This window comes from Pseudopipra pipra, chromosome 4, assembly GCF_036250125.1.
Source record: "Pseudopipra pipra isolate bDixPip1 chromosome 4, bDixPip1.hap1, whole genome shotgun sequence".
NCBI classification, from domain to species: Eukaryota; Metazoa; Chordata; class Aves; order Passeriformes; family Pipridae; genus Pseudopipra; species Pseudopipra pipra.
The window spans coordinates 69,659,837-69,948,194 of NC_087552.1; the positions used below are offsets into that span (position 1 = coordinate 69,659,837).

At 43.6% G+C, this 288,358-nt stretch overlaps 1 protein-coding gene and 1 long non-coding RNA gene across 4 annotated transcripts; both read right to left on the reverse strand.

Moving 5' to 3' along the window:
• Positions 1-2,739: 2,739 nt before the first annotated feature.
• LOC135413576 (uncharacterized) lies at positions 2,740-18,600 on the reverse strand. The gene is made up of 2 exons (XR_010430301.1): positions 18,341-18,600; positions 2,740-2,979 (listed from the first exon to the last, which is right to left on the reverse strand). It is a non-coding gene; the product is annotated as an uncharacterized LOC135413576 (long non-coding RNA).
• A 37,384-nt stretch (positions 18,601-55,984) lies between these two features.
• On the reverse strand, positions 55,985-233,478 carry FGFRL1 (fibroblast growth factor receptor like 1). Of its 3 annotated transcripts, none has more exons than XM_064653476.1 (7): positions 232,948-233,478; positions 231,737-231,846; positions 150,194-150,466; positions 76,957-77,037; positions 71,448-71,732; positions 68,277-68,630; positions 55,985-65,005 (listed from the first exon to the last, which is right to left on the reverse strand). In XM_064653476.1, the coding sequence occupies exons 2-7, from the start codon at positions 231,795-231,797 to the stop codon at positions 64,596-64,598; spliced, it is 1,464 nt and encodes a 487-aa protein (XP_064509546.1). In that variant the 5' UTR covers positions 231,798-231,846; positions 232,948-233,478; the 3' UTR covers positions 55,985-64,595. The 3 variants fall into 3 exon arrangements, with proteins under 3 accessions (XP_064509546.1, XP_064509547.1, XP_064509545.1); XM_064653477.1 differs by lacking the exon at positions 232,948-233,478 and adding an exon at positions 232,222-232,326; XM_064653475.1 differs by lacking the exon at positions 232,948-233,478 and adding an exon at positions 231,977-232,110.
• Between the last annotated feature and the right edge of the window lie 54,880 nt (positions 233,479-288,358).

The window sequence follows — 288,358 nt, forward strand, 5'->3', positions numbered from 1 at the left end:
AACTGCCACTGACCAGGACCCCCAAGTCCCTTTCTGCAGCATTGCTTTCTGGTATCTCATTCCCCAGTCTCTATGTACATCCGGGTTTGCCCCATCCCAGATCCAGAATCCGGCACTTTCCCTCACAGAAATTCATGTGGTTGGTGATTGCCCAGTCCTGTAATTTGTCGAGGTCTCTCAGCAGGGCCTGCCTGCCTCTGAGGGAGACAAGAGCTCCTCCCAATTTTGTGTCACCTGCAAACTTGCTCAGTGTCTCTTCCAGTCCTGCGTCCAAGTCATTTATCAAGATGTCGAAGAGCACAGGGCCTAAGAAGGAGCCTTGTGCAACCCCACTAGTAACAGGTCAACAGTCTGATGTCACCTCATTCACTATCACCCTCTGTGCTCAACCCATGAGCCAATTGCTCACCCACTACATGATGTGTCTATGCAGCTGTGTGATGGACATTTTGACCAGGAGGATCCTGTGAGAGATGCTATGGAAAGCTTTAGTGAAATCCAAGAAGATTACTTCAACTGGCTGCCTTTGATCAACTTTTTTTTTTCATGAAAGGAAATCAGGTTTGATAAGCAGGACTTTCTTCTCCTGAGACCGTGTCGGGTGTGATCAATGACTTTGTTGTCCATCAGGTGTTTTTCATACCTCCCAGAATAATCTTCTCCATAACTTTACCAGGCACTGAAGTGAGACTGGCAGGCCTGGAGTTTCTGGGCTCCTCCTTCTTGCCCTTCTTGAAAATGGGGACAACATTCACGAGCTTCCAGTCAGCTTCCAGTCAGATAACTCATTCCTCATACACAGTATGCATCTTTGTCTCTAGGCAATCCACCTTTTCCTCCATTTCTATCCTTCTTATGGTGCTGTGGAGAATGCCAAATACACTGCCTGGTGTAGGCCGTACCCATTAACTTCTGGCTGTGTAACATGTTCTTACCAGACACCTCTCACCTTTCTGGATGACAGTTACAACAATGTTAGTGTTGTTTGGTTTGGGCTTTCTGTCTTTATTGGAATAATTTTTCTATTCAGGAAGGACTAGGTCAGTCTCAGTAGTCTTGTAGGGGCCTTAGAAGAAACAAAGCATTCAGCCTCAGCCACTTATAATCACTTCAGTGGATCCATTATTCTACCAGCACATGCAAATTTGGTCAAAATGAAACACTTCAGAAAATGTATTGATTTTGTCAGCACTTTAGTTAAAGAAAATAAGAAGGGGGAAGGATTTCAGTCCTGTTGAAATGTGTTGTTTTTAAAATACTTCTATTTTAGATTTGGTTTTGCTTCAGAGAAACTTTTCTTTGGCATTTTAATATTGTGTTGGTTTTTAATAAAATTAAAGTAAAAATCAGAAAAGAAACTGTCTTTTGTTGAATTGTGAACCCAGCAGGTTTAATTTTAAAAGAGAATAAAATGCATATCTAGGTCAGCAGTAATCAGAACTTGTTTCAGCAGAGATATGCACTAAGCCAAAAAAGCTTAGGCAATGTCCTTACCATCTCCTATCATCCGGCTCTATCTGGGGAAAGTGGAACTGCAGGGGACTCAAATAACAAATTAACATGGAATCATTACAAGTAATTTAACTTCTGAAATGGGATATTTCTGCATGAACAATAGATACAGATTGAACCCCCTTCTTTCCCACAACTGTCAAACATGCTTGTTTTTATGAGGCCTGGGATAGAACTCAGTTTGACTTCTTGATAACATCTTCTTTGTATCCAAGCAAGTGAATGTGGCATAGATTTTGAAAAATTCCTATATACATGAAAAATCCAAAATGATTTTTATGTCAGCTTTTTGCTTTCTGTCTGAATTTTTCTTCACCTCCTCTTTATACAAAGATTTAAAGACTTTCAGTTTGAAAATTTTTATATAAAAAACACCTACTGAAGAAAATACGTTTTTATTTATGAAAATCTGCTAATGTTGACAATATTTGATGATTGAGTGATAATTTCTAAGTGATCACTTGTAAATAAAGCATTTGATCATTTTTTCAGACAGTCTTATCAGTAACAATGGAGAGTATATGTCTAATTCTTCTTATGCCATCATGGTAAAATCCGTCCCTAATTATAAATTTACAGTAAGATCGTTTTATTATTCTTAGCAACATGGCAGAGTATGGGACAACAGAAAAAGCTGATTGAGTATGAGAAATGTCCGGTGACCTTACAGTTCAAAAATGTCATCATTAGGGAAGTCTGGCAAGAACAAGGTGGTTGTGTGTCATCCCATTAAGTCTGCCTGTATTAATGAGCAATTACAATGTAGTCACATGGATGTAAGTGAAAATGATTAGGAGTGAAAACTCACCCTGCCCCCATAAAAGGAGCCAGTTGTTTAATTATGAACACACAGAGGATCAGACTTACAATCAGATCCACTATGTATTTTAATTCATGAATCAAGCTTTTGTGTAACTTAGAAAAAGAAAAGCTGTGATTTAATTAGTGGCATGAGAGTTGGACAACCCAATCTCATTAGGACTAATCACTTTCCAGGAAGTGCCGAGTGCCCTGTCTCACACAGCATCTCCCAGAAATGATCACTATTTTGCAGGACTGAGCTCAGTGTTTAATACAACTGTTGCAAGAAGATGTCATTAGCTGTGTTAAGGAGGGCAAAACAGGGACAGAAGGCTGCTATTTTTGAAATGAGTATGGGAATCCAGTCTTTTCCAGCTTCCTCTTAAAGCTCATTAAACCCCACAGTTTGCCACCTACCACCAGTACAGACTCGAAGAACAAAGTGGATTTTATTATGAAGGGAAATAACAGAGGATAATTCCAAACAAACAAGGAAGTTAGGCAGGAAGAGGTCGGATTTGGGGAAGACGATGCACAGATGTTTTCAGAAGTTAATACATCCACGTGGGAGCAGCCACCAAAGGAATCATGAAGGGCAACAGAGGGTGCCATTGTGCCACTGTGCTAACGGTGTCGGCCTTGGCAGAGATGGTTTCCCTCTGAGATCTAGTAGATAAAACACAATCAGATATGTATTTATTTATAAATCTTTGAGATATTGTTTGCATGCCAGTACTGACAATGCAGGCAGGAGGGCATTGCACATGTTTTCATGTATAGATATATTTACACTAATAAATAAATACATTGTTGGGAGGGGGGAATAATACAAAAAAAGCACATCTCCTAGGTAGGCTGTGATAAGCGTGTTCAGCACACATTCTTTCCTAGCTTCATCTGAAATCTATCCACTAATTTCTGGATCTGGCAACATAAAGGCTCCAAGTTAAGCTCTGTCTCTTCCTCCCTCCCCAGTGCTTTGTCATTGGAATATTTCCTTACAGATCTGCTCTGGCTCATGGTCTAGCAGATCAAAGTACTCAGTCATTGACAGCATGTGTTTATAGTAAAAAATGCCATAGCTTCATATCCAGATTTAGCCCTCGCCTCTCAGTGCTGTAGAAAAGGGACATTTTTAGATATCGATGCTCATTCCTGGCTCTCAAGTTATCAGAATTTACAGTTGTAATGTTCTTATGAACAGAGTAACCTATTTTTGGTCAGAATGAAGGCACGTGATAGACCAAAACTATTAAGGCCCCATTGTTTATTAACAGGGTGGTAAAAAAGTAGTCCTAATTAAATATTTTTCAGCTCTCCTAAACACTCCCAAAATAGCCCTGTCTGTAAGGGAAGGGGCATAAGCAGAGGGTGTGACGGGGCAGCACGGCTCTCGTGGCACTCCTTTGGCTGCCTGCATAATTCATACCACTTGTTATGTGCCCAGCCCAGCACTCATCTGACAAAAACCTCTCCCCCCTCTGTGGTGTGTTCCTTACCCACGTCGCAGACAGGCGCTTGCACACTTCATGTAGCATTTGCTTCACAAGGCAGAAGACACTTAGTGAGTAAAATCACTGATGCCCTTTAAATCACTGCAAAGCGGGTCGAGGTCTTAAAAGCTTAAGGGGAGAAGCTGAGCCGTGCAAACGTAGGGTGCAAAAGCTCCGTTGTACAAACAAGAGCCGCGTTCCAAGGATGCTGCCACCTTGGATTTCACTAAAAACAACACCCCCCTCTACTAGTGCTGAACTATTTAGGCTGTGAATCCTCAGGACAGTCAACCTTTATTTTGAACCCGGTATTTTACAGTCCTGCAGGCTCACAATCCTTTCTCCCACGGGACCACAGACTTAGGTACCTGTTGTGGTTTTGCAATACGGACTTGAACACAAGATTTGGTTTCTCTCTGTGTTTGAAAGACAATAAAGACCGGCTAATTATGGGTCCCACTTGCTGTCTGTAGAATATATATGTTCCATAGAGTTTGTTTGGCATTCAGACGGAACAGCAAGGAGACCAGCTAAGCTCTTGACTAGGAGCATTGAAGCTTTGACCCTGGAAGACTTTTTTTTGAGCAGAAGTGTGTGTTCAAGGAACAAAACCATGTGCCATGCAAGTCATTCCTGCTATAAACAGGGTATCTCATCACAGTGCCATCAATTACAATGAACTGAAAATTATGCACAGTGTTTCAGTGAAAATCAACATGAAAAAAGACTTATGTCAGAAAATAATATGGCTCTTTTTGTATAGACTCATCTGAAACTACCGTTTTCCCTCAAGTTTTGCTTTGAAGGTGAAGAGGATCAGGTCTGTAATAGAAATGTCTCATGGAAAGAGAAGTAGAATTATTCAGTGTGAAAAGGTCCAAAATATACACAAGAAGGACTCCTGACTGTCAGCAGCTTGGAGGTAGAGGGGTATACTTCCACTCCTATGGTGAGTGTCCCAAAGAAGACTGAAAAGCTTTCAAACTTAAAAAATAGAGGTTTTGTTTGAACACAGATTAGAGTGATTAATTTCTAAGCAGCAAAAACTCAATGTGGTTAGGGTAACCAGAAGGGAAAGAGCAAGGTTTCTGTGCCTACCATATGCCAAACAGCAGTACATGAACATGGAAGATGAACTGCAAGCTCAAGCCATAAGCTTCTCTGGGACAGTCTCTAATGACCAGGACAAATGAGAAAGAAGTATTTAGTTCCAATGATCTCCCTGGAAGTGTTCAAGGTTGGGTTGGATGGGGCTTTGAGCAAAGCGATCCGGTGGAAGATGTCCCTGTCTGCGACAAGGGGGTTAAAGTAGGTGGTCTTTAAGGTCCCTTCCAACCCAAATCATTCTGTAATTCTGTGAACTTGGTTGTAGAGCATGTCCATGCACATGGTTTTCTTTGCCAGCAAGCACTAGTGTGTTGGGCAAACAAAGAAATCATCCAACTGACCACTGCCACACCACCATTGGCTGCCAACAGAGCCCACAGTGCAAAGGAATAACCGTGTTTTCTCTGTTGATAAACTTGATTAAAACTCTTGTTGGTGTGAGGGAGCCGTGAACCTTCACCTACTGTAAATTCGTAAGAGCTGCCATGATCAGCCAGATTTTTCTTTGGAACAAAGGAAACTCCCCCTTTCAGACCTTCAAAAGTTAGCCTGGTGTCTAATGTTGCCAACCTCACCCTTCCTGTCCCCTCCTCACCCACCTTTGATGGTAAGCCAGGTATTGTTTGGATGATTTATACACACAAGTTTGTTTCTTCACCACTGAAATGCCATCAGCTGCAGTGGATCAGCTCTTTCTTTACCTGAGCACATTGTATGCATGAGAACTGATAATTTTGGTTGTTTTCTGTAAATCCCATGGAATTTATGTTCACAGGTGCTCTCTGAAAATGTAGTAGCAAAGCGTCACCATGGTCCCTCTGAGTCAACTGCAGGGCCAATTAGTACTAGAGGAAAAAGTGGCATCCTCTTGGACATGCACCCTTGAAAGAGACCTGAGCACTTCTATGGTTTCCCCTTGTACCTACAAATTGCTTCAGGCCTGAAGTGCCTAGATTTATCCTTTACAAGTGTTTATATTCTGTTTTACTGTAACTTTTCATCTTAATTTCTATCCCAGTACGGAGCCAAAACTGGAGCTTCTATCCCATGGAAAATTCTGATATACCATATTCTGTTTCTATTCTCAGTCAGAATTAAAAGAATATGTTTAGAAATTCCAACTTGGAAAAAAACACTACCTCTACTGCCCATCACCTGAGTTGTCCCTTATTAAATATAGCTGAAATGTTTTTGGCAATCTGGTATTTTTTTCCTCTTTCTATCACAATAGATAAGAGATTTGAAAGTTTCCTATAATCTCTGTAAACAAGTTAGAATTGTGAAAAAGATTTTCACTGTTTTGACAAAACAGTATAATTTTAACAAAAGAAGTTATTAGTTACATAAGTTATGTTAGATAAATATGTTATAATTCGTCTAGTCTTTTTCTTCCTTAATTTCTGTCAAGTTCATGAACACAGAGACACAGAGGAGACCCACACTCTTCTTCTAAAAATCTTTTTGCCTCCACAAAACCTTTTTCCACAAAAATCTTTAGCTGAGAACGATGCCATTCGCTGATTTGAGACATTGGCACTTATGCCTCGGTCCATACAGTCCTTCCCAAACAGAGGGAAACAGCTGGCTGTGGACAGGATGCTCAGACTTTCTCACTTACACAATTGCACCTTAACTTGAAACTCTAGCACTTAACACTACACTTAGTCTGCCTCGCTACATTCATCCTGTGATCTGGAATACCACAAAACCCCAAACAAAATGGTGCATTGCCTCTTCTGTAACAAATGCTGTGTAATCATTTCCCAGAAAGGGCTGCTCTCATTCTGTGTAAAAGCACAGTCAGGACTGTTTTCTTAATCCCGGAGGTACTCGTGCCCTTGCCCTCCCAGGAACGTTTGGAGAAGAAGAGTGGTAAGGAAAAACAGAGGCTATGGCATGAGACAATTGCACAGCACTACATTTATCGTAATTTTCAAATAGGATAACAGTAAATTACATGAACAACAAGCTAAAATTACAAAACTGCAAACAGTCACCACTTGTTTTTTTATTGGCATACTCCACCCCTGAACATACACCTTTAATATACCCAGATCATGATGCTACTTCCACTAGCACAATGATTTGGCCTTTTGCTTCCTAGAATTTGGAGAAAAGGCTTTAGCCTGACTAAAAGGGAGAAGATTCAGATAATTTTTCTTAAGGAAAAAATATTTAGGATATCATCTACAAGCCATAATCATGAACTTCCTCCAGGACATTCAGGTTAAATATGAGACAACTGCCATCATTATTAAATAGTATAGAAAAAAGCATATTTAACCTTGATGCCTCTGTGTATGTGCTCTTCCCATTGAAAAGCCGGGAGGTGGAGGTGTGATGAAGTGATACCTCTCTGCCATGCTACATGTTCCCCTGGCAAGGGGCTCTGCTGTTGAACCTTACAGCCCAACCCCGCCACACCAACTTAGCCAAAGTGCCAAGGACAAACACTGATGTGACCAGAACATGAGGTCACTGAAAGAGAAACGCATTACCCTCAGTCGGACAGTCCTTTAGATAATTATCTGTTAGACCTTGAAACTCTCAAATCCTCTGGGGCTGGCACACAACAGGAAGGTGGTACCCTTCCCATCCCATCTTTCAGCACGGGATCCATGTACTTTCTTTGGAAGATTATGCACATGCCGTTGTCCATCCTTGCATTAATCACGTGCCATTATTTAGTTGCCATTGGTTGGAGTCCTGTCTCCAGGGTCTTTGGTGGAAAAGGCCTCAAATGACCTGGGTCAGGATCCATGTAAGAAGATCTTATCTTGCCATGTAAGAAAAGAGCTTCTCTCAATTCTTCTTGTTTCGGGTGTAGTCCCTCACTAGACATACATGGAAGATATATTTTAATAGTAATTATCTCCTGGTGCCAAAGATTGCTTTTTAAATTTCTCTAAATCAGCTTTAGTACACTGTCTCTGTAGCACTCTCTGTATATTTGTGTGCACACACAGTTACACGTAGCATGGGATTGCACACTATCTAAACAAGAGCGTGTTTCGTTTTTGTCAGAGCCCAACCATAACACAGTAAGAGTTAATCTCATCGTTCAAAACTCAGCACTTTATCCAGCTTTCTGTCCTGCACGGTCGCTGCATCACCTCCTGAGCTATGCAGGGCAGATGATCAGCAACATCATTGCACCACAAGCTGTCAGGTACCAACCGGCCACAGGAACGCGGTCGCCTGGGGTGGAGGGAGTTACTACTTGCTCCGTGGCATCTGTCAGCATATTGCCATGAGCTTTCATTCTATATTTATGAAAAGGTACTGAGGCACAGCAGGCATTATGCATGATCTTCAGCATAAAAAAGGATCATGCCCTTATCAGTTTTCTGCAGTAATTCACTAAATGTCATTGTTGTTAACCAGGTCTCCCTGGCACGCTGTGGTCCTGCTGAAATGCAGTGCTGTCCTCACACCCCTGTGAGTGTTTGCTCTGTCATGAGATCTTCTGAATGCTGGATGTTTGATAGGCCAGTTAGCTGCCTGAAAAAACATTTTCATTTTCTCTTACTCAATGTTAGAGCCACTATTTCAACTGAAAATAGCTTGGAGTAAGTATTAGGTTTTTTTAAAATAACTTTTATAATAGATTCTGTTTGTGGAATCACTGATTAGTGTTCCTGTGCTGGCTTTTAAAGTGCAGCATGGAATATTGCAGAGAAATGACATTTTTACCACTGGAAGTATTATATTTTAATTGTGTCTATTTTTGGAAGGCTATCCTAAACTGTTCATGGAAAAGCAAAGTAAAACATTTTAGCTCAAAACCCAAGATATATGTCTACCTCTAACAGAGATCTGATTGTTTTACCTTAATGGCTCATTATAGTTACTAGCTACTTTTTCTGAAGCTTAAAGACATTGCAAATAAAAAAAAAAAAATAAACTTCACCAGCTGCAGATTTAAGGAGAGTATTTAAAACCTCAGTAAGAATTCTAAAAATAAATAACAAAAAGGTAAGATCCTAGTTTGGACGGTGAGTTATTTTTGACATTATTTGATACAAGAACTCAACATGGATATTTTTGAAGTATGGTTCTCATTAACATTTGGATAGAGTACATTTCCTTTTCTTGATTCAATCACAAAAAAATTCCACTTACAGATAGCCCATATAATAGTGCAACCTCTTTCACACATTACTACATCGTAACCCACTTTGGCTGCACTTGCTTCAAACAGGTCCACTCTACACATATGGCCTGGCTTTAGTATCTCTTGCTCCCATCTGGTTTAAGTTATCTTCTTTGGGCTATGTTTTACTCAGAGATGCTCTTCAGCTACAGAAAAGAAGTTTTTGAGAGAAAATGTGAACAACAGAGGACCTTTATGCTCCTGCAACTGTGAGAGTTCATCGGAGTTGACTGATCCTACTGCTGTAGATTTTGGCTTTGCAGAGTTTGTTAAACCCCATTTTGTCTGCACGGTCTAAGTTTACATTACAAAACCCTAGGGGCCTGGTTTGGAAATCCGTGATTCATGTGAATATTCCTACTGGAGAGCAGTACCTTGAAAAAACATGTCTTTTATTTTCATTTTCCCAATCACCTCTTTCCCTCCTTGCCTCTCCCTCCAGGATGTGAGTACTGACCACATCCTCCATCCTGGAGAAGTAAAACAACAGTCCTTGCCCCAAGGCTTTTCCATCCTTAGTAGACAGGTTAAGTCAAAATCTAGAAGAGATTTCTACTGTCTTCCCCAACCTTTTGATGTGCCTCAGGATGGGCTGGGAAGCCAAGAGAAGCAAATCCAGCTCACAAGACCTTTTCCTACCATTCAGCCTCACTCCACGCTCATGAGATGGTTGGACCACTGAAGTCAGTGCCTTGTTAGGAAGTCCACAATCTTCTCCTTTCTTGTTCTCTCCTGAAACTCGATGTTCCCGACACAGTGATGCCACTTGACATTACTGATCCCTCCTAAACACCTGCTATCAAATGCATCAAATCTTTTCTTGTCAGCTTGCGTAATGCCCCAGGTCTTTGCAGCATCGAGCAAAACTGATACCACACAGCTGTTGTAGAGTCTTATTTTTTGTTTTGCGGACATGTCACTGCCCCATGCTTTTGCCCTTGAATTTATTTACATCGATATTCACCTTATACTGGTCAAGCTTAAAATGACATCAGATAAAATCCGGGTAGAGTGGTCCAGAGTACTGGGAATGGGAATAAAATACGAAAACGGCCATGATTGTAACTGACCTCAAAGAGGAAGGACAAATCCACTGTTTCTTTTCCTCGATAGATGCAAAGCCATTATTTAACCAAAAGCTTTGTTGTTTGTTTCTACTGAAAGTTTCAATTTTTAGGATTTTTCTTTTAAGGTAATCACTGGCCTTTGGACTCATCAAAGATGAGCCAGATGATTTTCAATTCTTGTTATTAGCTGGAAATGCTGAATTTATGAATCTCCTTAGAATGGAGGGATAGAAGGCAAGAGATCTTAAATAATCTACTAAGAATGAAGGATGAATTTTCTTTTTCAGAACGGAAAACTTGTGATGCTTTTGAATTTATTGATGAAGTTCTGCACAAGAATGCAAAAAGGAAACAACACAGAGAAAAAAAAATTGGAAGTAAGAGCTCTGTGTATAATTGTTCTCATTTTCCAGGGGTAGAAACACCATTTATAACAATTTTTAAGATAGTTTCTGACTTTTTTTAAACTTACATAAAGAATGTAAAAGACAAACATTGATCCTCTTCATTTTTAAATTAACCTTTCCTGATTTGTTTTGTCTTCTGTTAAAACTTTCTTTATCTGTGTCAGTATGGAAGACTAGAAAAATGTGTGTGTATTTTTCCATAATGTGGAAATAATTTGTAATAAATGTAAAAAAAAATCTGAAAAAGGCTATAGTTGTGGGGAATGTATTTTCTTATTCCACAAATTCCAGGAAATATCCACATGACATACAATCAGACTATGCCAGCCCATATAGAACAACACATATATTCAGTAAATGTAACGTTATGTCACAAAATAAAGATTCCTTCCTAGAATTACAGAATTTTATGGAAAAAAAAATAATGCTGTATGACTAGACATAGAAGCATATAGTAAGCATAAGCCATTAAAAAAAAATTAACCTATTCCCCAATACTGAAGTGAGCATTAACAATACAAAAAAGTATATGTTAAAATATTTATAAAATATAATTATTGAATATTGAAAAATATTGAAAAATATGTTAAAATATGTAATTTAAATGCAATTGTGCAGTTACTTTATAAAGTATGTATATTATATATAATACATATAATTATAATAATATATTTTATAATAATAATATTATTCAAATATAATAATATTATAATAATAGAATTATAAATAATAGGTCAATAATATGCTTTTGAAAAAAACTATTGAGACAAATATATATAAATATTTTTCAGGTAGATGCTTTTATATTACTAATTTTTAGTTATATTTTTACATAGTATAGTACTGCATATGTTATAGATAATATTGTTAGCTATCACAGGTAGGAATAAACTCTACAGCTGACAATGTCACATTTCTGTAATTAACATAAGACTGTATAAAACTTGGGTGCATTTTAATTTTTTTCCTGCTTATTAAAAATCATGTGAACATAGAATTATCCTTTCTCAGGTTGTAGTTTTGTAACTTTCATGTAACTTTTACTAACCTAGGCTAGGCTTGCCTTTTATAAGAATAATGAAATATTTTTATCTTCCACAGGAATAACATTAGTACGGAAGTAAGACACGAAACAACTACTCCATTCAACAGTTCAACATGTGAACCTTTACTGTGACCATTTCTACACCAATTCTACAAAGATTACTTTTATACTTTACATATCTAAATACCTAAAAATATAAATAAATATAAATGTAAATATAAAATACATAACATCTGTGTGCCATTAAAAAGCATATTTGAGAAGCTATTCCTTAACTATGAGGTAGTTAAATGAGTTTAAGTTGAAAAGAATTCCAGTCTGATCTACAAAACCTCTGCAGAGAAAAGATTTCCATTCACAGGAACAGATGTTATAAGTTCTGGGGTTTTAGGGTTGCTTTTAGATTTTGGTCCCAGTGAAGACAGGAGTAATAGACTCATCATTACTATAGGAATAAAATCTGATCATAAACAGATATCGCAATAGATCTTTTTTTTTTTTTTTTCCTGGAAAACTGTCTTTGCTATCCAAGATTCAAAACTGCTATTCTTTTGAAGTTAATAACATGAATAATTTTGGTCAGAATTTTTAAAAAAGTCTTCAGACATTTGAGTTGCAGTTTTAAATAGGAATTTTTTAGGGGACAAACATTAATTTCAGTGCAAGTAATAATACAAATTACCACTACTGCAACTCTGATTTGCAAGTAAATGCACATTATTTCTCTATGAAAAGCATACTACTTTATAAAAGTGACAATTATTTTTCAACTCTATCACGCTTTCTTTACAAAATGGGACTCTTGTCTATTACATTTTTAAGTCTTAATTTGGCTGAATTTGCTTTGAACCAAACAGTAGCACTGTAATGACAAAGAACATTTTAAAATCTTTAAAATGTGAGCTGGACACTGTACAGAACATCTCCTTTAATAGCAACAGTGACAGGAGGTAGAGGTGCCTTTCAACTCTCTTTTTATTTTGCCAAGACCATGTCAAATGAGCTAAAAAGAGACCAAGTGACATTGAGCCTGTGTGTGTGTCTGAGGCCACCAGTTCCGGGCAATGCACAAAAGAATTCTGAGCAGGAGTTACCTGCAGAAACAGCAATAAGCCAGGTTATTTTAACTGGAGTGTCAACAACATGCAATGTGATATTTCTTCAGTGTAAACCATGAGGGTTTGGATTTTTTTCCCCCCTCTGTTTTATTTTTTTTATATTTGAGGTCTATTTGGGTGTGGCCAAAAAGAGTAGCACATCCCTGGGCCATAACAGGCTGCAAACCACACTTAGCCTGGAAAGAGGTCCCGGCATCCAGTGGAGCTGAGGACTAACAGCCTAGAAAAGCCTAGAGAATAAGAAGATAAATCCCACACCAAAAGGAGGGAGCAGCATAGTGAAGATGATACAGAGGGTCAATGGAAAGACATTTCAGTCTGCAGCTCTGAAGGATGACTGAGCTGAAGTAACTGCTCCACCAGTGAGATGAAGATGTCAGACTTGGGAACATGATGCTCCATGAGACCAAGCATGGGCAGACCTGACTACCATCAGCAAAACTTTGATTTCTTGAAGAAATGAGTTTGGAAACACATATACATAAGGACACTGTGCCCAGAGTGAAAGATTTGATCTAGAATAACACCAAAAGAATATCTCTGGGTGGGGAATGCAATGTTGTCCAGCTGAATTGTTTCCCAGAGCACAGGCAGTATGGGCAGGTGTCCTCTGTAGAGGCTGATGACCATAAGGGTGGTTGGCTGAATCACTGCCCTTCTCCTCATGGGATGTCCTGCCAGCTTTGATCTCTGGAGCCAATGCCCCCCTGGCTGAGCAGCTGCTCACAGGGGATTTTCCAAGAGGGCTCCTGTCTCTGTGCTTGTTAGCCCTTCTGAGCTCATTAGCCCCTCTTGGCCTTAAGCAGACAAGCCCCAGTGACATTTACTGCTGGATGAAAAGCCCCTCCTGTTATTTGGCTCTTCTAGTGAAGGATGAGATTAAGAAACTCATGGCATAATACGGCCATGTGGTGACTTTGGATAGCCAGCTGGAGTCATTTGGGGAATAATGCCATGTGCATTAATTTTGATTTTGTACTTTGCTCAAGAAGCCCGGTGAGTGAGAGGCAGACAAAGGGGTAATCAGCTATGACACCAAAACTTCAGTCTCAAAGTTGTTTTTTTCCATGTGAATCTGCCAGAACCCAAAAAGCAAAATAGAAAACTTCCCTAATTTTCAAACTGCTCAGTCTTTGTCTTCTCTGTATCTCAAACAGGAATATCATTCTTTTTATGTGAGCCCCACGGGGAGCTACTATGAAACTTCCCCCACAGGTAAGCATGGTTGATGGATTGCAAAAGAAATGCCTTAACAATTGGTCCTAAGGTACTGTAGTAGAAGAAAGGTCAATGAAAATTTAACTGCAGCAAGTGGAACAGAAGTTGCCAATGCACGAAATAAAATGCCATCCAGATAAAGCAGCTTGGTATACCCTTACTCACAGCTACACCACAGGTTAAACTATACAGGTATAGAGAGCTCCAGCTCATCATGGAAACTCTCCTTTTCCTATTCAGTATGTCATAGCCCTGTACCCATCAGTGTCCTCTCCCTGTGCCAAAGGTGTTGGCAAGACTGAACCTTGTCATTACTCCACTCCAGAAATCCCATGGGACTGGGACTGAGAAAGGAACAGAAACTGGCTACTGTCTTGGATTGAAAAAAAAGCTCTGAGGTCTGAAGCAGAAGATTTGGTACCATTGCTTTTAAATGCAAGAGACACCAGGGTCAGCAGGGCGGACTCTGGAGACATTGTGGAGGAATTATGTTCTGTGAGTTCTGCCCTGCAGAGCTTACTCAGGTGGACAGACTCGTTAACAACAATTAACATCCCATTTCCAGGCAAAGCTTGTAAAAGTACAAGTGTAAGCAGTGACTCAAAGCTGAAGTAACATTTAAAAGTCAATTTTCCTGCACATCCAAGTCAAACAATCCAGATCTGAGTTTCTGCAGGCACTCAGTAGTCTCATGTGCTGTTTCTGGGCAACAGGGAGGCTTTTACACAAACAGCCTTGCTACAGCTTCCAGCAGGCTGAAAACAGGCTTTATTCACACCATTACTGAATGCTGCCTAATTGCATTCTGCCTCCCTGCTTATTTATTGGTTTGCATCAGGCGACCCTTTGGTGGTGCAGCTTTGCGTGGAGAACATCAAAAGGAGGGTCAGAAGTTATCGTAGCTTTCTCATCTTGTAGCCAACATGTTTTTCCCAATCAGCACACATCTGCCTTGCATTTTGTAAATTTTAGCACGTTGAAATCATTGTGGCTCACAAAAGCTTTTCTGGAGCCCACTTGGTTGGTGCACACTGAAATCACTGCAGCTTCAGGTCCTGCTCTCCAAATGCTCAAGTACTTGAGTTACTTTGCACATCTGAGGAGTCCCATTGACCCAGTGGGAATGTCTGAGTGGGTAAATGTCTGCGAGACCCAGACCCTAAAGCTGAAGTGAGGCTGAAAAGCATGAGCAAAAAGGGGTCAGAGAGAAGGAAGGACATGATAAAACACAGTAAGCAGTGAACAAGCTTGGGCTGTGAAATCAGGTATTACTATTTAACTTCTCATAACAAAACAGTAAGGAACTCCTTGCAGCATGGGTAAGATAACAAACTGAGAAATAACAGAGGCAAATACTTTGAATGAAGTCACATAATTCTCTCTTGATCACAAAAAGTAATTAATGCTGGAAATTAATAAAAAATGCAATAAGGGAATGATTGTACTTCCTCCTAACTATGGAATATGGATACATACATTGGATTTTAAGGAACAAAAAGATATAATGACAATAATGGGACATTTCCGCAGCACAGACTGGAAGATGTTGCTAAACTGATTGACACTGATTTTAGACACTAGCTAACACTTATCACAGGTTAAAAATAAAACATCACAAAGTTTGGTGGTTGGATAAGAGAGAATAGTGGCAGCTGACACAGAAGTTTGTGCACATTAGGCTGAAAAGCAGTTTGGGGCAGGAATTTGTGTTGTGATATATTTCTACACCTGCAACCTATTGCCAAAAAGTATTATTAAGCCATAAAAAGTTGATTAAAAAAAAAATTAAATCAATTTTTTGTAAATAATACTGTTGAAGACCTGCATGTTTGGGAGCACCGTTGCTCATTCAGAGTTTAAACTGAGTTTCCAGGATTAGAGACACAGTAAAATAAGCCCTTCCATTACCCTGGACAGCCCGCTGCGGGATGCAAGGGTGACTTGCTCTTGACCTAGTCTCGATTTTGGAGTCATGCCCTGATTTGAGTAAATGTGACTCACTAGTGTACTACAAAAATACAATTTCCTGGTTGTTGGGTGATTAACTGTTTGTCCTGCTGCAATCCTTTCCACTCACCCCCCCTTTACAGTGTGGCAGGAGGGATGAACTGTAAATTTGCTGGAACAACACCACCAGCAAACTCAGCACAAGCACCCTGCGAGTTGCATATCCTAAAACCCCAGTGTACTTCAATTTAAATCGAAAAAACTCCACTTTCTCCCTCAATCTGAATAATTGCCATAATAAAGACACTGAGGAGTTAATGCTGAATGTGGCTTTGGATGGTGTCAGAGCCTTTGATGTCCCGTAGTTTGTCAGTTTGCAGTTGTTGCTGTGGAGTTCCCGCATTCGAGACCCCGTGGGGCTGGAGCTGGTGAGCACGGGCAGACCCCGCTCCTGGCATTAGCAAATACAATAAGAAACACAGATAGACGGGAATAGGGAGAGCAGCAGCCTCTCAGTGGGAAAAAAAATGCCTGTTTGTCCCAGCTGAAATGCTTTGCAGCAGCTTTCAGACCTTGACAACCACCTGGGGAAGCGTGGGGAGAGTTTGGGGGGGATCCAACCACTTCACCTCTCTTCTGACCCCAAAATGTTACTGATGTGTTTCTGTGTAACGGTCAGAACGAACCCGCTGCAATTTTGTAAGTTTTTTTTCCAAGAGGAGCAGTAATCTGGGTGGCTCCATGATCTGGGGATCACATTTGGATGCCTGGAGGGGCTGAACATTGAATCTTTGAGTAATCGGGGCTCAGCAGAGTCAAGCAAATGCAAATACTTTCGCTTATTTGTTTTTGAAATCCTTGGAGAACTCCCCTTTAACATGACACCAAGTTTAGGTGAGAAACTGCCAGTTTCTGTGCGTTGGCATGGATTTTCAAAAACCTTATCAACACATCCAAAGTTTACTATTTTCTCATTATCTCTTCTTTCCATCATGTGGTTGAGTATTTTTTTTTAATGTCAGGATTTTTCTTCTGAAGGTCATACTGTCATTTAACTATTTTAAACTGCTACATACCAATGTATGCAAATTTCTCTTATCTATTTCCGTGTTGTCTGAGGTATTTCATAATTTTATAAACTTAAATTATCAATTACTTTGTCCACACACTATCTCAGACATGACTGATTACGCGAAATGGAGCATTTTAAAATTAGGAAACCTCAGGGTTTTTTTGCCCCTCTCTTGAGCACTCTGACTTCTTTAGGTAAGGTGCTGGGCAACTCACTATAACTTTTTGCACCTCTTTTTTTAGATTTCATCCATTTTGCAGAGCTCCAATAATTTATTTCTCAAAATGTTATTGTGCAACTAAACTAATTAACTTCCTTTTGGATGACAGAACACAAACTGTGCTCACTTATTGAGCCTAGTAATCGAAGATAATTTGAATATAATGTGGCCTTAAAATTAGTAGCCCTGAAACAAATAAGAATAACAGACTCTAAGGAAAATTATCAGAATAGGAGCACAGCAGGCTCTCTTTAAATGTGTCTTTAAAAATAAATTGCATACTAATAATCCTATTATTCAATGGAAAAAAAGAGTATCTTTCTATGTTTATTAGATGTTCTGGAAAAGCCACAGACTTTTATAATACTGCTTCTCACAAATCACTTCAGTTTAATGACAACTTACTGTACGTTTCATCTCACATTTAAGTAAATATGTTTATTTCATCCCAGAGAGAGATTTTATTTTAACTTCAAGATTATAATTTCTTAGAAGCCTGTCAGAACCACATGAGCACTGCCAAATGGAAAGACATACCACCACCCCCCGGTATGTTTAAAAATTAAGGGTTTTTTCCTCCAGCAAAGAAAAATACTTATTTATTCTGACAAAGAAACAAAGAACAGTGATCAGGGACACCAAAGTTAACTGCTGCCTGAAGTCATAAACATCTGGTGGCTATTTTAATTGCATTGTGAACTAACCACAAAATCCTCCGCTAAAGAATAAAAATATTTCCCCTGTGCAATATTGTATTTTAGAATTCCTCTCTTCTGAATCAATGTCAGACGTGATTACAGCACAATGAAGTCTGTGTTTCATGCCTGCATCTTCTTGAAAACGCCACATACCCTCACTACAATTGCAGGGTTACTCAAAGAGTCGCATACGGACAAATTTTTCGGGTTATTGCTGTAAACACTCAAAGATAGAACATAATGCTCACATCATTGTCATTTGTTTGAAAGTAAGTTAGATGGATTAGTATGTCTGCATACAAATACTGGACATTAGAAAGCACACAGATAATCACACAAGCACACAAATTCGTGTATATGAGAATGTGTGTGTGTGTGTGTATATATACACACGCACATACACAAAAATGCAGATATTCGTACATATATATGCATATACACGTATATATAAGATGCATTCAATAAGTAGTAATACAACCTACCTAAATGTGAATAGAAATTGCTGTTAATAAAATACTTGCATGAGTTGTACAGGGACCTTCTAAATGTCTGTGCTTCCTGGGGAGACCAAATGACCTCTTTTTTACAGATACCAAGATCAAAGCTCTTGGTTTAGATACTCCAGCTGTCCCTCTCGTTGGCATTTGACATGCAACCCGGTCCATTTAAAATCAGGGGGCATGTAAACATTTTAACCCTTGGCAGCAGTATCTGAGAAAGATGTTAGCAATAAATGGTCATAACTGCCTGGGCCAAATCACATTTGGTGTCCTTCCTTTGAAGTCCATGCAGGCACTGTACCCTATGGTTTTGACAAAGAGCCAAGTCCAAAAAAAGGATGTAGGCTCTCGAAGCTGTCCGGATGCGGACTCTGGGATCCAGAGTGGCTCCGTGCAGCTGAACAGTTGCCTCCAAGCTCGCTGCAGGCCTCCCTGCCTGACCTTGGAGGGTTTTTGCCAATGGCTCTGCCTTGGTGCACTCCCTGCATCGCCCCAGCACTCAAGTGCCAATGTTTTTGCATAAGCAAAGGGGCACCTTCATCCCTTGTGAAACCTCCTTTAGTGGGTGCACACTAGGGTAACACATGCTGATAGGATTAGGCCCTGCTCTTAATTTAGTCACAGCTATTTTCTTTTTTTAAACCATTGCCACAGGAGGGTGCCATTTTTCTGCTGAAGCCCCAATTGGTCGGGTCCCTTGAACAGAACTGAGTCACGGGTTTCAAATACTTGAGCTCCATCATGCCCCAGGAGAGCAGGAGATGATGGATGTGAGCCCGGGAGAGGTGTCCTTGTGTGCTCACATTCTTCCCACCTAAGTCAAGCCAGGTCCCTAGACATGAGTAAACAAATATCAACAAGATCCCATCGGTATAAGTGCTACTTTTGGTCCTCACTGCCAGGTTGTTTTCTGTCATATTTTTGGAAGAGAGGTAGCAGTGGAGAACTGGCACCTTTCTCTTCTGCAGCCATGCTTTAAAAAAAGTGAGTCTTTTTGTCTCTCTTTTTCCAGTCTTTGAAGAAACAGTGGTGAACCCCACCTCATTTGATTCATGAAGGGACTTGGCTTTGGCACTAGGTACTCATGGTCTGGAGAAAGGATGAGCTACATACCTAAATAAAGTATGACCCATGGGCTTGTGCGTGGCCTGAGTGTCGTTCTCCCAGGCAGAGAGCCCAGCTGCTTGACTCACTTTCATTTTGGGTTTAGATTTAGCTTAAATGTGTTGAAATATGTTTTCCCTTAAAATGCCGAAGTGCCCAAAGTGCCCCAGGACACCTATGCTGGTGAAGCCAGGTGTGGTGCGAAGGCAGGCTGATGTGACGCTGGTTATCAGAGGGGCAGAGCAGACCTGTGGCACAGCAGCCTCATAAGGTGATGCAGAACTTGTTCAACAGCACATGATGCCATGGGGAAGAGGAGGAGGGTACTGCAGACCAGAGTACCTCCCTTCCCAGGGACACCTTCCTGGTAAGGTGGGTGCTGCAAAGCCAGCTCTGATGGTTGTTGTCTGGCAGTGGAATGGGGAGCTGGATGAGGTGACAGGAACTGGTTCTCAGGGGGAGACCCAAGAACCCATTTCCTTCTAGGAGAACAGTTGATGTAGTCAGCTGAAATGGTGGAAATAATCCCAGTGGCAGAACCCCAGGGATTTCCCTTCTCCAACTACCAAACAGTCTCTGCCTCATTCACCCATTTGGCTTCTCCAAACACGTGAGTTTCAGACTTGCCCCCCTTCTTGCTCCTCCTGGTGCCATTTTCTTTTTGGACAGCCACTTTCACAAAGGATTTGTGTCCCCCATGCCAGGACAAGGAACTGCCCAATTAGACATCTATCCCAGTGCCGTGACCGTCCCCCTCAGATCTCTGTGGGTAGCAGTCAGGCATCCTCATGAGCATCCCTGAGCTTGAGTGTCACTGTCTATGGGCAAATGTAGCTAAACACAGACATTTTATGCAGCAATCCCTGATTTTCAGGCCAAATAGAGCCAACTGCTTTGTGCCTTCCTGTTCTTACTCTAAGGGTAGAAGTTGCAAGGTAGAAGTTGCAAGGTAGAAGTTGCTTCAGCCTTGTGCATGGCTCCCCTTGGCACGCTCACAACTGCTCAGATTGTGATGGCTCCTCCATTATTAAGTTCATGAGTACATAAAACTACACTCAGAGATGAATTAGTAATATTTAAATCAAATTAACTGCAATTGACTTTCAGCATATTTGAGTATTTAAAGGCAATGGCAGTCACCATCCACTGCAAATAAAGTTATTAATGGCATTGTAAGTACTGGAGAATGTATTTGCATTCAACATCTATTGTCACTGATCATGTGAGTCTTTTATACCAATAAATATCTCAGCAAACATGATCTAAAGGGGTCATTGAAAGGGAAAATGATAAAATAATGCTAACCTCTTAAGTTTTTTCCCCTATTATTCTTTCTTATAGAACAGCAGCTATTAAAGTGTCTTGTTAAATATGTGGTTTTTAAATAAGTGCCCACTTACACTAAAATCTACTGTGGATTAATATTCTTTTAAAAGTTAGGCTTCTACAAAGAGATAAAACAATCTAACTACAACATTTTAGAGTTTAAACAAATACACTGTAGTGGAAAGATTTGGTTGTTATTAACTGACAGTAGTTATACCAGCACATTTATTTACACCAGTGCATTTATGTTACAGAATGCTATTGGGGAAGGATTTCCTAATAGTGCAAGCATAGGTGGAAATATTAAAAGAAACAATGCGCAGAATTTCTATAATTAATACAGAGTTGACTATAGGTGTTGGTAGTCAAGAAACTGAAGAAATTGACCAAACATCTTCCATATTGGTGTTGTTTGAGAATTGCTCCCTAACCAGAAAGACTCAAACCTGGATTCCAGGCGTACCAATCCTGCACTTCCTATCAGTTGCTGATATGGATCACTGGGCACAGCTCTAATTGACTGATTACACAAAAGCTCTTTGCAAAATCAAGGCTAAGTCTCTACAAAGTACAAGCTGCAGTTCCTACTGACTGGCTCCAACACAGCTTCAAAGTTTGCATAGAGCCACCCAAATTGAATTTGCTGTCTAAAAAGCAGAACTTGGGAGATTTGTCCTGTGCATTTACAGAGTCTGAGGGAATAATGAATAGAACTGGAACAGCCAGATGAAACTTTAATAGCCAGGGTATAAATTGAGCAGCAGTGTTTAAAAACATATTTTGTATCTGGCTTCAAGAAAAAAAAGGATTTAGATCAGAATTGGTGTTAAGGTTGGAATGCCAGCTTTTGATTTGCTGATAGCAAAATTCAGATGAATTTTGGGGGAAAATGATAGCACAAACTAGCATGCCTCTATAATATGATTTCAGTGATGGGGCTGTGAGCTTGTTTTCCTTTTACCTATTTCAAAACTAATTAAATTACCTGGTACCGTGTCTACTTACTTACACTGTAATCTCAAATCTAATTCTGCAGATGGCCTTGAGACATCTTTTCATCTGTTGCCTTGAAAACAGGAAGAAAAATAAAGGAAGAGAAAGGGAAGTGTAATCAAAATTCCTGGTAGCAACTGAAGATCTGCTTATCAAACTGCTTCATTGTCACAATTATTGAGAAACAAGCCATCTCACTTTCAGTGTGGGCTATGATCTCACGTGGCAAATGGTGGAATATCAGATCAGGACTGCAGAATTTATGTAAAAAATACATCAAGCATAATAAGACTTTGTGTTCTATTTCTGCAGCATCACACTTCCCATTTCATGGGGGCTAGGGTATGTTTAAAAAGACTCTCAGAGTTTTTATGGACATTTCAACAGCTCAAGAATAGAAGCCATTGTACCATTGCAACATAATAAATTCTACCTAACCTATAGTTTTCTCCTTCTTCTTCTTCTTCTTCTTCTTCTTGCTCTTCTTCTCCTTCTCATTTCTTCCTTCTCTTGAAATTCAGAGAGAAGATAAATGAGTTAAAATAACAAGAAAGAAAATTACCTTCCTGTAAATCTTTGATGACTCCTAGTTTATGGAAAAAGACAAATGCAATCTGGGACTGCAGATTTGTGTTAAAACATGACCCTTTAGAACTGCAACGTCCATAATGGGTGGCAGTTGACAGATCTGTTTTATAACCCTGTCACTTCTTTAACAGCCTCACATGCAATAATTTCTGCATTCAATTTCCTGTACATGTGTACAACAGCTTGCTCAAGGGAATTAGGTTCCCCTACAATCCTCTTTTTCCAGACCATTTGCAATTTCTAGTCACTGGAGGAAAAAAGGAGGAAAAAAAATCCTATTAAAAAAGCCTCCCAATAACACTTACTGTAATTATGAAGCAGTGAACAAATTTGCATTCCTTACTTCCAGGGAAATGGGAAAGGTCACGGCCTGATCCTACCAGGCTGTGCCACGGCTCTGATGGCTGGAGGACAAGCCCTCCTCACTGTGAGAGCAAAGCTGTCCCTTGTGGTAGCCGTCAGATCTGGATACAAAATGTTGTATTCCCCTTTCCCCTTTCATCTCTTCCAGTTGAGAATGGAAGAGGAAGGGGAAGGGAAAGAGTTAAACTCAGTCTTGCACCTACTGGGGATCGTCCCGAGACAATTATGAGAAGACATGGTGAAGTTTTAATATTAATCTTCTTCACAGGAGCCCTTAACTGTCATGGCACACACTGTGTAACTTAAAATTTATTGTTTGGTATGGGAAATCATAAGGAAATCCTTTACTTAACAATGGAAAGTGTTTTCAGCCCTTTTAATAACTGACACTTCCTTGTCTATTGTTGTTGGTTTTGATGCGGGAACTGTTGGAAGGAATCAGTAGCCCAGGCTATGCCCAGAGGACTGACTAGACAACTGATAAATCTCCTCTGGCTGTGTAGTTCATTCAGAGCAATAAAAATAAATCAGCTACTGAACTACATAAGGAAATTTTATACACTTGGTTATCTCTGCTAACTGAAGCTCCAGGCTTTTGGAGCTGGCTTTTGGCAGATAAGGAGCCTTAGTGCTTTCAGGAAAACCATTTATGCCCTGCACTAGGCATGAGAGTCAGCGCTTGTGGGCTTGAGATCATCTATCTTGGATGATAGTACTTCCACCCAAACCACTGCCAACAGATGAAATGGTAGTCATTCCATGAACATAGGTCATCTATATTTAAAATCAGCATGTGCATATAGCTCCCGGTCTAATGCATGATGTCCATAATATTTAACAGGTCCTCATCATAAAGTGTAATACTGGTGTTAAGGCTTTGAACTAAGACTAGATCCCTTTTTGGTTTTTTTAACAGACATCAGCCCTGATTTTGGCACAGTCACATTCTCCTGGAGAAATTTAAGGATCCTTTGCCCTTTGGGGAAAGAGGGTGGTCCTCCTGGATGGCTAAGGATTACACTGCAAGGGACTTGCAGATGTAACTGGAGCACAGATGGTGGTAATAGCTCCAGAAAATTAAACACACTTTTTTTTTTGCCTTTCCTCCTGTTCTTTCAACGGACAACAACCGCCTTAGAAATCATTTGGCCAAGCAATGCTGCTCACTGCACCCAAATACAATAAGAAATCCAACAAAGCAGTCAAGATATCAATCAATGCTTCCAATTCTTTTAAAAAAAATCATTGAGTGTTGTGGCAAAATAAACTCCCATCTGGATAATTTTTGTTGACACAAGCTGCCTTCTTTGATTTGCTTCATCCAGCAATGAGGTAAATGGGTCTTAGCTCTCCAGCTGCATTATCAGGGAGAGCATTAGCATGACTGGTGTGCCATTTATCTCCCGTGCTTCCTGACACGTCCTTCGTCCTGCTGTCACAACAGATATTTCTGCAGCTGCAGACACACTGCAGTGAGCGTGGCAGCCCAAAACAGGCACCTCTACAGCAAGAGGGAAGCGGGAGGCCTAGAACATCCATTAAAAAAAAACAAAGGTTGTTATTTCGCCTTTACCTCCTGGGAAGGCAAGAGCATTCTGACAGCACCCTTTATATCACAGAAACTACGTGTGCACCCAGGAAGGGCATTGCTCAAACACCTCACCTAGGTCTGAGCCAGAAGATGAGGAGCAGAATTATAAATTATTTTTTTTTTTAGCACTTTTGGCAGCTGTAAAATCGTGTAAGTCTTTTAGCTAGCCAGTCATAGAATCACAAAGTGATTGAGGGTGGAAGGGACCTCAGTAATTCATCTTGTATGAGTCCCTTGCTAAAGCAGGAGTACCTAGAGCTGGTTGCTCAGGATTGCGTCCAGGCAGCTTTTGAATATCTCCAAGGATAGAGACTCCACAACCTCCCTGAGCAACATGTGCCAGTATTTGGTTACCCTCAGAGTAAAAAAGTGTTTCCTGATGTTCAGATGAAGCCTCCTGTGTTTCAGTTCATGCCTGTTGCCTCTGATGCTGATACCACTTAAAAGGCTCCAGCTCTGTCTTCTTTGCACCCTCTCTTCAAGTATTTATATATACTGATAAGATCCCCTTGAGTCTTCTCTTCCTCAATCTGAACAGTCCCAGCTCTCCTAGCCCTTCCTCAGGAGGGATACTTCAGTCCCTTAGGTATTTTCATGGCCCTTTGCTTATCTCCAGTATGTCCCTGTCTCTCTTGTACTGAGGAACCCAGAACTGGACCCAGTATGCCAGGTGGGACCTCACCAGTGCTGACTAGAGGAAAGTCCCTATAAGAATCAGATGGTCCTTTCTTTCCTTTCTTTATACAGGCTTTCATTTGGTGGACTGAAATAATGAAGAGGCCCCAGAATGCCAAAAACTTGTCCTTTCACCTCTGTCCATAACCCTTGCAAGCTGTCAGTCCTCTTGCTATGAGCTTGTTTTTCTTGTCAAGGACAGTGCTGACCACTTGTGCTGGCTTAAGAACTGCAGCACTTGGTGCCAGAGGCAAACCTGCAACTGGACTAATTACAGCTGTTGAGCCTTAAAACCAAAAATCTCCCTTTGCAGAGGCACTGGCATGCAGCACATGTCCCTTTACCCTGCCCTACCCATACCATCACATAGGTCTGCATTTCCATGGTGGTTTCAATGCAATGTTAGCCCCTGTGTTACAGGGCTCAGCATCACCCAAATCCCTCCAAAGCCCTGGCAGCAGGGAGGGAATCCAAACCTGGGCAAAATGGACAATTTTTGCCATTTTTTTCCCTGCCTGAAATGTGCCAATTAAAAGCTGCATTCAGATGCAGCATCCCCAGGATGGACATGTGTAGGTGGTACAGTAGCACACTCGGCTGCTGTCTCTCCACCAGACCTGGAGCTATCAAAGCACAGCATGGCCGGCCTGAGGCTGCCATTCCATGAGGATTCAGCTGCTGTCTCTACTGTTTTCACAGTCACAGGTTGACATGCACAGATTTTTTATGCAACCGTATAAATAGAAAATGTCAAGGTCAAAACTGCCAACTTTATGTCACCAGTCAGGTAGTGCAGCATGGATAGGAACTGGACATACATTTACAGACAGGTACCAGGTAGGAAAAAAAAAAAAAAAAAAGGCAGCTTGATAAAAGTCTTTATTTCTGACTTTAAAAACCTCGATCCTGGTTATATATTGAACAGTCTACATCCTGCTTAGGAAAGCAGCAGGGATTAAAATGCCTGAATAAGTGACAGACACTAAGCACCTTTTTGCTCCTGGGCCTAAAATGTTATTATTACAAGGGATTGCCAGCAGACTTATTCTGAGAAACAATCTATTCAGTCTTTCCAAAGTCTTACATTTTGTTCTGATTGTGGATGCACTAATGAAATCAGAAGGAACAACCTGCCCTTTCCACCATGACTTAAATACTAATGTCCTTTGGAAAGCAATAGGGAGGGATGGTGTGAGATTTAGCACAGTTGGGCTTATTTCACATTCATTCTCAAATTCTTTATATATTTATGGACAAATCATCTTATTAATATCAGTCTTTATTGCCTAAAGTATAAAAATATTTCCTTTCCCTGCAATACTTTGTGTCTCATGTCTGTTCAGCTTTTAAGCTTTCTCTGTGTAAATGCAGTGTGCAGTACCCTTAACAGGACCCCGATATTGGATGCCAATTCTAACACTATTGCAACAATAACTGCAGCCATCTCACACTAAATCACCATTTATTTGATGCAGCAGTGACAGTTTCAGCGGAATTAGGCAAGAAAGAAATTTATACAGGAGTGTTTAGCTATGGTTTGGACATGAATGCCCTTTTTATGTAAAGTGATAGGTGGAAGGATTAAGATTGGGAGGTTAATCTTTCCTAACGGCTAACTCATTGTTTTCTCATGATTCCAAAATTCTTTGGTAAGAGACATGGTCTGGACAGCTCACCATGAGCGATTTTGGAATGGAAAGTTAACCGCAAAACAGTCAGAGCTGGATATCTTGCAAAACTCACTCAAATACTGATTTCCTTCTGAGTCTTTCTTCTAGAGATGCCAGACACATTCCTATCCATGTCCAACAACTCTGTTTTTTGAGGCAGGAGAGCTTACACATACACACACATCCACACAGAGACAGACACGCACTAAGAAGAGGCAAATTAAAGCCTCTGCCAAAGAACACGTATGCTGGAAAATATATTGATTAAATAACTTGTTTTCTTATCACAGGCTAAGAATGCTTGCCCTTTGTAAGAAAGGGTGCTGCTCATAGGGGATATTCATTAACAAAAGTTAACATCAAAGTTAATATTGACTCATTAGAAATTTTAATGATTTTTTTTCCTTTGGTTTCAGAAATAGGAAGCCATTCCAACAAATATTTGGGACGGGAAGGAATTGTGCTGCTAGTCCTTCCCAAGGGGAGAAATGCTTTCTGTCAAAGAACTGGTGGAAAGCAGAGAGGGAAGGTGCTGTGAATACTTTTTGACTTAAATCCCAATGACTGGAATTTAGAACGAGACCTCTTGGTGTTCCGCTAATACATATCCAGTTCAAATTCGCTTCCAAACTCTGTTTTTAAATTTTGTCCTTAAATCCAGCTATGGAACAAGTTAACAAACCTTTTTATTTCAAACAGATTTCTCCTTGGTCCTGCTGAGACAAGTCTGTGGTGCAGTTCTGTGTCCATCAGACATCCTGTCCGTCTACATTCCCTCCAGGGCACTTTTATTATGGTCTTGCCATTTGGTGGTTGCATGGCTGTGAACTCAAGGAACCCTGGTCTTGCCTGGGTAAACCTTCTCCATGAAGGTTCAAGCATTTATAGGCAAGTTTAGAGACATCTGTGGTTTTTTGGGGGTATATCTTTCATATTTTGAGGGTCTGATGAATTCAGGGCATCTTGTGTTCAGCAGTGACCCAGTATAGAGGATGTTGCTCATCCTTTCACATAATCAGCTCAAACCATATGCAGAATACTGTTAGGGGCAGTATTTATCAAACAGCCTTGTAGTAGGCAAAATCTGCTCCCATGGTGACAGCCAAGTGGTACCACGCACATAAATGGAACAATGCCAGGCCAGTGAAGGGCACTTTTGGAAAACTGCCAGGCTACAGAGTTGTGGGATGACACTTCTCAGCCATGCTCTGAATTCTCATGTTCTTCCATCCTGTTAGAAGTGAAAGTCCTATTACTTGGAAATTGTTAGTTGGGCTTCCAGATCCTAAAAAACTATTTAAAAGGAGCTATCTTGGGTTTTTTATGGCACTGTTGTAGTTAGAAAAAAAAAATAGCTGTAAAAGTATAATGTTGGGTATCTGGTTTGAGCTTCACAAACTAACCAGGGAGCAGAGGTTTAAACTGGGCAATTTCTGGCTCAATAATCATTAGCAGTACTGAACTTTCCACCAGATAGAGTCCTCCATTTAGGCACAGATTTATATCAGTAGGATCAGAGCCTCCAGCACATAAATTCTTTCGAGGCTAGTACTGCATATATTTATGTTTTTAAAGTATCTCACTGAAAGGGGCCTCAGAGCCATATTATATTGGAATTAAATGTTATTTTTAAATCAATGTGTTCCTGAGTCTTTTATGCCATTTTGGCCAACCCCAGGCATCACCGTTGATAGAAAAACAATAATTTATTTTACTGGCTAAATCATTCCAGACACCTTTAGATGAGGCAGTGACCTGATGTCCTCTGGAGAGACAGAGAAAACACAGCAGCAAAAAATCTTTGAAGCTTCAACTAGGAAGGCCAAATTTGGAGGAACAGATTTTGTGCCATACAAATTTGGTTATTGCAAGTTTGGGACTGAACTGTATCATTATTTTTTATAGTGCTATAAAATGAAAAACTGTTTTTAATGAATCCAGTTCTAGCTGTCCCTTCTGGCTTGTCAAGTCCAAGCGTGCTGTGCACAGGATATAATTAGCCTGATGCACAAGCTAGTGAAATAAATGGGCTTTTAATGAAGCTCAGGGTGCTCAAAGAAAAGAGTAGCCAAAGCAAAAAAAAAAAAAAGGCGATAGAACTGGAAGTCAAATAAAATTACTTTTTTACCTTTTTTCTTTTCTTATTTTGTCAATGAATGTTTCTTTCTTTCTTTCTTTTTAATCACTTTTTCCTTGATTGCATTATCCTTCATAGCTTCCAGGAAGGCAAACCTGCTGCAGGCACAAACTTCCCTGAATATGTGATCTTCTCATCATGTCCCAAAAAGCTGCCATTTCCTATGTTCCCTCAAAAGAAACAGCATTACTTCTCTCCTCTGGCCACTGAGTTGCACCCCAGACTGACTGGTGAGGGTGCCCCTGGGCCAAGTGGGCTCCAGACTGAGCAGGTTGAGCCTCAGCAGAGATGGGAGTCAGGACCTCTGAGCTGCCCCTCCTTCACTGTGCAGTACTGTCATTCAATTTTCTGCCTGCCCTTTTCCTTAGAAATGAAAAAAACCTTTCTGGATCCTGCTGACTTCTCTTTCTGGCCCTTTGTCTTCAAGAAAGTGCAAGTTCAGTCCTGAACTTCATGAGCCATTTTAAGAGGAACTTGTTTGACTTTAAGTGATTCAGTTCTTAAGTGCATATAATTTGTGAAGAGCATAAGTCCCATGCTAACTATACACATCCAGTGGATGTTCCTATTGAAAGACCTTTCTTCTTCCACAATGTACTGAAAAAGGAAATGAGTCACAGAATGCATGTATGCATGAGTTGGACAGAGAGCAAGTTCCTCCCCACCTTGGTTCAAAGAAACTTTTGGCTCTGAGATCTAGATCCATTTGAGCTGGTGGGAACCTTTCCACTGCTTCCAGTGGCACTGAATTTGGCCTTTGGATAATTATATTGTTACATGGAGTTAAGATCCTGGGTGAGCCAGGAGAAGGTTCTCCAACCCACAGGGTCAAGGGGTCTGATTCTCACTTAGTTAGACATAGAAAACAACAGCATCAGAAGCTCACAACAGAGGCAAAGGTTAGAGGTTAAAAGAACTGTCTGTCTGCTTCACAGAAATCCCAAAGCAGTTGTGCAACTGCAAACACATTAAAGTGCGAGTCAGTCCAGCATTTGGAGGGAAAACATATCCCATGGTGGACAGACACAGCAAGTAGATGGACCACATGGCCCACTGCCATCCTAAACCATTGCTATTTTAGGTCTCTTATAATGTATTATGTGCAAAACAACACTTTTAAACCAAGTTTTGTGCCATGAAGGGGAGTGCATGTGCCCTGTAGGTTGTGGTTTCACCCCAGATCTCATTATTTCTCCTGTTACACTTAAAGTTTTTCACTTCACTATAAGTCTGTTCCCATTTGTCTCAATGCTGCCCTCTTTTCCTCTTTTAAACTGCCTCTTCCTCCCTGCTCACACCTCTTTAATTCCAATGCTTGCAGTTACTCTCTAGTTAATTTTCCACCAGTGGATATCCTTCTGACCAGTCCAACAAGTTAGTTAGGAGCTCTGTTTAAGTGTTGCTTTCTTCTCACCTGATCCCACACTCCCTGATTTCTTCGACTCTGTGCCAGTATTGATGCTCATTTATTTGTATTTGTATTATCAGCTACTGTCATAGTTTTTTTCCAGTTCAATCACTACCCTCATCTAGCCAGTCTGATGAACTCTTCCTTTGTTTTTCAAAGGAGCATCTTTCTTAAATGCTCTTTTCTTTAATGCATTTGTGGAAAACACATCCTGGTGGAAGCTCTGTTGTTAAAGATCTGCTTTCTTCACTGGAAAAGTGAAGGTGAGTCAAGCCATGGATGCATGATTGCTTTGCAGGAAGTATTAGGCTGGTCACCTTCTACTGACAGGTGAAGTCAGCATCCCCTTGCTCACCTTGTCACACAGCTGCAAACCTCATGCAGCTTGTGACAATGCCTACAGCAATCAGTATCTGGGAGAAATATAATTTCAGCTCTAAAATTTTACACACTGCTGTTATGAACTGTGAAACTATGGCAGGTTTCCATCCGGAAACAGCTGGACTCGTCTGTGGATGAAGTAAGCTCTGTATTTTATATCTGTGCTTGTCTTATCTACCATAAGGTAAGGATTTCTGGAAAATGAATCAGTCACTGCATTAATACAAAAAAGCATATTGCTATCCTCACAATAAGTTTCATAGAAAGTCATGAAATTATCACACATATCCCATGATCTGTTTGCATGTAGATTTTCAAACTTATCTTGGCACGTTTTCTTGGAAAATGTGAGGTTTCAGGTGAATGAGCCATTTAGTTGTTAAAATATTGCCTTTTTGCAGAGCATGATTAGACATATCTTGGATGCCAATCAGCTCCTTCAGTGAAGAGAAAGAACAGACAAAGTTCTTGGTGTGTTAAAAAGCTCCTTAGCTGCTATCCACCTTCCTGCTTTCCTTGAGCAGCCAGCCTGGTAGGGAGCTGGCTTTTCTCTCCTTGCAAAAACACTTAGGCATTTGCAGTGCAAGGCTTGAGCAAAGCAGACTTTAGCAGAAGCAAGCTGTTTCTTACCTGTAAGTGTGACTAAATTCTGTGGAGACAGAAATGAAAAATGAAAGGTTAATATTTTGGCTCCAAGGCCCTTCTGGCAGACTTGAGATTATCTTTGGATGTGTCAGTAAAAGCTTTCAGGACAGAGTCCAGAGCCAAACATTTCTCAAGTGGCGAGCGGTTTTGGGAAACACAGCTGTGCTTGAGTTTCCCTTGAGAAAGAGGGATCTGATAACTCACCTTGTGAGTAATCGGGTCCCTTTGCAGGGATGGAAGGAGTTAATTCAGTCTCCCACTCTCAGTAGCTCCCTACACATAAAAGCAACGAGCGAATCCTTCTCAAAGGTGCCTCCACTTCTACCCAGTAAGATGTCTCTGCAAGATGATTCTTGTTGCAATATGAACATTTGGGCCTCATTAGCATTTGAGGTGGTTTTGTATTTCTGTTACTGAGGTCTAATTACTTTCAGTGAAATCACTCCTGGTGGAAAATCAATGGAACTTTTGTCACTTATTTCAATTGCTCTGAGATTTCTCGCAAGTGAGAGCTCAGATGTCAGCTTGCCTCTTCAGAAAGGCCCAGTAAACCACTGACCTGAGGACACACCATGCTTGAACATGTGTTCATTGGTCAGACCTCACAGTTGGCTTCATGTAGGGAAAAAGTATTCTCCCTTCCCCATAGAGCAAATGAGGAGTTCTTTGCTGAGATCAGTGTGGTAAAAACAGTATAACTGAAGAGAAAGTCTGCTGAAAAAAATCAGCCTTTAAAGCGTATTCTGATTTTATATACATTAGCTCGGATCTGGAGTGTCTGAGACAAGGACTGCACAGTTTAAAACTTGTACTTTAAAGTAAAGGGAGACCTTGGTAGTATGGGAGGTAAAACCAAAAAAGCAAATTAAACATTGCTGTGCAGTTAAGTAGTAACCCAGTTGTGAATCCTCTGCTATTATAAGGTCTTCAAGTCTGGTCTTCCTTTCCTTCAACTCCCTTATATATCCATAGGGTGAAAAAAACACCCCTGAAATGTAGGAGACTGAATCCAAGATCTGAAAACAATATTCCTCCTCCAGCTCATCTCTCCCTTTCTTCCCTGACCTGACGGATATTTGACTGCGTAGAGAAAGTGATAGAACTCCAATAGGGTGCATTTCTTCAATTACCTAAAGGCTATCTGACCTTGCAAACAAAGCATGAACTGATAGCCCAGCCTCAGATGAGCTGGAAGGGAGGTTCTCTGCATGGCCACATGAGTCACACAGCTGATCTCAAAATGTCCCTGCATTATCTGAAAATCCCTTGCACTTTGGTTCATTGGCAGGAGAAGGAGAGGAGTGGCTGGTATGGAAATCCTTTGAGGTTCATGCATGTCTCCAGGTATCTTAGCTCTGCCAAGTCTTGGCAGGTTTGTTTAAATTTTCTAACAGAAAATTAGGCACCTGCTGTGTCAAGTGGCAGCTGAGATGAAGTTTGGAGCATCTCAGCGTAGCCCGTGTGCTGAATTCAGGCACCTCGTCATCCAAACCATTCCCCAAGGTCTATCTGAAATATAATTCCTCCATTTCCCTGAAATGCTTCTCTGAGTTCAGACTTGCAAAGAGGCAGAACTCAGATTCAGATGGTAAAACCCCAGGGAACTCTGCTGCAACACCACTTCTCCAAGTGCCATGGTCCAGAGGTGCACACCTCTTCAAACTCTTTGCGTTCTGCCCAGCACTGTACGAGCTAATTATAGTTATTTCACCGGAAAACATTCCCTCCTCCAGCTAATCGGGGCAGGGATAGCTGCATCTGTCAACTAACATTTGATTATTGATCCTTTGTGGATGGATTGGAACAATAGCAACTCAGTTATTGCAGCTACACACAAGCTTCAGACTCCAAGCCGTCACCTCACACTTCTACTATACCCTCGACTCTCAGTCTGTGTGAGCCTTTTTTCTCCCCCAGACATTGGCAGCAGAGCAATGGAAAACAGAACATGTTCAACATGTAGGAGTGTTTACTCTTGTCATGACACAATTTGGGATTTTCCAACTAAGCTTGAAAAACAAACCCTAAACAGAATTCATTAGGAAAATAGTAGCTATGTGGTAAACTTGCATCAATGAATGCCAAGATGTCAAACAGACAATGCATGACATTTTGGTTGAATATTCTGTGTGTTCCTAGAAGCAGTGTGAAAACTGGCTCACAAAGTACTTGCTGGAGAGTTATAGTGACTGGGGAATAGGGTAAGTCCAGAAAGTTCCTGAAAGCAAAGCCTTATTCTGCTTAGTTAGGACAGAGGATTTTTCTTTATACACCAAAACTGAGCGCTCCACATGCCAAGTCTGGGGAATGGCAGGGGATGCAGACAGTGGCATGGCCATGTCGACAGCAGGAACCAGAGGATGCAGGGCAGGCTGGTGCTGCAGACATCCCTACTTCAGCCTGGGTGGAGAATAACTCTGGTTTTTCCCATGCTGGTCCCAAACTAAGCAGTCATAATTCCTCCAAAAAGTAGTCTTAACCACCCCACTAAAGTGAGGGATCCAGAGTTGCTTCTGGTGAAGGTGCTCTGCCCTCATTAACAAAGGCAGAAATCCACTCAGCCAGCAAGAGGGGAAGCAAGACAAATGGCAAAAGCTGAGTATGAGGAAGAGGAGAGTAACCATCCATCCCTGCTTCAAGTAAGGTTCATATCACAGAATCATAGAATCATTAAGGTTGGAAAAGACCTAGAAGATCATTGAGTCCAACCATAAAGTCATTTAGTGATTGTTGACCTCAGTAATTATGAACCTGTGTCACGTATGTCCCTCATTTTTACATCAGTCATTTTTACTACTGCCTTGGTTTTTTAACTCCATGAGTTCTGTTTCTAAGAAGAATTTCACACGTCTTTAGATTCATAATGATTATCCCAAATCAGGCAGCATCTGGAGACTGGATAAATCCTACATCGTTAGAGCTCTGCATTCCTGGGTTATTAGCTGTCTACCAAAAGCTTACCCTTGTCCATCTGCAGAATGCCTTGGAATAATCTGAATAGAAGTATTGAATACACAAAATATCACACATAGCAATGTATTTTAATAGTTATTCTGATTTAACATATTCCCATAACTCTGCAAAATTAATGTTTATTCATTATGTCCCCTTTCTTGCTGTTAATAATGTCATTTCCAGTTCTGCATTTCAAGAAATTATTCTCCCTGGTTTACATTGCAGCACAAGGTGTTTGCAGATGATGCATGAAATATACTGGAATTATGAGAGGGGAATTAGAAGAAAGTCACCAACCGAGAAAGGGCAAATTATATTCTCTATTATCACTAGAGCACCCCAAAGAAGTTAAGGCTTAAGTGTTGCGTAGAAGTATTTTGCAGAGAGGCAAAACACTTCAAAATGCCCTCTCCTCTCAGTAAACAGGGAAAATATTTATACAGACACATGCTATTCACAATTAAAACCCAGTGATTTAGGAGAGCTCACATACCACAATTAGGTGTGCTAGTTTTCATGGCTGTGATAACCACACTGGGAAGGGCGTATCCCAACAGATCTCTTGTAGGCTGCAAATACTCCATAACACTGCAGAGTGCACAGGGGCCCCTGGGAAATGCCACTATGCAATTTAACATTTTTTTTGCATATCTCTCATGTGCGTTTTAAATTCGTATGCTTTACAAGAGTTAATTTACACTGCTGAGAAAGTGGAAAATTAAGAGGAGGAGAAAAGCGGCAAAAATAAGGTGTTTCAGCTGATTGAAAAAATTTCCAGCTGTATCTGTGTGACCTTGGAGGGTAAAGGCCACAACTACACCAGCATGTTTCCATGGACAAGGCTATAAACAGAAGACTGGATGTACAGGCTATGGGCCACATCATGATGGCTGACTGTGGGAATGCTCCGGTGTGACAGCTAATCCCAACTGCCTTGATTACCTCACACACTGTCACAGGTAAGAACAAACATTTACCCAGAGTCAGAGGTGAAATAAAGCCATTCCCTGGTTCACTCTGCGATAACCTATTTGTGAAGCCCTAAACCTCAAGTCACAAAACTTAAGTTAACTTAGAAAAATAGGACTTTGGGTAAGTTAGAGTCTTTTTTTTTTTTTTCCCAACATCTGTGGTACTTTAAGATGCCCAGTAAGACTTCAAAGTTGGAATCCTGTTAGGATCACAGCATATTTGAGCTTCCAGCCTCCAAAAGAATGGAGATGTCTGAGGCGTGCCTATGTGAAAAATGTACAGGCTTTCACCTGTAACTCTAAAGCTTTCCTCTAAACATTTTGACTAATACTATCAACTACATTTCCAACAACAGCCTTTCTGCCAGGCAACTAATTCAAACTAAGTCAACCACTGCTCTGAGCAGAGGTCCAGTAACACGCTCCCACTCAAACCTGTTGGGATGTAAAGATACAGCCAGCTTCCCCTGATATCCCAGTTGGCTGGAAAATAAACTTTTACAAGAAAAAGAAGTTTATATCCTGGGCTCTGGTAATTTTTTACACATATGTATGTCATACAGATTGACAGGTAAGGACCCCCATACTCAGCATGGAGCTGAGATACTTTAGTTACTAGGTCATCACTTTCCAAAATTTCAGGAGGTGCAAGATTGCAAACACAGACCTATACTTAGCCTTTTCTTAGCGTTAATAAGGATGGCCCCCATATGTTGACCTGTCCACATCCTTTCTTAAGTTATCTGTGCAGCATATAATCCATAGCCCCCAGCTCACAGGTCAGGATCTGTCTCTAGAGGTTAAGCACTGAAGACAGGTCCTTAACTGTCTGACCTTCTTCTATCTAAATCCTTTATTAGTTCTATCTCTGAGTCTTCAACCTGAAAATTTGATAATTAGAGTCAGGGAAACTCTTATTCTATTCCTGTGAAGAGCTGCATCCACATCTCTGCAAAACCAGCACATCTTTCTTGCAGCGATTAAATGTCTATTTGAGGCATCTGTCAGTGGCAGAATCTGATTAAATTTTAACTATGGAGCATTTAGAGCTTTAAAATGTCAATTTTGAACAACTAGGTCTAGCAACTGCTGACATGGGGTAGCACGGAGCTCTAGGACTGAGATGAATAGGATAGCAGAATCCAGTTCTTTTTGATGCTTGGGAGCACTGAGCTTCTAGCAGAGGCCAAATCCTGCCTTGGGCACCCTGACCAGATCTGACTGGTGTGTGGAGGCATTCCTAACAATCCCACAGCAGATCCCAACAAAAAGACAAATGGAGGTCAACACAGTTCCCCACCCTCCCATTCTTTGATGCTAAACTACCACCCCCCTCCCTTTCACCTACACCAACCCTTGATGCAAATGGGTCAAGACTCACTCTCCATATGGGGCAGTGAATGCTATTTTTAATTTTTGAAAGTTAAACCATCTCTGAAGCTGGATTAGTGATGGCAGATCCCCCTAAACTATAGGCACGTAAACTGAGGGTGGACAGCTGCTCCGACGTTCCTGGCTGGGAACCCAACCCCTAAACACACTGGATGCACATACATGGCTTCTTGGCTGCCCCTTTTATGCCCATCTGTTACGATGGCACCCTGCCTGCTCAGAAGTTGGTCAGATCTTTGCCCTTGGGTAATATACCAGGCAATGATAGATGAATAAGGACAGCCTGCATATGGTGGCAAGAGATCTCTTCCCCAGGAAGTGCCTTCTCCTGCTCTACCTGAACCTTGCACAGATTGGTGTGGTGGTACATCCCTGTACTCCAGGCACACCTGTTCCATTACTACCCTCCTAATAAGTAAGGAAGCTGAGAAGAAGAAAAGGAGCCTGTGGACTTCATGGAAAGTTCTGGCTGTCAACAATGAGCCAGGTTGTATTACAGAGCATTCCCGAAATACATGTGGTCACCAACGGGGACATCAACATGACAGTCCCTCCCACTGCCACTCTGCATAACAGGCAACAGGACCAGGGGACAAATCAAATTTCAAAGGATTGCTCACATTTGAGCCCAAGATACCACTTGTACATTTGCCTCAAGAAGAGAGCCAAGGGACACCATCCTTCCTGATCTTTAGTAGGGTACATGGTGCCCTTTCACAGGGGAGCATGATGACATGAATAACTGTGTCAGGTCAAAATCAAGGACTTTCTTATTTTCCTTTCATTGATGTCTATTTCCCTTTGCATAAAGTGGGACAACTCCCTTAATTCGAAGACTAAGAATTTTAGGGATTTCTCCTTGCTCCAAAATTTTTTTTTCCAGAAGCAAAGATCTTGAGTCTGTAAGAGAAGTAATATTTGGCTTGATGCTGAAGAGGGCATGCAGTGATCTGCCTTTGTATTTGCAGTAACACTTACAGACCTCAACTGAGATAGAAGCCCTAGTCACTCTTCAGGATAGCTTCTGTCCTGGGAAATATAAGAACATTATATGGAAGAAGACAAAAGAATAATGTTATCTTGCAGCTGACTATCAGGAATTGGATAAAATTACTTATTTGTACTCACAAAGAAGAGTTTTATTTTAGTAAAGCCCCTATAAATTCTTCACTCACTTTATCAGTGAGATAAATCCTCCTCAAATACATTTGCATCACTTCAGGTTGGTAACAGTGTCACTTTGCTGCCTTTCTGTCTAAACCTTTCCCACCACCTCATGATTATGTTTCAAGTTGATTTACTTCATTCAGCAAAAGCTTGAGGAAGAGAAAACTGTTTTGATGTCACCTTGGAAGCTGCTGTCAGGGAAACGATCCCCCGAAGACCCGAGATCCTGACTCCCGAGACAAGGAGCATGTTGGATTCAATGCATGGTGCCACTGAGGATGCTACAACTCTCTCATCTATTCTACTCTCCCAGTAAATCTACTGTACACTATTCTGTACCTATTTCTACAGTGCCTGCGAAGCAGTTCCAAGCCCTGTGTGAGCCCTGGTGCCCAAGTGACCGCAGCAGGTCAGTGCACTCCGGCTCCACCACCTCGTGGACAGGCGGCTGGCAGCCCTTCACAGGCCATTCTTGCACGATGATGCACATGTCCCCAAGGGTAGGGCTTGGAAGGGTAACTGAATGTCTAGATCCCACTGAAATCCTATAGTCTCCTTGTCCCCCAGGCCTCCACATAAATTGGGAATAACAGGAAATCTCCAGCTTAGAGGAGTGCTGTGAGGCACTTAGATGCTGATGTAATCATGTCTATTTATGCACTTCAGGTGGAGGGATCTGATGTATTACCCGCGATGGCCCCCTTACTGTCCAAACCAGCCTCCAGCCTGTGTGCACTTCTCTGCAACACACTGGCCCCTGTCCCACCACTCACAGCTCTTTAGAGTGCACTTTGAGACTTTCTGGTGAAACCTCTGTTGTTCCGTCACCAGCATGGGAAAACATTCTGATGGAAGTCCGCAGTGTTCTCACCACCAGCAGTGAGAAGCCCTGGGTGTGAACTCCTGGCTCTGGGACTGTGGTGCAGGGCGCTGTCCCACCGACCTCCGAGTCTGGCTCAGCCCCAGAAGCCAGGAGTGGACAATGTGTGCAGTTTCTGACCGTGGGCCATTTCTCTCACTCTAATTAAGTCTGACAAGCCTAGTTTCTCCTTGTGCGTTGAGCTCACATGTTCCCATATGAGAAAATTTTATTCCAGCTGCCATTGTATAATTAGAAGTATTATAGGTTTTGGTTCTTTCTTGCCAGGCAGTGTTTTTTGTCTAATTAGATCCATAAGAATGCCCTTACCTCTGAGATGAGTCAGGCTTTTGCCAAGTTTAATGTCTGCAGAGGGGACCTAACCTCATTTATACCTTACAAAGCCATGCCTTTAATCCAAGAAAATGATTTTAACATTGTGTTACTTGGATGAGTGACATGGGGTAGAAGCCACCTAAGTGACCTCACAACTCTTAAGTAGTTAATGACATAAATCCTTCTCCCTAGAAAAATCTTCCTTCGGTTTTGTGTCTGCTGGCTGGGTTTTGAGAAAGGCCAGTCCTAACAGATGTCTAAACAGCAGTAGGTGCACACCTTGCTGGTGAAACAGCTAAAGAAATGCCTCTTCTGTGCAGTCTGGCAGGATTTAGCTGAGATGTGTTGATGTCCATCAAGTTCAAAGTTTAGCTGGATGTGCTCAGGTTCACAACAGCTACTGTCCCAGCTCTTCAGTCTCTCTGTGTCCTTAGGCACAAGAAATATTCATGTAAAGAACCCTTCCTTCCCCATGGTGGTACCTCTCTGTATGTCTGGACCACTGTGAAACTCGTACCATGGGGTGAAATATGAGGTCTTTCACACATCTGAGCTCCTGAAGGTCCAAGTTCCCATGCAAATCATGTTCTGAGGCTTCAGCAGCACGCACAGACAGCAGCTGAGCCAGGGCTGGAGGATCTCAGTTTTGCACTTAGGACCACAGGGAGTTTCCTGTTCATTTTGTGAAGCTAAGTTGAGAATACAGATGCTTCTTTTTCAAAATGCTACTCCTACTTGTTAAATTATATTTCTGTTGGCAAATGAGGGCCTTTGACCTCTCCAGCAGCATGTTCTTTCCAGAAGAAAGTTTCTATGTAGACTGGCTAGTACATTACCACATGAAGATCATTTCATTGTTAAGAATAGATGGTACTTGAGCACAGTTAGAAACAAAAACATAAAGAAAACTGGTCCTTTTCGGGCAGAAAATCATGGAAATTCAGCTCTGAGTGAAGTCACTGAACTCCTGCTCTTTACAGTGACGTGAGACAGGAAAGGCATGATACAAAGCTGCAATGTGATGTTGCCAGGTAATTGCTGGGATTGAAATCACTCTTGAACCAAAGACCCAGAGAATCAAAGGCTAAGGACTGCCAGTGTTTTCTGAACCATTTCTTAAAGATTTAAATGCCAAACAGATCTAGCAAAGCTTTTTAATTTAATGTAGGTTTGAGAAGCTCTACCCTACAGAATACTTGAACGCAGCTACACCACAACTTCAGGCTGACAATCGGGATGATGCAGAAGGGAAGGGGGAAAACACAGGGATATGTCCAGGATGTCTGCCTTACACAATACCTTCCAGAAGAAAGGCCAAGATTTCTAACTTCTTGGACGTACTCACCCAAAGATTTGCCAAAGCTTTTCATTCTCTGTGCTGTGAACAGGAATAAGGTAATGGTAACGGGAGGTGAAATTCAATTAGGTGGAACAAAAGGGACCTTTTATGAATTTTCCATCATAAATCCTTTACTCAGATTTTTTTTTTTTGGGGGGGGGGGGTGGAATCATACTGTTTAAAGAAATGAGGCATAACATATAAACCAGTAATGGTGATTAAATAAACATAAATCAGCACTTAGTGAAAAGTTGGTGCAAATGCAATAGCGGCACAATATGCTGTTGTCTTTTTGCCAGGAAGATTGTTCAAAAGTAAAGGGTAAGAAACTGCTCTTATTTAGGCATCATCTAGACACCAGATGGATGCCAAATGGTATTTGGGATTTTAAATCACACCCTATGCACTAAGTTCAGTGAATCTTAAGCGAGGGACCACCTCCATTCCTTAGAAGCTCTACACTTAATTCAGGCTGACTTCCATCTTTTCCTGTCCCAATAGGATGAGGAATTACAAGGCATAAATCTGGGCTTTGTCCACTAATATTGAGGGTATGGACTGAAATCCTACTGATGTCAGAACAGCTGCTTTAAATTTAGACCCTAAATACCCTCTTCATTATATTAGTTTGAAATTTTCCCTGGCACATCTCAAAACCCTCTAATGACATAAATTTTGTCACGCTGATGTTTTTATGCCACTGTGTAAATCAGTGGTGCTTCTACATCACAAAAACTGTTTTCCCCCACCCTTAGAAAAACCCAAATAATAAAATGAGGAAAGTGAGCATGCAGGATCTCTGTTTTCCCTCCTTTCCTCATCCTTGGGCAGTAGGTCCAGGAAGAAAAGGGTCATAATCCCACAAAGACTTCTGACAGATACCCCTACCTGGGATTGTGTCCAAGGCAATGTGAGATGTCTATGGGCTTTGGAGCTGCCAATACTAGAGTTTTTTGCCCCTCTCTACTGGACCAGGGAGGAGGACGACACTATCATCTCTTACATCCCACCATCCAGTTTCACATTACTCCAAGAGCAATAATGCTTCTCCACTAAAATTTTGTCAGAGCTGTGCTGTCCATGCCACCCTTGGGAACCTTCATGGCCTTTGGGTCACAGATTTTCCACTTCAGCCTCTGTCAAAGAAGTGGATCACTACTCAAGATCTTTTGCACAACCAAGGCCTGCCAGATCCCCTGGCACTGTAGTCAGACATGGAGGTGATATGAACGCTGGATCTGTTTCTTCAGGTGGTGGATGAGCCAGAGCCATGGCCCCCAAGAGCCATGCAGGAGTGAGAGTGGTGGTCCAGGAGGTGGAGGCATCCAGACATGATGAGGGTGACAGTGTCAGCTCCATCATCATCACCAGGTCCTCTGCAAGGTTTGCAGAGGCAGATAGAACCAGGGTTACAGGTGTATCCCAGTGTCATTGGCACCTAAAGAAACATTGAACAGTGCTGTCAGGAAGAGCTGTTTGCATGGTTAGAGTGCTCTACGTTATGGGGTGGACCTACCTTCAGTGATCTTCCAGTTTTCCTCTGGGAGAGTGGTTGTCAGCAGGAAAGAAGATGTTTTGAGCTTAATGAGGAAGAGCCCAGGTCAGTGTTATGTGGATACAGACACTAGATCATGGGAGTGAAGTGCCTTTGACTCCATCAATAGCAGAAACTGGCCCAAGGAGCGCTTCTACTCTTTAGAGTTCAGTTGTCTTACTGTGCATTGCTAGAACAGCCACTGATGTGGTTTTGTCTGGGACTAGCATTGCTACAGACAACTTCTGGGCATAGATCAGGAATCAGCAATTCCCAGTGATCCAGAGACTGTAGAGGAAGAAGGGCTCTCTACACTGTCTCTGCTTTTAGCCGTATGATTTAATTATAGGTAGTCCTGAGAGGAGCAGGGAGTTGGAACAGATGATTCTTACGGATCCCTTTGCTTTCGCCCTTATTGCCTTGCAGGGTCATGATAATTCCTCTCTCTCTCAGGAGAAAAGAAAATAGGTCCTGCTGTGATCATTTAGCTTAAATTTCTCTTCCCTAAAGAAGCAAATACTGCAACAAGAATGTCTGTCTTCTTGTCGGGTCCAAATCCCTTAGGTAGAGCAGTTTTTGTACACAAAAATAACATGTACACTTTATTACAGAAAATCATACCCCGCAGACACTAGAAGAGGGAACCACATATTTTGCCTCTCCTCCAGAAGCCCACAGCAACCTCGCATGGAGGGGATGTGGCCATGGCAATCACCCATCATCAGGCAGCATTTACTGGTCCTGCCCACAGACATGTTGGTCACAGGTATGCAAGAGCTCAGAGAATGGCCCATGCCGAAGTGTACAATTTAAAACCCATGCAGTTACATTCTTGGAAACATTCTCCCCCAAGTCAAACCAAGAAAAACATTTATTCCAAACACAAACAAGAGACACGAGGAATTGCATCACTCTCCTCTGGCTCCAGAGTTGCAGTGTGGGCAAAAAAAAGGAGATGCGGGAAGAGCAGGATGAAAAACTGTAGCCCTTACTGTTACCTTGTAGGTGGCTTGAGGGTCCTTGGGTTCAAGGAGGAGAGGTTACAGCAGCAGAGCTCTCCTGAGCATATCACCCATAAAGGTGGCAGGATGATTTCATACAGGACTCTGTCTTGCTCTTAGTGAAATCAATGTCAAGACTTCTCCCAGCTTACTTAATTAAAGTCTCATGCAGTGATGCCTGAGTACAACTGGACTTCAGGGTGCCCACAGTGTTGATCTCTCCTCAGAGCACCACACCCATGCACTGGTGACACAGTGAGTCCACCACAGACACACAGTTACACATCCATGTATTCACACTTTCAGAGGAGTCACATCTGTAAATGATCTGCTTTTAAACATGATAATGGAAATGAGCTGTGTATCTTTAAAAAGGTGGGGGCTTCTTTTAGACAAACAATGATTTTTTTTTGCATCTTTTCAACGTGTAAACAAAAGAGTGGTAGGTTGAATTAATGTTCTTTTTTTTTTTTGCAGGGGTCATTATTTGCAATTTCAAGAATAGAGATCTTAAAACAAAATCAAATTCAATCTGTTATTTAATCATCCTTTCTTTGAATCTCTCCTTTCTTTGTAGACATGTCCACTAGTCCTTAACCTAATTTATGTGATTGGTCAATTGTGAGTTAATGAAAGGGATAAAATGTTTTCTGGAATGCTGGGATAATCGACAAATAGCAATGACCAGTAACTGGACCACATCCAAGACAGGAACTTAATCCCCTGAAGTCCAAGGGTATTGTGAAGTTGCATTGAAGTGGGAACTGAAAGAAACCAGTTACATCATTCCATTTGTTTCTTTATATTGGGACAAATGTGCTCCCTCCAGAAAGCATATTTGAAGACTAATTATGTAGGGACAAAACAAGTTAGGAAGGAATTTCTCTACTTCTAGGCATATGTGGTTTCAAGTGCAGTTTAAGGGTTTTAATCCTCCTCGTTCCTGGCAACATTTTGCTGCTTGATGCATTCAGTACAGGTTGTTTCTCTCAGAGGTCACACACTCTTGTCCCATACCTCTGCCTTCCTTAATGATGCAGAGCAGCTCCTTCTCCCTCTTTCAAACATTTCACCTGAATTCTCAGTGGCAACACAGCAGCTGAATGGTTCAGCTGCAAGGATTGAAAAGGTAGGTTTAAAATGTATGTATATCTGTCAAGTGTAAAATTTAGATTAGAACACAGAGGCACCCTTGCTTGCTCTGCCGTGGATTTCATGTAAGGGTCAGAATTCATCACTGCTGGAGCCTCACTGAATTAAGCAGGGATGAACTTGTGGCTGCTCATGCAAGCCAAAGCTTGGATCTTTTTGATTTTGACCACGGACCTCAGGACACATTGTGGGGGAGAAGGGGGAGAGAGGATTTTTAGGTGGTTGATACATGGCCACTGAATTTAAAAGTTAAAACTATTCACAGGAAGCCCTGATCAAAGCTCGCAAGTCCAGCACCTACAGAGGGACTGAAGCACAGCACTTGTAAGACCACCAAGAAGTGAGCTATCACACCTTTGGTGGAGGACAAAGGGTGGGATATGGGCAACCCACTAGTGGCAGTGAGAGGACAAGTGGGACACTAAAATATCCCCTCTGCCTGTGATGGTTATCACCAGCACTGAGCAGCTTGTCAGGAGTAGAGGGAAGACCATCTAATTTGCCCCAGGACTCCAGTTTTGGGAAGTTATACAAGGTTCCCAGTGAGTTACAATATATATGTCTGTACAAAGAGGTTCATTGACTCAGTCCTTGTACTTAGACAATGCAACACATCTCCCAGAGGGTATTCTGGGGATACTACAGGATGACCCCTGCAGTATCTAGTCAACAACCAGATGCTCAGTAATATTTTCTCAATTACACATCATCTTCACAGATTTTAGAACTTGCTGGAATGAAAAAAAAAACCCTACAAACAAACTGAAGTGACAGAAACTCTTCATGCACTTCCAAGCTAATACTCTCCCATGTGTTTCTGTGCTGCTTAAGCTCACTTTTCTTTTAATGAGTGGTTAATTTTTATAGCATTTTAGGGATATTTTTCTGACAAGAGGCCCTGGAGGGCCCATGTTGCACATGCAGGTGGACTGTGAATTCGCTGGGGAGAGGACTGAGGTTTATTTGCCTCATTTGCACCTCAGACAGTGGGTCCTGATTTCACTGCTATGCCTAATTCATGTAATTGATGGACAAATAATTGAACAGCTTAAAATACCTGGGAAGGCCCAGGAGAAGGTTCATATGGAGGTATTGCTTTCCTTACAAGAATAGTTGGGGTCTGTAATGATGTGAGCTTTGAAGGGAGCAGGAGATGATGTTTGTGGTAATGAGATTTTCAGAGTCAGAGGCCCATGGGGAATCATAAAGGAGAGAGTGAAGTGAGACATGAGGAGTGAGGAGAGATTAATTAGTGGTAAAAAACATCCTCTTGGTACACTTTAATAAGCCAAAACACTCATATATGTAAGAACTGTGTTAATAGCCCGTGACAAAGCACTGGATGGGCCAGCATCAAGGTTCTACATCCAAATGTAGAAGCTCTTGGTCAGTCCTGCTGCTCCTCTCCCTGTCTGGCTCTGATCTGAATTTGTGGACTCCTCACCACCCTGAGCTGACTGGCCATGATGGAGGCAGGTTCCCCTTCCACATCCCCCTGGCTCCTCAGCACCAGTTTCTTTGTGCCTCGCTCTGTGTATTGCTTCAGCAATTTTGCCTCTTCATTAGCATTTCAGCAAGCTAATTGCTGTTCTCCCACAAGCTGGCTGGAGAACTGTATCCGCCAGGCAGCTGCATCTCTCCTGTGTTTAGGGATTTGTTGATTAAAACAGTTACCTCATCTAGTGTGACCCTGTGAGCTCCAGCTTCCCTTGCTGCTGATGAGAAGCACATGTTTGTGGGTCTGGAGCATTTCACAGCAGAGCTCATCCACAAGACAAAGGGACGGACAACAAGCAGGTGGGCCCTGGCAGTGTAAATTCCTCCTTGCCATGGGTTCAGGACAGATCCGTGGGGACTGATGGTGATCACCAGCATAGAAAACACTGCCAGTAGCCCAGGATTCTGTTTGAGTCAAAATTCAGAGGCAGTTGTCTTCAGAAGACAAGGTCCTTCAGGAGAAAGATTGAAAAAGATGGTGTTGTGTTGGTTGGGTGAGGTCTGGGAAGTTAAGGGAGAAAAGATGGCATTTAGCTCTATTTTGCTAAAAAACACTTAAAAGAATTATTGTAGAAACGCTTTGGGAAGAAACAGAAATTATTCTTATCAGGTTTGTGTGTGGTGTACTAAGACATCTACTAATGTATTGCACAAATTTGGGAGAGCTCTGTGTGTTTGGTGTGTCAGAGGTTTCAGATGAAGCTTTTGTTACTTGTCAGCTTTCCAATGCTCTGAACAAAGCTAGAACTGATTTGGTTACAGCCCAAAGTGCTAAACCTCATCCCTACACACTTTTAATCACAGAAAAGGCTTGGAGCAGAAATGCAGAAAGGTTTTAATTATTTGTTTGCCTTCAATCCTTAAATGCCATATTAAGGTACAGACTATTAAGGTCTAATCTGAATAAAGTGTCAATCAGCAAGAAAATTGGCCTCAATTATGCCAGGGGAGGTTTAGATTAGATATTAGTAAAAATTTACTCATGGAAAGGATAGTCAAGGCTGCCCAGGGTAGTGGTGGAGTCACCATCCCTGGAAGTGTTCAAAACCCATGTGGATGTGTCACTTGGGGACATGGTTTAGTGCTGGACTTGGCAGTATTAGGCTATTGGTTGGACTCAATGACCTTAGAGGTCTTTTCCAACCTTAAAAACTCTATGATTCTATTAATTTCTCTTAAAGACAACAAAAAAAGCTGTCTAGCGATGATTGTCTACAGTAGCTCAGTTCAAAGCCTGAGTCACCTATTTCAGGTCTCTTAAAAACCTCCCGTCTATGATTTTTTGATCTATTTTCTCTCCTGTGGTTTGGATCTCTGTGGTTTGGATCTCCTGTGTCTTGAGTATATATTACTTAGGTTGTAGGGCCTGAAACTGAACAAAATGCTCCACATGTCTCAGATATGCCTCTCTCAATTAACCATAAACTAGAACTACCAAGTAGTGACTTAATAACGTATCTATTAATAGTGACTGCTACTGGTGAAACTGGAAGAACAGCAGACTGATAAAAGGAGAAAAACAGTATCAAATGAGACATTTCTCTGAAAATACACTCCAACTTAAACACAAATATAGTCAGATAACCTACAGAGTTACGGCTACAGTTACATGGGTGATAAACCTCCCTTCAATTTTTGCACAGGAAACTGTGTTTCAGATTAACTTTTCAGAAGGGATAACAAAAGTGATTTATTCCTACATGCACAAAACCCCACACTAGCATGCTTATGCACTGCCATGGGCAAAGTGCCTTCCAAACACTCAAAATCATTCTCTTTTCTAAGCATTGGGCAAATCAAAATCTGGTTTTTTTGCTTACTGGGCTATAGCAGAGCCGATTATTAAGTTTGAAACAAAATCTCAGGTAACATGAATATTTAGAAAGAGCAATCCAGAGGGATTAAACCAATAGAGAGCCGAATTCTGACAGGATTTACCTGGTGTTGTTATTTAGCTTGCAGAGATAGGAAAACCAAACTCTGTGGGGCTCTGTTAATTACTGTCAAAGACTAAATGCCCATATGTATGGTACTAGATTCACTGGAAGGGTTTAAGGATCAGTACTGGACCCTGTTCCTAAATCCTGATGAAGCAATTCCTGAAGAAGGTAATTCACAAACCCTAGTGCCCTGAGCATGACTCTGCCTCTATAAAAAAAATGTAAAACCCTGGGGAAGATAAATTTCATGTGGGATTAACATCTGGAGGTTTTTCGTTAAATCTAATAAGTGAATCATGTCAGTAATTCCTCTCCCTTCTTTTAAAGAATACTAGAATTGAAGTATCTTGTGCAGAGCTCTCGTGCCCCAAACAGTGGTAGCCTACTCATTTTGGACATGAGGGAGCCCCTTCAATATCCACATCCTCTCCAGAAGATCATCTTAGAGTTGGATCATAACATTTTGTGGTATAATTATTAAGGGTTTTTCATGCAGAGGGGATGGGCTTTTGGTGTGGTGACGATTGCAGAGAGAGGGGAACAGGGTCTCTGCAATAGCCCGTGGAATACACCCTTCATTCCTCACATGCTTCTCCCATCCACAGCCTGAAGAAAACCTCAAACCCAGCTCAGAGTGGGGGGAGGCAGCTTTACGTGGTGAGCCACTGGGTTTATACACAATGAACGCTATTTTGGATGGAAAAGCTTCAGCTCCAGCTCCAGAAACATGCTGTCATCAGGGGACTGACCAAGTTGTAATTGAATATCTTTGTGCTATTGGTCCCTTGGCCTCCCTAGGCTGAAGCAAGTTACATTTGATTTCTTTGGCATTGTCCAGCATGTGTTCTGCCAGCACTTTGCCCTTGGTGCCTTGTGTAAGCCAAACTGGCCACTTCTGTGACCTCTTGTTCCTTCTATACATGGAACATATTTCAATGAATTTATAACTCCTCAAATAAAGCCTCTTTTATTCTAATCTGAATACCCTGTTAACTTGGGCTTGGATCCTCTCCCAGTCTCCAGAATACCTGATGCTTTATATTTTGGATATGCCAGACTGCCTGTTGCTCCAGGTTGTGACAGGGAGTTTGTGGTTCCTATACTTCTACCTTTAGATGTTAGACTGTTTATTCCAGTTCCCCAACAAAGCTTTAAAAGAAAAAAAGTGGGGGTGGAGGGGGTGGGGGGAAGAGTATGAAGTTCCTGCAAAAGCTGCCCAGCAGGTCACATGTTACCTCATCACCTAGCAAAACAAAAAGTCCCTCTTGCTGGTCAGGTCACCTTGTCCAGCCCATGTAAGTGGACAGATTTTGAATCAAGAAAACTCAGTGTGACTTGCTTCCACACAGGTCTGAGGGCAATGTCTCAGGCACAGGGCTACAGAGATGAGGATCTCCCAAGCAGTGCAGGAAACTGGTACAAGAAAAGCCACATTTCCTGGAAACTGGTTTGTCAGAAGCCAACCTGCTTGCAGGAACATTTTCAACTTGCCATAACACTCTCTCTCTTTTTTTTTTTTTTTTTTTTTTTTTTGCTTAAATGAAGAATTTCTTTTGATTCTAAACTACCTTTGAAATTACAGTGTACTTAAACTTTTCAAAAGTTTTTCATTATCTTTAGCTATTGAATTGAAATAAACTGGGATCATATGCTTCAGATTAAAAGTTGCAGTGGAACAAATCTGAAATTGGAGGGGGAAAGTTTGGCATGCAGAGTTTTACTCGTTCTTCTTTTTTATTACAGGAGGGGAAAAACGAAAGCTCTGAAACCTCTCAGAGGACAGGGAACAAGTTTTCTATTAACTTGTGGGGGCTAAGTTCCCCAGGCAGAGTGTCTCTCACAGCAAACCAGCCCTGGTGAAGGTTTCTTTCCACCAACAAATGGAGAGAAAATATTTCTCTCTCAATTGAAAAATGGTTATAGAGTGTGTAATGAAAATCATAGGGTAGATTAACCTAAATGATTGACCCTTTCTCTCATTCTCAATTCAGCTTCATTCTCTTCTTCTAAATTAATTTGTTTTTTTGTAACTCTCCTGCTTAGTATTAAGCATGAAAACTGTAGCTCCTATGGTGGTCGAAGAGAAGGGTACAGTTATATTAAATTGTAGCAATTGACCCCCAACTTCCCCTGTTTTTTATGCTCTTATGGTTCCTTTTGACTTCTCCCACTGTCCCTGGCCTTGGCCATGTATTTCTTGAACTGCACCCTAAAAAGGCCTCTCAATTCCTGAAACAGCTTCTTGTGTCTCCCTCGTCTGCAGATTTTCCAGCTGAAGTATCCCAGACCACGTCAAAGTGGATGTTTTAGAAAAGCCTTCCAGAGGGGAGATTCAAGTGCTTCCCTATGCTCTTCCCCCATTCCCATTCACACCTTTTTTTTTATGGTTTGAACTCTGGGCTGCATCATCTCTGCAGCCAGTAAATTATCCAGGAATTCAGAATAAATACATTCAGCATGTGGGTTCCCATCAGTTTCTGTGTCATGCTCTACTGCATCAGTAGAAAAGAGGAGAAAACAGTGATTTCAGCAGAAAAGAAAAGTAGGATGAGCAGCCCTGAGTGCCTTGCTGGTCCTCTCCTCCTGTGATGCTGGGAAGTGCTTAGCAAAGGCTACTGGACACCCAAGCCTTCAGCTTCATTATGGACATGACTCATGAGTTTCCAAGGGGTCATGAGGTCTTGGAAGTGTGGACAAGACTGCCATCCTCAAAAGCTTTTACAAAACCAATGTCAGCCTCTCTTCAGAATTTACCATGAAAATATATGGTTACTTTAGTAATTTCTTGTCCCTCATGAACTGCCTTTTGCACTCAGATTACTGCATTTTTGCCTCTTATTGTCTGCTCCAAGCTTTCAGTCATAAAGAAAGTGATATTTGGGAGCAAAGGACACATTGCCAAGAGATCACACCGCTCACCATCCCAGAAACAGCAGCTGAGGCAAAACAGAGCCCAGGCTGATTGTCCCCTCATCTGTCAGGACAGTAAACAGGGAAAATTTCTCCAGATGGCAGATGTGACTGGGCAACTTGAGGCTGTGCTCCAAAAGTCATGACATATTGGTAGAGGAGGACTCAATGCCATGTAAAGTGCCATCCAGTGCACTGAAAGCAGGTGCTGCTCACAGAAATGCCATGACTGACATCCATAATCAGCCAAAATTACAGCAATGAAGAATGTTGAATGACGAGGACAGGTCAAGTAAGACTTCAGCGAGTAGTACTATGAGCAGTAAGGCAGTATTTGTAAAAGCACCTCTAAAATCCAACTTGCCTTTTCAGCTCTACACTCTTTTCAGAGAGGGAACTTCTCTGGGCCCTGTTGCAAGAACGATCCCAAGGGGCCAGGTAAGTGTGAAAGGCTAGAAGACCATGGACAGAAAGAGATGGCAACTGAGGACTAGTCTGGACCAGAAATACAAGTCAACTTGGAATGGCAACCTTACCCTAATCTCTCTGGAAAGGATAATATCCAGGTTTTCCAAGTAATCTCCATTCAGAAGTAAGAAAATCAGAGATTTGCAATCAATCTATCTCTACATGGCACTGATGTTCTGGCTTAAAATAATAGCCTGTAATCCCAATTGAGGAAGCAATTAGTAATTATAAATGTAATATAGAAAACATGTTTAAAAAGAAATCCCAGTTCCTCTCTTCTTTTCTCACAAATCATTCCTTGAATTTTGTACATGTGGTTTCTATTTGTAAACCCTCAATAAAGATTTTGAGAAATAACTATTAGGCAGGGGGATGCCTCTGAATTGCCCTGTTAGATTAGTATATGTCATTTCCCAGCAAGAGATGACCTGATACTGCTGCCCTTTGCAGTGTCAGAGTGGCTGCTAAACCTCCCAGCAGTATCTGTACAGGAGTACGGGGTGCTGCTGTAGAATGAACTACAGCATGAGGTGTGCTGAAGGCTGAAGGAAATTATTCTCAGAAATGAATGGTCAAGAAGATTAGAGTATTTTAAGAAATCCCTGGTGGCTGCCCCATGTGTTTGCAAATATGATATTTAATTATTTGATGGGCTCTGGGTTGCTATGGGAACTCGAAGAATTTGGAGAGAAACAGCAAAACAATGCCCCTCCACTTGGGAACACGATGTCTTGGGTCCCAAACACTTCATGGTGCATTGTAATTACTTGAATACCAGCAGAGCAGTGATATCATGCAAAGACATGACAGATCACACTTTTCTCATATTAGAAGAGGGAGCTGGAACATGTGAGTATGTGTACAGGAGTCTGTTTGTAATGAAACTGCCGTTATGAGGCCCTTGGGTGCTCATAGTCTCATTTCATCGAGTTAGGAGTGCTCACTTTTCTTAATGCTTGCTTAATGTGTTTACTTAAATATATTTAATAGCCCATTGAGTCCATTTCCATTTACTGTTGGAGTTTTTTTAGAGCATCATAGTGGCAAGGTTGAATAAGATACCTGTAAAACACATAAGAAATTAAAACATATTGAAAGTGCTGAGAAGTGCAGGTTCAGGATGTAAGAGGGCAGTATTCAGTTTTGTAATGAAAATAAGTAAATGAGGAAAACTGTGGGGACATATTAAAATGGAGCAACCAGATAGGAAGGCAACAACTTACACTATGTACCCAATGGGAAACAGTGAAGAAAGCCAATGTCTTTTCTTCTGATGTTGCTCATTGTGGAAGTAATAGATGCCCAGTTTGGAAAAAAAACATAATAGTAGTATAAGATATTGCTCTCTGTGCTCCTAGTCTGCCATCTGACCTCATCACAGTTGCATTCCTGGCTGCAAAACAGCTCAGTTTCAAGGCAAAGACTGGGCAGCTCTCAAGAAACCCTATGACCTGGGGGTTAGGACACTCGCTTAATCTGAAGGAAAGGAAGATTTAGTGGCCTCAAAAATCACCTGAAATCACCTCTTTCTCCCTAGACGAAGTCAATAGCATGCAAACAGCAGCCACCACAAGAGCAAAGGTAGTGGCTGTCCTGGCCAGGCTCTGGGACCTTCTCTGAGAGGCCTTGGTTTGGTGTGTTTGACTGGTTGAGGCTGCACTGGAGCTCTGGCTGGGAGATCATCTCCTGGTTTTACTATGACAGGTTCTTCTGACCCTGTCTGAGGACTAAAGCTGAGCATCTAGGGAAATTTCAGGTGAAGTTCCTGCAGCCATTCTCATTATCAGGTCGCTATACAGGAAGCTCCTTGCTCAGTGACCTGCAGGAAGAGAGGCAGTGGAAGAAGCTAATAGCCATGAGGCAGAGATACCAAGAAATTGAGAATCCACCCTTAAATTGTAGGGATGGCAAGGGGATTTTGCACTCACCCCTCCTGTGTTGCTCTACTGGGAGTCCTAATATTTCTGTTAGAGATATCTCTGCTGGAAAAGCAGGCTGTGGTGGCAAGGGACACAATGATCTCTTCAGAAGGGTCCCAGCTGCCTTTCCCTGTTCAGTGTCACTCATACCACTGGGCCTGGGGAGCCAGTGCTCATGCATGTAAAATCCCCCTTTTTAATTTTCTGTTTCTGTAACATGACCTATTACTGTACTACATCTTCATGAGGCAGAGCTGTCTGGAGAACATCTGTTGCAGTCCCAGCTGTTCGGGTACTTCCTCTGTCTGATGTTTCAGCCCTGATATGTGCAAATCACTGACAGTAATACATCCCCCAGTTCCTCCTACAAATCCCATTTTCTCTGTTCTCACAGGGAGAGGGGGGAAAAAAAAAGAAAAAGACACTTTGCATGGTTAAATATGGGATAGACTCTTTATTCTCATCAAATCGCACCAGTAGGGTCATTGTGGACTGACTCATACCAGACAGACAGTAAAAACCATCCCAGTGTTTATTCCCTTTGGAGCCTATATAATTAAAGCTGCCCACCTGCTGCTGAATTTTGCTGTCATTTTTTGATGCTATGGGCAATGTGATACTCGGTTATTATCATAAACTATGTTAAGCTCTACCCACTATGGGGTTTATGACAACAATCCTTGAGAAAACTGTAATCCTCTGTGCTCAAGTATATCTCCTTGTTATAATGCTTATGATTCTTGGCTTTAGATGATGGCAGATGATGGCCATGAAAGACTTCCAAATATGGGTCCTGGCAACTTGCTCTGTACCCAGCATGCCTGTGTTAGATGTGTTAGATGAAGCCATTTCCAGCCCATCTCCTCCAGCCCTACAGCACAGCCGTCATTCCTGTTCAGAGATGCATGGCTGAGAGGTGACAGCCAGGCTAATAGTGCCCCTCTCATCCCCAAAGCCACCCCACACATATCTGCTGAGGGTTCAGGGGGAACCAAGGTGGCTGTAGTGTCATCTGAACAGCTTCACCCTGGACTTTGAAAGTCACTCGTCTCCTTTCCCTGCCTGGTCCACAACTCTTGTTTTTATCCCCACACAAGAGCAAGCTTCGGGATGCCTAAGTCAAGATTTGGGCCAGTTTACAGGACTTTGACTGGAAAATTTGGAAAGACTGCAATATGCAGTCCTTCTCCCACACCTTGAGTGAGCATTACAGCCACCTGATTGTCACATTAAAGGGTGGCAAATCTTCTGGATGTGTCTTAAAAGAAAACACTGATTGAATTTTGAGAGAAGGGTTGTACAGAAGAGCACTCCAGGCTGTGGTCCCACACAGACTGACGGATTTTGGGTGCTTCCAGTTTTGATATTTTGCCTTGGAAAAACGGGAATTATTGACTAGTCCTCCTTATATACTGCACAGTCATTGCCAGAGGCAAAGACCAAAATACATCTCTAATGCTAAACATTTAATCTGCTACATTAAAAAAAAAAAATAGTCTAGCTTCTGAGTTCCAAATTCTGTGAAATAACCGAGGGACAATAACTCACAGTATCAAAAATACTACCATGGGACCACTCAAATATCCAAGAGGGTTAGAAACAATAAAATTGCTTTCCCTATTGACCAGTACTGGTGACACACATATTAACCATCATAAAATTATAACTTTATCATTGAATACAGCAGTAATATGTTTTGTCTCTGTAAACTCCCTTTATTGGTTTCCGTAAAATTAAAAAAAGCATCAAGGTTATTTTTAAGTACTACTTTGACCTTGATTTGCCCATGTGATTTTCTTCCTCTTGATTTCTAGATCCTAGTTCCAACAAAGATGGCAAATTGGACCAGCACTTTAAACGGTGACTGCAAGTCATGTTTGCACAGAGGCCCCAGCAGCACTGTCAAGGAACCAAAAAGCAAGTGCAAACAGAGCTGTACTGACTTTATGGCCCCTTACAAATCTTTTCTGGCATATGGGAGTATTAGGCTTTAAGAACCAAAATGAGGAAAGTGTTTTATCACCTCTCTGTGATAGAGGGTTGAACCTGCCCTTACACGCAGCCTCTATCACACGCACACTTGGAAGGGAGTTTCAGATAAACATCAAAACGCCTCTTCTGATGTCAAGTGGGAGAGCTCTTTGCTCTTACTGAACCATGGCAGAGGGCAGCTCAGGTTCCCCTGGCAGCCCAGGGCTGGGGCCAGCACGCAGCAGCTGGAGCCGAGCGATGAAAGCTGGGTCTTGTACCAGCAAGCAATCCCACCCTGCAAGCCTCTCCCCTCTCATCATCTCCTTTTGTTTCCTATTCCTGTGGGCAGGGAGAGTTCAGGAGACCATCAGGCTCCCAGGCCCAGAGGGATGCTGCAGAACACAGCAGCATAAGGAAAGTAACCACTGTTTACTGAGGTCTCTCAGATTTGGGCAAATGTAACGTAAATAGACACTTCACCTATTTTCTCTTATTTCTTTATTTTTCTGGTGGTGTATTTCACCAGGTTCATACTTTTGTTTGATGGTAGCTGGATAAAAAATTCAGCTTATCTTGTCTTTAGAGGAACAGGAAACAACATTGGGGGTCTTTCTCTCCACCCAGGAACCAAACCACCTTCAAGAAGTGCCAGTTCCTCTTCCCTATTTAAGGAAGGTCACGATTACTCTGTCCCTAATTTGGCTAACTTGCTTAAGAAATATGAATCTAGGTCTTAAAACATTCATATTTGTCTTTGAAAGGCAGGCAAGACAAGAACACACTTTGAATGAAAGATGATCTGCAGAGATGTGCTCAAGGAAACTTGCATGTTACATAGTGGGCATTGACTGCTCTGGTTTGTCCTGCGTCTGAGGAAGTCTCCCAAAGCTGCTCCAGCTGCCTCTTGGGCTCCAACACACGTGGAGTGACCAAAGTAATGACTTGACTTTATCCTGGAAACCTCTGGTGACATGATACTACTCCCTCTCTTTTTTAATTGCCCCTCCCCACCATTCACAATTCCTTTTTTTCACATTTGCCTCCTGTCTTAGACAGCATTAGTGAATATATTAGTATTTTCAATTTTCAATATTAATAACATTAATGTTAATACTGGGTTGAACTTGTCCTTACATGCAGCATAACATTAATATTGAAATAACTCATCAAAATTCGCCTTAAACCCTTACCCAGGTCCTCAACAATATTTCAGACCCCAGCTCCCAGATGGTTTCATCATCTGGACCTCCATCCTTATCTTTTTGATTAAATCATTAGCTTTAAAATCCTTCACCGTTCTCAACCCTATAATAAAACACAGGAAAAGGTGGCTGTAAGCTTCATGAATATTTATTTTTTCAGCAATGAAGGAGCAAGTTTACCTAACAGCTTTTCTAACTGATTGTCTGCAGAACAAGGAAGTTATGGCCACGTTAACGCAAGCAGTAGTAGTTTATTGTTTTAGTAGACACTTCTTTTTCCTTCCTTTCGAATAAATACACCGCAGGGTCTGGGAGGACGTGTGCCAAGAGCATTACTGAGCGCAGCAACAGCCGAACAAAGCGCAATCCTAATCATAACAGAGCGAGCAAGTATTGTTACAAATGTTCTCTTTAGTATGGAAATGAGCCAGGGGTAATAAAAACACCATAAAAACGTCAAAATGACCGATCACCATGAAACGCTGGCCTTTTTATAACCAAAACTTGCAATGAACTTAAAAAATTCCTGTGTTAAGAGAAATGCCATTTTTACTTAACATTATTGTTTGACTTATCCTCAGTTGGCTGCACAGCTAAACGACTGCAGAAGAGAACAACTTCAGAAGGGCATCAGTAAAGACAAGACCTGATTGATATTAAATGGCATTCGAGAACGATGGTGAACTCTGGATGGAAACAAACTGTTAACCAGGGCATTAGCATTAATACTGCTGCTGCCTCTTTATGAGAATATGGGGCATATTTAGGTACTAATTGTTTGAACAGCATCAATAAAACATAATGCTTAATAAGATACAAATGAAGGGCTGCGTAACTTGTGTAATTCCATCAGAAAACGCTCAGGAACAGCAGTTTGACTTTAATTACTCAGATCAAAAAAAAAAAGGCATTTTGAAGTCTGGTCTAAAGTGTTATTTATTACTCCTTTCACTTGAGCAGAGACAAGCTCGGATAGAAATAGCACTTTGGACTGGATGTGGTTAGCGAAAATGGGAAACAAAGAATATTCATTGCTTTGTTGATGTCCATGTATATTGGAGGATATGTTAAATCCTAATTACAGCAGACTGGCAGAAAGGAAAAGAGAAAAGAAAGAAAAAGTGTATAAGCTAAAATAAGGACAAATAAAGGTCACAGCTCTGTGTATTGCTCTCAGGGACCTGAAGCTGGTAAGCAAAGCGCCTTGGCTAAACAAAAATTTAAAATGGGCATCCTCTTTCCTCTGGGCTCTACTCTGGACACTTAACAGTGTGCCACTTAACAGTCCATGTAGCACCAGCATTTTAAATGTGGTTTTATCAGTCATTACTTCCTATTTTTTATTACAATAATTCACACTTCTGGTGCTGGAATTTGTTGTTTTCCTTTTAAAAGTTTGTAGTAAACTTTTAAAAGATGAGAATCTTGGGCCAAGAAATGCTTTCTGGTAAGATAAGGTGAAGGGAAAGTCTGCAACACCTACAGTCTCCTAATTATTAGCACCTTCTGCCAGGTCCAGAATACAGAACTGATCTGGCAGGTGGCCTGGATGCATCCCAGCACATTTGGATGACAGACCTTAACCCATCCCAGCACATTTGGATCAGAGAATCACAGAATGGTTTGGGTTGGAAGGGACCTCTAAAGGTCATCTAGTCTCATTCCCTGCAATGAGGAAGGACATCTTCAACTAGATCAGGTCGCTTAGAGACCCATCCAACCTGGCCTTGAATGTTTCCAGGGATGGGGCATCTACCACCTCTCTGGGCAACCTGTGCCAGGTTTCACCACCCTCATTGTAAAAGAATTTCTTCCTTATATCTATCCTGAGATTTAAAGGGTAATAAGTAACTGGAGGATGTTTAGAAGATATGCTTGATCAGTGGTCTTATATAATTTATCTCACTGGTTTGGTTCTGTGTCTTGGTGCTCTCTGCAGTTACAGGATCGTCAAGGTTGGAAGAGACCTTCAAGATCATCTGGTCCGACTGTCAACCCAACACCACCACTTCTAAACCATATCCCCAAGCGCCACATCCAGACATTCTTGAACATTTCCAGAGACAGTGACTACACCACCTCCCTCAGCTTATTCCAATGCCTAACTGCTCTTTCAGTGAATTATTTTTTTTCACAGATCTAGTCTGAACTTGCACTGGTGGAGTTTAATGCCATTTCCTCTCATCCTTTGACTTGAGACCGATCCCCCCTCACTACAACCTCCTTTCAGGTAGTTGTATAGAGCAATGAGGTCGCCCTGAGCCTCCTCTTCTCCAGACTAAGCAACCCCGTTCCCTCAGCTGTTCCTCATAAGACGTGTAGAATGACAGACCCTGATCCATCCCAGCACACTTGAATTACAGACTATAACCCTGGCCAGTCTCTTCATGCCTCATCTCTTCCTCTGTGAAATCATTGCTGAGATCGACAGGTGAAACCCACCCCTTAAAGTTTGGTGTTTTTGTGACTATGCCCCTCACACCCTCACCACACCCATCAACCCACAAGCAGAGAAAGGCACAGGACTGCTCCCTCTGTGGGCTATCACTCACTGGGATCCCATGGACATAGGAAACCTGCAGGGTCACTTTGGCCAACCTGTACAACCCAACATACAACCCCTCATGTCTGAATGTGTGGAGGGACCTGTGTCCACCCCCGGGGGAGGGCAGTGGCAGGATCCTGGCTGGCTCCCACACATGGCAAAAAGGGAATAGAAGATACTTACACCAACAATGAGTTTGTGCAACTGAGCAGGTCATTACATTCAAATTCCCATATAAATCCTCCATGGCACTAACTGTAGGCACTGCAGTGAGGTTTTCTGCAGTGCTGATCACATAGAGGAGGGGTGTGAGTACACACGGGGCTGCGCCGCTGTTTACACAAAGCGGCAGTAAATGTTGATGCAGAGCCCCGGTTTGTGTAAATAATGTCATCACTGCAGCAATAAGCTGGGAAGTGCTGAGATCATGCAGTCTGGTGGTAAGTCAAGAGCTGGGTGTGCAGCCTGAACGAGGCAGCCGTGCGCCCAATGGTGCCGTAAGGTCTGTGGTGCAGCTACGGCGCTCACCAGGAGCAGGGACACACTCTTGTGTCTCCTTTTCTCTGCACCTCAACCGCATTTCTTTAGGGCCAGAAGGGCCTACCAGATGACCTCATCTGGGCTAGAGGTATCCCTTTATCCTAATTGCATTCCGAAAATCTTCAATTCAACCAAACACACTGTCCACAAAGCACCCAGCCTTGTTTTGAAGATTTTGAGAAATGCATTGTCTACGTCTTCCTTTGGTAACTCCTTCCAAAGTGTGTACATTTCCCATTTATATGTGTCTGGCTTCACACTCAGGCCATTGACTCTTGTCACATCTTTCTCTGCCAACAAGCCAGCTAGCACAAAGATGTAAAAACCTTGCAATGACTTCATATGTCCCATTGATTTCCCAGTGGACATTGCAGGGATTTTTTCCCACTGGCATCTGCACGAGCTGGAATAAGCTCTGCATGGGGAATAATTCAATGACCTTAGGAGTCTTTTCCAAGCTAAATAGGTCCATGTTAATCATTGAATTTGGATGATCTGGAGTCCTGGGCATGCTCAACATACCTCATGTAGGCAGAGGTGTTGCCCAGATAGGAAAGCCATGATAAATTCCCCATTGATCTTTGACCACCTCCTAGGTTTAACTGACTGATACATCTTCCCCAGATCTTTATTTCAGTATTTCAAAAATCTGAAGAGTTTTGGACAGCCACAGAAATGGAGTCAACACAGAAATATTTCCTCTTTCCCATCCCAACTGTGCAATTTCTGCACAAGGCTCTTTGGGTCAGAGGTCCAGGCCAAGTCAAGATGAAGTTTGTGTGAGGGCCAGCTTTTCTGAACTTCAGATGTCACAGTTTTGACATTTGCTGTCTCTAGAGTGAGTGGTGAGACACTCACAGGTTTGACTCAAAAGGGGGGAACTGCTGGGCTTAACCTTGAAATTGCTGCCCCACTCCAGGTACCCCAAAATTTCATCTTGCTAATTGCATCTTGGCTCCTGGTGCAGCTACAGCATTTGGCTCTAGAAGTGATCAAAAATTGCCCCTTTTCACTAAAACCAGAAACCTTTTCCAACCATTTAAGAAATAATACCTCTGCTAGTTTCACAGAACCTACACAAAATATCAGACCAAGTTGTGCTACCAAGGTAATTTTGTAATATTGTCTGCTTTGCCCTGCCAGCACATATTCATGATGTGTGCTATTTCATACACACACACACTCTCACAAGCACAGGGAGACATCCTTTCCTTCCAAACACAGCAGGTTTGCAGAACTCAAACATCTATTAACACAATTTCAGGCTTTTATTCCATTTCTTCTGTAACTTTTATTACAAAGCCACAGACACAGACATGCTGTGCCGTTCTGTCTCCTTTTGATGTGTTCAGTTACTATATTTGTCACCAACTGAAAATCATAGAACACTTTAACACTTTTTATTTTCAATGTCTGATAAGTTTTCAGTTTGAAAGGGGCCGACCATAGAAAGATTGTCCATATAAAGTTTAAAAAAGCCACACACAAACTGGCAGGTAAGGCCATGTTTGATCTCTAATGCAAATAAAATTAACAAAGATAGTGAGTTTTAAGCCTAAAATTCCTTTGATCTTTGAAGCTCCATGGGTTTAAAAGTACAACTCCCTTCTGTAACACAGCCTGGCATGTACATCTATATGCCTATATGTATATGTATACAAATACATGAAATAAAAACTTCTGTGTTCAAAATAGGGTCAGTTACTAATGGCAAGACTATGGTTTTCCTTAAACACCCTCTATTCAGGAATGAAGATGCATCCAAATCTTTTTCTACTGAAAAAAAATTCATACACAAGCACAACCTGGTTGAATTTATTTGAACTAAGGAAGACTTTGCAATATATGCAAGGCACAACCAAGCCCTAAAAATCAATGGCATGCAGTAGGGTATGGGACAGAGGGACTCGAAAGAGCCCTTACAGGTACCCCGTGGAGGCAAAATAATTCCTCAAAAACATGAACACCCCCCCCCCAGCACAGCAAAAGGCCCAGACAATACCTACAGCCCTCTACAGGGCATATGACAATATTTTCCTGGGAGGAAATTTCACAGCAGTTTTGGTGTGCAACCAGAGATGCTCATGAGGGAGCAGATACCCAAGGCAGGATGAAATCCCCACGCTTTCTGCAAATCAAGACCTTCACAGCATCTCTCATGGCACATCCAAAACCAGAGCTGCCTTCTCGGTGCTGTGGTTGGGAGCTGCAGCTGTGCTGGGCTGATGCTTCATCCACGCTGGGTAGTTCACTGCGGCTTTGCCTTTGGAGAGCTCTGCCAGCATCACTAGAGATTTATCTCTAATTCAGGAGCTTTAAGGGGCAGGAAGAAACCACTCCTTCCACTTGAGCCATGTGGCAAAATGTGGAGGTTTTGACTGGATGATAAAAGACTATGGAGCTGGATCACAAGGGGCAGAAGGCACTGGTGGAGAGTGCTACACACAGCCTGGAAGACTGTGCTGTGTGGGAAATGCAGGATTGCCTCTTTTAACCCACTAACCCTCTCTCTGAGGGTCAGAGATATAGCTGCCATTTGAAAAAGTGCTGTAAGATAATCTCTCAGGGTTTGCTCAGCTGAACCATACAACCCAGTGTTCACCTCCACCTTTGAAGCTGGTATCAGTACCACTAACACAGCATGTGTTAGAAGTGTCCTCTTGCTGCAGCACTGGACTAGAGAGCAGAGAAGGGCCACAGCCTTACGGGGGAATCCTGCCCTTTGCCATGACTCTAATGTTGCTGGAATGTGCAGTGGCTTGGGATGTACCATGGTGCAGTAAGGAGCTTCCCACAGGTATTACATATGAGATGTAGCCCTCAGTATCTCTCATACAATTACTGTCTTCTTGAAATAAAGGTGATGCACTTAGTGTATAAAGCCTTTTTTTTTTTTTTTATTAAATTACTCAGTATACTACAGCCATTAAAAACTCCTGACTAAATCATGCCTTACATCCAAAGAGAGTCCTCAGTCCTCAAATTTAAGTTTCCCTGAAACCGAGAGGATGCATATGAAGGTACCCTTAATCAGAATTTAGCTTTTAGGGACCTCGCCAATTTGTGTTAACAAAGTTTAACTGAACCCTCCTGCTGAAAAAGAAACAATGGTTAGCGATGGGTTGCTTTATGATAACCTCTGTAGGAACACCATGGTGAGGAATGGTCTTCCTGTAGAGGTTATTACATGGATATCCCACTACTAAAGCAAAAAAAGGGACCTTTTGGAGCAGCATGTATCGATGAAGAAAAGCAGGAGCTGATGTATTTCACTGAATCGGGGCCCCATCTCACAGCATTGCGGCTGAGCAAACAGGGAACTGTTTGGTTTGCTGGTGATTCAAACAAACCACCAGAAAAATCACTGCAGGTCAACAGAGAGCAAATACCTTCAGAAATGTTCAGAGAAAAGCAAAGCCTAAAGCACTGCTTTGTTTCAGATTAAATAAAGTGTTTCACTATTAAACAGAGCATCTGGTTTGGTGGGGATCTCTTTCACAGAACAGGCTTGAGAAGGAAGTAATTTCAAACTTAAAAACTCTCATTTCCAGATTTTCAGGTTGTTTTTTTTTTTTTACCAGCAAACTTTAAATGAATTTCAAGAGAAGAGCAAGCAGTTGCAGCATTGCTGAAGCTGCCTTCTCTAAAGAAAATTTTGGCCACTGAGGAGTTGGGTGCCTCTTGTTGGTGTGCAGAAGAATGAAGGTTCAAGCCCCACTGGAGAGGGGAACAGCTCCAACTCTTCTCGTTGCTCCCAGCTCAGCCTCCACTGCCTCCTGCAGCAGCTGCAGCTACAAATTGCTTCACCTGCATTCCATAATTTCCCCTTCCAGGCACCCACCCTGAGGCCAAGGTTCCTTTTACAGCCTCACAAATTATTATGTTTTGATTTACAAGATTTTCTTTTAAGAAGAAGACCTGCTGCAGATTTGTGCTTAAAAATCTAATGAAACCTCCTCCCAAACTCCCCCCAAAAATGCATAGTGATGAGCACAGAGCTCTGCTACTGAAGATGAACGGGGTCCATGAGTAGTGAACTGGCCATTGCAGACCCTCACAGTCAGAATATAAGCAGGGAAAAAGGTCAGTTTCTGATGGAAAGGATGGCACCAGCAGTACCTGAGGTGATAGGAGATTACACATGGTTAGTGTACAAAGGCATAGAGATGGGTGACCACCAGGTTAGGAGAAGCACAGTTGGTCACAAGCTACATCGAGCATACTCTGAGCATGGCATCTACAGAACCTGGAAAAAAAAAATCTTTATTTTCTTTGATCAAAAATACGTATAGAAATGCCTGTTTCGAGGAAAATATCATACATTTTTTTTCTTGTTTAACAAAATAAATTAAATATACATGACTTCTGTTTAAACTCTATATAGAATTACAAAGGTTTTATATTTTGCAATTGGATTCATTCCCAGTCCATATAGGTATTTAATATGGTCCTTATTTATTTTCTCTTCTTTCTGTTTTTACTGTTGAACTGCAATGAAGTTTTATCATTTCCAAAATGATATCTGAGGGGAGGGGGCAACCACACACAACCTAGGTGAGTATTTATCAAATGCATTTTTTCCTACAAGATTATTATTTCATTCTCTTTGTTTCTTACACTTTTTTCTAATGCTTTCATGTATTTTGCATTGATGTAGAAAATCCAGCAGCTTGTCGCTGTAAGCCATCAGAGAAGGACAGTGTGTTTTGCTTTCTTCACCATCAGCAGTTCAATTATTATTATTATTATTTATTATTATTTCTTAAATATAAATATAAAGGTGTTCTGTACAATGTTCCTCATTCCTTCTCTCCTTTTTCCTGGCAGTGGCACTGAGTCCTAGGACCAGGGGAGCAGCGCTCTTGTGGCTTGATCTGCAGAACATCCCATGGGAAACAAGATGTCTTGACCTTGCAGAAATAGAACCAACCAGTTCGGTTAGCTGGTTGTGCTGACTGTGACTGAGAAGCATTCAGCATTTCCCCTTGTGAATGGAAATTGGTTTTTCCAGACCCTCTAGTGTTATTTTTTCCTCCTGGAAGAGATGAATTGGCTATGTCTCCTGGTGTTTTGGCTCTAAATGTCAAGTACTTGAGAGCTCGGGTCACCCAGAGCAGGACAGGTCTGGGGGCTTCCCACCAAAACAAGTGATGTGTAACTGGCACAGGAACAGCAGTGCACATCCAGAAAAGTACCACACACACCTCTTGCTCTACTTGCTCCTCTTAGTAACACAAGGAAGGAGGTGGTGGTTCACATCCCTATGTCCTGCCTCACTTGTTGCCACCTTGATTAAAATATCCAGGAAGGCTTTGCTGTTGGAGATGGCTGCCTCTCTGCTGTGATATGGAGATCCTTCATTATTCCTCAGCTACATCCTGATTGCAATAATTAAAAAAAAAAAAATCTCTTTTCTCTGTCTTTCTCTATTATATATATATTTATATAGATAGATATAGATATATACACATATATATATACACACATACACACACGCATATACAATTATATATATATGTATATATATATTTAAAATTATATATAAAATCTTTTCTGTCTGCTTTGCCTGTTGCTGGCAGTGAGAGCTGACTTGGAGCAGTCTCTTCTGAGGTACCACAAGGGAAAGCCCAAAAACGAGCTACTGTACAGGGCCAGCTCTTAGCACTGGTACTGGATGTGTTGGTGCTGGTGGACTTTGCCTTCCACGTGCGAGTGGGTGTGGGTGTGGATGTCCGTGTAAATCTTTGGGTACATTTTGGATGCCATGGCTGGGGCGAGCGCAGGCCCTTGGGACAGCAAATGCTGCTGCTGGGCCACATATTCCTCATAGTTTATGGAGGAGATGCAGTCTTTGTCCGGGACCTGGGAGACACAGATCCTGTCCCGAGGCTGCGGCCGGTGCACGGGGGCAGCAGCTGGAGGGGAGCAGGGTTTCTTCTTGGACTGGCAAAGCCACAGGAGGATCGTCCCAAAGATGAAGACAGCTCCGGCGGGGATGCCGATGATCACAGGCCAGGGCAGGCTGCTGGCCGAGGAAGGGGGCACAGGTGCACTCGGCGGCTTGGGATCTGGACATTATGGCAGGAGAAAGACAGAAAGAGTTAATTAAATGCAGGCAAACTGGATTCAAAACAGATGTCACACTTGGGCTGGCTGTTGTACAGGCTGTCTGGCAACCCTGCCAGACCAAGTAACGAGGGAGAAATCAAGCCAGCACATGATGTTTGGTAACTGCTTTGCTTTTCAGTGCTCCTGGAAGGACAAGCAACTCATTTTCTCTGGTTTAGGGGTCAGGAGGGGAGTCTTTGGAGGATTTTTTAACTTTCTTATCCAAGCTTTAATGGATGCACTACAGCCAGCCCGAGACAGTTTCCTAACACTCTCACTCTGTCATGGAGTGAGCTTTGCTGCCCAGATTGGAGGACACAACAGGGGACATGTCAGTAATACCTCCATGTCAGCAGCCCACGAGGCATGATAGGGTTGTGCAGAGACACAGCATATTGCCCACCTGCCTCTGCCAGGTGTAGCTCTGTCTGCTGGGCTTTAGACACTCTTTAGTAACACCGTCTAGCAATACTGGAGCTACTCAGCAATGCTCTGCCATGGCAGGGAGCATGGCAGGGAGCATTGGGTTTTAGAGGTGTTTTCTTTAGTTTCTTGTGTGGCTGGGAGGAAGGCTGAAGGATAGGGAAAACGTAGGTGAGTTGGTGTCCCCTCACTGGTCCCCAAGCCATGGAGAGCTGAAAGTTCACACAGCATTAAAGTGTGTCCACAGCTCCCTACATCAAATGGGCACTACCTCCACCAGTCTGTTTGGAGCTGCTGTTGGCTTTTCAAAGGCAGTAAATTCAGCTACTGTGGAGGAGACAAGATGCTTCAGACATCATTTTTCACACCTACCTTCCCTTTCTCCCTCTCTGCTGTTAGCAGCCTGTACGTCCTTGAGTAGCCACTCTGGTTTCTCAGCCTGATCTCTTGATTTATATACCCAAAAGGAGCCCTGGGATAGGATTCTAGCTCTGAAAATCTTTGTCTAGATAGCTACCAGCTGGGAATTCTAAAGCCTGGAAACATACCCAGGCACAGAATTCAGCTTGCAGGGAGACACTCAAGAAATTTCAAAAACCACAGGCTATCTAAATTGCTCAATATGTTATATTCAAACATATATCACTTAACTTTCAAGCCAAACATCTTTTATGACACTAATGTCTTTTTCTCTCCTTGACAAATAATCCTACGGCTGGACTGAAATGTTAAATATATACCATGTGGTCTCTTTGAAGTTAGAAGGACTTATACTGTTGACCTCCATAGACAAAACTTTGATTCACTAACATTGGAAATTACAGAATAATTTAGGCTGGGAGGGGAGTCTGGAGGTCATCTGGTCCACCCTCCTGCTAAAAGCATGACAGGATCACAGAACTGACCCGTCAGCTGACCATGAAAACAACAGTCTTCATGTTGGTTGGCAGAAATCCTTTGCTAGGCTGAAATGAAAGTGTTTTGATATTCATCCATGCTGTTCCTCAGAGCTGTCTATGTCAAAACTGGTAGTTTTACAAGAAAAATGGTGGGTTTAACTCATGGCCTTACAACCACATCTTTGCCTCTTAGGGCAAGCTGGGCTCTCCTTCTCCATCCTTGCCAATAACAACAGGCCTGCAGGCGCTGGCTCTGGCATTAGGGCTCATCATAGTCCCATTTAAATCAATGCAAAGTCTTCCAATAATTTCAGTGGGAGCTGGATCAGACTCCTATAGATCAGAAACTCCCAGAGGCTTTGAGTTATATTCCACCCGTGCAGCCTTTTCCTTGGGATTGACTGGCTTTTCAGTTAGAGTTTAGTCCTAAATCCAAGTGATGCAGAGGACAACGCCAAGAGCATTCTCCTACTTGGCAACCTGCTGTCAGTATCTAAGTTCAAGCCAGTGACCCTCGATGGCTGCTGAGAGGCAGAGCTTTGGCAATCAGGGAGTAGAAGAGGCCATGCTGCCTTAGTTACAGGATTCATGAGCATTTCCCCCACTACCTACAGAGAAAACAAACCAGTTCATGATCTCTGTCTCTCACTGGTGTCTTGACTGGAGACACTCCATTACACCTGGGAGCTAAAATGTTCTGATTTTAGCTCCAGCTCCTGCACTCTCTTAGCTGTGTTGGCTTTGCGGTGACAAAGGGAAGAAGAAGCAGTACGATTTATTTTTGTCATAAAACTGGTGGATCTGAAGCAAGATTCACAAGGCAAGATGAGGCAGAAAAAAATGCCCTTTTCAATAAAAAAAAAATTGTCAGGGTAGAATTGCACAGTCAAGAGGCAAAGGAGAAAACAGCCAAGCAAAGATGGTGTGTCTCAAACACAGTCTCAGCCGGATGTGGCCACCAGCTCTGAGGTCTGGAGAGAGAAGGCAACAGCTGTGAGTTTGTCACAGGGACCCCAGGGGACCATTGGGTAAGAATTCAACTAATCAATCATTCTGTTTTTCACACTCATTCTTTTCATTTCCTTGTGACCAGAACAGTTTTTATTCTTCTCTCATATTATGGGCCTGTATAATTGTTTCCTTTTACCAGTAAAACCAATATAAATAAGGGCAAAAGAAAGGAGAAATGTAAGGGAATGGGGTTGCAAACTGTGCTGTTATTCAGTTCCCCTCTCCTGTCCTGCACTCAAACCTGAAGTAATGTAGTGTCTGAAACTGCAGCATCCGTTCCCAGCTCCTCTTCCATATAGGAGCAGATAATTCATTTTATTCGACCCAGACAACTGAGAGGGGACCTCATCAATGTCCACCAGTATCTGAAGGGAGGATGTCAAGAGGATGAAGCCAGGTTCTGTTTGGTGCCCAGCAGTAGGACAAGAGACAATGGGCAGAAACTGATGCATACGAAGGTCAACCTTAATATGAGGAAGAACTTTACTTTGTGAGTACTGGAACAGGTTACCCAGAGAAGTTGTGGAATGTCCCTCACTGGAGATATTCAAGAACCTTCTGGACATAATCCTGTGCCACATGCTTTGGGATGACTCTGCTTGAGCAGGGAGGTTGGACCAGATGACCCATTGTGGTCCCTTCCAATCTCACCTATTCTGTGCTTCTGTGATCATTTCCCATGAAGGGAGAAAAGGAAACATCTTCAACAGGATTTCAGCAGGGAATGTTTTAAATCAGGGCTGATTTAGTCCCCCAGTCATTCTTACCAGAACTGAACAAGCCTAAATCAGCACGGCATCACAGAGGGTCAGGGAGCCCAATGGGCATCAGTAGTTGCATAATTAATACCATGAGGCAGACTGTTGGTACAAATGTGGGCAAAAAAGTGAAAACTCACCGGGCAGGACTGTGAGAAAAGCGCTGCGAAAGCTGTAGCCCATGGTGTTTGCCCCCAGGCAAATGTACATCCCTGCATCCTCCTCCTTGGCTCGAGTAATCATCAGTTTGTTCAGGTAGGAACCATCTGGGCGGGACCAGACCTCCCCTGTGGGCAGCACAACAAACTTCTGCCCCCCGACATCGATGGTGGAGTTGTACTTGCTCTCTGTGCCATATTCCACCCTTTTCAGCCACTGGATGACGGGTTTGACGTCACTGCGGACTTTGCACTGGAAGGATGTGGTCCCACCGTAGTCCACCGTCGTGTTGACAGGGTGTGTCCCTGTCAGGATGGGCTTGGACCTCGTCCTCTCTGCACGGAAACACAGGGGAAAAGGTGTTTGTCAATCTCAGTAACTTGCAATTGCAGAAACATATGAAAAAGGTGTAGGAGGGATGCAAAATGATAGTGTAGTCCAACTCCCTGCCCCAAGGCAGGCTGAGACTGCTGCAAACCTCCACTGATACAAATTTGCCCAGCCTCTGCCAAAGCCTCCAATAGTAGGTGCTCTCTAGTCTCTCCAGACAACTCTTCCATTGCCTGAGGCTTAGCAAGTCTGTTTTCATGCTCAACCTGAATCTTACTGTTTCTAACAAGGAAGTTACTTTTCTACCCACAATCAGACCTGGAGAAAAGTATGATCTCCCTTTGAGCCATTTTTTTTGGAAGATTTTCTTCATCCCTCTCTTCTGTACGCTGAACAATTCTCCTATCTGTGATTCTGTGATGCTGTGTCTTACCACCATGTCCAGCAGGGTGCAACTTACAGATGAATAAGACAGAACTTTATGTCTTCTCAGACACAACCTCACGTTTTTACCAGATTATTTACAAGTACTTATTTATTAAGACACCACACTGTAACCACTGTGGCTACCCCCCAGTTCAGAGACAGTGTGTGTGGGGGGGGTATTTCTTTCTTTAGTCTAATCATCACCACACTCACTATGGAGAAAATTTTTATGGAGGAATAGCTCAGAAGACATTTGATTTTCTAGCCAATAACAAAATCTTTCCTTTCTCACAATGTTTTTTTGCCTCAAGTCTCAGGTGAGGAAGGAAACAAGATGGTAGGATAGGAAATCAAACAGAAGAGGTTCACAAGAACACCCTTTCCAGCATGACCGTAAGCCTTAGGTTGTGTCAACACCACATAAAGCAAAAAGAAAAATATATGCCTCATTCTGAGGAATGTTTGGATTTTTTTTAGTGTTAGAATCAGATAAATCAGTCACAGTTTCCAGACAAGGAGGTACTTCAAACCTCTATCCTAGGCACAGAGAGAAATTATGGTATCACAGTGGGTGGTAACTGCTGGCAATCATCATCTCCTTTTGATGGCAAACACTGTTGGTTTGAGCATGTAACAAAACAGCTCCCACCAGCACTGGCTTTGGGGTGAGAGGAAGGAACAATGGACCCTTTCTCAAAAACTCAGGATATGTTCAATAATGAGGGCTATAAAGATGTGCTTGGGAAACAAAAATACCATAGTGGTCTCTGTAGGCCTTGCCTTGGGACTATGGGCAGCAATCACAGCTGGGGAGACTGAGATTCAGATAAGCAGGACTTAGGAGTGGAGGCTCAAGGGGAAAAAAAAAAGAAGGAAATTGAATAAAACCTGTAATGTTTCACAGAATGATGTTAAAAATAGAAGGATGTCTGAAAACTGCTTAATGCCCTTATCTCCTTGACTCTGGTTCCAGCTTTGGTTACTGTTTTCACTCCTGGCCAGCAAAAGCTAATGAAAACAAAGGTTACATACATCTTTAAATTGATAAAAACCAAGATAAACAGGGACACAGAAAGGGGTTTGTTCCTGGTGCTGTCTGGTTTTGATGAAGTGAAAATGCCACAGCTGCCATTAGGATGGGGCTTGATTCATTTCCCTGCCTCTGCTCCTGGTTTTAGTGTAAACACATGTTTTTACTGTCTCCACACAGCTGCATCTTTATCAATCCCAGATGTCCAGCAGGTTTGTGCCTTCAGAGCCCAACAGAGCTTCCACATATGCTTTTAATTCCTGTGATTCTAGAGAAAGGACTTATCAGAGAACAGATCTTTACCTTTAAGAACAATCACACTGGGATAAACTTTCTCATGCTAAAATGTATGCACAGACAAACAACATGCTTTCAAAGTGGCTGGAAATAGCCCTCCATGCCCCTGCTCCTCATTAATGAAGGCTATTCAATCTTCCCTCCACTCAGCTCATCTTCTCCTCTTTCTTGAGTTGGCTGCTCTGTAATCATTTCCATGACAACTTATGATGATGTCATAGACAAAGCACAATGATTTAAGAATAAGAGCTCTTCTCTGTTAAACTTAGGTAGGATTTGAGTATAATTATCTTTGGTAATAATAGGGGAAACAGGAGATTAGAGAGCAAGCATCAGAATAGCTAAATAGTAAGAAGAGCAATTTACCTCACCACAATGCAGGGTAATCCCCCACAGCTCATCTTCTAAGGATTGAATCTTTAAAGCTATGTGGGCATCTAAAGATACAGATAGGACCCTAATGGGAATTTTTCAGGTTTGTTTGTGGGGTTTTTTTAAGTATCTCATTTGTACCCACCTGGACCTTCAGATGGCCAAATGTTTTTTAGAATCTGGCCCTAAAGCCTTGTCTGGCTAATCACTCCAGACATAAGATTTCTGCTAATTCCCTTTGGAGACTTCTAGATTAAATTTTCAATTGATTGGTTTCACCCGTTCTGACAGAGTAATCTGGGCTATCCTAAATATTTTCACTCCTCCTCTATGGTACTTGAAAGGCTTTCTCAGCTAGTTCTCAGTCTGTCCTTGAATTGACCCTCTTGGTAGAATAAGACTGAACTGGGTTATGGTAAAGTTTTACCATGCAGGTGCCCTTAGAGATTACTATTTCCCAAGTACCTATCCTCATTTCAGCTACTAAATTGTGTGGTTGCTCCTATGGCTTGCCCAGGTGCCAGGTTAATTCTAGAGTTTCAGTAATGCTTTCTTTGTCTTTGCTGATGTTTTTAACACTTCCCCATTTCTGTTTCCAGCCACCAGCACTGCACATTTGCTATCATGCGCTTTTCACCCAGCCAGTCCCCTTCTGAAAGGTCCCTCCCTGCCTTTCCACCCCAGAGGCTGCACTTACGGATCACTTCAACTTTGTACGTTGCATTGATTTCTCCAACTTTGTTAAACACCCGGCAGGTGTATTTCCCACTGTCCTCTGGCTTCAGGTTCTTCAGGTTCAACGTCCACTTCTTCTTCTTGTTCTCCCCAATCTCTTGGGGAGTGAGGGGCTTATTGTCCTTCAGCCACGTGATGTCAGGCCTTGGGTTCCCGCTGGCCACGCACTTGAGGCGGATGGAGCTGCCGACAGGACGGGCGATCACCCTCCGTCTCATCTTGGCAGGCTGTGTGAACCTGGGCCGGGCTGCAAGAGACATGAAAAATTGATTGTGGTGAGCAAAGAACACGTAGAAAAGGATAATGTTGTCAAGTGTTGTGGCCAAATTTGCTTGATAGGCACCTGGCAGCCCCATACACACCAGTGCATCACTCTCCCTCACATCAGCTCAAACCAATTTCCTTGGAAGGGAGACACTACCCGGCCTGATGCATTTGAAAGTCTACTGGACTGCTATGGCCACTGTATCAGCCTTCTGCATAGCACAACCCCGGAATTTCTGTGTCTGTAAGGCAACTGCACCAGACCACCTCACAGAATAATACCAAAATCACACTGTTGCAGCTGTAGGCAAAATGTGGCTCCATAATCACACTGTAATTGTTACCATACTTCATGCCACAGAGGCAAGTCCTTAGCCAAGACCAAAGGAAAAAGCTCAGATTCCTGTCAGGCTGACCATTTTCTCAATTTTTTGCTTGTCACATGAAGCTTCATTCTCCAAAGATGTTTTGCCCCTTAGTTCTCACTGGCTTTAAAGGGACTTAAGAAGAGTCAACATCCTTTCAATACATAGGAAAGTCTCAGAAGTGTGTCAGACTTCTGCACATTGATCTAAACTTAAATGTGTGCAGTTCATTCAACTTCAATTTACAAAGCATTCGTGTTGAAAGGCCCAAAGAAGCAAACAAAGAAATGGACAGACATAGTAAAAACCCCTTGAGTTTGTTATTAGAAGGTATTCAATGCCAGTCCATCCCAAAAAGGGAGAATCTGAAGCAATAGCTGCTGGTGGACAGAACCATGGGATAAGCTACTCATCTTAGCAAAGAAATCACCTGTATTTTCAACAGCAGTGACAAGAACATTAGGGATATGCAAGGTCTCTACCTGTAAAATCTGAACCTTAATGAAAAATTCAAAAGAAATTACAAATTCCTCGCAGTTGCTTTAACTACACAATGCCAGTTCAGGGGCACTTCTAGTTGCAGGCTCCTGCTGAGATTAATACCACTTCTGACACCCACTTGACACTCTCCCCTGCATCCGAAATGTTCCTGCCAATTTCACCTGTCTTCTTTTTTTTTATTTTGGGAAAACCAGTTTCTCCTCCAAGTCTGTTCAGAATTTCCATAACGGGTTTTTACCCCTGCTTTTGAACTCTACTTCTTGATTACTGTGGTGTTACTCGTCAGCCCCAAAGGACAGTTACCCTGCATTTTTGCACGCTCCTGGTAAATATTCCCTGATTCTTTTCTTGGGAAATATGAGAAATAGGCAATGAGTGGCCAGCTTTCTGGCACACGGGGTTGAATTATGCCCATCATAAAATCATTAAAGTTGGAAAAGAATTCTAAGATCATTGAGTACAACCATTTATCTAACACTGCCAGCTCCACCACTAAACCATGTCCCCAAGAAGCATATCTACATGCTTTTTTGAACACTTCCAGGGACGGAAGTGGTGGAATCACCACTTCCTTGGGCAGCCACTGGCCTTCACCAATAGCAACTGGAAAGCCACAACCTCAGTAGCATGTAACACACCAAAACAAGCTGAGAAAGTCGTGCTTCAGGTATCAGGGAATTCAGCTACAGGATGGTGGGGCTCTCTACCAGCCAGCCAGCCCTGCTGCCCAGGGCTGAGGGCCAGAAGCTCCAGGATGTGCACGACAGTGTGGCTTTCCTGAATGGAGGAGGCAGGTCTTCAGCTTCCTGTCTCCAAGCACTGGGGAATGGCAGCCATTGCCCTCTGAGGTTTGTGAACATATCCCTTAGTCCTCATCCCCCTGCAGCCTTGGCCAACATCCCTCCCTCTTGGAAGAGGACACCCTTTGGCATACCCCTCTCTGCAGAGTCCTTTTCCGCAGGGGAAACCATCTGTCTCCACAGCCTTCCCTCGCCCCCCTTGGCTGTCATTTTGGGTCCCAGCCACTTCATGTTATTCCAAACTCTTGCTCAGAAATGCTTTACTCTCCATACAGAGTCTTTCATGTGTAATCCAATGAACCAGAGTAACTCCGGCACTGGAAGCCTTTGCTGTGACAGCTGAGCAACAAGTGTGACATACTAACCCACTCCACAGGTCGTGGTGCCTAAATTGCTGGGTGTTCCCTTTGGGGTCTGCTTCAGGAGGCCCCCTCCCAGCAAAAACAATCACCCTCCCTGACAATGAACCCTGTGAGAGCTGCAGGCTGTGGGACACGACATTCCGAAGTCTGAGTCTGAGCCGAGGGAGACGTGCTGATAAGGGCTGTCATTGTGGAAATTGAGTAAATGTCTGCAAGGTGCATGGAGAGGTCAGGAATCAGCTGTGAAATGGGTTCATTTGCAGTTATCCTCTAATATGGCAGTAATTTACTCCAAGACCAGCAACTCCTGGTCCAGGTAGGGGAAGATGGGATTCCTGGGCTGGGACTAGCATATCAAAGAGCAGGCTGGAGCCAGGATAGCCACACTTTCCCAGCAGACTGAAGAGTCAAGGCAGTGATTCTGAGCTCTCAGAAGGACTTGGTGGCATCCCTGCTCAGTAAGGGTACTGTAAGACAGAAACTCTCTTTCCACCCAAAAAAGCCAGGCTTCAGCAATTCTGATTTTCCTCCCACTGTGACTCCCATGAATCTGTCTGGAGATTTGCATTCACTCCTTGTACATGGTTGCACAAATACACACCAAACTACAGGTAAAGCTACACTTCTTAGGCTCTTTCTGCCTTTTTTTTCTTCCTCTGTTTAGGAAAGGTTAAGTGACTATGTGGTCTCAAGAGCTACTCCAGGCTATGTGCAATATGCTGAAACCAGATCCCATTTACACAGTTCTGAATATTTCCTTGACAAAAGCCTGAATTGGACAAGTTTAGAAAAGCCAGTTAACAAAAAAGGAGAAAGAGAGAGAGACACACACATAAGAGAGTAAAAGAGACCCAGCAAGCACAAAAGAGAAAGAGTTGAAGCAGCAGTGTGAGAGACAGGCAGAAAAAAAAAATCTCTTTTGAGTTGATTCTAGTAAATGTCTGTCCCCAAATCTGTACCGTTTACAGACATTTTGCTTGTTGGAGTGCCAGCAAAGGCCATTACAAAGTGCCTCTGTGTTATTTATACTTCACACGCTTGTTCTCCTCCTCATCATTTGGCATTTGCTTCATAAACATGAACCACACATTTGTACAGTGTAAATTATGTCATACTCAAGACCAAAGGAAAACACAAGTGGATGGGGACAAAGAGACAGTGTTGTATATGGGTTCCTGGCTGAAATGCTGTTTGCCATGAAGATTTATTCAAGCTAACAAAAATTAAATTAAATTGAAGCCTGTCAGCACAAAGACCTGTGATGGAATTCTGTGATCTCCTCTCCCTGTGGGGCCTGGATCAGTCCCAGAGGCTCCTGTCAGGTGTTGCTCATATGAAGTGTGGTGATTATCTGAAACATGTTGTCTGCTGTGATCCACCACAATTACTTCCATGTAGTCACAGTCACTACCACTTCCAGCTTTAATGATACTTACAAAAAAAGCATCATGATGTGACCAAGTATTGAAATACTTTCAAGTCTTTTGGGTAAGAGCTCAGTCAGCTGTGGGAAGACGTGGATGGGGGTATCTATCTTTCCTCACATCAGTTCCCTGCTCTTGATGGGGACAGGACCTCTCCCCAGTGATACCACGGTGGTACATGGAAAGCAAAGTGGAGCTTTTTCTATCATGCTTCTTCTCTCACACTTCTCCAGGGCCCAGGACTGTGACAACACAAACTGCTTCTTCACCCATCACCCTCCAGAGACATGCATACACAAACTGACCCTCCCTTCACACCAGCTCCCACCAGCAATTTGCTGGTGAACACAGCTGGATGGAAAGGGCTTTGGTAGGTGTGTGCCTGCCCCAGGCATTACTCTACTTGGGGAGAGGAGATAGCAGGGAGGGAAAAGGGAAAAAGGAGAGATTCAGGAACACTCTGCAGCACAAAGAAAGACTGGGCCAGGGCAGCACAGAGCGACACTATGATATGACACTGTCAGTGCATAATCCTTTTAGTAGGGCTTACATCTTCTTTCATAATATTATTGTTGTATTGATCCATCACCCAGCAGCTCTACCAGGAGCACATCTGCCCTGTCCGCTCCTGTCTCCACCATGGTAATGAAGAGTGGAGAGATGGTAGCTTTTCTTAGTAGCTGCTGAATCCCTCCTTGAAGTACTCCTGACCTGTAGTTTACCGACGACATCCCTCCTCTAACTCTAGAATGTCATTATCCTTTTTCAGAGTGAGTGAAGGTTACCTTCCTCTCCCTGAGCAAGCTCAGTCTCAGACAAATCTGTAATTCAGGTGTAGCCTGGACTACATCACAGCACTTGTTTGCCAGTTCCTGAAGAAAACTGGCCTCATCTTAAGTGGTGGGGACTCATATGGCAAAAGCCTGTCAGGTTCCACCCCCACCACTGCTATGAGGTTTCTCCTTGGCCACAAATGTGGTACAAAGCCATCTCTATATTAAGGAGAAGGATGTACTGTATGAGCAAAATAGAAATGCTGTTCTTCATCCATCGAGCTCATAAACTCACATCACACTCCTGTCAGTAATGGTCAAAAGCTGTTTGGCATCAGCCTGACAACTTATTGTCCTTCAAGGAGTGCCTGGACCAAACTTTGGACCTGCAAGTCTTGCAGTGATTCTTTCCAAGTCAGATTTTAGCAGTTCCCCAAAGCTCTGCAACAGCAACAAAATCTTATGCCTGAACAGTCCAGGGCTTAGAAAAGTTCAGGCAGGTGTGTAAAAGAAAGGGGGATTTTAAAAAATACTCAGCTTGGCCTAGTGCTAATTCTCCTGAAGTGAAGTCAGACCTCCCATTTGCCCTCAGTGGGAGCAGTGTTATGTTGGCACTGAAGATTTTTGGAAATACTGCTGTAAAAGTCAATATGCTTTTTATAGGGAGTCTATGAAAGCTATAATAGCTGCACATGCAAAAGAAAGTCCCTGCCCAGAAAAACAAATACAAGGGAGAACCATGCTGGGCTATATGGCAGGGGGCCCTAGGGCCGACCACAGGCTGCATTTCGCAGGACCCTTGGATGCAATCCATCCACACCAATATGTTCAGCTGACACTCTGTTTATTATTTGACCATATGTAGGGAGAACTCCCTCCAGTTGCTCTGCCTTTCCTCTCCTTCAGCAACTGAGAAACGTGCCACGTGAACAGCAACGAACCAAGAACTGAGGAAAACCAAAAAACACACACTGCTCCTTACCCCATTGCTTCCCAGAATGATCTTCATATTCTGCGTTGGAACCTTCAGGTACCTGGCTATCCTTTCCTGAGCTGGCATCATCTGCAAAGGAAAGGAAAGGGAAGAATTTAAGAAGGTCTCCTGCAGTGCAACAGTACAAGAGTTTGCATTTCCTCCTGGAGGCACCATGCAGCTGAAACACACTCAACACACATCAGGCATGCACAGCCTGGCCAGTTTAATGAACAGTTTAGTTTAGTGCTTTATGAGCTTTTCAGCAGGCTACCAAAGCAATGGGAGATTAATCAATGTTTGCATTAATATCTCAGAAAAGCCTCTTTGTTTATTTTTACAGGTTGCTGTTCCCTAGGAGGAGCTGATCTGTTGTACCTTCTATGCAAATAATGGTATAAATCAAAATTAAAGATAAGTAAACCTAGGAAGTGGGGGAAGACCTATATGATCAGTCATACAGAACACAAGCAGTGGAATTACAGCCACTAATTCGCCTTTCAGCTTCCATGCAAAATCAGAAAAGCAAGCAGTTCTGGTGTTAAATGAGTTCTCAGGGGGTGCTGAATGCAAAGTTATGGCTGGTGAAAACAATATTGAATTGAAAAGCTGTTTATGGTTATTTTTTTCTAATTGAGACCATCTCATCCACCTGCATCAACACACCACTTTGTCCCTTATCACTCTAGTTGTCTATATCACTACCACAGAGCAGCACTAAAATTTTGACTTTGTGCCCTTTCCTGCTAGAAGAAATAGAAATCACCACAAGGTAAAACCCCCATGCTTCCAGCAGTCTCCACCTCAAATTGCCACTGTGATATGGTCACCTGGAAGGTCTCCCTGAGGGCCAAGGGAGAATGAGAGTACCCTGAACTTCCTTCTGCAACCTGGGTGATCTTGGTGGCCTCACACCTCTGCAGTGCCCAGATGTGAAGTCTTTTTCCTCCTCCAGTAACAGCTCAACCTCTACTGCACAAGTTCTCAGCTCCAAGCAATCTCTTATAGCAATGCATCACACCAGGAGGGAGGTCCACCTGAGGGACTTCGGGCACCTATAAATGATGGTGCAGCAAAATATGGCTCTTCTAAGGTTACTTCTGTGCTCTACAGATGGCACAGCCCCATACAGTAGCTGGAGGTGATGATCTTGATCAAGAGCTCCTCAGCTCCTACCTGAATTGCACTGAAGTGGGTGAAACTTGATTTTCAGTGATAGGTCAGGTGAAGGCTGGGAAAAAGTTCACCTCAATGAGGAACACAGTGGTGTAAAAAAAAAAAAAAAAAGAGAAGTGGAAACGTGATCTAAAGAATGAATCCCTCTGAATGTCCAACTCCTAAAACCCATTAGAAAATGGTGTCATGAGTGAAAAAAGAAGAAAATTCTTTCTGTGATGTCTGTGACAGAGAGGACAAACTTATCTGAGCTTATAGATGAGCGTGCCCCCCCCCCCCGAAGGTATAAATAATAAAACTGCTCTTGACAGTTGCTTTAGAACTTGAGTTGCTCTTAAACAGTGTTTAGTGTGTAAACTTGTGTCTTTGTGAGACAGGAATGTGTGTTTAACCCCATCCTCACCTCAGGTTCTGCTATTTTGGAAACTCATCCCATCTCTTCAGCAAGGGGCATTATATGCCAACAGATGCTCTGCTCTCTTTTGCCTCTGTCCCTTGAGCAGAGAGGCTGCAATGCCGTATGGGTTTGTCCCCTCTCGACCCTGACAGATTTTTGTCTTCTCCTTTTGGTTACTTCAGGGCAGTTTCCCCTGGAGGTATGTACAGCTGTCACTCCGAGGGGAAAAAAACTTTTTGGGCTGCAGCTCCCTGAAGCAGCTCCATTATATATGATGGCTTGCATATGACAGATTGTCTCCCTTCAGTCAAAATACAACATCAATTTTCTCCTACCATTTGTATAATTTTCCCCATAAATATCATTAGTGCTACAAATGAAATCTTGGATGCTCTCTGAGAGAGAACTTATCAAATCCCTCTGCACAATTAGGCAAATGTATTGGGCAATGGAGAATAAAGAAAAACTGCAGAGAGATGTAGGATTCCTGTCCATTGTTAACTGCTGAATATCTTAAAAGTGGTTATGGCATTTAAATGGCGATGTTCTGTCAATTGTATCTTAATCCTGCTCAGCTTGATGTACAAAGGGCAGTATATCTCCCTTGCCTGCTGCCTCATGTTACAGTATGTCAGCCCATGTGCACTCCTCCTGCTGACACACACGGACTGACTGGCGGTCTCCACACCTCTTGACATGCTGCCAAGCTTTTGATGTAAGGAAAATTGCTCAGAATCTGTTTGATCCTTTGAAGATGCTTCTTCAGTTTTTATCCTACAAAGTCACAAACCTGTGGAGTAACCTACCAAACCCAAAAAAAACCATTTTGGGTGAAAGAGATCAGGATAACTAATGCCATCGTGCTGAGCTGATGGAATAGTTAATTTGACGGAGGAGCAACACTGAAATAAATAACTGCATGCATTTAGGTACATTGGTTTAGATACATTGGAACTTGTTTCATGTGTGCTAGGAATGTGGAAACTTTAACAATAGCAGAAGTCTTGAGGCGGGGAAACGTCATAAACATGGAAACTCTTGCAGAGCAAGAGTTCCTACTCCTTCCCATCCCCAGAGCTGCACATGGGGTGAGAGATGTTACAGCAGTCTCTACCTTCAGCATGACTGTATCTGAAAAAACTCACACTTGAGAACTGTACCAAAAAGAGTTGATTCATGAGATCCAGAAATTGGGTGAAACTAATTTTGGGAATATTCCCTGAAGTGTGTGAATCTCCAGTTGAATTTAAAAGCGTGAGTGAGGCAGCAGAGTAGCCAGTGATATAATGATGAAGTGTTAACCTGTGATGTGAGTGACCCAGGGTCAGGTCCCTCTTCTGCTGAATTCAGAGAGCGATTTAAATCTCCATTCTTGCACCTTGGGTGAGTGTCTTAAGCTCTGACCTGTGGTCTCAGAGAGCCAAAAAAGAGCTTAATATTACATAAAGTAGAGCAGCACTTCGGGAGACAGATATTTCAGGAACACCCTGAAGATGGGAGACCCCTGCTTAAGTCAGACATCACCAATATTTGACTTCCACCTGTCTTATCCAAAGTCAGTACCGTGGCTGCATGGAAAGAATATATCTCTCCCTGTTTTGAAGAACTTTCCTATTTTTCCAATTTTAATACTCAGTGGTTTCCTAGGATAGGGATAACACTTTTGCAGTTGTTCTAATCCCTGTGCTGGGAAGGAAGTGTATCTTTCTGTACCACAAATACACTTTGCTCTCTTCTACGGAGGGATCTGTGACACTGACAGCAAAGCCAAATATCCTGCAAGTTCAGAAGCATCTGATGCAGCCCAAACCTTTAGTCTGAAGCCTGGTTAATAGTGTCAGATCTGAAGACCTGCTGTTTGCATTTCACCCCGAGTTTCACAAATGCAATTGGCCTGGCAATATTCTTATTAGACAGAGACAGGAATTTAAAAAACAAGTCACATATGACCAGTATACAAAAGGATAAGATAGTAGCAGAAATCAGGAGTCTTAGCTATATTAGAAAATTACCTAATAAGCCACTTACTTGCTCATGCTCTTGTCAACTCCCCCTCAGAGTTGGGCAGGTTGGGGTGATAAGTACATACAAAAAAATCAGCCTACAGTCTAAGGGCAGTAGGGACCAGCCATGTAGCACTGCCCACTTTGCTGCCAGCACATTACTGTGAAAGGCAGTGCTAAGAAGGATGAACTGCTGAAGTTTCCTACAAGCTCCCATTTCTGTGACCTATATTGGAAGGTCATCCTGTGCTGAACTTCTTGGACAGTATCACAGGCTTAGGATAGCAGCCAAGTGGAAGATGAAGTGGAAAACCTGCCTTGAAAAGCAATCACTGACTAATTTTATGTCACAAGTATCTGATGCTAAGAAAACATACACATGATTTAGGTGTCCTCACTGTACAGTTTGGCTCCATGGTGTTACAAAGCACACTGGCTGGTCAAGAAACCTGAAGGGCAAGGCTCCAATATCATGTCAGGTGACAGACTTGGAGATAAGGGAGAAACTTGTGTAACCCCTTCCCCCCCAAATACGGCACATGGGAATACAAGACAGAGCCAGGATGGACACAGAGGCATCAGCCCATTGTTCAGGAGTGTCACCCCACTGGCATCATCCCCAGACATCGCCTCCCTCTTGCTTCAGGATCTCATTCCAAGCTGGCTTTTAGGTCTGAGATGCCACAGGACTGAGATGCTGCTGATGTTAGGGATGTGTGTGGTGGAGCTGAAAGGGACAGTCATGGATTTATATGAGACTGGACACATCTGAGTGTAGGCCATGATTATCAGTGCTGCTGTCATGGGACAAATTACCCTTTCTCACCCCAGAAACCACAATGCTCTATGCATGTTGCCTGCCATGTGTTTTTTTGGTCTATCCTCTGTCCCAAAGCAGGCTGGATTTCTGCAGAGAAGGGATTTCTGTATATAACTCCATCAACTGACAAAGCCTATTGAGGATCCTATGGGACAAGACTGCCACATCAGTGGGGTATAGTTACTGTTTATTACCATAGCAGAATTGTTCCATTCCCTCTTGAAAGTTAAAACAAATGGAAAATTCTGCTTAACAGTCCAGCTCTGAGAGAAACTGATGGGAAATATTCAGACTGTTACTGAGTCAGGATCAAATTTTATTTACCCACAGACTCTTTATGAAGGCTTCGTGTTTTAACCATGACTGGTTTTCAGGCCAATACCATGTGCTGAGTCCAACCACAAGTCAAGAAAACAGTCCAGTTTTTGAAGCAAAAATCTAGCCATCATATTTCTCTATGATTCACAAAGTTGCTTTAATTTGTTATAATGCAAGGCCCGTCCCTGCTCTGACTTGATGGGACCAGCTTTGGAGTCTTTGATGTCAGAGGCCTTGAAAGCCCCATTTCACAGATGAGCCAGCTTTGCATAAATAAACAAAGTGACCTCTGAACTGGAGCCTGAGACCTGAGCACACTTCAAAGCACTGGGGGAGGTGATGGGGGGGCAGTGGGGAATGAAGCGATCAGCATCCATCATTAAGGCAGCCCCGGCTCAACACTGCACTGAACAAGGGGTGTAAATAAAAGGAGGGAGGCAAGTGGGGAGGGAGTGAAATGAGGGGGAAAGTGATGTAATCCAGTCAGGCTTGAACAATTATAATGAGGCCTTCTCCCATGGATGAATGAAAGAGATTTGTCTGAACTCCAGCTTTAAGAGCTGACTTTCGCATCATATCTGCACATCATATTTGCTCCCCAATGTCCCTCACTGCTGCAAGATGTCTAGGGAGTGGCAAAACACAAGTTGCTTGTGGGAGGCAGGTCTTGGGCGTACCTAGGAGTTAAACTAGAATTTTTTCTGTTGATCTAACCAATAAAACTTGGACCACGAACTTTGAAGAGGAGGTGATTGTACCTATTTTTCAGTAGCCTTGATGGTGCAGTAGGTAGCAGATAAACACATGCAAAAGCATGTACTATCTGAAAAAGAGGTGTCTGCAGTTTATCTCAGATACATTCAGGTTTTCCTGTAATAGCAGCTGGAATTTAAAGGAAAACACAAGGCAAAGATCATTCAGTATTTTGTTTTAGGGACTCTTCTGCTATGCTGGTTGGTTTATCTGCTGCCCAGATGAATGGTCCATGAGGGGTATGTGGAGGACGGCAGCAACAACAACTTCACCTCTGGGTTTATGGGGATTAAGACACTTGCTTTCCCCAGATCTCCTTAACGTGGATTAACACTCCAGGTTTCACTAGAATTTCAGCTGATATTAACCCCCAATGGCCAGGAAAACAGCCCCATTGGCTAGCATGATTCCCATCTGACAGCTACCACTGCCAGCTGATGGGATTTTATTGTTCATGTTGTGATATTTGGGATGTTTCTGGAAGTCCTTGATCATGATCTTGACCTTGAAGTGACTACTTTAGAATCTAGGCTTTTTTGTTATTGAATAACAATTCTTAACATGTCTGATTCTGAAGAAGAACTCTGTAAAAAAACACTCTAAAAACTTGGAGGAAAAGGAAAGAAAAAAACACTAATTTTTGAGATTTTTGTGATTTTTCAGCTTGTTTTGTGGTTTTTGCAAGGTCTGAATTATGGCTTCAGGACCCTTGGGACTGGTGATTCACAGATGAATCCCAAAGGCAATTTGAAATAATGAAGATTAACATGCAAAGTCTTCATTTTGACTAATTCTGAATTTTCTCCCATCATTGAGATCTAATTTAGCAAACCTCCTTTCTGAGCTCTTCTTTCTGCTAGAGGCAGACAGGACAAAACTCCAAGGAACTCATCCCACTAATGCAAACCTGGTGTAAATCTTAGAAAGTACTGTTTTGAATGTTTTTCATAGATCCTCCAATAACCCTTCATCTCATGCTCACCACTCCTTGACCTGCCTACCATAGTAACAGTGTCACCTACTGTATTAACAGTGCAGATCTTATAAAAAGACAGGAAATGTGCTCAGCATTTATTTGGAAGGGCTCAGTAAAAGCAAAGGTATCAGGAATATTTGGAGATAAGAAAAAAGACCTCATGGAGGAAACCCCTCCCCTTGGGTCCAGTCAGACAAAACCCCTCAGGATGAAAAAGCAGGAACCCAGAGGAGGGCATAGCCAATGAAGACTCTACTTTTCTCTCTCTCTGAAAAAAACCCCAAACACTTAAAACCAAAAAATCCCCACAATAAAAACCAACACGAAGTAACAGGTTACTGACAGAGATTTTCCCTCTGTGACAGGCACTGAAGACTTTACTGCTTATTGACTTTGACTCTAGCTGGGCAAAAATAACCAGAGGTATTGATACTGGAATTTCCTGACAACAAAAATAAAAAGAAGTTTGTGTTGGTGGCTTTTTTGGTATTTTCAGTTCAGGCCATTTTCATGAGAATTTCCATGCAAAAATTTTCATGGATTTCAGTTCAGGCCAAGCACTGGGAAACTCTTGGTAAGCAAGATGTTTTGCAAAAGAAACATTTGCAGCCCATCTGCCCCCTGAAACACTGAAGAGGCTCCACAGTCTACAGACAAAAGCCCTGGCTGGGTAATGAAGAAACAAGACTTCTGTCCATAGCTGGATCAATAACTCACATCTTTAAGTTATGATGATGTACAGGCCCATTCTAACACGTGTAGATGACAAATCTCTAAACTGGTGGTTATTGCTGCATCCCACACCTCAACACACAGATAAACACTTATCAGAAATTACTGCTTTAAGACCAAGGAACACTTAACTCTCTCCCAGAGAATGAGAAAAAGAGTGACTATGGAGCAGCATAGACATTTCAAAGCCAGTTTATTTTACTGGTTGGTACCAATCTAGCCCTAACACACAAACCAGTCCTACATCTATGGAAAGTTTTAACAGCCCAGAGACAATCTAGCATTGCTGTGCATAAGCTGCTACCAGCACCTGAACTAACTCTTTTACCACCAATTCCTTCTTAATACTTCATTGTCTGCTGGGAGAGCACTATGGATGTATCCCTGTTCTGTACTCTTGCAGACCCCTAAAGGATGCTGTGGTTTTTTTGCTTGGGCTTGATTTAAAAACTTTGGTATGGAAGGGGATCACATATTTCCTGAAAGAGGTAAATGTGTAAGGTGGAGAGATGGAACTTCAGAAAAGGGGTATTTTAAGTATATAAAGGGATTAATACACAAAAAATGAGATAGAAAATGAAAGCATTTAAATTGAAGATGTGTGAAAGCTTCATCTGCTAGGCTATGGAATAGTCATGCAGAAAAGAGAAAGAAGTTCTACTACATAGAATCACTGAGTTCAACTATAAACCTAACACTGCCAACTCCCTCTAAACCATGTCCTTGAGGGCTACATCTACATCTTTTAAACATCTCCAGGGATGGTGACTCAACCACTTCCCTGGGCAGCCTGTTGCAATGCCTGAGAAACATTTCCGTGAAGAAGTTTTTCCTAATATCCAATCTAAACCTCCCCTGGTGCAACTTGAGGCCATTTCCTCTCATCCTACCACTTGTTATTTGGGAGAAGAGACTGCCCCCAACCTGGATAAAATCTCCTTTGAGGTAGCTGTAGATAGGGAGAAGGTCTCCCCTGAGCCTCCTTTTCTCCAGGCTAAAAACCCCCAGCTCCCTCAGCCACCCCTCATCAGGCTTGTGCTCCAGACCCTTCTCCAGCTCCGTTGCCCTTCTCTGGACACGCTCCAGCACCTCAATGTCTTTCTTGTAGTGAGGGGCCCAGAACTGAACACAGGATTCGAGTACAGGGGGACGATCACTGCCCTTGTCCCGCTGGCCAAACTATTGCTGACAGAGGCCAGGATCCCACTGGCCTTCTTGGCCACCTGGGCACACTGCTGGCTTATGTTCAGCTGGCTCTCAAACAACACCCCCAGGTCCTTTTCTGCCAGGCAGTTTTCCAGCCTCAGACTTTGGAACATATAAAATTATAATGGTCTAACCATGGCTGAACTATAGATTTCATAAATCCATTTGCTAAAGTTGGCTCATGTAGTTCTCAAAGAGAGCTTTAGTAACTCCTTTAATGTTACTGCGAATACAGGAAGATTGATAAGAAAGAAAAAGCACAACAGAAAAGAGTGTTAATGAAATAGAAGACTTTGAAGACCATGAAGAATTCTCTATTGCCTACATCTATACAGAGGAATTCTGGAGGTCTTCTGAGTCCATGCAGAATGAGACCTGTGCATAAAATGTTCATCTCTCTCTTCCCTTTTTTTGTGCCCATGACTCTGTATCTGGTTCAGATCTGCATCTAGTTTATTACTTTCTTCCCCTCCTTCCCCAACCACTTTCCATAATGCCGTGGAAGGAGAAGCCTTTCTGAAGGTTTAGCTCTTGCCTTGCTTTTTGTGGTCTGCCCCTACCCACAGAGCTCACAAAGTCATCTGAGACACATCCTCAGTCGTGGCTCCATCTGCTCATAGGGATGCTCCAGCTCCTGCTGTAACCACAAAAAGAACCACAAGGAGAAACAGCTGGAGCTTTTCAGTCCACCACTGCAATTCCCTGGCCTGCCATTATAACAATTACATTACAAAGGCAATCACAGCCCTTCCGCCGCGCTGACTCCTCCAGACACCAGGACCTCCCGCCTGACTTCAGGTCTCCATTCCATAGGGGGCAAGAAAACAACTCTTCCTTCTTTGTTGTTGTTGTTGAGGTTACTTTTTTTATCAGCATGTCCCAGCACACACAGACAGCAGCCCTGAGAGCTCTGTACCACAGGCACCAGTCTACGGTTACAGTCTTGATCTGCTACTGGAGAGGATGAAAGGGAGAAGAAATCAGAGAACAAGATGAGTGGTTAGGCTTCTGCCTTGTCCCCAGCACTTTCTGAGCATGAAATAGCAGCCCCAAAAAGGCAGCAATTACCAACCAGCTGTTCCAGACCCAGAACAAATTGGTAATATTTCCCAGTATTTTTTACTACGATAGCATCAAGGTTTTCTTAGAGACAGGGTCCCACTATACTAGACATTGTTCACAGATAGCACTAAAGTAGACCCTGTTTAAAGAGTTTACTGCCTGGGTAGTGCAGGCATGGAGTGGATGTCACATGTATTAAGGTTCCTCAAAAACCATATTTTTAGCATTCACCCGTTTTGACCTGGTGGGGGAATGATGGAGGTCTTGTATTTTTATAGAGTTAAGAAGAAAAGGTTTATTCATAACACCAATCAGCTTATCTGAATGACAAAAATTTCATTTGCATTTATTATTCATAATAATAAATCATTAGTTACTTACAGAAAGTTTATAAACATTGGGAAGGATTCTGTGATTTTAAGTGTTATCTGACAAATAAGTTTAAATAGTCCTTACTTTAGAAACCTAACTCTAGTGCCCAAGTTCAGAGTAAGAATTAAAAGAAGGTCAGGTTGACATCTACCTCTCTTCCCTGACTGCAGAAGAGATGATGGCCACATACACTGGATGCCAAAAGCGAGGTAGTATGAACACTGCACCCAAGAACATAGGACAAAATTCCATCTTCAACAATCCTAAACTGCTTAGGGCTAGGGGAGGGAGGCATGCCACCAAAAGGACTAACACAAGGTTAATGATAAGAAGAAGATTACAGCAGAGCCGAGGATAAACTGATAAGACTTGGCTCTCAGCCTTCTATTTTAACTACTATACAGCTGCTATTCCCTATAAAGTTATGCCTCTATTACTCCCCTTCCTAGTAGCACTGATCAATGTTTATTATTTTCTTCACCAAAACGTGTAGAAACATCATTGATACATGTTCTATCTCCCTGAAAATTCACATGGCCAGAACAGCCAGCACAAAGAAATTTCCAGAGCAGCTAGAAGGAAAGAGAGGTCATATATGTCAGTGACTGAGCACAGGCATTATTTTTGGATGGCATTTATAATCAAACAAAAATAATCAATTGTACAGTCCTGTCGCATCCAAATACTGAGATAATTCCTTAGTGTGGAATTACCCAATCCATCATGATGAACTGGGAATTGCAATACCAGGCGTTACAGCCAGGAATGTGGATCCAGCTGTTTCTTCCACACCAGTATGAAAACTATTGAAGCATTCTCTGTGGGCTTACATATTTCATAATCTTCTGGTAGAAAAGTAAAAATAACTCCAATGGAAGAAAATGAAACATCCTATGACAATTACCAAATGAAGCAAACTCACAGAGAGGACTACTGCTCAACATCTTTAACGGGAAAAGTGTGTCCCATGTGTGCTTGTTTGAGGTGAAAAATCACACCTTCCCAGGATACATCGTAGTCTATTATGTTTTAACTTTGACTTCAAGAAATAAGAGGCAATAGTGCTAAGACATAGTGCTAAGAAATTAACAGATGATGATAGCTTTTAATTGGACATTGCAGAACATCTAAAAATCTCAGTGTCTAAGATGCTCATTATATTCAGTGAGGCACAAAATGTTGTTAGGGAATCCTTCCTCTCAGATTTCAGAAGAGAACTATTTCAGCAGTCCATATATGTAATAAACATGGACTGTAATACGTCATTGGCAGCAGTCAGCTCCTCATCAGTCACCAACACCCAAATATCTTTTGATAAATGGACTTTCTAAAGGACAGGTAAACCACTATATCAGAAAGTCCAGAAAAGACACTTGAAAGAATGAAAAACAAAACCTCTTTTTAGAGAGAGAAAAAACTCACTCTTTTTAGAGAGAAAAAACAAATTTTAGCTTTTTTAACTTAGATTCATCTGTTATAAGCAAACTGATATACAGCTGTGCAACAGCAATATTAGGCAGTGGTGTAATCTCTCTGACCACTATATTTTACAGCATGACAAGAAGTGAAAGAAATTGAGATTTTGGGGTCTGGTCATGAAAGACAGAAAACAGCCTTGGTGTCTGGTATCAAAACTTGCAACATTGCCCCCATATAATATTATTAGAGAAGTGCCACATACCTTCTGCATAATGTTCAATACATACATCTCTGGGTCACTGTCAGACTAATAATAAACTGGTTAAAGTAGCAAAATGTTACCACTTTTACAATTCTGTCCAAGAACAACCCTGGACAAGTGGCAATTTTGTTGGCTCCCAAAACAAACGGAATACTTGGCACCCTACCTAACGTGAGGATTACAGTATATTACACAGGATAATACGGGCCTATGTCTCGCCAAAATAAAACCTAACCTAATTACTTGGAGTAAATCATAGCTTTCCATGTGGGGTAAAACACAAATTGTAAAAATGGTTGCTCCCCAATTAACTATATAATCCCAATGCTGTCATTACAAATTTCTAAAACATGCTTAAAAACAATGACTAGCATAGTACAGTCATTCCTGTGGGATGGAATTTAATTCCTTCGTGGTTTTTTGCATTTTCTTTTTATGCCTGTCCTAGCACATGACCAGCATAAGAACAACAACCATCATAGGACCAGAAAGGACCAGAAAGAGACAGAAACTACCTAAGAAAACATACAATCACAAAATCATAGAATAGCCTGGGTTGGAAGGAGCCTTTAAAGGTCACCGCAAAACATATGAAATCCAAGCTTATTTTAGGTAGAATTCAACAGATTTTGGGTGCTCACTGGCAGAGTTACTGCATATTTTTGAAAGTGAGGGTACAGCTTTCCCCAGTCTCAGAACCCTCTACAATCAGAGGCACAACACATTCCATGTTAGTGCACTTCATACCTTGAACCTCATTTAAAGGTTTCACTGAGATGAAGAAAGAGGGACAGAGAGTCTGCAGGACTCTGTTTGCAGTACTGGTTTGCAGACAGGGAAATGCACTGAGGAGACAGACTAGGGCTGCAGTTCGAATTCAGTGCTTGTCAGTGAACCAGAGCTAGCTAACACCTAACCAGAGTTAGCTGTCACCTAGGACCTTGCCTAGATGATTCATAAACAACATCTTCCGAGAGGTATTTCACCCTCTGATATTTAGAAGCTAAAGCAGGTGCAGTTTATTAGCTTCCTATGCAAGTGACCCCATATGGACTGCTCTTGGAGAGCACTGGAAGACACAGTGTGCACCAAGGGGGCAACTAGGAACATTTAAGTCCTGTATTCAGGACACAGAGAACATCTCAGTATTATTTGTGGAAAAGAAGTATTTATTTTTTTACTAGTAAACAGTGCTTTCTCCAAAACCTCTAAATATTTACTCTAACGAGCACTGCAGTTACACACCTCATTTTTTACTGTGATAATGTATATTATTATTAACATACTCATATGAATATTGCACACTGAATGTATTCCACACGCTGTTGGCTATTTTAAACAACAGATGTGAGAGGGATTTAAATGCCAGTTTTAAAACTGTGCAGTTGATTGAAATCCTGTGAACCATTCATAGATTGCCAGATATTCTATTTACATGATTCCTCCCATGTAAAATATTTCAGGGAATACTCTAGACTCTGGCATATGGTTTAGAATGATGATAACTGATGTTAGAGATGCCACACAGACAACAGGACATATTATCTGGTTACATCTGTGCGTAAAATGCTTTGAGATTTTTTGATGGAAGGGGTTATGAATGTGTAAGGCTGAGATGCTACATTTATGTCCCTCTAAATCATGCTCAGAGATAACAAGCAGTTAGAGACCCATCAATGCAAAAACAAGCACTTTTATGAATGCATTTCATTGCATCCATGTGCTGTTATCCCCTTGGGTAATTATGACTTGTGGGTGAACCTTGAAAAATTGCAGAGGATCAGCTTAAAAGGAGAACTCCAATGCCAAAATACATCCAAACCTTGAAAACGGAAACCTTGTGAGAATAGCCTGTGCACAGTTGGATTGCAGCACACTCAGGGCTATCTCCAACACTCTCTCTTCTTCCAACACTGGGGAAACCCCTCTCCATGCCGCAAATCTGACTGACTTCCACTTCTGCATCTGCAGCCTCACAAATCCCATGGGCCCGAAACTCCCACGCTCTGTAGCAGAGGCCCTGCCTGACAGATTACATGCAAATGTTACAAATACATCATAGGTTATAGCGGAGGAATGTTCACAGCGCTCAGACACACTCGGGGAAAAGGATTCAGCAAGACCCCTTGGTGAAGTCCCCACGGAAACACATCCCGAATGAGGAACTCTGTCGTGTGAAAACATTCCTAATAATTCCTCCTGTTTTCATTAATAATATTAAATTTCCTGCTTCTGGGGTATCCTTTGTTTTAACAAGCACAGTTTTTTGTCTCGTCTTCTGAAACACTGCGCCACTGTAAGTCTATTATTACTATTTATGCTGAAGTCGTTTAAATGGACCAGCCATCCATATCCAAAATCAGCAATTTGCAAGCCATAATCTCATACCAACCAGATTAATGTGACACCTGAGATGTGTTTTCTTTCAAGACATAGGAGTCAGAATGGCTGAAAGTATCAGAAATGCACGAAGAAATAGTCTTTCTGCTTCAGAAATGTATACACAGTTGATTCTGTTGTGCTCGTGAACGACCCTTGATGATTTTTTTCTTGACAAAAAGTCAACTAAAAATTGAATCAAATTCTAACAGGCCAACGGTTCGAAATCACTGAAGGAAAAAAAAAATAGTTGCTCTCTTACTATCTGAAATACCTCATTCTGGCCCAGAAATAATTAGGGGTGGATAAATCATGTGGGCTACAATTTTCTCTGGCATATTATTTTACCCATGTCTTTCTTCTTCCTCTGCAGGGGGTGCTTGTGGTCATATTGTTCTTTTATTTATGGCTCACAGCCTTTTCAGTGGCAGCACGCACACCGAAGTGCAGGCACAGAGCGAGAATGCAAATTCCTTGCGAGGTAACTGGGAAGGGAAAAATGTCCCTGACCACGTCAAATCTTTACAAGGGTGGCAGTTAAACAAAAAACTATACCCTTAAAACCTGAAACCTGTGAAACAGCAATGCTTAATCATAGTATCATGATTTGTATGTTTACGAGCTTTACGTGTAAGACCCAGCTCCCTGTTGAAGCCTAACTGGTTCTTTTGAAATTCTACTATAAAACAGCGCCCCTTTTACCCAGCTGATGCATTCCCCTATTTATTTTTGCTCGACGGCGACTTGCTTCCACTTTGAATCGGGCGCTCCCAGGGCCGCTCTCTGGCTCAGCTTTCAAGCTGATTTCTCTGACAAGCTGGCAGCAATAAAATAATTCATTGCAGAGGCTGGGAGAATCACCCTCAGCATACACTGCGAGTATCGTCTGGCAGCAGTACAGAGGCCTACGCAATGGGAAGCCTGGGGTAAACCCTGCCCTGGGACTCCTGAATGCCACGGGAGGAGGGAAAGGCTTCGGTAATTCGACCAGGAATAAAGGCAGCCTCACGGCAGTGGGATGGGAGGAACGCCAGCGAGGGGTTGCTCTGAAGAAGATTCACTGAAAGGAAGAAGGAGCGGCCAAGGAGAGGAACATTTTGAATAAAACCATAATTTTGAAGAGAAGAAGCAATGAGATGAGTCAATGTGGCGCAGGTCTGCGTATCCATGACTCCTTGTGAAGACCCAGGGAAGATATCTGAGGACAAGTCAACCAGCCATAACCGTGCCTTTTGATACAGTTTTGTCTGTATGGAAATGCCAGGGATCCACAAGCTGGAAAAAAATAATCCTCTTGCTAAACAATATGATGTAGGAAGCCTAGTAACCATGAAAATCCAGAGGAGAAAAAACAGCAGATCTAATTCTGCTCGAAAAAATAAGATAAACTCAGAATGCAGGAGGAGCACATGGGTTTGGATCACATCTAAGGCTAGGGTTTCTATAAGAAAAAATAGGCTTGAGTTAACTGCATCTCCCTGTGGAAGCTACTGAATCTCTGAATATTCAAGGCAATCAGGACTTTCCTGTATCAGCATGGTCCAATATCTCACTGAACAATCACCAGCCTGTTGCAAAGAAGTCTGATTACACATCCCTGTGTACTTACAAACCAACCACAACTGGGTGGAGATTAGTCACTGTTTTTTTAGGAAATTCCTGCTGTCTCATGTGTTTCTGAGGGCTAGAGACCCCACTACCTGTATGCCCTGACACCAGCACAGCACCAGCTGACTCCCACATTCTGCACTGGAATCCCATGTAGGGGGAGGCAAGTAAGGGGGATTTGGCAAGTCCTCTTTGAGACAACACAGCAGGAAAACAGGGTTTGACTGTGCTGGCTTTGCTCTTTGAGCATTCACAAAATTATACCGTTGGAAAATTATCCCAGCCTCTGCATGAATCTTATTAATTTGACTTCTGGCTGGTGTAATCATAATAAACCAGCATTTCACACTTGTAACAGAGGGAGCCAGCCCTCCTGCACAACCCAGTTTGTTCAGCTCAGAGGGCAGATTTCCATTGCCTCCGTTCAAACTTACCCACATCATCCTGGCCCAGTCTACACAACGTTAATTTGATCCCTAAGGATAGCCTGGTCAAGGTCAATCGCCCAGCCTGCAGCCAGCATGGACCTCCACAGAAGCTGGAAGGTGATGCACCACGTTGCCCCTTCCCAAGCAAGAGGCAATGCAACCACACTGTACAGCAGAGATGCAGAACTGGCTTCAAAACATGACATTCAATCCCATACTGAAACCTTTTCATTGAATTGCCAGGCTGAAGCTGGCAGAATTTGGGATTATGTTCCTAATTAAGCAGAAAATTGCTTCTATTTTATTTCTAAGCTACGTGTTACTCAAGTGACCAGCTATTCCAAATGAAAACTGCATTGGAAAATTCCCAGAAACCGAGGTGTGGCATTAATTCTCTATAAAGCAGAGCAGAAGGCAGCTGTCTCCTTTCTATAGCATGAGCAGTTAGCTGGTGCCCAGCAGTCTTAAGAAGATTAAATATCACCTTAATTTCAGAAGCCTTCTGCTCTGGCTATAAAAATGCTACAACTGCAATAATAATACAACCAATTGTAAAACTTCAATGTTTGCCTTGGATTAATACCACTGCTACTTTATTCCACAGGGAAAGTAGTGCAGTGAGTCTTACGTGTTATCTTCTCCACAGAAGAAGGGTTAATTACCCAATATTCATTACAGTAATTGTGGTTTTGCTTGCTCAGTGGAAAAGATTACGTTTTCTACTTTATAAACAATGGGTTAATCTTATCAAAAGAAAAAAATTCCTCTGAAAGTAAATTTTGGTTTTTTCCCATTAGCTGCTTCAAAAAGAAAAAAATGAAAAAACATTTTTGGCTACTGATTAAAAAAAAAAAGTTAAATAGTGAATCTGGAGACAGTAAAGCTGGGGAACACATGCCCATCTCCATAGGTAAATACACCATATGACTGTTGTTCAGGGAACAACTGAGAAGAGTCTTTCAGATGTTATCTCAAAGCTATCAAAGCCCCTTCCCCTTCCTCACCTTCAAAGGAGAAACGTGGAGCAGACAGCACAGCACTATCCAGGCTCCAGGCTCTTCTCCACCACTGGAGAGGTGACCTTCCCTGCCGATGGCCCAGGACCTCATCTGTGAATCTGGGAGCAAGGAGTTCCCACCAACTGGGAGTAATATGAGGATAAATACAGCCCAGTTGTGAGCTTGTCTGGTACGAGCATTGATGCAGAGAGAGAAGCATGTTGGTTTAGTGTGTATAACTCACTTAAATTTACCATGCAGTTTCAACTTGCAATCCCATATTTCCTGTCCTAATCTCATACACAATGTGGGTTTTGTACTGTTAAACAGTTTCTCTGTGGTTGCTCCACAGCGATGGGCAAATTGATTCTTATATGAAAGGCCAGACTCTGCTTTCAGACACACATACTGCTTCCACTGGTCCGACATGGGAATAGCTCGCGTGTTTATGAATAATTGGTAGAAGGATAAGGCCTAGGTATAAGGCATGGAGGAACTGATTGCTCCTCAGCTCTCCCCAATGCCCCTGAGTAAAAACCTATTTACCCTCTTACTGCCTCAAATTTTTAGCCACGTTAATATTAATTCTGCCTTTTCTGTTGGTACTAAAATTACCTATTAATGGGGCAAGGATTGCACAACTGTCCACAACCAGTTCTGCAACAGGACCCCTTCAGGAGCTAGAACTAAGAGCAACATTAACACTCCTTTAGAGGAAAGGCTAAATACAAACCTCATTTTAACAACTTGTACAGCATGACAGCAGCCTTACACAACCATCACAGGCCTGATCAAAGGACACTAAAGCCAATTAAAATGTTTCATTGGCTTCAAAGAATATTAATGTTCAAGGATGCATGTGAACAACACTGAAAGACCCACTAACTTGAAACAGGTCTCCAATGGCATCTCCCTAAAAGGCTAAAGTGTTCTCCATCATATATTAAGGGATTATATCAAGACTGAATCAATTCCCCCTCGAAAACAAAAAAAGGCCATGGAAAGCATAAGCTGTAGAAGGTCCCAGTAAAAGGAACAATACAAATTACTTAGGATAAAATTACCACCTTCGCCCTTCAAAGTTTCTGCCTGAAACCAAATCTAAATCACACCTTTTCTGCACAGGGATATTACTGGATGGGAAGGTGAAATACCCAGTTAGCAGCTGCAATGCAAAGAGCAGCACTAAAAGGTGCAAACCCATCTGTTTAGTAACATTGCCTTAGGACAACATATGTTATGTAGGTTATTTGTGCGAGTTCTTTCATACCTGATTTGATCTACACCTTGGGGGGGTTTTTTTGAGCTTAGCAAGTAGTAGGCCAAATGATAAATCCTGATCTGTACATACAGTCAATGGGCCCACAGGCAATTTGTGGTTAGATCTTAGGGAACATGGTTTTTACAACTATTGCTTCAAAAGGAATCTATTTTTTCCAAATATGTTATTGCTTGTCTGCACATAGTAGATAAGCAGAAATAGGTCTGTGCTTCTGTCATTTAACCAAAGGACGAGCTTCCAGCATCATCCACCAAATCAGACAGTACACAAGCACCTTCCTATGTGTTACTGGGAAAGGGACGTAAGAGAAACACCACCTGGCCCTAAGTGCTTCTCTGTGCTTGTGATTCTTAAAACAAGTCACTCATCCTCATCTTTGCCACGGCCACAAAGCATATTTCTCAGGAATCTATCCAACCCTTCCTGCCTTCCAGAGCTGGAGAAGTGACAAGTACTTTGTGTTCTGCAACAAATATCCTGTGGGAATGGTGGACAGTGTGAAGCCACTCCAGCACTGACAATTCACCTGATAAAAGGGTGACGATCCTGCAAGAGGGACAAGGAGACAAGGTTCCCCAGGAACAGATGAAATCCTGTTAGATTGTAACTGAGCAGGCATCGACTAGTGAGAATTCAGTTGTTTAGACAGCCTTACTCCACGCAAGGAGAGAGACTGGACACTTCGTGTAACACCTCCCACCTTTGCCATCCCCCTAAGATGAAAGAGAAGTTGAAGGGTTGCCTTTTCCAGCAAAATCACTGCACTCCACTGCGGGTTCCAGGTGCTGGATTTTTTTATCATACGTCCTGAAGATCTAAGAGCAGGAACTGGTTATTAAAACAGCAGCAGCTATGAGTGAACACAAGTGACAAGTTGACAAGTGCAGCCAGAGAGGGAGGGGAGACCTGGCTTTTATGTCATACATTACTGCTTCTGAGCAAGGAAAACACAACTGGCAATAAATTAAAAGAAACAAGCTGATCAAATACTAAAATTGTCATTAAGAAGGAACTGATTTAACCAGCCACAGTGCAGTGCATTGTGACACATGAGCTTTGCCCTGTGAAAAGGAAAGGAAAAGGAGCTAAATGCCTCACAACTTACAGACACCTATAGTGTAAAGTTACAGCTGAGAACATTTTCAGCAGCAAAGCCAGGCTCACAAATAGCAGGACAGAATAGAGCCTTCTTCTTATGCCTCAACTGTTGCATAGTCAGAATGAGAAGCTGGTACCTGCCTCCTTCAGTCTAGCCAAGCTCAGAGAGAAGTGGGGCATCAGTGGGAAATTAACTACACAAAGACTTGCCTTAAATCCTCTGGGATAATCTAGCAGGTCTAAATGCTCTAATTTACAGTACAAGCAAGGGAAGATTAGAAAAATTTGACAGAAGCCAAAACACTAGCAAAAGAACCCAAAAGTCAGTGCAGTTGCTCTGAAGAAAGGCTGCTGCATTGGCTGCCTACAAAAGCAGTCCCTTTTTCCAAAAATTGTTTGGGAACAACTTTTTAATACTGCAGAAAGGATTATTCTCTGATATGGCAGAAAGTACTGGCAAGGTGAAGAATTTCAAGACAAACCTTCCCCCCAAAAATCCCTAGCCTTTACTATTAATAATTTCTTATCTTTCAAGAAGATAACCCTGGAGTCTGGGAACATTCAAATCTATCTGAAATCAAACATATCAGACCTGCCTGCCTGCATCAGACTTAAAGCTCAAACAGTAATTATCTGCCACCGTCTGCAGATAAAGCACCTATTGCAATTTTTCTCTCTGGAGTTATGTGCGTGGTGGGCTCCATCTGCACAAGTGTCTATTAGCACAACATGCAGAGTGCTCCGGGAGAAAAGCGGAAGGATTATGCTACAAACAGTTCAGCAGCCTTCAAAAGCCTTCACTATGTTAATAGCCTTTAAAGGGACATTTCACAGCACCAGCAGCACCTGGTCCAGCTGCTCGCGGCTCTTCCATCTAAACCCCTCGCTGCTCATCTCCCAACCCCACGGGCCAAGGTGAGGAGGGCTTGTGCCTGCCTACTCAGTGCTAAAATTTATTGGTTAGGCAAGAGGAGAGGACACAGGATTCTCCTTCAGTTTCTTGTGCACATTCTCCTCTACAGCTGCTGAACGTAACTTTAGCAAACATCAAGGAGAACAGGAGGCTTTACTGAATTAAAATATTTAGCATACTGGCTAGTCATCGTTCCCTTTGAAACCAATACCCATCTGGGATTTGACTTCATGAAGACTGCTACAGTCTTTCCATGCCATGTCCCAAAAAAGTTCAGAAGGGAAGCAGATTGTTGTACACTTTATGTAGGCCCACAGAAAGATTTGGTTTGGAGTGCACATGGACACAAAAGCTTTTTATCTCCAGGGACCTAACCTTTGATAACTGTCATTGCAAGCATTTTATTTTGCTCACTTAAGTAGCACTATCAATAACTGCCTTTTGCTCTAAAGGCAAACGTGGCCTGCTTTTCCAAGCAAATGAAAACAAATTAAAGACTTAAAACACCCATCAGTTGTTCACTTCAGCAATTTGATCGCTATCTCTTTTTTTTTATTTATTTCCAGAAGGCCCTTCAGGCCAGATAATAGTCACTCGCTGCCTGCAACGCTGCACTGCAGCCCACAGCATGTGTATTTTTTGAGAGCTTCAGTGAAATATGAGCAAGAAGCACAGATTAGAATCTGGCCTGGAATTACGGTTTGAACTCTGCAAAAAACGGATACAGCAGGTCAAGTTCCCTCTCAGTTACACCAGAGTAGCATTCCAACAAAGAACAGAAAATCCATGTTTTTTGCCCTCATTTTTTAGGTTATTTATACAACCCAGAATGATGGGGGGTTTTCAGAAGGATTAAAATAATTTGTAAGAAATTCATGGCAAACTGCATGTATACAGCTCACTGGTGCATCAGCTGAATGCTTGCCTGAAGAATAAAAAAGTGAGTCTCTATGTCATTTGGGGAAAGGCAGGCAAGTCTTAGTGCCTTGCAAGTCCTGTGCTTCTCTCTGGCAATTCCTGGACCCTGGCTGAGTGTAGAGAAAGATCTCCAGGGAGCAGCAGAAATTTAGTTGCAGCAGCACAGAGCGCAGCAGAGGTGATTTTACTCAAATACCCAAGATTCCTCAGTTATTCTGATTTACTCTGCCTAACAATATGATAAGACAGGCAGACTTTCACACCACCATGGCTAGGTGGATGCTGCTCCCCATGGTATCTGGTCTAATTGCATCTGTCAACACTGAAGACAGTTGTGGATGCATATTCAAAAAACAGTGAGAGGAATTTGACATTTTCCTTTTCAATGGAAAGAATTGACATAAACATGGTGGCAAAAAACACCAACAAGAGAGTCCTGTGCAATACAGGCTGGGGAGAGCTCACATGGGAACAATATAAGGCATTTCTGATGCACACTCAGTAAAAACAGCATTTGGGGCCACAAACACACGAGGACACGAGTGGGTTGCAAGTGTGAGTGGCACCCATGTGCATGTGAGAAAGAGAATGGGGCACATGCACCTCTGGAGTTATTCAAGAGACAGAATTTATTGGTCCTACTCCTCTACTTGCTTACAGGGGGGACACATCAGGGACAAATTTCATCCTGTGATTCCAAGCAGCTGGCCAAAACAATAAAAATGCAATCTGTAAACTCGCTCAGACTTTTTTTTTCCTCCCCCAAAAGGTAGTAACTTCCCTTTACATACACAGATGCACATTGTTCAGAAATATTAGCCATTTCTCCCCTGCTCCAGCTCTGGTAAGTCAGGTAATTGAAGCTTCAAAGGAGAATCACGGTTTAATGGAGTTGTGCTTGCCAAAGAAGACAAAGAACTTTGATTAGATTTCTTCCAGCTTATTTACATGACTTATCTTTTTATAAATTCAACTTCCTTCCAAAATTGATAATGAGATTCCTTGGAAAAAAAGAAAGAAATGGAATGGTTTGTTTTGTCACAAGACAAGTGATTATTTTTGTGATAGACTATGTCTGGTGTGAAGTTCAAAAACAATGGAAGTAATAGTCTTTAGGCAAAACACATAACTGTTCCTGATAACAGTCTACGAGGAAAAAATGGCATTTTTCAGAATTCTGTATAATAGCATGGACAAATATCTTCCAGGAGCAGCTGTCATGGTTAATTTCTGCTCTAAGACCTAAAACCAGGGATGGCTTTTTGATTAGATGTTATTCATAACTTTTTTTTGCATTTAATTTCTTTTGCCAGAATAGAGGATGGACATTTCTGAGACAGGAAAAGAACCATTAACATACTAGATTAAAATGTTTCCATGCATTTCAGCCCTTGTCATTCTGACTTGGACACAAGTCTATCCAATTTCTCCACCGTGGAGTCCTCAGAAAATCACAGGCATGCTGGTATTTTCCTAAACTGGCCTCTGAAGTGTGGCAATGAGCCTTGTAAACATTGAAATTTTAGTGAAGGAAAAAGAGAGTAATTGCATAATTTGAAAAAACAATGGAAGTTTCTTTCCAGGCAATAAGTAACCAAAAAATAGACAAGGTGATTTGCCCTGCTTTGCCATTCAGCAGCTGGGATGCATGGAGAAGATTTACCCAAAAGAACAGAAGGATGGGGACAGATGATCAGAGAAAGGAGGGAGGAGAGCATCCCTCTCTGCAGGGAGTCAGCTTTAACACTTTAACTATCTGCCTCTTTATAGTTTGCATAAAACCTGACAATTAAGTACTCACCCAAGGCATCTGACAAAATAATCTGGGGGTCTACCCATGTGAATTTATCCCAAATAACTACCACAGTTAAATCATGCCTTAGCTGAATCTAAACTCACTTGAGAAGCACTGAATTCTGGCCCAAAACTTTTTCAATATTTACATCAGCAAAAGAAAGGCTTGTATGTTTGAGCTTCACTCAAAAAATACATACATTCTGTGTCATGAAATAAAAACAACATTAAAGGAAAACTATGTGTGCAATAATTAAACAAAAATAAAAAGCTCCAGCATACTTGAGCAGCAAACCTATAAATAGTTTCCAAAGAGATACTCGACATTTCTAAAAATAAAAGCTGTCATAATAAGAGCATGTTGCAATAGCAAATCTTGCTGGAAAAAGTTCTGAACCTTATGTCTGTGAACTAAGAGAAACTAAAGGAAGAATTTTTACAAGTCACTTGACTCAATATTATGGTACATTAACCTTGATTTTTATTACCCCTCAGCATTTTTGCTTTTGAACCAGACCAACCCCCAGAAATACCGATGAATACACAAATGGGGGTGGGGAGGGGAGAAATGGGAGGATTTGGGTTGAAGTCACTGAGAAATTGCAGCATGAGTTCTGTGCTAAAAACCCGAGTGGGTTGTCATTCTATTTAACTGATTAGCTCCATCCATAATTAAGCCCCCACTTTTCTCCCTACAGGCCATGAATCAAAACACGTGTCTGCGAACTGTGCAGGAGGCACACCCCAGGATGGGATGTGGGCTCAGCCTCACTCCATTGAGACTGTAGTCCAGGAGGAAAGTAACTTGCCAAAACATCCATTTAACTGACCACCTCTTATTCAGTGGAATATCACATGTTTGCAAATAAAGTTGCTAAAAATAAAAAGTGCAACTGCTCTGCCTTTCCACTGATGGGAAAGGCAGATGTTGCCTGTAGCTCTTACCCACCACAATTTTATTCCCAATTTACCCACCATCCCCTGTTTTATGGCTCACCCTGTGCTAAGATACTGGAAGTCAGGGCTGCTGATTGCCAGTACCTTGTGCTGGTGTTTATAGTGCCTTGTACCGACTGCCTTTGCTGGAAAACAGTTTGGAAAATATTGGGAAACATTCTCCAGTCATTCCAGTGAAACCTCATAAGAGCTCTGAATTAACCTTGGCCAAAAAGGAAGCAAAAAAGGGAAATGAAGAAAACGAGTGAAGATAGCATTCCTGATAATACATTTAGTTTACGTGCCTGAATCCTGCCCTCTGACAGAAATAGGCGACTCAGTTGCTAAACAAATGCACAAACGCTTGAGCAAAGAATTTGGCACCCACATTTCTAACCACAGGTCATGCCCTTCGCAGCACTGGAAAAGGTGATTTCCCAGGGGTGTTCTGAGCGGGCCAGGACACCCCAGAAGCACTGTAGCTGAGCATGAAAGGCAGCATGAAGTAGCAGCAAAATTAATTCATCTCAATCTTTTCTTAAGGCAACTGTGTCTTTCTGCATCCTGCCAGGTTTGACTAAGAGCTGTTTGTGTTTGACAGAATGGGATGCCAGTGGTGTGTTCCGACCTTTCCAGGCTTTCTCTCACCTTCCTCATTAGGAGTCTAATGATATCATGATCACCCCAGATTCATTCCATTTCATAGATTTTAAGCCATGCCAACATAGTTTCAGGTGCCCTTTCCCACCCTCTGTTTGCATCCCTCCTGACTCAGACACACCTTGTCTGCAATCAAATGTCAGAGTGTTACCGTGGGACCTTTCTAAAATAAATATTTGAATTGTGATTTCTCCTAGTAACAGAGAGCTCCTGCACTGATTTGTGAACACTGTTCTTCTACAACATGTAAGATCAGGAGTAAATGGGCAGATGGGTCTGAGGAAGCCAAACAGACTGCAGCAAACACACTGGCACTCCAAAGGAGGAGACGACACAGCAAAAAATGAGACCAGACTTCTTTAGTCAAACTGTCATGTGAGTGGTTCAGCTGTGGCTCACCTCGAGAGGAAATGCAGCATATGCTGAGTATTTCAGTGATGTGGTGAATGCAGAGAAATGCAAGCCCAGAGAAACACATGGCTGGGTTTACAGGAGATGCAACACAGTCTCATCTCAGTCAGACTCCCTCATTCTCAACCCACCTCCACCTATTCAAATATTTAAAGAAAATACCTAAACTGCCTAATGGTCAGCTGTAAATCCCCTGGTGTGCCTTTACTGGCTAGGAAATCACAGGAGGGTACACACAGGTGAAAAGAAACAATTGCAAATTCTAACTTGGTTTTTTTTTTTACTCTTAGTTGGAGGTATTTTTTTGTATTACTCATTCGTGGCTCTTTCATTAAGCTAAATTATTTGGATGCCTTTATGTATGCAGGCTGGCAGCGCGAGGCAGCAAGACCGGACCTCCAGGCCCACCAAAACTCCCACTGCTCCAGAGGAAATAGCTCTGAGAGCATCTGTGCTTGAAGCTGGTTCCAGAAAAACTGTTCTGCCGCCAGTCCCATGGCAATATCCTTATTCCCAAGCTCTCAATCCAGACGAGGAATGAGTGGTGAGCTCAGACCCTGGAAAGATGGGTTTCCACTCCAGAATCAATGTTTAACAATTAATTTATGCCACAATATCTTTTCCAGAATTTCCAAGCAAGGGAAGCAAAGCGGGCTCCCCAGATGGCTCTCTGTGCCACTGAGACCCGCAGTAATTCTGCATTTGATCGTATCCACCTGAAAGAACAAGAACTGTTTTGATTGAAAAAGGAATTTTCCACAGGAACAGCAGGAGGCAAATCATGGAGCCTGGACTTGCCTGTTATAGTGGACGATACCTATTTGAGGTTCCCAGCAAGGACAGAGAGAATTTACCTGCACAAAAGCTTCATATTTTGGCCCCAAGGGACTATTGATACCTAAAAAACAAAACCCTTTCTGCCTCCAAAGCAGAGGCATTTGGAAATCAAGGGGAAGTCTGAAAGCTCCTAACGAAGGGAAACATTTCTATGGAGAAACTTCTTGGTGCGAGCAAATTAGAAGTGGAAAAATATCAAAGCTCCGGAGGGTTTTATGCAACAGTAGCCAAAACCTTGAAAGAAAACATTGTTAAAGGTTCGTATTTTCTCTTTTCTTTGGGGGGACTGTTTCTTCTGGAGTGGCCTACATTCTCAGGCCTGAATGCTCCCAAATTAATTGCTTTGCGTCCTCTTCCCTCCCCCTCCCCATCCTTTTCTTTCTCTCTCTTTAGCTTAGTCCCAAGCCAATGAAGTCTTGGCTGGGGCTTGTAATGAACTGGCAGAATGATAAAGAGATGCTGGGCTGGAGGGAGGTGGGGGACCCAAAGCCCACTAATAAGACCAGGATCCCCTACTTACGCCGTGCCCCACCGCGGGGAAGCCATTAAAGACCCGCAGAATAGAAGAGAAAAGGAAGAAAGTTCTTATAGGGAGCCCTCCCCTCCCCGGGCCCTCTCCAGTGCTCTTTCAGAGCAGAGCTCTCGACATGGCTAATCCCTCCACCGCTTAATGAACTACAAGCTTCCCTTTCACTCGGACAAAAGTTTCTTTCCTTTCTCGGGCCTAATCGCAGACAAATGGTCCCCCCACCATGATGCCTGTTAAAAACCCATTCCCTTTTTTGAGGCTGCGAGGCAGGAGGAATGCCACTGGCAAGAATAGGTACCCTTGAAATGAGGTCCTTCTGCACTTCTGTGAGAGATAAGTGGGAGATGACATTGGAGCCATAATGGAAAAAATATTTTCACAAGGCAGCATCTGTTGTTTCAGTGGATGCAGCCCCATTTTTGTTCCAGAATGCTTCTGTGCATCTGTCTATATCTTTTCTGTCAGTGAAACAATTACTGCCTGCCCGGCCTCTCTCTACACACACATATATTACTGGTAGGAATGTTGCATGGCTGCACAATAAAGCTGCCACAGCCTGTACCGAGTTTTGTATGGACAACGACTTACTGCAAGGAAGAGTTATCAGTTCCCTTCCAAAATGAAATAGTAGGCTTGACTTTTACAATTTATTACTTCACAATGCAGGGCATGAGCTCAAATATTGCCAGTTCCATACAGAAACAGGAAGATATGCTGTCTAGTTGTGTATAAAATCCTTGAGCATCCAAATTTTACTTTCGTATGTAAATAATTATCCTTATTCCAGGATAATAGAGAGGCAAAGTATTTTCAGCTCTCACTTCTGCTAAGCAACCACGAAACCAGGACACTTATTTTAGCGTTTGACATTCCAAATATAGTATGAATATTTTGTCTTGAATGTGCTTTTAGATGACCATTCAAGGTTGTTTTCTGCAGGTTTACACAACACATCAGTATTAGACCTGGGAATGTACCAGGTCTGCCAAGCCTCCCTCCAGAGCTATGTTTCACACTCCTGTGTGACAAGAAGATGTATAGGCTTTAAACAAGTAGGGACTGTTTGAACATCTAATCTGAACTCCCATCTAGTCAGTGCTGCTGTATTTGGCAAAAGCATTTTCCAGGAAAGCTTCCAGAAATAAGCTGAAGACATCAAAAGATGGAAAAATCCATCCTTTCCCTCAGCAGTTTGTCCCAGAGGCTTTCCACCTCCACTGCCTGGCTAGATTCTGCCTTGCTTTTGTCCAGACTCACCTTTCAGCTCTGCTATCGGCTGATGCCTTTCTTTTCCTAAATTAAAGAGCTGTTTAATATCCTGTATCTTCAGCCCATGAAATACTTGCACACTGCAATTAAGTCACCTCTCAATCTTCCTGTTGATAAGGTTTACAGCTGAAGGTCTTTAAATCTCTTTCTTCAATGCCCTATCCTCATCCTGTCAACATTTTGGTGACTTTTTACAAAAGCCCCATGGTATGTCAATGTGCTTTTTAATGCATGGGCCCTTGGTTGTGTGCAACACCCCTCTGTCTCACCACTTCTGTTCACATGATAAAACAACCTCCCACTCCTAACAAATGAGACGCACTAGCCCTTTTGCAATGGCACCACTTACGTCAACATACAATCATATTTAACAAACAGAGAGAAGTATTTAGCATATAGAAATGCTTTTCTGGACTTTCTGTGGCAATGGATACTGCTTCTTTTCTGCACCTGAACTGAGGGAAAAGGCAGACTTCAATTTGTTTGCAAGACAATATATAGTTACTGGATTTGACTTAGAAGGGAAGGGAGAAAGAAAAACTCCCAAAACGATTCCAGCACAGAGCCTTGGGACACAGACTTCTCTTCTGCTTCCATGATAAAGAAATGCTGGAGTTTGAATCCATATTTCAGTAGATTTATTATCCAATTATTTTATATTTTTAAAGGGGAAAATAAAATCATTGTGTTGATTAAATGACCAGCTGTTAATCAATTAAGACCAAATGCTCACAACAGATTAGTTTACATCAATAAGCAGGTCAAATAAGACCTGAAGCATAGCTCTGGGGCATCACACATTCAATGTTTTCTTTCCTATTACAAACCATCCCAGCAATAGTAACTGCAGTTTCCTAACAGGCCCCTGAGTAGATACCCAGAACTTTGGATAAGTCACCAGCAGCCCAGAGCCTGTCTGGCAACACATAGATGCATTTTTCCCTGCAGGATTCCCAGCAGCTCTTGCTCCTGCTCTCCTCTCCTACAAGTATACTTCTGTCTGTGCTCTGCATAGATCAAAAAAAAAAATTCAGAGGCAATTGAGGACAGTACAAAGAAGACCAGTAACACCTTCAAAGCTGTGTAAAGCAATTTCACATCACCATGTACTGCAGAGGAGAGAGAAGCTGAAACCCTCTGGTGTGAATAGAAGCTTTGTGGCTCTGAGCCCACCTTGAACAACTACATTTATCTAAAACAAGGGTGATGACACACAGTTGGACGAATGAGGCTTTAAACTGAACTAGTAACAGCTATACAGAATCAGGAAAATGTATTTTTGACAGAAGAGGTCTTTTCTAAGGGTATTCCCCTCTATGACAACATGGAATTATGGCTGTCTTAGGAGAGGATCTCCCTGTTCCAGTGGCAGAGCCCCCTGATATTCATGTTACTCCGGTAGTACAGATCTTATCATCACCAACTTGCAGCTGGATTCACAACACGGTCTGGGTGAATCTTTGCCAATGTCTGCAAAGCACCTAGGTTGTGAGAAGTGACAAACAGTAGTACTTTCAATCACGCATTTCTGACTCTCTGGAGCAGGCTCAGTTTCAAAGAGCTGGATTTGATTCTTATTTCTCCAAGCTTGTCTGCCCATCAATATTTGCAGGGTCAGGCATGGGAGGAGGGGACTTCTACTCAGAAAATCAAGCAGATACAAAACAAAAGGAATCCCATTCAATTATTCCCAGCAAGCGGATTAAGCAATGAAAGCGACATACAAGTCTTTTGTGTGGTATTTTTGCAATTATGTTCATTTTTCCTACATTACTAACATGCTACTAGAAACCAGACACTATGCCCAATAATGTGAAAACAAGACAAAAGAATAGAGCCAAGAAGGGGAAGAAACAGAGTGGAAAATGCAATACAGTAAACTATTCCTCTTAGCATTTGTTAAGCATCAGCAAAGGCACATTATAGCTGGGTCCCCAGGCTCACACAGCAGTGAACTAAGAGCAGAGCAGCAGATGGTGATGCAGAAGATTAGAAATTGCTAACAACTGCCTGTCTGGAGAGCTTTGCTTGGGATTATGGATTTGAGGATAGAGTAAAAACCTGTAGTGACAGTCATCAAAATGTAGGCATCCTTGAAATGGGAAGGGTCCAGGCTTCATGGAGATTTAATCTGCCTGGGTGTACTCTGCCCTGCCAGTGTTGGAGAAAGCAGATAGAAAGGTTTTGTGAATGTGTTACTAGAAAAAGTAACTAGATCATGTTACTGTTGTGAATCAGTGCAGCTGTGCTGGCACCAGCAGATCTGAGTCAAAATGTACTATCTGAGATTCCAGCTTCAGAGCCCAGGCAAAAACTGATGAAGGTAACTGTCTTGTAATGGGTTTGCAAAAGATTGGGAATGAAAAAACCCACCATGGTCTATGTATGTCCTAGAAGGAAAAATTAAAAACAGATTGGCTGCTTATGTTTGTAATTTTTTTTTTTTAAGACCACTTGTAAACTCTGACCAGGTAGAACTGAAGCAGCTCTGACAGGTCTCGAAGACTTTCTCTGCCCTTTCAGAGAGCCTGGTGTGCAGTGTGCTGAACTTTCCATGTATCCCTCTGGTTTCTTGCCACAAGGATTCAACACTTTTTTCCTAAAGTGTTGATAAAATTGTGTACAGGATTCGAGGGATGATCATCTGTACTGCTGACTGCTTGGAATAGTGGCCGCAGCACAGCGAGGGAGAGCAGAGAGCACTGCAGCACTCTTCAGTGTGTGCTAAGTGTCTAACAAACTATTTCATTCAGAATTTCACTCACAAGGTCACCCTCATGCTAAATGGTTCTCAATTAAATTCCTGTTAACTACCAGCAGCCACTAGTTTATCAGTCTATCTCTAACTACAAGGTGACAGCCAACACACCTAAGGTTGAACTAAAGAGAGTAAAGGAACTGGCCTCCCACTTCACTGGGTATAGCCTTTCCCTTGTGCCACTAGAGGTATTTTACAGAGCAAAAGTTTGCAGAAAGCCTGGGAGGAGAGCTACTGTATCAGGATGGGCAAATGTGCATATATGCATATATTTATCAGCACAGTCCTCCCAAGGACTCAAAGCCCCTTCTGCAGAGGGATACAGTTTCTTTACTGGGTGATGTCCAAGCATCTTCTGCATTGATTTTAACTAATGAAACATTCTGACAATAAACTGCAGCAACCCACATGCCACATCCATCGTGTTGAACAGTGTGTGTTTGCACATGCATTTTTGAAAGCACATTTTCCTTGATGAGCCTGTAATTTGACTCAGTGGGTCAGTGCAATGTGCACTAGATGGGATGGGAGAGTCCTTCATGGTATCACTCACATGGCCAAAGATCTGAAGCAAATCTATTAAACACATTATGTTATTCCAGATATTTAGCTGTGGAAACAAGATCAGGACCTGGCTTATGATCACAAGAAAAATGTTCCTTATGACCTTTGTCTTTTAAGAGTGAAGGGGAAAATCTGTCACTTGAACATATATAAGGTTTACTGATATAGATTTCAACCTGGAGCAAAGAGAACCTAATAAGTGGGCCAAATGTTAAAACAAAATAAGTATTTTACAATAGTTCAGATTTGGGGTTACAGTTGTCAGTTCAACCACATGTTGACCTCTTTCTATTCCAACATCTTCCAATCAAAGAAGTACAGGATTTCCAATCTCTCTTGAAAATGTAAAGCTCCAAATGACCTTGGAGTTTTACTATAAAATACCTACATATATTTTAGAATTGCACCTTTGCCTCAGCATAACCCCTGTTTATGAGAAAGTATCTTCACAAAATTATTTTTTAAGAAGTGCGATAAAGGGAATCTTCTCCCATAAGTACTGCTCCACAGTCATGAAGGAAGCCCAGTCCCCATCAAGGTAGATGGGGAGTTGTAGAGGGCAACTATAAGGAGATGAAACAACTGTCTAGTTCAGCAGTATTTAATGCAGTATATATACAAAAGTTGGACTTGATGATTCTTGTGGGTCCCTTCCAACTCAGCATATTCTGTGATACTGTGAGATATATATATAGATATATAAATAATGGTGTATGTATATATATACATATAAATAAAATGTTTTCATTGTATACACATAACACACAAACAAAACCATTTTCCCTCAGTACAGGTGCTCCAAAAGCCTGGCTGAAAAACACCATTTTCACATGGTGTTTGTCAGCCAAGTAAGACTTCACTGGGCAATAAATAAAACACACAGGCTACCCCACACTAAGGCTTTTTCCAAGAAGACTGGTGACAAGAGCAGCAAGACCTGTCACCAGTTGCAGCCATGGGGGACAGTTAGTGCATCAGATCCTGCCAACAATGCCGTGCAGTGTACCCCACCAGTGCACACTGGGAGCTGTGGGAAAGGAGTAGTTGGAGTTTATTTCCATTTCTATGAGGAATAAACCCTGGCTAGACTGGCCAAGGTAAACACCGGCCTTCCCTCCCACCTGCCACAAAGGTCAGGGCTGGTGGGGCCCAGCCAAGTGCTGGCTGTCATCTGCTGAACGGGTGCCATCCCACATGCAGACGAGGCTTTTCCAACACACAGCTACAGCCAGGCCTGGCAGATGCTCTCTGCTGGTGATGCCAGCACTTTTGCCTTGGCTTGGCTTCTCCCCTTTGGATGGGAGTCATCTTTAGCGGCAGACAGACGGACGCCTGACGAGGGTCTGCCCTGCAGGCAGGATGCAACCCATCAGTGATGGCCGAGGGCTCCCTTTTCCGTGGTCTCTGAGTCCACACTCCAACTAAAGAGGCAGAAAAGGGACAAGGCTGTGGTGCACAAGGGTGCTGGATCTACCTCTTGCCATTCAGCAGATAAAGGCATGAAATGTAGTCACTTCACTCACTGCAGAGAACTCAAGACTATAACGCAGCAAAGTTGGCAAAGTTCCTTTTAAAGCTGGTGCTCTTTGCAATGAATGCAAAAGAAATCCGCAAAATGAAACCCCCAATTATAATGGTACTTTTAGATCAAAAGAAAATGTAGTAACTTTGTTGCTCCACAATAATAATAGAGAAAGAACCACTTATCAGGAGACACAAATTAAATATTTGTCTTCTTTGCTGATAGAAAGGGTGAGGTTTCTCTCATCTGCTGCACAAGTAATTTGTGTGTGCTCCCCTGGTGTAACACTACCCCTCTTCGCCATCAAAGGAGTGTGAGTAGATTCTAATCACTGCCCTTACTTGCTCTGCTTACAAGCCTTGCCTTAGAAGACAAGTCTTCCTTTGGAGATGGATTTTACTGTCAAATCCCTCTTTTCAGTGCCACACCCACAGCACAAGATCACAAAGAAAGGGGATTGTTTAAACACAAAACCACAACTGTTTGATCACAGCAGTGTTATCACTTATAAACACTGCAGAATCTTTCAAATCTCCAGGTATTTATCTAAGAAATTTCTGTTTTATGTCTTAAAGTCTTTATTCCCTCTTCTCCAAAGAGAGTTGACTTAAAGTCAGAAAATTACAACGGCCCTTATATACATAACACATATAAATATGTTATACTGCCCTTTCCGTGCATTACAGATCCATTCAAAGATCAGTCCAAGCCCAAAGTCAGGATCTAGACAATCTCAGCCTGGGAAAACACATGGATCCAACAGAATTTATGCCAGTCTCCAGTAACACATCAAGGGGATACACTTCAGCAGCGAGATAGGGACCCCTTCCTCCCCTGAACTAGGCATAAATTTTAGCTGGCCTTAGAGTCCTTCCTTCAAGCTAAATGGTTTTCTAGAATATCAGTACTTGTGTGTTATATTTCATGCAAGAACTATGGAAACCTTTCAGTTAACTGAACCAAACAAGGAAAATGGAAAAATTTAAGGAAGAAATATACAAAACATCTTGAAATAAATAACTGTAAGGCTACAGTCTCGTGACATTACGAAAATATAGGTTAAAAGTATGAAAAAGTAATACCATGGAGCTCTTGAGACAGCTTTGAGAATTGAACAAATCCTCAAAGAGCACAGAAATATGCAGAATTTTGACATTTGTTTTCTATTCTGCATCTAAAATGTTGATACCTCTTAACATTTGTCTAATGGACCAAAACATCAAACTGTTTCATTTTCAGGTTGCCAAATCAAAACAAAACACCCTAATATTCTCAAAAGTTCAACACTCCATTTTGATGCATTCAAAGAGCCTGAAATGCTTCATTGTCCAGCAGGCCTAGGGAACTGATTGTCTCCCTGTACTTGGCACTGGTGAGGCCATACCTTGAATCCTGTGTTCAGTTTTGGGCCCCTCTCTACAAGAAGGACATTGAGGTGCTGGAGTGTCTCCAGAGAAGGGCAATAGAGCTCTGGGAGGGTCTGGAGTGCAAGTCTGATGAGGACCAGCTGAGGGAGCTGGGGGTGTTTAGCCTGGAGAAAAGATGCTCAGGGGAGACCTTCTTGCTCTCTACAATCTGAAAGGAGGTGCAGGTTGGTCTCTTCTCCCAAGTAACAATTGACAGGACAAGAGGGAATGGCCTGAAGTTGTGTCAGGTGAGGTTTAGATCAGATATTGGGAAAATTTTCTTCAAGGAAAGTGTTATTGAGCATTGGAACAGGCTTCCCAGGGAAGAGTTTTGACTCAATCACTTTTCTGGGCAGCCTCCATCCCTGGAGGTATTTAAAGATGTGTAGATATGGCACTTAGTTACATGGTTTAGTGGTGGAATTGGCAGTTCTTGGTTAAGGGTTGGACCTGATGACCTTAGAGGTCCTTTCCAACCTACATGAATCCATCATTCTGTGATTTCTCACTATGTTGACATTAGACACTCCTCCACATTGCCTTATGGGAGCTGTAGCTCCTGACCATGCTTCATCTTCTTATAGGTCTGCAGATGACTGATTCTTGCAGTGGATCAAACAAGAGACACAGGTATTGTATTACAAAAATAGCCCATGGTAAAGAATGTAAGACTGCCGTATAACTGATAGAAGGTGCTCGCTGCATTATCAGAAGCAACTTAATACCTTATTCAATTGACTCAAAACTAAGTCAGTTGAATCAGATTCAGTAAAACAACATAATTTGAATCAAGTATACTCTTAATTTTGTTGGGATTTCCCCAATATTCTTAGCATAATTAGATGTTTTCTGAATTAATATATTTGTAATGTTACGGAAATTCCATTTTTCCATTAGAAAATGTTGCCGGGAAAAGTTTCCAAATAGGTTTCATAAACTTTGTTGGCTGAAGCAGCAACCGTCTTTCTGTTCACTGTACACCACGTCCTAGTTTGCACTGGGGCTCTTAGATGTTACCTTTTTGCCAATATAATTAAATACTAGAAAAAATATACTCCCATTGCCTTGCTTTGTGACAGCTTTTTAGGTTTATCGTGGCATATTTCTTTCACCTCCAAGCCATAAGTCAGTTTTACATTCATGAAGTTTCTTGCATTGCCAGATAAAGAACTTGTCCTTGGATCACAAAAAAAGCTGGCAAGGCTTACTACCTCTGGCAAAACTTTACTAAACATGGCTCAAATGCCAAATTTACTATGAAAACACCCAGAAGAGAAGACTCATTGATTTCTTGTATTTCAACCATACACCACCAAACAGGTCTTCTCCTGTGGCGAGCAATTCACAGGCAAGTGAATGAGGGATATATTTTATGCTGGGCTTCATTCTCACAGCACACACCTACTCCTCCAGGCAAGAGAAGTTATTTTCTGGGCCTGGGGGAAAGTATTTGACAGTAACTGATCAGGACGGATGGCTGCTGAGTGCCTCCCCAAGCCAGTGAAACATGGTAACGCACCATCCAGAACCCGTAATACCGCAGCTTAAAACACATTAGGAAAATGGCCCGATCAATAAATCCTCAATGAATGCACCAGCACATTGCTGCGTTATCACACAAGTGGAAACAACAAATGTGTCACTCCAGTGACTGTTTGATGTGAAATCATGTGGAACGCCTCATTTGGAGAGCGGCCCGGTCGGCCTCTCTGAAACCGATCCCCCTCGCGCCATGTTAACGAACGCCGGAGCGTGAAATTCAACCTCCCATCTGCGCTGCCCCAACCTCATTCTGTGCCCGCTACGTGTCAGCGTCTGTTTTTATTTTCTGGCACCTTGAGCAAGTGTTGGCGACTCTAAATAATAAGTGACATACAGACACTTTGCTGGAAACAAGCACCTGGGCTGGAGCACGGCGTTCATTAAAGCTCGACACATTCACCCTCTGCACTCTTTTTGGTGCCTTCCTTTCTTTCCCTTACCACACGATTACTCATGTGCCTGCTGGTAATGTGAGAAATGGAAAATACAGCATGCCCCACTGGCCTAACAACTGGACCATGATTCCAGCAAAACTCTCCTCTTCTACGGTCCCTTTCATCCTTTCTGCACAGCACATTGAATAAAACCAGAGACACACCTTGGTCAGCTTCCTCATTAGAGACGATTAGGCACTTGTGTTTTCTTCACTGCATCAAAACCAGGGATGCCAAACACAGGTGCACTCAAGCTACTGTTTTGCTTTAGATGAGAAAACAAATTTATGGGGAAGTTAACTCCATCTCCACGGCTTTGTAACATGCAAAGGGTCTGAATTTTTGATGCATGTCCTCAATGAAGTTGAACTTCAGAGAAAATAATAACAGTGTGCACTATGATGTTTTTCAGACTTGTTTGTGCTCTCTCACCCCGTGCAACTAACTGTTCACTCACCACCACAGCATGAAGGAAAGGGGAAGGAAAGGAGAAGGCATACTGGTCAATCATTTAACAGACTTGAGGAGGTGAATTAACACTGAAATTTGTATTCTTGTAGAAAACAAAACAAATGTACCTTGTCAGCTTGACTGGTCTAGCCCAGGGCATCCTAGTTTCCAGTAAACCCCAGACAAACTAAATCACACTTCATGAATGAACAACCTAAAGGGGCTTTCACATTTAGCTTGAGATCCCAGTTTCTACAGCTGATGAGGCAACAGAAAGGAAGATGCAGAAGAAGATGTGTATTGGGTAACTTGTGGGTGATCAGGACATTGTCAGCAGTAACACTCTCCATAGTAGTTCCTCAATTAAACATCTGCTGTCCTCCAAAGAGAAAGAAGTGTCTGGAAAACTTTAGGGATTGCAATGGCCGTGCCATACTGCACTAGGTAACACAGGACAAACTAAACATTTCCAGACCATGTGAAGGAGGAAAAGAGGCTTATAACCTTTACCTACAGCAAGCTCAGCCCAATGAGCTAAGGATGTGACAATCCTGATGATTTTTCACAGAGCACCTACTTGGCAGACCATCCACTGCCATTAGCAAAGACAATGACTGCTCCTTAGACTTCTAGTCATAACGTGTGGGTTTAGTTTTTTGGGGGACTTGTTTGTTTTTGAGAAAATAATCTTTCCAGGGATTACTTGGAGTATTTACCTGGGCACCCCATGCTGCCTGACCTTCCTAGGGGCAAAAAACTGTCTTGGCTGAAATGATGTGTGAAAATAGTACTAAAACACTAAGATAAAGCATTTATACATATACACACACACACATATATATAGGTTTCCTGAAAAACAGGGAGAAGATTGATGACAAAGAATGTCGTTAGTCTTTAAAAAACACAGCCTGCAAAAAAGTCAAGTTAAAGGAGTGAAACACCAGAGACTCATCAAGCCAAAATCAATAAAGCAGCAGTTAAAAATCCATTTCCAGTTCAGGATAAGCCTGTTGCTGTGTGGGGAAGGAAAAACCATCAGTGGTAACAAAGAAAAGAGAGAAGTAAAAGCAAACTGTGGAGAATGCATTATAGCCTGAGGAAAGAGATGACTGTTAGAGCACAAACTGCATCCCTCACTGAATAGGTAACCATTCAGCAGGGTGATGTAGGGAACATGTATGTGAGGTTGCAAGAGTGCAAAGCTTCAGGTTGTGAGACCCAGACTTCAAAAGCAGAGACTGTAGGATAACCAGCTCAACTTGAATTCTCAGGCAAAATCTGTGGCAAAAACAGCTAATGCATTATTTGGACACAAGAAGAATACTACACAGAAGGGGGTAGGTGATCTGACTGTATGCACAATAGTATCCGAGATAGCATCTGGGTCCAGACTCGATGCCATGGCTCAAAAATTAAATGGGAAGAATGAATTTAATAAAGAGTATAACAGTGAGACAAAAAAAAAATTAAGAGAGCAGGAGAAAACACCTGTAAATGTTAAAGTATTCAACACTTTCCAATAGTCAGAAAAAAGGCTGAGAAGTGAGTTAAGCTTCCTTCCTCTGCAGTCTTGGTGAACCAGGCAAAATATAAGGCAGTGGCTGGTGGTGGAAGTCAGCAAACGGCAAAGGAGCATTTGCAATGGTACAATTCTTTACATTTCATTCATGCCCTGAAGTAAAGAATTTTCCAACCTTTTCCCAGACACATAAATGGATGTAGAGTTATAATAGGGGACCAAAGAAGTCAACTGTTTTTTACAGCAAATCTTTCATGGATTCCTAGAGCTGATATTTTTCATTAATCTCTGCAGGCAGAAATGTTTAACACTATCTTCTTAAAAAAAAAAAAAAGAAAAAAAAGAGAGAGAGAGAGAGAAAACCAAATAAACAAAATCTAATCTTTCACTATTTTTCAAACAAAAGGAGCTAAGGCAGCATAGGTAGCAATTGTGATGACATTTGAGATTATCCCATAATCCACTTTCAATCTTCCAGCTGGAGAGTGGAGACGGGATGGTTTGAAATCTGTGAAGCTATTTGATTTTAAAGGCTTAACGGGCAAATAAAAGGCAGTGTAGGCCAATGAAATAAAATTTGCTGAACAACATGTAGTATGCTGTATCCAGATTTTATACATGTCCTCTGTATGCTTACTCTGATATAAACAGTTACAGCAAACCCGAAATATGTGCTGTCTGTGCAAGATGGACTGGAATTCTGTCCTTGCTTGTGTCTGATCTGTTCACACAGAAGTCAGAAGGATCAGCCAAAGGAAGAGAAGTTCTCAAGACAGAAGGTATTCAACAACAACAAAAAAAACCCTAAAAAATTTGATCATGAAGGAAGAAAGGTCATGGAGAGCAGGGTATGCATCTTTATATTCTTTGTATCATATTGTTGTGTGCGACTAGCTCTTGTCCACTAACTTAATCAGGAAGACATATTTTAGACAGTGACAAGCAGGAATGAATACAGTCAGTCTTGTTTTCACCGCAGGATACAGAGATTGCCTTGGATGTCTTTCTGAAACATTCATTTGCCAGGCAGAATGGGAGCCTGAGGGCAGAAGACTTCAAAAAAGAAAAATATATACATCCCAAAAGTCATGTAAAATACAGGGCTACACTGTCAGCTAGTGTAAATGAATGTAACTCCACTAATGAGAAGAAGCATCTACAGTAAAAACCAGAGGAAAATCTATCCATGACAAACTGAAATTGTGCCCTTGGTCACTCCTGATCTATTCACAAAAATATGCATGCCTTATGGGGCAAATTTTACTATGTGTCAAGTTTGTTTGGGGAGTATGTGCAGCTATGTCTGCTGGGAGAACCAGGAGGGGCAGAGGGAGTGCTCTGGCATAAAAAGCACTACATTATTAAACATCTCGAGAAGCAAATTTCCCCCTTTAGCTGCACACAGGGACACACACACACAATCAACCCCTCCAGAGCTCTGCTCCAGATGATCATTCCAGTGTCCAGTTCTCACCCTCTTGTAGCTAAACTCACATTAGAGTCATGCTCTCTGAACACTGTGTTGGCACAAAACACGAGCAACTTTGCTGAAATAACCATCGTATCCATCCTACCATAAAGCTGAGCTGCCTGCAAGGGGAATACAATTAGAAATAAGAGAGAATTTATCTGTCATGAGTGGCAGCATGCTACAGTTCAGAGCAAATTCCTTGTCATTTACACATGCAGCTCTGTGTGGTTTTAACCTTAGCACAGTCATTGGTAAGTCAATAGTAACAGAAGGGGCGGGGAGGGAGGATGATTTATTTTTCCTTCCTGCTGCTGCAGAGCAACTGCATATTTTCCTCATCAGCAGCTGTGGTTCATATACACTAAAGAGACAGGCAGAAAGAGGGGAAAAACCCCACCCAACAAACAAGATGTAGGACTCCAAGGAATCATTATTACATGCTGAGCATGCCAATATAATGCTATTCACAGTGTCCTCTCTAGGTCACTAGAGATTCCAGCATCCTTTGTCCAAAACAGTTGCTCTTCCCTAGAACCATGTGCAAAGCCCTATCTTTCTGCCATACTGCCAAACCTGATGAAGGTTTTAACCAAGCAAGGGTGAACAAGTCTCACTTGTGCACCCAGCTGAAATGCCTCTGGCTCTTCACATTATATTACTATGTGCCTTTTCTGCTTCTTTTCTGCTGCCTTCCACGTGACTGCTCGTGTCTATAATCATTTCCGAGTCCCAGTTCTCTAATGCCTTCCACACACTTCTGCTGGGAGGTTTTATTGACATTAAAGTCCACAGGGACATGTAATCTGAACACTGACAGGCATTGGACACTTTTACTTGCTTTGCACTCTCTGCATACACAGTGTCTTCTTATGGCTTATGATATTGGAAGCTCCAAGAGGACAACTCTGGCTACACTCTCTTTTTGCGTAAAGGCTCACAACCAAAGAGAGCAGAGTTGCCTGCCACCTCTTTATCACAGTAAATAAACACTCAGCCTCTGTCCAAATGGCAAATTAAACATGGAAATGACTGTGAGGGTGGTGAGGCACTGGAACAGGCTGTCCAGAGAAGTTGTGGATGCCCCATCCCTCGAAGTGTTCAAGGCCAGGTTGGATGGGTCTTGGAGTAACTTGGCCTAGTGGAAGGTGTCCCTGCTCAGGGACAGGGGGTTGGAATGAAAGTCTTTAAGGTCCCTTCCAACGAAAACCATTCCACGATTTCATGATTCTATGAGAATGCCATTTCAGCTTCCACAGCTCATTAAATGACAATCACATATTCATTGTTCAACAAAAGCCTGGAATTTTAGGTTGCTTGAATTTAGCTGTAGATTCACTACCCCCTTACTGATATGAAAATACAAGTGCATTCAGGCTCAGTCCTCTGCCTCAGCTTTCATCTGGGTAGGACAGCAAATACCATCAGCTGTCTGTGAGCACAGAGCACAAGTGCTGACCTAAACCTTCACACACCATCTGGGACAAACTGAAATTGTATTCAAAGAGCTATGAAGTCCTTGCTTTACTCTAAAAAACTGTCTTGAATTCCTTTGGCACTTTCCAAGAAAGCTGATGTCACAGTTTCATGATAGAGGCTGATCACTGAAATGTTGATTCACATTTACACTGTGACAGTGCCTCAGAAAAACCTCTGTCATATCCCCACTGTCTGCATCCCTCTCTCTAAAATCATTCAGCCTACTGAAACACCAAACCATTTTAGCAGGCTGGAGAGGGAGAGGACAAGAAATTTTCATCAATTATTTAGAATTCCAGTGAAATCCAAGCAAATCCAATACATGCAGTCTTAAGCTGGAGGAGCTCAGCAGAAGTTGAGGACAGTAGAAGGAACAAAATTCAATTTTCCACTGTCTTGCTGTCACCAGAAAGAAAATTTCTTAGGGAAAAATGACACAGCAGCCGAGTGTCTCACAGCAAGCATGTTATCCAAGTTTTTCAGTCTGAGATCTCATTTCATATTTGTAATACTGGCTCTGCAAATGGCTCTGGGAGAAAATCACGTTACAAACGTATCAGGAACAGATGCTGTCCTGCAGGAAATTTGCTGTTCCCAGGTGGAGTAGTAAGCACCTCGAGCACCCAAAACAATTTTAATATTCATCTTCAAAAATAAATAATATAAAATAGTTAGCGATAGTCACAGTGGTCCTGCAGCCAGGCTGAAACCTGATTTTAAACTAAACACTATGGAAAAGTGAGCAGCATTGCTGGCATTTCCACAGTTCAGGTTGGAAGGAACTTTATAACCACTTATTGATGATACTTGACTCCTTCCCAATAACCTTCACAAGTCTCACAAAAACAACATCTCCCTGCACCCACTTGCCTTCCACTCCTGCTCCCCAGAGAAGAGCATTGCATCCTCCCTGATGGACTGAAGTTTGACACTGGCAGGTGCACCGACGAGAACAACAAAACACAACAAAATCTTGCTCTCCTGGGCTAGGCTCTGGGCTGTGCCTACGTGTCTGGAGCCAGATAGTTTCCTGCCTGGCTTTCACAATGCCAGCTTCTCTTTTGTTGTGCAGCACGTCTTACACAAGGAGCCGCATATCTGCTTTCACTGGCAAAGAAAGATCACCCACTGAGCGGGACCTCCTTGTGCCTGGGGGGAGTCCTTCTCTTTCACTTGGTGGGGTTTATGAGGGCTATCTTCCAGTTTGCACAGCAAACATATGTCCCGATCCAAAGACCATTCGAGTCAACAGAAAGGCTTCTCTTGACTTCTATAGGCTTTGGCTCTTGCTGCCCTGGGGAGCAAGGAACTGTCGTCTTCACTCTGGGCCAAAAATAGGGTCGCACAGATGACACGACTCTCACCCCCAGCCCCATTCTCATCCCCCACCTGCTCCTACAGGTCACAGCTTTGTAGTCACAGGAAGATGTTTACATCATGGTCCTATTGACACAGGTCAGAGTTCAAGGAAGCTCAGTAAATCATGAGTCTAAATAGGGTAGGGCTGGAGCCGAGTGGAGGAGAGAGGGGAAGTAATGAGAGCAGAACCATCTCTTTGAAGAGGAACAAATGTGAATGTTTACAGTCCCCCTGGTGCACTCTCCCTGTGCTGAAAACATGTTCAGGCGCTGGTTGGTTAATCCGCCTTCTGAGAAGTTGTGCTGAATGGCAAGGAGCCATTCAGCCACCAACATGATCTTTGCCTATGCTTCAGTTTACTCTGAAAACTCCTAGTGGTGTGGAAGGGAGCCAGTGCATTAGTCCTGCATTTTCATATGTGCTGTACCAAAGAGGCTGAACTATGCATTGTGTATTCCCAAAAGGTTGGTGAAATCAGACTTAGCCCTGGCACACAGTGGGATTCTTCTCAAAAAGGAGAAAGGAAAAAAAAATACCACCAAAAACCAGTTAGCAAACAAGACGTGGCATGTTTCTGCACTAAACCACAGTACATAGTTTAACAATGTTTCACAAATCTTCATTTATCGTTAATCTGAAGGCATCATCTTTTTCCCCAGCAGAGGATGTCACATCCAGCTCCATTTCTGAAGTTACAACATTTCTGGGTTTCCTATGCAGTTCAGAGGATCTCAAAGATATTCCCACTGTCTGTAATTACTGCACAGTGCATTAGGACTTCACTCTGTCACTTACTGATTTCCTCTGCCTCATTAAGACTTCAGGAGTGTGTGATGAGTGCATTTAATTAAAGTGAGTGCAAATTGATAACAAGGCCTTGTGATTCTTTCATCCACCTCTTTGTTAACCAGTAATTAGTAATGAGTAAACTCAAGGGACTGAAGGGGACAGTGCAGAACAAAAGGAATGGAGGGACAGCAAAAACGGAAAGTCAAAGTCCAGGTGTGGGACATCGACTCAGCAAAAGTCGATTTAAGTTTCCTTTAAATCAAATCTTCACGCTGAGATCCACATAGCAAGGGTGGATACAGTAATAGAAACGCCTGACCTTTCTTCCTTTTAAAAACAGTCCATGTTTGAAAGACATATGAAAAGCATTTGCAAGACAGGACAGGGTTGTGCACAGGGATAGGCTTCTAAAGGGAGAAGTGATCTCCCTGATGGGCTCCATCCACTTAGCAAACATAATCCAGCCTGTCTTCAGCACAGCCTCTTTACTGATGCCTCATCTACATTAGAAACATTATACTTGCACAGCTTTACTGCCAGACCATTCCTTGCTCAAACAAGCACAGAAAATTATCATATGGACAAAATCCTGCCATTGCCAGTAAAACTGATTCTTAGGTTTCATTTTCTCTGCAAGAAAGTCCCAGCAGAGATTCACACAAAGAAAATGATACCCAGGTAATGCATCACAAGAACATTCATTTGGCTCTTTGGCCGTAGCCTTGGCTGTTATTAGAAGGCTGTTTTGGTGAAGAAACCATGTGGGCAGTCAGACTCCCACTTCTGCAGCTTTCAGTGAAATCTCCAACTTGTCTTCAGCCCTTTTAAGCCATAAATATTGCTCTTGATCAAGTTTCTTTATAAATTGCAAAGGCAGCTACTGCACTTTGCAGCGGCCAGCAGTGGCCTCACTTTGCTGCTCCATAGACAGACAAATGCTCGCCCACAGGAGCTTAAAGGCTCCTCTCTTGAGGCAACCACAGAGAAGCCTGTGGGATGAGACTGGCCTTTCCTACATAACCTCTACATTTAGATGTTGTAACAGAAGGTCAAAAGAGATCCCAGACACATCTACAGTGACCACTGACATGCCACATTGCCTATACTCTTCATCGGAAGTGAAAAAATCCTAGTTAACACAGCTTCAGATTTTCAGACAACTACAACCCTGACATTAGTTCAGTTGGTTAGAGCATGGTGCTAATAATGCCAAGCTTGTGGGTTTAATCCCCATATGGGCCTAAGAATTGGACTCGATGATCCTTGTGGGTCCCTTCCAACTCAGAATATTCTGTGAACAGGGAAGGCCAAACCACTGACTCCAGACCTTGATGAAGAAGAGGGTTAATTGCCCGAGGTAAGCCCCAGTACTAGCAATATGTCTGACTGCAAACACACGCACAAAAATAACTTGAGAGATCCTTGTGAAAAGCTCAAGAGAAAAAAAAAGCTGGCTTCTATTCTGGCAATGAAAAGTCCTTGCTATGTGAGAAATACGCACAAGACAGATATTGAAATTGTTGTAAGGTCTCTGGAATAGGAAAAAAGGTCTCTATCTTTTTGGTAAGGTCTACTGGATTCGGCTAGAAAACAGAATAATATGAATTCCGGAGAAGTAATAGTTTTCCTTGTTCCTTCCTGAATTTCTTTCGTGTAACCTGTGAATTTTAACAATGTAGGATCACAGCCTTTGAAATGACTGCTGGTTTTGTATTTATTATTTATTCTGTAGCTATTTCTTAGAGACTCCATTCAGGCCATGAGAAAACAGACCAGGAGCACAAAGCACAAGGTGACATGGTTATGCAAACAAGTCTTATGTCTGGCTTGCAGGTTTTGAGTTGTTATTTATTATTTTGTTGTTAGGTAACTAACCATAAGATGCAATGGTATCAGTCATCCTTCCTGGCACCTGCCTGGCCACATGAGTGATAAGCACAGCCTACGGTTTCGCTTTTAGTATGGGACATGCACAGTTCTCTCCTCTGGCTACCTGGAACAAAATACTTCAGCCCTATCTGCACAGCAGAAAAACCCTGTGTTAGCAAACATACTTGTCAGCACAAGGTTCAACATAATTTGCCCTTCTGAATAATGATGATTGCTTTAAAAAACACATTAAGTGATCTCAGGTATTTCACAGAAATCCAAGTGAGTGACTTTTCAATATGTTTACCTGTGTCTTGGCTCATGCCCTCTGGAAAGTCAAGGACAAGCTTATCTCTCTACCTGTAAACTACTTAACTACCTTTACTTTTTTAAAAAGAGTTGGTTGTAAAATTTGGTTGTTGAAGTCTCTGCTGCTTTCCATTCCATGTATTCTGAGGCCCTGAGCTGCTGCAGGTATTCTTCAGGCAAAATGCCCTTTTCAGAGGCAACCCAACACAGGTCTTCTGGGTGAGCACCCAGCACACGGTGCTGCCCACTCTGCCAAGAATGAAGTTCACCAGCTGCAGCTGTGCAGACAACTTTCCTAACACCATCCCATGATGCAACGTCTCCTGCTCAGAAATTACTCAGAAATCCCCACTTACAAAACAGGACACAGGAAGAGTGTTTTTAGGACACCCAGGACAGCCTGGCATAACCACAGCTCTGTCAAAATATGTGTCCCTCTGTGGGCATAGTAACAGTCCTGCATGGTTAAGTGAAACAACCTGCCATATTCCAAATAGGCACCAGCTGCAATTTTCTCCATATTTTTAAAATTACATGTGGCTCTCAAGCACCTGGCAAATTGTCAACACAGCCCCTAGTCTGGTGCAATTTAAGTGCCCTTAATCCAAATAGTATAAAAGGAAACAGTTTCAGAAACTCTGAAAATAAAGGATGATATCAGTTTGATGGCTTTCTAAATATTTCTTAAAATCCTGGGGGTGCTTTCTGTAGACACTTATTTTCAGGCAAAACTTTAAAAGCCTGAGCTGCCATCACTTTCCAGAGGAGCTAGTTTAAAGGCTATATTTAGAAGATCTTGTCAAAAAAGTTTCCTTTAAATCAGGCTGCTTAGTCCTACCTAGAAAAGGATGTCATTTTTTACTCATTTGCTTAACTTTCAGTTATTTCCATACACATACATTTTTTAAAGGAGAGAGACGACAGAGCTACCTCCTAAACTTAAATTAAACCATCATAAAAAGACTGCAGAGAAAATGCCAGCTTTGTGACTAGTAAAAACCAACACAGTATTTTCCTGGCACTGTGCAAATGACTGATCCAGTGCTTGTTATCTTTGAAAAATGCTCAAACTATGAAATTCTTCGTTGGTTGGCAGTTACCAAAAACTTGTGGGCAGAATCTGGCTTATGTGATTTAAGCACTGCTTAGCATCTGTCATGAGAAAGGCTTAGGCTGAGTTTTCTTGTTTTGCAGAAACGCCATGGAACTGAAGGAAAACCTGAAAGCTCAAGGAAAGAAGCATGTGAACACAACAGCTAAGAAGTGTTCTTCAAGTGTCTTTAGCCATCACAAATTAATATGATCCTGTCTTCTTGGGGATGATTAGATAACCTCTTTCTGTAAGACTTTTCCAGCTCTTACATCTATGATTCATCCCTCTTGGGCAAAACATAAAACCAGTGTGCTGATCATCCATCATCGTTAAAAATCTCACTGCAGTTTTCAAAAAAGCAAAGATGTTTGTTCTAGCCAAAATTCCAACTTGTGTAATTACTGTACACTGCCTACCTAAAATCTCACTTTGGTTTGAATCACAGAGGCATTACTCTAAAATATTTTCTAATCAGAGAAAATGACCGTCATTCCTCACTTTCTTGAAGACTCTGCAGTCATTTACCCAAAGTGGATATAAAGCCCTATTTACACACATTTGAGTCCTACCATGTAAAGCATCACACAAGATACTGTGCAGAGGAAAACTGAGCTTTATATGTGGGGCAAGTCATGAGAGTGTAGGAAGGACAGAAAAACATTTTGCAAGCTTTCAGGATATGAATTCCTTCTTGCTGCAAAGCTAAAAGCCTCCATGGTGAGTATGGGGCACAGCCCTCCCAGGAGACATCACCCTACACTGATCCCTCACAGATCTCAGCTTTTCGGCCCCTCCTTTGAGCTGGGTCAGAAAGACCTTGCAGACATTATACACTCTGTTCAATATGACATTGACTATGCATGTAAAATAAATTTGGACCAAAAAAAATCCCACCAAAACAAAATACAAAATAAAGTGGAGAATATCCACCTTAGTCAGGGTTTAGGTTACACAGCAGAACCTTCTAAATTGTAAAAAGATGGAGTATGTCTGTGGAGGTACCCTCATCCCATGTATTCTCCTGTTCACACTGAGACATTATAGATTGCTTTAATACACTTTATAAGCTTGTCTGATTGGAAAACTTTAACACACAATACCTTCCATGCGTGTAAGAGAAGTTTTCTGATGCACCAGCAGACCTTACATCTGTGTGCTGGAGCAAACATGACAGTCACTGTTCTCTATCAGATATGTGCATAGTAAATAGTAGAAAGCCAAATCAAAAGGGGATATTGAATTTTTCACAGTGTGTCTACCTCAAAGTAGCAGAATGAAATTCAAGATGAAAATATTTAGGTTTCACATCAGGAAATAATAAAAAAAAAAATCAAGCTCTCTGGAGAAAAATAATATCTCTTAATAAGTTTTGGAAAAGAAGGACAGACTTCTGATTATGGCACCTGGACTTGTCACACGGATGCTCAGTTCCTAGTTCCTGTATAAACTTCCTTTGGGACTTCAGGCAAGTTCCCTCACTCAGTAAAATGGGACAAGGCCTGTCACTCATCATTTGTCTATGGTTTTGACTTACTCTGTAAGATCATAGGGGTGAGGTCTATTTGTTACTACATGTAAGAAAAAAAATGACCAGCACAACATGGCTTTGCTTTCAATTTGCATCTCTGAGCACTCTCATATAAATAAGGAATAAACCCAATCTATTTAAAGCTACTCGGGACAAAAAAAAAAAAAAGAAAAAAAAAAAAAGAAAAAAATAGGCTGAGGGGGACAAAACAGTAATTATAAAAAGAAGAAAAGACCAAAAGGCAGAGTTCATAGTTGGGAATGGGCAGTAGTCTCCTGGGACCTGCCAGATAGATGTTGCTGCCTCAATATCCAGGACAGCAAGATGGGAGCTGACAGCAACTCTGAATTTCTGTTGGGCTGCTCCTATTTCAGTTTCTGTCTGAAACCAATCTGAGATGCTGCTGGGGGCTCTGTCTCCAGCTCCTGCTCTGCCCTGCAGAACATGGCACCTGGGGGGGACTGTGATGCACCACTGTACCTTCTATCCTGGCAGATACCCTTTTCTCAATCTCAATCTCAACCTCTCACTGAGGGTCTATCATGTAACCTGCCCTTTCACCCAATGGATGCAATAACCTGCTGGTGTTTCCTCTGCCGCTGGCCACCGCGGGAGAGGCATGAGAGGACATGGAGAATATAATTCCATAAGCCCTGTTCTCCCATGGTGTAAATCTTGGATCCCGAAAAACACATGCAAGGTTTTTTCCCGCAGACAGAGCAGATTTCAAAACTGGAGAATCAAATTCAGCCTTGGCACATTCCCAAGCAAATGGACAACTCAGGCTAGACTGAAGCCCAAGGGGCTGCACAAGGCAGCATCCTGCTTTTTATCAATGGACTTCTGGCCATCACACCACCACACTTCAAATTAAAGGTCTGCAAAAGCCTCTGCTTCATAAACCTCTAAAATGGTTGTCCTATGTCATACCAAACTGTAAGTGACAGAGAGAGGTAAGTGGAGAGGGAGGGAGGGGAACTAATGCACTAAGGAAATCAAATGCTGTGCACAACTGACATAAGCACTAAATATTTACCTCCATTTAAAAACTTGAGCTATTTTCCTTTTCAGTCCTATCAAATCACCTTCCTAATCATACGCACTTGTTATTTTTCCCCAAGGACATGAACTCAGCTTGTAAAACATCTACTTGAGGAAAAGCAAAGTGTTGCTGGTGTGACGTGAATTGCCAAGGAAATGCTGCTGAGGGTCTGACCCAAAGGCAAGCCTTAGCCATGGGCTCCCAGCAGTGCTGCAGACACAAGTCTGAAAACCACTCCTCTCTCTCCCTTTGCATCTTTTGATTAAGTCCCAGCGTCTCCGATTATCAGAACCCACATTTCACTTAATTCCTAAAACAGAAGAATCCTAATGAAAACCTGAGCTCAGCTGCTTTTGCCTGAGCCTGAGATATGCCACTTGAAATAAAGGGACTACTTTTTCAACTTCTATTTTATTTTTTTTTTTGCAAAGAAATTGTTTTAGCAGAAGCCATGCAAGTGATGAACCTTTTGCAAGCTGTGAAGATCCACAGGAACTGAAAAACTTTTCTCCCATGACTGTTGCATTGTTTTACACAAGGAAGGATAACAGGAGGTCAAAAGCAATGCAGGAACAGGAGCCTTTGGCCAATTTTGTGTGCTGTGGACTAGGAAGTCCCACTACAATTTGCTCAGCATTATACAAAGCACTATGATTTCTTTTCAGTGTCCAAAAATCCTGCTCCACCTCCTCAACAGCGCTACATAGGCCCTAGAGCAAGCAAAAATTGCTTTAAACTATTTCATCCTGTGCTCTGGCTAAAGTGTTAAACCAGGCTTCCTTCCATCACTCAAAGCTCATTGAAAAAAAAGCCCCAAGCTCTCTGCAAAGACAATATCCAGAATTAGGTCTTTGAATTCTTTAACATCCAGTAAAGAAACAAGCAGAAATCAACTGCTCTGTCTCAAGAATTAAACATAGAATTAGAAGAAAAATACTTTAAAACAGTCTTAAGTGATTTAAGTGTGACCCTGCATTTAATGACATTCTTTGAAACCTCATTAAAGAACTGCAAAGTATTATTGTTGTAACATTAATAGCTCCATTGTTGTAGCATAAATAACTGTGTGAAATAATTCCAGATGTAATGAGGATGGGAAGGAACAGGGTGCCTCACACTCCTTCAGAACTATATCTTCAGATGGCTCTTTCCAGCTGAAATTTCCCACTCCATGTCCCAGCAGTGGAGGTCTGCAGTGCCTTACACACTGGAGTTGCTAAATTGAAGCCCACGATGAATAATAGCACTTTTGTTTCAAACATTCCCATGGTTTCTTTTGAGATCTCTCTCCCCCTTCACAGATTCTATATTTTGCTGACTTTTCCTTATATTTAAGTGTCAGCCAGCAAGGAATTGGCAACAATTGTGGGACAATTGCTTCTTCTCATCTCCCTCTTGTAGGGGAAAAAAAAAGAGAAAAAGGAATTTAAAGAGATAGTCTGAGTGAAGCAGGGAAGCTAAAACAGTAAGCTGCACATTTTTGGAAAGCATGAATCATAGAATGGCCCAGGTTGGAAGATCAAGGGCATCTGTCAGCCCTATTCAGCCCTCCCAGCATCTTCTGTGGTCATAGAAAAGACATGGCCAGAGAAAAACCACCCTTCTGCTCTGGATGGAGGCCACCCTGGTTAGATGTCCCTCCTCCCTCTGTACATGGTCAGAGGTGATGCTTCATCTCCACAATGCACAAGGGACTTGGAACAGCATGAAGGAAGAAGACAGGATGAGGACAAATAGGCTCAAACCTGGGAGCCACACTAGCAGGACACATTCAATGCCCAGGAGACTGGGGAAAAGCTGGCTTAGGGATCTCTACCCCCTTAGACTCTATGGACATGAACTTGGTCCCTTTATAATCCTTCACACAAGACTCCCTGGGACGAATTGTCTGGCTTATTCACCATCCTAACTTATTCTCTTCGATCTTCCCTAATGCCAATGAAAGCCCAAGAGTCCCAAGAAACAGCTTTGCCATTTCTCCAGCACAAATGTTCTGGTTGCGCACAGGAATGAGAATTTAGCCTGGAGACATAAACCCAAATATACAGCTGTGCATGGTATGCTGAAAACTAACCCAGCACAGAGAGCTGCTTTTATGGGCAGGATTTGTTTTTCCAAATGGGATTTATTTAAAAGAAAATTGAATGGTTATAAAGAGCTCACTCTAACAATAACACAGAAAATGAATCCAGTGTTCACTGCCGGCTTTGCCTCGCAGTACAATCCAGGCAGAGAAATCTTCTTTAGAGGGTCCTGGCAGCAAATGACCTGTCCTGCAGAGCAATCCATGGGGAAACAGCTGGCTGAAAACTGGGACTCTGCTAATGACTGAAGTAAGGGCAGGAATTTCACTGGGGGAGGGTGTTGCAACGCCAGTGTGAGGAAGTGACTATGGGAACACCCTGTTTCAATAACCCTGTTTCGTATCGATAGCATGGCAAGGCTCTAGGAGACAAAAGAGGACTTTCCCCTCCAGGAAATAATCAGCAGTCCCCATTCCCTATTACACCATCTTCATCAACAGGACCCCTAAAGTCCAAAGGTCTCTTAACTTCCCCTGATGCTCCAGTCAGCTGTATAAAACTTCCTCTATACAACCTTGTTTCAATTTTCATGGTATTTGGGAATTATGGGTACCACAGAAGTATGTATCAATAAACCTCTGATGGTGTTTCAGCATAAGATATCCATAACCTGCCCTCGGAGTTCCCTAAAACAAAGCACCTAGGACCTTCAACCCTCTTCCTTTGCCCTGTTTGTCTCCTTCGATATGTGTCCCAACAGGCCAGTACACCCAGGCAGAGCAGTTTATCTGACTATCTGAAGAATAGAAACAAAAGTGGTTCAGAGAGAAGGCTTAGCCTGGACATTAAGGAGCATTTCCTTACTGAGAGGGCAGTCGCAGACTGGGACAGGCTTCCCAGAAAGGTGATTGATGTCCCAAGCCCGCCAATATTTCAAGAGGCATTTGACAATGCTCTTAACATTTAACTTTTGGTCAGTCCTGAATTGGTCAGGCACTTGGACTAGATGGTCACTGTAGGTCCCTTCCAATCAAAATAGTCTATTCTATTCTAAAAATCATTAGCCATGACCATTAATGCTTCTGATACAATTTGATTCAGAACCACAAATCTACTTCAGTGACTAATTAGGGAGACCATCTGATGTCTTTAATCTGGAGCACATCAAAGATCTTCCTTCTGCAATTAGGCACTGGGCTTCATTCATTCCTGCCCAGGACAGCGAGCCATGCACTGTTGCACAGATGTTTTCAAGTCACAAAGCAGAGCGGGTGTGGGGACAATTTTTACAGCTCTTACTGGAAACCTATTAAGGTCATGATATTGAGAAAGAGCACAGTATGGCCTTCATATTTTAAGCTTTGGAAATATCAACCCCAGAGCTGAAAGATTATTTATACTGGAAGCTGGCTATTGGGTAGCTGCCAGAGCACAGCTAATCAAGGGACTGACTGGTCTATTAACCCTGACATATTCCCCAGCCCATAGTCTCCTCACAGCCTTCCATGGCTGCTTCACAGATAACCCAAGAAGTTCTGACAAAACCCCAAACACAACTAATTTTTTTAACCTGTCCCAACTAAATACATGCAGGGAAGACATAGTTGATTATTTAGCTACTATGGAGGGATATCATGAAACTTGCATTAGCCCTGGGAGAGCCTTTCCAGATCCTCCAAGAGCTTCACCAACTTTTCCTTTGTAGAGAGACATCACCTGTTCAGTCCTCCCCAGAGATGCTCTAGTTTTAATCCAAATTAGCTCCCATCTCCTTGTCCCAGTGCTCCATTACTGCCCCAGACTTCACTCACCAACAGCCTGGGATAACACCTCCAAATATATTGGAGCATCCTTTCCTTCTCCCACACTCCAAGTTCAACACTCAGCAACTCAGCAAACTCAGCAACTCAGCGAAGCTCCATATTTTTTCCAGCAAAGCTTGAGGAAAGATGACCTCATTAAAAAGTGAGCCTGATGCTTCATGCCAGCACAGAATCTACCAGACCCCACGCTCCTTACTATTATCCAGATTTCAGCAGTAATTCCAAATGTATCTGCCTTCCCTGAAGCAAAGTAGTTTTCTCCTGCATGAATTGACTGTGCTGGTATCCCAAGCTCCATCTTGCCATCAAAAATGTCCTTAGTTGATTCCTACATGGGTTATTTGATTATTAATTCACTCAAAATTGTGTAACACCTCGGAGAGATAAGACACCTGTGCAAGTCATAAATTGCAAGACACAGCATACCCAGCTGTTCAAAAGAGGTGATGATCCTGCTGTATTTGGTGTTGCTGTCACCCCATCTTGAGTCATGTGTGCAGTTCTGGGCCCCACAATTTAAGAAATATGTTGAGGTGTTCAAATGTATTCAGACAAGGGCAACAAAGCTGGTGAAAAGGCTGGAAGAACGTCCTACGAAGAGGACTTTGGGTTTATCTGCTTGCTCTAGTTTGTCAAGCTGGTGAAGGGTCTAGAGAACAAGACCTATGAGGAACAGCTGGAGGATGTGGAGGTGTTCAGCCTGGAGAAAAGGAGGGTCAGGGGAGAACCTACCACTCTCTACAACTACCTAAAAGGAGGCTGTACTGAGGTGGCGATTGGTCTCTCCTCCCAAGTAACAGGCAATAGGACAAGAGGAAATGGCCTCAAGTTGTGTTAGGGGAGGTTTAGATTGGATATTGGGAAAAATTTCTTCACCACAAGGGTTGTCAAGCATTGGAACAGGCTGCCCAAGGAAGGATTTGAGTCACCATCCCTGGAGGTATTTAAAAGATGCGCAGATGTGGCACCTGGGGACATGGTTTAGCGTTGGACTTAGCAGTGATGGATTAATGTTTGGACTCAATACTCCTAGACGTTTTTTCAACCTAAATGATTCTATGATTCCAGTTTGGAGAAAAAGAGGCTGAGGGGCAATTTGTCTCTCTCTCCACCTGCCTGAGGAGGGGAAGTTGAAAGGGAAGTGTTGAGCTTTTTCTCCCTGCTATCCAGTGCCAGGATGTGTGGGAATAGACCAAAGCTGCACGAGGGGAGGTTTAGACTGGACATTAGGAAGCATTTTTTTACCCAGAGGGTGGTCAAACACTGGAACAGGCTTTCTGGAGTGGTGTTTGATGCTCTCAGCCTGCCAGTGTTTGAGACATTTGTACAATGCCCTTAACAGCATGCTTTAACTTGGTCATCCCTGAACTGATCAGACAGTTGGACTAAATGATCATTATAGGTCTCTTCCAACTGAAACAATCTGTTCTAGTCTGTGCTATTCTATTCTATTCTGGTACATTAAGCAATAGTGAAAATTAAATGGGGTATATGAATTATATAACACAAGCAGTTTTCTAAGACCTCTGTAGACAACTTGCAAGTAAATGTTTCTTTTACCCTTATGTTGGCTCATTTTCTGAGAAATCTGGTGTTACCCAGTGCTAAGGAAACCTTGTCAAATAGCTACCAGTGTTAAAAAGAGGAATTTCCTTTACTTAACCTTTTGAGGAACAAGAGGTTAACAGAAAAAGGTAAATTGTAAATCTTTCTAATTTAGAAAGTGGGACCTTTTCAGCAGCATTTTCAAGGAAATCTACTGCAAGAGCGTTCCCAGAATTAAAATGGAAAACCTGACACCTTTAACAATTTCCTGCCACTGTATAACTGTCAGCGTTGCATGGATTTTATCAACCCAAACATTAAGTTTCAATGTTAGGAAACCTTTGCATTCATATGTTTTGGGTTGGTTTTGTACAGTTTTCTTTCCTCTGCAGCCTGAAGATGCTTAGCTGAGGAAAGGCAACACTGTGGGTTTTTTACAAGTTCTTCCTTTCCCTGTGAAACATCATGTACTAAAGATCCGAACAAGAGAGGTTTGGACCACTCCCACGATCCGAAACAGCTCGAATATGTTGCCCTTCATGTCATGTCACTTCCACAAGGGCTGGTGAAGAAGCATCAGTGTGGCTACTATTTGCCATGCAATTAAATCCAGATGTCATAGCAAAAATTAGAGCCCCTCAAAGATGAACATTGTCCTTCTAGGAATATACAAGTGCCATAAGACCCAGGTAGAAAGCAAAAACCAGTGGCACCCAGTGGTTAAATGCCAGAACCAGGATTAAAATCATGGTTTCTTAACTCCTTGCCTCATGCCCAGTATGCTGTGCTACCCCTGTCTCTGGGGAAAAGTGGAAATTTGGCTTAGCTGCCTGTGCTGAATGTAATTCAAGTTAGAGAGGACTGAGGTGAAGTTACATCTTGTTGGGTTGATCCCACACATGGATGCACACAACTTTTACAAGCTTATCAGCCTAGATAAACTTATCCTTAAAACTGCAATTTCTCTATTTCTTGGCCTCTGTCTTACATGTCAAAGTCAAATGAGCATCACCAAGATCACAAGGAACATTGAGAGTCACCTGCATGGAAAAAGGTCTCAATATTTTACTTCTCCATCCTGTTTATTACAGAAAAAAAAGCTGGCTTTCTTCTCCAGAGGTGTTCTATGGTATATTATTAGCTTTCTTTAATCACTGTGAAGACACTCACATGCCTGTTTCTCAGCCAGAGATGCTCAGTACACTGAGAGCACTACATGTTATGATTTGATCAGTTTTAATAACAAAAGCAGAGTAAACATCATAAACTCAACCCACAAAGCACCCCAAAGCACGTACATCACCGCGAGTAGAAAAGCAGATCTAGGGGAAAGGAAGCTCACATGGAAGAAAGAGACTAAGATTACCAAAAATGTTTCCATGGTGCTGTTAATTATTTTATCCTCACCATCCCCTACAATATGCTGCCTTTAATTTTTTTTTTTTCCAAAACAGAAAGAGCATTTGAGACAGGAGAAGGCATTTGGTTCAGCTGTCCGCTCTCAGCCCTGCAAAACCACAGGGCACCCTCTGTATTTCCACCTCCACCGAGCCGGGGAATGACATCACCTCTGCTCGAGGGGGCTGGCGGGCCAACAAAAATAACTGTTACTGACCAAGAGCGCTGTTGCAGGGAATATTTTTGGAACCATACTCTGCATTCCTCCGAGTCCCCTGCTTCCTAGTCCAAACATATCATGGCCTAAAAATTCCTCACATTTTCTATGCAGTGTTTCCTTTGGGCTCGCACAATGGGGCAGTTCTTCTGCTCAGCAGCGCTAGTGTTCTGGAAAGGGGAGGGGGAAACAAAAAAAGGCTGTTGCACTAAATAACCCTAATGGCAACCACAAGGGCCACAGTGTTATTTTTAGGTCAGAAAAATTATGCAGAAGGCAACAGAGTCACCTCAGATTTACCTTCCTTTCCTTTACTGAACAAAAGGCCAAAGAATTTGGTTATTTCTTCCATGAGGTGGTAAGAGGGACTCACCTGTGTTTGTGGTGAAGCCCCAGCTATTTAGTGGGGTTTTGCATGGAAGGAGGAGGCTGGGAGGATGTGGCATCTCCCTCTGACAGCACCTCTGGGACTTGCAGAGGTAACATAGCCTCCTCACCTCTATGCTCAGCTGCCCTTCCCTGCTAGAGGCACAAAACAACAGAGGCAAGTTCTAGGTTGTGTCTAGGCTGTGCAGATGCCATAGTTTTCCCAGAAGAAAGAGCAGGAGGCCCCCTAACATCCCACCCAGGTGACATTATACCAATCCCTTCCACTCCCATGTCTGTCGGTGTCGTTTTGGAGGCTTTCTACTAGCCAACAAAGGTCTTGGGCAAAATGTGTATACCTAAAAATATTCCAGCCTAGGCTAAGCAATGGAAAAAAACTCTTATTCCTTCCTCATATGCATTTCTACCTTTTTTTTTTTATCCTTCATTGGAAGAAAGTAATTTTCCTTACTATCAAGGTAAAAGTCATGGCTAATCTTGCAGGGAGAAGTTACATGTGCCTTCCAGTCCCTGTTCCACTTCTTTGTCCCAAGCAGCACTTGTACCCAGTCTTCATACAAGTTTCTATTTGCATAGAAACAGAGGCTATCAAACAACACGTGCTTCACTGGACAATACTTTGTTTCCTTTTTTAGCTGCCCAGATAAGAAAAAAAATGCAGAGAAGAAACTAATAGCAAGCAAAAGAGGCCACTTATTCTACCAACACTCAGCACAAGGTTTAGAAACTCCCCTTGCATTTTTTTACCTCTGTTGCTCCACCAGTCCTTGATCAACTTCATCTGTACAAAGTCTGGGTCTTGCTTTCTGCTGTGCCCTACTCTCCCCACTCACAGTTGGGCCTGGAAGCATGTGTTTTTTAAAAATCCTTATATTTTTAAAGGTATTTAGATTCACTGCACGCCCAAAAGCAGAACAGTTGCCATAAAACTGTTTTCAAACACAGGAAGAGAAAAAGAAAATTCACTCTTTGGGTGTTATAATTGAGAGACGAGGAATGGGCTGGGGAAATCAGTATTTAGGTGGAACTAATTAGCAACGACTAAAAGCTAAATGACAATGTAACCCATAGCCCCCTTGTGGGATATTCTAAAATGGCTGTGCATGTCTGAAGCTTTTCAAGGATTTGCATTATCTGCTTGGTCTACTGCTTTCACAGCTCAGATAAATCAGTATTTTCCACCACAGCATAGAGCTTGTTGCTCTGCAGAATAATTCCCCAGCCATACGTTCCAGAGATACAGAAGTACACAAAATATGATCTCTTTTACTAGGCTAATAAAAATCAGAAAGTGTACTATATACATTTTATAGACCTCAAAGGTAGGTCTTCTGTAGGAAGAAACTGGGACTCCAGGCTACTGTCGGCACCGTAACAGGGAGAAAAATATTTATCAGCTGCTTTGGAAAACCCACCAGGCAGAAGGCACCAGCGAAGCAAAATAATGTAAGCGTAAACTTACCTGAAGCCTTCCTCTCTGAGGAGATCTTTCACGTTACGGTTTCAACTTCCAGATTAACGCCTGTAGAGCCACAGGGGGAAAAGGGCCAACCAGCAAGGAAAAATAATTCTCCCCCTTCGAGCCTACCCCGAGCAGGCAACTCTATACGATCAGAATGCAAAGTGCAAGGGGTCCACACCGCTGTGCTGAGCCTGCTCTGCGCCGTGCGTGGGGTCACCGGCCCCTCCGGCTAAGCCGGGCTGGGGGCGTTCAAGGGAGAGAAGGCGCCTGCTCTGTGCAGAAGGTCCTGCTGATTCAGTAGGATGATCCAGGGAACCTATCCATGATCCGCTGCTGAAATGCACTGGCCCTTGAGGTATTGCTGTGACACTGAGCGCTCTGAGGTATGTCAAGCACAGCCCTCATGGCTGTGTTGCTCCTTGCTGAGCTGGAGATGAGAGATCGGAAACCCAAATGCCTTCCGAAAGCTCACAGGAGCTACGTCCCAGGCCAAGATGATCTCCACGTGTATTCAGCTTCTCCACAAAGTGTGGGGAGGCACAGTGTGAAAACACAGGAGGGAAGGAAATTAAAAGATTCATGCAATTTTCTAGTTCAGCAAACCAAGGTGCTGGTGTTTTTATTAAGCTGAATGACTAGGCAAGAGGTGGGAAGGAGGACCCAGTGATTGTCAGATTGATGAAAGTGGGAAGAAGCTGAATACTGGAGTTCCAAGGGGGAGGGAGACTGTGCTTCAAGCAGAAGTTGAGCCCCACAGAAGGGGAGCCCAGCAGAGGCAACCCAGAGGTTCAGAGGGGCAGCACTATCAGAGATTTTAAAGATCCCCTCAAGGTTGGAAGGAAGACCCCTGCACCAACAATCTGTTTACTTCATCCAACATAGCTCCTGTGTGGTACAAAGCAGAAAGTGACTTCTTCAAAGAGCTTTCTGCAAAATCCAAGTCTGTTTGCTTGTGGAAAAAACCTCAGGCCTCACATATGCACTTCAGTAAATGCCCTGTGTTCTCAAAAAGTTTCTAAAGACACCTGATCCAGTTTGAGATCAGAGGCAAGAATGATGTCATGAGCACAGAACTGAGCACATGTGTTTTCATGTGCCTTTGCTGAAGGTTCTGAAGGCCTTCTAGGGTTGTTTGGGTCCAGAGTGTTTGGCCACATGGAAACTCCCTCTCCCCAGCTTCATGTCAGTGATCCAGGACTGAGCAGTTTCAGAGGGGGGACACAATGGTTATGCAAATAAATCCACCCAGAGACCATCACATTTTTTGCTTCTCTAATGACCAAGGAGGTCAGAGACTACGGGGCCAAATGACCATGAGTTTAAGCCAAAAGGTGCTTTTTACTTCCCCCAGGATGACACTTAGTTCAGATTGCACAAAGAAACATGATTCTTACCAAGATAAGAAAGCTCTTCTTGGCCCTGAGATAAAACCCCAGGGCTTTCAATCTCACCCACCATGGATGTGGACAGCACTCACCACTCACCCCTTCAGCCAAGCCTCAGGGAAGAGATCTGCTGCAAAGGAAGACATATGAGTGTTTGTTGTGAATGGTTTCCACTTATGTAACTTGCGACTAATTTGGGAGTTAGTCCCAAATTCATTAGCTGATTTTCTCTGTTTCTAACAAATGAACAAACAAAATCCCTCCCTGGATTTGTAGAGTGGAAGGAGATTCCAGTAACCTTGAAAGGATTGTGGGAAACAGAGAGAGGAGAAAGTACTGAGACAAAGTTCCCCAAGTGAGATTAACGTAACAAATCAGTATTCTGTCTTCATAGGAGAGAAAGGGAGTCACACAACCAGTTTAACTCAGGTTAATGAGATGAGGAACCCATTCCCACAGTCTAGTGATAAAAAACAGTGGGTGTCTTCAGCCCAGCTCTAGTCCTAGTTTCAGTGCTAAAAGATGGAACAAATTGATCTGGCTCATGACTTTGACATTTGCTCTGCTATCATCGTCAGCTCTATCTGATAGGATGACACTGCTTAAGCTATGGTAGCCAGAGGAAATCCAATGCTAAGGAAATGGACATTCATTTAATGTTTATCTAGGATCAGCTCCACCAATGAATTCCAGATGTTGGCTTTAATTGTCGCATTCTGGTATGTTTAAGCAGCAGGGGTTCGTAAGGCCGATTTGTAAATCAATCTGGCAGACTCATACTGAATCCCATCTCTGCCAGCTTTTCTAAGTCAGAAGATGCTCTTAAAATTTTAAGTACTTAATGTGTCTGCAGTGGAAAAGGAAAGATTTAAAAAAAAAAAAATCCCTCCCCCAATGTTTTTCTCCTTTTGCTCCTTCTGTCCTTCACTTCCTCCCTGTAGAACTGCAAGACAGACCATTCCCTTCAGATGAGTCCAATGAATTTTAGCAGCCCTAAAGCTAAGGAGGGTAGGTATTGGGATGCAGCCTTGCAACATGGGTGGGGAACCCTGCTCATCATTCACATACATTCCTTCTGACTAACTCCACCAATTTCCCACCAGAACCAATGGCAACTGCGTGCATGGACTACATCCAGCAACAGTGTTCCCGATATTTGAACCTTGAATTTTCATTAAGTGGGGGAAAAAAATTGATTACTGCAACCTTGGGACTCTCTCAGTCCTCAGCTTCCATATTCCTATTAGTTTTTATTTAACTGGTACAGCAGTTACAGCTCATATCCAGAGGTGGTACAGAAATGGTTTTCCTTATTCTGAATCCCAAAGCATTGTACAAGCTCTGAGTCAGACACCAGCAAATGTTGCAATGGTTTTGTGCTCAACATGACTTCACACATCAGCTGAATGTGTTGGACCAGTATCAGGGGATTGCTTATTGCCACAGCCAACTTATCAGTCAGGCCTTGCTAACAGGAGAGAAAACTATGCTAAAACATAGCTTCAGCCTAAGTGTTCTGTTCTGCTGACCAGGGCAGACACTATAGCTCATTAAAATTGTTTTAGAAACCCGTTTTCTCAATTTCCTTTCAAAACACCTGCTTCTGAGAAAGCACCTCAGTATTCAACACATGTGAACCCTACTTACATTTTCCCAGGAATGTGTGCTTAGTACACACATTTTTCAAGAAGTGTCATTGGATGGTTAGGTAAGGTTTCAAAAGCTTTCAGCATTGGATATACTCAACCCATGGAAGTTCATGGGAATTGTTCAGAAGCAGTTGACTCAGCCTCGGCTGACTGCTTTTGAAAAACTCCCCTTCATCCTCCATTTTTAATGGTCCCAGAGATAAAGTGCTGTAAGTTCAGTTTACCATCCTCCTTTAACACTACAGGCCTCTAAGTGGGATCTACTTTTTCCCTCACTGAGAACATGAAAAGCATTTCACTCATGGCCTGAGTCATGCCACATTTGAAGACAGGCCTGAGAAAAGCAGTGGCTAAAAATCCACCCACTACTTCACACTCTGAGCAGAGACCAAGGTATCAAAAAAGAACTGGTTGTATCATCTCACCTTAGTAGTGGTTTAGCATTTGAAGCTAGAGAAGAAACCCCACTGCATTACAATAGAAAATCCCCAAAACCAGGCAGGATGAAGTAAGCAGTCTTGAAAATACCTTCCAAGTTCATTGGATCATAACTAAGCAAGGCCCAAAAGCAATGCCCTCCCCAAAAGTTAAATCATAATCATTGCACATCCTGCAGAGTGCTGGGGAGGCACCAGGTGTCCATGACACATCTGAAATATAAAAAGGCATGTCAGAACTCCATAAGGTAATAAACAAACTGGTTATTTCCCCACAGCAAACATGCTCCCTGTGCTAAGAGTCAAAAAAGCTGGTACAGTGCTCCAGGGATGTAGCTGTCATAAGAAAAGCAAAAGCAAAAGCACTCTTAAAAAAAGGCTGCAGTGAAAGAACAGGAATGACATGCAGGCAACTTGTTGACTTTTATTCCTCACATCTGAAACTACTTCTGTGGTCCATAGCATATAAGTGAAGATGAACAGATTTGGCCCAAAACATAAAAGAGTGCTTTCTCCAAGTACCATGTAGGAAGAATCTAGGGAAACTTTTAAAGAGTTTCCCCCTCAGGATATGCCAACATGGCCTTGGAAGAACAGAAATGTTGCCACAGGATCTGCAGTATTTCCTCCCTTGATGCAGATGCTAAAGGGTGGCAAAAATGTCACTTGTGAGCAGTCAGTCCAGCATGCAGCCTGTCCTCCAGTTAAGTGTGGAGCTTTGAACACAAGCAGGGCCAAAAATTCCTAAGAAAAGCTAACACAGGTCAAACAAATGAATAGCAATAACCACATATAAGGCATAATTTCTGTATTTAAGGTTTAACAGTTTAATTTATAGTTGAGTATGTCCATGACCCGGCTTTTGCCTAGAACAAGGGTAAAACGTATCCAAATCATTCCTGGCAAAGGGATCTGAAATACAGACGAGTGCTGACAGTACTGAGGATGTTGAGTGGTCAAATTCCTTTCTGATGCAATTCCACCAATCTAGCCCTGAAAGCTGTTGCCCTTTTGTCTGTTTATCATGGCAAGGTCTCAAGGGGCCACCACAAAATTCTCCATAATTATCCAAGGACAGAGCACCCAGTGAACTACTTCATTTTTCTGAAGGTCACATAGACGTGTTTTTACAATTGCCATGATTGGAGTTTTTCAGACACCTCCCTAGAGGCTCTGAAAATCATCCCACAGGAAATAGGGTGAGGGAGTTCCTAAAGAAAAAGCCAATCAGTCCACTAATGTGAGCAAGACATGGTTTGCATGTCAGAAGCAAGTCTGTCAGGGTGGGAGGAGCACACCCAGCACCTTGCTGGCATTTCAAGCCAAAGACACAGACCAGCTTCTCAAAATTCAACACTATTCACTTCCCAGAAGTAATGGCTACTGCATCTTCCAAGCCTCCTTGAAGGAAAGGGATTAACAAAACCACACTCAAAACAAAGCAGCTCACAAGAGACCTTGGCTGACACAACCCTCTGGACGTCCAGTTCCCACAACTTTCTCCTGGGTTGGAGTTTCTCCTGCCAAAGCACACGCCAGAGCTACCAGGAGAAGCTGAAGTGGGCTTGCAGTTGTCAGGAGACACTGCAAACAGAGCACAAACACTGGGCTGGGCTGTGGGGAGGCGCCATCCTTCTCCTCCATGAGATTCCTGGGATTGTTAGCCGTGAATCCCAGCCCACATCTGAAGTGGGTCCAACTCCCCCAGTTCCCTGCCAGTGATCAAGGAGGATTGCCACCAGTTCTTCCCTCTCCTGCCAGCTGCACATTCAACAAAGGTGAGATGAAGATCCTTGTCTACTTCAGTGGAAAGGTCACCATAAGTTATTCTAGTTTGAAAAAAAACCCACAAAACCAACATGCCAACTCACATGGCTTCTCTTTAAGAAGAGAAACATCTAATGCTAGACTGAAGAAAACTCAACAAATAATTTGGTGGTGATGCTTTTTCCAAGTCAAAACAGTTTTGCAATGGAGGATTCAATCTCAAATATTTCAAAGCCCTTTGTTGACAACCAAGCAGAAAACTGACTCAACTCAATAGTTCAACTGATTTGACAACATTTTTCAGGGAAACAATGAATTGGAAGTAAAAAAAAAAGTCAGTAAAAGTACTATGTATAATTTCAATTGTGTGACAAACTCAGATTTAGTGGCTTGGTTGGCATGAAGAGATCAAAAAACCATCCATATTTTGCATTTTTGCCCTATAACCTTTGTAATGTGTCTGTAAGAAATTAATATGCACACACAGGAATAACCATTTCTGTAGCAAGATCAAAGAAAAGAAGAAAAGAAGAAAGACATCAACTGCCTTTGTTGCACTGGATCATTGCAATGGAAAATAAAATCATTTGTTTCCCTGTAATTTACATGAAATATTTTCTGTACAGGCCTGTTAATAATTTAGCTTGTTATTAAACAACAGCATTGTTCTTACTGTTTGTCTCCGTATTGTTTTGCGACTTGCAGTAATTTAAAACAACCCAGAAGAAATCACAGACAGATGCATTGTGCAGAGGACAGATGTGCTGACCCATTACAGCACTTTAACAGCTACACTTGCAAGGTATGTTTATGTTCTTTGCCTTTGCTGCACGTTAAAAGAGGGTTCTCTTTAAAACACTAACTTGAGAGCTGCAAAATACATCATGGGAGCAGAAAGTGAAGGGATAAATTCTGTGTTATCTGATTCCTTTTACTGCTTATTTCTCCCCTCTTTCCCTTGGCTTCAGTGAGAGAAGCAGGTTCCACGCCCCCAGCGCGACCAGCGTAAAACTGACATTTTATGGGTGGAAACAGTCCAAGGATGGTGGCTTATGCTCTTAACATCCTGACATCTCAACCTCTGAAAGCAGCAGTGGCGCTGCTTCCAGTGGCTGCAGAACACCTTAAAAAGCAGCACAAACTGACAATGAAAATAAACTACGGTTGCAGCACTGCTGGAGTCTGGCAGCCCTTAACAAATACGGCAGCGTCTGGGTGTTAAAATACATAAATCTGTCATCATTACCAGGCTAAGGGGTCGTCATCCTATTCACAAAATAAAAGAACTGTGCATAATCAGTAGGGCAGGGAGTTCAGAACAAAGTACGCCTTTTACAAACTCTCAACTGCTGATAGATGGATGTTTGCAAGGGACTTAATGTCTTTAGCAGGGTACGTTTAAGAAGGAGTGTAGGTTTCAGAACTCCTGGGATTAGTACTTTTTTTTTCTCTCCTTTTCCTATTTTATTGCCAAAAACTGTATAATGTAAACACTCAGGCCTTCTGACTATGAAACCCACATTATTATAAAGAAAGAAAAATCAAAGCATTCTAGCACAATGATATTATTCATCAAGCACAACACAGAATATGTTCTTCCTCTCATCAAACAATAATAAATTGGATTTAAAAATAGGTTTATACACTAATTTTCAGAAGTTTTGTTGGGTTTTATTTTCCTTTTTTTCATCTTTTTTCTTAATGTGGATGCCAAAGACAGCACAGGAAAGGTAGAGAACCAGACCCTACAGGAATGTAAAAATACACCTCTTCAACAACCATACATTTTAACACGCAACATACCTACATGTATGGATCAAGAAGAAGCATGTGAGCAATTGGTGCTGTGTACGTGCACTTACACATAAAGAAGGAGTCTCCAAAATCAACATTCAAGCTACACCTTATAAACTAGTCCAACTTGGCGCTGCTTTCTCGACAATAAATATTCTTCACTGTGCCTTAATTTACAAGTGTGCCTTTTGTGTATTTCTGAGTTAACTGATACCAAAGGGACTAAAATTTGGCTAAAACCCCACCATCTGTGTTATGTACTGGGCAAACTGAGGACAGCAGAGCTGTGACCAGCGAATGGGGCACAGCGCTCTGGCACAGACCTCCTGGAGACATTGTGCCCATGGAGCTCAACCCAGCTTCAGTGGTGCTCTGAGTCCAATGAGGCCATGCTAAATCCTTCATCCTCAGCCTGTAGCAAGAAGCAGAGGGATGGAGCACAACTTCCAAGGAAAAACTGTCAGGAGTAGGGAAGGACAGCAGTAGTTGTAGGAAAGTTAACAGAAAGATCCTGCTACTTGGAGAAGATAGTCATCTTGGATGGTTGGCAAGATGGTAGACATCTCAAAACTGCTGATGCCCAAGTCTGCAATTAGCTTGATGGCTTCTCATTACTTGGGGTGCTAGTAAAAGACTCTTAACTACTATTCTGCAGTCACAGCAGACCTTGACTGGGAATCTACATCATCTTCTGCAAGCCTGCCTTCCACACATGTAGGTATCACCTGCTTGGACCAGGGACTGTCTTGGCTTTACTCACAAATGCAGCCATTTCTAAGCACTATAGATATGTAGATGTGGGCAAATTGTTGGCCATGCACATCAGCATTGCACTGTCAACAGGATAATTCTGCCCATTGGCTGTAACAAAGACAGTTCTGATTAATAAAGTCAGAGGCAAAAGACGTTTTTAGCCTCAGACAAGCTGACGAGAAAAACCCGACATGTACACCACAAACTCGTTGGGATCAGAGGCTAATTCTATTAATATCATTTAACAGAAGGAAGCCATAAATTTCTCAGATCAAACACAGTTTTAATGTCAGCCTGCCTGGTATTGTGTGTTGCTTTCATTCCCAAACAATATTCGCGCAGCAAACGGAGCTGCAGCTCTCTATTTGCATGAGTGTAGCAGCCACTATACACTCCAAAGCATCTGCAAAGGATTGTGGGCTAAATGCATCCATATGTCCTGCATGCCTCGAATTTACACTGGCTGCAGCTCTGGTTTGCTGCAGTCTGCCACAGGATGGAGTACGGGGGGAAATTATATATCCATACACATATGTATGAATTTCATGCTTACATCCATGGAAAAAAATCTTTTCATTTCCTTTAAATTGTGAACAGGTGTTGTCACCTTCTTAACTTGGCTTCTATGTTACAGCTTCACGAAGGGAAAACAGAGATCTACCCGAAACAGTGAGGCTTTTGTTAGCCAGAAAATGATGTATTGATAAGCATATTGTAAAGTTTGTTATAAAATCAAATGAAACTAATAAAACCTAACAAAGATCTTGTAAAAACTGTGGACATTATACAGCATTAGCACTGAGTTACATTATAGATCTGGACTTGGAAGAAACAAGACTGCTGCCTGGTTGTGATATTTTCCAGGGTTTTATACCCATTCACCAAGACCATCAGTCAAACCACTCAGTGTTACATTTTTGATCAGTCATTTTTAGGATAGTTACAGTTAATACTGGCACTCACATCATCACCTTTTTATAGAGAAATCTTTTCAAGAACAAAATTGTTATGAGCTGTTGTGACATCAGTCTAGTGTAGCAGTCATCAAAATTATGAAAACCATTGAAATTGTTTCTCTGCAGCAATCCAGCAATAGCCACCTTTTCATTTTGGTATATTTCTTTTTCCTCCTTTCCTCTCCCAGGACAGTGGACATTTTACAGGACTCAACATGCTGTATATATAGGGACAAGGAGTCTGTTGGACTCGGAGTGAGATCCCCCAAATAAGGAGGAAATTAAGCATCCCCGAAATTCAGGGGGTAGGAATGCCTGGTTGCATTTAGATTTCTTTTAACATGCTTGTGCTGTCCCTGAGCAACATCAAGCTTGGTCAGGGTGTGTGTCTTTATGCCTACGCTAATAAACACTTGGAAGAAAGAGCCCTTGCTTGGGTGAGGGCATCATTAATCAACCATGAGTCACTTCCAGTGGAAAAGGAGCTTCATTTCCAAGTGAAGAGTTTTTAGCTATGAGTTTGCACCAAGACATGAAAACACATTTTATGTACCAAGCATTTCACTGACTCTCATGCCCAGTGCCAGTCTCTTCCCACAGACTGACACACAGGACCCTCACTTGGCAACACCACTAAGACAGGTCTTTTTATGAACCAAAACCATATCTGCACCTCCACAGAGGGTGACCCAGTGGCACCACACCACAAGCTGACAAGGAGTCCTTGTGCAATGATTGCCCTGGGTAGGCCTTGGGTAGGCTCCCCTTTTCTGCTCAGCTCCCAAAGGCCCAAACCAATCTGAGCTTTAATTAGCAACATAACCATTACTAAGCACCAGTGACTATGGCCAGATCCTCATCTGGTGTTAATCACGCTGCGTGTGCACAGGAGGCCACCAACGTAGATCCAGCTGCTGGACTGGGGCCTTAACAAATTAAACACGAGAACTTTGTTACTGTTTATTGTCACAAGGAACTCTTCATTTCCATATAACAACTGACTAATCATCATTAGTCATGATTATGTGTCCTGTGATTGTGTTAATGGTCCTACACTGGATGGACTGCCCTTTGCACTTTGCGTTGAGGTAAATGCACTTAAGACATTTTGCTAACTCCATACCATGACCAGCACAAGCTCTACCACCTTATTCTCAAATGCAAAAACTGCACCTTTTAGTTCTTTTTTTTAAGTGTTGACTCATTTCAGTTTTTGCTTAGCATTAGCAGACCCTTAGTGCACACATTGCTGACTCAACATTGATTCACATCTTGCTGAGCACATCCCTCTCTGGTCCCCAGAGTTTATTAAGAGGCCAAAACCCAAACATAAATGAATTTGTCATGCTTTTCCAAGATGGCTGGTGGCACCTGACTGGGTTAGAAATGTTTTCTCAGCTTTTGCACTGTAAATGAGTTCTGAGACACGGATTGATGACTTCATTGGAGAAGTGTAATGCAAACCATATTTTACTGTACTTGAATTTTTTTCACACAGTATTTTCTACTACTATGAGCAGAAAAAAGGACATTAGAATAAATATCCATTCAGACATGGCCATGATTTTTTTTTTCAGGATACTTATGCTGACTGTTTAAAAAAATGGTTATTTTAATGCAAATTTTTCACACATGCCTGTTATCAAAGAGAGCTGTCTTTGGACAAGCTGTAAAAAAGCATAAAATAGCAGCTGGCTCAGCAGGAAAAAGCTACTTTAAAGATAAATCATCTGATGTCAGGGCAGATTCGCAAAGCAATCTATTGCAACAGACAGACAGCAGACATTAAATAGCAAATTAGTTTGAGATATCGTTCAAATTCTGAACAGCCCATCAGAGCTTTAGGACAACAGGATGCACTCTTCCTCCTGCTCTCTGCATCAAGATTTTGCTACTCTACAGCCCAAATGGAGGGTCACTCAGAGGGCCAGGCACCAGAGAGAGATATAAACTGGACAGATGACGGATTCTTCACCAAAATCTTCCTCCAAAAACACAAGAAGAAGAGAATAAACAACTGCAGCAGTCGGAGATATAGGGCAAGAAAAAGAAATACTGAAGAAGCTGTTCCTTGGATTTTCACATTATTTTTCATTTTTTTTTCATTATTTACACATTATTTTACATTTATTTTTCATGCTGAGATGCACCCAAGCGAGATGTGTCCTTGGCAGTTTACAAACACCAAGTGAAGCAAGAAGGCTACAGTGCAGAGACAATCCCAAACCCTGCTCTTGTTGCTGGTTTGTTGGGGTTTTTTTCTGTGCTACAGAAGGTAATAAGAGTCATGGATGCAGATGTGAAAACAGAGACAGTTTGATCTTTCATCACTTGGTTGAGCAACTGATGCAAGATGAAGTATTTACCAGCAGCACCTGTAGCAATAGCCCTGCATGTTGTAATGCTGGCACACCTTGCAGGATTTGGCCCATAACGCTTCTGCAAGAGAAAAGTCCTCTGTGTTGTGCATTACTGAAAGAGGTCATTGTGCTACAGCATAAATATTTACCTATAGTCCTTCCTACAGCTGTTCACCAACAATTTTCCCTTCCGAAAATGTCCAGACCTCTGGAACTAGGGATACTGTTTATTATTGCAGAAGGAGATGGTTACGGACGTTCTCGAGCACTTCCATGTTAGAATACTTTGTTTTCTAAGTTATTTATAAGTCAGGAAAATCTCACCCATTTGGGCTAAGATTTCCCAGGGAGGGCTGACGGCTGGAGTGCGTGATGGCTCCATGTGTGCAACCTCACAGTTTCTCCAAGCTGGTCACAGCTCGACAGAGGTTTCAGTTACACCACCACCTGCTATTTTTTTTCCTGCAGAACATGCCTCCATTCAGCACACAAGGTGGATAGTTTTCAAATAAGGAGCAGCTATTCAACACTTTGTTTCTTCCTCTTTGGCCTTAGGTTTCCTTTTAGAACACGCTGGCAAGGAATTTTTTAATTCTGCAGTAAAGAAACCGCAGGTTTCAACCAAGCATAAACGAAATGATGTTACTTTTCACACCTTTAGGTTATAAATCAGCTCTTCTGAATTGATTCAGTTGCAGAAAAACCCCTTAAAAATAAGATATTCATGGGCATCATTGTACATATAATTTTTTGGGAAGGTACAGCACATTTGTTTTGATGAGCTACACATAATTCCCTAAAATAAGGAACCATTGTACTTAATAACTGCAATGTGATTTAATACTGATTAAAGTTACTCTTCCAGCATTTGTACGTCTGCCTGCAGTGTAATTGGCATCCCAAATCTTGTGGTGAGCCACAAAAACTATTAAGGACAGCTAAGAGAGGAAATTGTAGTTTTGACTTATACTAGTAATCTGCTTTTACTGGCTTACATTTCATGCAGGGGTGTATTAGAGCAGGATTCCTTGGATCTTTGGGATCCAGGCCCTGCAGCCTGAGAAGATGGGGAAATAAGCAGGGCAGAAACCAATTGCTACCATCTGGGTTGGCAAAATCTATGTCTGAGAAGGAAGATCAAAAACGTAATATAAGAGAAGTCTCCCTTCCAACAGAGCAGTAGGAAGATGCTAAATTAGGAAGAAAAGGCTTTAGTAAGTGTTATGAAGGAGGAATAGTCTTTTATGGTGAGATTTAAGAGGTTTAGACACAACTCAGAGCCACAGCTCGTATTTTATGTGGTCTTGGCCTAATCACCTGGTCTCTCTTTGTCCTAGTTACCATCTGTAAAATCACTGTAATCCGTCTCACCCGCACTTGCAGACTGAGAAGTTCTCCAGCCAGGCAATGAGTAGGCACGTCTACCAGACATGTAGAGGCAGACCTAAGTCTGCTCTGCTCGTGCACTCAGCTGGCTGGTTGCAAGCAAGATCTGCCCCGAAAGCCTCAAAGCAACATCCAAACAGGCTTCTACCTAAAGTATTACATCTCACAGAGTCCAACCATGGAGCTCACCTCTGCCATGTCTGCCCCCCCTCAACAATGTTGGCGGATCCACTGCCCTTTTTACTCTTTTGTAAAATGTCACAATATTTGTTGCTTTTCTGTACCATAATGGAATACAGATGTTAATAAGAGTTAAGATTCATAAGAATTACACAGCACTGAATGCAGGCAGAGAGGCTGAAGACTGGTGAATTTAGTCTCACCTCTCTGTAGGATCTTAGGTAAACCATCACTTTATCCTGCTGCAGCCCACATGTATATAGCACAGGGGTGACAAATCCTTACTTGTCAATGGTGTGGCATAGCTCACTTAAAAGCATACAGCATAACTCCAAAACCTTTCAATAAGCTACTGTATATTTTCCAGATATTATTGATTAAATTTCCAGAATGTTATCATGTCAATATGAATTTTATTTTTTCAAGTCCCAATGTTTAATGAATCCTTTCATGCTATTCTAGATTTACTATCTTAACCACCTTGCCCATGTCTGACACCTGTGTGGTTTTACATGTTTGCTGTTAGCAGTAAAGCTGGAATAAGAGGGTTTTTTCTCCTTTGAAGGACTGGGAGAATAGAGAGGCCATATGGTTCAAAAAGCCACTCTGCCTAATGAAGTTTGTGCTTTCTGGAGCACAAACAAAAAAGCTCCATCAATTTGATCTTCATTGTCAAAACTGACATGCAGTTGGTTTTAAAACACTGCCTCCTTCTCAAAAATCAACAAGGGATTGATTTTCTCTCAACCAAAAGCATTTTCGCCAAGATGAACACGAGCATCTGGTCAGTGCATTAAGTGTCTGGGTCCTTTGAAAGAATAAGTCAGTGATACCTTGTGTTTACTTGCAGAGCTTGACAAGAAAGACACAAGGGGAACATTTGTTTTCAGGGGAAACTGTTCTAGTGAAAAGCAATTGGTTTGAAATACCACATGAACACAACAGTACCACTGCAGATGAGGGATGTAAGTAATCCATCAAAAATGGTCTGAGCAAGAAGAATGCACAATGGCACACTGTGAGACGAGGAAGGAAGGTGCAAAAGAGTCTAGAAAGTACTGGTTTTTACAACAGGGATGCATGGAGATGAACGATACCTCAGCCCATATGTCTGCCACACTTTTAGGTTAAAGTTATCCTTCTCTTGGCACTTGGTGATCAATATTTGTTTGCATAGGGCTCAATCTCACACCAACAGAGGCCAGTGGGAGTTTGCCATTTCCTTCCAGAGCTGCCTGACGAGGCTCTAAATAACTAGTGTTTGTGCCCAGGGTTTTTCAGTGCCAAATATAATGAACACTATTGTTCTTAACACAATTAAATTTGATAATCCAATTTCCCTGAGCAACTGAATTGGAGTTTCTGTCTCAATCTTTCCTGAATTCTAGTCCAACTTTTACCCTGTGCCTCCTGGCTTTTCCCTTTCATTTGCTTTGGTTGTGCTACCAGGAATAAGGCAGAGTCTTCTTTGACTCACAGATGCCTTGATGCCTCTGCCTTGGAATAATGGGATCTAGCTTGGCCTCTGAGCTCCATAGAAGATACAGCATGACACAGAAGATCAAAGACTGTGGCAACCTCCACATATTGCAAAAGCACAAGCTGGACTGAAACAGGTTCCTATACCATTCCTTTCTCCCCACCAAAAAGTCTGGAAAGCACATCCAAAAGGAGTCTGTATAGACGTGACCCTGTATGACTATTTCCACTTCACCATTTTTGTTCAGTGAAGCATAAAGAAATGGATGAATGTGGTTAAGAAAAAGGTGAACAAGGAAAACAAAATCCCCAAACTATGTAAACACTAAGATGACTTCTGCAGCTCTATCCCACTGATGCTGCAGGAGTCATGTCACCAGAGGGTTTCCCTCATCTAGGCATCTCATTCCAGATAAGATATTTACATTCTGGTTTCTTTCCTATACCAGCTGTGCAGCAAAGTGCATTCTCCAAGAATCACCTTGTTATCGGGTGATAATCCTTCATCAAGCAGCAGCAAGTGTTTGCTATATGCTCTGAGTCCACAGCAGCCCTTCTTCTGCAGAGGTGAAGAAGAAACAGAAAAAAACCAGGCCAAGTGCCAACCAGTAGGCAGCTGGAAAATGCCCTGAACTCTGTCCTCATTTCCACTGTCTCACAGAAACAGAACTTTGTAGACCAGATACTTGGAGTGCTGATCATGCAATAGGGTGAGTAAGACACCTGATCTCACACCCTGCTTAGTAACCCTCCCCACTGCTCCCTAAGCATCCTCTAGCATGCTGATTTTCACCCAGCTCTTTCCCTTCTCACAGACAAGGATCAATGAACCTATTTTTGTGGCATCTTCAGCAGAGGAATCTCTGATTACCCTGAAACGTGTCTTTGGGAGTCTTCAGGAATGCTCAGTCCAGCAAGAGACCCCAAAATCTCACCACTGGTCCAAGCAAGCCCTTTGAAGATGGCCAAAAGGATTGCCAGTGAACCCATGGTCACTGAGACAGCACCTGAAGCTTTTTTAATCCTGCTTCCATCAAGAGGATTTCTCAGGAGCTGAGCATCCCTGGGTTACATGCCAGCTCTGAGCTTTGTTTCAACCCAAATATTATTATTCCTGAAGACACCATGCTTTGCAAAAGCTCAGTACATGGATCTCCCTGCTGTGCATTTTTATACGGGTGCCTCAACATTTGTTTTGAGAACTATCCTGTTCCAACAGCAAACATAAAGATCAGTGTGACCTCTCCTTATCGCACAGCCTTTCCTGTGTGGAATTCATTGTGATCTGGGCCTTAGTGACTATTGCATCATTTCTGCTTATTTGTAACCTTTGGCACTGCACAATCTTATCTGCCTGCAGCCGGCTGCAGCAGAAGATGTGCAGCAACACAGCCAGCTCTGGCAATCCTCAAACACTGGAAAGGGCCAGTTAAGAGTGGAGGTCAGTAAATGATTAGCAAAGCAAATCTGCAATCACTGACAGCTACGCAGACATCAGCTCGCTCGCTCGCTCACCCCACAGCAGGTGAGGCCTGGCTTTTCTCCAGCTCTACTCACCAATTACGATCAGGGTGTAGTTCACGTTGGTGCTGCCGAAGCCGTTGGTGGCTTTGCAAATGTAGGTTCCCGCATCTTCGCTTTCCACCTCCTTGATTTTCAGCCCTTGCTGAAGGATCCGGAACCTTGTCCAGCCGCTGTGGATAGTCCGTCCATCCTTCATCCACATGGTGAGGGGAGGGGGGTCGCCTTCCACCGGGCACAGGAGCTTGATGGTCCTCCCCAGCCTCACGGACTGGCGGTGAATCACTTTATCGGCAATCCTTGGGGGGCCTAAGAAAGAACAGAGAGAGGAAGAGCTGTCATGACTTTTGCCAGTGATACAGCACTGATTCAAAGCCAAGTCATCAGTCAGGCCACTGGCTGCTATACAGAGATACAGCAAGAGGTGCTAACCGAAAATCACTTAAAACCAAGGCTAAAAATGCAGGCAATTACAGAGGGATACAACAACAGAGATACTGGTTTGTGCAAGACCTGAAGCTGCAGCCTTGCCATCAGCAGCAGCTCAAGCTAACCACCCAAGGAAGCCTGATTCTCAGGCTCTCCTGCTTTTCCAAAATTTCCAGCATTTTCCTATCACAAGAAGGAGTCCAATACCCAAACTGTTCCGCTGTATTTGGTAAAGAAATTGTAGTTGTTTCAAATTTAACACCTATCCTGAAGGCAAAATTAGTAACAGGACTGGTACTTAAAACAAAACACTGCCCCCCCTCCAAATGTCATAATCCTTTCATGTTGTATGTACAGTAATTCCCTTTAATAGTCACCAGATGGGCTTTATCTGAGACACATAAGCCTGTAGTTGTTGGACACAGAGCGTTCAGTGGGTAGTGCTTCACTCAAAGATCCAGTTTAGCCTGACATGTTAACACTGCTTATAGTCCAAAAGAGGATATTTTTATAAATGGCCTTAGCAACCCTGCTGGTTTGACCTGCCTGGCAAATATTTGCTCTTTGTAAAAGGTGATAATTTCATGCAAAGCAGAGTGTCCCTGGAATGCCACAGAGTGAACACACTGTTTGCCACATGATAACAGGATGCACTTGGACAGGCCAACATTCAGAAAAGAGAAGTGATAAAGATTCCAACAGTGGGATGGCCCCATAGCTGAATTCCAACCAGAATTTCTTCCTAAGGCTCTGAAAAGTTGAAACAGAGAGCCTTTTTCCTGCATCTGCCTTTTCTGCCGCTTTATTAATTGCACAAGTTCCTCACACAGACTGCAATAGCAATGCTCTTCCCAGAATAGTCTATTAATGGGTGTGATAATAAGTGTCCTGTTCTTGCATAAGGACAAAATGTTTTGCTAAGGATTGCTGATGCTGAGTTGCACCCAAAACCCACAAGATGTTTGTGGGATTTGGAACTGTTCCCTCATATTTTACTCCTGTTTCTAGTTTTTTGCAGGATTGGACCCACAGGGGATAAGCTACAGAGCTCATATTTGCACTTCCTCATGACTAATTCCTATTATTCCAAAGTCTGCCTGATTTTTCCCCAGCATGACTAAGGCAGTACATACAGTACAGCTCATGAATGACTACAGAGCTGCTGTCGCAGTTACTCAAGTTGAATCGCACCCATAAATTTCACAGCTTTGCTGCTGAACAGAAATGCTGCTCAAGCTGAGAAAAGAGTTGTGAACTAGGTTGAAACTCATTAATGAGTTTAACTGGTTAAATCAATGGGTCTTAGAAACACACAGATTCTGATGAACTTCTGATGACCCAAAGTGGGGATCTTGAGAGCACTTTTTCAGAAAAAGTCAGTCCCTGGCAAAGAGAACACCCATCACTGCACATCTTCTGCAGGGCCCTGTGAGACATCATCTGAGCCAATGGTGTCTTCCCAGACTCCAAGGGAACTGGCAAAACAACCATGAGAAATCCAATCCTGCCTTTCCAGGTCTTTCAAAGCACTCCAAACCACACTGTTAATGTTCTTCACCTTGGGAGACCTCCAACCAACACTGTGGTTGGAGAGATAATCTCAAGATTATCCTATGGGATAATATCTCCTATGGGGAGAGGCTGAGGGAGCTGGGGTTGTTTAGCCTGAAGAAGAGGAGGCTCAGAGGTGACCTCATCACCGTCTATAACTACCTGAAGGGAAGTTCTAGCCAGGTGGGGGTTGGTCTCTTCTCTCAGGCACTCAGCAATAGGACAAGGGGGCACGGGCTTAAGCTCCTCCAGGGGAAATTTAAGTTGGATATCAGGAGAAAATTCTTTACAGAGAGAGTAATTAGGCATTGGAATGGGCTGCCCAGAGAAGTGGTGGATTCACCATCCCTGGAGATTTTTAAACGCAGATTGGACGTGGCACTGAGTGCCATGATCTAGTAAATGGACTGGATTTGGACCAAGGGTTGGACTCGATGATCTCGGAGGTCTTTTCCAACCCAATCGATTCTATGATTCTATGATTCTAAGATGCTTCGAATGCTGGTCTGACACAAGTCACACTGCTGAATCTTTTAAAGTGGAAATCCACCCATCAGGAGGGGCCGTGTGTATTTGCTTGGATAAAGCAGAATTCACCAGCATTGCGTGAGGATCCAGCCCCAAATGCAGCTACATTTCCCTACAGGGTGCAGTGTCTTGCTCAGTGCACAGGAGCTGAAATGTCCACAGACTTGTTGAAATTCTGGGTTGGCCTTTGGAGAGGTCCTTTCTGACCCAGAGCCCTACCAAGCCACATCAAATTTTAAGAGTAGCTTCACTGCAATCTGCTTGTGAGCCAGGATACTACTCCATGCATATTCAAATGACAAAAACAGATCTATAATTAGTGCTGGGGAAAAATGTTTGGTGCAGGGCAAGCAGGGACAGTGAGAAAGAGCACCCTCCTCACAGCTCGGAAACCTGCTGTAGCTCCTTCAAAATCCCTTTCCTTCCGACATTCAGGTTGACTCCTGATGAATTTTGAGACCTGGAGGAATCAGATAGTTTCCCAGTCACGTCATGTGCTTCTCTGGGTCAGGCTGCACGAGCAGCACTCCTGATGGCACCAGAGTTGCCTCTGGATCTGTCACATGTTTGGGTCAGCAGTAAGCTTGGTCCTCCTAAATGCCATTTTCCTTTGATTGACCTTTCGTTCTGAGGAATTGTTGGATCACTCTCTGTCACAGGATCTATTCGCAGACCTTTATGACATTTAGAAAAGGGTGTGTTTCTTAAGGCCTTTCTGCCTGAAAAGAAAAACACAAGCGCAGCCCTTCATTAGCTCCTTCAGCAACTTTCTTGGTAAGATGAATGAAAGTCTCCCCCCACTGTTCTTTCTGCTGTGAATTTTGCCAGATACAGCATGCACTTCTTAGTAGGGTACAGCCCCAGGACAAAGATGCTAAAGCCTTGCTTTTGTTCATTTAGTGCTGTAAATACTCCCATTTTATTACCTATCATCTTTGCATTAATAACTTTCTGCTCAAGCAGTACTGTCTGGAATCAGCACCTTCACATGTGCCAGAGGCTTCAAAGGCCCTGGCAAGCCAGTGGTAGCTGGACCTCCTAAAGCTGGGCTACAGCAAGAATAAAATGATATCATCACAGATCTCTGTCTCTCTTTCTCATATACAGGCATTCATTGGGTCTTATTTCACTCCATATCTGTAGAATCCTGTCTCAGGACTGCAGCAGTGATGAATGAATGCTTTTCCAGTCAAGACACACTTTGGCACATCTTGCCACTCTGTGCTGTCTGTTTTTGTAGGGGAGGCAGGGGAGAGGGGGAAGTGTGTTTTGCAGAAAGGCCCTTCTCCAGTATCCCCTGGGCAGCAGGTGCTACTGACACAGAACTGCCTTGCACGAGGTACCACAGAAATCCCACACTATCCAGGCAACAACATCTTCCCCCTCTGAATCCATACACTGAGCTGCCCAGCACCGCTCGGGTTCTCCTGGAGATTAATGTCCAGGGTTTCTCTATGCCAGTTCAATCTTTTGCTATATGAACAGAGCAAGAAAGGTGTAGTAAAAACATGCTGAGCCCCTAGTTTCCCACATGCAGCACTGGTACTGATGGGAGCTCCCCAGCTTCCAGAACTGGCCCATAATATGCCCGGGGGTGGCCAGGAGAGCAGAGTGCCCAGTAAGCTCTTCCAAGGCGCTGATTTGGGAGTGTCCCTGGTGTCTGATCCTGCAGGGCTGGGGCACTCACTGTGTGTGCTCACAGCTGAGTGTGGCAGTGTGGGAGCAGAGCCCAGGGCACAGCCCGGGGCCACCGGCTGGATACATTTCTACAGCTGCTTAGAGAGGCAGAATCCCAGGAAAGCACCTGCTGCTTCACCTACAGCTGCCAGTGAGGTAAAAACAGACTGAACCCTGGCTGCTGCTGACTTCCCATCCCTCGCTGCTCTAACGCAGCAGTAAAAGACAGATGAAATTACTCCTCGAGCAGCCACTGTTACAACCTCTGCTGTCCTAGACTCCAGCTTTGTATTGTGTGTGAGCACAAAAGATCTAATGTATTTTGAGAGCAATACCCTCTGGCTGCTCCCTATAGCACTGCCCTTGCCTTGTTTGTGGGCAGGGCAAGAACTGGAGAGCAACGGCATAAGGGATCATTCTGAAACCTGAAAACATTTTGTTAAATCAGACTGTTAAAATTGTGACTTCGTATATTTACCAATGCAAAATTAATGCTAATATATACCATCTCTCTGGCTGGGGTGGGGATCCTGTGAATTGCCATGTGCTTGCAGCTGTGGGCCAAAGCTCCTGATTGGATCCTTTCAAGACAGAGTAGCAGAAAGCAGTCCTCTCTGGTCCTGAGTGTAAATCCTGGGGAAGGAGTCCCTATGTCATGCTCCCCCTCATTTCTTAATCATTAGGCAGCAATTCTTGAAAACATCAGCCTTTTTAAGTGCTGAGAATCTTCAATCTGTGATGCTCTTGGACATAGAAATTACTTCTTCCAGCATTTTTCCATAGGATGTGGGAGAAAAGGACAAAAACAAGGCCCTAGGTATATATTTCATCCAAATTACTGACACATACATTTTCATAGTCAGGGAGTGGGGGGGGGAGTGGCAAGGAGAGAAAACAGTCACCATTCCTTGCTTCCACTCTTGCAGTTTTTCACCAGGCAAAGGCAGCTCTACAGCCACAGGGCACTGCTTTTAAGCCCCACCACGGAGGAGAGGGCACAGCTGGCTCCACAGCCTGTGCGAACAGAAGGAGCTCTTACAGTAAGTTAAGCCCCACTTTGACACAAGCCCAGTGGGGGAAGGTTTTCTTCAGCCCCCCTTGTCCTCAACCCAATAGTCTGAGGGAATCATTCCTTAATACTTTGGCTGAGGGGGAAGGGTGGGGTTTGACATCCGCGGATGTGACTTGGGAAGAAGTGACGAGAATGCAGCTGCCTCCCCCCCGTGCTTGGTTGTTATTTTTTCTCCAAACACAAACTAAATATAACTTTGCCCCATAACATTCAAATCATTTTAGTTACTAGAAGGGATCGTGCCTGGAGTTCCAAGGGCCAGGGTGCAATCAGGCTTAAAATATAATTTAAACAACCCAGAACCTACATTTTCCACCAAGTTATTTTCTTGCTTGTACTTTCCCCATCTGCAAATACATGTAAACACACCCAGAAAGAAACCAACAAGCCCAGCCAGATGCCAAGTTTTCTGCTCAAGATCATATAAACTCAGTCAAACATTAACAAGGAAATGCCATGATCACTTCATTTGTTTTAAATATTTCTGCTCATACACATGGAGACATGTGTGCAGATTTATTTGCCTCATTTACGAATACAAGCAACTGGAATCTCCATTCTGTTCCATTATATAAAAGACAGATCCTACACCTGTCTTACTGAACAGCTGGGCAATTTTCAATTTATATCCACTATCCTACACCACAGAAAAGTCCCACTTGCTGCTCTGCTGCTGACACTGCTTTACTAGCATTCCTGCTCTCTTCCCCAGTGCCTTGGAAGGGATGGTGGTTGCCATTTCTTGCCAAGAGGAGTTATGTAAAACCCAAGAAAGCCTCTTTGCTTTAGCAAATAGCTATTTCCGGGAAGCAGCAAAAACAATTTCTAGAGGCGTATTTAAGGCACAACAGTGGAATAGCCTGGAGCTTCCTGTCCATATTTCTCACAGTCAAAAACACACACACATATAATTATATTTTCCTGGACTGCATTGCAAAGTTCATGCACTCGTTCAACTCATACATGTAGTAAACATGATTTACAGCTCTGTGTGAAAACCCTCTAGATATATGGTGTTTTGATAGTGACTCAAACCTAGCGCTATAATTTAGTAACACCTAGCAGTGAAAGCTAAATGATTTCCCACTCCACATTCCTAACTTTCCATGAACCCCTTTTTAGTGCTAACCTGGGGAGGAGATACTGCTTCTACAATTGTTTGGACTTTGCCTTGCTATTCCTTCAACTAAACTGCACACTAACGTCAGGCTTCACATATGGTGAACGCACCAGCACTGACCCACGTCCTATGAGACCATTTGCCATCATACAGTTCAAAGTGAACTTTATTAACACATTAAACATAATTACAAAGAGGAAATTCCAAGGAAGGTCAACAAGCCTGGACAGTTTCTTGGAATGGAAAGTAATTTATAATATCCACATACTGAATTGTAAAGTTTATAAAGAAGTTAAATAAGTTTTAAGAGCCCCATGGGTTATGTATATTTTATTATTTAATACCAAACACATTCACTTTCCATGTCGATAAGATTTCTTTTGAAGTGCTGTGTTAGCAAATTAGCAAAGTCATTTACCAAGAAGCACCCAAACAACCCATCAACACATGCATGGAATTAGCATCACAGGCTGAGGTACCACAGGCAGTGTTTGTCCTACAAGGAGAATACAGCCAAGCAGAGAAATCGTTCATTACAATCGTGAGATGAAGGAATTGGACAAGCATCACCAACCAAACTGCTTGTTTAGTGTGAACATAATCTCTTACACCAACGCTTGAGGCAACATTTGGCCTTCACCACACTCATCACTTTAAAACCTGAATCTCCAAAGTCCTTAGTGCGAGGGTGGTACGCAGCAAAATTGATTTCTTTCACCTTTCCCATGATTCAAAATGAACATAGCTGGAAAGGACCACCTAAAAGCCATGCTTGAAACATGCAGCCAGAGTTGCCTAACTGGGGTATTCACTACTACAAAGCTGGGCTGGACAACTCCCACTTACAGGGGAGGTTTAACCCTTTCTACAATAGTTTAACCCTCTCTTCAAGACCAACATGAGGATTATACACTCACACTCCCTGCACATTATTATTACCATTATTTGTATTGGCATTCCAGCTGTAATGATGGATCAATGGATGGAGGCCTCTCTACGCTAAGGGCTGGACAAACACTACCAAGGAGCAAATCCCACAGGGAAGGGCTTACAAAGCAAGGATGGCACATGAGTAGGTGTTCCTGAAAGAGGGGAATTCTTGGCTCTCTGCACAGTTGGAAGCCATTACATGGAGAGCAGAACTGATAAAAATGCTTTTTGAGAGAGATAAAAGGATGAATGTGTTGCCCATATATCCCATTAACTAATGGAATAAGCAGTTCAAAGGACTGGTGAATCCAACCTCTTTTCATATTTTCAAAACAAAACAGTTTGCATTTGCAAAAGGTATGCATCAGCCAAGTGAAGTAGGGGTCAGCGTAGGGGTAACTGGTCCAAATGCTTTGGTATGTGACATGAGGAGATGAGATTAGATGAGCTAATGGGTCCTGCTTGGCTTGAAAACATAGGCGCCCACAGACAAAAACAATGCTTATCAAAAACAATCAAAAGATTAAAGAAAAAACCAACAGCATCTCTGTAGAACAAAGACTCCTAGCGAGGAACACAAAAACACCACAAGTATTTGCTGACCAGCCCCGACGGCTGGTCAGGCTTAGATTTTGAAGCAGCGGACTGTTTGCAGGAGCAGTCTCTAGTCTTGGGCTGCGTGGCTGAGCCAGACAAACTGATGGAGAAAACAGCCTCGTGGATCCATTTTACAGCAAGTGAAGTGCCATATTTTCTCTTTCTTCCCTACCTCTGTGGTAGGAGCTGCTTTCCTGATGAAATGGATATTTATTGATAGCACAAGAAGTGCTTGCCATATTTTTACATGAGTAATAACTAGCCCCTTGGGTGAAGGCTGCCAGTAAATTTCCTACTCTAGATGTTCCAAAACTAAGAAAAATAGAATATTTGGGAACATGTTCCATTTAATTAAGTGCCCCACATACACATTTCACTGACATTTAATAAAATAGTTATTGTATGTTAAACAATTGGCACTTGATTATTGCATAGATTTATTGCAGTTCAACAACAGCAGATGAGATACATATCTCTTACATGGTTTTTAAATCCTTTGAGCATATGTTTTCAATAATCAGTTGGTATTTATTTAACATGAAATTACCATCTTATTAAATTAAATGTGTATGGGTGACATTCAATTTCAATTGTTGCCGAACATTTTTTCAGCAGCAAAAAAGAGTAACATTATCCCTTAGGTTTTGAGGTAGCAAACGCAAAGGAGAGTTAGGATTACTTCAAATTACTTTTGAAGAAACAGACTTCATATGCTAGAAGGTTTCTCCTCTATTGTGGAAGAAAAGATATTATTTATTGTTTCTTAAGTGCTGCCAGTGAGCTTAGCGTGAGCCAAAAGAGAGGACTAACATTTCTGCTCTAAGGCTAAAATTATCCTGATGGTGCAGTTCAGGTATGCAGTTCAGTGGGTAACCAGAAGACTTTCTTTAGAGAAAAGTACAACAAAGGTGTGTTGGCACACGTACCCACACAATCTACCTTTTCCATTCCCATTCAAGAAGGCAAGCCCATCTGAATAATGGCATTCCTAATTTGAAGAGTGATTTTTTTCAAAAGAAATGGCCTTAAAATATGTTTTCAAGGTTCTAAAATTAATTTTTTTTTTTTTTTTTTAGCCTCCTGCTTCCAGGAAGAACAAACTGCCTAATTCTGGAAGAAAGCTAGAAATCCTCTGGCTTGAGGGAGGGGAAGAGGATCCAGAACCCAACTGAAAATCCTGCCCCATAACCCGAACCTGCTTTCTCCAAAACTACCCCAAACCCCCGAGCATCTCCACCACAGGTCACACAAGGGACCATTCCTGCCAACATAAGGCATTTGTTTGCTTCCCATAATGTCTGGGAAACAATCCAGTCAGGCAGCACTGAACTACCTTCTGGGGTGAATCTACCATAATTTTAACATAAATATGATTGTACTATGCACTTCCAACTGCTTCCCAATCATGCAAATCCTGCTTCACAACCCCAGTGGATTTCCCAGCCAAATTGCTTACCATCTCCAAGACTTTCAGTAAAAGAAACCAGATACTCTGCAAATCTCAGTTTAATGCACTTCTTGTGTATCAGAACTCCCCTTCGAGCCGCCGATTGCAATCACACTCCAAACCCCAAAGCTCCAAAGACAGACATTTAGTCTGAGCCAACCTGCTCCAATTTTTGTCCCCTTCTTTTCCCTCCTGCCTGCATGCAGTATTTTGTCACCTATCCATTTTATTTGAACAGCTCCTAGAAAACAGGACGCCCAAGTTCACGTTTGGTGACACGGATTCCCCTTGAACTTTGGTTGTCAATATTTAACCCAGTCTAAGCACCGTGCAAGGTTTAATAAGTAATTAGCCATTTCCCTTACAGACAGATGCTCGTGTGAGCACTGTGCAGGCAGGAAATTGTAAGTGTCATTGTTTATGTCTGCAGGAAAACAGAAACCACGATGGTTGACTCCGTGCCATATGCAGGAACGATGTGAACAAAGACCTTTAAACAGCTGGTTTGCCTTCCTGCTGGTCCACAGTGGCAACTTCAGCTGTACACTGAGACAAGAGCCTTCTCATTTGTATCCAAGGATTCAGTTTTCCTCAAAATACTCTTAAAAATATTTTTAAACAGATTTTTCTCTAAGGGATGAAATTGGAAAAGACTTTAAACTCTTCCAAAGGCAATTGCCTTTGCCAATACCCAGGATGGAAAAGGTGTGATTAAGTGCACTGAGGGCTCAGAAAAAAAAACAACATCTTGAACACTCACTCTCGATCACAAGACATGGCCAAAATATCCATAAGCCTTCTGCTGTTGGGAAATCATCAGTGCCCTGCATGGGAAGGCTGCTCTTAGCCCTCTCTTGGCTCTGGCCTTGTTACTGGGGGCTTCTAAGTTTGGCCACCACAAAAGCGTGGTAACAACTGTTTGAGGGTGACCACAAAGAGACAAACATTGTGGTATTTAAGAACTGAAGATATTTTTGGAGGCTTCTCTAGAACAGAAGGCATTTCTAGCTGAATGGCTGCAGAGTAGGCTTGGTATGGAGTGGCATAAATGTTTTTCCATCAGAAAATTACATTTTTGTCAAGAACTAAGACTTTACCTGTTGGGTTTTTTTCCAATACTCCCCCTTTGAGCTTGAGAAACCTTTTGTGTAATAATTTTGCCAAATCAAAATGAAACACATGCAAGCTAAAAAGTTGTGATTTTAAAAGTGTCTTGATTAAGCAATAGTAATATTTTTTTTAATTGGTTGCTGTATCCCTAAAATGTGAAAACGGTTTTGAATTTGGGCAGAAATAAACTAACATACATATACATATACACATGTGCATATATATATATAGAGATACACACACACACACACATATATATATAACTTGTCTTGCTCCAAAAGAAAAATGCAGTGAGGCAACTCCTTAGACAGCAGCATTTTAAAGTTCTGCCTGAAACCATTTACTATTGCCCTACCAAAATGTCCAGTTCATGGTAGGTGTGATGGGAGCTGGCTCTTTCCAGCTCTCTCCAAATTAACTGTCGTCATAAAGGTCTACCTTAAATTTGCCCATATCAGTGTCTTAATTAATTTGGACTAGAGGTGTACTTTAAGATGAATTTTTTGATATTCCCCACCAATTATACTTTGCTTCACATCATGAAGCTGTTTTGGTGCACATGGGCTGAGTGGCTTTTGTATGAAATTGAGCTGCAAGGGGCGTTCTAGTTCAGATGAGCATTTAGTTTACAGGACAAAACAAAAGCTATTCTGAAGTGAAATACTCCTCTGAAATGGGGGTGCCAGGTCCTTAACACCAAATGCTTTGCTTTACAGATCCAATCTTACCAAAGCCCATCAGCTGCTAATGCAGACAGTCAGTAATTAATTGCTAGCTGGGTCCCTGGTAAAACAACAGCAGAAGCTGTGCTCTTGCATTTCCATTAATGAGCATTCAATCTACACGACCAGACTGGAGCTGATCCAGAATAAACTCCCAAAATGCCTTTAGTGTGAACATCACCTCCTCAGCACCAAATATTTCACTTTAAAGATTTTTTCCTGTTGTGCCACTCTACAGGCTAACTTGGACACACCTGTACATCTCTTCCAGGAAGGGAAAAGCCCTAAATGCACTTTAAAATAAAGTTTTTACAAGGCTGAGTCAGTAAAAACTTACATTTAAACTCAAGAGACACCATGTCTCCTGCATATAAAAACAGGGAAACCATCACTGAATTCTTATAGCATTCACATCTGGTTCCTGCTCCCCAGACACTGAAGCACACATTACCTGATGTAAAAACAAAAGATACCTGTGTGTATTGGCAGGAGACAGGACTTCTTAATGCATGAAACCCTCACACCTGCAGAATATTGTCAGATCTTGCATAGGAAACAGCTCCAGGCCATACCCAAAGGAAAGTAGTAACACTTTCTTCAAACAGATGGACTCTGAATGCCACAGCACAGCATTAAAACATGCAATGATGCCTGCACAAGTCTGTGCACAAGTGACCTTCTGGCTGTGAAACTTGTTTTGTCTCTGGCACAGTCCGAGGGCTGAGCTGGTGCCTTGGACAGGGGGTAGTGCAGGTTTCTGCAGCCTGCCTGCACTTGGGACAACTTCAAACAGATCCACTTCCTCTGCTCCTCTTCTTCTACATGATGGTTTGCTCACAACAACAATAGTGCACTCTTATGTGGCTTTATTAGCTTTACTGTCAGGAGACAGTGAAGACTTGTTGTTCCGTTAGACTTACTATGTCCAATTGCACCACCTGGGATTGCCAGAGGCTTTGCTGTAAAGTTCTAGGACTGTTCAGCTGCTGAAATCAGATAGAATCAGTGCATTTAATTTGCTATGTCCAAAGCTTTGCTGCACCCCTTGATGCTCAAAAACTGCTTCACTTCATATGGAAGAAGGTATTCCTCCTGTACCTCTACTGCACACCAGTGTGGCATGTCTCAGGATGAGTGATATTCCCAACCCAGCACCTAACAGTGGGTCTATTCTGCCAAAATTGAAACACTGAAAATAAATATCTAAAATACAAACCCATTTAAACTCCCCAAGCTTTTCAAAGGATTTGGAAATATTTCTCCTTTGCTGAAGATCCCATTATTGCCTGTCTTTGATCTCTGTACATCTGCATGAGTACATCATGATCGTGCTAATTATTATTTGATACACAAGCAAACTACCAACACCCTGTTCATAGCACAGCCTGTTGCTTTATTCGAGCTGCCCAAATCTCAGCAGCTACAGAGCCTATGGGAGTTCTGCTGACACCGACTGCTCCGCGATTTCAAATGACGCCATTCCACTGGCGGGCTACGCACTGGTATGTAACATCATATCCATCAGGTAGATAGAGCTACACTGGAATATCAATTAATGTGCAATCCTATTACCTCAGTGTCTGGTAATGTACAGCCCCAGCTACCCTCCTGCAAGTGTGCACAGGGGGAGAAATCTGGAGAGCACAGCAGCTCTCCAGGAAAAGCCGCGCATGGAGAAATGTCTCGTTGTGTGATTACAGAGCTGCTGCACATCCCTCCGCGCACGTGCGGGTACCAGCACACGCACAGAGCATCAGCTGTCAGCAGGAATTCCTGACTGCAGACTAAACCATTGCCACAGTCTGTCTGCTCAGCCTGTCCTGGTCGGTGCACATCTGAGCAACTTGTCCACTCGCATAAACGTTTCTGAGCTTCTCCGCTCATGGAAATAGGAGGTTTTACTGTTGCAGTGATCTGAACTTGTTCTTGAGGGAAGCCATGGCAGAAATCACTCTGTGCTGCTCACTGGCCTTTCCAAGAGAGGAGTCAAGAGGTCAAAACCCAAGGTCAGAAAAAAGCAGACACACAGGCTGTACCTGAGGCTGGAGAAATCAGCACGCTCCTAATCAGTCACTAATCCCCTAATCTTTATTGCATGTAAATTCCAATCCCTTCCCAATGGCTGTGCCATGGTATTCTTCAATCTGATTATAGTGAACCGCATTGGAAGACTCATCGATAAAAGATGGAAATGTGTAAAATCAATTTGCTGTATATCACAAACAGCACTGCACATCCCTTCAGGGATCAAAGAACCGCCATCAAATAGCAACAAATAAGGGGCTGTTAAAAACGCTTCTTATCTAATAGTGGATGTTATTATTTGACAAAAGACAAAATTCACTTCCGAAGGGAGAACAGTGCTGTATTGTTTTACAGACAGTAGAGGATCAGTTGGTGAGTAAGGCAGAAAAGGCAACGTACAAAAGGCCGTCATTTAAGGCCATGCTTTAAAAGCGAGAGGGCAGAAGACAAGAGGAACTAGATGCACTCAGACTCACAATTTACTGGCAGGAGTTCAAACTCAGCCAGCAATCTCAGCTTTACCTCCAGAAGGTACAGTAGGAGAACTATTGGCACGGAACAGTTGGTCAATGAATTTGTCATTTGGTATTTATCTTGATATGAAGCAATAATCATTGGTAAGACCGAGCAAAACTCTCCAGATTTTGGTCCTGAGCTCAATCAAGCTTTGCCTGAAGTGCCTTCATCCATAGGATCCACAGCTCTGGTCCCCTGGGAACAGCCTCCATTATTGCTAACTACAGCAGTTCTTGGTGTTGAAAACAATGAAAAACTGATAATACTTATAAAAAATAAAATACCTTGGCAGGATCTCACTCTCATGTCACTTTCCTACAGTGAGTAGAAGGGAAGCCAAAGCGTCCTTCGTGTAATTCACCAGAAGACAGAGAAAAATACTAATTTAAAACAAAGTAGAGGCCAATCTAACTCCTGTGTTTCATCCATTGAGGGGAATTTGCCAGCATTCATAATTCTATTTTTCAAATCTTATGATATTAGGTGCTTGTTTCTTACTGTCTCTTTTCTTAGGGCATAATCCTGAAGGAGACTCTCCAGTTTATTTGAACATGAAAGGAAATTTGTGACCTTTGCGATCGTGGGGAATCACTAAATGCTCTAAAAACAGGAAGCAAATAAATAAAATCCAATTTGTTGTAACATTCATGCTATTTAAGCCAGACTACTGGTTTTCTGGGGTTTGACCCAGGAGTGTTGAATGTGCAGGATTAGTAATGTGAGTGTTTCCCACGGAAGTGTCCCATGTTATTTATTTGAGCATCTTTATGACATGCATTTACAAAAAGTTACACTGGCTGTGAGATCCAATAACTGTAGGATCTAAAATAGCTTATGCTCCATTCACCCTAGAGCAGGTGTCTCTCCTAGAAAAACTGGCACAGTACAATCAACAGGGAGCTGGCTCATATTCCCAGATGTTTGTCATTATGGGAAGGAGGGAGAAAAAGGGACGTTTGGGTCAATAAAACCACACTGCTATTCTTGCAGCACCTACAGTCCAAGAGGGACTTCAGTAGCTCAGCTCTGCCATTGATAAAAGTTTTACAAGACCTCTGCTCCAAACAGCCCTGAAATCAAAGGTCTGTTTACTTAGCCTTTGCTTGCTGGGCTTTAGGATAGTGCAAGGAAGATCAAAGGAGGGACCTCGTTTAACATGTCCAAGTACACAAACAGCAAGTCTGTTTATGTTGGATTCCTACACACTGAGAGTGCCGCTGTCTGTCAACACTTCAGGCTCATTTTCAGCAATATTGGGTGAGGAGGGAAATATTCAGAAAGGCCCCACAGATTTCGGTCCTGCTGAAACAGAAGTGAAAGTCAGAGCAGGGAGTTCTGCTTGTAACTGTGACTGCCGAAGTCAAACACAAACTCCTTGAAGGGAAAAAAGAAACCTTCACAGGTCAGAGACCTCTGGTCTCTGCTGAGGTGTTACACCATTAAAATGCAGCTAAAGTCTGCATGAAAAGCTGGAAAAGACAATTCTGGTTCTGCATTATTTGGGTGCCACCTATTTTTATCGGCAATGCACAGCAAGGCTGAGGTAGGTGGTTTGGCACTGGTAAGGGATGACACCCCGAGCACCTAACACACAGAAAGGGGTGCAACAGCAATTCACTCTTCCTGCAGTCTCCCACTGACACCTGTACAAGCCCACACTGGGGATGGGGCAGTGTGCAATGACAGACCATTTATTAGCAAAGCTTAGTTTTCAACGGCCCTGCATTCTGTAGCTTTATTTCCCAGTGTCTATTAGGGGGCAAGAAGCTGATGACTTATTAATTCATTTATGTGCTCATTTGTTGCTTCTGCATTAATTGTCTCTCTATTTAGAAAATTCATCCAGGTATTTAGAAGAGGCTGAAGCCATGGTCTTTGCCCCAGGCATGGTGGCAGTGGGATTTTTTTTTTTTTTGCAGCCCTATTACAATCACTCCCTTCTACATGACTTCTCAGTTCCCAAAATTTTGAATTCAGTATCTCTCACATCAGTCCTTCTCAAACAATGTGTGTGAAATTGGCTTATAGGCTTAAAAGCTATTGGAAAGGATGGAGATGGATCAACCCTCAAAAAATGTCACCACACAAATCTCATCTCTTTAGGAAACCAGTGTAAAGACCCCAGACACAGAGAGGTATGGAAAGAGCTCTCAAACAGGAGACAGGTGGTATTTAACTTTGGAAATAGAGCGCTTTCTTTGAAAGATTTTTCTGAAGATATAATCCCCATCTGATATCACAGCAGAACAGCAGAACCTCCATTAGTCAATCAAATGACAAAAGTTGGGATGGATCCACTTTATGCTGATTTCTTTTACTTTTTTTGGTGCTTCTGTAAAAGTTTCCTAGAAAAACCTTCTCATGTTCTGATCAGTGTTGCTCAGAAGAAATAGAAACCCAGGACATGCAGAAGTCTGTAACCAGTGTTAGGAAACCAAGTCTCCCAACAGACAGCTGGTTCTGGAGGTGCCTCCTGCAGATGCCCTACATCTCCCTCTGAAATACCCAAAAAGACTATGGGCAGCATCAAGGCACTGGATTGTGCAACCCATAGATGAGCCCAGCAGAGGACTGTGATTCAAAATAGATGATATACACTATTCCTCCATCTCCCACATGCTTTGACCTCAGATCACCTTTATTTCACAACGGCACAAAGTTGGGGACACCTTCCTTCCTGGGGTGCTGTGAAGACACACATCAGATTGCCAGGCCCCCTGAGATCATGGGGGTGCAGATGGAGACCTAGATGGATATGCAAGTCCCAAGACTCACCAAAGAATCTTCACTGTTTTGCAGGGGAGATATCTTCCCTAACAAGACAATACAGCCAGCTTTGCTCCACTTTATTCCACCGCCTCTAGTCAAAATCCTCATCTACACTCCTAAACTGTTCCCTCCCCCTCCTCCTGGCTCCAGTATCCAATCCCTTCATACACTTGCAGACAGTTATTGTCCCCTCAGGTGTCACTTAGCTGAACTACACACATATTTAACAAGCAGCTCTTTTAATCTTCTCACATAAATCAGTCCCCCCAGTTGTCTGATCCGATCATCCAGGCCTGTCTCTCTCTGTCCGGACGAAAACCTTGTCTGTCTCCCTGACATCTCCTGGATGTTGAGCTGTCAGCTCAAGCTCAGAGCTCTTAATCTTCCTCCCCCTTCCCATCTCCTTCCTTAATTATTGCGGACACCACTACTGTCCCGCCTGTCGCTCAGGCCCACAGCCCAAGTGTTATTTTTTACTCTGCTCTCCCTCTAGATCTTCCCATCATGGCTCAGACCTTTAGCCAGAGTCTTTCTGCAGCTTGTTGATAAGCCCAGCCCTGACTGTCCATCCACTCACTTGCAGTTTGCATCCAGACTCCTGTCATATTTCATCATGACTCCTCTGCTCCAGCCTTGGCAAAACACACTCTTGCCTCATCCATATTAATCTTTTTCCAGGCACTGGTCTGGCCACCTCCACTTCTCTTTGCATCTACCTCTCCCTTTCCCTGCCACACCAAACAGCTGCTACTTCTCTTCACTTGTCAAGGCTCCTCCTGGCCTCTTTCCACTCACTGTTCTATCACCTCTTCCCTACCAGATGTCCACCCTCTTCCAGCTGTACCAGAATCTAGGCTCTCTCTTCACTTTTTACATTTTTCAAAGAAAATATAAGTGCTTTCTGCCAGGCTGCCTGCCTTGTGTGGGAGCAGCTCCCCCTTGACATTGGCTGAGACACTCAGCTCTCTCCCTGCACATGGTCCCTTAAAGCTTTCCTGCACCGAGTACCCACCGTGAGCAGCTAAGCCTGGCACCTCTGCAGGTCCTTATGGACAGCACCATCAAACAGCTTTAAACTAAAAGAGGAAAGATTTAGATTAGATGTTAGGAAGAAATTCTTTGCTCAGAGGGTAGGGATGAACTGGAACAGGTTGCTCAGAGAAGCTGTGGATGCCCCATCCTTGGATGTGTTCAAGGCCAAGTCAGACAGGTCTTGGAGCGACCTGGTCTACTGGAAGGTGTCTCTGCCCATGGCAGGGGCATTGGAACTAAATGACCTTTGAGGTTCCTTCCAACCCAAACCATTCTCTGATTCTGTGATTCTATGCTGCTTTGCTCCACCCATCTCTTTCTTCCTGCCATCAACCTTCATCTCACACCCCCAGGTAGCTCTTTGGGCACAGCCTTCTTGCTGTGTCCAAACACTTTGCACAGTGGGGTGAAGGTCCTGAGCACAGCAGTGACACACACAAATCATGCTAATCACAACAGCCTCACTAGCACCTCTCTGCTGATTATCCTCATTTCTGCATCCACAGCATTAACATATAATTGCATTTTAACAAGCTTCATTAGCACACTGCTTAGGTAAAGCTTAACACAGCCCAAGCACCCAAAGAAACCTCATGGTGCTTTTTTCTGCTCAATATAATTTTCAAGGCTTCCGTAACCTGATTTGTTAGGAATAACCTCAGGGCTGTAAAGCTTTTCTTCTGCCATCCAGCAATTAAGGAATAATTTGTCACGGAGCAAGTCAAGCTGCAGGGCAGGAAAGCCCTGTGCAATACAATGAAGCTGTGTAAACCCTAGCCCCCAGTGCAGGAATGAAGTGAGCATCCCTCCTCTCCTTCTTCATTAGTTGGGAGCTGGTGCTCAGGTCCCGTAAATTCTGCACAGTAATGCAGCAAGTAATGCAATTCTGGATACAGGCAGAGAAATGCCTGTATGCACCCTGCCGGGGTACACTAGCTGTGGCTCTGCCCCTCCTGCACTTTTTTTGGACGTTGTGCAGAAAGGTAAAGAGCCAGCTGCCAACCCATACTGTTGGCATGAGCTGTATAATGGAATAGGATTAAGAAATGGGCTGCAAAGGTTTTTTAAACAAGTTTTATGAAGCTCCAAAGGATAACTGAAACTCCATCATTTTTTAAAAGATACTTACCCTGGGAAGAAAAATGTTAGTAACTTAAAAATACGACAAAAGGAGCAAAGGTAGGTGATGAGTTTGCAACACTCTGGATGCCTTGAACGGACCTAATTTGTGCACACTGGCATCCATAACAGGCATGAAACACAGAACCTTGGACAGACCAGGGCAAACTGTGGTGCATCCAGGACTGGATCAGGATGTGACCTTGGGCAGCAGCTCCCAAGGGACACACTCCACATTTCAAACAGTTTATGGTCTCCTAATTGTTCGTGTACCCACTGACAGATGCAAACACATACATGGAGGAGAAACCAGTCTCACATTAGAAAGAAAGAAGGGAAAGCTCGTACATCTATTGAGTATGACGAGTATTTCTGTCTGGCTAAACCTTTGCTAGTTTTAATACTTTCTCCAGTTATCTGAGTCACATAAAAGTCAAACTCTTTCTCAAGCATTCCTGGAAAGACGCTTCCTGTTTTGGTGATGGAGGGAGGGTATTTTTAAATAAAAAATGATCTGACTATGCTGACTGCGTATAATGCCCAGTCACAAAACCAGAAGTAGTTTTGCAGATGGAAGTCGTTACCTGATTTTTTTTCCTTAACATCCATAGTAGCCAGATAAGGAACTGCTTGCAAACCTCAGTCTTTGTTTCCAAAACCATATGTATGAACAGCGTGGCAGGAATAGAAAGCTCTAGAATATCAACTGCTACACAGCCCCAGACAGCTGTCTGTGAAAGCAGAAAACATGGGGTTAATGGTTCTTTTATACTTTTCTTTTAGGACTTGCAGACAACTGAGGACTGGTATGGAGATCATTGATCACTGCTGGAAATTCCCCATGCAAAGAGACACTCTGATCTTATGAAGTGTGAGCAACACTCAAATCCCATTTATTTAAAGGGAGATCAAAGTTGTCCAGCATTTTGTCAGATATTCTAAATCTATGGACAGATAGGCTCCCACCTATCTGTGGGGTTCTCCTCCAGCAAACCCATCTCATATCTCAATTTGTCCATGCTTTGCAATTTTTCAGCTTATGCACATGAAGAAGAAAGAAAAACCCAGTTGCTAACTATCTGATATTACAATAGTACATTCTTTAGGGATATATACTTTTCACATCCTACTACCATTATTTTAACATTCAGAGGTAGAGGAAAAACTTTCACCCATCCACACCTTCCTCCCCCTTAACCAGACAAATAAGGCATTCAGCTTGTCTGAATTTAAATTTTTATTGGAGTTGATCCAGCAACCAGAACGCATTGCTAGAAGCCAAGGTCCCGCTTCCTTCAATACACCTCCTTCATTCCGACTCCCTGCTTTTGTACAGCTTTGGTAATCTCAATCTGTGGTCAGGGATAGGATAAAATTTCAGCTATTTCCCCCCTCAACTGCACAGAACAGGGCTTGCTCTTAAATCAAAAGCCCTGCACCCTAAACCTCTGGTTAAGTACTTAACTATAGGCAAGCCTTTGAAATCATCACAGGCTTTTTTCTTTTCTTTTTTTTCGCTTAGATATATCTTGAAAACCACAGAAGTAAACCAAGTTCTTGGGAATATCAAAGGTATTCACAGGAAACTGGGGGAAGGGGGCACATAGGGTGGCTCCCCAATGCTTTCTTGTCCTGATCCTCTGATGTAGATGGCATTACCAGTCCTCATCAAGAATGTAAAATTTCCTCCCTTATCCTCCAGGGCATGAGAGAATATTGCTAACTTTTCTGGAAGCATTAGGAGCAGACAGCAACGGGAATCCAAGCAGAAGTCACATTTCTGTCATTGCCTTGGTAAATGACCTCCACCTTTCTGCACAGGATGGTGTGGGTTCCCACATACCTTCTACTAATGTTTAGATTTTCCTCTCTCGGTGTTTTTCCTTTTTTTTCCTCTATTCCCTCTCCTCTATACAAATAGTAATTCAAGAACCACGATCAACCCTTCATTTGGCTTCAGGTCTCTTGCATGGGCTAAAGTTACCTCCAATTCTCCAGCATGGTTTGGGGAATTTATTTATATTCCATGTTGTAGAGATAGACCCAGTGTCTTGCCAAGGGCTCGCATGGGTCTTACAAAAGGAACACTGACAAATATTTATGGAACCTAAAGTGAAATTCAAGACACTGTTAAAATAAAGTTTGCTTTAGTTTTTTTTATTTTCCTGAAGAATTGACCTGGCTTTCTTGGCAAAAAGACTAATCCAAATGCTATTGGTATCTTAACAGCTCATAAGAACCACATGCTTCAAATAAAGCCATTACTATCAGACACGCTGAGTGGTTCAATTAAACAAATATGAAAATAGACACTTCATCCTGCTTTAACTAAGTGGGATCATTTCACTCCTGAATCCAGACTGACAATGAAAATGATATAGTATTTATAGAGTAGCTTTTTATCCTGAAAGATCCCAAAGGATTACACAGACCCTGCTTCACACACTACCGAGATGCTGCCACTTCCAGGGAGGAACACATGAGCTGTCCTGCAGCCCCGAGGAATGGCACATGGCAATTTAGACAGAGAAGCAGAAAAGAATTTCACATTCAGCTGAAACTATAGAAGGGAATTTAGGCAAGCAGAATGGAGATTGTTTGGACTGGAGCACATCCAGCACAGAGGAGGTATAGTAATCTGGTGTTTTAAATATAGAAGTTAAGGCAAAACAATAAAAGAGTTCTTTTAAACTATCCAAAAAAACAGAATTTAGGGCAGAAAGAGAAATGCCATCTTGATGATGAACAGTTTCATTCCTTCCCCTTCGGTTGTGCATGGGAAATTCTCTAAAAGATGCTCTTGCTCACTATTCCCTTCATAAATGCAATAACCTGAATGGGAATTCTCCAGAAGATGTTCTTGCTCACTGTTCCCTTCAGGAATATAAGAACCAGGACTAATAATACTTTCCATAGCTGCCTGTTCACATAAGGATGACATAGGATACATTATGAATTAAAGGCTTCAAGAAGCTTTGTCTGGCAGTCTCACACACACTGTAGGGAGGGAAAAAACAAGTCCATCTACATCACAGATCGACTGCTACCTTGATCCCTGCTGGATCTCTGCCCCATTTCACATCAGCTGCATTGCAAAAGTAAGGCAGTCCAGCATGGAGAGAGTGAGAGACTTGCCCAAGACTGCCCTGGGAGTCTGCAGTGGCAACATCAGGAATCCAGTTTTGAACCCCAGTGCTCTACTGTGACAACCAGGGGATGCTTCCTCACTCCAGGACATGTTCCCTCCTGTGAAACCTTGGCCATGCATGAAGAGCTCAGCAGGCCTCAGAGTATCACGTTAATACGTGGCCAAAATATTTCCAGTGAGAAGCTTTTGTGAAAGAAGGAAAATTAAACCACTGATTTGTGGAGCAGCAGCATGGCAGATCATGGTAAAACAGGGAAAATTCATTATTTTAAGAAGTTAGGGACATGGAGACATGACATGAAGTCATGTAGGCATGCACCAAGTGTCAGCTGCAACACCAGTTGTTACAGCAAGGACTGGAACAGCTCAGCATGAAGAGTTCAGCCTCTGGATGTGTTCATAATGACACATCTGTGAAGAATCATAGAAACATTTAGGTTGGAAAAGACCTTTTGAGATCATCAAGTCTAACCATTAAACCAGCACTGCCAAGTCCACCACTAAGCCATGTCCCTACATGCCACATCTACACATCCTTTAAACCCATCCAGGTATGGTGAAGAGAAGCAGCCCTGACATTATTACTGCAAACATCCCCCCAGTACAGAAGGGTGAAAGAAATACACCTGTGCCATGAGAGCTTTTTACCTGGCACACAGATTAGCACTAGCAGAAGCATTTCTTCAGAACAATTAGCAAAAAGCATCAGTCTTAAAAAGCTTCTTTCTTTTTTCCAGTTCATTTAGCCCAAAGTAGAGCAATCAATGCTCTTCTGGCAGGATATCACATTCTCAATATGTAACCACTTAAAGGAAGAGGACAGCTATTGCAGAGAGGTGTCCCAGGAGAAGAAATCATTGTACAAGTGAAAGGGATTTCTTTGGAGTGACTTTTAGAGTAATGTGAAGCTGCCTTTTTATTTCTTTATTTATTTATTTGCTTCCCCCCCCTCTCCCCCCCCCCCTCCCCCCCGGACTGGACTATGAATCTTTCTTTTTCTAGTCAGCAGTTGTTCACACACCCAATTTTCTGTGGTTTAAATGAAGCCCCTCAGGAAGATAATCAGGAGGAAGGGGCTAATTCTGTGGCCCTACAACCTTCAGGCAGTATTTATCCCCCTGGAGGGGAATGGAATGAGCAAAAGGAAAATACTCAGACTTAAGAGATGAGCAAACAAGAAGGAAGAAGTTGCATGTTGTGTAAAGGAGAAAACTTCCAGTGGCTCTATAAACTGCCAAGAGCTAAGTCTATTCTCCTATTTATATGTATTTTAGGGTGGTTTCAGTACTCACAGAACTGACATCACTGACAGTAGAGGGAAAAGCGCATCTACACAGAGATTGTGCATTTCCCTGCAGTGACAGGGAACCTGTCCTCAGGTATGACAGAGGAGGAGGATGCAGAGAGGTCAGCCCTGTCCTGCTCAGGGTTCCACAGCATCCAGGAGAACAGAACTCCAGACCCACATGGCAGTGCAGGAGGCAGCTGCAGGATATGTCAGGGCTAAACAGGTAAGGAAAGTAGGTGCCAACTCTGGTGGGGTGGTTTGGGAAGTGCATTGGACTGAGGCCACCAGTTCTGCTGCTGTTTTGGAACAAGAAACCCTCTACTTTCATTTCTTCTGAGCAAGAACCAGATTGTACTAAAGGGCAGAAGTCTGACCTATAAGAAATTCTGTGCAGCAACCTTAAGGCAAAGCAGCCCACAAAACCCACGGGATTCAGGATTTCATACGCAAGTGACTCCGTCCCTCCGTTCCTGTGTGAACACGCTGTTCATGGTGAGTAAGCCTGTGTCATCCTGCAAGCCTGGGACGTTAGAAACACGCCCAGCTCCAAAACCTGGTGGATGGTGAACCTTTGCAATGCCAGTCTTTGAACTGCAGTGCAGGGCTGTGCAGAAAAACCACAGATCTGCAAGATACGGCACCCACAGAGGTGTGGTGGTAAGGGCTTCTGTACAGATTAGCAGCCAAAATGTGTGCCTTGGAGAACCTCTGGCTGGCGTCCAAGGTAAGAAACCAAGCCTTGCAGAGAGTTCACCTTCTCCTAGTGCCTTTAGGACAGTACATTGCACTCTGGCTGTTGTTGGTGCTGATACACCTTTGCTGATACATCCATGCAGCAATAGCACCACTGTTGCCTGCACAGCCTGAGTGCTCCTGCTAATGCCCCCACTAAACTTCTCTGACCCTGAAAATGCCCAGTGAGCCATCCATGCTGTGGAAAAAAGTGGTAACTGTTGCTGGGAACAGAGGCGAGGTGGAAAGGGCAGAGGCGAAAGGGGATGTTTAAACAATGCAACAAATGACTGAAGATACTCAAAATTATTTAAAATCTATTTTTTTACAAATAAAGAAATATTATTGTGAAACTTAGCAGCTTATAATTGGCTCCTCTGCATGTGTATGTACACGCACACATGAACACCACAGATGACTTACATGTAGAAATGCTGCATTTTATCACAGGCTCTGCAGGTCAGGACATGACATCACCCCACATACAAAAAACGCCATGGGTGAATATTGCCACATATTTCATGGAAGTAGAACTGGGATTGCACTGTATTAATGAAATGCATGATGTTACTCCACAACCACGAGGGCTCTCTCTATCCTGAAATACATGGCTATTTTAGCACATGTAGAGCCTACTTTCTGCAACAGCATGACATCACCCACCCCACATTCAGAGAATAATTATGGCCTTGTCTGCACTGCAAAAACTGGCCCCATAATTCCAAAAAAAAAAAAAAAAAAAAAGTGCAGTTCAGCCAGTAGCAGCAAGAGCAGTGCTCTAATGCAATACTGGACTCAGCTGTTTTTAGTATTGGATCATCTAACTCTGCTCAGAGTGGGGTTAGAAAAACCACAGGGAGAAACTCCTTCACCCTGACACCCTCCTGCCATAGTCTAATTGCAGCAGCCATGAAGAAAGTGAGGGGGAAATGGTTTTCCAGTCCCCAGATATTTTTATGAAATTTCTAAAGGAAAATCCTGTTCCAAAGACGGGTCACAAAAAAACAATAAAAAGAAAGAACCTCGGTGTTTTCTCAAAATATTAATCTATGAACATTGTCCTCTCTGGTCAAATGTTCTATCAGCAGTTTGGGAGTGTTTCATTTCAATCCTGGCAGTTGCTATTAATTTTTAATCTTTTCAAGCTTTTTGGTAAAAAGTGACCTAAATCACAGATAAAACCCAAACTATGCCAAATCAGAATATGTTGCTTTTCATTTGAAGAAAATAAACGGCAATCACAACCTCCCTGGGAGACAATTTTATTCCTACCATTATTTATTTGTACAACAATTAGCCTTTTTCTAATCCAAGATAAAGTCCCCCAGGCACAGCTGTGAAACAAATGATAACAGTAATGTGTTAGCATTTTTTAAATGAACCTGATAAATGACCAGAATTTACCATTCCCTCAAAATCTGAGTTACGATGAGCTGGCATCTTGCACCCCAAAAGTGTTACCTCCAAAAATTCTCAGCTAGACCCAAGGGTGATATAGGAGCATCCTAAACTTCCATGTCTTGCAGCAGTTCACGGGTGTTATGTTATTCCACAGTGCCTCCGCAGCTGTGCATTGGCACAGCCACCAGCCACTCTTCTTAAACACAGAATACGTAAGATTTCATGCACATCAGACTTTAAAAAGCAAAAGTAATCCCCTCCCCTACATAGCAGTGTCAATGAGAGATGAAATTAATTGAATTCTTTCACGCATGGAGCCAATGAGCCATAACTCAGGGCAGCACACCAGCTCACCCTGTCAGCCAGCGAGGAAGAAATGCACTGAGACCTTGTGCCAGATGCACCTTATCATTTCACTCACATGCAGCGACAAACACATCAGTAACACACCCCTTCCCTCTGGTACATCCTTATCCCTCAATTCCCTGCCAGGGAAAGTGAAGCCATTGCAAAGTGACCTCCTCTCTGCGAGCACCTGGGAGGCCGCCCTGCGCAACGAGCTATCGGCATGGCCTTCAAGATCGTCCATCCCTCTGCACAGATTGCTTCAGTCACTCAGATAAAAGCAGAGGGAGATGAAGAAGCGCTAGTGTCTGGAATTCCCTGAGTTTCATTACCAACCACCAAGGAATCAGCCAGGGCCAAGCCCTGTGGTTACTGCACAGCCAGGCTCTGATTGTAGGGTGATAAAGGTCCATTCACCACCACCATCAGGCCTTGAGAGGTGTGGTACAGGTGCAATGAGGGACAAGGAAACAGCCTCCACAGTGACACTGGATTGAAGTCATGCAAATGGCTGTCACATTTGGTACTTCTGCTGCTCTTGCAGTGCTTAACCTATGTCAACTGCCTTCTGAGCCGTCCCTTCAGGACCTGACAGTGACAGACACGTAATTTGGTTTGGGAAGGCGTGAGAGCCGACGCCTGCTCTCCCTTACCACCTCCCTCCCACGTCTATCCACTTTCCCTGCTGCTGGGTTGTGTCAACTCAAAAGCTTCTCTGGGGAGGAGGAGAACAGCTGGCTCTCTCCAAACCATCTCACCCAATTAAAGAAAAATCTGCAATCAATGCTTACATGCTTTATTGTTGATGAGGAGGAGGAGGAGTGACCTCACCCTCTCTCAGTTGTGCTGTCTTTAAAAAATTCCTGAAAAAAGTCATCTGAACAAGAAGGCACCACTTGTAGCCCATAGTTTACAAGAGCAGAACCAGGACTGTAATGTTAGGGCTCATGTAAAACCGTCCAAGATGCCAACTGTGCTGTTTTCATCCTGAGTTAATGACAGTTAGTATGTTTTCATGTAGACCCAAGCTCTAGAGTCATGGGATAACACAAAAGGATGAACCTTAAGGAATTTTTTAGCTGTTGTGGTGACAAGCTTGTGGAAAGCTTGAGAATTTGAACCCTCAGCCAGAAAACAAGCAACAAGTGCCTAAATGGGAATTTTAAAATACCTTAATATCCTCTTGAGTACTGGAGACTGAGTCATGGTTCTGGGAAGGGCAACTTTACAGCTTTATGGTCTGCTGCAAGACTTGGTTAGGATGAAATCAGAGGTTTTCTGTAATAATTTTGAGCCTCTGTTCCTTCTGTGGAGGGGATGGTCTTTAGCAAGCAGCAGAGGATGCCTGCCTGTTAAACTGGTATTCATTTAATAGAATTATAACCACTTAGCAGACTTCATGGATCAGGACAAGGCAACACACTGAGATGTCTGTACAGATTTAAGTTAAATCTAAATCTAAATCCTTCTCTCTATCTCACCACTGCATCATGAGATTATTCTAGTGCCTGGAAAGTAGCCTGAGATTGAATGAGAGGCACAGTGGAAGAAGGGTTTTGCAGTAGGGACACAACAAGGTAATGTCAGAAGAGCAATTCTGAACAATTCCTAGGCAATCCCAAGTGCAACTCCTCTAGCAAGAGGCCAGCTACACTGACATGGCCACTGCAGTGTGAATCCAAGATCAACAAATGGGCACTTGGGCAGGTCAGGGCTTTAGTGGCTGAAGCTGTCACAGGTCACATTTTACTGCCTCCTGACCTTCCCATCCCCACCCTCTCCTCCCCTCCCAAAACATAAGGAAGCAGCACTTCTGGAGGAACTCATGGAACAATTTTCTGATAAAGTACGATGTGCTGAGGGATATGGCAGCAATCCACCTCCTTCTGTGAGCCCTTTTGCACACGTATCTGCAGAGCCCAGACTCCCACGGCTCCAAGTGATGTGTGTATTTATACCATTCTCCTTCAGAGTCAGCTCAGCAATCCTCACACCCATCAGCCTCAGACCTCATTAACCAAGACCTCTTACATTTTGATAAACTCCTTTATCACGTGCCACACAAAAGTCCCCCTTCTCTTGGAACAGAACCCTCAAGTCTGTGTCCACACAGCCTGGCTCTGCTGTAGCCCCCTACAGAGCATTCACATAATCCTTGTTATTTATTAACAGAGCCATATATTTCCTGCCAAATATGTTTCTCCCTCATACAGATCATGGGGCCATTCAGCGCTTTGCCAAGCAGACCTTTCAAATACATGGTGTTAAAACTAAAAAGGGCCCTTGTAGTTGTGCAGTGTTGTGCAGAGAAATGATCTATGTTGTACTCCAGGTACAACTACGGCCTTACTCACTTGGGGGAGCCAAGGGCCACATAGTGACATTGCTGCTGTTACCCCAACACACAGGGAGCAGGGTGGGGGCACAGGTCCATTTCCAAGAGGTAACCAATGGCTTGTATGTGGCAGGACACAGTTCACCCCATCAGCTAACAGTGAAGAGACAACAGGGTTTTTTAGGCCTGGATTCATCACAGCAGATTTTGGATTTTGCAGGAGACGTTGCTCTCAGTTCTGCAGACTCTCTGTTCTAGGATGTGAAACTGTTCCCAAGGAAGGGCCATAATTTGACCAAGCTGGCATGCAGTGCTCCACAAAATTCAGAACTTCAGGCATTAGTCACCCACAAGCCCTCACACGACAGCAGTTCAGTGCAGGTAGGAAGGGATTCCTTTCCTGTAAAAGTCCACTGTAATAATCACCAGCCTAAAAAGCCCTTACATGGGTAGGAATCTCAGCAGGACCAACCAGGCGCCTTCCATTGTTCACGTAGAGCAGGAGGCAAACAGCACTTTGATTATCAGTCATCTTCATTACGTTCACAATCAAGAGCAGGGAAGGGGATTTTCAGTAGCGCTGGATGGCCTGGCAAGTGCGACTGGTGCTGAAAGACGAAGGGACTTTTGCTCCTCAGCCAGCCAGGAACTTCAAAGCCTTTTTCATTCAGTTGCTGTTACGGCGGTACACACATACACAACTGCTGTTAAGGTATCACAAGCCTTGGCGGAGGTCAGAGCTGCCTGACTCACGCTACAACTGCCTGCTGCAAACACAAAGTAGACAGCTTTCTAAAAGGTTTTTTTATCTACATACAACCAGTGTTCTGTGCCCAACAGAAACGCTGCAGAAAGGACCATGTGAGAGTTTGTGAAGTGCATTATGCAAGACGTCGGACAGGATTACAGCACAACCATTTTCCATCTGCCTGCATTTCAGTCATAACATGCCAATTTAAAGAACAGTACAAATTTGGGATGAAAGCATATAAAAATTGATATACTATAAAAAACTTCTTGGGTTCAGGATGGAAATTTATGTTTCCCAGAACAGCTACAGCCTAGATCACAAAAATCTCATTTCAAGCCATGTAATAAATCAGTAACAATAGCACTTACATATTCTCTCACAGCTCTAGTGCACACAAAGATGCACCTGTACAGCTTTTCTCTCTTTATGCCTTAAGGAATACTGACTTTACTAATAAAGAGCTCCCAGAAGTGAGACTGGGAGAGTGTCACCTCAAACTAGCTTGTCCGGTGAGAACCAGCTTCCCACCCACCTCAGTGATTTCCCTCCCACAGAATAGGTTGGCCCACCTTCCCATCTCTTGGTTTTTGCATTGCTGTAACACCACCCAACTGCAAAACACAAATCTCCAAAGGAGAAGGGGTGAGACAGGAAGAAGGCTACTATAACTTTGTAACATGAAACAAACAGAATAAACAAAGCAAAACACTTCAAAACTCTTCCTAAGTTGGTTGTTTTTCCCTGAAGTGTTAACAAGAAGAGGAATGAAGATACGTGGTCACGAGGTTTAAGTCCATGGTTCCTTTTAAAAAGAAATATTCACTCTCCTCTGCTCTCAGTAGGTTTTTATTGAGCAATTGAAAGATGCTATTTTCAAAGCCAGGACTCAAGTCGGTTAATTGTTACACCTCTTTGTCTTGCCTTTTCTTTCAGTGAGAACCAGCTAAAGGTTTGCAGGAAGGAGCCTCAGGGCTGCAACAGATGTCATGAGCCACTTCCTACAAATTAGAAAAGGAAAGTAACCCCCTCAGGTTAATTATGGGGAGAGGCCACACACGGAGCTGTGTAATGAGCCTGTGGGATGGAGAGAAGGCAACTGCTTCATATTGGATTTCAAGAGACAGAGCATGAAATCTCTTGTGCTGACTACAAGCTTTCACACTGCAAGGGCAATGCCTCCTGCTCGGGGAGGACACAAGCCACACTGTCTGGGGCAGGCAGCAGAGGTGGGAAAGGACGTACTGACATTGTTCAACCACCCTCTGACGACACCTCTGCGCGTACTTGCCTTCCTGACGGAGGCTACCACAGCACACCGGGACTTTGCACCTGCCTCCCTATTTACACAGGTGCAAGGCAGTTAGAAAGCCAAGGCCTAAGGACCAAAGTGTAAAGACGGGGACTTGGCTGACCTGGATGTTGTTTTTTTTCCTGGTGGGCTGAATAGGTCAAAGTCCTTTCATCTTTCTCTGCCTCATTTCCCCATCTATATAATGGAGATGGTGGAATTTATCTCTTTTTTTCTCTTTCTTTTTAATTTTTTAAATACAGTGGTTAAATTTTCAGCAGAGGAAAGCATCATAACAGTCCTAGGCAACATCATTACCAGAGAGTCCTATGAGAGCACAGGTTATGCCTTTTTTCCCTCTTCATTTCCATTCCCCCCACATCAATAGGTTGGTCCAGGCTTTTTTTTTTTTCTTGAAACTGTTTCCTCAGGGATCAGGGCACTTTAAAAACTCACAGGAGCTTGTTTAAAGTAAATTGGTGCAGCTATGCAATCGTAGCTCAGCCATGAACCTCAGCTGAAGAATCGGTCCCATGTTTCCTTCAACTAAAATATACATCTATGGTCAGGTTAGCATGACCTGACAACAAAACAAGCGATGACAAAAACAACCCTGAATGCGCCAGCTACAGTGCCTAGAAGATTTATTTTAGTAGGGGGGGGAACAGCTTGATGTTTAGTTAAACTGTGATTTGCAGATGGGGGGGTTACGTGACACTTAATGGGTTGATCTGCAAACAGGGAGAATCATGGCAAAATTGAGCTACAGCTTCACGAGGGAAGGCATTGCTGTCATCAGAGGAGAGGTCACTGGGATTCAAGCAACACAGCACAGGCATAGCTGAACCTCCTACTGCCAGGATGGCCTCGGGTAATTGTTCCTGAAGAAGTAGGGACAAGTAACTGCGTGTTTCAGTGAACTTGTGCAGTGGCCAGGAGGAATGGAAAAGGTCAAGATTTTCAGTCCAAAAGGGACATTTTGTTGACATTCCATCCTGTGGGAGAAAATAAAGTGAAACATTTTGGGTTTGTTCCAGCACAGAACAGTAGTTTTGGTTTTTCATCTCAGAAAAGCAACAGAAGATAGATCTGCCATCCTTTGGGCAGCCACAATAACAGCTCCTCCTGTAGCATCTTCCCAGTTGTGTGAACATCACTTCCAACACTCTTGTTTGACACTATGCTCAAAACAGAGGCCAAGAAGCAAAGTTTGAATAATTTCAAAATTCTTATAAAGCAAGACCAGTGCAGAATAATACATAGTGCCCTTGCTGACAAAGGCACCAAGCAGTGCTTGTGGCAGTGAATTTTCATCAACATCCATCTCTTCCGAGTGCACAGGAGGATATTCACTCCAAAAATGACTGTTGGGCAATGAATATTAAATGTCTTCCAATTTTTCCACACCCAATGACAAACAAACAATCTCCAGACTTGAACTGCCAGTTTGCATGTCATCTTACTTCCCACTTCTTCCAAAACAAGGCACACCAAATCCACCCTAGTTTCAGCAGGTAGATTAGAGGCTAAGAAAAACTGGTTTTCTTGAGCAGGATTAGCTTGAGGTGCTTCTGAGATAATCTATCTGCCTTCCAGGCACCCTCTAAATACTTAGAGGCACCCGTTTGTCATCACTGCTGCATTATCCTTGCAAAATGCATCATCCTTGCAGGATGGAGCTAACTGATCTGCAGGGTGGGAGTGTGCATGCCTGTTACCTTGCGTGTGCATCTTGTGTATCTACTGGGGAGGAAAAAAAAAGTCTGTGGTCTGCATATTTCAAGCTGAACACCGAGACTGCTCAGATATTACAGGGAGACACATTGCTGAACTCTGATCACTCTGTCCCAGCAGCCCAGGACAGCAACCAGCTGAGCTACAGGAATGCAGGAAAGCAGCAGTTTCAGTTTCTCGCAGCAGATACCTGGGCAGTTATCAGTGTCCTGTTAAGTGCAACAGGATGGCAAGGCAGCCTGGAAAACTGAAAAAAAACACAGCAAGTCCTGTTCGTACTTGTGGCAAATTTTTTTGGGCTCAAAGGATTTCTCTAAGATTTAAACAAATAAAAGGATCAGAAGGTTTTAAGAAGCTCCCGTGGGCTTGTAAGGGGCTCGATCCAGCCCCCAGCGCAGTCAATAACTTTTTAAAAAAGAAATCTCTAAATCATACACAGCTATTGTGATTTACACCAGCTAAGGATCTCTCAGCCTGCCTGTAATGGGACCAGGACCAGGCTGCTTGCCAGCACTTTTGGCTTTGCTGCAGTAGGAGTGACGTTCAGGTATGCGTGACCACTCACCATCAGATTTCTTTACAATGACAAGCTTTGAAGTCAGAGCACTTTGCTCTCCTTCCACAAACCATTTTCACTCAAAACAATAACTATTTAAATGGGAGTCTCACCAAAGCCATTTCAGATTTTTTTTTTTTTTTTTTTACTCCTTTGTCAGTGACAAAATATAGTTAAATTACAGAGAGACCTGCGTGCTCCATGGCACCCATTCATCATAGGCTGGATATCCCAATGCTAAACCATCTCCATTAATTTTCAGTGCTGGGAGAGAAGGCACCAATGGCTTCACCCAATATTACACTGAAACCTAGAAAGAATAAAATTGAGCAAATGGCTCTTTTTGCTGAAAATCTTGATAAGCTCCTCCCTACAAAACCCACTAAAAGTTGTCTTTTCATAGCCAGCGGGGCTGTTAGAGGCTTGAATGAGATTTGTGGACCTCATCCTGCCTATTCAGAGCAAAAGATAACACCTGCGGGAAGCAGGCAAAAGGTTAAAACCTGGTACCTCTCTGTTTTCCTAAGTGCAGAGCTTGGCACCAGAACAGAGACTGGGAACAATGGCAGGAGCATTGTGCCTGTTTTCTTTTCCCTTAAAGTAACATTTTTGCTGCAGTGTCATCTTTCTGCTCAGCCAAGCAGGCGCTCTGGGTCAAATCAGCTGCGTGAGCCGTCAGCAGATTTTTCTGGCCCTTTCAAAAGATCTTCAGGCATTATATTAAGAAGCCAAATCGGTAAAAAAACAGGAAAAAAAAAAAAGTGGACAGACTGCCCACACGTTTTACCGGTCAGGCGCTCGCATGACTGTGAAATAATCAGCATTCTTTTGGTGAAATGTAGCAGCTTTAAACCAGCAATCTGGCTTCACTCTCTGGAAAACAGTGTGCTTTCTCGAAAAAGCTAAACCCAGGGTATTACAGCCTGACAGCTTCAAAATTCCTCAGACCTCCCGTAGGAATCGCTCACAAAGAGCAGGCTGTTCCCCAGGGCTGGATGTCAGGGAAACAGACCCTCTGATGGAAAACCCTAAGGGAAGGCATACTTCCATTTACACCATCTTTTATGTTTTGGCTAAGTGGCTTGTTTATAATTGCTGGGTTTAGGCGAGAAAGGCTCCACCTCTCCTCACAGTTCCTGTAATGCAGCAGTAAGAGCTTTAGGGCCTGTTGGGTCACTTCCCAAATACAGAAGACAGGAGAAAATTTCCTAGAGCTATTTCATGTATTTTGGCAAGCATCCTCCAGCAGACACGGGCACAAACAGCACAGAGGACAGGCCCACTTTCACAGCCCTTTGCACAAACCGTACCCATTTCAAGGAGCTGCCATGCACCAACCTTGCGGAGAGACAAGAGGCGCTGAACAAACTTCGTAACTATTTGCTAGGACTTCCACAAGTCCATAAAAAAAGAACCGGCATTTTTAAAAAGTATTTTCAAAAAACCCCATCCTTCCTATACAAAATTTCTTCAAGGGCTATTGCTATCCCAAACAAAAGAAATTGAGGAGTTACATATGGGACTCCCACACATAATAGCTACCACAAGTCCCTGTGGTTGCGGTGAGAATGAACAGGTTGCTGAAACTGATGAAGACAAAAGTTTAATTGCTCATAATTTTGCCACACAGAATCATTTTGGCTAAGACTTCCCAATGCTTGGGACATATAACTACATCCTTACGAGAGAAAAATAATAGGAGAACATCTAATTAGAAATTCTATGATTTGGCATATTCACACATGAGCTGAATTAAGGCAGAAAAGGACATTTTCTTCAATTTTTTGTTTTGCAACCTTAATAACTAGTTTGATTTAGTTTTATGTATTTGTAAATTTATTTCATTTGGTAATGTGATGCTAAGTGAATGCTAATTCCTAGTACTTGTGGAGCAGAGGAGTTGAACTAATCATTGCAGCACATTAAATAGCAGATTATGGCCTTGATTTCTATTTGTATGGTACTACAGGAATGGCCTTCAAGCTTATGTTCTCCCTGCTGCCTCTTCTCATGTGAACTTCCTCCAGTTTGCACTAGAGTGAAAGCCAGATAAAATCATTTCTAAAATGAGACAGAGGCCTGAAATGCAAATCAGGGGAAGAAGTCATCAGAAAGGGGTCTTCATACAGATTTAGTAGGTTATCAGGTCTTTACCCGCCTGGTAATCAATCCCAGTGCCTGATCAGCTTCAGGGGATGGACCCAGGAGGAGCACAAAGGCTCTTTATTCTCTCTGCTCGCGTTGTGACTATGCTATAAAGCCTGGTTCACCAGGAAGGGCAAGGTGGAGCTGGACATAGGGCCTATCAGGTAACGTTAATGTTCAGTCAAGATATGGACCTTGTGTTTGAACGAGACAGACAGTCTTTGAAGAACATAATCTGTGTTGCCAACAATGGCTGGAGTGAAAGGAGCTCGCTCTGGTTACCCTATAGGATGGCCCAGTAAAGCAAAGTTGGATTCTTATCAAGATATTGGGTTTGGGTTTTTTTAATCATTGATTCATATGGTAATGGCTGTGAATACACAATGCAAGGTCTTCAAAGGGAGGAAATATAAGAAGGGTATAGTTTCACCCAGTTCATGTTAAGGTTCTACACTTTTGTTCTGTGTGATTTTTTTTAATTTTTTTTTTTTAAATACATACACCCTGCTATCCTCACAGGGATTAATCCTATCCATGTCTTTTCAGATTCCCTCCAATTCCAGTAGGATGCAGGCTCGCCAGCAGCACTGAAAAGCAGCAGCTCTCCTAGAGTGCTGTGTTTCTCAGATTGACCTTAGCTCTGTTTACCCTTGCTTGAAAGTTTGCGCCAACATCTGCTAAATAAACTGTTGAGTGCTGGGGTGACAGGGACAGGGAGGGGGAGTTAAAAACAAATGGGATTGTTCTGAAATGAGAGAGTAGCAAGAGGAGCTCTAGGGAGACTACTGTGGGTCAGAATACAGAGGCAAATCCCTTTAAATCAATAGAAAACCTTCTTCTGACATCTCTGACCCAGTTTTGAAGCATGTAGTACATACCTATCCAGAGGTCACGTTTCCAATTCAGATTGAAACACTCATCTAAATATCCAGCCAAGCCATATTTCTATTTCATCTATTTCATCTTCATTTTCAGCACACTGGAAATATCCAGGTACTTCAGCCATGCAGACAGTAGTGGTTTTGCCCACACAGTGTGGTTAAGAAGGGCAGTAGCTCATATCTAAGACGGCAGAATCTGTTTTCTCTTCTGCCTAAATTCAAGTTATGCATCCCAACAGCACCCAGCTGCAGACATGGGGGCTAGAAAGGTGTTTTCAAAGCTGATGGTGTCTTCATTCCAACACATTATGGCTTAGACCCTCACTACCACCAACCACAGCATTTCATAAGCCATCACAGTTCCTCCCTGATACAGGCGGTGCCTGATTGTCACACTTAGGACTTTAGGTTTGGTCCCCAGGTCAGTGGCCTGTACAACATTATTGAAATAGGTTTCCCAGGGAAGTGGTGGAATCACCATCCCTGGAAGTGTTCAAAAGGTGTACGGATGTGGTACTTGGGGACATGGTTTAGTGGTGATCCAGCGCTGGATTAACAGATAGAGGTCTTTTACAACCTTAATGATCCTATCATGTAGTCATGCTTCCTAAGGTGTTTGGCAGGGGCACACTAATGAAAGCTCACTCACTCTTGGGGAGTGGGAAGATGCTTGACAGATCAGACATGTAGGTATTGTCTCACATCCTTCCCAATTTGAAGGTCTTGCCAGCTAGGTTATCATCTAGGCACTGATTCTGAAAGGTGCTGTGGGCTAAAGCATGGCTTTCTTGTAGCAGTTATATTCACACTAGGAAGTCACTGACTGCATAGCACTCCTTAAATAACTGTATCCTCAGTATTCAGTATATGCCTTTAAAGCATCAGGATTAACATCCCTTAAAAAAGAAAAACTGGGTAATACGAGAGCAGATATTCCCATTATCAACATATCGACATATTTTTTAATCCCAACCAGCACGTGCCCCTGGTATTATCTCATGGCAGTATGTTCCAGAGCTTATCTAGAATAACTTTGCTTTTCATCACCTTCAAAGTTCTCTGAATATTTCCTTGTTTGTCTGTTAGGCTGCCTTTGGCTTTCTGGACAGCTCTGTTCATGCTCAAAGCATCCGAGAAACAGATTCCAGCTGACTCTAAGACACTGTGTAGAAAAAAAAGGCAAATGAGGCTCTCCTGGGCAGCAAGCTGTCTGATACACAGAGTTAGTGAAACCAGCACAGTGTCATCTGAGGTGAGTTCAAGCCCAAGAATACCATCTTGGCACTATACAGGGCTTTACAGCAAATCTTGAAGCCCTGAGCAATCAAAGGTGTCTGAGTAGCCAAGAAAACTGGGTAAAAATGCAACATTTCTTAATCAAAGATGTCAACTAACTGAGAATCTGCTTTAGATTCAGAAAACTGATTGCCTACTGACAAAACTGATGAAAAGTTGATGCTGAGTTTGAACAAAGCTTCATTGGCTCATGCCAACCACTCAGAGAAATTAAGTGGAACTCATCTTGTCTGAAAGCACCTTACTTAGCCATGCTGGAAATTATCAGTGAGCATGAACAGATGGGAACCAATAAAGTGAGGTGGTCAGTCACTGACTAGGAAACCACCCAGTACCATGTTAAAAAGCTCAGCCTCCAGGAACTTTCCTAGCAGAGTTCTTCCAAAAGGGTCCACAGGGTAAATCTTACTAAAGGGTATCACTAACAGCTTTGGCAGAAGAGCATCACATGGTGTTTAGAGGCTGGAAGACTCCATCTCAGGGTCTCCACTCGAAGAGCAGAGCTGGATGCCACGTCTCTCCAGAGCAAGCTGATTACAGGCAACCTGGCATTTTCCAGTTGAAGTATTTCTATGAAGCATCATTATCCTTGTTTCACACCTGGGAAACTCATCCACATGCTGGTGATGGCAAAGACAAGAGGGATTTCTCTCAGATCAGTCAGGAAGGTGACTGATTCACAATGATTTAAACAATGGTTTGTTAAGCACCAAACAAGAACAGTAACAACCAAACCAGTCTTTCTCCCCTTGAGGTTACAAGTCCTTGAATTCCTCTACTAGAACAGATCTCAAGTACATCAGTCCTACATTGGGATATTTAAGGGTTAAATAGGGATTACAAAGCATTTTCTCCGCTGATGGTAAAGCATTTGAAATATGTTACAAATAGAAACAATAAAAATGGCAAAGGAAGCTCTGTTGATAACTGTCACAGTGGGAATTCCCTGAACTACATTTGTAGTCAAAAGCAGCAAAATAGTAATCTAAACCTGTTCAGTTCACCTTTAAAAGAAGAAAACTAGAAGAAGCAGGGAGTTGGAATCTGTGTCACTCAATAGCTCCTGGCAAACTTTTCTTGGCTTTATGGCTATGCTTCTAAATCCTCTCAATTTATTGGTGTAGGTTTCCCTATTTTTAGATCACAAACTAAGGCAGCTCTGCTTTTTTCCCTGCGTTATTTTTTAACCAGACCATGGTTATTAAACTTAGCAGCAAAGAAGCAGGAACGTCCTTTAAATGAAAAAAAAAAACAAACCACTGTACATGCAAAATAACCACATGGCTGGAGAAAGAAAATCGCTCCCAGGGGCTGACAGACCTCTTGAGTTTCCACTTCACTGGCCCACGAGGCAGGTCTGTTGCTGGGACTCCTGAGACCCCGGAGGTGCCAGGACGCTTGGCGGCCGACGGAGAAGCTGCCTTGGCACAAGTCTCCCATCGAGCGCAGGTCACCAGCAGGTCTGCAGCAAGTGTCAGCCCACAGCACTTGGGCTGGACTGTAACCAAATAACCCCCAGCATAGTGCAATAATCAGGGTGAATTTGGCACCTTGCTGCCTCCCCTCTGCCCAGCTGTGGTCGAGCCGGGGGGTGTCTGCACAGGGAGGGCACGCTGTCCTCCAGATTGTTTTGAAACAACAAGAAAAAAGCTTATCGTAATCCTCCTGGCAATTAGAGCCTGGCTGGCTGTAAACTGTAATGCATTTATCAAAACCTCCTTTGAAGGCGCTGAGGGAAGTGAATTTGAAGCTGTTGGGGACTGCAGGAGTAAGAGAGCCCAGCTGCTCCCAGGGAGCCTGAACTGTGGCGAGGGGGCAGAGGGAGGAGGGAGAATTCCCTTGTCTGGGACATGCACATTTTCCATCAGCCTGTTTGTTCAAGGATAAATAAAACATTATCTCCCTCAGTGTATCTCTCGAAAGCTTGGCCGATTACAGCTGGCATGTTTTGGGGGCTCTTCCTGCAAGGTTTGCCAAAAAATTAGCCACTCCTGGAGCCATAAATCATCCCAAATCAGGCTTCTTCTCCCCTCATCCCCATCAATGTGAGAAAACTCCAAACTTTAAAAAAAAAAAAAAAAAGAAAGAAAGAAAATGACAGGAGGATAAAACTAGCAGCTTTTGCCATTTTTCCAACATCCATCAGCCCAAGCTTCCCAGAGGCAATTCATACACAGCAACATGTTGAAGAGGCTCATCTCCCCTTGCCACACAACAAGGCTCTGGTCCCAGTGTGAAGTGGGATTACAACAGTGTAGTCTTATAAAAACCATCTAAAGTAATAGGCTGGAGCACTGTTCCCAGACCTCTACCACCACAGACTGGGTATTGGCATCCGATTAAATTCTCCAGATCCCTTTAATTTCCAGCCTAGGGCCCATTGCCCTCTCTGCAGCCCTGCAGACCTCTGGACATCTTTTTCCCTCTCCCTGATACTCCCAGTTACAAGTCTTTTCCTTAGAGGACAGAGGGAAGAAAATTGCTCATGATACTCTCTCTTCTCATCTGCTTCCCTCTGTCCAGTGTGGACATGCAAGCTTTGGCCACAGGACACTCTCCTTCTCTTGGAGCAAAGACCATCTTTGAGCAAAGACCATATCCCTGGATTTTTATGCTGTAATATAAGTGGTCTCCCTACAGCAACCAGGGAGGTTGATCAGGACACCATGCCTCTCCTACTTCAGGGAAAGGAGCTGCCCATGGTGCAGCCATCCAAAATTGCTAGGGCTCTTTGCAGAAGCTTGTTGGCACACGTGAGCCCTCACTAAGAGAAAGGGTGTCAGAATAGGGAGTGAAAGCCACAGAATGGTGAGAATAAGCAGATGGGAAACTAAATATGAATCAAAGATTAATTAAATTGCCCTGAGTAAACTGTCTGCAGAGAGCAGGACCCTTGTGTCACCTCCCTGCATCTCCACATCCCTTTCCAAAACAGCTTCTCTCCTCTGCAAGGTTTTGTTCATCCAAAACCACTGAACAATCGCTGCCTTTTGTATTATTTTAATCATTCCCAAATGCCTTTCCTTTGGGGGATTCCTGCTGGGATCCCAAGCTGGGTTCTCCACTGGAGTAAATCAGCCTAGCTACTCAAACTGGGTTGCTGATTTACATCTACTAGAGATCTACCCTCCTCCCAGCCAACTCTACTCCCTACGCTCACCCCTGCACAAGCCTTGTCTGAAAAACTGGCGATACCTTGCAGTGCATCCTCCCCTGCACAGGGCTATTCTTGGGATTTAAGGAATGTGGGCATTATATTGCTATGAAAAGGGGCACTGTACCGAATTTATACACGGGTAGGTTGCGGGGATGAGAGCCAGGGTGCAGTAGCCTTACATCTGTGACAATCTTACAGGGGTGACAACAGCAAAAAAACTTTGATCAATCCCAGAGTACAAACGCAGGTTTATATTCTTGCCATCTGGCAGAGTATCATGTTAAGAGCTGAGCAGACAACAGTGGCTGCTACCACACAGTGTACTATATACCAATAAAAGCTGAATGGATCTACAATAAAGCAGACTTTTGAAATAGCTGTGAAAGGAAAATCTAGGCCACTAAGTGCTGTTAGAAACAATGTCCTTATATTTTTTCCCTTCCCTTACTATTCTCTTCTGTCTTGCTTCTGCTCTTGGGATTCCTCTTCCCTCCCTTTTCCCAGCCCCAGTGGCTGCACAGAGAGCTATCAAGTGAAATGCTGAACCTAAACTAAAGGTTGTGTTCATTTAACAAGCATTAAATAACGGTCAGGAGGGGCAGACTGGCAGCTGCCTTCACAGCTGAAGCCAATCCCCCTCCATAAATGGTGAAGCACAGCATCCCCTCGGCTGGAGGAGGTGGCTGCAGTCTCTTCTTTCCTCCTTCTTCCTCCCCTACTCAGCACAAAGGCATACAAGACGCATTCTGAGCCAGAGACCTGTGGATAAAATCCTGGACTAGTGTAATCATTGTCTTTTGCACTTATCCAGAGTTTCTTTGGCACAAGATGCTCCAATCATTCCCCGGACCTTGCCCGTAGCAGCTACAAACTCCCAAATATGATCAAGCCATCACTGCTTAGTGGTCAACAGAGCTCTGCATACATTCTCAAATGCAAATGTATTTTATTAGAAACTAAATGGACACACTTTGCCCTGCACTTTCCGCATGCCAAGAGCACATTTGCTCAGAGACACATCGTAGTGCCTTACACATTGTTATTTAGGCTGCCAAGAGACTGAGTATTCCTCTGATGGGGATCAGGAGGAACAAACCCTTATTTCACTCAGGAGTTCACCATAGCTTAAAGATATTTGCCCAAGTTAGCAGCAAAGTCAGGAAGAGACTCTGCTCATCCTGGTTCCCAGAAATCAGTTTCAATACCAAGACCACCACTCCTACGTTATTCAACTTCACAGGCCATAGACCTCAATGCAAAACCTACTCAGTATCATTCTTCACACCAAACTGTATAAAGTGACTCGGCTACCAAATTATCACACCCACTGGACATGGACAGACACAAACACAGAAATGCCAAGATATACTCTCCAGTGACGCGCTGGTGAAAATACCACGGACAATGGCACGCCATCTAAGGGACCCCAGGGAATCCCTTCTCTCTGAGTGTGTATTTCCCATGAAATGAATAAGAATAATAGCCAGCAATTAGACAAAAGAAAAATTTAGCCTGGCAGTTAGGTTTCATTGTTACTTAATTTTCCTATCAGGAAACACGAGGGTCTCAGAAGGGAAGCAATGGAAACGATCACTCGAAACAACTGAACAGGTTGCTGGACTAGACACTACAGGGAACAGTCCTGACCTGGCAGGAAGACCCAATAGCTCTATTCTTCCTCTTTGGCACCTGTGATCCTACAGTCGCTCAGTCATTTCAATAAATCCTTCAGCCCCTCTATCTAATTTCATTTTTTTATGGGCTTAATTCTCAAGAGAAGTTACTGCCCATCATCCAGGCCAGCTTTTCATCTTCAATTACAACTCTGAGCTTCCCAAACATGCTCAGCACTCAAGAGGCCATCTTCAGAAAGTCACAGTGGAGGTGTCATTGTCTTGCCAAGACTCTGAAGCACTGAGGGCATATTTGATGGCTGCCTGACTCTTCAACAGGAAGAAATGTTTGCATGATGTTCTTATGGATGTTCACACTGTCAAAAGGGCTAGATACCATTTTCCCAAAGTAACTTGACCCATTTGAAGAACTTCTCTGGGAAAGCCAGTTGAGTATCTCTGACATCTGCATTACCACAGCCACCCTCGTTTTAACCATCCCCTTTATCTCACTATATTTTTGTTGATAGCTGAACTATGCAATGCAGTGGTTCTGGCATCCCAGCAATGGCTAGTTATCAGGAGCAAGAAAGCACGAGGTCTGGGAACTCATTGAAAACATTCAGAGGCGATACGTGAGGGACTGGGAGAGATTAGACAGGGTTTGCTGGGACTCCAGGAATTCCTGCAATTCAGGAGTTACATGGCAGGATTTCTTTTTTTTTTGCATGGGACAGCAGCAAGCAGGAAGATGGAGTTTCCATTTCCCTTTAAAGTTTTTTCTCCAAACTATCACACATATACAGCTTCTCCTGTTTTTCCTCCACTGTTTCAACCAGCTGGGGTACCCAGGGCAAGTCCTTGGAGTAACAACCCTCACATTCACTGGAGAGGCTCAACTAAGCTCTCATTTCACCAGGAGCTAGACTTTGCAGCCTGACTGACAACATCCACACAATTCACCTCCCCAGCAATTCACCACTTAGAAAGGGCTCATTAGTATGAGGTAATTAGTTTCAGGCAAAGAATGTTTGAAAAATAATCTGTATGTGTAAGGTCTGCCATCCTACACTTTGTTCAATACATTTTTTTTTCCTCTGCTGCTGAAAGAGATCCCAGAAAGATGATGTAAGACACCCAAACTAGGTAGATTTTGGAGATGCAGAGAATCAAGTGTTAAACACACTAAAATGCCTAAGGATGCAACTTCATCCCTAAAGGCTTCTGATGTAACAGGCATATAAAATGTGGCAGTTTCATGGATGATGCTAATTATCCTAAAAGCTCATCTCCCCTTCCCATCATACATCTCCACACCTAGGTTCTTGCTTTTCCCAAGGAAACCAACAAGACAACACAAAAGTGATCCAGCAGAAGACAGATGTGCTGACAACGAGGTCTTGCCAGAGTTGTGGCTACGTTCCTTTGCCACTCGGCTCCTGCCCGGTCATGGGGCAGCTGTGAAAACAAGGCCACTGGGAAAGCACCACGTGAAGTCAGAATGGAAATGCCGACACAGCCCCCAAGTAACAGCAGCCAACCTCAACCACAGACACTGCAGTGGGAGCTTTCTTGCATTGTTGTTGTTTTTCCCTAAAATAGCCTGTAAGATAAAAGAGAGCCAGTGATTAGCTAAGTGCCATCCTCCCTGATATGTGTTTGCCCATTATCTGCTCCTGACACCTAATATCTAATTGCCCTGCAACGCCCCAGCAGGACAGCTTGTTCTAAGAGGGACTCAATGGACTGACTGGGGGAGGAAAAAAAAAAGGGAAAATAAAGCTTGCTGTCACAACCAAGAAATGAAAAGGCTGCACTCCAGCAGGGTTAGGATGTTAGTATGGAGACTTCAACAGCAATGGTGCAAAAGGTTGCTTCTAGGAATGGTTGGCTATCTCTCAGAAGCACATCCAGGTTCCAAACTATCAGGTCTGGAAAGGTTTCCCACTCACAAAAAATAGCCACATGCTGCCTGTCAATGAGCCCTGGGCTCTTCCCTCTTTCCTGCCTGTTCCATCTCTCCAAACAGACTCTCAGTGCTCTAGAGAGAGATACAGCCCCTCCCTCCCCATGCTTAAAATCTCCACAGAAAAAGCAACAGGGGAGAAGAATTATCAGCTCTGAAGAAGCTTTATGTTGCCTTTTTTTTTTTATTGCTTTTTTTTTTGTTTTAATGGTTCATTTCAGTGAATGCCAAGCAAGCACGTGAACAACCTGATCAGTACAGTGGATGATCAATAGACCAAGCCCTGTGGTATTGTCTCCCCAACATCCTCATTGATAAATTGATTAAGTATGGACTAGAGAAATGGACAGCAAGGTGAAAGCCGACTGAAATGCCAGACATAACAGGCTGTGACCAGAAGCATGAAGTCCAACTGGAGGCCAGTCACTACCCAGGGGTCAATACTGGGGCTGGTACAGTTTAGAATCTTCGTCAATGACCTGGAGAATAGGACCGAGTGAAACCTCAACAAGTTTGTAGAGGATACAAAACTGGGAGAAGTGACTGTTGTGCCAGGTGGTCATGCTGCCATTCAGAGGGACCTCAACAGGTTGGAGAAATGGGGAAACTGAAGCCTCATAGAATCCAGCAATGGAATATGTAAGATCCAACAGCTAGGGAGGAACCATGCACCAGGACAGACTGGAGATATCTCCATCTTGGAGGTATTAAACACCAGACTGGTCATGGCCTCTCCAGCTGCCCCTTTTGTGAGCAGGGCATTTGGACTACATGGTCTCCAGAGGTTCCTTCCTGCCTCAGCTATTCTCTGATTCTGTTAAGTTCTCATGGAATCTATGGAGAGTATGCAAACACTCTGGCTTTACAACACATGAATAAACTCAGATACTGAGATTGCCCAATAGCTATTGTACCTTCAAGTAAGAGGTGACTATGAAAGCTGTCCAAGCGATGAAGGCTGTCACAAAGGTCACCAGAGGGAAGGCTGTGTATCTCCACAAGCATAGCAAGCAATGAACGAAAACAGTGCACCAGCTACGGCTAAATATGAAGTCCCTTCCTTCTCTTGCTTTTCTGATTTTACTCTTATTTCAGCTTTTACTCAGGAATGAGGTTACAGTTTACCACCTGTCAGAGATGTAGGGTCAAGTTTCTCTCATTCTCCTTCTTTTAAAAGTACATTTCATTTCAGATCAGAGATTTGATCAGGGAGTTCCATATCCTGAGCCAACAACCTGAACTGAAGGTGAACCACGCTGCCTTGCTCTTCCTTTGTCTTGGCCTTTCTTGAGACATTCCTATTTACATTTTCTTCTTTCTATGTTGGTCTCCACAAAAGTACAAAAACAATTTCAGGAAAGCTTCATTTCCCAAAAATATCCCCATTACCTCTAGTGGGGACTTAACTTTCTCTAAGTATGCACAACACGAGCCCAGCTGCAATGTGAGTGTGGTGTAAACCTGGCGTGACTCTGCTGAAGTCAGCAGATGTGGTGTGGATTTGCAGTGCTTCCTTGGAATGAAGAACTTTGCCTTCTATTTATCACTCACTTCCTTGCTAAAGAAACACCCTTAAAATGGCATTCACATTTTCAGTAAATGCTTTAGAAAAAGAAACAAAAAAGACCATCAATTACCAAAAAAAACAATCCCTTCCTATGCAATGGCAAAAATTAGCCTGTAATGCAAGTTTTGCTGTTACACTGACACAAAGTTGGACTCATTCTGATCTTGTCCTTAACAACACTGCACAGTCACTCTAATCTAAACAGGCAGCAATAATGCTGTTTTCATGCAAATAATACACAAATCTGCCATGAATTGGTAATACTTAGCTCAATTTGATAGCTATTCATACCATCAGACAAGTATTGATGAAAAATAAAGATAATGAATGAGAAACTCGTGTTTAAATCCTGAGCAATTAATAACTAAAGACAGACAGACAGATGAAATCTGTCAGCACATGGAAAGGTTTCACTAACTGCATTGCATATAAGTTGCAAAAATGTACAGCTTTTAATGTTTTCTTTTTCAGAAGGACAAATTTATAAGAAAATTTAAAATGATGATGCTTATTTGTGACAGCAGCTCCACCCTGAACAGGGAGATGCCATATCTGCCAGGCACCTTTCAGGTGTCCTACCTCAGCATTTCTGCTCCACAAGGGAAGTGGGACAACAAGAGCACCTACCTCAGATTTTCCTCCTTTAAGTCAGACTTTCCTGTTACTTTAACTCCCTTTTCTTTAAAGTCTCTAAGGTTGAGCTTTCCAACGTAAGTCCCATTCATATTTAATCTCTACCTCTATTTAACTTGTCAAGGCTCTAATAAATGAGGAGAGCACTCTTGGCTGAAGGTGTTCCTCTGATCCGCTTGGTCCAAACAGGCACAAGGAACTGGAAATACTTCACATGATACAGCTCACATCTGGGAGGATGCAGCCAGCAGCAGGGCATGCAGACACCCCAGCCACACAGCAGACCCACCACAGAATCAATTAGGTTGGAAAAGACCTCTGAGATCATCAACTCCACATTATGATCGAACACCACAGTCCTAAGTGCCACATCCAGTCTTTCCCTAAACACCTCCAGGGACGGCAACTCCACCACTGCACCCCTTCAGTTTGAGACAGATATCAGCCCCCAGCTCCCACCTTAGCCTTGCTTCCATGTCCCAGTTAGTCCCTGGAAGAAGGAAGAGAACATCCACATGGTGAAAATGGCCACTAAGTAGGTTAAGCAAAAGCAATTTTGAGGACTGCAGGAGGCTGGGATGATGGGTTCATCATGGTCTCCTCCCACCTTGGAGACAACTTTCAAGGGTCCCTCCTGCATTTTTTTCAGGGACTGATCCCACTCCCTTGGCCCCAGGGAGCCACTTTAGCTCTGAGGTCTCATTCATTAGTGCAACTTCTGCTGAAGAAATGGGACAAATCCCATAAACAACCTCTAAATGAAAGTGTAGGACACCTGATGAGACAAGAGCTGGTCCTGGCCAGAAACATCAGAAAACAAGGCTGTAACTGCTGTGGTTCAGAAATCTTGCTCCGATTTGACCACACTTTCATCCCTTGTCCCCCAAAAACCTTGGTGCCCTTGTTGCTCACAGCCCTGGATCTGGATCCCATTGTCACCAGGACTTTCCTCGCTCTTCCTTCTATCATCCACCGCTGCAATCCCCCATCCTCACTCACCAGCACTGGCCCTGCCCACACACACACAGGGCATGTCATTTCAATAAATAAACCAGCCCTACCCACCATGTCGTGTTACATCCATCACATGTGTTCCATCTGCCGTGTGATGCCCTATGCACTGCCACAGCCCACCCAGCTCCTCATGGCACCCCTTGCAGCAGGTCTGCACCACCACCTCAGCCACCAGAACAAAGCACAAGCCCTTCTCTGCCTCAGCTGCCAGTTTTTCCTCTCCCAACCTCCACATCAGTAGACATTTATCTGAAAAAAGTCACCTTTGAAGCCAAAACCCATGCGGGGGCTGGGATGCCGGGAAGCGGGAGCCCTTTCCATCCATGCTGCCCAGACACTCTGGCAAGCGGCACTATCTCAGCTTGGCTCCCTCCTCAGACCCAGACAAACGTGGTTTCCCTCTTGACTTGCTATTTAAAAACTGTCCCAAGATTGGCACACAGCGGTTTCAGATTAACGGGCTGGAGCCATCAGCAGGCAGGCGGTGTCCCTGTCCCCTGCACTGTGCCAGGTGCCTCCACAGCAGAGCTCCTGCCTCCTCCGTGTCAGACCAGTCCATTTATTTACTGGTGGCTTTGTATTATTTTTTAATTTAAGGAGGATCACTTCCTAAAACAGTTTAGAAGCTCCAACCGCAGGGGAGAGAAGGCTCAGTCACGGGAATATATTGCATATTTCATACAAATTATTGCATTTACACATCCCCTCTCAGTGCACTTTACCAGAATAGCTCTTTATCTGCAGACACAGCTCATTGACCCGGGCTGAATGTGGAGCCCATACCAAGGTGAACAGGACAACAGAAACCACTTGGCTCCCTGAGTTGTGTCTCTCTAGCAAGCCTCTCCCCTCAAAGGCACACAGCTGCCCAGCCCACAGTACTGAAAGCCTCCTCCATCCAGAGTTTGGCAGAAGGTGGATATTTGGTTTCATGTACAATTTCAGAGATTTGGAAATCCTGATTGATGTGGAGCAGCAGCAACACAGCAATGGCAGCACAGCAATGAGGTGACAAAGGTCTCAAGAAATGCCATTAAGTCACAGCACACAAAGAGAGGGGATGGAAGCTGGAGAGACAATTTGTGAGGCTGCATCAACTTTGTTACCCCCAAAAGTTGTTGGTGCATGCTAAAAAATAGTGGCTGCTGTGGAAGATATCTGAATAAAAAAGAACAGGAATTGTATTCTAACCCTGAGAGTTGCATGGTTGAAGTTCATGGAAAATCTCATCTAGGATTCCCTAGAAGACAAACCTCATCCTAGGCTAAAAAGCCATCTTGGTGAGTCCTTAGTGGACAGTATTTTGTTTCCAATCAGCCCCTATCATCTTTAAATAACCCCATCAAACAGCAACCTCATCCACACCATCCTCCAAGAGCAGTATTGAGAACAGTCGCTCACATGACCTCCTCCATCTCCCACCAGTGCCCACCCAGCAGCACAAGGACCATAGGAAAGCTCTGCCAGCTTCAACCCAGGCTGGAACAGGGTTTGGAGATGGCTGGTTTGGAGGTCAGCAGCAAGGCTGCCCACCCCAAACAGCACAGACACACATGTGGCTCGTATATTTACTGTGACCATTTCTGCCTTGCAATTTCTGAAAAGAGATTTTAGGGGCCAGCATAAGAAAGGAACCACAAGATTGCAAAGGGTTTGTGGAAAGCCAGAACCAGTCTCAGCATAGCTGAAACTGTGGGCAACCCAAACAGGGGACAGAAAATCTCCATGACCCTCAAGCCTATCACCAGGTGCTGACTCTTTTGTATCCCTCAGATTCAGATGAGGAGAACAGGCATTAAATCCACAGATCTGCGGTTTAGGACTCCAGCCCTAAAAGGGAGGCTTTGCCTTACTTATTTTTACATTCCAGTCATGCATAAACAAAGAATATAATCTGCTTTTGAGGATTTAAAGTCTGTGGATCTCACTGTCAATGTTAAGGTGCTTGGCTGGTGCCATCATTGGGTCTGATGTGTTAGGTTGATTTTTTTTTTCTGCCCTAATGTTTTAAAAAGGGAGGAAGCACAAGAGAAGGGAAAATTGAGGTTGCTTTTGAAGGATTTGTTGCTGTTAGGGAAGGTAGAGAAACACTTTAGGTTCAGATCAGCGGGGCTGGGTAATGACTGAGGAGACCTTACGTTTCATCAGCACATGAGCTCTTCCCTTGTGCACTGTCCAGCCCAGTTCCAACCATTAAAGCAATGGCATTTTCAGCACTGTTTCCCTCCAGAGGCTGTCCTGTAAGTTCAAATATCTGGAGCTATTTCCACTGCCTATCTTTACCCTCCCGTGTGGCTAAAAGAGTAGACACCACACTTAGATACCCAAATTAGATGCCTACAGTTAGATGATACCCCCATTTTCTCACACACTCCCTTTCACATCTGTCTCACACTGTCAGATTGGTGCTAACAAACCCGAGCATCCACAAAACTAAGTGTCTCTCATTCTATGATTATATTACCCCAGGAACAAACTGCATCCCTTGCTTGGGAGCTGTGGTTCAACTGGTTGTTGGCTGTTGGTTGGGGCAGAGTACAAAAGAAGGCTCCATCAACTTTCCTGCACAATAAAGAGAAACCACAGATGAAATGCAGGACCAGCCTCCTGCACTCAGACACCCGTCTACTGAGGCAGTGCCTTGCACTCAGGGGTTGGTTTGTAAGGGGAAGGGGAAGGAGAGAAACCTCTCTCTAAACTCACTCTCCACCTGTCCAAGTGGTCAGCTTGCCTCTGGTGGTCTTGCTTTGGCACATTACACACTGGATTTGGGCTGTGAAACCTTAGGTTGCAATATATCTGTAAAACTAACAGCCACCATAAAAAGAAGGGGGGGGGGAGCTCCGGGAATCCTGCAAAATGTAACTAGCAGGAATTAAAATGTAAAAGAAACACCCTCCGGGGTCTTCACAGAAGCTATAAATGCAAGCAACTGTTTTGCCAGGTGTTATTGTGCTGCACCCGCTGTTAAAGTGACTCTTTGCTGGCATCTCTCCTGTCTCATCTTCCCAGTACCCCTAAGCCCACTGGGCAGGCAGTGCTGAGCGGGGCAGCCGGGGAAGTTATTAGCCAGCCCTGCTCGGCAAGGGCTGAACCGGCGCCGGGCTTTGAGCAGCTGAATGAAGTGTTGTCATTTCCCAGCTGGGAGCGGGAAAGAGCACGGTGCCGCTTCCTGATGCTGTTATTTTATTTTGCAGCAGCTTCCCCTTCCCGCTGTCTGAATGTCACAGATTATTTCACTGCTGTGCGAGCCTTGGAGGGGGGGAGCAGAGGGGGAAGTGAAAAATCTGGCAAGAGGTTCCCAAAGTGCCGGCATCCCCGGTGCCCCAGCTGCTGCAAAGAAACCAGAGGCTGGAAGGGATGGGTGGCAAAGTCATCTTTTGGGAAGCAAGAGCCACGCACAGGTCAATAACACACATGCCGTGGTCCGCAAGCACCCGAGGATCCCGCTCTCACTCCCATCTATTTAACCCCTCTGTGCTAAGGCTGGGGATGTCCTGCTGGCTCAGGAAATATAAGCCCTGGGCTGCTTTTTGGAGCCTGTCAGCAGTGCTCTTTTGTCAAGCAGAGGCCTTCCTGTCAAGTGATACAAAGTGCTCGCTCTCCTTTTCCCCTTGGGATCTGCACACGCTTCCTCCCGCAGCAGCCCCAGCCTTTGTCAGCCCAAGGGAGCGGGGCAGCTGGCAGGACGCCCGCGCGTCTGGCAGGGAGACCACTCTGCACAGCCCTGGAGCTCACAACACGCTGTATGCAAAGGGCCTGGGCAGGGGAGGCAGCAGGGAATTCGGGGGACCAGGCTGGAGAATGGCAGAGATCACCAGTCTGGGTGAACACAAGGATCGCTGCTTCAGAGCAAAGTATCTCGGCTGATCCCGCCTGCAGCCACTCTGGGCTGATGTCCCAGCGACTGGGACTGGCCCACTGCACGGCTGTTGGGAGACAGCACGGCACAATGGGAAAAGCAGCAGTGAGGCCTCCATCCAAAGGTCCCTGTATGAACCTTTCCAACCTGCCTGGCTTCAAACTAGAGGCAGACGGCAAAGCAGAGGGTCTACTTGATCAAATCAGAATGAGTGCAGCAGCTCCATGATTTCATGCAGCTTACAGAAACTCCTTCCCACAGCAGGAGTAAGCTGTCCAACCAAGGCTGGACTGGAGCACTTCGACAACTAACAAGAATAACTAAGAAACAAAAGAGCATGACATGATTTCCTCAATGATGCTACACAGCTTACAGCAGCAGCTGTGAGAACATCAAGTTCTCCAGCATCCAGGAGAAGCCTCTTTCACCAGAGCATCCTTGTCTTCACTTATCTCTGAAATTTAGGTACCCAGTTTTGGGGAATTGGCTCCATATCTGCAAATATACACTGACCTACAATGCTGCCACTATCAGGTAGGTAATATTCTCTTTCCCTTGCTGCTTAGTTTAGTGAAAGCTCTTCCCTCTGCCTTGGATTTGTAAAGCAGGGACAAGTGTGCCAACTGCCTCTGTGAGGCGTTTTCTATTCTCCTTAATTTGTTCACTCTAAACAAGATGGAAAGTGCTTTCTTCAGTATGCAAACACAGGAAGGACAATTAAACAGCAGAGATCAGGGCAGCATGGCAGGCCATCGTGACAGTCTTGTTTGCAGGTTCCCGTATAATTGTCCTATCAGAAACAACTGTCATATCTGTAACATCTAGTAAAAGTTGTGTATTGTCAGCAGCAATTCAATTTACTACATTTTCAATTTTTAGGCATAAAGAGCACACTAAAATCACTGCAGAAAATGCAAAAAGTCAAGACTTGATGGCAAAATTAGTGTCTCAAGAAAGCCTTCTCCTCCAATTGCAAGAGAGGTCCCAAATCAAATTCTCCTCTAAATAATTTTTCCTTTTACTTCCACAGTCTTAAAGACACTTCATTTTAATAGACAATACCAACTGAAAATCCTGTGGCTCATGTGCATCATGGCATCAAGAGAGGAAGACCACAATAGTAGCCTGGAGCTCTCCTTTTTCTGTGTAAAGCTTGTAGCCGTCTATCCTGAGGCTCTGCAGGCATTTATCTGTTCCAACTTCTTGGTGAATTCCCTCAAACTAGGCAAAGAGGACTGTGTTAGTGTATCAGCACTTGGTAGGAAAGGGCTGAGCTCCCAGACTGTTAACTCATCAAGCCTCATCCTGCATCCATGCGAGACAGCCACGAGAGGAAATCAGGCCTGTAGCTGCACAACTTATGCTGGCCTAAATCACTGCTGTGGCTGAAGTCGGCTGTTAAGTCAGGTCAGTTTGTTACAACTGCTTCCAGTAGCACTACAGGAGGGGTAGAGCAGGGCTGGTAGGCAGTCAGGGCAGCAAGCAGGTGGGACCACTCCTCAGTAGTGGTACCAGCTGGTGAAGGCTGAAAGTACTAGTTTTAAACACTGCCAGCTCCAAGCTGAAGGACAGATAATATTTGGTAGTCCACACCACTGCTTCACAGTAATTCAGGCTAGGAAAAAACACCACACAGCCCCATGGCTTCAAGAAGAATTTAGGCAGACAGGTTGCATTAAATCCCATGTCAACATGCAGCCTCCAGCTCTGATGTCTGGATTGAGTGAGTATAACTGTCCACTGATCTCTGGAGTGATGGGGAAAACACTATCCTCTCATCCCTCAAGGCACAAAGAAAATCTTTTTGCTCTCACTTCTTTTTTCACCCCTCTTAAAGCGATGGCATTCCTCACCAGCTGTAATCAGCAAGCACACCCTCCCAAAGTGCCATTTAATACCGTCACACAAAACTGCTGCGTGACCCACTTTGGGTTATTATGTGCAATAATTACAAGACACCGCAGTCCCGGTCTGCCAGGCTCCAAGAGGCTTTCTGCAAGGGCATTCACTCAATTCCCCCTTCCTGTGGACTCTCAGCTACATGCCTGGGAGATGGACAGTATTTCTCTCCATCGCATCCACCCCCACCTCCACTTAATTTCATGCTTGGACTGTGACTACACTAACAGAGCATATCGAGTTTCTCCCTCGTACACTGATTAAACCGACATGGTGCTTTGCACAGTCTTTCACGGACTCCTTATCTCAGTAACAAGAGGGAGGAAAAAGCACAAGGACAACTCTGAGCAAAGCAACACTGTCTCCTTTCCTGGCACTGGCAGAAGTCTCTTTGGGAAATGGTGTGCACCCTCTGTCAGGAAGCTGAGAGAGAAAAGTTTCGACGGCTCAAGGGCTTGACAGGGCAGGCCAGGCCTGGTAAATGGGTAATTCTGGAGGTCTATTTCACAACAACATTTTCCAAGCTTTTCACAGGATTATTCAACTATCACATTGAGGAGGTGGGTAGAGATCATGGTTATGGATGCACAGCACTGAAGTCACAGCTGAGTGCTGTTACTTTCCATTAGTCCACAACTCTCTAGTCCAGTTTTAACTGAACTGGCTTTCCCAATACTGTCTTCTTGTCCTCCAGGCTTTGGTGTTGTTGAATGTAGTGAGCGTCCAAAGGTTTTCTGGACAAACATCTTGCTTTAGGACTAAAAAATACTTAAAAATATGAAATGGGAGATTTTTAACCTAATCCAATTTCTTTGATTTTTCAAAAGGTCATAAAAGAAGGCAATATTCCAAGGCTCACAGTAGTTATGAAGGGAACTGCCACCATACCAGGATAAATCAGTGGCAGATAGAGGCACGGATGGGAGACAGCTCCCTTGCCTTCAGGGCTTGAGTCACTCTGGACATAAGATGTCCAGAGCAGCACAAGACACACCAGGCCATCCATGTGGAGCTGGCATATAGGACACTGAATCTGTGGGATGCCTATATTCTTGCAGAGTAACAGAGCCTTAGGTAAGAGTGCCTATGTACCAGTTATCTGTGTTTGGGAAAGCAAATAACAGGCCGGATTTCCACAATGCAGCTGTCCACACTTTGAAGCTGGTTCCCTTCAGCTCCATGTACCACAAGTATAGAGAGACTCTCTTTATTTCATCACAGTGCAGGCACTGAAAACAAGTCAAATGATTCCCACATCAGGTTTCCTAGCCCACAGCCCAGCACACTCAGCAAAGACTCTGTCTGACAGGCTCTTCAGGCCGCAACAGAGCAACAAGTGCACAGGCTGTAAAATAAGGAGGGCCCCAAATCAAAGACTTCATCAATCCTAGGATTTGAAGCTCTAAGAGAGCCTTGGAAAATGCAAAGGCATAAACTTGCTTTTCTCTCCTGTCTTGTTCTTGGCAGCTACAAAAATGTTTTGGTACCATAAGACAGGCTTTTCACTCCTCATGGGCTTGTGAAGCACTCACAGTTCCTTTCAGCTCCTACTAGAACCATTCAACACCTTTGCAAGTTCCTTGCTTTCTTAAAGGAGCCAGCCCAGCATCTGCAGAGCCAGTCAGAGGAGAGCACAATGCAAATATAAAGGAAGTGACTCTGTTTCCGACACATACATTAGAGGCTTTGCTTAGAGAACTTCCAAACCCACCACAAGCATATTCGTTGCCCTCAAATCCCCTTGCGAGACCCTTGCAGTTCCTGGAAGAGTAATGAGAACAGCTGATTTCAGAGGCAGATTTTTTTACCTGGGACACACCTCACTGATGCAAAGGTACCAGCTCAGACCTCAGCTTTCCCAGTAGTTCCTTTGTTTGTCACACAAAGTTACATTTTGAGAGAGACTTGTTCTACTCACAAAGACCTACAGGTGACATGTGCAGTTTAAAACAGGCTATTTTCCAGAGGATTTTTCTTTTTTTTTGGTTGGGTTTTTTCATGGAACCAGAGAATTGCAGCAGATATCACTATTGAATAGAGCTAGGTTATCATTCCAGATAAGATGGTCTGCTGGAAAGTGCTTTCACACATGCACATACACAAACGTACACACAGACTTTGGCTGGGCTGGTTAAAACACCACAGCACTTATTGCTCCTTGAGGCCTATGAGTTCACTTCTAGGCTCCCAGCCAGCTTGGAAATCACATAACCCACGTGAGCAGCAAGGTTGTAAGGAGACATTTGTCAAGAAAAAAGACAGTTCCTGAGTGCTGTTCCCCGCAGGACATATCTCAGCAACCCTGAAACCAAGATAGTAACTAGTCAACACTTTGGAGACTATCCTTGGTGAAGTCAGCCCACCACCAGGAGTAAAGGCTGCCATGCTGGGGGATAAAGGAGAAAGCTCCTCCTAGGCCTGGCTCTTTTATGCAGAGAAGCACAGAAATTTTTAGTCATGTCCTAGTGCTTTTATAGCAAGCAATAGGGCCAAAGACGCACAAAAGCACATAAATCATTTGTGCTGTCTAGAAAAGACAGCAGAGCACGGAGCACCTTTTAAGGACCTCCTTGAAAGCACCAGGGACAAGGGGAGGATGCCTGGTAACCAGGGGATGGCACACTGAAGGGGCATGGAGCAATAGTGGATGGCCTTACATGGCCCACAGGGCACCTCATTTATAGACATCCTCCTAAGGGAGACTACAAACCACCACGGGTCTCTCTCCCCCACCAGAGCAACACATGATGGGCAGGCAGCAAGGCAGAGAAATACATCTCAGAGCTACTGATCTACCAACAGAACAAGGTCCTTTTCCCCAAATAGTGCTGGCCCTTCAAAAACTCTTCCCATTGCGTCCTTCCTCTCCATCAGCTTCAGCTGGATCACAATGGGGTGAGAACTGGTTCCGAGACACAAGGGGGGATTAGGCCACCTTGTCAGGCCAAATTCAGATACCTCACAAACACATGCCAGGCCTAGGAACGGAACAGGGGTTTGGCCCATCATATGGGGATGAAATTTATGCTAAAGACAAGCTAAAGTAAGGGCAGAACCCTCTTGCATCATGCAGTAACAATCTGCATGAAAACACAGCTACTGATATCATCAGGTTTCCCATCCCCAACATTCATCTTTTTCTTCTTTTGTTTTAATTTTTGCTGATAAGAGGTAGCTCATTATTTGGGGGGAAGGGGAGGCTGATTATGTTTTTTTCAAATTAAATTGTGGCAGTGGTGCGCAGAGAAGCACAGCACTTCCCCTCTCTCACCGGGTAAGCTGCAGCACAAAGGCTCAGGGCTGATCTCACATCCTCTTCAACAATTAAAAGTCAAGGCCAGCAGCACAGCCAAAACTTGACACGCTCTTTAGAGAACAAAGGTCATTAGATTGAAGTCTTCACTCCCCGCTTTGGCTGAAGCAGCATGAAACATCCTCTTCAAAACCTAAGGCAGTTGAATCTTTATCAGGTGATGATGGCTTTTTGGAGAATAAAGACAACTGACCTCTGTGTCTTGCCTCCTACTGTTCCACAAGAAACCTTCAAGCCACCTAATTAGTATAAATAATTTTCCAGTAGGTGCTTCTGCCCCATGATGGCCCCATCAGACAGCAGGTCCGGAGATAAAGCTGCTGATGGCTGTGATAGCAGCTGGGCCAACACTGGGTACGAAGGAAGCCAGCAGCCAGGCAGTCACAGCTCTGGTTGGCCCCAGCTCTCTGAGGAGCTGAGGTGGTCACTGCAGATGTGCAGGTGTGACCTCTGCACAGCTGAAGGCCACATCACCGCCCAGCCAGGAGACAGGGGCTGGAGCAGACAACAGCTGGGCAGGAAATGAGCCAGAGAAATGCTGCATCAGAAGCCCCAGCACTCCTAGTGATTTTGTATAAATAGCATTTTTGGAAGAATAAATAAAATAAAAAGTCATGACATGGTTAAATGGTTAAATGGTTAATTTCACGGCCACAGTCATAAAGTTGTCAGAAGTCAGGACAGCCACAGGGAGGCCCTGTTGAAGCTTGAAAGCATCAACATCCTCTAAAGAATGAGGGTTCACTAAGTAATTTGGGTTTGGCTAATTTAAAATTAATCCTGAGAGCACGTTGGTTGGTCAGCCCAGGAATCTCACTCTTGGAAGAGTCCAAAAGACAGACTCACAGGACAATAGTCATTCACCTTCTTGCCCATCATAGCATAGGAATAAAATCCATCCCAGAGTGTTCAGAGGCCCTTCCCACCTGCTTTCCTTTCTTAATGCTCCCTGCTTCACCCACCACACTGAAATCCTTACCCACTCAAAGATCCAATTTGAGGAAACTTTTTGTGACTGGTGAACAAGGCCTACCATGGTCCAAACTCCACCTTATTTGGTCAAGGCAAGGATAACACAAGAGGAGAACCTACAGTGGTGGACTGAAACTGCCATGGGTTTCATCTTACTCTTTCCCACAGCCTCAGACAGACTGTGGAAGTGGAGTGCAAACTGACCGTATTTCTCCACACACTTCAATTTGCTTCTAGTTTAGCTCTTGTTCCAGCAGAGAACCTTCCCGACACCTCTTCAGCAGACAGGGAAAACCCTCACAAAAAGGGTATTTTTAGGAGCTGTTTCATCCTAATCAATCTGAAGAGCAAGTGGCATTTCCCTATCATTAGCCCAACAAAAATAGAAAGCACAAGGCACCGCAGCATCAGACCTCTCACTTCCATGAAGAACTCAAATATCTAAACCTGGGCTCCTCCAAACTTAGGCTCAAATTGCAAAGATGAAACCAAGTAATTCCTACCAGCACTGGGAAAGCATTTGGATTCCCCTATGAACTTGGAGAGATCTAAATCCAAAGCAACACTAAAGCAAAATTCAAACTGACTCCTTCCTCTCCTCAGTGTGGTCACTCCCTAGGTACTGATGGGGTAAGAAGGAAGACTCAGGTCATTAAATCATCGGAAAATGTTTTGTTGCATTAGTTTTTAGTCATGTTATGAGTCCAATAGGTCCAGTGCAGGCAGGGAAGTGTGAGCCTGGCAGCAGGGAACCAGCAGCAGGGCAGGACACGGGGAAAGGAGGGCCTCCAAAATGAAACTCCCCCGAAAATACCATTTTTATATAAAACAGCCTCTGCAGACAAGTAGTTCTTTGTCCCAACACAAAGAGCATGCTTCAGGCATGACTTGCTAAGGCAGAATTTCCATCATGCAATTCCCTGCTCAAGATACGCTGCAGAAGCCAGTACTGCCTCCATGTGCCCTGCCTGCTCTGGGATTAAGGCAAAACATTTCCAGCCATGTCCTTACATATATAAGTTATCCACACCATGTACTGATCTCCTTTGCTTTTGCTAAGACTAAACTCCAAACCTTCCTCCAGTCCCACTGAAGTCAGTGGGGCTGCACTGCTGGGGCCTGGGCAGAACCACTCCTCTCCTCAAAGCCTCATCTGTGTTAACTGAGGCTCAGAAAACAAGACATGGGATAAAACATGATGTAGCTTCAATCAGGCTACACTAATTGATACCTTAAATTCCAGTATGTAATTTTAGTTTTAAAAAAATATGTCTCAAAAAAAAAAAAATCTAAGAGGGAAGAAAAAATCCCAAATTTTCTTCAGTTTTCTTTTGTGGGATACCAAAGAAATTCTAAAAGCTGGACGGATAGAATAGAATACATTGTATCTTAACTCTGGAATCAACTTAATACTGTTAGGAACCTCCATCAAAGTCTATCCAAGAAAACTGGATTCAGGTTCATCAGATATTGATTACCTATATAAAAAAAAATAATTCCACCTCTTCCTAAAAACTAGTGATTAAAAAAATAAAATTGATAAAGAAGTCATAATGGATGAACACACACGTGCATTCACCCTGCTCCTTACTAACCACAGCCCCTAATAGGAGATAATGGAAGCTGCTTTCAAATGAAATGTCTAAATGGGCCTAGAGCTTGTTTTCTCCAAACTCAGCCAGGCATTACTGCTGCCACAGCCACTTTCAATCAAGCTTTTACTGCAAAGGAAAACAAAGGAAGAAGTTAAATCCATGGGAGATTTCCAATGAATACTTAAAAATCTTTTCATGGGACAGAGTGAGGGAACTCTGTACCAGTAATGACCTCAGAAATCTTGTGAGTTCACTCCATTGCAGACTGTTCCCTCTCTCCACTAGATTTTAATTAGCTAATTCAAGGCCTTGTATGGAGGAGGAAAGAGTACTGCTTAAGCAGCAGAAAGTTCAGCTAAATTTGCTGTGTGCTTGGAATTTAATAGACAAATACCAAGATCCTTTGGGGACTGTCATTTCCCACAGTTAAAGGTAGACACACGGCCATTTGGAGCCTTTCAAAGGACCATGGACACAGACAGTGTGCCCATGTATGCTCACAGCTCTTCTTATATATCAAGTACATGCCCAGATTTGTGTGCCATTGTACACCCTCCGACGTGGTGAGGATGCAGGCGTGGGGAGAGGTGCTGCTGTGCTGCACCCATGCAAATTTGTGACTGTGCAGACACACAGCACACACCAGAGGCATTTTCCCTGCCTGCCTGTTTCTCCCCCTTAAGCTCTTTTCACCCGTCTGAGGAACAAAGCCAGCGGCTGAAAGATCCAGCGAAAGTGCCTTGTTACGCAGAAGAAAGAGATACTTTAACCCAGCTGTCAATAAGTTTTGCCCATTTACATGTGTGCGGAACACTTTGAATAAATTACGTTTCCAGGATTTAGCTCCTCGACACTGGCCTAACAAAAGCGGACTTACAGCTCCCGGGGGGAAAGGAGGGGGCCAAGGGGGAAACACATTCTGCATAAGACAAAATCCCTTCCAGAACCATGAGGGCAAACTGGGTTGGCGTTCTTCTTTGACGAGCATGGCTTTTACATCACTTGCAATCTATTTTCAGACACGTTTTCTGTATTTGCATGAACCATACAAATGTCAGTTCTACATATGGTCTCTGTGGGAGTGAGGATGGGATGGTTTTGCTTTTTTAATTACAGACCCAGTAAAAGTAAAAACAATGGGGGGAACAATGGGGTACTGCTGATGTCAGGTGGAGAGGTGCCCCTTGGGGCATCGAGCTTTCCTGGAGAGTGAAATCTGCTGTTCCAGCTTTTAGTAGAACCAGCACCCAACAGAAGCACTTACAAGACACTGGTTGGGGTTTTTATCTTATTTTAAATATGCACACATATGTCCCCAGGTGACTACTCTGAAGAAAATTTACCTGTGGGGAGTTGAAGGAGAGGAGAATTCAGTCTGTCACATCACTGTGGGATAGGAAAAGCAGCTTTCTGATAGACCAGTCCTACACCAGGGGAATCACTTCAGCATTTTGGTAAGAAAGAGACTCTAAAGAGAAAAAACTCACTGGGGTAAAGTCAGTGGGATTTGTTAAGAAAAAAACTGGGAAATTAGGTTTCCTGCTTGTTGAAAGGAGACTACCAGATACTGGAGTCTCACCTCTATCCTTTACTTGCCCGCAGGGAAATAATCACAGAGAGAGTGCTAGAATGGATTTAATCAAACATGAGTTTGTGCCCCCATTAAGAAATTCGGTAGATGAAGCTCCCAGCTCTGTGCCAGGCAGGACAGACCAGCCACTCTAATGCTACTCACTGATCTTCGCATCCTTCAAATTGTAATGCCATGATATAAAGCTTGGCTGCCTTCCAGGGTTGCACTGGTCACTGACTTTAATAAAAATAAGTGAAGTAAAATAGATCCACAAGGCTGAAAGCTCAGGCAGGTTCCCCACAAAAACAGCAACTGAAAATATCCCCAGTTGACAGGCTCTACAGTGCTTCGATGACAACAGTTTGGGATGCGCAGCCAGAAAGAGCTAAAGACTACCCAAACCCTTCCTCCTCCAAGGCAGCAAACGTGAATTCCTGACCTCCCTGATATGAAAACCAAATACACTGAAAGCAAGAGAAAAGGAAACCACCGGCATCACAGCTTCGTGTTCAATATCAGTGGCAACATGCAGAACCTTTCTTCACTGCCTCAAACAAACGAGTGACTCATTCTCTTCGCAGCAGCAACCCTCATGGCCACTGCCAGCCAAAGAAACAATGTGGAGGAAGAAAAATCCATCTCAATTAGGTGAGTTCTCTGACCCCCAGCACCCACCAGCGAACGGTGCTTAACAAGTGATACAGGAACACTTTTGAAAAATTTCTCATCACCCAAAACAGCCTCTCTGCAATTACCACCCTGAGCCAGTAAAAACCACTGCCAGAAGCGTGCCGACTTCCACGCTCTTAATCTTATCTGCGGAAGAGGATCCAGGGCATCAACTTCATTGATGTTTCCAGGAAGAGGAGCCCTAATCAAGCATTTCTGCCCATGAATAACAGACAAGGAATGTCTCCGCTTGGCCAGCAGTAGCCTGTGAAAAATTAAAAAAAAACATTGTAAAATCCGCTTTGGAAGCAGGGAGGGCTTGCAGAGGGTGTGATTGCTGTCTTATCTCCAGCAGTACAGATGCTGCAAGGGCAAGGCTGAACCACGGACGGCCTGTTGCTTCGAGACAGCCTCACCAAATCCACAAGGGAACTGGCCTACAATGCTGGATCGCCATCACCCAAAATGGAATTCTCTGCCCAACAGATGCTGGTTTTTTTATTAAGAGACTTGTAACAATCACTGATTTTCTTAAAGATTCAGCTTTTCAGCTGTGGGTTTGCAGCAATGCAAAAGTTGCAGTCAAAAATCACCCGTGTTTTTTAGAGAACTCTGAACATGCACCGAAAATAGTCAACGAATCACAAACTACTTCAGGTATGAATCTGAGACTAACCAGACCCGGATTGGGGACTTGACCCACCACTCGGGAAGGCATCAAGTGGGCCATGTTGACTTTTTACTAGAGGATACCCTGAAAAAGAAAAGCAAATGTTTACAAGCTGTCTTTCATGCCAACTGGGCCTGCCCATTCCCAACCAAACCCCATGACCCCACATGGTTAGCAGATGGTACTGCATTTGCCAGGAATAATTGCTGATGTTGGGGTGGCTCCTCCTAAGCAAGTAAAAGCACTTCCAAGTGCATATGTGCATGCAGATCTGGCATGGCAGTTCTTACAGATCTGACAACATGCAGCGAAGGGTCAACAGTTCTCTCTGGAAGGCTGTGTTGATATCTGCTGTGAGATAACGCACCCTGAAGTCAAAGGGACTTGCTTATTTTCTAGGCTTGTTATCAGTTGTTATTGTAAGTAAAGCAGTACTATGTCAAATGCCCCTTCATTCTGACCTTACCATGGGCAGGACCCACTAAGATCTCATGGAATGTGAAATAATCATTAATACAGTCTCCATGGCAGTGCTAATAAATCATATAGCTCAACATCTTTTAACAAAGCCATAAAATTCTACCAAAGACACACCAATAAACTGCACATACAAGAACCATTCCGCTCCCAGCCTCTTTCCTTGCATTCCAAAAATGCAGGAAAGCAGCAGTGACGTTGGCTCCATCCTCTAAATCCCCAAATCCCCAATTACACCTAGGAAGCTGAAGATAACAAAGATTTAAGACCTAGAAGGAAGCTTCTTTCAGAGGTAGAAGAAAGGTGTTATATCAACAATCCTGGGTAATGGATTCATTTACTATGGCACTTCTCTGTGTGCAGACAGACAGGCAGCATAATGTCTATAGACCTTTGGCCTCCCATGCAGGCCTTAAAGACAAGGGTTTGGTGGTACCTGAGCCTTCTGCAATGAGCTGAACTTCATGCCATAAGGAAAAGCTTTGCCTGTGTAAGGAAATGGGCTGGCTCACATATTAATCCTTCTAACTCTCACTGAAGCCTGAGGGTGAATTCACATTTATTGGCTTTAAATTAGCCTTTCCTTTTCCATTTCAAAGAAGCCGTTCCCGTTTTACACCAGGACATGCTCAAAAACAGATCCCATCAGGCTTCCTTCACCTCTAAGTTCAGACACACACAGCATATCTCTCTTTACAGGAGGAAAAGGTGTTCTAAAGCCTGGTGCATCTCAATCCCATGTAGGTAAAGACTGGGATAAATCCTGCTCCTGTGGCATAGCAGGGGCTGGATGAGCTTCCCTCCTTCCCACTACCAAAGGGACTATCAGGGCTCTGCACAGAACACTTTCTGTTGGTGGCTTTTTCCAACCATGATTTGATGCTCCCTGTCATGACTGTGAGGCTCTGAGCCATCGTGTCCATCTTTTCTGGTTCACCCTGTATCCAGCCATGGCGAAGGCCACCAAGTCCTCTGCATGCGTCACCAGCCTTGTCTGCAAGGGCAGGATCTGCAGCAGTAACTCAGTTTTGCTTCCAGCTCCTGATCCACCACCCACAACTCCTCCTCCTGGATCCAGCTACAATCTCTCTGCTAGGACTCTAAAACAAATGTTGTTTTCAGGGTCACTGTGAAATGATTTTGTTTTCAGCAAGCAGAACTGCCTGAACCTAATTTACTGTACATCCTGTCTGTGCTTCACAATGAAAACACCACACAAGGCTGCAGGTCAGACCTCTGAGCCCCTTCTGCTTGGGATGCTAATTCCGGCACGGTGATGAGAAAGCCCTAAGGGCTATTAAGCCTTCCCACTCTGGGGTATAAACTGATCATCAGGAGGGAGGAAAACCACCTCTTCCCTTAAATACATATAATATTACACACTCGGGAGCAACGAGCCTGTGTGTGAAGCTCCCAGACACAGCTACTTTGCTGACAATGACCAAAACATACCATGGGAATGTCCTTGGATGTTTAACCGTGTTGTGTCCTCAGGCAGCATCACCCAGCAGGGAGGAGCTGGGGGCTCTGGGTAAGAGTGGCTCAGGATATTAGGTAGCTATGGAGTGAGCTACAGCTCATTTAGGCTCAAACTCAGGGGAAAAAAACCTCAGTGGGGACTTGCCTGTGATTTATCTGGAGGCTTTAACCACTGGCACTGGATGCAGATATATATGAGAAGTGACCACAGCAGCATCACCACTAGCTATCCCAGGAACTTAAGTGTGGCCCGGACTCACCTAAATTTAGATGTCTAACTCCCATTACAGTCTACAGAGAGATGGTCAATACTGGCTCAATGCCCTACTTACTAACATCTCCATCAGCCTTGAGGGCAGCTCAGACACTGACACATAAATCACTTCATCTATGAGCTGAACACCCCTCGCGGTGCCTCAGCTTCATGACACAGCACAGCATTCCCATGCCTGGTGGGGTGAGCCCCATGGAGAGGGCCAAGGGGTCCCCTGGAGCACCTTCCTCATATGCACCACCTTCTCACATTCCTCAGTGGTGCGGAGGCTCCTTGTCCACCCACAGTCTCAATGCACCAGCACAGCTGGATCAGAAAATAATCTGCAGACCTGCGGATGCAATGGGATTAGTCCTACCTGAGCAGGAGCACACGGAGGGAGCCAAGTGCATGGATGGGTTCCTCTGGCCTGTCCTGGTGCTCCTTACAGGCAGAAGGCAGTGTGAGAGGGGAGGCAGTGAGGGGAGCCCCGCAGGCAGGCAGTAGTTTTCAGAAACGCTTTTTCATTCTCACTAAATCCTCAATCCAAACCTTCCCCTTTTGCTAAAAGTCTTTGCAAACACCAGCAAAACCTTTCCCGTTAATCTTTCTTCATCTTGCTAAAACAACACAGACTGTCTGTCTCCAGGGAAGGTTGTCACAGGATATGGGGGAGGAATCTATCATTTGTAATGCACGGAAATATAACTTACATATATCAAAGGCATTTGCTGTAAAAAAAAAAAAACAAATACGCATCAGAGATTGGGAGGCCAAACCCTCGTTGCCTTCAAGCTACTGTGCTTAGTAATCGTATGAGCAACAGCCTGAGCAAACCCAATTAATTTGATTTGTAGATGGCACAGATTAGCAATTGTGTTCCAGTGGTAAATCCCACAAGGAGCCCCTCTCGCTTACGTTTCTGTGCAGCTCTTCGTTTGTTACCCTAATATGTGAGGGCACCTATCTAAATTCCTGCAATTTATGTACTGATAGGTATGCAGCCCTGGCTTCCAACAGCACCTTTCCATCAAGATTTGTGGAGATCTCTGCAAATTTTAGTTCTGAAAACTCTCCAATGTCTGCGTCAGGAGTATAAGCAAAAACCCTGACCCTGAGGCATCTACTGGCTCAATTTAGCTGTTTACACAAACAGTTTGGTACACAACTAAACTGTCTTTAGGACACTATTTCTGATGAGCTTCTGATGGGCCACCAGCCATACCAGGCCTTCTATACCCTCCAACACCTCTGGTTTGATCCAAATTTAATGCTCAGTGGGTTCAGATTCAAATGTGAGACCCTTTGCGTGGTAACAACCCAAATGAGGGGCATCTAAGCAAAAATAAAACCACCTCACTCTAAAAACAGAAAAAAGTTGCATAAACTACTCTGAGAGTGAAAATTATTCTTTCAGATTTATGAACAGTTATCTCTCAAGTAAAAATGCCTGATGCAGCAGCATGTAGTCAAAGTTGCATTACATTCTAGTAAAGTTTGTTTAAAGTCAGAGATGGCTCTCTAAAATGAGGTCTGTGAAGCTGGGGAAAAAAAAAAAACAAACAAACCAGTGAGACAGAGGGGTAGGGAAAGCTTTTTTCTAGGGTTTTTTTGGTGCAGCATCAACTAAAGGAACATGTTCTGCTGGTTAAAATAAGAACAGCAAGATTCTACTGATATTGACTGGATTTCTGTATTTCTAAAAACATGAGCACTTCATAAATACACTGAAATATTCTGTCATCACCAGAAAGAACATGCAAGTTTTCTATAAATATAGACATCTGGCAGTGGTTTCTTCTACTGTTGTGGATTTCTGGTGTGAAGAACGCTATTTTGTAAGCAAATGCATGTTGGAAATTAATTTCATATGTGACAGGTTACATTAAAGAGCAAGAAGGATTTGCTGGGCAGAAGCATGTAACAAAAACACTGTGTTCCCATACTGCTCCCGACCCTCTGTATAAGGTTGCCTGCATGATACTTTAGGCATAGAATATCTTCCTCCAAGCAGTGCTGTGGTGCTTAATTAAAGCGTGCCCACAAATTGCATTGAAATTTGAAAAGGAGACTTGGTGTTTGGCGTTGTAATTCCAGCCATGGTGAAACATCACTGACAAAACAATGAATATTAAATATCAGTGAATAACAGCCTGCTTGGTACGAAACACCTGAGGAGTGCCACAAGCATCTGCCAGGTATATAAAATCCAGTGCTATAGGGCTGTGTCATGACTTTCTGCCCTTTTTTTTTTTTTTGGTGGCACTTCCAGTCAGATCTATGTCCTAATCTGGCCCATGGTACAATCACTCAGAATGGGATCAGACGGGGGTAAGATATTAGGAAGAAATTCTTTCCTGCAAGGGTAGTGAAGCATTGGAACAAGTTGTCCAAAGAAGCTGTGGATGCCCCATCCCTGGAAGTGTTCAAGATAAGGTTGGATGGGGCTTTGAGCAACCTGGCCTAGTGGAAGGTGTTCCTGCCCAGGGCAAGGGATTGGAACAAGATGATCTTTGAGGTGCCTTCCAACCCAACCAGTCTACAACTCCATGATTCTATGACACTGGGGACACACAGGGTCACTACAAAGATGTGAGTACGGGGGAACACCTTACTTCACTAAGAGCTCACTGAGGCTAAAAATGGATACTGATCTCACACTCTGAGGGTGACAGAAAACATCTTCGTCTAAGGGTATGGGCTATGTTTTCTATCCACATCTGCCTTGCTCACCAAGCTCCCCATAACGAAGTCATTAGCATGTGCAGATAGACCAATTTTTTACTGGAAAATTTTCCCTTCTGGTTAACATAAGCCAAGCGTAAACACTCCCTCAGAGGTTAACAAAAGCCAGCAGCCTAAACAGGGATAACACTGCAAGGAAAGGGGAGCGAGAGTCAGGGGGGAGTTGAAAAGACAATTAATCACAAGCTTTCATATACCATAACACATTTTTGCCAGTGATCAGGCATTTACAGAGACTGTGTTTCTCTTCATCCCCTTTAAACTCTGTTTGGGGGGAGTATATTCCAGGTGGAGATATCAAAATAGCAAGGCACAAGAGGTAACCTCACTATCCAGCCCCCACTGCCCACCTTCCCCACTCCCTTCAGTAAACACCACTAATTCCCCAACTACATTAGAATTCTTTTTTTTTTTTTTTCTCTTCCAAATCACCCTAAAAGCATTTTGGTAGCAAAGACAAAGAGAAAGCTGGGGGGACCCACTAAACCCAAAGTCTCCAGACAGCTCTCAGCGTCTGTCAAATACTTGCTAAAAAAGCCAACCAAAGACAAACCCGAGAAGCCTTGATACCTTGTGTTATCTTTGCAGGCTGCCTGCTGCCTTATCAGCTCTGACAGAACCCAGCATTTAAGAAAAATTCAGTAGACTTTGGGTGGAAGTTGATTCCTAAGAAAACACGCAGCCGAATTGCTGGAAGTTGGTACAAGAGGAGAGGGTGAGCGGGTTAGAGACGGCCTGAGAGCCTCCACCGTCGTCTTGCTGTTCCCTCTCAGGAAATACACAGCCATGTAAGATTTTTAATTCTTTGTTCATAATTCACTCCTCACATTTCACACCCATTACACATGCCAAGAGCTACAAGGGTGAACAATGGCTCAAAACGCTGCTCGCTCTCATTAGGAATGAGAATGGAATGGAACTAGGATGGAATCCAGGCAAAGCCACCAGTCCTTACTACCAGGTCTCGAAACTCATCAGAAATGGATGAAGATCTTGTGATTATGTCCGATGCTGGTGTTAAGTGCTGCTGTCCTGATGAGGAAGGATAAAGACATCTTTTACCCATCTTCACTTATAACAAAGCTGCTCCTTTTGGATAAATTCTCCATGGAAGAATTTGGATGTTAAGGAGCATTTCTTTCACAAAAAGCAAACGTTCTGTTTGCTCTCACACATAACTCACTACACACAGATTTTGGCAGCCACCTCACACAGGAGTTGGACTTTCCCTTTGCAAAGGCGTGAGGGTCCTGCTTTGGAAAAAGTTATAAAAGAGTTATAAAACACCTTTGCTTGACATTAATTGATGGGTAGAACAAGTTAGCAAGAGAAGAGCTGTCTCAAGGCCAAGGGCTGCTTTTCAGCGTCTCATTTGTAATGTGACAGAGGGAACAGCTGGGGGGAGGCTGTCTGCCTCTTGTCAACCCCAGAGGGAAGGACAGACAGACAGACGCTCCCTGGGGAGCTGCCCTGGCATTATAACTGCCTCTCATAGAGGGTGAGCCGGCTTTCTACCTCTGACCTGACCCTTCCTCCCCCAGAGAGTCCTCACAAATCTTCCTCAACAGCTAACAAAATCTGAAGTGACACAGCTGGTCCCCCAAAATGTCCTCTTTTCTTTGGTTTATTTTCAAGTTTTGCCTGAGATAATGTTGCAGGGGAGGCAGAGGATGAAAGCAAAGGGAGCTGCAAGTATGGAAGGTCCTCAGCAAGCATTTCTTTAAATATTTCAAGCACCTGAGGATTGCTTGTATGTGCCTAATACTTGGTAAAAATGGTATCTGAGAACAGATACTTCTGTAGTTGCAAAAGTGCATTGAAATCCTTGGGTTTATACTTCCCCTTGCGTGCCTCCGGTATCGTGCTACATGGGTTTCAGTGGATTCAAACTGGGGTGAATTCAAATAGATGTGTCATACATTATTTTTCGTGTTTTATTTGACTTTAATTACTTCTTAACAGTACTGCTGTTTGAAAAATCTTTCTCAATTGAGGGTGTTGGTTTTGCCTAGGGCTGCTTGGCCCTTTTCCACTGAAATGCCCTTTCAACAACCACCACGAGCCTTTCAAAGAAAAACAAAATCTTTTGGAAGAATCTCTTTTTTCGTTACTGTGTGAAAATTTGCCTTGCTCAACTCTCTTTCCTTCACTCAGATTTCAGATTGGTTGTTCTTTCCACCTTTCTAGAAGTTGGAAACCTATGGTGGGCTCCAGTAGGATGTGGAGCAACACTTGGGAGCAGTCAGACCTTGTTGGTAGCACAGATGAAAACACCTTGATGACGATGATGACAATAATAGTAATAATGCTTGAATAATCTCTGTAATTTTTTTTTTTCATTTCAGGACTTTTGATGCTTGTTTATGTAAAAAATAAGCACTGTGTAATGCCTACCTTTCCCTAAAGTCAATGCTGACTTGTACCCAGCGGAGAAGGGACAACTGGATTTATGATTCACACACATGAACCGCGGTGGATGAGCGGTGCCAGACTCCAGCCTGTGCATGAACAGTATGTTTGCATCTGTTTCACCTTGGGCACTTACACAGGGTTTGGGCACAGGATTATTGGCCTTGTGGGTCTGTACTGTAGCAGCAGCAAGAAATCTTTATCAGGGCAACATCTGCGTTGCATGGGGCACTGCCAGCAAATACAAGATCTCAGCTTTCTCAGGGGTACGTGGGTAAATAAAACTCAGCTGACCAATGGGTCTGGTTTTGGAGGGGGCCTTTGTCAGAGCAAAACAAAGTCACTATACAAAGAGCTGTTAGTAACTTGACTTTAAGTCTGTAGCTGCCTGCTGCTTGTTCTGGGTTTAACAGCCCTTAGCACAACAACAGGGCTTTGCTACAACGAGGACTTCCAGGCACTAACCCCAATCTAACTATAATAACAACTTTGCCTTACATTGTGTTCATCATATCAACCAAACCCACTGCTTAGATGCTGACCTACTCTCCAAGAGCAATATTAAGTATTTCAGATGTTGCAGTCCTCCTCAAGCTCTGCTTTAATATCTATCTTGTAGCAAAATAACCTCCAACACATGCCACAGACAGAAGGTCCTGCCTTAGTTTTAAGGCTGGGATAATTATAGCTGAAAACTTGTTCAATTACTTTGGAGCATTTTTCATCTCCCTCAGACAAGTTGCTGGGTTTACTGGTTGGGGTTATTTTGCATTTTAGAGTATGTGCATTACTTGCAGAGGTAAAAGGGAAAGTGCCTGTAAGTGTGCAAACAAAAAGATCCAAATCAAGAGGCCATTAAAATGCATTCAGGCTTATTCCTCTTTGCTGTTATGTCAATTAGTGTCTGATAACTAAGCAGTTCCCTTTTAATTCTGCATTGCACATTTTTTCTTTCAAATGCTTGTCTCAGTGAAAGTTTGATGCTGTTTTTCCTTCTGGAGAAAGAAACCCCAAAGATGTATTTTCAACCTCCCAGCTCAGTGTTTCCCAGATATTTTGAATCAGGGACTGTTGCCAAGATTCAGATTTTCCCCAGATCACTGCACACCCTCACAGTCTCAGCTTAAAGCCATCACAGATGTAGGGATGGACCGTGGAGTGGTTCTTATTGCCCTGTTCCTGTTGTCCTTACTGCGGTCCATGAGCTAGCATGGAAAACAGTAGTTGTCCCTCTGACATCTACTGGCATGAGAAGATTTGGCAGATTTTAAAGTATATTTAAGAAAAAAAAAAAAAAAGTCTTTTCCTTGCAATAAGTATAGTTACTGAGTACCAAGTTCTGATTTTCATGCCTGTACCAGAGTTTAGTCTTCCAAGGCAGAGTAACCCCAGCAGTCTCCATGTAGATACTGATACACATACAGGGATCTTCCCCTCTTTACAAAAAATTGGATCAAGAGGCAAAAGCCACAGTTTCTCCGGGGTGCCGGGTCATGTTTCAAAATGCTAGACATGTGTCAATCATCCCTGGACAGAATTCATGCACCACATCTCACAGGCCAACATAAATAACCCCTTCCAGAAATCCCCTTGAAGTGTTGTTCATGCAGCCCTGCAGCATTACCTGTATTAGCCTACTGAAAAAATATTTTCCCCTGGAAAAATATTTTCACCCACAGGGAGTATTTTTCACAAGTTGTTTTCTCTGCCTTATTTTTGCAACCTCCTGAAGCAGTGTCAGTAGTCAAAAGTCCATGTAGATACAAAGCCAAGGTTGGGGAGGGAACTTCCTGGTGACATACCACCTTCACCTTGATACCAGGGTCAATGCAATACTGTGCCTGGACCAGAGGGAACACCTGGTCACCAGTAGCCCACCTTTGCTGCCAGCTGTGCTCCTGATGGAGCAGCTCCTTCCTAGCAGCAGGCAATGCCCTAGGAGGGCCACGCTGACAGCATTAACTTGCCATTTTCCGGCTCCCCAAAATGATCCTTCTCCCTCAGAAGCCAAAAGCAGAGACAGAGGAAGGAAGATACCCATTCCCCCATAGAGTACTCCCAAATTCAAGGGAACACCGAGACAAACAGAAAATTGTCATGATACAGAGTGTGAAAGCCAGAATCTCCCAATGCAGACAGGTCAGCGATGCTCTACCCTCTGACTGAACTGAACCAAGACCCAAAGTCAACAAGGAATAACTACTGCCTGTTCAGAATGGCCCAAACCATCTTCTGGGTGAGATGTTTCTACCATCTTTTTCCAGTAAGATCCACAGAGGGAGCACTCAGGATCCAAATCTGATTTTTTTCAGTCTTCACATTCACTGCTCCCAGGCAATGCTACGTTTTGCAGTGGGGACCTGGCTGTATTTTAGACTCCTAATGAGTAATTTTATAAATGTTCCTATAAATACCCAGTCCTTCAAAGTACTAAGCCTTCCTGCCATAAGTGGGAATGGAAAGGACTTGCTGCCTATGGAGACCCCGTGATATTCCACAAGCTCAGCCCATGCTCCCCTAAGAATTTAAACCATCACATTTTTTTCCAGGTTGGCTTTCTGCCCTGGTTTCCTCCCCAAAACACCCACAGCAAGGTCAGAAGAGCTCTCATGATGGCACAAGGGAGTTCCAGGCTGGGAGCAGCGCGGGACAAGGACGAGAAAGTGATGGGGTCAAGTTCAGTCATCTTCAGCTGCCATGAAATCACACCTGAGAAGGATTTACTGCCGGGATCCAAGTGGCTGCAGTTGGGCAAAAGAAGGGGGGGTCCTATTTGTGCCTCTAATGAGCCAACTTAGAAGGACAGAAATCAAGTGCTTGACCTTTCTCAACATCATGTGAAGCAAATGCTCCATATGACACAGCTCCAGCATTATCTACCAGGCACAGGTGCACGACTGCAATTAGAAATGACCGGCATTTCATCCATAACAGCACCTTTCAACCCAACTCAGCCCGTCCAAAACCACCCGGAGACTCAGTTACCATCTTCTTCCCACCCAACCTCCCCAGCTCCTTTGCCAGCTCAGGCAGCATCAAATAACTCCCCATGAAGTCTCACAGCTGTTATTTGAAAATTAAACTGCAAGTCGCAACACCTTTCTGCACGCTGGTAGATCCTGCACTTGGCATTTGGTTTATCCCAACACCATTTCTCACCCCCACCCCTAAACCAACTTCCGTGGAGAACAATGCTGCTGGTTTGTGTCCACAACAGATTTATTCTCCCCCTTCCAGCAGCTCACAACGACTGTACCTTCAAGGGGGCAGTAGCTGCTTGAAACGAATGGTTCCTTGTGGTTTCTGGGAAGAAAAGGCTGCCCTCCATAATCAGGGTATTGTTCTCCCTAAATGGACCCAGACTCTGTAAACACACTCCTCTGCACAGCACTGGGAGGGCGAATGCCAGCATGCGTATACACACATGCAGGGAATGTGTCTTGTTCTAAAAAACAGTAAATTATGTTAATTCATTTCCTCTGCCTAAACAGTGGTAATAAGCTTCGGGAAGGGAGGAGGAAAAAGTAAACAAGAGTCAATTACAGAAAGGTGAGGGGGAGAGGTAACCAAATAACTCCACCAAATGTCTCCTTTGGGGAAGGACATTCACGTTACAGCTCAGATGGGCTCCACACCGCCCTCCCTCCGACCTGCTGGAGGTAGAAATGTAACTGTAACAATTTCTTTCATTTCTTTTATAAGGTTTCAGCCTGTTTGCCCGAGTGAACTGGAAAACGAGCCCCCACCAGTGCCCTGATCCATGGCGAGTACATCCCTGGGGGCTTTGCTCTGCATGTGATGTGAGTGCTCCGGTGACTGAAGCCAACACGAATAGTCAGACCCTATTTGTAATTTTCTAACAGGAAAATAATTTCACTGAGCAAACTGCCATGCTTTGACTCAAAACCCTGATTAGCACAGTTTGAAAACAGGGCAGCATACTGTTCTGGGAATTAACTTGCTTGACCCCTAGTCTATAATGGCACTCAAATAATCTGTGAGTCAGACGAAGTTGAAAAACTCTTGGAAGACCACACTGAAAGAATTTACTGGATTTACTGGATTTTCTAGGATAAAAGAAAAATAAGCCTGAAACTCCACTTAGTTAGACTGTGGCCTTCAGGTAGACAAGCTTTTTCTCCTGACAGTATCTAGAAGAGGAACACTGGCCTACACTAAGCAGCACTTTTTGTGTGTCTTTTTTATATATATTTTGTTTTCTTTACTGGAAACTCTCAATAAATAGTCACAGTGATTACAAATATGCAGGTCTATTGCTATGATTACTTTTGAGTAGCACCTTGCTGTTTTCTTCTTTGGTATTACTGGTAAAGCAAGAGCCAAATTCCCATCCCTGTGAATCTGCAATTCTCCTCCCAACAGGAGAAGAGCCCTGAAATTAACTGCAAATGAAATATCCAGAGTCTACCTTACCAACTGCATACAAGGACTAGTCTGGTGTTTCCAATGAATTTGGAAACATCACCATCACAAAGTACTGTTTTAAATCCTTCAGATCCTCTGGTCTATCCCTGTTTGAGCAAGCAGGGAATCAGGAAAAGCATTCTGCCTTAGGGATACAAGCAGGACCTTGCTCTGGTCTAGAGGAAACGCTGACCCATCTCTACCTTATGGTTTCTGCAGCTCCTGAGAAAAATGCTCTGACTAGCCTCTACTACTTCTTTGTGTCTCTTTGTATCCCAGAAGCAATAGCTGTGTGCTGAGAGCAGTGGCAAACACCTTCAGATAGCAAATCCAGCAATTAGATATCGAGTGTCCAAAGCCAGTCTCCCTGCATATGCAAATATCTCCCTAACAGGTTTACAATCCCTGTCAATCAAACAAGGAAGAGTAAACACCTGTCCTGGACATGATTAAGTTGAAAGTTTCACTCTCATTAGCCCTTAACAAAATGAACCCCGGCAATACTGCATTTCTGATTGGTTGGGAATACCAGGAGGAGGAAAGATACTCATCAGCTCCGATCTGTTATTCTAGTTTTATATTAACTATTGCAGATCACGATGAACCCTCCCATGGCGTGGTGCCACACTGTGCAGAACTGAAACTCAGCCTGGTTTTACGAGGCTCCAGTTTCTGCTCTCTGGTAGGATTACATATTTAAATCCTACTCACACCTACTCAGCCACAACCCACTGAACCTAAAGGGACTATCACCTTTGTAATGCAACCCTGAACATTAAAATATGAAATGACTTATCAGAGCACGGAGCCTGATCTACGTATGCTGGAGGAGCTGGCAACTCTTCTCCAGTTTCCCATTTTAAACTGCCCAAAAATATACATTAAGCACTTCCTAATATTACTTGTCTGGATAAAGAGACAGTGTTATTTCCACCAAAATGTAGTGTTAGTCTGCAGAAGAACAGGAAAGATTTTGATTCACCCAGACGGTGAGCAAGGTGGTTCACAGCACCCTCTCTCAGAAGCACATCCACACTCTGAAAGAGTTATAGCCACCAGTTTTACATCGACTGCTCAATGACAACCAACTATTCTTCCTTCCACAGAGAGTCTGCAGTATCCCTGGGGAGATATTCCACAATGTTCAGAGGTTCATCCTGTTATTCATTAACCCTTCCATCCTTGACATGCCGTTCATACACCTGTAACTCGTCTGACATTTGTCATTGCTTAACCAGCAGTTACAGATCTGTTACAGATCTGTGTTAACAGATCTGAGAACAGCCACCTAGAAAAACAGCTTCCTCTATTACTCCAGCTCCCACAAATCTATTAAAGAATGGGAAGGAGGGAAAGAAACCAGGTTACAGTGCTCCAGCATCTGCAGCAGCCTACCTCCAGTACTTTGGCTTGTGCAGCTTTGAGAGGCTGGTGGGGCTGAATAGCTTTCCCTTCTCCTTCCTTTGTGGTTGATTTAGCCTCACCCCATCCACCTCTGTCTAGAAAAAGGAAGATTTAAATCCATACAAAGCAATAATAAAATAGTAGTTAGCACAATGAAAGCGACACTTTTACATTAGAATGTTTTTACTCAGAATCACATGTTGGTCAAAAGCCAATCAAGTCTCACAGCTGTATGTGGGGGCACCTGGGAGGACACAGGAAAAAACAGAACTATAGCACAGATTTCAGAAAGCTGAATCCCAACCTCCTCTTTAGAGCCACACACTCTCCACTCAAGATCCTCTCCCAAGGACCACCAGGCCTCAAAAGCAGCAGTACATTAACTAATCTGGCCTAAATTTACTCTTGAAGGTTGGCTAATGTTTACATTTCCCTCCATGTCCTCCTCCAGCTTTTTCTTTCTGCCCCTGTTCTGGGCAGAACTAGCAAGCCCACAGGTGCCACAAAGATGTTGTGCCATTGCACAAAACTAGTACCTAACTCTTACAGTCATCAATTCATGGGGCGTGTGGAGCAAACTCAGCAAGGAGAATATGAATTTAAAAAAAAAAAACAAAGCCTACTGCACAATTTAAGTCTGCATTTCCATATTTGTCTGCTGTTCCTGTGTTTTTATCTAACATGCACAAATACTGATGGCTCCTAAAACTCCCACCAAATTCAATACCACTTAAGTGGCACCTAAGGTATGACACCTCTTGAATTACTCTCTTGACTGGATACACAAGACTGTGTAAACCTTTCATGAAATAAATTTACCAGACATCAGAAGAAATTTCTTGGGTCCCATCAAGCTAGAAGCCACTCAGAGAGAGGCTGAGAATAGAGGTGTAGCCATCCTGAGAAACATTAACCTGCTCCAAGAAGTCTCTGTTCCCAATTTACATTTTTCTCCTTCCCTTAGTGAAGCTCAAAATTAAGTTTGAACACTTAATGGAAGAAGTAGCCTGGAGTTACTGGCTGAAATTCTTCATGAAAATTGGAGTGGTTGGGATGAAATAAAATGTTAGGTTGTTCACAGCACTGCAGGATGCTGTGTTTCTACTGCGATACAATGGGGAGACTGTGCAATCAGGGCAACCAACCAAACTCCATGCAGCCCATGTTTATTTGACTGGGAAGTGCAGGGAAAAAGAAATAAAAATCAGAGCTGTGAATGGATTCGGTGGCACACATTAACTTATTAAATAACACACAGGCCAGTCTTCAACCCCTCCACACCCAGAACACTGCCCACAGAACAGCACCCTTCCTTTGGGGATAAATCTCTCTGTGGCAGCCCAAAGTGTAAGCAATGAATTTCCAAATTGTTTTCAGCCCCAGCAGTGCACGCTCCACCCACCAGCCAGAGTTCACAGTGGCAGCAGCAACATGCTTCTAGAATTAAAAAAAGTGAGTTCCAAGCTCTCCAGTCAAGCAGGCGGATGGCAGGATCCAAACTGCCACACTTAGCCCACATCTCCTCTGCTGTCATACATGAGGGATCCATATGGAGGTAGATATGATGGATACTCTGGGTAAACTACCCTTCAGGGATGGATCCAAAGCCCATGGGAGTGAGTAGGAGTCGCAGCACCAACACTCACTGCCTCTGAATCAGGTCCTAACATGTTAAAACTGGCATGGGCTGCATCTGCCTATCTCACACGACATCGGGACAGCAGGATCAGATTATTCAAGCTTGCTTTTGGAAATATTTTTGTTTTACCATAGTACCACAGTTGCTATGAATGAGCAGCAAATTCAGTAGGCTTGCATCAGACTGCGGTCTTTGCAACGTCTGCAACCACACTGGCTCCACTCTCAAAAAGTCCCTTATATGACTAAAAATGTTCCACTTCGGTGCAAAAGATTAGAACAGGTCAACACAGCTAAACATGTACAGGGGTGTTATTATTACAGAAAACTCCAAGTCAAGGCTGATTACAGAGAACAAGATAAGGAACAGAAATACAAATTAAATGTTCAAAACAAGATCAGATCCATTTCAGCTTGAGCAGCCCATCAGAAAACACAGGAAGAGTTCAGATGTAAGACAAATTCCTTGAAACAAGACAAAATGAGCAGGCTAATGAAAGAAAGGGGAGAAAAGAACATTTCCACCAACCGCTGTAATGCTGGGTTACATTTGCACAGATCTTTAGCTCAGCATGATTTTACAAGTCACTGCAGACACAAGTAGGAGCTTCATGTCTTACGAAAATCAGCTGCTCTGGTTCTACTCCCACTGAACAAATAAAGCTATGCCTAAAGGTTGTTGGGGTTTTTTGTAATTTAAACTAGGCACAAGAGGACTTCTGTATGATTATTTTCCCTGTTCGGTGGAAATTTTTATCTCTTCCAATAATTAATCCAAAAAGGCACATCCAGACTCCACTGTATTTACACTATTCCATAAGGATTGTTCTGCATCCAGATACACCAGCGTTGCACACAGTGAGACAGACGCTCAAAAAGGAATTATCGGACAGGCCATTGGAAAGGATCAGCTCTATCAGCCAATTCATGTCTAAAGACAAACTTCATCTTCAGTTAATAAATTAGCATCAATGGTCCCAAATCTTGAAAAAGGGGTTCTTACTTGCTAGCAAATGTCATTTCTACTTTTTTTTTTATTTTGAATGACTTTTTTTTTCCTGGAAGAACCACTGTTGTATAATATCTCAAGAACCATATGAAAGCTTCTTCTGTGGCTAAGAGTCAGGCTTTGGAGTCCAGCCTTTGCTGTGTACAAGTTCAACCCAAAAAAGACATGTTTTAATTTGCTGCTTGCGTCTTTTAGTGAAGGTCAAAGAAACATATGGACTCTGGAAAACAGAGTTATAAAAACTTTAAGGAAAATCTAAATGTATTTGAGCAATTTGCTGAGTTTTTTAATATTCCTAATTAAAAACAAATAAAATCAACCCTAATTTTCCAGTATGACGCACACTACATTTTAAGTTTAAACTCAGCCACAATTTAAAGCGGCCAACGGCCTCAGAAGAAGGGAGGAACCAGCATTTAAAAAATAACCAGGATTTTCTTAGATCGTCGTGTTGACTCTAGGTACAAGTCATGCTGGCAGATTATTCATGAGCAAGTTCCCCAAGAGAATGATCCAAAAAATACCCCAAACTTCACCAGAAGATGTGCTGCGTCTTACATAAAATCTGAATTGGGCTGTTAGATCCGAACATGCTTCTCTTTCACAAGTGAGAAATTATCTAATCATTACCTGGTAGCAACCACTCAACAAGAATAAAGGAGTAAAACAGAAGCCAACAACCATCTCCCTCATATTATCATTATTTATCTTTCCTAATTTTACTACCATTCACTCTTATAAACCTCAAAGTTACAGAATGGGAATTCCGTTCATCACAATGAAGAATTCAACTCCCAAGAAATAAAAAACACTTCCAACATCCTACTCGCTTTTCTTCAATACTAAGAGAAACAAAAATGGCACATAAGATTATTTCTGCATGAAACCATCAGATATTGAAGTGGCCCCATCAGCAAATTCCCCGTAAAGCAGGCACCAAGCAGGTTTGCAAGCCAAGGTCGCACAGAGAAGTGCCAGAACAGAAAGCAATTAAGGTCCCGTTCTTCCCCTCCCTACGCAATGCACCGAAAATGAAATCAACATCCAAACTAATTAGTTTCCAGCAGAATATCAGTTTACTCGCTAACAGGAGGGTGGTTAGTGCTCTTACCAAAACCTTCTAAACATACCATACAAAATCTTGTTTAAGCCACGGGACCAAGCCAAACACATCCCAGTGTTACCATATACGGTCACCAACGTGAATATGATGGCAACTTGACAGATTCTGAACAAATATTGCGTTGTCTGTCACTGAGATAACATAAGCAGGAAAATATCAGATTATATTACCTGTGTCCAAAGGGAGGTGTGGAGTGGCAGGAGCTACACTGCTGCAGGACATAGTCTCTAAAGGTTAGTGACCCAAGATGGCATTCGTCCCTGCAGAGGAGGGCTGGGGCTGGACACTGAGGACTTTTATGCCCAGTATGGGGCTGCTTGGAGAGAACAGGAATGGAGTGACATGAGGGACGAGCCACTGGACCTGCGCTGTTATCCTAGGTTCAGGGCTGACATTATCCCATGTGGCTGGAAACCAGGCTGAAGCTGCTGCCTCACACCTTAGCTGTCAGCCGGGAGGCACAATCCCTCTAAAAAACCACAGCACGGGTTTTGTTCTCAGAGAGTGGGTTTTGTGCACACAGACATTCTAGTCTTCATCCACAAGGGAAAGCAAGCTACCAAAATAGCTCCTGAGGAAGACTTTTTGGTACAGGTTCTCTCTAGGAGATCCTTAGCCTGGAATAAGATTGGTCACTGAGGAAGTTATTCCAGATTAAGTTTTCTGAAAGAGTTATTCCAGTGCATTTGCAGGTGTAGACAAGTCCATAATCAGATTCTTTAAGTTTTGACCCCAAAAGTATTGGTTCAAACTTATGCAGTTAGCCCATCCTTCATCCCTCCAAATACAGCCAGTTCTGCACTTGGACCTCTAAAATCAGACCTGTCCTCTGCTTAGCCCGGATACTTCAAAGGTATTGCCGCTTTCTTAAGAGCTTTCTTATCTTGGTTTGCTAAGATATCTCCCTTTTTTGCAGCGTCTTCTACCTCAGTGATGAGACACATTGGGTCACAAGAAGGGACAGAGCCAGTAAGCAGAGATCTGAACCTGGAAGAACGCCTCCTTTTGCTAGTGGAGGTGGAAAAAAATAATTGCCGCATTAGCCCAATCAGTCATCCCTGTGGGGCCCTTTGCCTTAAAAGGCATCACCTAAATAAAGATTTAAAAATAATACAACGTAACATTTAATGCAAGATTGCAGCTGAGTATTCAACTGTCAGGAAATATCAAAGCCAGAGCGCGTGGGCAACTTAACTCTGCCCCCTTGTGCAGATGCACTATGGCACAGCCCTTCCCCGAGCACAGGCACGACATCAGTTGGCTCCAAATTAACATCCTAACTCTAGCATAACCTACTTTTGCCTAATATGAGTAGAAAAGAAGGACCACCACTTTCCCAGAGAGCCTCCTCAGCCGCTTCCTTCACTTGATCACAAGCCAGCGAGCACCTATTTAACTTCCAATGCCTCGGATCAGGAGGTGTTGGCACACTTTGGGCCACACACGTCTAATTTGCAATCAGGATACAGATATTAAATGCCGTTTGGCCAAAACAAAGAGCCCTTCTTCCTCCAGAGAAGAGCCTCATGACCTCAGGCTGAGATTTGGCTGAGGAACTGTCTATAAAACCTGAGTGACTGAAACAGGTAACACTTACGCATCTCCAGTGGCCAAACCCGTTGTATGAGATGTTCAGAAAAAATCTCCAAGCACTTTAACAGTCTGGCATATTTTTCAAAGAATCTGAAATTATCCCAATGTAAATGCCTAATAATTGGAGATATTTGTCAGGACAAAATAATGTTTCAAAGTTCTGGAGAGTGCCTCATCTCCGCTCATATACAAATTTGATCTTCCATCTACATCTTCCGATATCAAAAATGTTCTCAACCCTAAGGACGTCCAAAGCAGGATTTAAATGTCAGGATATTGTCTATATTTTTACAGCAGTAAATCTTGAAATCAGCACATGAATGAATGACATTTTTCATTGGTTTGGCCCTGGTTTTTTAATTCTGTTTCTAGATAATTTTAAACAACCAGAACCATCTCTCCATACACTTATAGGATGGATTTTTCCAGCTCCAAAAAGGGTTCAAATAACCCAATTACCAATATGATCCTATCAAAGTTTTATTAAAAAGACCTTCCCATAGGAAAAATTATGATGGCCTGAAATTACCACAGTTAATTTTCTGTCACTTCTTCACACGACAACAGCCCACAGCACTTCATTTTCCAGGGGCAACAAAAGTATGAGCAAGACAAGTGCAAACCAAATTTAAACAGGGGCACCCAGTAAAGCAGCCGACACTCAGCTCACAACAGAGACAAAAATCTTTTTGTCTTCTCCTGCCCACTTCAGATCTTTTCCGGAACTCCACCAACTTCTCAGGTCCATTGCAATAATATACATCCATGAGGTCATCTCAATTCATACGCTGCTGCCCATCGCCTACAACTTAAACTGAGTCTCCATTGTAAACCTTGCCGGGAACTCAGACTTGCAGAACTGACAGCCTATATACTGTTTTCTTTTTCATCCAGCTTCCAGCCAAATCATTTTATAGTGCTTTTGCCTCCATAAAATATTTGCTTGGGAGCCAATGCCAAGAAGAAAAAAAAAAAAGCACAGTGCACTAACCAAACCTTGGGTTTTCAGAGTAACGTTCCCCCTCTTCTTTCCCACCCTACCCTCAAGGTTTATTTTTGGTGAGTTACAGCCCAAGTGAAGGACAAGTTTAAACCTTTTAATTCACAACTTCATCACGCTGGGTGATTTAAAGGTTTTACAACAGTTCATGAAACTCTGATACTGTTGGGAATTGCAGCTGAAGCAATCTGTATCCTAAAGTCATACCCCCATTTTTCTGGAACAATGCAGCCCCTTACATTGTGACCAGAGGTGGGGAAGCTGAAAGCATGAATTCCCATTCAGGCTTTCCAAGGACAGCACTCACCAAGGTACAGCACAGGCGAGAGTGGAGGAAAAGCCACTGTTCCTTGCACTCTGACCCCAGAGCTTTGCTCAAAGCACCTTCCCATAAAGACACTTCTTTTTTCCTACCCCCATCACTCCCAGGTCAATGTATTTCAATTTGCCTCTGGTAAGGAAACCTGTTTATTGAAATCTGATCAACTGCTGGAGCCTCAGCGTTAAAATACGCTCTCGCTGTTGGGAACTGTCATTTGTCTGTCACCAAGCAAGTTAATGGATGTGTTTGTTTAGTTTGTAAGTGGGAATACATGGGGCAGGGGCTGGAGGGATTACAGGAGGGGAGAGGTATTTCTGATCCACAGAGGAATGCAGATGCTTTTCTTCAAAATTGTCTGTGTACTTTTACACAGGCACAACAAAAGCCCCTGAAAGTTCACCTGCGCCTCAGAGACCTGAGCAAAAGCCGGAGTGACCGCGCTCCATCCAAAAGGATGGCCCCGAAACCACGCAGGTGAGGAGGCACCACCCGTGGGCACGAGCCTGAACCCCTGAGCAGATAAGTAACAAGCCTGTGCCGACAGCAACTCCCCTACAGGGTCCCTCTGAGGGCACCGTTTTCGGAGCAGGAGCCCAGCTGAGCAGAGGGAAGGGTGTGAGTCACGAAGTGTTTGCACCCAGCGCGGTCTCCTTACCTCTCGCCGAGTCCGAAAATGCAATTATCCCTGCGAAAAGGAGCGCGAGCTGCAATTCCATTTTGAAAACCAGATCCCACCGTATCGTACAGGCTACTGTCCTCTCAGACCTGGAGGCAGGGAAAAGGAGAGCAAAATAATTACTGGGGGGGAAACCCCAAACAACCCTCAACTTTGCAGAGTTTCAAATCCTGTTGCGAAGACTTGCGAGCAGAAACAACAAATGAAAGTGCAACGTACTTGTAATTCATTCCTTGGTGCTCAGCGAGTAAAACTTTGCCCTCCTCTCTGCTCTAGCCTGATATAAATCAAGAACCCACTGAGGTCAGTAAGCTCCTCTAAGTTTACAGTTAATGCATAATTCTTTCGTATCCTGTACAGAACCAGTCTGGAAGGCAAACAAAACACTAGCAAGTGGCCATAAAACAAGATTTCGGGTTAACAATTTGTGGAGGAACTTGAGGAAGGGAGAGGAGGAATGTTACCTCTCCCATCAGCAGCCCAGAAAACTTTGTGTTGCTGCTCCAGTGCCCCTCAGCCAGGCTCCGCTATGGGTACGCGCCTTCCTCCACTCCGAGACTTCTCTGCACAGCACTGATTCCTCCTTTCCTCTTCTTCGCCCCCGCCCCCCCCCCAGCCCCACTTGTTTCCGTGGGCTCCAGAGGTGCTTCCCAAAGCAAAACCACGCTTAATTACTCAGATTCTTGAAGATGCCTTCCCTGTGATACGCACACCCGGTGTAGATCAGGTTTACATTAATTACACCCTGTTCTCCTCCTAAAACTCTCACTCTCTAAACACTGTCTGGATTCCTCACCCTTGTTAAACTCCCCGGTTTAAACACCCCGTGCCCCCAGGACACACAACAACCCGCGTACAGCATCCAGCAAAGCAAACACGGCGTCTTCGCCCTTCGCTTCCCCGTTTTTCCGGCGGGGAGCGGGGCACGGGGAGCGGGGCACGGGGGGGCTCCCCCGGGGCAGCCCCGGGGGCGCAGCGCTGTTCAGCCCCGCGGCGGCCGCTAACGGGATATTCGCAGCCGGGAACTGGGGTCGAGAGGGAGGGAGGGACCCACGGGGTGGGGGAGACACCCGGCGCGATGCCACCTGGTGCTGCCCCCCCAGCCCTCGGCGGCTCCCAGCTGTGCGTTAGTGTTTCCCGGGACCCCGCGGGGTGTCCCGGGCGGGGGTGTCGGCGCGGGGGGCACTTACCTCGGGTGCTGCCGGGGCTCTAACACCGCGCTCTGGCGCTGGAGCCCATCCCCGCCGCTCGCCGCCTCATGCCCTCCGCGGCCACGGCGCCCGGCGGGCGCTCCGCCGCCGGCCTCTACCTCATCCCCCCCTCCCCGGGCGGGCGGGGGCTGCCTGGGGCTGCCCTCCCCACGGAGCGGCTCTGCCCCTTCACCGGCTTTCTACCGACACCCCCCCCCCGCCGCCCTTCGCCCCGGGGGCGTTTTTTTCCACTCGAGAGTCACGGAGCGAGGAGCTCGGGGAAAGGGGGAAAATCTTGTAATTTTTTTTTTTCCTGCTTTCCGGGCTGGGCTGAGAGTGTGTGTGTGCGGGGAGGGACAGCGGGGACCTGCCAGAGCCGCCGGGGCTCCCCGCCGCGGGATGCCCGGTGATGCCGTCCTGCGGCTCGCCCAGCCGGAATCCCGTTTAAGGAGCGAGGGGAGGAGGGGTAAGGGGCTGGGGAAGGGGAGGGGAAGGGACTGGGGGGGGGGAGAACCGGGGCGAGAGAAACCGGCGATAAAGCAACTTTCCCTGCAGGGTTTTGTGGCGGTGGGGGCCGAGCCGCCGCGGAGGGCGGCGCGGGGCCGCCCCGCTCCAAACTTCTCACCAATCCCCGGGAGCCCCCGGCAGCCCCCGCCCTCTGCCGGCCCCGCTCCCCTTAACCCTTTGCGGGAGCGGCCGGGGCGGCACCGGCGGCTCCTTGAGCGCCGGGAGTGGGTGAGAGCGTCCCGCAGCCCCCTCTGCAGCGGAGCCCCGCAGCGCTCCGCACCCCACCACCGTCACCCCTGCGGGCTCAGGGAGCCCCTGCGATGCTGTGCCACCCCGCTGCCTCTCTGTGCCCCAGAGCATCCTCCTCCCCGCACACCCTGGAGCCCCCGTGAGCCCAGCGGCGGTGGAGACCTCCAACCCCACCGCACCCCCCCTCCGCACCCCAGAACCCGTCCCTGACAAAGCACCCCTCTCCCCACGGCCAGGAGAGAGCCCCGGCCGTGGGAACCCACCGCGAAGGCAGCGAGGGAGAGTTGGGGGGCGGCTGCGCCGTTTTGATCTCTCGTCTTGGATGCAAATGATGCCAGAAAGAAACTGGCCTGAACTAAACTAAGCCAACAGGAAAATAAACTGTGGAGATGTCAGTTTCTTATATTAACTGTTACAATTATTTATTATTTACTTTCAAACAAGGCTCGGCTGATGTATCTGCTCTTACAGCAAATCACTCTCACACAGGATCAAAACCAACCTGGCAGAATTCACTAAACAGACTAAACAAACGACAAGAGAAAAAGTGGCCTCAATAGCTAAACATTTTGTATATTGAGAGAAACATCGTTACTGTTGATGTTATTGTTTCTTAGATCTCTTACTTGATATGCTCCAGCATGAAGACCTCCTTGAAAATGGAGCTGTCTCAATACTAATTGAATGTGATAGGCACCAGGACAACCCCTAAACCCAAGCCAAAAAGTAATTTGAACATCCATCTTATCTATTTTGTTAGGATTATCAAATCTCACCCTCAACTATTATTGTTATTACTAAATATTTTTACTCAGTGGTTCCTGATAGCATTAAATCTTGATACACAAAATCAATACGAAAAAACATCTAAGACTAAACACATAAACCCCCCAAGCCAGAAACAAAGTGGCTGACCATACTGTTTTTATATTTTGCATATTTATATCAACATTTTTATCATTAAAGTTAATTCAGCTGAGAAATCCCAGACGGACTACTCCTCCTATCAGGCAATAACTTCAGCCTCATTGACTTCAAAGACAGTGTTGACTGAGGGAAACCTTCAGGGCTTAGCCTATGTGGTCATGTTCATGCCATGCCTTCTGATAAAATCACCCCAACCTGCACCAGAATGAGAGCCCGACTCCACGCTACATCTTGGGGGATGATGTGTGAAACACCTCTCTGTAACACTTCCCTGCTTTTTCACCACAAAGGATTCAAGGTCTTTGTCCCAAGGACATCACCACACAGGTAACCCAGTCCTAAAACTATCTCCACGACCTCTGTTCCCCTGCAGACCAAGGTCTAAAGCAGCCTCAGTTATGGCTCAGATGTGGGACACCAGCTCACAGGCAGGTTTCTCACCAGGTTAGAGGGACCTGACTGAGCTCCTACTCCTCATCTTGTTTTTCTGAGCCATGCACCAAGATCGAGGTTTAATTCCCAGGTACACCATCACTGTGTTGTCTCAGACTGTCTAGAGACTTGGGTGAACTCTCTCTCTCTCTGGGCCTGAATCAGCTTCGGTCAAGAAGAAGAGACCTTCTTCCAGCCCAGGCTGTGCCCAAGACCAGCACCGAGCATCCAGCTCAGGTTGGACACAGCAGATAAAAACCTGATAGATCCACTCCTTACATCCTCACTTCCTTTGTGAGGATCACAAATCACATGTGCCTTTGTAGACTCCAACATCTCCCAGACTCTTTCTCCTCCTAATACAACTATAAAGCAGCAAAATCTTTTCTGCAGCCTTTCACCAGTATGAATTTCTGGGAGATGGAGGATTACAGAAGTGGTACACAAAATGGTCAAAATTACTCAGGTGACTGAACACCTTCAGATGTCCCTAAACCTCTGTCTTCAGGCATTCAGAAACTTTTTAAGAACCTGACTCCAAGTGATGTTGCAAAAAGATTACATGGGGCAGGGAATGGAGCCCACAGCTTCCATACCCCAGGCTAAAATAACCAGAAAATAAACCCTACTGACTCCAAAATGTCAGCATAATTTCTTTTAATTTTTTTTCATAGGCTCGAGTGCCTGACAGAAAGTCTGAAACGATTCTGTAGACTTCATCCATCTCATTCCCAATGCTACAGTGGATGAATAAATGTAAAACGCTGATACAAGAAAAATAATTAATATTCCCGAAACAGCTCCTACTTTATCAGAAACAAAATCTCATGCTGTTTTCCCAACACTTCTACCTAAATAAGGAAACACGCAGAGCTGTGTTTTTTCTGGGCTGGTTGTAATTTACAGGATGATTGAGTAGTCTGAAAGTCAACAGCCCCAGTTTGCTTCTGCACCCCACGATCCTGAGACAAGGCTGTGGGAAAACAGCTTTCTGGAGCTGACAAACAAAAACGAATGCTAAGCAACGAAATACATGTCTCCACATGGCCTGAGAAGCAGCCTAACAGTCCATTTGTATCCCAGTTGTCCCCAAAGCCCCGTTTCCAGAGCATGACTTTTCAGATTTCACATAGTTGTGATGGTCTAGTGAACATCCATCCCCAGAACGACTTTTCTCATGTCTCCAAAACCACAAATTGGACTTTTTCCAGCTTTCTTACCTCTTTTCTCCCAGGAACTGCTCACCTCCATCATCACAGAACTCCATTTCCCCCCGTTTTCTCCCTTTCATCTTAATTGTTTTGCCTTTTTTTTCCCCCCTACAGATGACCTGGGAGACACAACACCTCCAGACTGTAATTCCTAACCTCTTCCAGTGATTTTTTTCAAACTGTCGGTGGCAGCCATGCAGTTGAATTTCCCATCACACCCAGCACCCCAGTGGAGCTCTGGTCATCCAAGCGACCTGGGTTGGCAACAGTGCCTTGCAGGAGCACGAGGTCCCATGGCACAGATCCACAAGGACATGCCACCGGGGCGGAGGGTGTGCAGGACTGGGTGGCTCCGTGCAGCTGACGGAGCACGTGAAGGTGATGGAAGGGCATGGCCAGGATTAGCACATTCCTTCCACCTGCCACCCTGTTTTTGCAGCCCTCCTCTGGTTACCCAGGGCAGAGCAACCACGTGGTGTCAACCTGAGCATCCATCTAGGGATGCCTGGAAAAGGGGATTGCTCCGGATGCAGGGAAAGGTAAGTAACGTGATTGATGTGGCAGAGGGCAGGTTTCCCTGGGTAGATCAGTTCTGATAAAGTATTTGGCATGTGACAAGACAGCACAGAAAATGTCACAGCTGGGCAGACAAGGAGCACAACAGACATTTTTCCATTTGCACAACAGCAGAGTCACTGTGTTCTGTTTGGGTCTACAGCTGAAACTGAAACGGTGTTTTTCAGAGAAAGCAGTGTTTTGTGAGAGTGGAATCACTATATTCCCTATACGTGGTAACTGAGACTCAGCTATAACCTTAGGTAATATTCAGAGGGGATGTACGGGAAGATGGAAAGATCAAACAGGGTGATACAGTCCTGAAATCTGTATTTTCTTCTTAATAAAAAGATGCCATCTCTTCTCCCCACATATACATTTATTACCTCAGAGTATGCTTTGCTCTAAGCAGTGTTGCAAAGAAACAAATGATTCCTCATACGCATACAGTTCACTTTTATATATGAAACACAAATGCCATTGTCCAACAGAGAAGAAAGGATGGTAACAGGTTTAAATATCCTATAATCCAAACCTTGGGTCCTGTGCAGAATGCTGTGAGGTCCCAGTTCCCCATGGCCCTTGCAACAGGACTTTCAAGGTTTTTACAGGCACAAGTGATCCCTCTGGTACCTTGTGGTCTCTGTCTTGGTCTGAAGTACCACCAGGAGAGAGTTCCCAGCCCTTTCACCAAGGACTGGTCACACATGCTGCCCAGCACACTGTGCCTGGAGAATGTGCTTGGATTTCTCACTGTTGCTAAATTTGCACATGATGGCATCTGCAGGAAATCATTTCCACCATCCCCAGTTGGCCGGGAGACCCTATCTGTCTTGGCCAGGTTAGGCACGCTGTGTCAGCGCTCCCTGGCACTGGGGAAACGTGACAGCCCTGATCAGGGCCCAGGCAGTGCTCAGGGAATGCCAGCCAGCCAGCCCAGCCCAGGAGGATGCGTCCTGTTGGCAGCGCGAGTCCCTCACGCTGCCTTCCCAGGGGCTGCCAAATGAATTTCAAGGTCTCCGTGACTAGGACACACTACTCAGCAGCTTAGTTCGTGTTTCCAAGATGGATGACAGCAGAAGAAAACTCCTCACTCCAGGCTAAGCTGAATGCTCCTCTCAAAGGGGAAGTTTGCTTACACAGGAGAAACAGGGCATCCCAAATCAGCACCAGGAAGTACAGACCAGTATTCCCTGGGTGACAGCTTCAAACAGCCTTCTCTGCTCCAAAAGTGTGTATAAGAAGGTTGTAGTATAATAAAACACTACAATCCACACAAAATTCTCCTTCCTTGCAGGAAAGGTAGGAACAAGGAAGGGGCTTAGATCAAGCAATCCAGACAGAAGAACACAGAAAAGGTTTTGGCCCCACAAGGGTCAGATCTCACCTGCTTTTTGCCTGACTTCTCTCAGTAGACCTAAGATACTACATCTCCCAACAAAATCTGCTTCCTTTCCACCCAATAACTGCACCACTATGACTGCTATCACAGGAATAAACCTAATCTGACACTCAGGGCACCATTTCTACACTTCTGGAAGGTGCTCAGCTGTTCAGATTAGGAATATGGAATAAGGTACAAAAAGATTATGGAAGAATAGGTTGCCATTTGGTTAAAAGAGCTATATTCTTGCATTCTTTAATTGTATCTCATTCCTCTTTTTCATATCCCTTTGCATCACTCCCTACATTTTTTCCACTCTTAAATATTTGCAGGCAGTTCCCTAACTCAGCGGTTGCTCAAACTACAAGTAGTTAAAGTTTCCAAATGTTCTCCATAAACACATCCTTCCTCAGGCCCCTTATCCTTTATATCACTCAACACTGGTTTCTTGGAGTTGGTCTGACACTGATGTATGAAGGATTTGATTTTGCTTTCCTTTTACATCTGGCTAGTACAAGAATAATCCCACTGGAGCCATTGGAATCATTCTAAGTGAGAAAAAAAACCTGATCAAGCCAACAGACTCATACGTGCAGCCACTATTCAGTACAGGTAGGCTGAGCTGAAGACTCTGAATCTAAAGACCTTTGAATCTAAATGTCTCATCTCAGGAGGAGACCACTGTTTCGGAGACCTAAATCTCCTCTCGCTGCTCCGTCACATCATCATCCTGTGCAAGGAAGTTTGTCTGTACACATCGATGCTGCATTTAGCAAATAGATGTAGCAAACATGAAAGGAGAGTTGCGATAAATAACAAAAAAAAAATAAATGCCCAAGATCAACAGACAGAGTGAAAAACAGAAATGCCAAGTATTAATTGCTGGACAGAAATGAGGAATGTTAAAGGAAACTGTTTCGGGATTTATGTTCAAAAAAATAAGACAACTTCCCCAACTATTTCCTTTCAAATCTCTCAGCATTTTCCATAAATTCCATGTGCATGTGTGGTGCTCTCTGATAACATACAAATCTGCATGCATAAACTGTTTTGAAATGTTTGTACAGTTTCATCCAAAAATATGACTATATGTTTGTGTTTTAATTGTCAGCAATAGGAGATTAGGCAAGAGCCACATGCATCATGTCAGGGGCACTGACTAAGTTTAGGTGGTATGAGCACAACCTTCCCCTTTCTGGCTGGACCTTGATAACAAAGAGAAACCAAATTATCTGAAGGACGAACCTGTAATAAAGCAGCAGCACAGCCCCTGCTCTCAGTGATCGGGGTGCTGGCCCAGACAACCCCCCTGAAACCAATAAAGCCATTTCAGATTCATACAAGTGTAACCAGGAGCAGAAATTTGCTGATTTCCAGGTCAGGCGTCAGAGTTTTTGCAACTCTGCAAAAAAATAAAGATAAAGCCCTTGGAGGGGAGGGGAAGGGGGGAAAGAGGGACTGACACTTTGCCTCAATCAGTGTTGTTTGAAATGTCTTTCATTTATTAACATTTCTTGCTGAAGCCAAACTTTAGTTCCACTTTATCAGGAATATAATGCAGCTGCATTTTCTGGATGGGAACACCACCAAAAATATGGTAACTATATAGTCGACAGCTATGTCTTGTTTACTCTCATGCGTAAAAACCATACGGAAACGATCCTCATAGGAAATCTCTATCTGTATGCAAATAGAAACAATAGGAGAGGCTGGAATGGGATGCTTGCTGAGAAATGGGGCGGGAGAGCTGTGTTGCCCTCTCCCCAGTGAGTATCTTGCTCCATCCTGCCTGGACTGGCAGGAGCTTGATTTTGCCCTGAGAAAGTCTCCTTGATTCCCTGAAGTGCAGATCCAGCCAGGTCAGGCAGCTCTGGTACAGCAATAGGGTTTTCAGGGAATATGCACCATCTCCTCAATGCTTTCACTGTAGGACATTCCTCTTAGAGATGCATTATTCCTGAAGCAAATGCTGAGGGCAGGGTGCTGGCTTGTGGATGGCTCTCAGCCCATGCAACTGCAACACCACAATGGCTCAGCCTTGGCATTATTCCTCGCAGGGCATGAGCTGCCCATGGGGGAAACCATGGCACAGGGCATGAGGGCTGCAATGAGGGAGGCATCTTCGGAGAGGCATCCCCTGAGCTCTGTGGGGACTTCTCAGCCCTTCAGCTGCTCAAATGCTCATCAGACTCTCCTTGTCCTGGTGCTTCACCCATGGGCTTATCCTGCAGGTGCAGGGCAAGTCTGGGGGGGAGGACACTCACATCACAGGGACAAATCTTGGTGGACCTGAGGAGCACTGCCAGCTTGCCCACAGCTCAAGGAAGACGGATACAAAATCCACCATGATATGACCCACCAGAGACTACATGGTGGAACACCTGTCCCACTCTCCCCAGGCACAGGGAGTGTTCAGTATTAACCACACCAGGTCTGCTCAGACTAGGGCGCTGCAAGACAGCCCCTTGGGTTGGGCAGCTGCCCCTTTAGCCATCCCCAGTGAAGGGAACAGCAGAGAGCATGCTAAGGAACCCTGGAAATATGCAAGGACCTGCCAACATTTGCTGCCAAACACTTTTCTCTTTCGACAAAGATAAATCTGTTGCTTACTTAACCCAGCCTTCATGAAACTCACAGCTCCAGGTTTCCAAAATAACAGGAGCAGAGTAGGCTGGCTGGTGTCCTGGTGAACAGCAGATATATACAGGGTAGCTAGAAGGTGACACCGTATCTCACAAGAAAAATGGCTGGATAGTAAATCATATATGATAGAAATAAATAAGAACTTAACCTCCACGGGCCAGAGAACTTATCTTCTCATGTTTCTGTAAAGTGCAGGTGTCTGTTTTCTTAAGAGAGCTATTAAGGTACAGCGTTAATAATGAGGAACAAAAAAATCTGCTACTCAAAAAGAATAATGAAGAACATAAAAATCTTGCATGGCAAGGCAGATGTAATGCAATAGTAAAAGAGCAGAAAGGTACCATAAATACATAAGAGGGTATCCTCAGCTGTCACACGGCTTGTAACCCAAAGCCAGAGGGAAGAGAGATGCTGGGATACAAAAGGTGCAGCCCCCACAGGGGGCAGACCCTGAACTCCAGGGTCTGCTCACCCAGGTGCATTTATCCATGTTATACACGACTGTGAGTTCAAACAGAGTAATGTCATCTCAGGGTTTGGGTGTGGAGCTTTGGTGGGAATGTGGAGCCTGCCTTCTCCACAAGGCCCCACATCTGTCTGACCAGGCATTGCTCGTTTGCCAAAGCTTTTGTCAAACCTCAGGCTTCCTGCAAAAATGAGCTGGACTCCACTCTCATTTTCAGGTCATTTGCTCCTTTTTTACAGGGATAGGTGCTTCAAAACCATTACAAATACTGGGACTAGAAACTCCCTTTTTAGCTATAAACCTCACCAGTCTCAGTAAATACTAATTTTTTTTTAATACTAAAGTTATTATCTGGCAAGAATATAGCCCTTTACTCTGCCACCCGTGACCCAGGCTGAACCTGTTTGGCCCATGTTATTGTGCTAGTTTAATTCAGTGGAAAAGAGATTGGATTAAACAGGCAGCTCTGGAGGAGTAAATAAAAGGAACATGATTTAAAGAGTAAATAGACAAGTCTGGGTATAATGGAATAACTCCTGGTCATGCTAAATCAAAGAGAAAATAATGCCCTCACTAAAATCTGCACATTTGTTTGTCTCTGCCAGAACAAGAAAAAACAAAACCCAGAGGGGAGCAGAGGATGCTCTGGGGGTCTCTGCAAATCCACACTAGAAACAGTACCCCCCCAAAAAAATATATAATAATAATAATAATAATAATAATAATAATAATAATAATAATAATAATAATAATAATAATAATAATAATAAAGAAGCAAGATCTCTGTAACAGCCAGGCAAGTGCTGGGGAAGAAATCAAATTTCTGAATTATCTGCACAGGTTTTCTAAGATGAGTGTAGAGAAAGCCGGGTTGGCTCCAGTTAGTTCCTCACTGATTCCAGACCAAATTTGTTTAGCAGCAGAAATATTATTTTTTTCCTCACTGCCAGCCCTGCAGTTCAACCTGGACTGGCGGGTTGCGTCCTCAACTTCACCTCCTCTCTTCCTTTTATGCTGCTCCAGCAAAGCCAGGAGCATGTTTGATGTTTGAAGGCAGTAATCCCCTAGCACAGGGGATCCTATATGAGTAGCCAGTAGCTTCTGTCTGAGCCAGCAGCATGATGTCCTAAGGCAGGAGAGGGCTGGGAGGATTCAACACTCCCTGGCAGCCTCAGCATGCAGATTCCAACTTTGGGAATGGTGAGCTGCCGTCATCAATCAGCCCAGCTGTAAAGTCAATTGATTTGTCTCCCTTCAAAGGCTGTTTTACCCCCAGCAAAAATTTGAGAAGCTGATGATACAAAACTCACTGCATTTCCTCCCCTTGCTCACCAGGGATTTGTACTTCAGGATTTGTACCTGCAAGAGAAACAGGGTGCTCACCCTTCTGGGACCAAAACAAGAAAAAATATTTGTTTGTAAACCAGGGGCTGATTCTCGTTATGTTCATTCCTGTATAATCCACAGTGTATCCTGGTCTGTCCCCGTCCCTGGCCTGGCCTGCAGAGAGCAGGGGAAAAGATTTTAAAATCTTTTTTAAAATTTTGTCATACTGCTTATATGAGCAACAAATATCCAAGTAGGATAAAGCATATGTGGAGTCGCATTTCTGAGCTGACATTCTCATTTTCATGCAGTGGCATCAGGAAAAGGACATTGTGAATTACTCAGGGACATTTGTTTCCCATCAGCTGCAGAGGAAATTCTCTGCACTTTAGAGGTGTGAGAGTTCTTCCCATGGGAAAATAGGACACTGAATCTGGGAGCCAAAAATGAAGTTCTCTTCCTCATTTCTACAGTGACTTCAGTGACAGAGCTTTAACAAAGAGTTTTGACAATACACAACATTGTTATACGTTGCTTCAGCTTTATGGATGTATTGCCTCTCCTCTACTAACAAGGGAATAAGGATTAGGAGATAACAATGTAACTCACATTTTACACGGGTACAATCCTGCAAGGAAGAGAGTGCAAGTTCTTGAAGGAGGTGCTGTGTTGCTTCCATCACTTTGAGGACCCTTTGGTACCACTCTTCACATCGATCTTCTGGATTTAATTGGAAGGAAAGACCCCATTGCACTGTGCAGGAGGGCACATCATGGCTGTGCTGGAGAACAGTTTGCAGGTGTGATTCAGTAGAAATCCATCCAGGGCACAGTTGAATCTCCAACTGGTTTTCTAAGAGGAGTCACTGGAGTCCTATGCATCAGAACAGTGAACCTTTGGCTTGGACAGGTTGGACAACACAGTATTATAGCCCTGACAAAACTAGATGCCAAATTGCTTCAGAGTTAAACACAAACTTGAATGCTGGCATAGCTCAAATTTTTCCAGGAATAAACCACATCCTTTAGAAGTTTAGCTCTGTTTTCCCAACCAAGATTTTCTTAAAACAATCTGAGGTGTGAAAAGGCAGCCAAATCAACAACTCCTTATTCTGGGAAAACTGGTAAAGACACAAGGAAGTTAAGATGCTTGGAGCTGCCAGCTGAAATACCACGTGTATAATGTTGGAACGTCTTCAGCCTTACATGTGTGTTCTCTCCATAGACCTGGGGTTATCTTTGGATGCATAAGGACACCAGTATAGCCAATAGCCCAGTCAGCTCTTAGGCTTGTGTAAGAAGCTATTTGGTTGCTCTATTGATAGACACTAATCTGGTCACTCATGCTTCTCTAAGCATTTTACTAGCATTCATAAAGTAAATGTCAGTGAAGCCTCCCCTCCACTGATCTGGGAGCACCTACACTGACAGGAGATGCAAGATCCATCAGTGAAATTCAAGTCAGTTGGCTGAGCTCTCCCACTTAGCTGCAGCTCTGAAACCCAGACTCCCAGTCACCTAATAAACATTAGTTTTTCATTATGGACAAATCCCATTTCAAACAAGAGCAATGTAAGATGTGAGAACAGATTTGCCTGCAGCACACATGCTGCAAGAGGGACCTCGTGGTCCCAGAGCAAGGTGGCTGAAGGGCTTTCACTGGAGGAGGGTTTGCCACCAAGGACATACCCAAGCTGCAGCACAGAGCATGGATAAGCCAGATACCAGCCCTTTTCCTCTCACTGCCAGTTCAAATGTCAATCGCATGTAGGCTCCTGATTTACAGCAAGTCATGCCATCACTCTTGTGAGCTGGAAGTGAGAATGCCTGCGTGAAGCCCCAGATGCCACCGCAGAGTGCAGGACACATGGTGTGAAAGTGTCTCAGTGAAGAAGTAGGGGTAGGTGTAGGGCAAGCGGCTGACACCATCGTCCCCTAACAAGGGGAGTTTGCACAAAGAGCAAACATGAGCACTTGGGCCAAGGTTAACAAAATACTGGTCAGAGATGAGCCACAGACACGGATTTCATCTCCAAGTCTTTTCCAAAGCTCAGGAGGATTTGGGCCTGGAGCTGTTGTTCAGCCTGTCAGAGACAGACAGTCTCATAGAGACACTGTGAGACACGTGCTGCTTGTGTTTCTGGAGCCTGATCCAAATACTTACATGAGCCCATGGCACTCCCAGCATCTTCCTCTTCTCCTCCCATTGTCCTGACATGTTCTCGTCAACTCACCTCAGTTAGTATCATATTTAGGGAAGCTTTGGAAGCACTTCTCAGCTTTGCCAGAAATTTATCTCCTTGTCCCAGTTTGTCCTGAAGATAGCCTAGACCATGTTTGTCTGGGCTATAGGAACCACCCTTAGCTAATCATTCCACTTCCTCACCCCAGCATTGAGATAAAAGAGAAAGGGAGAAATAAATGTTGTCAAGCCTCAGTTATGGGTGAGTACCAGAGGGAAGGTTTATTCCCCTGCTTCTAAACCCTTCTGGTGGTGCAGAGACATCCATCTGAGCTCCATCAGAGCTAGTATGTCACCACTTTGCTCCCTACCTCTGATACCACGTGAACTGAATTATGTGATTTCCAGGGCCATATCAAAAGTTATTGGCAAGATCTCACATGTGAATAAACCCTCTGAGACCCAGGAGTGTTAGGGAGCAAAAGGAAAAAACAGGTAAGACGCTCCTCACAGTCTTCCAGATCTGCTAAGACAGGTATTGATGATCATTGGAAGGCCTGCACAGCTCTGTGCAGGCACGTCTCCATTGTGTTCCCAGTGCATTCCAGAGCTACCTCAGTTTCTGTCAATGTCTGATTATCCCTCCCTTCCCTTCACAGCTAAAGGAAACATTGAAAATGCCAGCACTTATTTTTGTTTATTCTTTTTTTAACCATGTCTCCCTCTTAGCTGGTAAGTACTGCACAGCCTCTGTTCTGCCATGTACAGCAGTAGTGTGTGAATAATAAATAACAATGATATGCTTTCAGCCAGAAAATAAACCCCATATGTATCCTCAAGTATCTCTTTTCTCTTGAAGTATTCATGCAAACATTGGTTCCAGAGACTGTTATAATCCTGTTTACTTGTCAATGCTTGGAGTGAGCATGTAATTACAGTTCCACTGTAAGATACTTAACATGTAATTCAATGGCAAAGAGCTGTCATGTTATTATAGTCTTCTAAGGTTGGATTTATGCCCTGAAACCTAAATTAGTCCCAACAATTTCTGTTTAGAGGAGGATAATTTAATGCAAATATTATCAAGCACACCAAAGAGCAAATTTTACCAACACAAGAAAAAATGCAAGCAAGTAATTTTTTTAATTTTTCTTTTTAAGCTTTCCGTGCCACCACAGTTTCCTTGTATCTCCCCAGACAGGCAAAGGGTTTGTGTTTGAGTAGGGTGCAAAAGTGAAATCAAAAATGTCAGTAGCAATCAAAGAAACCTTGGGAATCAGTTCTGTCCTTGGAGACAGACACAAAACCTCTGAGACACATCTCTTTATGTGATACCCAGTGTACGATCTTGATATCAGTACTGAGCTAAAAGGACAAGGATGTTATAGGTGTACCTGGCCTTTGCTCACTCATTCATGCTGGTGTAGCTCTGTCTCTAGGATCTGTTGTTAAGCTACTGCCTGTCATACCATCATCATCAACTTCATTAATTGGGTCCTGCATTTAAAATAATCCATCCTCAGCACCACAACACTTCGCACTCCTACAGGCCTGTTCATTCAAGACTCTCAGAGGGCTTTACATGTCCCAACTGCTCAAGCAATACAATGTGCCCAAGAATTTGGTCAGAGGCACAACAGGGGGTAGCTGTGTTTGTCACACGCTTTCCTACAGCCATGGCCAAGGCTGCTCAAGGAACAGTGGAGAACTGCAGGTCCCAGCTGCATTACTATTTACATGCCCAGTCCCATGTTTTGTTGTGAGCCTCAGTTTCCCATTTGTAAAAGGAGCTTCAGGCTTTCAGCCTTTCCAAGAGCGAGGTGACATCAGCCATGGGACCCCTCAAGAGTAAGTGAGTTATCTGTGAACATGGAGACACCTGGTTCTCCTTCACCACCTTTCAGCAAGGTTGCCCTTCCCGAGCCATTCCCTGACTCCCGAAGCTCATTGCCCCCCCTTTCAGTACAAAAATAAGGCAGGCAGTTCTGTTACAAGGCGTAGAGACCACAGCAAGGCTGAGAGTCCATGGGAGTCATGGGAATGTGGGCAGAAATTCCCCAAAGCTCAGAGGAAGGAGAGGAATGCAGCCCAGGAGCACCTGGGACCTCTGGATGCTGCCAGCAAGCCCAGGTGTGCTCCACACCGGCAGGGGGACCATGGCTTGAGCTGGTGATGACAGCCCAGGGTCCCTGGTACATCAGCTCTTGGGGTCTCTCATGCATCTGCTGAAGGGTTTGAGATACGCCGGGGGCCGAGAGGATCTTTAAGCAGGTGGGCTGCTGGCTGTCCAGCACGACTGCCAGACTCCAGGCAAGCTGTAAGGGGGTGTAACCCCATGGAAATCATGCAGCCATGTGGATGAATGTGCAATATCCTCACCCATACAGGCACACGAACACATGGGGAGAGGGAAGAGGGGAGTGCACACGCTGGCTTGGATACATTTGCTGAAGCACAAGAAGACCCCAGAAGAGAGATGAGTGACCAGCAATGCGGAAGCCATCACCTGAGAGCCACCATATGCCCCTTTGAAATTGTCTGGCTGTTTAGCTCTCCTCTCAGCAACTCTCCACCCTCTTATTTAGGGAGAGCTCCTGCTTGTCCAGGTTCATACAGCAGTTACATTGTGCCATCTTCTGGTTAAAGGCTGTGGACTCCCTCTCCGGGAGCTCTGCTTCCCTCCAGCATGTAAGAAAAGCTTTTTTATTATGCCTTCAAGAAGTGAGATCTGGAGATACTGGGGCAACTCGGTTGTTGTGGTGTAACAGCATTACCTGCAGAAAGGAGCTCCAAGCCCAGGGCAGGGTTTGTGAGGATCACGGTAGAGGAGCTGCCAAACACAGCTCTGGTCTGCCAAGCCTGCTGTTCTTGCCTCCAGGAGAAATAATACTTCAGCATATCTTTTCAACGAGACATTGAGATACCCTTATAACCCATTTGGCCAGCTGTGCAGCTATGAACCACCTGTAGGTGACGAGCAAACCCGCAGGAAATAGAAAAAGAAAGTAGACTCAGCGGGGTCCTCAGAGACAAAACATGTTCATCTCTCTAGCAAGGAAGACCATAAATATCCATAAATGCATGAGGACACATGTTCAGAGACGCTGCCAATTACTCATCTGGATCATGAGTATGGGGAACTGGATGTTCCCAACCCACCCTTTGCTGCAGAAAAATGAAGACACAAAACTGCATAGGGATATGTGATTTTGGAAAGAGCTCTCTGTGGAGAACTAACTGGTCTGAATGTGCAAGCCTAGACTTGATGCAGAAGAATTAACTGACAAATCCTCTTGATTTTCAGCAGCACAGTTTATAATGTAAGTTTTAAAGCATAGCTCCTGAAAGTAATTTCCAGCACTGCCACATCATGCCCAACTCTGACCTCACTTGCACCAACACAGCTTGCTTGATTTCAACAGCAGCATTTCTCCACCTACCAGGATTATTTTGCAGAAGCAGGTGTGCAGGATGATGAGTTCAAAAGGAGCTAATTAGGCACATATTAGAGAGACAAATTAGAAACAACGACTTCACTAAATACTGGTTAAGCAAGCACAGCTTCAGGGAAGATATATGTCGAGGATTGTCATCAGCAGTACTAGTGTGAACTGCATGAATTAGGTGCACAGCAGTCCCCACCAAAAAGCTGGCATATAATGATGTTGCTACAGGAAACAGTATGAAAGGATGAAATCATCTCCTCCTCCAAGAAAGGGAAATAGCCACTACATTTCAGACACCACAGAGCATGGGACCTGACAGACCTGTGGCTGCAAGTGTAGCAATATTTAATTATTTCGCTGTAATGAGCTCTGAAAACGAGTTTAGCCTCAAAATGTCTTTTTATAGTGTTCTGAAATTTCAAGTGGATCAGGATGGTTCTGAAAGCAGTCTGGTGATGCTACACACTGGTATCAGCCAGTGCCAAGGTACCCTTTCATTCTTAGCTTAACTAAAGCAGAAGCAGAGACAAAGAATTTTACAAGATTTACATGACTTCAGCCTAGTCTACCCGCTTATAATCTGCCTACAATTCCTAATGTTTCCTTGCACAAGTCTGTCATCAGGAGGAGATGCTTTTGCTTCCTGCAAGCACACCAAATATCAGTCCCCCTTATGTATCAGCTTTTAAACCTTGCAGCATTTTTCTTTTGATCCTCTCTGTGCCTACATTTAGATTTTACAGGCTAAGACTGATTCAAGTATTCATTATGGAGTCTTTAAGGGCTGTGGCTTCTGCAAGCAGCAATCTGAACTTGTATTTATTTTGTTATTTACTACAACTTTCAAACTTCCTTTGAACTCATTTTTTTTCCCTGGATCTGCTTATGGGTTGCTGTCCATTCACTGCTGCCACAGTTTTCCTCCTCTCCACTGCAGTTTGGCTCTGTCCTCCTCCACTATTGGCATCACAAGCTGAAAGTTAAATTGAGGTTTTCTGCCAGGTCCTCAGTGCTTGATGAACACACCCACCCTCGGTGCATTTTACAGGATCCCATGGCCCATGGCCTCACTCTCCCTTCCTAGAGGACTACCCCATTTCATCCCATCTCAATTCTCTGATCTGATTGCGACTGGAGTTTTTGACCCATCTCTCCCCTTGCCCTTTTGCTGCTTATTACCTGCAGCACTCCAGATTTTCACCACAGGGGAGTTCGTGCCACCACCTCACATCCCTAGTGAGTCCCCCTTCACCATCCCCTGCTCTCAACATTGCCGTGTCTGGAGGACCTGGCAGCTGGCTCTCGCTGGAAGCATCGCAGATGGTGCCCACAGCCCTTGAATCTCCTGATACTCTCTGGGACCAAGAGAAGGAGAGAGTCCCCAGACGACCGGGAACTGGCCTGGTCTTGAAGACATGAAATAAGAGTCACCTCCACTACTGACCTCCTTGGCACCCTGCAGTGCCTTGGGGAGCTCACCAACTGCAACAGCTTCTGCTCTGGATAATATATAGTCTGAGCAAGAGTATTTTTAACACTTAGTATTTTTATCTGGTTTCTAGCACAGTGCGATATCAAATGCCCTGCTGAATCCCAAATACATCATGACTGCACTAGATTCACTGCATCTACTAAATCAGGAAGGCAATTGTATATTTTTTGGCATGACCTGTTTCTAAAGTGCCCGTGTTGTCTGCTGGCCATTGGATAATTTGCTGCCAAATGTTCTTGCACAAACTCCTTCAACAGACTGTGAAGTCTGGACCCTAAAACACAACAAGCTAGTAACACAGGAGATACCAAGACCTGATTTCATGATCTTCCTAAAGACAGGTACCATATTCGTTTGCTATCAGTCTTCAGATGTCTCTGACCTGGAGGTTCATTGACTTAATTTTTTCTGGCATTTTTTTTTTCTCACTAGATGCCTGATCCTTTCATGTCATCCAATTCCCACTGACACCAGACAGAATTTCAGCTGATCCAGGGCTAGAGGACACAGCTCTGGCTTTTTTCAGCTCCCCTGGGTGCATTACATCTGTTGATTTATGTGAGAAATAGTTACTTTGCCTTGGTGGAGAAACAAAAACACCCAAGTGTGAAAAGAAAAGGCAACCAAAGGCACAATGGTCATGTCATTCCTGAAATGTTCGTCTCACTTCAGAAACAACATGCTGTGCTCAGACCAAGTGATAAGTGGGGACAGAGATTAAGCCAAAATAAACCTCCTTATCTTAAAAAAATTCAGCTTCCTAAAGCCAACCTGGATCTGATCTGTGTGAACAACAAGAGAAAGTGCAAGAAAGCTGAGATATTTCTTAAAATAATATTACTATAGGACCAAACAAAATGTAAACTCTGCTCGTGGGACAAAAGCTATTTGCAATTAGCACTGACATGATGCCCATGAGAGGTCAGATGGAGAGCAGGGCACTAACCCTTCTATGTCTTGCACATTTAATTTACAAACATAGGCAATGATCCTGTTGGGAGATACCTTGGCTGGACATCAGACACCAAGTGGTTCTCATTGTCTGTGAACTTCCCTTTAAAAGCAACAGGACTCCTCCCAGCACATAAGGTTAGAGGCCTTTGGTTAAAAACTCTGTATCGGACTTATTTCACCAACTCCACTGAGGCAAAAAGGATGCTTCTTAGTGTGTGGCATTGGTTAAGGGGCTTCATTACAAACCCTGGCCCTGTGAAAAAAATCCTTGGGTAACTTTCCCCAGCAAATTTACCTTCCTCTTTTAATCGCATTCCTTGAGGTTTACTTAAAATTTAAAAACATAACTCCTTGATGTTAGGACATCAAGTCAAACCCTCAGGTGCTGTAAACAGGTATAACACAGAAAACCACATATTAGGCTCAATAAGGTCACTGAGCGTATGGCAAGGGAGATGTCCCATGCCATGCCTTGAACTCATTCCTCCTTAGTCGCCTGATCCAACACCATAGGTTTCGACCAGGGGGCTTTGTCTTCACTGCACAGTGAAAACCCCTCCAGTATCAGACACAAATGCATCTGCCCCAACCCTCTACCCACCTACAGCACACAGATCAGCCCTGGGCTGGGACATCCCCTCCCTGCTCCTGCCTTGCTGAGAATTGTCACTTAAGATCTGCTTTGCTTGCCTGTTGTGCAGATTTCTTTCCTTTATGCATAAAATATGAATGTCAGGGGGAACACACATACATATTTTTAGATGCTCATACACCAACCTATGTGTACAGGATACATCTTTGTCTTTTAGTTAATATAACCTAATAATAAAAAAAGGGAAGTAAGAGATGTCATGTCATGAGACCTCTAGGTTCTCTGTGACTTCTACACCTGAAAAGCCATCCAGTTGCCACCATGAGTCACCGCCCTTCAGCCAACCTGACTTTTGTTTTTCAGGTTAGCAACACACTGGTCCACTCCAGGGTTTTTCCTAATGAATGTGCTGTAAACAGAAATGTCTGGTTAGTGGTTCACACAGACCCCGAAGCACTTTTAGGGTGACATTATCACACAACCCCACGGGAGGGCTATGCCAGATGTGAGGCCCCCAGCTGGCCCACCACCCTCTTCCACTCCAAGTTCACAGCAGCGTGAGCTCCAACTGAGCGATGCTGCAGGGGCACCACAACACATCTGAAGGAAACTGATTGTTTGACAAAGGTTATTGTCCACGTGGCACTGGCAGTGGGCAAGCTGACACCTCCAGATGGTAAACGTAGGGCTATGGATGTCCAGAAGGTGATAACAGTCCAGTGCAATCCCACAGGAGCCAAGTCCATCCCTGAGCTCAGACCAGGAAAAGTCTGTGAATTTGCCAAGTATTTCACAGAGAGAGAAGAAGATCTGCTGGGACACTGTTTCCCAGCAGGGCAGAGGAGAAAGGACACTTCAGGTGTTCCCACTAAAGCCCATGTCCAACTGGTATGGGTGCTGGAAGAAGTCCAGCTCCACCATCAAACCATCCACGAAGAGAAGACACTAATGAAGCAGAGGACCCCCTGGGAAAGACTATTTGTCCTTTTTTGCCTTGTGGAGAATCTCTCAACACAGTTTTAATCATATGACACACTCAGCAGTAATGTGAACTGAATTGTTGTTCCTCAGGGGTCTGTCTGCCAAGAAAACTGAGGAATGACTCATGTCGTGGCATTCAGAGTGAGGGGAGGGAAGGATCCAGAGGTGACTAATGATTCAAAAGCACAGAGGTTTAATTCCAAGGGAGGACAGGCCAGTCCTACACACGATGCAGGAAAATGCCTTGCAGCACATTGGGATGATGTAGCAGAGCAGTGGGTATGTGAATGGTGAAGTGTTTCCCTCTCCTAAGGCAGAGACAGCATTGCCATGAAGAGGCAAGTGATACACATCTAATCCACCACAAACTGGGAGATCAGAGGATATGGCTGGTTCAAAGCTGAACCAGATCATTAGAAAATAGATGAGGACTGTTTGGTGGCAACCTGAAGTGGAGATCAGAAGTTTCTCCTGAATTCCTTCCTAAATCACAGGAAAGACTCAGTGGGAACATTCAAGAAAAGGGCCAAGATGGTCTTTTCTCAGTAAGAGGAGGAAAATATGTTAGATCCATGTCATTTTCACTCCACTGTGACCTATGCAACCAATATCCATGTTAGAGAGAACCAGATCTGCCCAAGTGATATTTTCGGGATATGCATTCAATGAGCCCCTGAAATCAGGCTGGAGAAGGGAGAGAATATATCCTCTTTGTTTCCAGAAATCCTTGCTTTGCATCCACCACTTTACTCATAACAACCCTCTCATTTAGAGAGCCCAAGTGGCCCGTCTTTTGTGCTTCTTGCTGCTTTAACAAATCACATGTAAGAAAGCTGTTCCTTCTTTCCCATCCACTGTCCAAAGGGGGGAGTCAAGCAGGGGGAGATGGAAAACTCTTATAAAATCACTGGCTCCTTGTTACATCTCTGCTCCTCTGCTTTCTTGCATATCTTTGTTCATAAAAATCCCTCCCTGCTACACATACCAGCCTCCTCCAACCCAGGCTGGGCATCTCACAGGAGGCAACAGCACCTTGGGGGCCAGGAAGGGCCACGTCAATTTTACAGAAAAATGGGCAAGTTCTGGAGAAATAATAGAATACATGGCTGTGCTTATCTGACACTTGACACTGCCAAAAGGAGCTTGGAGTGGGAAGTCAGCCCCCACCCCTACACTTGCTGCCAGCACCAAAGTGTGCCCAGCTGCTAAAATGGAGAGAGCCCACCAGCCATGGGGCACTGGGCCAGGCTGCAGATCCCTTGTTGCTGGTGAGCATCAGGAAAAGCAAGAGGGGGCAGGTTGCCCGACAGTCCCAGGGCTGAGCGGCAGCCAAGCACAGCCCCATCTGGGCACGGGGCTGGTGTGGAGAGGTTGGGCTGGCTCCTGGAGTCACTAAAGCAGGGATGGGGTTTGCATTTGGCAGGAGGTGGAGGGGCTGCTGCGCCGTGGCGTCGTGGCCCAGCTGCTGAGACGATGTCTGGACCCAGGCACTGATTAGAAGTTATCCCAGACAGAGCAGGGTGAGGGCAAGGGGGGAGAGTGAGTGATGGATTAACCCGTTTTGAGTCACACTCTCTATAAAGAGCAGGTTACTTTCTGCTCCAACACTGAGTTATGCTAACAGGCATTGCTGAGACGGGGCCCGGGTGAGATTTATTTATCTTGAATCCCTTTAAACATTTCAACACCCTGTGGCTGTGCACCCAGCGAGCCTGTGAAACCACATGCCTCACAGTTCCTACAGTTCCTGCCCTCTCTCTGCTATTCTCTCCTGGTTGTTTCACTCCCTCTGCGCTTCAAGCCAGATTGCTTGTGAAAAAAACAAAGGCACAGGAGGCACGCACTTGGCTTTCCCCTATGCCCATCTGGTAGGGCCTGGTCCTGCCTGGGGATGGTGGGACCTCTCATCAGCACACAATCAGTGCTAGAAGACCCCATGGCCTCTTCTTTTCTTTATGGTCCAAGGCAATATGGATACTGGGGAGCAGCACAGCATGGGTCACTTCTTTGAATTCACGTTAACATTGGAGTGCCTCGTGCCTCATATGAGATGTGTTTTGGGAAGAGCTCCTACATCTGCAATCCATCACCCAAAGTTCCAGCAGAGAAGCTGAGGTGATACAGCCCATTTGTTAACTTTGCTGTCCCGCTGAGTAATGAAATGCATGGGATTGGTTTATGGGCTAACACTGAATGGCACAGGAGCCCCAGCACCCTTGTTTCAGTCCAGCACCTTTGTTTGGAGGACGCACTGAAAACATCTGGACTCCCTGTAGGAACAGAGAGCTGTTGGTTATGCATAAGGTGCCCTGCTCATTTCAGGAGGGTTGCAAAAATGGAAAAGGACAGCAGTTTATCCCAGATTTCTTTGCAAAGTTAACAGCCAAAGCGCACAAATTTGCCCTACTGTTGCACTACTGAATGAATTCTTGCTGTCAAACCTGAGTTGAAGGGCTTGCGGCTCAGCCTTACTATTCTAAGCTGCCCTCTATTCAAAAAATGTCTTCCACCCACCTCCAAAAACATGACAGTCACCACACATCAAGGCAAGAATTCCTTGTCAACACAGGTGGACATTTCAGGCTCCTTCCTCCCAAGCATCCTCAGTACCTTCACTGTGTGGCAGACTCTTTTGCCACACCAGCTGGTGAATTCTGTGCTTTTCTATCTTGCTGTTTCTACCATTTCAACATTCTAACACCATTTAGAACAATTTCTTCCAAAGATCTCAAAGTGCTTTATGAGGTTAAGTTAATTAAGCCACTGAAGTATTATTACATCTCTCTTACAGAAGAGAAAGCCAAGCAAAGATGTTAAATGACTTGCCAAACATAATATGAGTCAGTAGCTAAGTTGGGAAAAGAACCCAGGAGTCCTGACTCTTAACCCATGGCTGTAAACCATTTTTCTCTATAAAATAGAAATGAAGCAAGCAGAAGGGTGGCAGCACAGCTTTTCCTTTTACTTCAGCTGCCTTAAAATTAAGACAGCAAGAAAAATATTGGTTCTTAATCTCGAAATTTGGCACATTTGTTTCAAATGGACTGTGTGGATATTTTGAGGGGCTTGCTGTCTTTTGAAGTTCTCACATCGTGGTCATATTTGAAGAAGCTATTGTATGGGCTTCTTGTTGTGTTATCTGGGGAGTCAGAGAAGATCACTGAAACTTCACTTCAAAACAATCTGACAAATTTATGACATATTCCTGCTAACAAAACGCATAAACCCCACCAGAACAGGGTACCCTTTGTTTTCCCTTTTACCAAAGAAGCAAAAATGGGAATACAAAGGTGAATTCTCTTGCAAATAAGGACTCCTCTTCCTCCAGCCCAGCACAGGATCTGCAAGAGGAACTGCTCCAAGCCTAAAGATAAACACAGCGATAGCAAGGGCATTTCCACAAGGAGGCCAAGGAATTTGAAAGAGGAAGGAGCAACTGGGACCCCAATGAGCCATTTGCCTGTATCCTGCTGTCCAGAAGTTTTATAAATTATGGGAGAAAAAATGCTGTGCATAACTGAAAGCTGCCCCCAGGCACCAATAATTTGTCTGACCTGCGTTTAGGCGGCCAATCCGCTCAGCTCTAACCAGCCTTGGCAGCCTCGCGCCGGCCGTATTTTTACATGGATGAACTGTTCTTCGACAATTTCCTCCAGTGTGCTCGCGGCACAAACAGGCTTTTCTTTGCAAGCAGGTATACGTGTGTGCCTTCTTTTTCCAGTTATTTCTTTTCTCACGCACGTGATTCATGCGGCCATTTGAGAAGAAAAAACACCCTGCCCCCGCTCTCTTTCCTACTGACGGTGTTGCTACGAGCCCTGCTGCAGTTTTATTGACAGGGATGGAGGTCTGCTTAGGTTTGGACTCCCTTGTTTAAGGAGGCAACAGCATCACCTTTTTCTTCCATTTCTCCAAATCCTATTTCTCTCTTTCCCTAACATTTACCTGCAGTATCATGTTTTATTATTCAAGTAATAGTACAATCATAGCGAGAGGCAGAATTTACAGTTGCGAAATAACCATTGCTTTCCAGGGTAATTTTGAGGCAGAATTGGACATCCAGAAGAAATCACTGTGAAGAAGGGGAGAAAAAAGCTGTGCCACCACCTCTTTAAATACAGGGCTCCCATCCTATGAGTTTGCTCATCATGGCCAAACCTTTAGCCCCTTGGTGCTATGGGATTGAAGATGTGGTGAGAAAAGCAATAAAGAAAGCAAGCAGGAGACAAGGGCACTGTCAGATGTACAAATATACATACATATATATATATTTGTTCTTTCTGTGAAGGAATTCGTCATATGCCCCATGACCTCAGGGTGTAAGTGCAGGATTTAGGGCCTTGTAGGAATGTGCCCTCGTTCTTTATTTAACACCGAGTAGGATTGTGCCTGTATGAATTCAACACATCCAGTGGTTTCCCGCAGACATTTTGATGATGGATTGCTGGCATCACTTGTTTTCTTTTGAAGGCAATTCATTTATCAGAGACAATTACTCAACTGATAAGTTCAGTGTGTTCAGCTGTTCGTGGCTACACAGCAGCTACGAGCCAATAAATATGAGCTGCAATTAGCTTGATTAATGATTTCAGATCACTAAACTGCAGCTTTGTTTAAGATAAGGCTCTAATAAGCTTTTCTGCTGAATCTGGCAAGTTTACCAGCATTGGTGACACTACCTTCATTGTCAGAGGCCCAAGCCCAGCAGCTCCTTCAGTCTGACTTTGTGATAAAGTCCCAGTCCTCAAGACCCCTGAAGAGCTCAGCAGGTGTTTGGAGGGTGGAGTACAGCGAACGGGAACCCCCTCCCATCTGCCACATTGAAGCGTGCTAAGGAAATTGTTTCCAAATGTCCCTTAATTTAGAAGTTTACTCCCGACTCCAGCCCCCCATCCAGCCTCCTGTTTTACTCCTCTGGGCTGCTGACCTCCACCTCTTCTGCCATCCTTCAGCCATCGTGCAAACCCTGATGGTGAGCCAGCATCCTGGAGCATAGAGCAAGGGAAGAGAAAGGCAAGCAATAGAGAGCAGGTTCTAGGAGGACCACGTTTGCTTTAACATGTTGGCTGTCACCAACAGTGGGAGCACTCGCAGAGCACAGAGTGCTGACAGCAATCCCTTCAGATCAGTGGCATTTGCCTTTCATTCATTTTCAGTGTGTAAAGAACGAGCGTGAATGCACGTGTGCATATGCGTGTACCTACAAGCTCTTCCCTTGCTGCCCTCTGCTAAAGGAATCAACGCCACTGATTTTTGTGCCACAAGCCCAGACTGGTCAGGACTGTGCTCGTAGAGCAGCAGTTTTGGAGTTACAGCCCTTGCTAAGCTCCAAGCCACGAAATGAGCTGGGGTTCACCCCACTGTATCCAGCGTGTTTTACACAGACTCAGTCCCACCTCTCACTCCTCCCAGCAAAGCATTTCCAGGCTGAAGAACATCTGGGCAGAGACCTCTGGAGATTTGATTTCAGTGGTCTGGGAAACGATGCGATTGTCATTTTGCTTTGGATGGACTTCAGGTGAAATTCAAACCATTGCTATCAGATGTTCCTGTTATAACACAGGCACCTGCCTCCACCAGCACACTCAGAGGCTCTGAGTGGGGTGTCCTCCCTGAAGTCGGGGGAGAGAAACAGACAATTTGGTGCTAGTAAGAATCTGCTGTTTCTGAGCTCAAGGTAACACCATGCACAGGGGTATGGCTGCAGTCCCAGTCCTTTCTCGAGTTTAGGTACTAAATTATCCCTGAAGCTATTTCGTCCCAAGCTGAGGCGCACGTCTCCTTCCAAGGAAGAAATGTTGGGAGAAGGCATCTACCACTAGGACAAGGGTCCTGCAGCTGTGGCATTTGCTTGTGCAGTGCAAGATTTTGGGCTCAGTTCCTGCATCAGGATGGGGAAAAACAATGCAACAACTGCTGCATTTCACCTCCACATCTTCAAACTGTGTCTCTACATGGGCACAAGGAGCAGGAAGGAGAGCCATGGAGCGTGAACACAGCCAGGAGGAGGAGAAGTCTTTCTGGTTTGCTCCACCTTCAGGGCCCTTCATGCTTTTTACATGACACTTCAGAGGAAAATATGCTGCAGCTGGTAATGTTATGCCCCTCTCGTTTCTTGAGAATACATTTAAAACATGGCATAAATATTTGGAAATCAATACATTTCCCTGGAAAGTTTCCTCACAAAGGACAAGTAGCAGGTATGTTTTATTAGCTTAATTGGAATTGTTTTCTTCCATACCAGTAATCCAGTAATCTATTTGTCAGCCCCAGCCAAGCACTGAATTCTTTGCCCAGATGTCCCCAGGGACTCAATAAAGGAAAAAACCAAAACAAACCCACCCCAAACTGTAGGGACACGGGCTGTGTACTCAGGTACTTGGATGTGCTCATTTTGCAAACAAGCCTGAGGCCAGGAAGGCTCTAATGAACCCTTCAGGAGAAATCTTTGTCCTGAGCCATCCACTCATCTGCTGGTCTGAAGGACTGAGCAAGGATGACAGGAAAAGAGGGGACCAGGAAAGGAGGAATTGTTGATCCAGAGGTTTGATACAGCCCATCTTCTCACCTTTGTTTTAGAGAAAAGGGAGATTTTGGTGTAATTTTTTGTAACCTGTGGCTGTTTGATTACACTATGAAAAGGAAATATGCCCATCAGAAACTTCACCTAGAGTTCTGGGAGTGGTTCAGATGAAATCTCATGGTTGGTCAGACCTCTGGCTTTCCCTTGCTGGACAGATTTATCTACTGAATCTAAACTGGAAACCAACTGTATTCCAATAAAAACCTGATGATGTGATTAAAACTGTAGAACTGCCATGAGAATGCCCCAAAAGTGGGACAAGAAATCCTGTACAGTTTTGAGGACCATAAAGCCTTAACACAGAAATTAAACCCATTTCATCCACTTCTCAAGGCTGCTTATCTATTGATTTCAAAATTGCCCACCTTTCTTTGGGGTGATGCTGGCACATTGATACCCCAAAGAACCCAGAAGCATACTTAGAGTTAGAAAAGGGATATTTATATTTTCCACAGACCTCAAAAAGACAGTCCGTGTCTCACTGGGTTCCTATGGATTCAAGACTTGGAATTAATTTGCTAAAACCTCACATTCTTCTACAGCAAACCATCAGCAAACTGCTTGGAGCCAGTCAAATCGTAAAAGGAACTACCAAGAGAAAACAAGGTGAAGACCATGTATACTTTTAGCTCCCACAGAAAACCTACTGGTCCTATGCTGTAGCAGAGACCAAATCCAATATTACTACAGTATCACAGGGAAAAATGGCAAAGGAACACAGGTTACATTGAAGACTGGTATAAAAACATGAGAACAATGTTATCATGACACCAGTTTTACAGGGTCCTACACTGGTGACATTTTTGGGGAATTATTTCTAACATCCACTGTGACAAATGTGCTCAGAAAGTGGCCAAGAGGTGAATGAAGTCAAATCAATTTGAGACACACAGAGCCCAAATCCTGGGCTTGGCTACACCAGAGTAATTTCCAGCTGATCAGCATTGCTCTTCCTGGCTTCAGACATGCAAAGCTAAAGGTGGTCCCTTCAGCTGCACACAGAAAACATCTGAAGCAGCAGGAAGATGGACCAAGTGGGAGGATGAGATGGAAAGAGAAGGAAGGCTTCATTGAGATGAGAGACAGGAGCAGCAACAGTCAGGAGAAGACAATTTCTGAACCAATTTCTGCAGCCTGGTTTCTAGAAAAACATAGTTTTGGCCCATGTTTTATACTCCATCCCTTGCCAGCCCAGCTGGGATTTTAGCAGGATGATGACAACAATCCCCTGTGAAAAGAGAGTCATGCCAACACGTACCTCACTGTCTGGAGCATAGTCAGGATTCAGGGGAAATAGCAAAGGTGGCATGATGAGGTACCAAATCAAGTCATTGAAGAGGTCTCAGCCTAAGGTGGAGAAGCAGAAAGCTGTGGCCAGAGTCATGCTCCCAATGCAACCAACTCCAGTGGCAGAGAGAATGGTTTGGTTCAGCACAGAGGGAAAAATGCAGTAACAAGAGCAGGGAATACTCAGCTGCCCATGGGCTGCACCACACGGAGAGAAAAGTCAGCAGACTAGACAGGGAAAGGAAAAATCCACCAGTATGAAAAGCCCTGTTGGAAACTCTCCCTGATGAATGCTATCCTGAAGGAAAGGTTGAAGTGTTGCTCAGGGAGTGATGAGGCTTTCCATTTTGACCTAGACTCAGGGAGAGTCCAGACCCACAGGAATGTGGGGCTAGCCTGTGATTTGGGTTTCAAGAACAGAGAATGACAGCTTCAGTCCAGTACTTGGAAGATTCATCACCAGAACCATAAGCTAAGAACAAAATAAGTTTTACCAACTGTGTCAAATGAAAAAGTCTTTCCCAATCACCTTGCTCCATAAAGAAGGCACCGAGCCTCAAAGCCCATATAGTTTCTTTTCAGCAATTTGGTTTTTTTGGGAAAGCTGAAAATAATTGTGTCTTTAACCGAACATTTACTTTTAGTCAAGGCCCCATTTTCCCTTGCTAAAAAAAAGTAGCTTGAAAAACTTTTGCTAAATATTAGACTCAGTCTTGTGACTAAGGAGTGAACAGACCAACATGGTTTAATTTTAGTCCAGTTCACAACCTTACATTTCTCTCCAGTCAGTGTAGGGCAGGATCAGAAAGCAGAGGGTGAAGGATTTCCCTTACTTCTACCCTTATTCCCTCTTAAAGTGACTGGTCTTTTATCTTTCCCAGGCACTTTATTCACACCAGTTTAAAATAATAACATAAACCTAGTGATTACACCAGCAAAATATCCCCTGGGTACAGGAGGCTGTTGAAACAGCACTGAAAGTTTCTGAGTCTGCAAATGACAAGATCTTCCAGAACACTGGAGGGGTGGTGCAAAGGGGTTAAAGAGACAAAATTGCCCCATTCTCATGTGGAGGGACAGATCCTGGCCATCCTGTCACCACCAGCTGGATCACAGTTGTAATCAAGCAATGCCTTTTGTGAAGGGAGCTGGGACTATAGACAGTCCCAATTATTATAGAGTCATAGAATGGTTTGGGTTGGAAGGGACCTTAAAGAGCATCTAGTTCCAGCCTCCCACTAGGCCAGGTTGCTCCAAGCCCCATCCAATCTGTCCTTGAACACTGCTAGGGATAGGGCATCCACCGCTTCTCTGGGTAACCTGGTCCAGTGCCTCACTACTGTCTGAGTAAAGAATTTCTTCCTAGCATCTAACCTAAACCTTTCCTCTTTCAGTTAAAAGCCACTGCCCCTTGTCTATCACTATCTGCCCATGTAAAAAAGTCGTCCTCCCCCTTTTTTCTAAAACCTATTTAAGTACTGAAAGATCTCAATGAAGTCTCCCTGGATCCTTCTCTTCTCCAGGCTGAACAACCCCAGCATTCTCAGCCTGTCTCCATAGCAGAGGTGCTATGGAGCATCTGAGCATCTTCATGTCCCCCCTCTGGACTCGCTCCAATGAGTCCACATCCTTGTTATGTTGGGCACCTCAGTACTCTAGGTGGGATCTCACAAGGAAAAAATGGGAAGAATCACCCCCTGGACCTGCTGGTCACACTTCTTTGGACACAGCCCAGGATGCACTTGGCTTTCTGGGCTGCATGTTAACAACCCACAGGGAAGTGCACAACAGGGGGATAACAAATGGCCACAAGTATTTTTTACCAAGCAATCAAGAGGAGGGGTAGGAGCCTCCCAACCCTTATGCTGGGCAGGGGGAGTGTGTTTAATCTATCCAGTCCCCTCTGCTGACCCCGGATCATCTCCTCCTTCAACAGCTGCAGCTGTGGGGGATGGCAGAGCACAGAGACACACAGCTGTCCCTTGCTGATTGCCACACATCCCTGTCAAGGCTTGCTGGATCCAGCTCTGAGACCAGCTCCCCAAGCCTCTCCTCAAACCTCAGTCCTTGTGAGCTGTTCAAGACAAACTGCAAATGTTCTTTTTTTGTTGCCTCAACCACATCAGTTTGGAGAAAAAAAAAGATGCAGCTGCTCCTTGCAAACTTTGCCCATTTTATGGCTTTCAACTGGCAAAGCCACGGTGTGATGGTGGAAATACACAGCATTTCCAAGGTATATTTTGTATTTTAGGTATTGTACATAAACATGTTTCTCCTTGACCAGCACACCAGATGAGATGGTTCCAGCACATGCTGCTCTTGATCTGTATCCCCAGCATGTGAACAGGAATGATAGTGTTTGCAGAATTCAGCTGTCATGAAGCTCTTAGAGCAGTGTTAAATCTCCACTCCAAGGTTTACAGTCCTGTCTGAGGGAAAAGGTTTGGGTTGTCTGCATCAGTCTTTTAGCATCTGGGGGAAAGGGGATTGTTTCTGCCAATTAGCTGAAGGGGATTTCAGAACACGAGGACTCTCACGGCAGTGAATTGTCACTTCTCACAGGGAGGGCTTTTTCCATGGCAAGATTTGCACCGTTGGAATCTGAACAGAATAAACCTACAGACTGACCAAACACAAATGAGCCTTTTAAAAGGTCTGTGTCAGATTTGTTAACACTGGTCCACAAAGACCTGGCTGCAGTCGTGAGGACAAAGGCTTCAAAAGAAGACTCATCCTCAAACTGGGTTGGATTCACCAATACAAAGGGGACCAGAACAAGGGTACTAACTGCATTTCTCCTTTATTTTCTGTCCTATTTAATTTGACCCTACCCATAGCACAGTTTCCTGGCCTGGCTCTATATAAATGACAACTTTATAAAGTTGAACTGGTCTTTTTCTAACATGGAATTTTGGAGGGTTTTTTGGACACAAAAAGTTCAGTATTAGACATAATCACTTTTTGGCATGCCATATAAATATGCATTTTGTTAGATTGATTGGGTCTGTGTAAAGGCCTAAAAGGAATAAAGTTCTGCTATTCACCATTGTCAAAGCAATACCCCAGACTCCTAATCAAATCTGCTGCTGCAAAGGTAGGAAAAAAATAATAACCCTGCTATAATTACCTTGCCTGGAGCCACTGCTCTGACACCACAAACAGAGTTTTTCTGTGCTGTGTAGGGACTCAACTGATACATTTTTTCTTAATTCATAATCACTTTCTCGATGGCACAGCATTTTCTCCCAAGGGACATCAGAAGGTGCTCAGGTTACAGAGGGTTAGATCTCAATGCTGTTAGAGAAAAAGCACAACTATGTCATTGTACACCAGCTAAAGGCAGTCCACAAACTGCCCAAAATTGCAGCCACTTCCATATTAATGGTCCTCATAGCAAACTTAAACCATCTCATGTTCGGACCACTGAATTTGGAAAAAAATCGGTATCATCACTGTTCAGCTACTTTATACTGTTATCAGTAACAGACCTGTTCATGCAGTCAGTTCTATCCTGAAGAATTCAATGATGATGCTTTGAGATCTGGGCAGGAGTTTTGACTAGATGATCTAGTTGGAGGGTTGGAACTAGATCATCTTTAAGGTCCCTTCCAACCCAAACCATTCTCTGATGCTATCTCCAGAGATCCCCTCTCCTAGCCCCTGTTTCTCAATGGCTTTGTGGGTCTGTTCTTTCCTTTACCACCAGTAGGACTTCAGCCTTTCATTTATAGATAAAAAAATCTGCCTGGAAGGGATCACTGGACTCGGGGAAAAAAAACCAACAAACCACAAACCATTTTCATACTACTGTTTACATGTTTTGGAGTATCAAAAGAAATAAAACTACTAATTGTCATAATTGCACAGACTCTTGATTTATACACTGTTTTGGCCAAAGGTGTACATATTCGTAAGGTCTCATGCAGACAGCATGCAGACAGCCTGGAGCATTTCAAGGAAAAGTAAGCATTGAGAAACAAGATTTTTTTCAAAGATTAGTGATGTCAAGGCTTCCATTTGCATTTTTATGGAGTAACAGAGTCTAATTTTATCTTTGTACATAACACAACACTTGGGGTCAAGAGACCAATGTCTGGAGGATCTATTATGAATTTCTGGTTTTGAAGACCATGGCAATAAACATATGCCTGACTTGCCAGGCTGCTCCATTCTTTCCCCATTCTCCAAGAGACATAAAGAGTTTCTTAATTAGATTATTAATTACTGAACCACCAGACCAGCCTCACAGCAAACTGCATAAAACCAGCTTTACCAGTTGCATCAACAGCACTGTCACTTCCAGGAAGAATACAGGAAAGCATATTTTGCACCTGACCCTGCTGAATAGCAACAGTCAACTGTTTTACCTTACCTTTCTAACTCTTCCTTTCAAACAAAAGCTGGTTCCTTGTATTTCTGATCAGCCTCATATATGTTGTCCCCATTTCACACCAAAAATCTTCTGTGATTCTGTGATGTCATTTAAGATCAAGGGAGCAACAAAGCAACGTGCCCATGAGCAACAGCTTTCCTAAGCCCTGGGCCTGCAGCCCTGTCCAAAAGAAAAATTGAAATCAGAAACAAATATTTTGGAGGGCTTTCATAGGAGTATGTCTCTAAAAAAGTTCCCATTCACCAAAGCCACTCTTTGTCTACAGGATGTGGAAGCAGGAGAGGATATACAGGTAGGTATTAGCACGGCTGGATATCTTCCCCAAGCTGTCACAAAACTTCCCAAAACAACTTTGTGTTCCTGTTAAGGCAGGGTATTTCCAAAATACTGATACCCCCTGTCATGGAGGGATATGGGGTAAGTCCAGTTTTGATTTTAATCTCAGCTAAAGTACTACTGAAGCTTTTCATCAGAGAAAAATACTTATTAAACTGATTAAAATCACTTCTTATTGCTAACAGGAGGTAAAGGGCAGGGAGGAAATGATGGCCCTCATTGCTCCAGTGCAGCCCTCATGCTGTTGGCTTGGATACTTGCAGAGAAGCTGAAATTATCCTTAGAAGCCCTGGCCTCCTCTGCAGTTCAGTTATTGGGACCTGGAGGAGGAAAGGAACGTGGATGAATGACCATGAAACTTATCACACAAGCAGAACTCAGTGTTCCTGCCCATTTCCAAAGGGGTGAGGGGAGCCAGCCAGGAAACAGAGCAAAACTTAAAAAACACACAACCAAATTCGATTAACTGAAGAGGAGAAAGAACGGCAAGTTAGTCTCACTTTGAGGGTTTTATACCAATGCACAAAACCATGTTTGTATTTAGGCTTCCAAGCCTAAACTAGTTGTGGGAAGGAAGAGGGGGCTCTTTTCATCAAAAAAAAAAAAAAATTATTGAAGCTTTATTTTAAAGAAGACCTAGTATTCTTCAAAACATAGTTCTGATAGTGTAGTCTCCAGGTAGAGAGGAGATCACATCTTATTGGCATGATGGGGATGGAGGGATGAAAGGAATCAACATACACAGAACCTAGCAAGAACACATTGGCAGAGGAAAGGGTCTGTAATACCCATGGATGAGCTTTTCAGACACTTTAGCACCAAAGCAAGATGAACTTGTGCACCCATGTGCACCAGACAGTGAAGAGCCATCAAATCATCCCTGCTAGTATCCAGGCTACTGAGATGCCCTTGGTCACTGGTAAATGGGTGTTCATTGGGTGATTCACATTATCTCTTAGATTAGCAAGGTGGTAAGGCCACAGTCTACACTTATTCTTTGGGTTATCAGGGGGGCACAGCCAAAAAGCACCAGCCCTCTAAGTGTTTCCTACACTTGTGAATGTACAACATCCCTCATGCTATGCAGTCAGGCATCCCCCACACAACTGAAAATGGCCTTTGTTCCTCTGTGAAGGAGCACATGTTCCCCCTGAGCAATCCACAGCTTTGCTGAAAATTCATATCATCATTCCCATGCTTGCTGCACACGGTCTCCCAAACCGTATCCTGGGCAAAATGCACATTGGGCCAGACTCGTGCCCTCTCCCTGCTGCACTCAGACCACTGTCCCAGCAGCAGGCCTGACCTTTAGATGAGAAAGTGAGGGTCCTGCTTGCATCACACTTTTCAAAGAGCACATTAACCCTGATTGTCTTGGCTAACTCTCTGGAATTTCCTTCCTTGCCCCGGAGACAGAGCATTCTGTGGAAATGAAAATTAATACTTACAGGCGACTTGAGTTTGGGTGTGTTTTCAATTATATATTCAAAAAAAAAAAAAGAGTGGAAATTCAGTGGCTGTTACAAATAAGCCCATTTTAATTGTAAATTTATTTAGCAGGAGGTGGAATTAATCACCGAAAAGAAAGCGGGGGGAGAGCCCCAAAGTTGCACACAACGCAAGGAGAGTGCGAATCACACAGTTGGCATGAGATCTCGTTTCATATTTGTTAAGTGCAGGGGTTTTAAGATCCTGAATATCTCACTGTTCTTTCCCTCCTGTTCTCCAGAGGGAGAACAAATGCAAACGGTGTCGAGTTAGAAGGGGCTAAAAGGGCACCCTGTAATAATCCAGTGCGTGAAACCCCATGGATTCATCAAGGAGGGAAGGTGTAACAGCCCTCAGGAAGCCTGCAATAGCCTCTGTGTACACATAACACCTCCAAAGGAATTTTCTGCAGCTATTCCAGAACAGACCCAGGTCTATTTACCCCGGCTTCACCCCATAGCTCACTTGCACATGCCTCAGCAGCACATGGGGGAGCACAACAGAGGGCTGTGACACACTGAAATAACCTCAGCCAGATGAAAAATAGGCTCTGTTGTTTCTCCCATGGTGCCTGTGTTGGGGTTTGACAGGCAAGGGGAAAGATAGCGTGTACCCCACAGCACAGAGTAGCAAGAGGACAGTAAGCCCCCAGCAGTAGCTGGTTACATTATACCACTTCCCCACACCATACTCTGACAGCTCCTTTTCCACCCCAAGCAAGGACACGAGAGGCCAGGCAAGATCCTGGCAGCCACAATTCTCTACCACAGCAAGTCCCAGCTATGTGGCCATGGCACAGCAGGCTGCATACAGGATGAAGATCCCATTTGTGGAGTGGCAGCTGAGATGTGAGTCAGCTCCAACAGGTTTCCCATGCCCATTTCCCTCGAAGGCTGTGAATTAATTCAGCTTGGACAACCTTGCCTTCATCTGAGACTCCTGCTCCACAAACATTCAAGCTTTAGCTGTACAAATAGAGGAAATATATTCCATGTTTCCAGCCAGTGCTTAGTGAGCACTGAATCCTTCTACTGTTGATGAATTGGTTCAACTCTTCCTTGGACCTACTGATGCCGTCTCTACAACCTCCTGTGGCAGCACAGCCCCATCATTTGCTTCCTCTGCCCAAAAAAGCTCTTTCTAAAGAGAAAGAGCTGATCTTCTACTAGTTTTGCCCTCTAGCTTTCATATTAAGAGATCTGGTGAAGAACAGAATCAGAGAATCAATCAGTAAGGCTGGAAAGGACCACAGTGGGTCTTCACTGTTGAACTTCAAACAGTTCAGCTTATCCATTACCAAGAAGCTTTTGAAAACCTGAATTGCACTCTACAACCAGTACCCTCCTCCTCCCCAGGTGTTGTTTATAAAATATTGCCATTTTCTGCAATGACTCAATTCAGAGATCCCAGTCTCTGACCCAGAGGAGAGGGATCATCAGCCCACTTACTCACCTCCAGTGAGCAATATAACACTTAACTCCCCAGTTAGCTGATTTTTTTTAATTATTACTGTTACAAACTGGCTCTGAGAACAGCGTGTTGCACAGGTTTTTGTAGGAATCAAATTTTGAAACTGCTACATGCAAGAACAGATATCAGCTGTGACTGTGAGAAAAACTGTGGGTCTCATCCAGCTGACCACATCTCGCACGCAGAGTACGAGCAATCTGTCAGTTTGACTCTTGGAAAACACACACATCTCTCAGTCACAGGGTTTATCTTACAGGGGGAAAAATAAATCTCTTTTCAGTACACAAGGCTGAGAATCATTAATCCATCAGTTTGGCCATCAAGCCAAAAACATTTTGTTTGTGTGGGTTGAAGCTATAATTTTGCCTAGCCTTCCTTAAAACACAAGCAAGATATCAATCCCCCAAAACAAGGCACGGACAGCCTCACACAAGAGTACTTTTTTAGTTTTCAAAATGGCAAAACTGATCTTCTAAACCACTTTCTAGGAAAGACTCTGTGAGCCCTGAAGCGCTTCCCAAGAGCAAAGAGCTGAGCAGAGGGTTTGTGACACTGAGGAAAAGCTCCTATTGCCCCGGATCTGCTGCACAGTCCGATAGCTCACAGCCCTTCAAAGGACTAGTTCTTCTGACAGCCTCCACACCAGGGAAATGGTATTTTCCCCACTGCATGAAACAGACCTTAGATCCCCAAAGGACACCAAAGCAAAACAAGGTCAGCACCACGTGATGCGTGCCCCTCCATAGGAGAGAGGAAGCAGGAGCCTGCAAGGGAGACAGGCAGCAGAGAAAGAAAAAAGTAAGAGAAAGGCAACAATTACAGTTACATTGTGCAGCTGCTAGAAAGGCTGGGGGACAAAACGTGATGTCTGCTATAGAATTATAGTCTATAGCATTGCAGTATGGGGACAGGTCCCTGCAGCACGAAGGCACAGGCTGCATTCAAAGATTGAACTTGGTGTTCTCCCTAGGACTCCAGCAGCCTGATAGTATTATTGCAAAGTCACTTTTTGATAGAATAAAGCAAGCTTTCAAGCATCCAGCTATAGGAAAGTGTCCTGATGGACAGTGTGCCCAGGGAAGTGGTGAAATCACCGCCCCTGAAAAGTATTCAAAAGACATGTAGATGTGGTGCTTAGGGACATGGTTTCATGCCAGATGTGGCAGTATTAGGTTAATGGTTGGAGTCAATAATCTTAGAGATCTTTTCCAAACTTAATGATTCTATATATGCATACACAATACATTCAGATAATAGAGCTGGTTGACTGATAACTCTCATTTTAAAAGACAGATTCATATTGATGGAAGTGACCTGTGAAGTTCAAATGTTCAAATTATTTGGCTTAAACATGAGATCTGGGGTGTGTGTGTGTGTGTGTGGAAAAGCTCATGATTTTTGAGAGATGGACAAGCAACTTTTGAAAGCAGTGTCTGGCCATACTTTATCTAATGACACATGGTAGACTTCCTCTCTCCATTGAAATTCTGTCATTACTATACCAAATGTTTAATGTTTTCCAGTCAAGGTAGTGGCCAGTTCTGCAGGTTATTTGCAAGCAGAGGATAACCAGTTCCTAAACATTATAAGGAATTATAGAACTTAAGAGCACTGGCAGAATCTTCCTCAAACTCTCTACATTTGCTGTAGGCTGGGTTCCTTCAAAGTAGCCTCATGACTTCTGCACAGTCAGTTACCACCCCTGTGCTGGCCAATGCACCCATGAGCCTGCCAAGAACTAGAGATGTTCATGAAACTTTCCTACCCACACCCCCTTTATCCCTTCGCCCTCCCCACACATCACCATTTCAAGGCCAGCATGGCCACAAACAAGCTCAACCTCAAACTACTGGCAGTGATGCCACACTGGTTGCATTTCCCTGTCAAACCAGGTAAAAATGGTTCCCATGCACTTTCTTCAGAGCAGCAGGCTGAAATAGAATCATAGAATAGGCTGGGTTGGAAGGGACCTTAAAGACCATATAGTTCTAACCTTCCCACCAGGGGCAGAGACACCTTCCACTATCCCAGGTTGCTCACAGCCCCATCCAGCCTGCCCTGGGACACTGCCAGGAGTGGGGCATCCACAGCTTCTCTGGGCAACCTGTTCCAGTGCCCCACCACCCTCACAGAAAGAATTTATTCCATAACATACCAAGCTCCATATCTCCTACAGGCAGGACAAGGCTTTAAATTAAGTATTTTTTTAGAGACTATCAGTGGCACTTATTTACGTGCTATTTGATAGGGATGTGTGGGTGCATTTGTTGCCAAACCCCAGTAATCAGATGTTAAAGGTGTGCACTGCACAGAGCCCACTGGGGCTTTGCACAATGTTCTGAGCACTCAAAGCCAGACAAGATGCTGATGACGCCTTCCTGTGTGTTGTGCAAGTGCACTGAAGAAATATGAGCTCTCTTTTCAATTTTTAAGAAAAGAAGTAGAAAAAAAAAAAGGACAAAAGGGATGATATGGATCACCTGCCATATCCGGGGGGAAATTCACAGTAAAAGAGGCATGATAAACCCTTTGCTTGAAAATGAACATTTCAGCTGAAAGGAATTTTTTGGTGCTGCTTTTCAAGCCCTAAGAAGAACTATAACCAGACACAAAAACATGATTACATTGAGAAGTGCTGTGGGTAGGTGTTATTAAAACAATGTTCACAAGGAATAGAAATGTAAGAGGAGAGCAAAAGAACTGGTACAAAAGAGTCCCAAAGACAAAAACAACCCATGACCCCACCACTTGCAACACAGATATCAATACGTGGGAACCAAATCCCTTTGGCACATCAACATTATGCAGCCGGAAACTTGTGAAACTCGTTCCACAGGTCCACAAAGATACAGAGGAGATACAGCCAGATCACAGAAGACAGAGAAATGACACCAGGGAAAAGGAAGGTTATGGGCAGGGCATCAGCAAATTAAGCTAGGAAGAAATTAAATTGAGAGGAAGCAGGAATGGGCAGTTATAGATGACATCGCAGCTCCTTCTGCAAACTCTCTGCCCCAAGAGGACTCTCAGCCTTCAGCAATTATCTTTCTGCAGGTTTCCATGCTCCACTTCAGGAGGGGACACTGCAGAACCAGAGAAGGAGCTCAGCGTCCAGCATGATGCTACTTTTTTTAAAAATACAATCCAAATTAACTTGGGATGTATCAAGATCTGACAAACCACTAGAGATGGAAGAAAAGGAAGTTTCCTTCATCTGTACATTGGAAAAGCATTCCCAGTAATTGCCACTGCTCCTCCATCAATGACCCCTTTTCCCTGGCATCTCCCCTTACAGCAGACCCTGCCCTCCTTCCTCCACAGCCCAACATCATCACACAAAGTCACACAGCCACAGAGCACTACTGCCAATGGCAAAAACAGAGTATTCAAACATAAGTAGCAACAGATGCCTTGTTTGCAAATTAGCACAATTTCCCAAGACAGCAGGAAAAGATTACCAATTTTGAGATTCTCAATAAAGTATTTCATTCCCCTCTCTGTTGATTCACCAGCCTAAATATTACAGTGCTTGCTTAGGGAAGGAAGGGAGACAAAAGGGACTAACTCTCTTTACCTCATCCATCATTTTAAGGATGCAAGACCATCCTTGATGCTTTATGACAAGGTTCACTAGGCTTTGCAAGCAGCTTTTTTTAATTTGCCTGGCTGATAATGTGAAGGGAAAAAACACCACTTCAGCTTCTCAGCCCTGCACCATATAAATTCATGTTACGGTATCTGGATTCTTAGGGTAACCTAGCACATTAAGCCAGCACTTGGCCAAATTTGTAGGGGTTTTTCCATGCTCAGCAGAATTGCTTTACAGCAGAGTTTGTTCTTCAAAGCCCCCCATGCTGCCCGTGCTGCCCTTCCAATTTGCAGGGGGTTTCTGTGAATGTCAGTGAATGTCACAGTGGCATAAACATCATGTGATAGTGGGTGGCTCATAAAACAAGGTCTTCCCAGAGCTGCAACTCTTCAAAAGCAGCTGCTGACAATACTCCAACCACCACAGTTCTGCCAGCCAGCTAGTTTTGCCCTGGAAAGCACCTGATCTTCCAGTTTAAGTGTCTTTTCATCATCACAGTGGCCTATGACCTTCAGCTCTAGAAACAGCACCAGCCTCAAAGCACAAACCCTGCATCAGCCTGTCACAGCACATGCAAAGAGCTTTTGCTAAGAAGAAAAGCCATGGACCAGAGAAGTGCTCAAAGGGCATGTGTGGACAGTCAGCAGTAGATAAGGACTGTGTTCACTCAGACATACAGAAATTCATGGCTGACTAAGCACAGAAAAAAATAAAAAAAACCTTTATCATGCTTACATGGGCAAGTCTATAAATAATCTCAATGGATGGAGCACACTGCTGACAATTTCCTTGTCAGAGCTGCAGAAGTGAGAGCTGCAGTATCTACCAGACAAGTTAATGCCCTCAGATTTTAAGGGGTTATTAGAGTCTCCAGGGACATCAATGACTGCATTGCTCCTGTGGCATTTTAATACCTCCACAGCAGGGAGACAGCTGCCTCTCCAAGTACCTGTGTCCTCTTCCCTCCCTGGTGAACAATACCAACACTAAATCTGACCTCAATGCAACCTGGCAGAATTGTTGTGCAAGAGAGATGGTTCTCAAGTGCCTCTGGCTTTTTGCACAGAGCTATGCAAGGCTGGCACATGCCCTGTGGCTGTGCCTGGGAGCTCAGGATATATGGCAGCTACAGCCACTCTGCCATTACAGGGGTTAAATTCATAGAAACACCTTCAAGAGTCTTCCTGGAAAACAATCCTAGGAAGGAGGAAAGGCTCACCGAGAATATATGGACAGACATCAGCCCTGCACGGGAGAATCCCAGGAACCCTAATGGGACCTCAGCATCCCTTCCCGTCACTGCAGGCAGAGCCCAAACACGGGAAAGCTGCACATCAGATTAGGAACACAAACCCTGCTGTGTCCGTGGGCACATTAAAGCTAATGCATCTTCCACGTCTACTGGGGTGTTACACAGCTCACATAGAAAACATCTTCATGAAAGCAACGATCCCAAATATACACTGTGAGTATGGCCTCAGCAGAAGATCCCAGACCACTCCTCTCATCAGGGATAGGGGAAAAAAACAGATCCTATTTGATCTGTAGTGGGAAGGGGAACAGAGCATGAATGCCCTCATTCAGCTGGTGCCCTTGAAATTAACAGTACACCAAGAGGGAAAAGCTTTCGAAAGCCCCAGCCGACAGGGTTAACTGGATGGGTTTGGGATGGAGGGAGCAAATCTTCCCCCAACGACAGCTTAACAGTACCACCTGGTGGAGAAAGCCAAATTTGCTCTGCTGCCTCGGAGTGAGGCTGTAGAGAGATGCAAAGAAACACAGAGAAAGAAGATAAAGATGTAACAGGACTATTCAGGCTTATTTTTCCAAAGAAACTGAATTTTCCACCCCTTCTCAGCAGGCGCTCAGTGAGGGTGAAAAACACACTGAGACTGAGCTGTTTAGTTCACGTGTCCCACTACAAACCCAGCCACACAGCCAGCAAAGAGGCCCTTGATGTGGGGCATCCAGCAGCCTCCTCCCAAGCTGCTTCGTTTAATATATCCAAAAAAAAAAAAAAGCAACAGCCTTCAAGGATTGTCAGGAGGCAACCAGGCAGCTAACATCAGCCTACGTGGTACAAACAATTATCTCTCAGTGATACCCATCTCCAATTAAAGATATTTCATAACTAGGTATTTAAAGAAAAAAAAAATCAAGCTTCCCAATATTTATATTAACAAAGGAATTCTTTGGAGAAGCCCTGGATGAGAAAGGAAATACAAAAAACTACAGCACCAGAGGACTAAATAAATTCCTAAATCTGCACGTATCTAACGGTTTCGAAGTGTTTAATTAGCAATCTTTCCAGAATCTGCAGATAAAACATTCATTTTTGACAATGTGAGGGTTTCATTGCACTTAAGTAGCCTCATTATGCAGTTCCATCCTGGTGTTGAATCAATTAAGCATGGCAGCAATAAAGCAAAGTGGAACTAAAACTAATGTTCTAGTGGGAGCTAAATCACCAGGATTATTCAGAGTGAAATGCTGCTTAAGGAGACCCAGGCGAAGGTTATTTGCACTGGTGGGCATCGCTGTGCTGTGCCACGTAACCTGGAGAGCTTGACCTACTGCTGCACCCCTCCAAGATGCAGCAAATTAAATCCCTAAATCATGTGAGGTGTTTGCACTCTCACAGCTAATTGAAGGCTCTGAGTAACTTTATTTTTATATATATAATATGGATAACTTATATAAACGTGTTTTAATTTTATATATCTGAAACAAAATCCTATCTAAATTAAAGCTCTGAAGGAAAGTCTCGTTCAAAACTAGCAATATCTTAACAGAGACGAGGTAAATAACTTCCACTTTTTATAAAATTGTGCAGTAAAAATTCATGAGCAAGAGTCTTGGCTACTGCAAATCAGACACTGTTGACTTCTACTCAACTAAAACAACTTACAGACTCCTCCACGATTTGCCATGGCCACTAATTAGTTTATTAAAGACTCCCTGCCAGTCGTGAACTCCTGAGATGATCGAAGTTGGAGTGTTGGGGGTTTTTAACATGTAATTAATTTTTCCATTTGCTGTTTTCTCCCCTCCTTGCTCTTGGCTCAGCTCACACTGCTCTGTCTTTGGATCAAGCTGAGCTCAGCTCAAGCATGGTGCTGCAGCTATGTTGTGCTTAGCCCAGGGATTTCTCACCAGATGTTAATGGCGTTTATTAAGAGAAGTGATTGTGAACAGAATTGCTCTGGATTTCAGCCAAAACAGGCTTTCAATTGCTCAGGCTGTTCAGATCTGTAGGAAAACCAAGGTTTGGGTATTCTAAACTGAAAACTTCTTTCATTTGGAAATGCTGCAGGTAGGCAAGTTTTGGGAAAGAGTCACCTACTCTCCATCTTTGCACAGGGCAAATCAGATTTTACCTCTGAGTCTTTGGCCCTGAGATCCTGTTGCTTTCAGGGGAAAAAAGCTATGAAGCAGCCAAACTTGATCCTCAAGATGTTGCTGTGATGTCCTGCTGAAATCAAAATGCTCTGGTTTCCCACCACTGCTGGCCCAAGTGAAGTAACTTTTGCACAGAGACATTTATTTTGTGAAAGCTGCAAGTCAAAAGCTTAGTGCTCCCCCTCGAAAGACAATTTCATCAAAATATTTCCTTAGATTAAGTAATTTTAATAGCATCTCTCTAGATACCATTTACATACCATTTGCCTGGAAACAGACCAGCTTCCAGTAGGAAAGCAGGCAGTCCTGACCCCGCATCTCCCCAACCAGCCTGTGAAGACAGGAATGAAATTAATCCCTGGTTGACTTCCCAAAAGTTGAACAATTAGACAGAAAGTCACAGCGACTCCTGAGCCAGAAAGTTATCAAACTGGGGAATAGAAAACTACACCACTGCTTCACTTTCACAGAAAACTACACCACTGCTTCACCTTCATAGGTTAGCAGGAGCTTGGCCATTGAGCCAGGAGGGACTCAATGTGTCAGGACGGGGTGAATGGTTAATCTGGAGGATGGAGGACACCAGCTCTGAAGCATCCTGCCAGGGTGGGCTGTGAGGAGCCAAGGAGTTGGGTAAAAAACTTCCTGGCTTCTCTCACAGTGTCACAGAGGCAATACAGCCCTGCAGAGTGTTTCCATTGTAATGAATTGGCATTTTCTGATGGAAAAAAAAAGAGTACTCAGCCTGGAAGCAGTTCTGTAGTGAGTGCTGCCAGCACACACTGGAGTCAGGGTGTTTGAGAAGCCTCTTGCTTTCTCAGGTATCCAAAATGAAATTTCAGAGCCTAGGCTCAGGCTCTGCTTTTCTCACCCATTTTGGCTGCTCTTCATCTTTCCATCAGATGGGTCAGCAGCAAATCTTGTGGCCATCATCCTTTGTGTTGGGGTTGCTCCACGTAAGTCATCATGAGTCTTGCTTCTTTCCTGAATTAGGGCAGAGGCAAGGTTTGCAGATCCTGTCTCAGGAGGCTCCTTTCATCTTCTGTGTCCTTGTTGGTGTTCAGGCTCCAGGAAAGTAAGTATTTTTGTTTCCCAATCCCTCTCATGCTTCATGCGGTCATTCGCAGCCTGAGGCATCTGAAAAGATGTTGGAAAGGCAGAAGCTGTGTGCTCTTGCCCATGCAAGGAGAACTGGAAAAATTTTGGTATTTCGCCCTGCCAGCAGCATTGCTTCTGGACTTTTAGTGGTGCAAAGCATCCTGGTGATGCCCTCTCCTAGAGGGCATTCTACACAGAGGGGAGGAAACTGCTGTTGGGCAGCCAGGGCTCAGGGCCCAGAGTGAGCAGCAAGCTGGGCAGTGAGCAGAGGAGCTGGTCCAGCTGGCAGCTCTTCCCATGTGCTTCTCCCACCCTCTGCACATCTCCAAAAGATTTTGAGAAAGTGCAGGCCTGTCCACAAGCCTCTGCAAGCTCCACAGCCCCAGCAGAGAGCCTCACAGCTCCTGTCCCACAGCTCAGGCTATAAGTTCATGGGCCTCCCCAAGTGCCTGTCTTCTGGGCAAGACTGTCAAGAAAACAATCGCTCTCCAGATGTAGAATCCTCTGCCCTTCCTGGAGCAGCAGGGGACCTCCAGTTCCTTTCTCTTTTGCACAGGCATCTCTGCAACTTCTTCTTCCACTGCCTTCCCAGCCTCATCCCTCACTCTCCAGCCAGCTTTTCCCCCCTGATGTGGGCACCAGGGAAGACTTTCATAGAAGCATTAATCTTGGAAATTACCTTTAAGATCACTGAGTCCAACTGTTAACCTAACACTGCCAAGTCCACCACTAAACCACGTCTCTAAGTGCCATGTCTACCTGGTTTTTTGAACACTTCCAGGAACAGTGACACCACCCCTTCCCTGGGCAGCCTATTCCAACGCTTGACCACTATTACAGTGAAGAATAGTTTCCTAGTATCCAATCTAAACCTCTTCCAACACAACTTAAGGCCATTTCCTCTTCTCCTGTCACTTCTTACCTGGGAGAAGAGACTGACCCCCACCTGGCTACAACTTCAGGTAGTTGTAGAGTACCATAAGGTCTCCCCAGAGCCTCCTTTTCTCCAGGCTAAACGCCCCCAGCTCCCTCAGCCTCTCCTTGTGCTTCAGACCCTTCACCAACTGCACTGCCTTTTTTTGCCACCCATTGCACCCCCACTCTGCTACCTGGAGCTCAGAAGGACAAGGGACTCTTGCATTGTTTAGTGAGAGAGGACACACAGGTCTGTGCCAGTGTCAAACCCCATGTGGAAGCAGGACACAACCTGCTTCCAGCAAGTGGAGCTCACATTTCCAGCTCCACAGCCTTTCCCTCCCTTCAATATCCCGTAACAGAGCTTGACTGGTTCCTTCTTGGAAGACCCCTTTCCAGCTACTAGAACCCAACCACAGGCTAATGAATACTCAATACTGAGTTTTGCTGAGGACTCAGCCCCATCAAGTACTGGTAGATCCACTGGGCTTGGGGCACATGGCGGGATTCAGGTCAAAGCAACCAAAACCTGGTTAAGGGAAGTGATTTGGAGGCTTCCCAGGGTCCTAGGGAGCCCCTGTGTGTTTATGCAGCTAAGGGAAGAACAGCAGACAAGTCATCACACACAAGAAGGATTTTGACATGCCCTGCTGAGTTTCAGAATGGGACCCACCAGGGTCTGAACTTCCAAAAATCAAAAGGACTTACTAGTGTCCAGCAACTGGCACCATTTTCACTTCAGGCAGCTCAGCAGTGTTGTCTGTCAGTCACACATGCTTCAGACTACCCAAAAATACCATCTCTGGCTCACCATGAGGCCAAGCTTTAGCTCAGCCCCAAAGCTTTCCATTATCTGCCTTGTACAGACCAGATTTTTCAGGCTTTCAGCCTACAAATCAAGAGATGCCACCCAACCTCCCTTGGCACTAAATAACCCGGGTTTGAGCATGATGAGCCCTGTACCCCCCCACCTCCACCTGGGCAAACAAGTCACACCTGGCTCAGGTGAAGCTGAGTCAAACCTTCTTACAGGGTTGTGACAGTCTGTGAGGACCATCCCAAATGAAAGCTTGCTTCCAGAAATCATGTCCCAGCAAATGCTATCCACTTCCTCTCAGTATCCTCCATGGTGAAAATGTGGGAATTGGACTAAAATACAACCATGATAATGGAAACACCTTTTGCCAAGTCCTGGTGGCTGTCTAAGTGCCTCTTTCATCAACAGGTAACAAAGACCCTGAGGACTGAAACTGGAAAACTCTGTAATCATTAGAGTAATAGAATTAAGTGGTTTGGGTTGGAAGGGACCTTAAAAATCATCCCATTCTAAGCCTTCTGCCATGGGCAGGGACACCTTTCACTACACCAAGTTACTCAATGCCCTATCCAGCCTGGCCTGGACCTGGTATGAACCACTTGGGACTAAGGTAAAGGGCAGCTTAGTGCTACGGGATGGGAGGAGAGTTACTGGCCCCATGGTGAATCTTTGTAAGCCCTTTCTTTGGAGAATAAACACATCCTGCCTTCCTGACTCACTGTTATACTGTTAACATTTGGTGCCAAAGAGAATTATTTTGTTGGTAGCAGAGAGGATCCTGAAGGAAGAAGACCTGTTGCTTGACACAAATTAACCCCTGAAGGTTTGCAGACTGAGAGTGGTTACTGCAGAATGGCAGTGGTGGGGACCAACCAGCCAGAGCAGGGCACGAGGGATGGATGAAGGAGTGGGAAATGTAGGAGTGGGGTGTGGGAAGTCTGCAGGAAGGACTGGATATATTCAGAGTGATGAAGGGAGGGATAATGATGCCTAGGGCTGTGATGAACACACAGGAAAGTTCTACTGCCAGCATGGACGTGCCCCAGAGCTCTGCTGTTCCACTCTGCCCTCAGGACCCCATCCCAGATGGCTTTGTGATAAAGAAAAATTGCTCCCTTGTTGTTGTGAGATGTGTTATATGCAGAAGTCCTGAGAGAGACAAATTCCTCAGGTCCAAATTCGCACATTAAAAGGAATCAAAGCAGGGATCCTGAAGCCAGTAGCAGAGAGTAGGTGCCCAGGACCCAGAAAGAGTAAGATGTGCACCTGACTTTGAGCCATAGCATGTCCTGGGGACCTGCCTTTGCCAGCCAGGGCCACCAGCAGGAGAAGAGGCAGGCCTGGACAGGGAATTACACACCAGGATAACTGGGACTGCCCCAGTCTGTGCAGCCCAGTCCTGAAATAAATGAATATCCAGTGGAAGAAACTCTAAGCCCCAAACATGCATTAGCTTAACACAAAGGAGAGACAGATCTTCAAATAAGGTGAGATTGGGCAGCTCTCTAAAGTCCAAATTCCACTTCCAGGGCTGCATATAAGACTCTGAGCCCCATATGCCCTCTCCCTTCTTGCAGAGAATCCTGGGAATATTAATACCAGGAAAAATGAATCCACAAAATGCAGGTTTCCCTTCCTACCAGCAACTGTCTATCCCAAAGCTCATGCCCAGAATGACTCCCTGGTGTGGGAGCCCACTGGCAAGCCCATGTTCATAATGCTGTCCTCCAGAGCTGGAGGGACACATTCAAGCTTCTCTGTCCTGAGCCCCTGCCAGCTCCCAGGCCCTCTGCATTCACTGGCCAGGGACTGACACTTTAACAGCACAATTGAGTTGCAAGGCCTGAGGACATTCCTTGGCTCTGCTCAACTCGCTGGTGTAGCTGCAGTTCCTCAGACCACTCCCTTCCTGCCTTTCATAGCCAAGGCCTCTTTGATGTATTTCCAGTGTAGGTTGGGTCATGAAATTGCTACACAGAAAGACCCTCTCATGGTCCTTGCTAAGGGAGGACTTCCCATACCCACCTTTTGCATGGCTGCTCATCATTATGTAAATACTGCCCTGGCTACTCATTTCCACCAGCAGCTGGACATCTGCACAACTGTCTGTGCACCAAGAGCTGTGTCAGGTGTGCAGAAAAAAATGCCTTTTCTGGGAGTCAAGGGGCTGGATATGGCTTGGAGTGACTGCACAAAGTACTGCTGACATAACTCATGCACAGCAGGAGGTGGAAAAGCCAGGGTAGGAGGCAAGGGCACAGTGAGCCAATATTGCTGACGAAGACAGCATTGCATGTAACCACAAACCCAGCTGGTGTCTGATATGCTATTTGCAAGCTCACCCTCTTAAACTGGCATGGCAATGTCTATACAAGCTGCAGTCGTGCATTAAACTGCCATGCAGACATAGTCTGCATGGACAACCTCTTGATGAAAGTAAACAAAAAAAACCAAAAAAAGCATTCTCAAGAGGAGAGGTTATATTTGACCTAAGAACACTGTGGGAACAAACATCAGCAGTATCACATATAGGTGTCGGTGCTAATTTTCTTCCTAAATAAGCAATCTTTTGCTATTTAAAAAACCCACTTGTTCTCAAGAACATTCCATCCCCGAATTTCTCACACAAAGCTTGGATCGGATGTCTACTATTCATATATTTTTCCCTCTTGGTTTCAATATTAGCTGAGGAGCATTATCGGCAGGAGTTAGAGCCGGAAATAGGAAATGAGATGGAAATTGTTAACAAGAGGAGAAAATAGCTCAAGAAGGTTGATCCTTCTAAGAATTTATACAGCCTAGGATTATGTAACACTCAGACCAGAAACAATTTAGCAAAATAAAAATTCAAGACATATTTAGGTTTTGATCTTGTTGTGCTGGTCAGATACCTTGTTATTTGCTGTTTTAATGTGCTTTACAAATGCAGAATGTGGACACAGTCCTTACCCAAGAAGCTGACAGTCTAAGTGTGAAAGAAATGGCAGGTGTGTACATAGCACACAATATGAAGTGGAAGAAGGAGGTAAGAGAAGCCAGCAACGTAAACTGTGGTCTTAGCAGTATCTCTTGAAAGTTTTGCCACTGGCTCTTCTGAACAAACAAAACCTTGTGTCAGAGGTGGCACTGCACACACAGCAGTCACACAGCTAAAAGGCCAGTGGGATAGAGGCAGGATGTGGAAGATGGATACTCCAAGTCCAGCTCTGTCAGTTGCAGTCCCAATGCAACTTTAGTTCCAGCATTAGTGAGACTAAGAATGGCAGACAGTTATCTGTGAGAGGTGGAAACTGAAAGGGACATGCCCAAATGCATCTTCATGGGATGTGTTATCATTTAAGGTGTTCTTATCTATGTGAATAACAATCCAGGATGAGACTGTTAGAGAGATACCACTGTTCTCCACAGCTACATCTTTTCGTCTTTATGCCCTTTGCATTGTGTTAATAATTAATAAACAGAAAACCTGGAGGGAGAAAACCCAACCACAGTTAAATCTGAGTTACTGCTGATAGACATTAAACAGATGAAGTTGGTACTACAAGTCAGGAGGGCACTAAATAACAAATCAATGCAGCAGGCAATTTTCAGTGTTTCTTTCCAGTGCTTTTCCCATTTGTGCTCTGCTGGTGTTAATGTCCAATCTCGCTCCAAATAATTTATCCTTCCTGAAGACCAACACCATGCAGTCTCTGTACTCATACTAAAAACCTATCTCTATGCTAGGATATACCAACATGAAATAGAATCTCAAGGGACACTGCAGATGTTTATTGCTGGTAGTTATTTACAACTGGAGTAGAAAAAAGCAATAGTTATTCTCATATGCTGGAGAAGAGTCTTACCCTGGGGCAGGATGATTTAGGAGTAACTAACAAAAGATCATAAGCAATCAAGTTTGTGTGACCTGAAAAGGTAACCCCCTCTCTAACATAATGAAAACTGCTCACATGCAGCAACAGCAAAGTAAAATGGGCTTCCTTAAGCTATTATGAATGTGTCCTGTCTTATTATACACTTTTACCATCCAGAATGAACATAATTACAGCTGCAGGGGGGTAAATCCTTGCCATATGCCAACCTGATGATTTGCTCTCTGATCCTACCCTAACCCTAGGGGTAGGATGCATCAGCGGATGCTTAAATTCTCTCCGGTTCCCCAAGAGACAGATTGAACATATTATCTGTACATACACAGCCTATATTGTTGCCATTTCAACATATGTTGCTGAAATTATGATGTTTTGCTGGCACCACTATTTCAGATTCAATTAATACCCACAGGGAATCCCTGAGCGGTGTGGTTTGGCACCACCAGGAGAAGTGATGATGCTCCTCATTGGGTTTCTCAAGGATAAAGGCCCATCTGACAAACTGTGCAGAAAAAAAATATCCTAAATGTATAGACTGGGAGCTTAAGATGAGCAGAGATTTACTAAATGTGCAACAACCACAGGTTTTAGCTGTGGATTTGATCAAAATGGTGAGCATAATCCTAAAAACAGAGTATTTAGTTATCTTAAGCACAGCTGTGACAGACTGAGATCCTGTGGCTTTGATTCCAAGAGAACAAAGCTAATTTTGTCTTTCTTGACTTTGGTATGAGTAGTTCTGGGATCTCTGTAATATAGTTCAATTTGCAGTCTAAGCAGAAATTCAGCAAAAATAGTTTGCCTGACTTCAGAATAAAAACATCCTCAGTCATGTAGGGACTACTATGATTTCCATCTCAAAATAAACTCTGAGCTGCCCAGAGAAAAGCAACACTCCCACCTAAAATTAAACCCTATTCTTTCCTCAAAGTTTTATTTTTAATTGGTTTTGTTTATCCTTTGCTTCTGAGCTATGTACACACACAAATGGGATTTCTCCATTCTTTAATATTGAGTAAATTACACAAGACATCACAAGTGTGATGTCTTGTGTAATAAACAATCTCCCATTACACATCCACTCTGAGAACATGGCTGTGGACTGCCGTATGGATGTTTTGGTATGTGACATCCATATTTTGGCTCCCACCTCAGGGCCAATTTCTTCATATGCTGATGTATCTTCCATCAGACCAAAGCATTTCAAATCAAGAGAGACAGTTTCTGAACAAGGATGACCCTCGTCTCGCCCAGAAAGATGCAGCTTGAAGATTTTGGTCTTCCATAGCAACAGACATGAGGACAGTACCTGAGTGTGGGGGTAGACCATGACATTCACTTCCAGAGTAGTGAGGGACTTTGTACCAGTCTTTGTACCAGTTTTCCTGCTCTGGATACCACTGTTGTATGGATGTGATTTGAGATATTTTCCAAGGGACTACTTGCATTCCCAAGGTTTATAAATGGTATGCACTGTGGGAAACGAAACAAATACAAGCAAGGGATGGAGAGAACTTCCTCTTAGACTTACAGAAACAAAGCCAGCCCTGGGGATTCCAGCTGACATGATGAATCACTGCACGTGTTTATGTCCTAGGGGCTCTTTCCAGCCTCACTGATCTTGGTCTCTTTGAGCCATACAGTGCTCAAAGAGTGTTTCAGCCTCAGCTTTCCATGAATGGGTAGTGTACTGGCTTGAACTGGATCCAGACCTCCTAAAAATGTGTGTTTAGAAGAAGTACTGGTCTCTGAAATGAGCTGGGTTAGGGGATAGAGGATGCACACCTATTTTATTGATCTGTCCAAAGAATTAGTAGCTCAGGCCCCGCACAGTAACCTCACACAGTCTGGGGTTTGCAGGCTGAAGAATTCCTGTGTGCTGCTCTGTGCAACTTTTCACTGGGGTCTCCAATAGCATCTTTATTTCTATCCGATCTTCTTCTACTCACATCTCTTCTGCTGCAGCTGGTGTAGCCATCTCCCAAGAAGAGACACAGTTAAAAACCCTCAGTGCAGTCACATTTAGTCATTTGTCAGCTCTGTACGAGGTGGTCAGAGTGCACCTATAGAAGCTTTTATTAATTTAGCTTTCCCACACTATTGTTACTTTCCTGCTTCTCCTATTTAATTAGAAACTCATTTCCTGAGGGATACACGTCTCCAGAGGGGAAACAATAAGAAACATTGGGTAATCACTAGCCCATGCTATAAGTTTATTTTAAGGCTGTAATTGCTAGGAGTTACAAGGGATTTGGGGGATATTTATTGTTACAGCAGAGCAAGTCAAAGTATTGGCACTAGGACAGAAAACCTTTCGTCTCTGGGTCACTGATTCAAATCCAGAACAGGTAAACAGTGGCTATAAGTTGCCTTCATTCAAAGAGTCCTCAGGGGTCAATATGACATTCATTTGATGCCCTTCATTTATTGCCTATCAGGCAGATGTCAGGTTCCCAAGTTCACTGCCTCTGGGTGAGCCCACCAGCAGCCTCAGGAGGGTCGGTCATCACATGGGCTGACAGCAAAGGTGTTGGAAAAATTATTTATTTTCATAAAACCAGCTGTACATGTGCACTCCTGGAAGAAGGGCTTAATGCCAAGACTAATCAACTGGAGTCACAGTGCATCCGAGTTCCACCTTTCTCCCACTTCATAACAATCTTCTAACTTACAACAGAATGAAGAGGGTTCAAGTTTTCACTTATCCTCTCTGAATCCCCAATCTGAGCACCCTTCATGCAGCCAAAGGAAAACAGATGTTATTACTGTTATTACTGTAAAATCTTCATAGGCTTCACCACTTGCAGGTGGATCTGCCCCGAGCATGGGTCTTGTGCTAAATCGAAAGGTGTGGATCTGAGACCCAGTCCAGGCTTATATTGAAATCCCCCATTAGCCAACGAGCCTGTCAGTCCTTTAGGGTGACAGACCTTATGGGCTGCTGGCTGTGGAGTCTTTGTATCTCTTCGAGGGCTATAGACACCATATATCTGTCTCACGCTCAGCTCTCACCCTCCAGGGCTTTCCACACTTCCCACTGCAGCTTTGCACCTTGGACCTCGTCTCTTACAACAGTGACCTCCGAGTTGTCAAAGATGTTTTCATGCAGACACAGCACGAGGAAGCAGTGGTGCCAACACGGTATCTGAGGCTGCAGCAGGGCTGGCCCAGCTCCAGCAGGTACCTCAGGGAGGGCTGGAGTCTGGGAGCCAGTTTCCAGCCTTAGTTACATGAGCTTGACTCCCGCACATCTCTACCTAAAGTTCAGTGGCACAGCTGCACATGGAATAGACACGCAGTCCCAACCAGGACCTGGCTCCGCAGTTTCAAACACTGTTATTGTAAAATCTGGCTCAAGGACAAGTGGTTATGTGGGCTCTGCCACCTGGCAAGCTGGGCACACACACCTGCCTTTTGGGGAGCATATTTCCCATGTAGGAACTGAAGGCTTCTTCTCAGGCCCAGTGACAGCTCCTGGTTTGGCCAGGCTCAACTCGGTTTCTTGGGAATGTCTGAGGGCAGAGCTGTGCTTTGAAGCATTTAAACGATTAAAGATCCAAGTTTTCTGAACCAGAAAAACATAAGGCACACTCGGTCTTGACACCTTGTGCACAATTTGCGTATTTCCCAAACAAGCCCTCCCTAAGCCATCCAAGAAGTCAGCATGGGATTTGTAAATGTGGACAATTTGACAGCTTTGTTTTTGATGAACAGAGCTAAACTACACAACTTTTCTCACTCTGTTATTTAATTGGCTTAGATGTTTGAAATTAGACCTAATTACTTTTCTCACCCCATTAATGCCCACTGACAGTTGATTTCTGTTTTGTGAGAATAGTTGGAGCTTTTGCTGAATTATTCAACTACCACCTTGCTGTGAAGGATCCTAGGAAGTAATATCAACAACAGCCTTGGCTAGTTTATGCTAAAATACCTTGTGCACACAACCTGCCTTTCACCCAGGTCAATTGGCTGTAGTTAAGCCTCCTTGGATCACATGTTACTTTACTTTGAGGAGAGCTTGTTCTTTCTGGGCTGCTGTGGACGGAATCCCACCGCTCTCACTGCTGGAAAGTGCTTGAACTGCTACCCCACACTGCTTGGCTTGGCACTGGCTTTTGCACTTGGGTGTTCATCTTTGCCCCAGGTTATTCTGGCAGGATCTCTCCTCCCCATATAAATTCTTGTGGGCAAGAAGGACTTCACCATGTTGAGGTCAACGAGCACTGAGGTCGTGTAAGCTTTACAGCTGCTCTCTCCCTCTATGCTTGCATGTGCATCCCTTCAGAGCACTGCCTTTACTTGCTCTGCTTCTTCTTTTCTGAGATGACAAATTGTAGAAAGAGATTTGAAAAGCTTCTTAATATCCCAAAACAAACATTAGAGTATGAGGAAAAGATGGGAACAGCATTCACAAGCCGAAGAAATACAATCTCTCCATCATACTTGGCCTTAAGATTAGAACTGGGAACAGAAGCAGTTGTGCTCTGGCTCTCCTCAGCATCTTCCACAACTTGGCTGACACGAAAAGGGGAGCCATCACCTGCAAAGAGGGTGATCTAAGTCTCTGGGTGAAACTGGGAGGACATGAGATGGGAAAACCACAGCCATTCTAAGAAACGGCTGTCAGGACTGCATTTCCTGGAGCTAGTTCAGGGAATCAAAAAAGCAATTTTGCAAATGTACAATTAAGACAATTCAGAAACAAGACATAGCAGTGAAGGTCTTGCTGTTAGACAGACTATTTTCTGCTCTTCCAGTTTCCTGGAAAATACAGAGAACACTCTTTGATGAAATCAAGAGTTTTAGTCAAAATAGTTTGATCATGGTTTCAATTATTTGATCAAACCATGTGGCTACAATGGCTGTGTTACACAGTCAGATACACAAAAAACCTTATTTATATGCTTTTCTAACTTTTTTCCCTAGATTCAGTGCATTTTTATCAACCCTAATACATAAATTTTATGCAACTCATATGGAAAAAATATCATCAAAGTGCTGTCTAACACTTCTAAAACTTGACATCCTCCCAGAGCATTCAGAGATACATATTTTTCTTAACTCTTTTTTTTTTCTCTCAGCACATTTCAAAGCAATTGCACAGTGCACTCCTGACCTTCCTGTCATCATGTGGGGCATTTTTTTCACCTGTCTACAATATGTCTGCTCCAAGCCATACTCCAGAATCTCCCTTGGTACTACATAGTCTTCTCTATGAAGCTGTTATCTGAAAAGGAAACAGATGGGAAACAGCCACGATTAGCACAAGGCACTGCTTCTTATCTCTCTGTCTTCCAGAAATATATGAGGCCAGCATTCTCCTCTCAACTTTCTGTGTAAGGATACGTAGAAAACAATGAAAACCTGATCCTCCTCCAGAATGCCTGGAAAATCACAACTTCGTCCATGTTCGGGACCTGAGTGCAGCCATTCCCCAGGGGTTTTGGTGAGAAAGTGCTTGAACTGCAACCTTTTCAGACCGTTATCACATTGATATTGAGTCATCTTTGCATCAGAGGGATACATTGTTCCTGCTGAATGGCCATTGCCCAGGCTGTGGGGCATTCCCGTGCAATAGCTTCTTCCAGCTTCTCTGAGAAATCCCAGTAAGGGGAAATTGCCAACACATCCATGTGCTGTTGGGCTTTAAGTTCTTGGCACAGGGACAGTCCACACCATGCCTTCCTCCTGTAACCCAGGAAGGACTGGGGTTGCAGACTGGTAAGTGGCCCAGCTGCAGGATGAGACTGAGAGGCAAAAGCCATCATCAAAGAGATGCCAAGCAGGTCTGCATGCTCCTGAACTGTAAGAGAGCTCAAATCTGGCCAACATCTCCATACTTTCCAAAATCTGTACTACATCTCCCATGTTTCATTGTGGTCTCATCTCCAGGGCTGGAAGTGTGAAAAAAGTCTGAGTGGTTTCCTGACCTCCCCTTTTTCAGGGACAAAACCATCACTGTGCTGATTGCAGCCCATCCCCATGAGTCATGGTCAGAGCAGCCAGAAACAGCCCTCCACTGCAAAACACAGTGTCTGATAAATCATCCGGAAAAAATAACCACCTCATTTGTTTCTCCTCACCCTGCCCCTCCTTCAGCCACAGCAGAACGAGCTGGAGGAAATATCAGACCTTAACCTCTCCATCAGGGCAGCAGGCAGGGTGTGAGTGTGTCACTATGTTCCTGAAACTGGCTATTGTGATCCCACCGCTCTGCAGGATTCCTGGGAGCACTATCTGAACTCATGAATGACAGCAGAGGGAATATCAGCAAGTGCTTGTTTATCCTCTCTTAGTCTTTATATGTTGTAGGAGACTTTGCAACAGCTGTTACAAAGACCATCACAGAGCACAGAGGTGTGGGATGGGACTTTGAGCCATGTGCTGCTTGCTCAGGGCTGTCCCTTAATGCACAGCCTGATCTGTGGGTGTGCCCTGAGGAACGGGATCCCAAACACAGCTGAATTCCCCATCATCTTGAATCTTTGCCTGAAGTAGGGACATGCCCACGACAGAAACACTGAATTTGATATAGGCATCCCCTGTGCTGGGGAGAGGTCGGGGTAGTTGGGTATTAGATTCTGGTTTGACCTAGAAAATCTGATACCTGCACTTCAGTTCAGCCTAGCAACTGCACCACTAGCAGTATCCCAACCAGTCAGCACTGGGACACAGGACTGGAAGGACCTCCTGGGTTGCTGACACTTGCAATCCTAAGAAAAACCAGCATGAAAATCCTTCTATAAATCAACCACACTCCCAACTTCTACCAACACCTGTTTTCTTCCCTCCTGATTAGAAGGGAGATCGTTATC

What these genes read in the sequence shown, in the direction of transcription:
- FGFRL1 (XM_064653475.1), bottom strand. An exon ending in GTACAAAGTTGAAGTGATCC is followed by an intron (nt 68,631 to 71,447) that starts GTAAGTGCAGCC and finishes GTTTCCGTGCAG; the next exon opens with AGAGGACGAGGTCCAAGCCC. An exon ending in TTTTCTCACAGTCCTGCCCG is followed by an intron (nt 65,006 to 68,276) that starts GTGAGTTTTCAC and finishes CATAATGTCCAG; the next exon opens with ATCCCAAGCCGCCGAGTGCA.